This window comes from Grampus griseus (assembly GCF_964374135.1).
Source record: "Grampus griseus genome assembly, chromosome: 15".
Taxonomy (NCBI): Eukaryota; Metazoa; Chordata; class Mammalia; order Artiodactyla; family Delphinidae; genus Grampus; species Grampus griseus.
In genome coordinates this window covers 79,465,784-79,709,576 of record NC_139009.1, presented here as the reverse complement: position 1 = coordinate 79,709,576, position 243,793 = coordinate 79,465,784, and the positions used below count along the sequence as shown (strand labels likewise).

The following is a 243,793-nucleotide window of genomic DNA, read 5'->3' as shown; positions in this document are numbered from 1 at the left end:
TCCCTTCAATTCTATAGATCAGTTGATAGATCCGCACGGTCAGGAGGGTACTATGGCAGAGAGGCTAGAACGTTTGCGTGGAACTGGAAGAAACATTTTATCTCTTTAAATTTACTCTAGAATGTATAGACGAAATGGAAATCACTACGTATCCCAGCAGGCCTAGTGGCACTCAGGACAAATGCAAATAAGGGAATCCAGGCATTCGGCCACGCCCCTTTCCTGAGTTGGCAAGACAAACTGGTACTCAAGCCAGCCAATCGGAGAAATGCTCACCTGTGGGGGCGGGGACTCGACGAGAGCCAATAGGACGTGAAGAAGGTGGTACCATGGGCCAATGGCTTGGACGACGGGGCGGGCTTTCGATGAAAGGAAGGCAGTGGGAAAGATGGCGGCGGCCCTGGAGCCCTCTGGGTGGTGGCAGCTGTGGCGGCGGCGTTTGTCGGCTCGGGATGGGTCCAGGATGTTGCTCCTTCTTCTTTTGTTGGGGTCTGGGCAGGGGCCACGGCAAGTCAGGGCGGGTCAAACGTTCGAGTACTTGAAACGGGAGCACTCGCTGTCGAAGCCCTACCAGGGTGAGGCGCCGGGGGCGAGGTGGTCGTGCTTGGGGAGAGCTTCCGGACCTGAGCTTGTCCGTAGAGGCGGGGGCAGTGAAAGGCTTCATGGCCCCGACGATGCTGCCGGCTGTGGGTGGGGGCACCGGGGGCTCTCGTTGTGTTTGGGAGCCACGGGTAAGAAGGGCAGGGGCCCGTTTACCCTCACCCTGACCCCGGAGTTAGCCCTGGGAGTTTCCAGCAGGTCGAAGCCGCACTCTCGGATGCCGCTAGCGCCGGGTCTGGAGGAAGGGGAGCTTAGAGTTGAACAGGAGGAATGTGGGAAGGGGAGAGCACTGCGACCGATGGGAGTGATTGAGGGCCACTAGCAATGAGCCGGGCTCCGGATGGAGCTGTGGATGTGCTAGAAATAAAGCAGGCGGCAGAGGTAGGGTAGAACTTGGCCGGACTGAGAAGATAAAATTCTGTTGTCAGTTAAGACACGTGTTCTTGTCCAGTCCAGGAGCCCTATTGATGAAAGAGGCTGGTTAGCTTTGCTCTGTTTAGTGTTCGTAGGCCGCTAGGCACAGCTTATCAACCAGAAAATTTACACGGTTAGCTACAAAGAAGACCAAATCAGTGTAGATGGCTTAATCAACACAAGTCTGTTCCCCACTGGAAGATATGGGGACAGCAAACAAACAAAAACACAGAGTGCAAGAGTGTATACACTGCTGCTAAGGGTGATTATTTACTTAGCAGATGCATCCAGTGCCTTCTCGTTGCTAATACTGTGGGTTATACAGACACAAAGTTCTCACTCTCAAGGGGCTGATAGTCTGAAGTAAGGAGAAAAGTAGCTTCACTCTTGGGTTGTTCAAAGAAAGAATGTGATTAAGCCCCAGAGCCCCAAAGGGTCAAGCTCTTTTGGTATAACTGGGGAAACTTTTTATTTCATGGTGCTAAAATTTACTCACATACAAAATGGGGAAGAATGGATCTGAGCTGTGGCTACTGTGGCATGGATAAAGTGACAGCTCTGATGTGCTCTGGGGTCTTCACCTGAGAAAGTCTTTGTGAAAGGAAACTGTAAAGATGGTAAAGAGTTGAAATGTTATGAGTGACAGAAGGTGGGAGATCGAGTGACATGAAAGGAAAAAACGGTGATGACTCCAGCTTTCGGAGGGTCCATGGTGGCTTTCCGAACGTGTTGGTGTTGAAGAGAATGAACTGATCTACTTCCTCTCCGTAGGTGTAGGCACAAGCAGTTCCTCCCTGTGGAATCTGATGGGCAATGCCATGGTGATGACCCAGTATATCCGCCTTACCCCAGATATGCAAAGTAAACAGGGTGCCCTGTGGAACCGGGTGGTAAGAATCTTTCTCCCTCCTGTGTGGCTGACCCAGAAAGTACTAAAAAGTTCACCAGTGGCATACTGACTTAATTTCACTGTCTATCCCAGTATTCTGTCTTCTGTGGATATCAAGGATTTTCATTTCAGAGATTATCATGACCTTCATAATGAAATCAGATATTTAGGGAGATGCTCTGTTGCCCTAAGTATAGCAGATAATCAATTTTGATTCTATTTTCTGAAAATAGAAAAATAGCAGTCTTTAATTCCTGATTGACCTGAGTGTTATTTTGCAGGTTAACTCATGTTTAATTACTTTGCTTTATGAAATAGAAGACTGCTCTTTTAAATTTATCTCAAGCTTCATCCCAGTAACACCCCCCCCCTTGTTATTTCCCTTTGAGTCCAATTTTAAATTTTATTTGCGTGTAAAAGCCACTTTGAGCCCTTGGTCATTTTATTTGTCCTTCTTCTCTGGGCCTTTTCTAGCTACATTGTCTTCCTTGAGGTATGGCGGCGAGAAGTGAATGCAGTATTCCTGGTGTGGCTGCACTGTGATTTGGTACAAGTGTAAGATGATGCTTTCTTTTCGGTTTCCAGGGCTCTTTCTCAATCTTTTATGACCACTTTTAGGAATGACCTTGGCATCCTTTAACACTTTCTCGTGGGTTCGTAGAAGCTAAGAACTTACTTGTACATGGTTTTTATCGTTAGTTGTAGACAAGTGAATCTCAGAAAAGGAAATGATTTATTTCCCCTGTTCATTTTGTGTGGCAGAGAATTCTAAAGGAGCAGTGGGATGAGAAGTTTCTACGTGGAGCTGTTTGCACAAGCTGGCCCCTTATCCCAGATTGCAGTGCTGAACTCAGTCTTGGACAGAATGCAGGGCAGTGTGTTCTGGTAGAAGAGGTGAAGGGCTGGCAGTTGAAAGACTTGGTTTCTCAATCTAGCTGTATCACAGACCCACTGTGAGCCCTGGCCGGTATTTATCCTCTCTCAGTTTGCAGTTTCTCCAACTGTTAAATGAGCTTCATAATATCTGTTCTACTTGCCCACCAGGATTATTGTGAGAATAAAATAAGGCAATAGATATGAAAAAGCTTTGGAAAGTTAAAATGGTTATAGAAATGTGCTGTTGTTTGTTACACCTCTGTTAAAAGGTTCACTGATACAGGTCTATGGATTATAAATGATTGTGTCCAAGACTTTGCTGCTGTCTTGCTAGCTGTCTCTACGTAACCCTTTTATGTAGCAGTGATTCTAGTGTAGGATCTAGTTATCTTGCTCTTTTTCAGATTCTCTGATACCTGTATTTTTTGTTATTTGACTCTCAGAATGAGCTTTGGCATTGTTTTTGAGTTATTTGAATAGGATGGATTTGTTTGAGCAGTTCTCAAATTTGGCTGTCCATTGGAGTTGGTGGCTGGGTCCCATTCCCAGAGATTCTGAAATATTTGGAATGGGGTGCAGCTTAGACACTGGGATTTTTAAAAGCTCCCTAGGTGAGTCTAATATGCAGCAAAGTTTGAGACCCACTGTTAGACATAGCCCTGAGCAAAACTGCATAGCATTGCGCTACACAAGGCCAAGGATGAATGGCAGACACCTCTGGGCTCAGTGTGAACTTCTCTGGCCCTGCCCTCTTCCCAGGGGCATCATACCTACCCACTGGCTATGGGGCAGCTTCCTGCCACTGAATTTCACTCTTGCTATGAAATCTAAATGAAAAAGCAGAAAGATGAGAACCCCGAATGACAACACAGGGATTGGGCTCATCAGAGGAGGGAGAGCTATTGGAGATTTCAGGGTTGTTTGGTGAACTCAGGAGTATCCATATCCCTTTTATTTTTGACTATGTGCTCCTAATACTAACACTTTTGGAAGATTTCCCAGAAATTAAAAATGAAAACTGAAAATAATCTAGCAATATGTTGCTCAAGAGCCAGAACAATCTTTTTTTTTTTTTTTTTTTTTGGCCACGAGGCTTGTGGGATCTTAGTTCCCTGACCAGGGATTGAACCCGGGCCCTCGGTGGCAAAAGTGCAGAGTCCTAACCACTGGACCGCCAGGGAATTCCCCAGAACAATCTGTTTGGAGGGCCTTTGGCTGAACCACACTGGTCTATCGCTCTTCCTTCCCTTCTTTCTTCACGGTGAACTTTAACCAGGAGCCTCTGTAAATCAAATGTCCACTCTGGTTTGAAAGTTGGTTGAAAGTGGTTGAAAGTGTTCAGCTATTTAGAACACTTAACCATCCACTTACCTCCTTCTCCATTTTTCCAAGGTTTTGATACACAATTCAAAAGAAGAAAAACAAGAGTCTGTTTGGTAACCACCTCCTTAAATGTTTTTCCACCAGAGGCTGTCCCTGTGCTGGGGATGGTGGTGTTCTCCTTTGGTGCATTTGTGCTCCTTGGCCGTGGGCCTGAGGTTGGTGGGGGCATAGCTTACCCCTTCTCAAGGGAATTCTGGGGTGCCCCTCAGCTTGGCATAGGGCCAAGTCTAGCCAATTAGAGTTGTTTATAGCATCTGCTAATTATTCCTGGAGACCTTTGCAGAATGACTTAGCTTATCTTTTTCTTTTGTAATGAATGGGGCTTTGACCCTTCTTGAAATCCAAGCTTTTTAGAGTCTTTCTGTCAGAGGGGTGATCTTAAGTTGCAGATGAGTGTTAATTAATCAGCCACCGCTGCTCTGTAGGCTGAGATCCTTTGCTGGGTGGATGTAGGATCACAGTGCTCTAACACAAAGTTCTCTTGTCTTTTCCAACTGTGGAGTGCTATCCTGTTTCTGTTGGGAGATGGTGAAGATAATGGGGAGGTTTATTCACTTTTCATATTAAATATATACAGTTGAATGGCTCAATCTGTTTAATTTTACCACACGAACACTTAGCAAGTCTTAGATCGCGGTTTTACCCCTTAGCCTCATGTCACCTGCGTTTGTGTTTTCCGAGTCTGTAGACTGTGGATGAGGGCCTGAGGGCTTCGTGTTTCATGTTCCTCACTGATTCTAGGGTCTTTTTCACTTTAGCCATGTTTCCTGAGAGACTGGGAGTTGCAGGTGCACTTCAAAATCCACGGACAAGGGAAGAAGAACCTGCACGGGGACGGCTTGGCGATCTGGTACACAAAGGATCGGATGCAGCCAGGTACTGGGACCCTGGGTTGCTCTTGTGGGGTGTGTGACAGGCCTGCTTTTTTGTGTGCCCTCTTTTTGAGAAGGGCGCGTCTCCACAGTGCCAGCGGTTTTCCCTCTCCCTTGATGTCTGTAGATAAAGACTGGCCTGTCTAGTCTCTAGAATGGGGTCTGAGTCCTAAAAGCAGCTGAACTTGACTCATCCCGGGTGATTTCTTGCTAATTGGTAACTTCCACTTTCCCTTTGAAACCTCCCGGCCCGTTGGCCGGAGGAAAGCACTGCCTGTCCCGAACACTGACATTGGGCATGCTGGTTTCTTCTGGGCATGCGTAGTGACCGATCTCAGAACTCCTGAGTCAGGAGAAAGGAGAAGAGTTATCTATTTTTCCTTGTTGTGTGGGAGCCATTGCTCCAAGTTGTGGCAAAACTCAGCCTGATTTGACCTGATCTCTTCTGCAACAAGAAGTGGAAACTTGGGAATTCAGTTCTCTCAGGGGTGTAGTCGTCACCAAGTGTTTGTGAAGCAGAATTCTTTAGGGGCGCCTTAGCAACCAGTTTGGATCAGGGAGCAACTGGGGTGCTAAACAGGGTGGTGCTGGCCTTCTCTCTTTCCCCGCCTTTAATGACAGACAACTGCAGGTGCTTACTGGGTGCTTGTTACAGGCCGTGCCCTTCACTGGGTGCTTTTACAGCTGTTTCCTCATCTTAAGGAGAGGCTGGGGAGTCTTTTGAATTTCATTTTTTCCTCTATCATAGTGATGTATTATTCCTTTATCAACTCTTGGCTTTATTTCACTGTTCATCATCTGTTCTCTCTCTCTAGGGCCTGTGTTTGGAAACATGGACAAATTTGTGGGGCTGGGAGTATTTGTAGACACGTATCCCAATGAGGAGAAGCAGCAAGAGGTAATGGCAAGTGTCAGAGCTTAGGTCAGCTGCCCTGACGTCACAGCCCTTTGCCTTAGGAATGTTGTTCAAGAGGAAACAGAGGGGAAAGAAAGTGAGGGGTTCGGTTCTATTTTCTTCACCTGCTGAACTTCAAGAGTTAATGTCTCTGTCAGGGTGTTTTCTAGATAGAGCTGTTTATGGTGCACAGTCTTGGGAATGGCTCTCGCGAATGGGGCTTTTTCTTTAGTGTTAACAGTGTGCTCTCTTGTGCACGTTGGGAGCCCCTAGGCTTGAGCATGCGTAGCTGGTTGGTGCACCTAGGCCAGCACAGAGCAAGCTGAATTTATGTACCTCCACTCCCCTGACGTACTGTATCACTGCTGAGCTCTCTTCTGCAGCTGCTCCCCCTTGCCAGCATCCTCTTCTTCTTCCTCTTCTCAGAGGACTGCACAGCAAGTCTCCTCTCCTCTAGGAAAGGCTGTAGAAAGAAATTGGTGAAATCTCAGCATTTTGTTGAAATCCAGTATCTGGCTGTTGGCAGAAGCTTCTTGTTGTTAGCTGACCCTGAGTGTTCTTAAGTACTGTCTTACACTAGCAACAGGTCTGCGCTCGCTCTCTGCCTAACGGCCCTAAGAGCAAATGGTGGGAAGATGATTAGGACACATTGTTGCTGGGTATCCTGTTGCTAAATAATATTTAGAAAGGAGGGCAGGATTAGGAATGGAGGCAGAACTTACTGTACTTTTTTCCCCAAAAGTTCCTCATGAAAAATTTCAAACTTATAAAAAAATTGGATGAACAGATCATTGTATATACAACACCCAGATTCAACAGTTTTTCACATTCCCCACAGAGTTCTGCTTAGAGGAAGTGGAAAGTGAGACCTGAGTTAGGAGAGGAACCTTTGTTGTGGGTCAGTTATAGACTTGCTTCTCCACGTTGCTTCTGGGCTCTTCTTCCGTCCATCAGACCTCAAGCACTTTCAAGGTGCCAGGCCCTGGGAATTAGCGAGACCAGCACAGTCCTTGCACTTAGTAGCAGGGGTGCTGATGTAGTAGTGGGGGTGCTCCAAGGGGGGGCTATAGGAAGACCCAGCAGGAGCATCTAACCTGGGGTGGGACGGTGGTGGTGGGGACAGTGGTTGGGAAAGACTTCTTCCAGGAAGTGACATTGATGTTGAAATCTGCAGACTTAGGAACCAGTGCAGAGGGAAAAGCCATGTGTTAAGGTGATAAAGTTAGAGAAGGGAAAGTGGATGTGAGGGGGAAAAGGGGGGTCAGGGAGAGATGAGGGTAGAAAGAAAAACAGGGCCCTCGGTCTCGCCATGTTCCAGGGCTGCCATTCACATTGCATTCTTTGCTGCTAACACTCTTCCCTCTTGAGCAAGTTAACTGGCCCGTGAGATTGAGCAGCGTCTCCTTGGGGAGTTGGTGACTTGGCTATTTAGACCTGCAGCAGAGCAACCTGAATGTAGGTGACTCGTCCTCACCGTGCACATTGTGGGGCAGGTTCTGAAGGGTGGTGTGTCTGTTGGGGAGTCTGGGTTTCTAAGTATTTAAGGGGGTAAGTGCATTAAAGGATTTTAATGAGGGGAATGTCATGAGAAGGTTTGCAGTCCCGCTGAAGAAATGGTGGTGGTAGTTAGAAATACATCTGAATAAGAGGTGTGGGCTTCAGGGCTTGACTAGAGTTTTTTTGTTTTTTTTTTGTTGTTTGTTTGTTTTTTTGTGGTACGTGGGCCTCTCACTGCTGTGGCCTCTCCCATTGCGGAGCACAGGCTCCGGATGTGCAGGCTCAGCAGCCATGGCTCACGGGCCCAGCCGCTCTGTGGCACGTGGGATCCTCCCGGACCGGGGCACGAACCCGCGTCCCCTGCATCGGCAGGCGGACTCCCAACCACTGCGCCACCGGGGAAGCCCTTGACTAGAGTTTTAAACGTGGCTCCCTGTTTCTCCCAGAAATAAATCGTTCAAACTCTTTTAGCTTCCATTTCTCCATCAGATAGAAGTAATTCTGGTTGAGAGGGCAGATCTGATGGGCCTTATTTTGTAAGGAGAGTAGATGTTAATCAAAAAAAATTAGTTTCAGATGGTAAAAATCGGGACTTCTTTTCTGCCTTACTCCCAGCTGCACTTGGAATTACCTGGAGAGCATTTAAAACGATTGATGTCCAGGCCCCGAGGTCAGAGAGCCTGATGCTGTCCTGATTGCCCAGGTGCAATCTGGGCAACCTTACTTTTTCAAAGATCTCCAGGTGAGAGTCCCATACATAACCAGGTTGAAGAACCCCTGGATCAATGTCAGGTCATTGTTTCCTTATTATTTATTAAACAAATTTATTAAAACTAAATTAAAAAAACGAATAAAAGCAGTTTCTGTTTTTCAGTGGCTGTTATGTGCCAGGTACTTTGCAGTTATTATTTTGATTCTCATCAAATCTCCTTGTAGTCAATATTATTTTTCCCATTTTACCAATGCATAAACAGAAGACTGGAGAAGTGTCTTGTCTAAGGTGACAGCCAGTATAAGGTGGAGCCAGATTTTGAACACTGGTCCACCTGATTCCACAGGCTGCACTTGTAATTATGGTGCTCTGCCACCTCCCATCCGTTTTTTCCTTATGCCAGGATGATTTCCTTGAGAACGGAGATATTCATTCTCAGAGTGATCTCCTCTGCAATTTCAGTTCTCAGAGCTTATGCTCAGTGCAGAGAGTGGGGAAGGTGTACTCCTCTCTACATCCCAATGACCTGGTACTGTCTTAGAGGGTGAAGTCAAATGTGTTTTGTTAGCGGCATGGTTTTCTTTGACATCATACTTGAAGGCGCCAGGCATCGTTTTGAGTGCTTTTACATGTCTTACCTATTTATCCTAACAACCCCTTGGGGTAGATATTATTATTATCCCTACATTATGGGTAAGAAGCTGAAGTACAGAAAGGTTAAAAAAAACTCGTCAGTGACACCCAGGTAGTGGGTTTGACTCCAGAGACTACAATCTCTTTATTTTGCTCTATTATTTTGAGCTCATAAGGAGAGGGTGACAAATATAGTACCTTTTGAAAATTTGGAAACGTCGTGTGTTGAAGATGTGCTGGACGAGGAGGACAAGGAGCAGGCAGGAGGGGCTGTGGAACAATTCAGCAGGTCACTCATGGCAGTGGCAAAACTGTCTCTCTGGTTTCTTGTTTCCTTGTCACCAGAGTGCCCTTGACATCGTTTCTCAGTTCACTGTCTACCACATTTGTTTATGAGGAAATATTGGGAAAACACTGGCAACATTAATGCATCTGAGAAGGGGGTGAGGGAGTTTAGGATTTAAGTTGTGTTTAGCCTTGGCTCCCTGAAATCTGGACACGTTGTTCAAAATCACATAACCTCAGTTCCCCCATGAGCAATATAAGAATTGTTGTTTAGGTAAGTCAAGAGCTTTAGTATTTGAAGAACAGGGTACCACCTGTGCCACAGTGAGATTGTCAGACCATAAATGGCTGTTAAAATGATAGTTGAAGAAATAGAAAATTTGGATAGATTGAATTGGTAATTAAAAAGTGACTCACAACGAAAAGCTCAGGCCCAGATGGCCTCACTGGTAAATTCTACCAAACATAAGGTAGAATTAATACCAATTCTCAAACCCATATGAAACGTCAAAGGAGCGGATGCTAACCAATTCATTCTTTGAGGCCAGTATTATCCTGATACCAAAGCCGGATAAAGACATCACAAGAAATGGAAAGTACAGACCAATATCTCTTGTGAGTATAGATGTAAAAGTCATCAACAAAATACTAGTAAACCAAATCTAGCAACATATAAAAAGGGGTATACACCATGTATAAATACACTATATTCTAGGAATTCACAATTGGTTTAATATCTGAGCATTAATATGATAGACCATATTAATAGAATAAAGGACAGAAACCATATAATCATATAGATGTAGAAAAAAGTATTTGACAAAATTAAATACCTTTTTATGATAATAAAAATACTCAACAAATTAGTAATAGAAGGGAGCTTAACCTGATAAAGAGCATTTATGAAAACCCTATGGCTGACATCATACTTAATTGTGAAAGACTGAATCCTTTCCCCCTAAGATCAGGAATAAGGCAAGACTGTCTGCTCTTGCCTCTTCTATTCAACATTGTACGGGAGGTTCTAGTCAGGGCAGCTAGTCCAGATTGTGAAGGAAGAAGTAACGATTTCTCTTTGTAGATGATGTGATCTTATCTATAGAAAATCCTAATGAATTCACAAAAAGCTATTAGAACTAATGAATTCAGCAAGGTTACAGGATATAAGATCAACATACGAAAATCTATTGTGTGTTATATTCTTGCATTGAACAATCAGAAAATGAAAGTAAGAAAACAATTCCATTAACTATCGTCAAAAAAAATAAAGTACTTAGAAATAAATTTAACTGAAAAACTTATACTCTGAAAACTATAAAGTATTATTGAAAGAAACTGAAAAAGAGCTAAGTCAATGGAAAGACATCCCATGTCATGGATTGGAAAATTTTGTATCATTAAGATGGTGATACACTCCCCACATTGATCTGCAGATTTGAGGGAACCCCTATCTTTCAAATGCCTAGCTGGCTTCTTTGCAGAAATTGACAAGCTGATTCTACAATCAGTATTGAAATTCAAGAGAACCAGAATAGCCTCCTCTTGATTAAAGAGGAGCAAAGTTCGAGGACTCACACTTCCTGTAATTAAAACTTACTATAAAGCTACAGTAATAAAGACAGTGTGGTACTGGCATAAGGGTAGACATATAGGTCAATGGAATAGAATTGAAAATCCACACATAAATCCTCACAATTATGAACAAGTGATTTTTGATAAAGGTGCCAAGTCAATTCAATAAGGAAAGAATCATCTCTTCACCAGATGGTGCTGAGACAACTGGATATCCATAGGCAGCATAATGAAGTGTTTCCCTACCTCACACCATACACAAATGTTAACCCAAAGTGGATCAAAAACTAAACGTGAATCACCAAAATTAAAAAGTTTTATACTTTGAAGGACACTATCAAGAAAGTGAAAAGACAACCCATGGAATAGGAGAAAATAAATGTGAATTGTATATCCGATAAGGGACTTGTAACAGTTCCTTATATATTCTAGGTACAACTCAGTAATTAAAAAGATGGCCCAAGTGAAAAATGGCCAAAGGATCTGAATAGATACTTCCCAAAGAAGAGATATAAATGGCCAACGAACACATGAAAAGAGGCTCAACGTCATTAGCTATTAGGGGCATACAAATCAAAACCACAGTGCGAAAAAAAAGACCACAATGAGATGCCAACTTTATATCCACTTGTCTGGCTAAAATAAAAAAAACAGATGATAACAAGTTTGGTAAAAATGTGGAGTAATTGGAACCTTCATACACTGCTGGTGGGGATGGAAAATGGTACAGTTGTTTTGGAAAACTATTCCATAGTTCTTCAAATGGTTAAATGTAGAGTTTATATGATCCAGCAGTTCCACTCCTAGGTATATACACCCAAGAGAAATAAAAACATGTCTACACAAAAAGTTACGTGAATGTTCATAGCAGCATTATTCATAATAGCCAAAAATGGATCCAACTCAAATGTCCATCAGCTGATGAATGGATAAACAAACTATATCTATACAATGGGATATCATTCAACATTAAAAGAAAATGAAGCATTGATACATGCTTCAATGTGGATGACCTTTGGAAAGATGCTAAGCAAAAGAAGCAAGTCACAAAAGACCACATATTGTATAATCCCATATATAAAAAAACGTTCAGAATAGGCAAATCTATAGAGACAAAGTAGATGAGTGGTTGCCAGGGTTGGGGCTGGGGTGGGGAGAGTGCACAGGGTTTCTTCTGGGGGTGATGAAAGTGTTCTACAGTTCATTGCAGTTACCATAATCTTACCTGTGAACATACTAAAACCCATTGAACTACAGATTTTTTCTTTTAATTAATCTATTTATTTATTTATTTTTGGCTGTGTTGGGTCTTCGTTTCTGTGCAAGGGCTTTCTCTAGTTGCAGCAAGCAGGGGCCACTCTTCATCGCGGTGCGCAGGCCTCTCACTATCGCGGCCTCTCATTGCGGAGCACAGGCTCCAGACGCGCAGGCTCAGTAGTTGTGGCTCACGGGCCCAGCTGCTCCGCGGCATGTGGGATCCTCCCAGACCAGGGCTCGAACCTGTGTCCTCTGCATTAGCAGGCAGATTCTCAACCACTGCACCACCAGGGAAGCCCCCGAATTATAGATTTTAAATAGGTGAATTGTGTGGTATGTGAGTTACATCTTGGCATTGCTAACTTTTTACAGTGTTGATTAAAACACAACCTGATCATCTTTTCTTGGCACCAGGAAGTCATCAGCTCATGGTCATCCATTTCTCAGGAGAACCCAGATGTTGGTGAAAAATTGCAGAGAACTCAGTAGCAGTCTTGGAGTAGGAATGTCTTCTCTCAGTTGAAATCAGAGTATGGTGGCAAGAGGCCTTCCTGGAATGAGAGCCCAGAAGTGCAGCCCTTTGCAGCCTTGGCTCTCATTCATCCCAGTGAGACCTTCAAACCTCACCCCTGGAGGCAGAAACAGCTGGTTGGAAAGTGGTGCGAGCAGCTCACTGCTCTTCTCGGATCAGGCCAGCTTGGAAGTCTAGTTTGAGGGGCTTCCCGTATTTTTTTAATGTGATGATTGTTTTTCCTCTTTTGAAACTGAAAGAAAATTAACAATAATACGCCGTTCCAATTGAAAAGCACATTCCCTCAAATCTTTATGTTGATGAGGACACTAATCCCTTTTGGTCTCTATTGTTGGTGGACAGAATTTTTACAGTATTAAAGGAACTCTATAACTTCTTAAATTCTCTTGTTATACTACTTGGATGTGACTTAGGGTTGTTTTTTTTTCCTCAGTCCTTGGTGAAGCAGTGTTTTCTAAGAGACACTCCTTTGGAAACTAGGTCCAGCAAGCTCTCAGATGTGATTAGGCAGTGAGGCTGAGCTTCATTGGTGAGAACTAGATTTCAGGGGAAGTAGAAATGTACGGCTTTCTGGTAGATTTGAATACAATAGGATTTTATATACAATGTCAGGAGATTCATGGGTTCCCCACAGTAGAACTATAGACAAGATCTCCTATTCCATAGAGTTAACAAGAAGTATTCACATACTACCATAATGGTGGTTAGCAGTGAGATTAAGGTGTTGCCTCTTAGGCTGTGTTCTGCATCTTGGCCCTTGTAGTCTGAGTAGGTGGGTTATGAAGTTCAGTGTTTGGGGCATACCTGGAGTTTAAGGGTTCCTGATTTTACAGTACTCTATTGAAGTCCCCACATTACTTGGTTTGCGTTTGTTCTAGTTGGGGATCGCAACTAAGATAAATGGGACTAAAATCGTTCTGTGAGTTTAAGAGTTCATGATGATTAATGTTCAAGTATGTGAAGCTCTTCCAGGCAGTCAGCTGGCCTGGAGGCTGCACTATTCCGTATCCTCCAGTTGAGGAGCTTTGAGACTTGGAGACAGAGTCACAGCTAGTCTAGTTTAGTAGGAGTTTGGGGGCTTATGGAGCAGGGGCCTTCTCATGCTGCTTAATCTCACTGATGTTACCCATTCTAAGTAGGATGGGTATTGCTCAGTTAGCCAGTCACCTCTATCCAGGTTCCTGCACAGAGGGTTAGTTGGATGAAGAGTACTGTAGGACCAGTGACTTAGAAAGTTTTGAAAGTCTGAAAAGTATCTGTCTGGGAAGTGGCAGTGAGTGTGTTCTTTTGGTGAGCCAAGGGGACGGTCACATGGAGGTGCTGTAGAAGAGGCATTTGTTTTGTTAATTCTTATTTTTATGTAAAAGCTCATTACATAAAAATCAGAAAAGACTAAAAAACAGAACTATACACACCTTTCTAAAAATGAAAACATTGCATCATATTTAACATACTGTTTTTTTTAAACCTTTTTTTAATTTTGAAATTTTTTAGACATAGAAAAATTGAAAGTGTGGTAAGTACTAGATTCAGATTAATCATTAAAATTTTTTAATTTTGATATAATTTCAGACTTACAGATAACTTACAGTAATGCAACAAAGAATTCCAGAATGCTCTTCACCCAGATTTCCCAAAATGTTAATGTTTTAGTACATTGGCTTTGTCCTTTTCTTTTACGTGTATATGTGTATGTTTGTCTGTGCCTGTGCTCATGTGTGCGTGTGTGTGTGTGTGCGTGTGTGTGTCTGACCTCATGCATGTGTGTATATTTTTTCCGAACTACTTAAGAGTAAATTGCCTTCATCATGTTTACTTAATCCTAAATTCTTCACTTGTCTTCCCTAAACACAGTGATAAAAATCAGGAACTTAACACTGGTAACGAATTATTATCTAATCTATTGACCTTATTCGATTTCACCAGTTGTCCCCACTGTGTCTTTTATAGCAAAATAAAACCCCAGATCCTGTGTTGCATTCAGTTGTCATATCTCTCCTTTCCTTTAATTTGGAGCCATTTTCCAGTATTTCTTTGTGTTTCAGGGTATATTAGAGACCTAGGTTTTTTGTTTGTTTGTTTGCTGGTTTTGGTTGTATCTAAGTATATACCAACCATTGTTCCATACTGATTGATCTTGAGAGCAGTGTGTCATAGTGATTGAGCCAGGGCTCTGAGGCCAGACTACCTGGTTTCAAACGCTTGTTTCACTACTTAATACCTCCGTTATCTTAAACAAGTTTTCTTAACTGTGAAATGCAGATACCAGTACTACCTCTTAGGGTTGTGAGAATTAAATGAACGCATATGTATACATTACTGAGTACAGTGGCTGGCCCAGAGTAAGCTCTCAAAAAACGCTAGCCATTCGTATTCACACCACTAAGTGACATTCCCAGAGACATTTTACCGACATCTTAGCAGTAGCTGGTGTGGCTCTGTGCTCTCCCTCTCCCCTCCCACCCTCCTTTTTTTCACATCTAGGTTCCAGGGAGCAAACTTGGCCAGCTTCCTCAACTGCACTGGGGTTTAGGTTGGTAAACCTGCTTTAAGAGAATGGCTCCTAGATGCTGGTTCATAGACTCGTATTGGTGGGTTACAGAGTTTCACTGGTTTAAGAATAGGAACAGTGAAATGACTTTTCATAAATGTGAAATGTTTTATTAATTATTTATTATAAAATTATATAGTTCTTTCTTTTTTGGTTTAGAATGTTCTTTTTAAAAATGATGTTTATTACAGATGGTTGTCCTGTCATTCATTATTATATTTTAATATATTTAGTAGGCAAAAAAAAAAAAAAAGCAAGAAAAGGCATACCTATTAATCCCAAAAACATGTTTAGAGATTTTAGTGGTCCATGGCAGTCAATGGTCTGGGAATTACTGCTCTAAAAGACATATGTTTGGCTTTGTGTTTATATATGAACACCTGTGAACAATATATCTAAAAATTCATTAATTTAGTCATTGGTTGAATGAACATTTATTGACTCCCTTCTGAACACCAGACACTGTACTAAATGCTTTACATATTTCATCTTCGTAATTAACCCTGTGAGCTGTGTATTATTCTCCCTGCTTACAGTGAGGAAATAGAATCTCAGAGAGATTACACAGGTGTGAGTGGTGTAACTGCATTTAGAACCCAGGTCTCCCTGATTACAGAGGGCCGAGTGTGCTCTTTTTTACACCTAGTGGTTCGCAGCCTGTGTGCTTTGCACCTGTGGAATTTTAGCATAGGATCCATACAACCACAAGTTCATGAGTCTCTTTTCAATCAAGTTGTGCTGAAGGTGCAATACCGTGTGGAGCGCCTTGTAATACAAAAAGTTGAGGACATCTCCCCACCTTTCCAACATCAACCATTTGGACAATAGGTAGGAGTTCCTAATTTTTGATGACTCTTAAATTAGGAATGAAACTACCACCTTTGCCGGAGTCAGGGTGATTCTTCTGCCTTTGGTTCTGGCTATATATAGGCTGCTTTCCAAGGAAAGAAAATGAGCTGCCGTGTCAAATGAGTGGGTACCCAAGGAACCCTTCAAGAACTCCTGACTGGGCATAGAAGTTAAGATGGCATTTAAAGACATCGTTAATGTGAGGTGGAAGGCGGAAGGCCGAGTCAGGAGTTGCTGAAGTAGACAGATTCCAGCTCCAAAGCTGTGGGACTCTGTGTAGGGCAGTATTTCTTAACTTTGGCTGCACATCCCAGTCGTCTGTGGTGCCTCTTCAAAAATACATAGCCCCGTGCCCCATTCTAGACCTACTGAGTGAGGCTCTTTGACTGCGGGACCCACGTGTATGTGCAGTTGAAAAGCTCCCCCAGGTCATCCTGAGGCCCAGCTTGCCTCTGGCTGATACTGGCTGATTGGCTGCTTCACCAGCCTTGGTAAGGCCCCCTTAGGTTAAGGATCGCCGTCCTAGGCACACCCTTGAAAGTTACAACTTCAACTTTTTTTTTTTTTTTTTTACAACTTCAACTTCTGATCACAGGTGCTGGGGTTGATAAATGAAGCAAGGCTTGGGATCATCAGAGCTCACGAGGGCATTTTCAATCCCTTCTTTCCCTAATTGTTCACTGAAGTTACGGGCTTTCTTGTCAGAAGCCCATCTCTGTAAACTGCTGATAACATACTCATGATTCCCTTGTCCTGAATGATAGTTGTAGAAGAGTAGTTTTCCAGTAGTTTAATCATCCACTGATTCATTTCATACCTTTCTGTAATCCTGTACATATGCCACCAGTGGCACAAGAGAAGAGCCGCTACTCTGAGGCTCACCCCAGACCCTTGCTGTGGCCTGTAAGGGGCTGGTGTGAGCTGGCTCCCTCCTCAGCTCACACCAGCCCCTTCTTCACTAGCTGGGTTGAAGACACCCCTGTCATCTTCTGGTCCTTGAATATGCTAACCTCATGCTTCCTGTGCCCTCAGATTTTTTGGTGGATTCTCTCTAACTACTTGGATCTCAGCTCAGATGTCTCCTCAGAGAGATGTTTCCTCATCAGTCTCTATTGTGTTACCTATTTTATTTTCATCATAGCATTTATCAGTCTCAAGTGATTTTATTTACTTACTTATTGTTTGTCCCCTCCACTCTAATGTCAGCTCCATGAGAGCAGATGTCTGCCTATCTTGTTTGCCATTGAGCGCCCAGCATCTGGGACTGTGCCTGGCTCGTAACAGGTGCTCACTAAGGATTAGAGGGCAGGAACGCTTTGGGTTCTACACCTTTGCCCACACTTCCTGTAGGGCAGGGCCGAGCTGAGCTTGTACAGGTATCTGTTACTGCTAGTAGCTTAGAACTGTAGCAGTTTTCTGGAGCAAAGCTAAACATGTTTGAACCTTGTGATTTTTCTAAGTCTGTCCTGCTGCAGCGTTCCCACAGAGCTTTTTCTTGCCCACATGTTGTCGGTTAGAATAACTGTTTGGAAATACATGTCCATAAGGCTCAATTACAGGGTAAATGATCCCTTTGGATTAGAGTTAATTTGATAGCCTCTCAAGTGATGGGATTTTTGTCTTCTGGGAAAGAGCTATATCCTCAGATCCTGGGCAGTAAAGGACATCTTGAATTTGGAAGAATTTAGCCCCATTTATCACTCCTGTCTCTCCCCTTGCTAAAGAAATACTGTAGTCTGGGTACAGACCAACTCATGGCCTGACTTTTGGACTGTCAGAGACATAAGTGAGGCCTGCTTGGAGAGTGTGATGCTGTGTGTTTTATAAAGTTTCGGAGAGTTTCAGAACCCCACGTGGGTTAGAGGGGTCTTCCTAGTGGACCCCTTTGAGAATCTGATGATAGCAGCAGACCCTCTCCTTAGAAAATGTACAAACACCTGTGCATATAGTTTTGCCTGTAGTTTTGAGGGGTATGAAGACTTGCGAAGTGCCTTCCATGGACCCTAAAATTCTGTTTGGGGATTTAGACTGGTTTGCTCATCCACCACAGCTGGGTCATAGCTCTTCCATGGCTGTTTCTTTCTGACTTGGTCTCCTGTCTTCTGTGCCCTCTCTTGTTTTTATAATAACCTGCTGGACCCTCTCAGGCCCAGAAGAGACGATATTCTCCCGGAGTCCAGGTACTCAGTTCTTGACCCACCATGGCCATCCCGTACTCCCTATGTGTCCATCCAACATTTGCTACTGTTTAGAATCCGTGTGGCTGTTGTCTCAGGAGTCACCAGTCTCCGATTTTGACTGCATCTTTACCTTGCATGTTGATTGTTTAGGACAATGAGGGACTCACCAAAGAAGTGGCATGTCTCATGTTTCCTGTCCTTTCATCCCCCTGCCTCTCTGCACTGCCTTAGCACTGGGCTTGTTCTGGAATGGTTAGCTCATTATTTCTAGGGAAGAATTTGCTCCACGAGTCTATTGGAGAGAGAGGACCTCTGAAGTAGGTGGGAAAATGGGTGGCATATGAGGAAACTTTCAGTGGGAGAACCTTGCCCTGAGAATTAGTGGGAGAAGTTATGTGTGGTGAAGCTTAAATGGGCTGGGTGGTCTTTTGACTAAGAATAGTCAACTGTGGCCGGAGAACACCACCTTGCAGCCTGGTTCTGGCACTGCCCTTTCTGAGTCCTGACCCATTTAACATCATATGCTTATAGAATTTTAGAATTTGAAAGGTGCTATCCTGAATGGAAAGATTTCCCTGATTGAACAGGTATTTTCAGAATACCTCTGTGTGCAAAATACTTGCCCTGGGGGGGAAGGGATGGAGCTAAGGTGGACACATGCAGAGAGGCATAATAAATGATTTTTCTCTTCAAGAAGTTTACATGGCCATTACACACACACACACACACACGAAGAAAAACAACAGTCTTGTGTAGACTATAAGTGCCAAATGGCGATCTTTGGGAGGATTCCAGTCAGACTCCAGAGTGTCAGAGGGGCCATTCCAGATCCACCCCAAATGGGTGCAAGGAGGATTCCTGAAGGCAGGTAGAGAGGTCAGTCACCTCTGGGCCATGTCCCTCGAGTGACCATCTCAGTGTGGATTCTTGGGGGCTGCTAGTGATGCGACAGAGTGGTTGTCTGGTCTGCTGTGAGGACCTCAGCTTTATGTGCAGAATTCCTGATGCTGTTTGCACAGGTGTTCCTAAGAGTACTTCCTCACCATTCTCTGCTTTTCCTTCCCTGCTTTCCCAGCGGGTTTTCCCCTACATCTCAGCCATGGTGAACAATGGCTCCCTCAGCTATGATCACGAGCGGGACGGGCGGCCTACAGAGCTGGGGGGCTGTACGGCCATTGTCCGCAATCTCCATTATGACACCTTCCTTGTGATTCGCTATGTCAAGAGGCATTTGACGGTGAGTCCCTGTTCTGGACCTGTTGGCGATATGGGCTGTCTCGCTCCCACTTCCGTGGCCTGGCCCTGATTTATGACTTTTTTATTTTTATTTTTTGCGGTACGTCGGCCTCTCACTGTTGCGGGCCTAGCCGCTCTGTGGCATGTGGGATCTTCCCGGACCGGGGCACGAACCCGTGTCCCCTGCATCGGCAGGCGGACTCTCAACCACTGCGCCACCAGGGAAGCCCTATCTCTTCTTTTTATTCTAGATAATGATGGACATCGATGGCAAGCATGAGTGGAGGGACTGCATAGAGGTGCCCGGTGTCCGTCTGCCCCGGGGCTACTACTTCGGCACCTCCTCCATCACTGGGGATCTCTCAGGTACTGCCATGTGCATTCCTTACTTGCCCTAACTGAGGTCACATCTCGATAGGCAGCCTGGGTGAGGCTTCTCAGAGGGGAGAGCCAGCCATGCAGAACTCTGGCAAACAAGTGCCCTGTGAGCGCTTATCTTCCTGCACTCTCGTGTCCAGATCCCTTAAAAGCCCAGGCCGGCGGTTATCTAGCACAGTTGTCTTCGGGAGATGTTCGGTGCTAATGGAAAGCAGTGTTTGCCTCTACATCAAGCCAGCTCTTCCAGCCTGTGTTTTGAGTTCTGTGCTTTCCTATTTCTTGTGCCTCTTTTTATAGCCAGCTTCCTGTCCTTTCACCTAATGTGCTTAGTTCCCTTTCTCTTAACAAAGCTTTTCCTTGACTCTGCCCTCCCTCTTCCGACCCCCAGACTCTCCTTTGTGCTCAGACTTTTGAATGTGTTGTGTGTGCAGATGCTTGCGTTTCTAAGACATCCACCTCTGTAGATTTACCCCCATGGTAAATGCTGCACTCAGGCCTATGTCTCTGCCATGCTATTAGCACAAGTAGTTTTGCAAAAGCTCTTCTGTTTCTTCGCTGTTCTGTGTGCTTGCTGTTGGTCCTCTCTTCAGCTTGTTTGACCAATTGCTCTGAAACCCCTGCCTTCCTTGACTTATGTGGCGTTAGCAGTACCGGGCTTTTCTACTGTTCTCTCTCCTCTGGATTTTGTTCCTACTTGTTTCTGATTAGAAGCTTCTTTTATGTGCTTATTCTCTCCCTTGGCTTTAGCATCAATCATAACGTCTTTTCAGAAGAGGTAAAGAATTAAACTTTTGGTTCTTTTGATATAATGTATTATGAGTGAAGCTAGGATGAAGTAGAACTTTCTTCTGGCAAGAAAGAAAGGCAAATACCCACCTGAAATGGGCAGCATCCACTCAGTTTCAGCCGTTGTTGCCAATAGAAAATGTGGGCTCAATGAGGCCATGTCTTCTAGTTTTTCAAGAGAAGCTGGAAATCTGGATTTTTTTAATGAAATCTGATTTTGTAAATCCTGGCAACTAATTTTTTTTAAAAAATCAACCTTATTGAGATATGCTTTCCACATAACAGAAGTATATAGTGTGAAGAGATTTGACAAATATTTACATATTATAACCACCATCCCAGTCAAGATACAGAATGTTTCCATCAGGGAAAAGTTCTCTTGTGCCCCTTTGCAGGATTCCTCCCTTATCTTGCCTCCAGGCAACCATTGATCTGCTTCCTGTCACTTATAAGAGATTAATTTTGGCAGCCAGTTCTAAATACTGTGCAGGTAGGCCAGAACTGTGGGACATCTTACCTTGGCACAGGTAAGGGGAGGCACAGGCTGGAGATCTTTGCTATGGAATCTTGTTATATGACTCAAGTTGAAAGAGGTATCCCTGTCCACAAGTTTCCTGTGAGCTTGCAGGCTTCTGGGACCTGCTCAGTTAACCTCCTGTTGTACTTGTCAGTGGGAAGTTGTTCCCAACTGTTGGAAATGGCCAAAGAGTAATTTTTTGTTTATCCTAAGGAGTCCTTTGTTCTAAGTTCTTGGCAATAATGCCTAGGTTAGTACATCCATGTTCTCCACCTGTAGGATACCCCTAAATACAAATTGCGTCTTTCTATTAAGGTCTTTCTTGTTAACATCTTAACTTGTTTTGCTGTGGATTATTGGAAACTGCTGAGAAAGGACACATCACAGCTGTCCCAGCCTTTGATGCCCCTACATTGTGAGGAGCATCACTGTGGTTCTTTATCCTGTCCCATGGTTTAATCTCAGTCCTGGCAGAGAAAACATTTTTTCTAATTGAAGGTAAATCCAGTTTTTTTACCTGGGGGTCTGCTAAAGATTCTGAGAGTCCAAGCAGCTATAAATGCCATCCTAATAATAGAGATGGCAAGAAATCCGGTCTGCAAAAACCAACCTAGTAGCAGTGAGCACCCCTAGCACCCATATTTGTGGTCTCTTAGTACAAATACCAATACTAACGGGAACAGGAGCTTCTTGGGGAAATGGCTAATGCCGGGTCTAAGGTAGGAAATACAGGCTGAAAACTTCCTAGAAAAGCAAGGAAGATACCAAAAACTTCTGGGTTCGTGTAAAAGGACTCGGGAGCCAACTTCAGTAGGCTCCCACTGGATAAACTTGGGTTGGGTTGAGCTTCAGTAAGAGAGACAACTTCAGTGTATTGAGACGCGTCAGGTATGTTTGACTGTCTGAATTTATAATGTTACTTTAAAAAAGGAGAGAAAAAATTGAGTCCCTAACTTCTTCATCCTTCTCTGGTAATTAATAGTGAGATTCAGGGTCACAGTTACTGCAAAGAATTAGGCACAGTCCAGAAGGGAAGTGTGTTCCAGGCCAATAGCTGTGCCCTGCTCATGGCCCGTTAAACAGCTGCTGTGAGGCCCTCTCCTGTCTTGCTTGTGTGTGTTGTCCACGTTAAAGGGAAGCTGTGGGGCTACTGTGTCTCCTTTCACTAGAAGGTTTTACGTGTGATTGGGGGTTCTTGTATCGTCTCTAAATTTTATTTTATTTTTATTTATTTATTTTTATAACATTGACTTTCCTTTTTTTATATATTTTATTTATTTATTTATTTATGGCTGCGTCGGGTCTTAGTTGTGGCTCGCGGGATCTTCATTGCAGCATGCAGGATCTTTCGTTGTGGCACGCGGGCTTCTCTCTCTCTAGTTGTGGCGTGCGGGTTTTCTCTCTAGTTGTGCGCGGGCTCCAGGGCATGTGAGCTCTGCAGTTGTGGCACCGCAGCTCCAGAGCACGTGGGCTCTGTAGTTTGCAGCACGCCGGCTCTCTACTTGAGGTGCCGTGGGCTTACTTGCCCCGAGGCATGCGGGATTGTAGTTCCCCGACCAGGGATCGAACTCGCGTCCCCTGCATTGGAAGGCGGATTCTTTACCACTGGACCACCAGGGAAGTCCCTCTCTAAATTTTAAAATTATATAGGTAATGCATGCTTGTTGATAAAAACTATAAATGCAGGATAATGTAGAATATTCCCTGTTCTTTGTCCTTATTTTTAGATGAGAAACAAGTTTCAGTTATTTTTTTTCAGGTCACTTTGTTAGCTGTGGATTAGAAGCTTGAACCAAGACATTCTGTTCAGGGTGGCTTGAGTAATCCTTGTTCTCTTTTTCTTTAGACAACCATGATGTCATTTCCCTGAAGTTGTTTGAGCTGACGGTGGAGAGAACCCCAGAAGAGGAGAAGCTGCATCGAGATGTGTTCCTGCCCTCGGTGGACAACATGAAACTGCCCGAGAGTGAGCACGGGGGATCCTGGGGAAAGGCCCCATGGCCAGTGAGGAGGCTGAGGGCTGTGGGGGTCTGGGGTGACATGCAGTACAGCTGGGCGGGGCTGCCTGTTTTCGGGGTTCTTCTCCGAAGCACTTGGAGCACTTGCCCCTGCTTTCTCGCTTGTCTCTGTGTTACAGATGAGCAGACTGTGGGCTGTTAGGTTTTAAATTGCGGCATCCGGAAAGGGAGAGTCTGAGCTCTAGCTCCCAGAAATGGGGACTCGATAGCTTGTTGGTTGGCCCTTCCCACCGGGCGGGCTCCCTCATTCTGACTTGCTTCTCTCTTGCTTTCTTAGTGACAGCCCCGCTGCCGCCCCTGAGTGGCCTGGCCCTCTTTCTCATCGTCTTTTTCTCTTTGGTGTTTTCCGTATTTGCCATTGTCATTGGGCTCATACTCTACAACAAATGGCAGGACCAGAGCCGAAAGCGCTTCTACTGAGCCCTCCTGCGATCACGACCTCTGTGACTGTCACCCAGGAGTATGGGAGGAGCAGGCACTGGCCTGAGCACATAGCCAGGCGGGTCTTCTCTCGTCTCCAGCAGCTGGTCAAGGACTCGGTTCTGTCACTGGAGCTTTGAGTGCAGGGATGCTGCGTTCCCATGGTCACCCATGAGGACGTCTAACTCTGGATCAGGAAGCCCACCCCCCTGGGCAATGCTGCTGTGATGTGCCTTTCCCCGCAGTCCTGCCACTTGGGAGCGAAGAGGGATGGAGAGAACATAGGCTGTCATGATGCCAAAACCACCGGAAAGAGTGTCATAGCCCAGGCTGCCTTGTTGTTGGGCTCAGAGGACCCTCGTACTTCATTCTTAAATCTGCAAAGACTAGAAAACTGATAACTCCTCATACCTTCCAGCCATCTGTCCACTGGTTTTTGCTTTTTGTCTAAGCCTCTCTCCACCTGAGGAGCTTTCCTTGGAAATCTGGATGGAAACTTCTTCCCTGCCTTGCCTTCCTCCCCTCCATTCATTGTCCTCTGCAGATGCAACCTGAGCTGGAAAAGACATCTGGCTGCCTCTCTCTTGGGGCCTGGGGCTACACAACAAACTTGAGTTTCACTGACCCTCATTAGGTGGCCGTAGGGAGGGGGCATTCTGCTGGGGCTCACGGCTCTAGCCTTTGTTCTTGCGGGTGATCTTGGTTCTGTTGGTGTGGTCATGACCCTCCCAATTAGGTCCCTTTAGGCCCTCAGCCAGGTTTGGCTGAAAGCTGGTGTGCAGGTCAAGAGAAGCTTGGGAGACGTCACGGATGCAGTGGGACTAACTGTGAAACTGACTGCTCCACTTTTTGACACCGAAAGCAACACCTGTCACATGATCTGACCACGTGGAGATGTTTCTGGACTCTCTGGAGCCTGCTTAGCTGCATGTCTTGTGTTCATCATAATTTTTGGAAGCCTACTTAGAGTGTTCAAAATGTAAGGAAACTTTGTTCTTATAGCCTGAGCTTGGATACTCCCCAAAGAGGAAACCTGGCTTCTCTTTCTTAATGGATAAGGAATGGTTGTTGTAAATCTGGAAGCAGTAGACCCCCGGCATCTGTGCCTGGAAGAGTTCATTGTCATTTGAGCAGCCGAGCCTGAGTGTCCTCTGTGGGTCAGCCCTGATTCCACTGCCTTACCTGATGAGGGGTCACGTGCTGCTCACCTGTCTGCCCTGTGATTCCATTGCTAACAGGCCGGAGGCTCCCTGGAGGGCTTGGACTCTGAGCTCTCCTAGCTCTGTGCTTCTGTAGCCTGAGGGAAAGTCTTAACATGGCTGATGGAAACCAAACGTGAACTTCTGAGTGGCCTTCCTTTTACGGGTGGGTTTGGCTGAGCCGTAAGCCATCCACGCTTGCCCTGCCTTCTGGGTTGGGAAAGCCCTCTGCTCAGCCCTGAAGGAAAGGAGGGTTACCTTGCCTGGCTGTGGGTTTCTGTTGTCCTCAGCTTTCTTGTATCCTTCCCATAGGCGGTAGTGCTCTCGTGCAGGTGGGATGACAGTGGGACCCTCCTGACCTCCCCCCATGGCAGAGCAGCTCCAGAGTGACAGAGGGTCAGCTGGGGCCCCGGGCTTGGCTTTCGGACCAGGTGGAACTGAGAAAGCAAATGGCTGTTCTGTGTTTTTGAGTTCCGGGGGAGATTGGCTAGACCCCTGTAGTGGGAGGACACCGGTGGGCTCGTGAGCTGGCCCGGGCAGGGGTGCAGGAGGGGCAGTTCAGCGTGGAGATCGTCACACTTGTGGCTTTTGTGTGATTCTAGCTTATGAGGTCCTTGAGGCTCTGTGAAGAGGGCGGGGAAGACGTGAAATGCAGTCCCCCCACCCGGGCCAGCCTCAGAGCAGTGTGTGGTGCAAGGAAACAATCTGACTAGCGTGGTAGGTTCTGCTCTGGCTCTCCCCTTTTTTTCTAGAAACATGCTTCCCGTCATGAGTGGGGCCGAAGGTCGTTCTGGGCGCTGGAGTCCCAGCTGTGTCCCAGAGGAGGGGGCCACCTGGTCACGTGAGGGGTGAGAGCGGTGGCCTCGGCCGGCTGCTTACCCCGCGTGAGCCACCTTTCCTCACAGGTGCCCTTCCTTGCCTTCTGTTTTCCTGTGACGTCAGGGCCTCTTAGAGTGGAAGAGTCCCTGGAGACTCGAGGAGGTGCGTAAGGGTGACATCATCCCCATCCTTGTGAGTCTTGTCTGAGAGCCTGGTGTTTTCAGCCTTTCATGGTGTTGTGAACCCCCCCCCCCCAAATTACAGGGTGGCTCCATTACAAAAGTTGTTTATTTCAGTGGAAAATTACAACTCTGCCCTTCTTGTTGGAAGTGGTCTGAGCAGAATGGTCAGAATATCCCTAGACCCCGGAAACAAGGAACTGGTAGGAAGCCCAAGGGTAGTGCTGTGGATGGGCAGGAGAAAAGCCTGGCAGACGGGGGGAATTAGTCTGGTGGGGCTGGAAGTTCTGGGAAAATAGCTCACAGGTGATTTATGTGTCCCTGGAGGAGTTTCAGCTTATGGCCTGTTGTAGATTTCAGGTTCTGATGGGAGCGGTGAGGTTGGAAGAGTTGGCGTTGCTGGTGTTTAGTGAATTGATGATATTGGCATATATTTGAATGGGAGCGCTCAGCCGAAGTTCAGGCTTGACCCAGCTCATGGCCAAATAGTTCTAGAGAGAATAGATAAGAGTTCGCCTGAAGTAGCAACCTGAGGGCTCTCTCTTGGGTCATCCCGAGAGCAGCTATGCCTTTTCCCCTGTCTCCAAGGTTGTCACTCACCGGAGCTGAATAGATAAAGTTGAACAGCAGAAGCCCTATAAGCAGGATGATTGAGATGGCTATGATTTTGAAGCGGTAGCGTTTCCAGAAAACATGGATGAACCTTGTAACGGGTGACCGAAACCACATGAGCAAGGTATGGGTGCGTCTGTCCAGGAGCAGAGATGGCAGAGAATGGAGGGCAGAGGGAAACTTCAGGTCAAGCAATCCAGAGCAAAGGTCTTTCATTTTAAAAAAGCAACTTCTGCTTCTGCCCTCCCCCGTCCCCAGCTGTTCTCCCCGATTGAGCCGGAGTGGGGAGGTGGGGGGCGGTAATTATCCCTCTTTACTTGTCAGCCTCCTTCCCTGGTCACCATCCCATACAGACTGCTAGGCCCCGCAGCTCAGCTTTGTGAACGAGGAAGAGGCTTGGTGCCTTTGCCCTGCAGGACCCTTACAGGGGAGGATGGAGTGTAGGGTATTGGTTGGGTTCCGACTGGCCTCTTCCTGCTGCCTTGATTAAGGCTTCCTTCTCTGTCAAAATCTCCAGGGTCATCTTCACTTTACCCTAGAAACACCATGGGTGGTGGGAGCTGAGCTCAGACGGCAGGAGCAAGGATAGTTTTAAAAGCCTCTTCCCAGGGTCCAGAAAGGGAAAGGGATTTAGCTCAGGCCCCCAGGGTCTGTCAGAGCCAAGTTACGCGGCACAGTAGTCAGCCCTGTCCTAGGCAATAGGCACCTTCCCCAGCGCCTACCGACAAGCGCCATTTGCCGCCATCGAGGACCTGGCAAGGCCACCAGCCGCTTACAGTCTTCATCTTAAAGAGGGAGCAGTGCTTGTACTGGAGGAAGTGAGGCCGCTTGGGGTCAGCATCCATCATCCTGATGGAGCATAGCTTGGCATGCCGGGCCGGGAGGGGCATGTCAGACAAATCCAGCTCCAGGACCCCTGAGCCCAGAGAAATGCCGTCAGCAAAAAGGAGCTCCCTGTCCTGTGGTCACGGGCCCTGTGCCAGGATCTCACCCAGGAAGTCATCCGCGGAGATGATGTTATTGTCCCAGATCTGGATGATGAGCCGGGCTGGGAACTTCATCACCGTGGGGTCCAGGCTCCATATGTAGTCCTGGAGGATGGCAGGAGAGCGTATTTCCGGCCTGTCTCCTCTGAGAGTTCCTTTGGCCACTTAGCAGCCCATCACCCAGCAGTGATGGACCATTGAGGAGGAGGAGAAAGTGGGGGAGGGGGAGCGGGGAGTGGTTCCACCCAAGGCCACATTCCAAGTGTCTTGGTGCAGCTCGCAGGCTCTGAGGGGAGAGGTAGGAGTGCATCCCGCTCCTGGGCCTGTTACCTTCTGACTCAAGACGCACGCTTGCTCTGCTGCCAGGTAGTCCAAGGTGAAGATGAACCGCCAATTGAAGATGCCCTCCCCCGTCAGGGAGTGGTAGTGGACATCTGTCTTCTGCATGTCCTTCTCCAGCCCGAATAACCACCTGGGGCCAAAGTCCACTCACCTGGGGTTCACTCGGATTGTCCCCACCCCTAGCTGGAGCCCTGGGAGGAGGGCTGCCCAGTAGACGCCAGGCACGGGTGGAAATGGAGAGACAGAACTGGGCAAGTCTGAGGGCACTCTGACGGAGCCCCGCTCCTCTCCCTCACCCTTTGACATAGATGTCGCTCATCCTCTCGGTACTTAAACTGTTTTCCTTCAGGTCCATGTGGGCAGTTTTCCAGATAATGCAGCGCAGCTCATACCTGTAGCCACTGTTCTCTGAGGCTTTGCTGAGGAATAGCTCCCCAGCTGCAACCTCGGTGAGGGAAGAGAGGCCTGGGAGGCTGCCCTCCGTGCCCACCCAAGTCGTGCTGCGTTTGGGGGACCACAGGGAAAGGAGGCTCCCCAGTTTCCCAACAGAGGAAAAGAATCACCGTGACTCAGTGTTGGAGCCCACTGGTGCTCCGCACGCTGGGAAGGCCACACCGAGTGGTGCAGTTGCTCGGGAGATGGGTGTCACTCACCTCCTAGGCTTTCTGGGCCCAATGTTGAATGGGGGGCCAGGGGGACCAAGCTTCTTGGGGAAGATGTCCACCCACATTTGCACCTTTCCCTAGAGTGGAGATGGATTCGCTGGCTGGGGTTGGCCAGCCCCCGTTCTCCGCATCCTGGTCTGGGGGGGGCCCTGTCTCAGCTTCTAGGTCTGCTGAGGCTGTGTTTCCAACACCGAGTGGTGGGGTATCGAGGCATCTGGGAGGTGGGATGGACTTCAGACCGGAAGTCAGCACACCGCCCCTCAGCTTCCACTTGTTTCTTTTTTTGGCTGGGAGAATAGTGCCGTAAGGCTGGGAGCATAGGATGGCTACGAGGCTGATGGCTGTGGCGCACGGATGTCAAGTGTAACCGGGGTCTGGAGGGTTGATGCCATTTAACAGGTCCTGCTGGACAGCCTCTCTGGATGGCGCTCCAGAATGGGATTGGGGCTGCAATTATTAGCCACCTTAGTGGCCCTGAGTAAGAGTAAACTAGGTGATCTCCAGGTCATTTTATGTTGTGGAACCACATCCTAAGGATGTCAAGCTATCCACAAAGCACAGGGGTCTAGGAAAGAAGGGTTGAAGCTGGTGAGAAAAGGGGAGACAAAAGAGTTAAGAGGGTAGGACTACCAACAGTGGAAGACAGATTCCTTTAAACCATGTGACCTAGGTTTATTCTTTTGAAATTGGCTCCATTTAATGAGAAAACAGGTTTAATGAGGATGGTTTTAAAAAGTGCTCAGTAGAGAACTTTGTATCTAGAATGTGCTATCAGCTTGAGAGATTTGGAGAATGAGGTGAGCCATTCTGGTGGCTGGAGGGTAGGGGATAATTAGGGTGCCTGTGGGGATTTTTATTCCTCCTGTTAGGGGTTCCTTGCCATGGAGAAAACACAGCCTGCACTTAACAGCCAAGCCGGGGCTGTGATGCCTGCACTCTGACCCCAGGTGCTGCCTCCTTAACCCTCCCTCAGGAGAGACTAAGGCAGTGCTGGCACCGGCGGGGAAGGCCCCGAAACACTTCCACAGCTGACACGGGGCCTCGGTTTCTTGTTGGTGATTTTCCAGCTCTGAACTTCTCCATTCTAAGAGACACCACTGCGACTTCTTGCTTATTAACATGCACAGAACGTGCTTGTCTTCTTTTCACGTACATCTGTGGGTGCCCGGCCTCTCCTTCCCCTCTTGTCCTGGATGGGTGGGCTTCCCCACCTCCTGATCCAGCCCCTCCAGTCTCATACCTGGTCGATGCCCGGCTGGCTGTCGCTGTACAGCGTGCGGGTCTCCACGTGCTCAGGTACCAGTCCCTGGGTGTGCAGGAGGTACAGCGCAAGGCGTTCTTTCTTAGATCCCAGAAAGCGAGCAGTAGGGGGCTTCAGCTCTAGATTGGAGGGGGATGGAAGGAGGGGATCACGAGGTCATTAGCCTTCCCGTCTCCCACGTAGGCCCCTTCTCCACCCTCAGCCTGGGCAGTGGACTTGGTTATCCGTTACAGGCGAGAAGGGGAGGCGGGCAGCTCCTCCATCCTGTAGCCCCACTTGTCGCAGAGGCCCAGCTCTGTGCTTTCTGGCAGTGTGCTGTGCTTCTCACCAAAGCTTTGCAGTCTGAATTTTTTCCCATTGTAAAACACAGAGTCATCCTCAGGGCTGAACAGAGGCGGAGGCAGTCCTTTCTGCCTGGCATGGTGTTCCAAGAGCAGGCTTGGGGGCATCTGATCCCGCCACCTAAAGGGCCCTGACCTGTGGGGAAAAGGTGGGGAGATCTGAGTCCTGGAGAAGCCTCTGCTTCGAGCTGCAGGCTGACCAGTGCTGGGAGCAGGGGTGCAGACAGGTGCGGGCCCTGGTTCCCCAGCCTGGGATGCAGGCGTCTTCGAGGGGAGCCGTGGGCTTACTCTTCCACCACCACCCCCCCCACCTCGTGCTCCCTTGCCTTGGTTCAGGTCCACGCTTACTGGCAGTAGGATTTGGAGAGCCCACAACGAGCTCCAAAGCCAGACAGGAGTCGGTTTTCAAGGTCAATGACTGTGGTTCCAATCTTATCATCGGGTGAAAATAGGTCAAAGTCATACAGCTGGATCTCTAGGTCCTTCTCCAGGGGGATGGTGCAGCTCATTTCAAACATCCTTGGGTGAGGGTGTTGGAGACACAGAGACCGAGGACCATGTTATCTACACAGCTCCCTCTCCAGCATCCCAACCACACGTGCCCGTGCTCTACCCCCTGTTTGGCCCTGGTGAATTTGGAGAGCAGAGCCTGGGATGGCTCTTGTCCGCCAATAGCCGTCCCTCAGTCGTGGCTGGGAGTAACTTTGGACAGGCCTGGGGTGTGGGACTCTGAGCTCCCTTCCCAGGCAGAGTGGTTGAGGGGGGAGGGGAGAGCTGGGCTGCCCATCAATGCATCTTCTGTCTGTTGGACACTGTGCTAGGAACGTGGAGGCTAGAAAGGAACGTGAGAGTTCTCTGCCTTCTAGAACTGCTCCCGGCACAGGGAGCGGGGACGTGGGGTCGGGTGCGTTGGGGCATCTCACACGCCAAAGATGGGGTCCAGAGTGTTGGGCTGGTACTTGTCCCGGTTGCCAAGCTTTGTCTTTCCCAGTTTCAGGATCACATAAGGGTCACACTGGGGTTCAGATAGACGTGAGAGAAGGACGGGAAATGCAGAGTCAGCCCAGGTTGGTCAGGGAGGGCGGGAGTGGGGCAGAAAGGAGCCCCTTGTACCAGATGGGGCCTGTGGGAAGTTGGCAGTCTGGGTGTCAGCCTGAGGGAGCTCCGGGATGCTGGGGTGTAGGGTGAGGTGAGGGGGGTGCCCGGGCTGGGGGCTGCTCGTTACCAGGCCGTTGGTGTCTTGGGGCTGCAGGTTGGCTGCTCGCACCACGTACACCCGCACCAAGCACTGCTGAGGGAAGTCCTCTTTCTTAGGCCAAGGCAGGAACTGGCGAGGGGGCTTGGGGGTGTCTGGATTCTCAGGAAAGGGGTAGACACGGAATTGGCCCTGTGTGTGTGTTGGGGAGGGAAGGTATTGGCCTCTGGCCTGGCTCTGTAGAGCCCTCCAGGAGGTACCCCTGGTCTGTGTTGAGGGTGGCAGGGATGAAACCCGTGAGGACGGGTAGGGGCATGTGCCGCAGAGATGCTCTACGGGGACCACGGTGGTGTTTTCCGCTGAAGGGAGGTCTCGTTCCACCCCCACCCATCCCTTGGGGTCCGCACTTGTTTTCAAAGGCTCTAGGGCCTCCGAGAGCAGCACAGGCCCGAGCTGGGACTGAGAAGCCCTCGCCCTTCCTGAGTTGGGGGAGGCCACCCTGAGTCCCTGCAGAGGTCAGTCTCTGCCCCCCACTCCCAAGACTGTCAAGCCCTCCATGCCCCATCCTCATGCCGAGCGTATAGAACCAGCGCTCCTGTCAGAGTCTTCCCTGGACAGAAGGGGCACGAGGTGACAGGTGCAGCTAGGCAGGGCTGGGACACGCACCTTGAACTCCCCTACCACAGGGCTGTCCAGCTTGGGCCTTTCTTGGTAGAGTCTGAAGGTCTGGCAGAAGTCCTGCAGGCCCTGGAAGGCTGGCACGGCCTCCAGCTCGCAGTCGTATACCTGTGGGAGGGCGTGTGGGACCCGGCTGGCGGGGGGAGCTGGCCAGGGCTTGAGGGGACCATTCCTAGGATCGGGGTTGAGGGGCCACCCAGGTCTCGCCCCAGAGCATCTGCCCCGGGGTCAGCAGAGCTGCTGCTGGTGGGCAGCCCTGGTTCCTGAAAGGGTGTGGCCTGTGGCGGCGCGGCCAGGAGTCTCGTGAAAGGAAGCCACCCCCCGACTTGGTGGTTCCCCAAGGACTCGGGGCTGGGTTTGTTGGCCTCTCCCCGCAGATTTTCTCCATCCTTCATCAGTCTCCCGTCGTAGGGGCCTGCAAACCTTCAGGGTGTGATACTCTTTGTACTTGTACTTTAGGGACAGGGGAGCATCTCCTGTGGCCCAGAACAGCTTGCTCCACCAGTCCACTTCCTGGTCGTGTTCATCCTGGCAGTGAGGAGGAGGGGCATTTTGGCCCTCGGGGAGAAGGCACCGTGGCCTTCCTCTGCCCGGAGTCATGCTGCCCCACCTCCCTGAGCTGCCTGGACTTGTTCCTTATTCCCCGGGGCTGAGCCTACGTCACCTCAGCGTTGCTGGACTTGAACCAGAACTTTTCATAAAGGTAACCTAGGAGCTGAAAAATGATGGCGGTGAGCTAGGCAAGGCCTGGCCGCCCGGTCCGCCCACCGCCTCTGACTTCCGAGCTCAGAAGGGGTTCGAGGCCACGGCTTCCTGCCCTGGCTCCCTTGCCCTTCACAGAGGCTTTTTAATTCAGGGATCCTCAGACATAGGACTGGGGCTGAGAAGGAGGGTCAGGTTAGTTCTCGGTTCTCATTGCCCACAGCTCCACACTTAACTCTGGAAAGGCTCAGACGTTCAGAGCCTCAGGCCCCACCCCAGGCCTCCTGAAGCTGAGTCTGCTTTTGCTCCAGATGCCAAAGGATTCCTGTGCTTTCGAGGTTGACAGGTGCTGCTCTAGAGCAGCAGTTCTGAACTTTGGAAACACTGGAATCACCTGGGGCGGGGGTGGGGCGTAGGTGGTTTGGGCTTGAATAAAATAATTGCTGCTTCTGGTTCCTACCCCCAGCAACTGGTCAGAAACCATTTTGGGGGGGGTCGGGCTGTGCAGCACGTGGGGTCTTAGCTCCCCGGCCAGGGATCGAACCCATCCCCCCTGCAGTGGAAGCGCGGAGTCCTAACTACTGGACTGCCAGGGAAGTCCCTCAGGATTTTTAAAACTCTCGGGCATTTCTAATGTGCAGTCCAGGTTGAGATCACTGCTTTCGAGTTCCCGTGAACAAGTAGGCCTCGCGCTGGGGGCGCGGATATCGGAACTCTGTTTAATCTGTACCCTCCTCAGACACAAGGGCTGTTTCCTCTAAATGGCATGGGGCCTCCAGCCCTTTACTCACCTCCTGGTACTTCTTCACGGACAGCACTGCGTGGAGAAAGCGCAGTCATGAGTCTCAGGAGAAGGGAGGAGTGGGGGGGGAGGGGAGGGCCACCAACCCAGCAGGACAGCCAGGGCCTTGGCCACTCCCAGTGCCAGCGTGTTGGTGAGGTCTGGGGAGGGGCAAGGAGAAAGGGCCGTACTTGGAGGCCGTGGGGGCATGTAGTCCTGAGCCCACGGGTCACAGAAGTAGGGCTGTAGGGAGTCAACGTTGGCCTGACCCACCACGGTCTCCTGGCCGAAGTCCTGGTTGTCCACCACCTTCAGCACCAGGGGCAGCGCGAAGGCCTCATCCGTAGGCATGTACTGCAGCCCCAGGGAGAGGCCAGGGCGTGAGGCTTCCCACGAGCGGGGGCTGCCCCAGCCCTGGCCCAAGGCCTTCTCACCAGTGTGAGGAAGAGGGTTGACTGGGTGAAGTTGGGATTGGTCTGGAAGTCCCTGATGGGCTCTGTCTGCACGGACTCTTCCCAGCATTCCACCAGGAGCCGGGGCGAACGCACCTGCTTCATGTTCCGAAGGCCCCAGACCAGCATCTGCCGGAACAGAGAGGGAGGGTGGGGGGAGGGGCAGGCGGCCCCTCTGATGGGGTCCTGGCCTGGGAGCAGTGGGGCCCCAGGGGGCCTGCAGGGCCAGGGCACGAGGCTGGGTGAAGGCAGAGTCCGAAGGCCCACCCAGTCCTCCTGTCCTGTGAGGGGTGAGTCCTCCAGGCCTGGGCGCTGTCGTCGCTCCTCCACGAGGGAGGTGCCCATTAGGTATTGCCCTTCCTCCCCCGCTGCCCATCTGGCCTCTAATCATCTCTCTCAGGGGTTACCTCCCGCTGCCGGCTGCCCCCCAGGCCCGCAGCAGCTGGAGTGCCCCGGGGTTCTTGGGCACCTCGGTGCCGTCCAGCTCGTGGCTGACCTGGATCCCACAGAACTCCATGGCCAGTCAGCGAGCCAGCACCCTGGGGTCTCACTCTCAACGGACAAACACTGGGTACCCCAGGAGCTGTCCACACCCTACTCATTGAGCCGCCTCAGGGCCAGAGTGGAAACCAGCCAGGCGGTCTGATCTTGGCTCCAGTGAGGGGAGGACCTGACCATCTTCCGCTCTTTGCCGCAGGGCGCGTAGGTTCTGACCTGGGCGCCTCCATGCTACTTTCAGAAGACGTGAGAAACATCCTGGCATTTGGAGTCAGGCAGGGCCGGGCCTAAACCCTGGCGCTGCCACTGAGCCCCTGTGTCACTGTGCGTGGATGTGTTGTCTCTCAGAGCCTGAATTTCCGTCTCTGGAAGGTCGTCCCTACTTTTTGCACAGGGGCCTCATGAGGCTTACATCTGTAGGTAATGGTTGCTAAAGCCCTTTGTCTACGACCCACTGCAGAGGTTTGCATGAAAAGACTTTTAAATGTTCTATCAGAACTTCATTTCTCTCCTGTCTCCCTCCATCTCTCACATGGTATCTTCTCGGGGTCCAAGCTTTGGAGCAGGTAGGCAGGAGGCCCAAGGGGGTCAGCAGAGAGCGCACCGTGGTGCTCGGCTGCTCTGGGGGTGGCTTGCGCCCTGCCCACCCGCCCTGCTCCACGTGTCGTCACCTCAATAGCCATTTTCCTTAGCGTGGGCTGGATGCTCTTGGGGAGGATGTAGATCCCACTCTTCCAGGGAACACTTAAGAGTGGCAGCTGCTGTCTGAGACTCTGAAGGGATGAGGTTGGAGAGCAGGGAGCCTGAGGCCCTGTTGGGCTGGTCCTACTGTCCCCCGCCCCGCCACACACGCAAGCAGGACCCTAAGAGGCTCAACTGCGGCGGCCCCGGAGCCCTATGGGCAGAAGCTGGCAGGGGAGTTAGGGAGAGATTGGGCAGGCCGGCACCTCCCAGCCCAGTGTTCTGGTTCCCGGGCCCCAGGACTTCGCTGAGGGGCTGCGGTTGGGGGCCGCTGGCTGTGGGGACATGTGGCAGGGGAGTGGGGCAGGGTGAGGGCGCTGGGCACCACACTCCCAGCCGGGCCCTCTCTCCCAGCACCTCAGTCTCGAGGATCAGCTCACAGGACGCCAAGATCTCGCCCTCTTCCTCCTCCAACCCTTTTACAAGGGGGTGCCACCTCATGGGGGGCAGGATCCGTTTTTGGACATCCAGCCAGACCACCGGTGACCACATGCTCCGTCCCCACAAGCTCTCATTGCCCTGGAGGGAAGGGGAAGTTCACAAAACATGGAGGCCAGGCTGGCAGGGGTCTGGCTCCTCCTGGGATTCTGACAACTCTAGGATCAATGCGATGTGCTCTGCGAATCAGGTCCCGCTGGAGCACTTTCCGAATATTCTCCTCTAAAATAAAAGCTCCTGGGCTTCCCTGCTGGAGCAGTGGTTGAGAGTCCGCCTGCCGATGCAGGGGACACGGGTTCGTGCCCCGGTCCGGGAGGATCCCACGTGCCGCGGAGGGGCTGGGCCCGTGAGCCATGACCGCTGAGCCTGCACGTCCGGAGCCTGTGCTCTGCAATGGGAGAGGCCACAACAGTGAGAGGCCCATGTACCGCAAAAAAATCAAATAAAATAAAAGCTCCTCACGGAATTCCCTGGCGGTTCAGTGGTTAGGACTCCGCGCTTCCACTGCAGTGGGCACAGGTTCAATCCCTGGTCTGGGAACTAAGATCCAGCATGCCGCATGGCACGGCCAAAAAAATACATTAAAAACTTCTCAGAGCTCTGCCCAGCCCAGCCCACCTTACCTGGGGGTCCCGCTGCCACAGTTCCAACACCACGAATGGCGGGCTCTCTTTGGTGTCCTGGGGGTTCTCGTACAGGAGGAGGTGCTGGAAGATGAGCGTCTGGGCCCACGTAGGGGCTGCAGAGCTCTTCAGGGTTTGGGTACACTGGCTGTGGTTCAAGAAGACCAACCGAATGAAGGGCGCTGTGGGTGGAAGGAGAGCCGTGCCTTCGAGCTGCCGAGTGAGGCTCTCCCCTCTTCTGGCTGCTGCCGCCACCGGACTGGGTACCCGGGGAGGCTCAGGCCAGACAGCCACAGCCACTCCAGCTCCCCAGAAGGCCACCTCAGAGTAAGCCACAGAGCACATGGGCTTATAGCTAGAGGCCCCTTATACCATCATGGTTGGGGCCTAGCCGTCACAGATGCGGAGGGCCCGGCGGCTCCTCTGGAGGGGTTCTGGGGGCCAGGCTACACGTGGCTGCCCTCACACAGCCTCAGCAAGTGGCCTTGGCATCAAGGAACATCACACGACCCTCTCGACGAGGGTGCTGATGCCCAGTGGACACAGCTCCCAGCAGACATCCACTGCCCCGGCTCAGACCCTTGTCCAACAGTCTGGCTCCCAACAAACAGGGCCACTGCCAGCCCAAGGCAGGAGCACGTGACTCACCTGAAACCTCCCATGGGGCCTCCACACAGGGCTAGAAATTGCCACCCCTCCTCCCCACCCCTCATCTTCTGTCCAGCACAAGGAACAAGTGGTTCCCAAGCATGTCATCCTCTCTCTCGCCTTTGTGTCTCATCCTCCCTCTTCCTTGTCAAGGCCCAGCAAACTCCTCCTTCCTCTTCAAGGCTCAGCTAAGTGGCCTCCAGTGGGATGAAGCCTCCCTGTCTTGATTCCACAGTGTTGGGGACACACCACAAGAGCGGTCCCACCTTGTATTCCTTGTTCTTGTGTCTCTTCCCCAAACCAGGGCCATGAGCTGCTGGGGGCAGGGGTCTGCATGTGTGTCACCCCCTCCTCGCCACATCCTTTATACTGCTGGGTGGCCACATGGAGGGGCTGGGGGAGAAGAGGTGCCCACGCCTACCCTGGAATGTCTGGATGTGGTTAGACATCAGGTTCCGGGCCTGGTAGATGTAGCAGAAGAGCTGGTAGTAGTGGGGCTCTGGGTAAGAGAGGAGCTGTGTCCGCCACCCGTCCCCAGGATCCCCACCCCATGCCCCCTGCTCCCTGCCCTCCGGTGCTGGGTGTCTCCGGGGCCACCCAAGCCGACTCTCAATTGAATGCTCACTGTTGAAGATGCAGTAGATGAAGGGCAGGTTGGGTGGCTGGGTGATCTCTGGGGGAGCCCTCCAGGAGCTCCTGATTCTGTCCAGTCTCCGTGTCGACGACACCACGTCCGCTTCCCTCTTAGCTTGCTGTTTCATATCTAGACTCTGTGCCCAGGACAGACTCCCTGAGGCTCATAGGTGCCTTTCCTGCCTCCCCCAGCCCAGGCCCAGGTCACCCTTCTCCCCATCCAAAGCCTGAGGATGTGGTTCCGGGGCCCAGGTCCCCCCACCTGCAGTGGTCAGTGCATCTGGCCACACGGGGCGTCTCCGTCTGCCTGGCGCACCAGGGGGCCCTGGCTCCGGAGGTGGGGTTGCAGGGAAGAGACACCTAGCCCACTGGGGCTTTACCAAGGATCCCTCCAGGAGGAATATGGATGCAATGCCCTTGACCTTGTTGGGGGCCAGCCTGCGGTGCCAGCGGCGGCGACGGAACTGGCTCTGGGGCTGAGGGTTCAGGTGGAACTTGGAACCGAAGACGCCGTACTCCCAGCCTTCCTCGTCCTCAGCCAGGCTGGGGTGGTGCTGCGGGGGGAGCAGAGTCACCCTCTCACCTGGCCAAGGGTGGGTCCCATCCATGGTCCCGCCAGGTCCCTGACCAGGCGGCCCCTCACCAGCTGCAGGAAGGACAGGGTCTCCTGCTCGTGGCTCAGCCTCCCGTGGTCCCGGTAGCGCACGCGCGCCCAGCGCCGGCGGCGGCAGGAGTAGTAGGTCTTCTCCACCGAGTTCCAGACCTGGGGCAGCCCCGAGGGCGGGATGCCCACTCCGTACTCCCAGCCTGAGGGACCAGGATACAGCCCGTGGGTGCCCAGGGGCCCACAGGCTCGGGGGCTCGGACAGGCCTGAGAGATAAGCCCTGGAAGGGCAGGCCGAGGGGGCAGTGCTGTCCCTCACGTCCGGGTCTCTCCGGCCACAAAGGAAGGTGTGGTCACACTGCGTCACTGGTGGCCTGGGCTCAACTGCCCATCTTACAGACAAGGAAGGTGAGGCTCACAGGCGTCCTGGGACCCGCACAAGGTCACACAGCCCGTAAGTAGCAGAGGCTGCATCTTGAGCCCAGGTCTTCCGACTCCCAGCCCACCGCCCCTTCCCTGGAGCCACCTGGGGTGAACCAGGCTCTGGACGCGACCCCAGTTCACATGCTCGGGAGGCGCTTAGCACCTGCCCTGTCTCAAAGCTGGGGCCCACGTCTGTGGCAAGGGTGGAGGCCCTGCTCTCCGGAGACTGAGGCCCCCCAGGAACGCAGGCCTACCCCACCCGACAGCCTGGCTACTTTCAGTTCCAGGCCCTGCCGCCCTTAGCCGCCGCCCAGAGGACTGACCTTCACTGTCCACCGCGTGGTTCAGCTCCACAGCCCAGTTCTTCTTCACGTGCCAGCCTTGGGGACACTTCACATTCTCCCGGGCCTCCACGGGTTCTCCGTTCTGTGGGTGCACAGAGAGGGTGGGCCAAGGGCCGTGTTGCTCGCCTACTGCAGCCATCGTGGCCTCCAGCCTCCTGGGGCTCCTTAAATTTAAGTTCGTGAAAAATGAAACAAAATTCGGGAATTCCCCTGTGGTCTAGTGGTTAGGGCTCCGCGCTTCCACGGCTGGAGGCCCAGGTTCGATCCCTGGTTGGGGAACTAAGATCCCACGTGCCGCGCGGTGCAGCCAGAAAAAAAGAAACAAAATTCAAAGTTCAGTTCCTTACTGAACTTTGAATTCTGGGTAAAAGCGCCACCTTCGAAAGGGGGAAGGAAAGGTGCCCACTCTGTCGTCCTTCCAGTCCCATTTAGGGCACCTCTCCCCACCACCTTGGGATACAAACCCCATCAGCGCTCACCCAAGGTCACACCAGGGAGCAGGGCTCAGTTGGTAACGCCTGATCCAGTGCTCTTTCCACTCAGACACCCCAGCTTCCAAGGTGCCCCCCTGGTTGAATCGCTGGCCCCCCCGCGCCCCCTGCTCACCACGTCTGTGTTGGGGATGGCGGCAGGCCCCCAGGCCCCCGTGGCGTCTCGGCACTGGTTCTCGTACACCTCCTCCAGCACCTGGCTCTTGTTGATGTCTGTGTCCAGGAGGAGCCTGGGGGCAGTGAGACCCCAAGTTCCCAGCATATCTCCCTGAGCTTACAGGCCCCTGGGGTCCTCCTCTGTTGGCTGAGCACTGCCATGCCTGGCAGCCCCACCTGCTCTGGGCAAGGCTGGGCAGCGGGGCCTGGCATGCAAGGTAGGGTGGCGGGCAGGTCCCCCTGTCCTATGCACCCCAGCCCCCGGAACCAGGCTGCAGTGGCTGTGTGCCCGCCTCTCTGGGCTGCTGCCTACTGGCCCTCCTGGGTAAGAAGCGGCGTCAGCTCCACTGCTGCCTGTCCAGGGGCTCACAGGCTCCGGGTCCCACATCCCAGCCTTACCTCCGCTGAGGTTCCACTGTCCATGGCCCCTGCCAGTGCCATCCATGGGGCTCCTTGAAATCTTCCTTGGGGAGGGCCTTGTGCCCCATGACGTCCGAGAAGCTGGGGCAGTGCTGCAGCCACTGCTGTCCCCACTGGTCCTTATACTTGGCCTCGTTCTCGTACTGGGGGAGGGGAGTCCATCAGTGCCTGCTGCCACCCCCAGCATACCCAGCACTGGCCCTAGGTCCCCCACTCTGGGCTGTAAGCACCTCCCAGAAATGTGGTAGTCAGGCAGAGGGCCATGTGGCACCTGCCCGGGGGCAGGAGCTGCGTTGTCGCTTGTAATGGGACGGCATCGCCCCCGCTGTCAATCAGCACAGGCAGCTGCCACTCGTCAAGTGCTCACTGTGGCTGGGCCCATGCCAAGGGCATTACATGAACTAACCCCTTTCAGCCGCACACTCCCATTTCACAGTTGAGGAGACTGAGGCTCAAAGGTCACCTCTACCCCAGGCGGCTCAGCTCTCGAGGAGTGGAGTGGGGTGGATGCCTGTGTTAGAGCCTGGTGGTGCCTGGGATGTGACCTGTCCACCCCGTGTCACTGCTGACCCTGGGGAACCTGGTCCTGCTCCACCACTGCCCTGTCTTTGCTGCCTCTGGACCTTTCTTCCACATTCCCCTTCTGGGCACGCACTCATCCTAAATCCCTCTCTGTCTCAGCACCTCAAGTTCTACAATCTATCCACAACATGCAACTTAGGAACCATGAAAATGTTTTGACAAAGTAAGTTAAAAAGCCCGAAACTCAAAACTTATTTCTCTTCTGTTCTCAGGACCTTCTCCTGAGCCATGTCCTCCCCTCCTCTGATTACAGAGCGGCCTCTGGCCGGCTGCTCACACACCTCCTGGGTTTACGGTTCTAAGGGAACATGCCTCATTTCCGGCCCCTCTGACTGTCCCAGGCCTCCCCCTCCCCGGCACCACCAGGCTGGCCTGCAGGACCCAGCTGGGGTCGGCAGGGGTCCCGGGCTGTCACGCTGATGATGGACGAGACCCCCTGCAAGCAGTCGGAGCCTGGCTCACCTCACACACCCTGAACGAATTGGGAGAAACTCCCCATAAACCTCCGTCTGGGTGAGAGTGACCAGCCCCAGGGGACCATTCAGCTGCGCTCCTGTCACCGCAGCCTACGGCTTGTCAACAGGGGACCTCTTTAGTTTCTGCCACCTCTCTCGAGCCCCTTTCACGGTTCTCGGATTCTGCCAGTGATGTTCATCTCCACCTTCGGAGCTGGGCTGTTGCCGGGTCACCCTCCCGCTGGGCCCCACCCGGGGCCCCGCTCACCGTCTCCGCGGACACGACCACTTCGCCCTGGCGGAGCAGCTGCAGGTCCTTGCTGTCGGTCACGTTGCCGAGCCACATGCAGACCCGGAGCTGGGCCGGAAGCGTGTCCTTCTTTCCTTCACCCTCTGGGTACTGAGCCGGAGGTAGGTCAGCAACCACGGGGGTGCAGGCCCCCAGGGGCAGGGGTGCGGGTGAGGGAGGGGCACACACACCTGCCCCTTCACCCTGAGCCCTGGGAGCAGGGGCCTCACACTGAGTTGGGTGATGGCCATAACAGAGGCCGGTACGGGTGCCGCTGGGGAACCTGGGAATGCTCCAGGGAGGACTCGTGCTGATGGGGCCATTGACAACGATGCTTGCTATGTGCCAGGCAACGTGCTAAGTGCTCTGATCCTCACACACCACCACAAGGCGGGCATCGTTATCGCCAGGCCCATTTCACAGAGGAGCAGGCTGAGGCCAGACACGCTCAGGAGTTGGCTCCGGCTCACACAAGCCAGTGAGTGGTAGAGCCAGGATTCAAGTCTCAGTGATTCTTCCAGGATGAGAAGGACTCAGGTGGGCCCTTCCACCATGGCGGAAAGGGCAGCGGGGAGCCAGGGACGTCTCCGAGACGGAGGCAGTGTCCCCCACCTGCCTCCCAGGGGGTGGGCTGGAAGCACAGGGCTGTCTTCAGGGCAGGGGACTTGTGGTCAGTCAGCCTTATTTATGGATTGTGTCTGATATGAGGGGCTGGCACCCAAACCTTATAGGTATTAAATATGTAGCTAGCAGCCAGTCGTGGTCCAGGGGAGACAGGACAGGGACAGGACCAAGTGAAGCATCGGATGATGGAGGGGACACATTTGAGGAATAGTTATGGTGGCGTGGACTTGGTGTCGGCCACATGCTGATGGTCCCAGGCCCCCGCCTTCCTCTGGAGAACTGTTTAAACCCCATTTCACCTGGTAAAGGGCCTGACAGAGAGGAAGTGGGCATGCCCTTGGGAGGCTCATGGGGGCTGCCCGGGGTGGGGGGGGGTTCAGGGCTTCTCCCTTGGGACGTCCTAGGCCCTCTCCTCCCCTGAGGACCCCTGGCCTCCCCACCTGCAGGAAGAGGGTCTGTGTCTTCCCACAGAACCTGCCGGAGTGCCGGGCCCCGGTCGGGGAGAACAGGATGGTGTGGGCGGGCACCTGTGCATAGGCCACTCGCTGCTCCCGGGACATCAGCCAGATCATCACGTCCGGGAGGTTTGTCTGGGGCTGCCGGGCGGGACAGCGTCAGGCCCACGTGGCCAGCTCCATGGCCCGCTCCCGGCCGGAGTGTCCAGCACCCACCTCGGGGAGCACGGCGTTGAGGCGGTACAGCCAGCCCTCCACGGTGGCCACCATGTCCCTGGGCTGGGCTTCCTTGGCCTTCCGGGCCAGCTCCTGCAGAAGGAGGCTGCGGAGCTGCCACCTCTTCTTGTCCAGGTCGGTTGCTTTGGGCTGATCAGTCATGCAGGGCAGTGGGCGCCTGTGGCCAGGACCGGGAGGGTGGGGGCTGAGTCTCTCTCCATGTCCCTTGCTCACCATCCCGCCCGGCCTCAGTGCCCTTCCTAGACCCAAGATTCTGCCCCGCGCCTGCTGGCCTGACCCGGGGAGCCCTGCCCACCCTCCTTAGGAAGCCCACTCACTGCGGTCCTGGCCCCTGGGTCCTCATCCTTCCCCTTCCCATCCTCCCAGCCCCTGCAGTGTGCCAGGCTCGTGCTCAGGACCTCCTCATGGACAGAGGTGTGAGCTGTGAGACAGGGGCCAACCAAACCCGGGCGGGAGTGGGGAGGATCCATGTGGGCTGCCGGGCCAGGAGGAGCCTTACAATGGCTCTTCCAGAACAGGCAGGACCCCAAAGAGGGCCTTGTGGATAGAAGGAGCGGCAGGGGAAAAGGTACGGGCCGGGACTGTGCAGGGCTTGTCTGGACAACGGGGAGGCTGGTTTGGGAGGAGCCCCAGGCATGGGTGTGGGGGGAACAGTGATGGGTGGGGAGGTCAGGACCATTTTGGGGGTCCCTGAATGGGAGAGAGGCAGCTCTGTGGTTTGGGGAGAGATCTGCGCAGATCTCATATTTCCTGTGGAGGCAGGGGTGCGGAAGGGTGGCGGTGAGGGCTGTTCTGTAGGGTCCTGTCTGCCCCCCAGACCCTGTGTGAGCCTGGTCTGGCTCAGCCCCTGCCCCGGGTGAGGTGCCCACCGCCCCTACTTGCAGTCCTCCATCAGCTCCCTCAGCAGTTTCTCCCACTGGAGGAGTAGAGCCGAGTCCCTTGGATTCCTCATGGATTTCAGGGTGTCCAGATTGGCTTTCTGCCCAGCAGGAGAGAAGTGGCAAGTGAGCATGGGGCTCCCTCAGGACAGGCTGCAGGGCTGATTGGCCCAAGATGGTTTCAGCCAGGACTTGGGGATATTTGAGGGGTAACCTGGGGATGTCAGTCCGAAGCTGTCACACGCCCTTGCAAGGCTAGGATTCCCACCCACCCTCCCAATGGGTGGCGGGAAGGAGCCAGGACAGGGTGGGACGGTGAAGAGGTTACAGGGCCCTGACACTGGGCTCCCCTTCTATCGGTGCGAGAAAGTCATATCTGAGGCGGGGGCACCAGGTGGCTCTCCTGCCTAAAACTGCTCTGCGGCTTCCTTCCTTAACAGTCATGAAGACCTTTTGTGATCGGACCCTTCCCAGCTTCCCTGGCCTTATTTCCACCTCACCTCCAGGCCCCCACCACCCCCGAACTTCCTATCACCATGGCTCTGCCTGTCGTTCCCTTCTCTACCCCCAGCAAGACTCTGCTCCAATGTCATCTCCTTTTTGAACACCTCCTCTGACTCTCCTCTCTTCATCTCCCCCACCCCAATCTCTCTGCCCCCATGGTTCTCCTGCATCGCCACCGCAGCCCTACTGCACTGCGTACCGCCTATTTGCATATCCGACTTCCCTGCTGGCGAAGACTGTGTCTACCCATCGTTGTGTCTTCAGTGCCTGTGTCTGGCACGTCTGTCTCAATTGGTGTGGAGTGCATGAGAGAGCTGAGTGACCGGGTTCCTAAGACTGCGATTCATTTTCCCAAGTCTCCCATCAATGACCTGGGTCCTTCCGTGTACCGCCACCCCATCCCCCGTCCCCACACCACTCACCAGGCGGTCCCGAGTGAACTGGAGGAGGTTGAGGCAGTTCATGCGGAAGCTGACGTCCTCCCAGTAGGAGGTCACGGCCACGACGGGCTTGGTGTTGTACCAGGGCACATAATGGTAGATGTTCCCTGAGACACAGAGACACGAGCAGGGGGTGGGGGCTGGAGGTCTGAGGGACAGTGTTCCCTCGCTGTGTCCCCTCAGAGGACCTTTCTTGGGCTACTTCATTCCTCTAGGATCTGCTAAGCATCCTTACTAGACTCCTCCTACTGGAAGGTGGGCTGCAGGCCAGGCCAGGATGGACGCGCTTTGACGAGCACAGCCGGCTGGCCGGAGCGTTCACTGTGCTCAGTGTCACACAGCCTTACGAGTCCCCAGTTTATAGGTGGGAAAACCCAGGCTAGTGATGGGAAGCCGTTTCCCTGTGGTGGCACAACCAGGTGGTATAAAGCAGGCATTCAGTTCCAGAGCCCGTGCCCCTAACTCAGGCAAGATGCCAAGGCCAGGGGCCTGCCCTGAGGTAGGGTCTTCCTTCTGGGTGGCGGGTAGGCACATGAGGAGTGGGTCCTGTGTTCGGGAGCCCCAGGGTTTGCTTGGCGTGGGCAGACATCTGACATGAAGGGCCTGCCGTGCAGAGGAGGGGGGTAGAGGAGTAAGCATGGACACAGCCAGTGATGGGCTTGGCAGGCTGGGTCTCCTGGCCATGATCCTTATTGAAAAGAGCGGGGGACTTCCCTGGTGGTGCAGTGGTTAAGAATCCGCTTGCCAATGCAGGGGACATGGGTTCGAGCCCTGGCCCGGGAAGATCCCACATGCCGCGGAGAAGCTAAGCCCGTGCACCACAACTACTGAGCCTGTGCTCTAGAGCCCGTGCTCCGAAACAAGAGAAGCCACCGCAATGAGAAGCCCGCGCACCTCAACGAAGACCCATCACAGCCAAAAAATAAAATAATAAATAAATTTATTTAAAAAAAGAAAAGGGGGGGAAAAGCTAGGTGAAGCATAAAGGAATCTTTTTTTTTTTTTTTGTCCGCACTGTGTGGCTTGCGGGATTTTAATTCCCCGACCAGGGATCGAACCCGGTCCCATGAGAGTGAAAGCGTGGAGTCCTAACCACTGGACCACCAGGGAATTCCCAAGGGATTCTTTTTATGAGATGTATTGCTGGGTTGACACAAAAGCAAGAAATCCACAGAAAACAAAAATAAAGTAAAAGCAGAAAGTCTGTGAGGCAAGCGGAAGCAAAGCGGACTTTTGTCCTCCGAGTTTCTGGCAAATCTTGGAGAACCGGTTCTTTTTGACAACTGCCAGGGCCCAGGAGAGAGAGCCGAACACTGCCCGGGGTGGGCAATCTAACAGGACACCCCATGTGACATGGGTGGAATTGCATCCCCTGTAAAACTATGTTGAAGTCCCAATCCCTGCTACCTTTGCATGTGACCTTATTTGGAAATAGGGTCATTGCAGCTGTAATTAGGTAAAACGAGATCGTACTGGAGTAGGTTGGACCCTTAACCCATAAGGACTGGTGTCCTTATAAGCAGAGGAGAGGGACAGAGAGATGACAGGCCTGTAGAGACAAGAGACAGAGGCAGAACACCGTGTGGAGATGAAGGCAGAGATGCAGTGATATATCTACAAGCCAAGGAGCACCGAAGATGGCAGGCAACACGTAGGAGCTGGGAGAGAGGCGTGGAAGAGATTCTTCCCCGGATCCATCAGAAGGAATCAACCCACCAACACCTTGATTTCAGACTTCTAGCCTCCAGAACTGTGAGAGAACTCATTCGTGTTATAAGCCGCCCAATTTGCAGTACATTCTGATGGCAGGCCGAGCAAACTAGTCTGCTATGCAGAGCTGGCACTGCAAACCCTAAACCCTCATTCAGTGAGAAAGAATCCACCACACGGAAGAAGACAGTAAGGAAACTCGCCCATCTCCAGCGTGGCTCCGGGTAGAGGGGCAGGAATTTTCCTGAAAATTTGTAACCACAAGTGGGGCCTCATGCAGGTTGCATTCTTCACTCATGCCACCTGCACGGTCCAGAGAAAACTTGACGCAGTCTCTGGTTGGCAGTGCCCCAGGTAACTAGAGGAGGCAAAGACAAATCCTCACTGGAGCATGAAATTTGGGTCAAGTCCCAAAGGATTCCCACAGATAAAATTCCAAGAAAACGAGCAGCTAAGAAGCAATATACATACCCTCTACCCCAGCAATCCTGCTCCTACGTATACAACCAACAGAAAGTCATAGAACAGCATTATCAAGAGAAAAATGTTCACAGTAGCACTACTCATAACGGTCCAAAATCTCCTTCAGCAGTAGAAGGCATAAATAAATTACGGTATTTGCACAATGGAATACTATATAGCCATGAGAATAAACGAGCCACAACTACACCCAACAGCATCTAGGTTTGTGAATGCATTTCACAAATAAAATGATGAGCAAAAGAAGCCAGGCACAAAACAATACATACTATATGATTTCTTTTATATAAAGTTAAAAACCAGACAAAACCAACTGGCAGTTAGGAGAGGGATAGCAGCCCTTGGCAGAGGGGGGCTGAGGGCTCAAGGGGCCTCTGGGATGTCGGGACTTGGTTTCGTGGTCTGAATGTTATGTGGGTATGTTTGCCTTGCGGTAATTCATTGAGCTGGACGCTTTGGTTTGTGTACTCCTCCATAGATGTGTTATACTTGAATCGAAAGTTTACTCAAGGGCTTCCCTGGTGGCGCAATGGTTGGGAGTCCGCCTGCCGATGCATGGGACACGGGTTCGTGCCCCGGTCCGGGAAGATCCCACGTGCCGCGGAGCGGCTGGGCCCGTGAGCCATGGCCGCTGAGCCTGCGCATCTGGAGCCTGTGCTCCGCAACGGGAGAGGCCACAGCAGTGAGAGGCCCACGTACCGCAAAAAAAAAAAAAAAAAGTTTACTCAAGAATTTAAGGAAATAGTGGGAGCAAAAAAGGCAACATACATAAAATACAGTGTGTCAAATGGTGGAAAATGCTGTGGAGAAGGATGAAGTGAGGGAGAGGGAGAGGGATCTGCCAGAAGGTTTTAATAGAATGGTTGATTACCTAAGACCTCTCGTGAAAAATCTAGAAGAAATTATGCAGAATGCAGTCCAGAGAGATGAAAAACGTGGAAGAAAGATTTTTTTTAATGGTCCATATTAAATGGGCCAGATTTAATAGCTTTCTTTCTTTCTTTCTTTCCTGCGTTGTGTCTTCGTTGCTGCACACAGGCTTTCTCTAGCTGCGGTGAGCAGGGGCTACTCTTCGTTGTGGTGCGTGGGCTTCTCAGTGTGGTGACTTCTCTTATTGTGGAGCATGGGCTCTAGGTGCATGGGCTTCAGCAGTTGTGGCACTAGGGCTCAGTAGTTGTGGCGCACGGGCTAAGTTGCTCCGTGGCATGATGGGATCTTCCTGGACCAGGGCTCGAACCTGTGTCTCCTGAGTTAGCAGGCGGATTCTTAACCACTGCGCCACCAGAGAAGTCCCAAAAGATTTTAAAATGTGCAGAACAGCACAAGAAGTTCCACAGAGGATAGAGTGAATTCGAGACAGAGCTAGGAAAGAAAAGGGGAAGAGGTAATCTTCAAAGAGAAAGTATTTTATAATTATCCAGAATCGTTGAAAAGACGCCAGTTTCAGACCCTGGCACTGAGTGAATCCCTGGAATGATAAATAAGCAGGGATCCATGACTGGGGCTCTCAGATATGAGCGTGCCGATACGAGACAGCAATTTTCTTCTTCTACTCTTGGAGAGCATACAAAAGCAACAAGGAGAAGGAAAATAACTCCATTTTCAGCAAAACAAGGAGACAGATATAATCTGCAGGCTCAAAATACACATAAGGGCTGCCAAAAGCAACTGTGAGTGCCCTAGGAGCTGCAAGTATTGAAGGGTGGCAGAAGTCACCTGCGGGGAAGGAACAGCAAGACAGGCAGCGAGAGTCACGGCTTGATGGGAGCCGAGTGCAGAAAGTGCCGGCAAAAATCCACCCCCAGAACGAACCCAGGACTCGGACAAGGACATGTGAGCCAGCAAAACTCAGAAAACGAATAGAAAACAACCAAAAACATCACAGGAGGGAAGACCACATGAAAGGAAGCCCAAGGGACATTAGACTCTGCAGACAATCCAGTGAGAGGCACAGAAATAAGAAAAGCGACCAAAATAAGATGGAAATAAAGATCCAAAAAGGATCAGGGAGAAAATGACAGATATAGAAGAAAACCAAGGAGAATTATTAAGGTCATAAATGGAGACCCCAAAGTAGAAAACCTGAACAATGGAACAGAATATTTAAAAATATAATTTAAAAAAACTCACATGGGAAAAGGATAGTCCTTTTTACAAATGGTGCTTGAAAAATTGGATACCCATATGACAATTAATTCAAAATGAATCATAGAGCTAAATGTAAGAATTAAAACTAAAACATTTTAGAAGAAAGAATTGGAGAAAATCTTCATGATCCTGCGTTGGGCAAAGAGTTCTTAGGTATGACACGATAAAAGAAAAAAAAAATTGAACTTCAGCCAGTTGAAAATGTTTGCACTTCAAAAGACACCACTAAGGGCTTCCCTGGTGGCGCAGTGGTTGAGAGTCCGCCTGCCGATGCAGGGGACACGGGCTCGTGCCCCGGCCTGGGAAGATCCCACATGCCGCGGAGCGGCTGGGCCCGTGAGCCATGGCTGCTGAGCCTGCGCATCTGGAGCCTGTGCTCCGCCAACGGGAGAGGCCACAACAGTGAGAGGCCCGCATACAGCAAGAAAAAAAAAAAAACAGGCAGACAAGGGGGATGCATGGAAAGCCCTCCATGGGTGATGAGAGGGTGAAGCTGACAAAGATGAAAGTGAGATAGTGTTCCTCTAGAGCAGTGGTTCTCAAACTTTAGCACGCATGCCAGTCACCTGGAGGGCTTGTTGAAACGCAGATTGCTGTTCTGTTTTCTGCTTCTGTAGGTGTGGGGTGAAGCCAAGAATATGCATTTCTATCAGTTGCCAGGTGACGTTGATGGGGCTGGCCTAGGGACTGCACTTCGAGAAACTTATAGTGCCCCATAGAAGTGTCCAATGAGTATACATTGGATGAAAGGATGGATGGGTGGATGGGTGGTTGGTTGCATGATTGGGTTAGTGGATGGGTGGTAGTTGAATGGATGAATGTGTGGATAAGTGGATTCAAGGATGGATGGAAGGTGGGCAGGTGAGTAGTGGATGGTAGCCACATGGCTGGATGGGGGTGGTTCAGAGTAGCAGGAAAGAAGATGAGGTTGGGAAGCTGTGGTGTGGAATGTAGTGCAGAGAAGGACTTGAAGTCAAAACCTAGTTTCAGTTCTTGTCGTGGGTTCACCACCTACTAGCTAGCTGTGCAATGTTTGGCAGGTAACTTCACCTCCCTGAAGCTCACTTTCCTCACGTCTAAATGTGGGTTAACAATGACTATGAAGGTACCGTGAGCTAATACCATTAAAAGGGCCAACACAGAGCCCGGCATGCACTGGCTGCTCTCTTCTTTTGTTGGATCTGACTCTTACCATCATATATCACTTGGCTGTACTGTGTGGTGGAGACGAGAGGCTTGTAACTCAGGTCCGTCTTGTTTCCATAGTGACCAATGCTGACCTCGAATTGTATCGGGTCCTTAAAGTTGGGCATCATGGTACAGGAAAGGAAGATGACACACAGTCCATACTTCTGGCGGTTCTGGTGCTTCTAAAACAATAACCCACCACATCCCCAGTGCGTAAGCCAAGGGATGAACAAGGCTATAGAGACAGGCAGGGAGGCAAGCATGAGGGGCCCAGTTTCTTTCAAAAGCTACCTTTGCTTCTATTCAGGGTGACCTAGACCATCACTGAACGCCTGCCCCCTCTCAAAATCCTGCCTTGACTCCCACTCACCTGGCTGATCAAGGGAAGTTCCTCCCAGGACTTCCGTCACCTGGCCCCCTCCACCCAGCCGGCCCTGGTTCCTCCTCTTCCTGAAATCAGGCAGGAGGGTCTGCTCCCTGGTCAGGCTAGACTCTGAGTTGGGCCACCCCCACCCCTCTCCGTTTTGCCTAAATGCCCCCCATCGGATGAGACCGAGTGTGGGCAGGGGTGCGTGGTGGAGGATGCATACACACACACATCTGCTCTTGGCTTTTGTCAAACCCCGTCCTCCCACCGCGAGTCCGTCTGCTCAGGTCCTCTATCCATCATGTGAGCCCCTCTCTCATTTCCACTGTCTACCTCTGCCCTACTTATGCATTCTCCCAGTCTGCTCACTAGCTCAAGTCTCCCCCTCTTAAAAAATAACCCTCCTTGTCCCGTCTGAGCCACTATCTAGCTGTAACCTGATCTTATCTCCGTCAACTTTGCAGCCAAGTTTCTATGCACTTGCCTCTATGCACCATCTATAACTTCTCCCTCCCGCCCACGGCAGCCTGGCTTCTCTCCTGACCCAAGGCTACTGGTGTCTTCCTAATAACCAGTGCACGCTTTTGGGTCCTCAACCCTTTTCTCCTCCACATTCAGATCGCTGCTCGCTCCTTTCTGCACCTCTCCCCTCCGGAGGCTGCCTCAGTTCTCCGCTTTGCAGACTCCCCCTCCGTCTCTCTGCAGAGTCACCCTCCTCCTCCTCCAGTCTCATAGGCTGTGCTTCCTGATGGGCTCCAGCCTCAGCTCCCTTCTCCTTTCACTCCACCTACTCCCCAGGGCAATTCCTCCAGAACCTTGTATAGATCCTTGGATGTGTGTTGATGACACATCTGGCTGTCTAGCAGCCTTGGGGACTGGTCTTCGTGGGTGTCTCACAAGCACACGTCAAAGGTGGGACTCATCATCTCCCCCAGACCTGTTCCTCCTTTGGGGAGCCCATGTGGATATACGCCCCCCACCTTCCCACCTCGCCACCTGAGGCAGAAAATGGGAGTCAGCCTCACTTCTTAGTGTCCTGTCGGTCAGTGGCTCTGATCGTTGTTTCCAGAGGGTCTCTGGCACCTGCTCCCTCCTCTCCAGTTCTCCTCCCCTGTAACTGTGTCCCCATTCCTCCTAAGTGGGTGGCCCAATTTACTCCCTTCCAGTCTATTCCTGACTCTGTTCCTCCTGCCCCTTCCTGCCTCAGTGACCCTCCTTAGCCTTCAGGAAGAAATCCAGGCTCCTTAGAACATCATTTCTCCTTAAATGGGTTACACATCTCTTAAACTGAAGCCTTGTCTTTACTGGGTCCCCTAACCTCCTGGGATTGGCACGGCAGGAAGCCCCCGTAGGGGCTTAGCAAAGACTCAGGTGGATCGACCAAACATCCTCACACATCCAAAAAGCTCATTCCACTGCTGGCCAGGGCCTCTTGCAATGTCAGAAACGGGACCCACAGCAGACCAGGGGCAGGCAGAGGAGCTCCTTCTTCCTGTGGTTACCTCTACGCTGATCACATCTTGGGAGAGATCCTTCATCGTAGCATCTTGATGGGACTTGACGTGGGTGATTAACTCCAGGAAGACTCGACCTCGATAAGCTAAACCATCCTTAACAATGTTGGGAATAGTCTAGTGTAACAGGAAGGAAAACGGCGAGAAAAGGGATGAGAGAAAAAAAAAACAACAACCAGGAAAGTCTCCCCTGAAACCTCTGAAGGAAGGACAGGGTTGTCCTGTAACTTCCTACCTAGGGCTGACCACAGTCCCAGGGAGGAATTCCAGAAACTCCAGTCACGGCCATGCCTGGAAATCTCTGGGCCCTAAGCCATCTTCTACACCCTTAGGTCCACTCTTCCCCTTCATGCAGTTCTACCTGCTGGCCCACCTGAAGGGCCCTGTTCCTGGTAAACCCTTCATGCTTGGAGGGGACCGTGGTACCTATTGAATTATCCCAGCCTGGCCAATCAGGACAGGCCCTGCCTCCTCAGCAACAGTGATTGGTCAAAGGGGAGCACACATGACCTAGGAAGGCCAATTAGAATGCTTCCCTGGCCTTCCCTAGTAGAGGCTTCTATGGTCCCCTTCCCAGCAGGGAGGCAAGGCTGCAGTAGGAATGAATGAGGCCCAGGAAAGAGCAGGAGAGATGAGAGATGGAGTGAGCATGGGAGAGTCTCCTAACGGCATTGAGGTCCTGGTTTCTGCAGCCCTTCCTCACTCAGATTCCTTCCCAGCCCCATTCCCTTCTTTTGCCAATTGGCTTTCTGGCATTTACCACCAGTCTTGAATAACCCAGTGCTTTTCCACATTTACCTGTGCTGTTTCTTTTGTTGCCTATGACGTTCCACCTGCCGAAACTCTTACCTGAGGTCTCATCTCAACGTCCCTTCCTCAGTGACTGCCCAGAGCACTCCATCTGTTCCTTTCTTGGACCACAGCACATGCCCCGTATTTATATGGCCATTTGCGTACAGCCTTCAAGTCCTCTGCTGGAGTGTGGTGGACAGAAACCAGGGCCTGGCCCTCCCCAGGCAGTCCCCAGGCCCCGGTGCCTTACACATGGTTGGTTTTACCTCCTCTGTTCCCTAGAGCTAACATGAGAAGCTTACAGCGTCTTCCTCCTTGATCCTGAAAGGGGCCTTTTTACCCCCACGGAGAGTCAGGAAGCTGGGCCCAAAGCAGGGGAGGAAGCCAGAGTACATGCCTGCAAGGGGAGAGGGTGAGAAGGTTCCCCAGGCCCGGGGGGGGAGAGGTGCAGGAGGCGGGGCCGGGGGCTTGCTTGCCTTCTATTTCTGCTCCAGTGGACGAGATCTGGTTGAGGAACAGGCTGACGGTCCCGATCTCATCATGGCACTTGTTCCCGGGGCTGGAGAGAAACACACCCTGCAGGCTGAGCCCCTGGCCCAGCTCTGATTTCTTCCTCCCTGGCGTGTTTTCCAGTCTCCACCCAGTTGCTCACCAGTCCAAGACTCTGAACTTGATGTAGCTGGAGAGGCAGGGCAGCTGCAAGGGGCAAGCGAGAGGGGCAGTGGGTGCCTGCTCGGATGGCCTGGGCCTTGCTGAAACTGGGAGCAGATGGAAAGTCCTGAGTCTGGGTCAAGGCCTGGCTCGGTTACCAGTGAGCCCAGTGGGACTGACCATGGGAGCTTATGGACCTTTGGCTGTGGGCCCCCCACTGCATCGGCCCTTTGCAAGGGCCTGGGAAAGGCCTTGCACTGTGTCCCATGATCATTTTGTATTCTTATTCTTAAAATGGCCCCTCATTATATAAGTTCCCTAGTGGACCTGGCTTCCCTGGTGGCACAGTGGTTAAGAATCCGCCTGCCAATGCAGGGGACATGGGTTCGAGCCCTGGTCTGGGAAGATCCCATATGCCGCAGAGCAACTAAGCCCGCAAGCCACAACTACTGAGCCCACGTGCCACAACTACTGAAGCCTGTGTGCCTACAGACGGTGCTCTGCAACAAGGGAAGCCATGAAAATGAGAAGTCCACGCACCTCAACGAAGACCCAACACAGTCAAAAATAAAAACAAATAAATAAATAAATGTATAAAATTTATTTTATAAATTTTATAAAATAAATCGGGCCCTAGTGGACCAGAGTCCACCCTACTTTGGGCTGCATGATTGCGGTCCTCACACGGCCCTTCAGTCTGGAGGCGTGTTTACCAAGCCTCATGGGGAGGCTGTAGGCCTCGAATGTCTTCCTCACATTTAACAGTTAACCTTTATTTATTTATTTTATTTTAATTTAATTTAATTTTTTTTTGGCCATGCCCTGCAGCTTGTGGGATCTTAGTTCCCCGACCAGGGATTGAACCTGGGCCCTCAGCACTGAGAGGACAGAGTCCTAACCACTGGACCGCCAAGGAATTCCCTAGCACCTAACCTTTAAACAGCGGGACATCTATCTCCTCAAAGAGTAAATCATAATAGCTGCCACTCTGGGGAGGCTTCTGTCGTCCCCAGCATGTCCTGAATGGTCTACGTGGATCACCTGAGAGACCCACCCCGCCCACAACCCCAGAAGCCAGGAGCTATGATCATTCCTATTGTCAGACAGGAACACTGTGGCACAGAGAGGCTGAGTTCCTGAAGTTCTCATGTAACATGCAGAGCCCCTACCCACTCTGGCAAGGCCTGACTGTCCCTATTTACCGAGCAGGACTGAGGCCCAGAGAGGGACTTGCTTGAGATCGCACGGTAAGGGGTAGAATCAGGATTGGAACCCAAGCTTCTGAGTCTTACCTCTGCTCTGCCCTCAGTTATAGAAACAAAAAATCCACGTATAAAACAGAGCTGTTGGGGCTGAGGCCTGAGTGGGCCCCAAATCCTCTCAGCTGGAGCCTCTCCTCTGCTCACAGCAGTTCCTGGGGTGTGGCCTGGGGTCCTCAGTTCTCCACTCCCCTCTCCTTTTCCCCTTGCCATGGAAGCCGAGGGTCAGGGGGAGCGGGGAAAGAAAGGGCTTTCCAGCTGAGCATCTGGTTAGTAAGCTACGAGGAGATCACCCAGGTTAAGGAAGAACACTGGAAGTGGAGAGATGGGAGTCGTTGGGCATCCAGGTCTTCCAAAGTACCAAACCCTCCATATTTGAATTTATGGTGGAACCATCTGTTCACCCATCCTTGGGAAGTCTCCTCCCCTTTCCCAGTTCCTTGTCTTGATTCCCCTCCTGTCCGGGAGCCCTTGAACTGCTAACTGGCACAGACCATTTTCAGCAGCACGCCCCCTGCAGCCTGCCTTGCTGGGGCCCTGACCAGCTGTTCTCAGATGCCACTGGCTGTGCAGTCATCCTGCCACTTCCGAGTGAGTTCACATCTGCCTGCTGCACTTCCAGAGGGCTAGTGACAATGAGGCCTGCACCCAGATCGCCCCAGCGCCGGAGACTGTGTCTTCAGGAAATGGGTGACGGTCCAGAGTGTGTTTGGACATCTTCAGACATTGGAAGCTCTCTTTCAAGGATGAAGGGGGGCCTGGCCCCCCTGACTGCACCTCCCCACTGTCTTCTGAGCCTGAAGGAAGCTGAACGTGAGCGAGGACATCCAAGGCCCTGAGCATCCACAGAGCAACTAAGGATTCCAGCCATGAGCTTCATCACAGCTAGAAAAGGTGGGAGGGAGCAAGGGTGGGGGGTGGACTGGGTCCCCTCTAAAATCTCTCCCTACTTTAAGAACCTATAAAGTCACCCAAGAAGGTGGGGATTATGAGGAATGGTTAAAAATGATGACTCATAGGGACTTCCCTCGTGGCGCAGTGGGTCAGAATCCGCCTGCCAATGCAGGGGACGTGTGTTTGATCCCTGGTCCGGGAAGATCCCACATGCCACGGAGCAGCTAAGCCTGTGCGCCACAACTACTGAGCCTGCGCTCTAGAGCCCGTGTGCCACAACCACTGAGCCCACGTGCCACAACTACTGAAGCCCGCGTGCCTAGAGCCCGTGCTCCACAACAAGAGAAGCCACCACAATGAGAAGCCCATGCACCACAACAAAGAGTAGCCTCTGCTCGCCGCAACTAGAGAAAGCCCGTGCGCAGCAACGAAGACCCAACGCAGCCAAAAGTAAATTTAAAAAAAAAAAAAAAAAAGATGACTCACGAGGAGGCAGAAGATTCTACGAGAAGCAGGGAGGAGGGTCCACAGAAGGGTAGCTAATTTCACGTCACACAAATGTAAAGTAGGTATAAGGAAAGCAAAACACTCCCTGGGTAGCCAGACAGATGCCACACAAAGTTCTGTACACTCTCACTTATGGGAGTGCCCAAGTTCTCTCTCACACTGCATACCCTTATTTTACACACAGCTCTTAGAAGCCTGGCGTGGAGTCAAAAGGCAATCAAGGCTCTCCCAGGGCTTGGAGAAAACTGACATCCACACCGCTGATAGGTGACTGAGAAGGACTGAAAGGCTTTAGAAATCAGACTACAGAACCCCACAGAGAAGAGCATGTTGGGGCCATTTAATGTGGGAACAAACAGCCCCACACTACATGTAGCCAGCATGCAGCTGTGTTCCTGTAGTGCCTCTAAGCCGTCAACAAAGAGCTATAATTATATTCAGGGCGCATTGCCTAGGAGATAAGAAAATGCATAATACAATTTAGAATGAGTCTTGAAAGTGATTGCTTTTTTTTTTTATGTAGGTGAAAGGGCACGTTTAAGTTCTCTGGAAAGTTCAGTTGTGGGGTCCATTCTTTTTTTTTTTGGCGATACGCGGGCCTCTCACTGTTGTGGCCTCTCCCGTTGTGGAGTACAGGCTCCGGACGCACAGGCTCAGTGGCCATGGCTCACGGGCCCAGCCGCTCCGCGGCACGTAGCATCTTCTCGGACCGGGGCACGAACCCGCGTCCCCTGCATCGGCAGGCGGACTCTCAACCACTGCGCCACCAGGGAAGCCGCATTTCTTTTTTTTTTTTTAACCTAGCCTCCTTGATCATTAGCTGAAATCATCTGGGTCATTTATTGGTTTCCCTTTTTTTTTTTTTTGGCCTCACAGCACTTGGTTGTGAGATCTTAGTTCCCCGACCAGGGATCGAATCCAGGCCCTCAGCAGTGGGAGCGTAGAGTCCTAACCACTGGACTGCCAGGAAATTCCCCCCATTCATTTCAAGTAAGGTTCTCTGTAATATGTCTTGGGCTTCCTCATGCCCCCTATCAGGCAGAGTCCCCGCCCCCTCCCGCCGTGCTTCGTGGCCCCTACCTTCCATCCACACCCCCCCACAAACACCCAAACCCCCTTCTGTTTGTGGTGCAGGAGGAAGAGGGCAGGTGTGATGGCACAGCAATACCTGAATCTGGAAGGTCAGGATCTGGTTCCATATCGGGCTCTCGGTTTGCATCCGCACGTGTGTCTTGAGCTGGGAACATCCCAAAGCAGTGTCAGTGCCAGCCTGTCCCCTCCTCCCTCCACTGGCCTCACCTCCCAGCCCTTCCGGTCCAGCCCACAGGTGAACCTGTCTGCAGCACAGGGCTGGTCATGGGAATCCCTGGTCCAAAGACACTTTGACAACTTCTCATCCGCTACAACTCTGGTCCTTTGAGTAGCTACCTAGATCCAGACTCCTTCATATTTTCCCTTAAATCAGCTTTCAATTAACTTTTAAATAGATACAGGGTTACTAACTTTATTATATCAGTGCAAACACATAGATTTTGTTAGATAAACTCTAAGATCCCAATAAAAAGTCAGCAATAACAATGCTGATGGTATCCCCCTTTCTAAAACATCACTTGACTTCATTTTTAAACCTAGCCTTACTCTAAGCAACCGTGTCAGTGAAACCAAGGGTTAGTTGAACTGCTTAAACTTTTTCATACACTCTAAGAAAAACACAGAAATACTAAAATTTTTGAAAAAATGTATGCCTCTACCACCCAACAGTATCTCACCTACTTCCAGGGTTCCTAAACCACTCATTGGGAAATAAATACTCAGTGTAGTGGCTTCAAACTATGTCCACACCTCCCTTTGATACTCTCCCCTTCAAAAGGCGGACACTAACCTCCCTCCCCTCACGTATGGACTGGATTTAATGACTTCTTCTAATAGGTAGAATATGGTGGAAATGATGGTTGGTGAATTCTGAAACATATCTAACCCAGCATTCCCCAGATTTGAACATGCGATCTTTTCTTTGCACATAACATCCATCAACACCCTTTGGAAAATGCTACCATATGTTCATAGAGGTTCATGGAATGTCAGCAAATCTCTTGCCCAGAACCTTCAACTTCTAGATGAAGAAACTGAGGTCCAAAGCGGACAGTGACAGTTTCAATGTTGTGCATTTGCGGGCATGTTGTTTCATCCACTTGTCCACTCATCCGTGCATTTGGATGTTTGGTTTTCGGTGGGCATCTTCTCTATGCAGGGCACTGGGCACAGCTCTGGGATACAGGCTGACTAAGCCATGGCCTCCACCTTCACAGAGGCCCGGGTCCAGTGGGATCATATCACCCATAAATGGAAGAACTGGGATACAACACCTGGGGTCCTGGCCACTTTTCCTCCACACCATTTTTTTTTAGGTGCCAATTTCTCTAAGTCTCAGACCATTTTTACACTTACCTTTTCCCCAATTAGTTCCACCTCCAACATAGGACTCACTGAGTGGTGTTTCTCTAAGAGCAAAGAAGTTAAAAGATTTCTGAGATAGCAGCATTTTTTTTTTTTCAGGAGAAGGAAATGGAGAAGTGACAGAACAACTTAAAACCCTCCCCCATGATTTGGTTTGGTGCCGCCTGGGCAGACACCTCCCATTTCCACCCTGTCTCCATGTGCTGTTGTGTGTCCTGGCACACAACAGCAGCGGGGGTGGGGCCTGGCATAGGGAACCTTGAGTCTGCATCTGGGCATCAAAGACAGGGCAGGGGCACGTGGCCCATTTTAAAGGGACCTTCATAAAACCATTCTTGGCAGATTTCAGCCTCCCTCTCTCCCCCACCCCAAATCGTGGTGTCAAGACGGAACTGGGGAGCCCCAGGAGAAACCAGAGTGCCACCGGCTAGGGAACCTCGGGGTGAGCCCCTCCCCCGCCCTGACGGACTGAGGCGGAGATCCTCGGCGCAGTAGATGAAGAGCTGTAAGTAGGCCACATTGATGGGCACCACCGATGACTGGAAGATCTGAATGTCGGTGTCATCAGCCCTGTAGGTCAGCTCTTGATCTACCTGGAGAGACCAGAGAGCTAATAGGGTCAGAGTCTTAGGGAGGTCACGGCCAGCAGACTTGGCTTCCCCAACCTTCCGCTTGGTTGGGGTGGGGATGGACAACGCTGAAGGGACACAGTGGACAAACGAAAGCATGTGAAGAGCAGGGGCCTCTTGGGGGGCCCACGGGGGACCCCACGGAAGCAGCCAGGGTAGGAAATGTTCCTGGGGTGTTGGGGGGACAGCCTCACCGGTGCCTGGTCTCCCACACCGAGGGCAGAGATGGTGACTTTCAGGTAGCCCCTCACACCACGGCTGGGTTCATTTGGCTGGCAGAGGCCAAGCCATTTCCTCAGGAGTGTGTGACCTGGAGAGGCAGAGGGCCCATGGGAGACCAGCCCCCAGTCTCTATTCTTGTTCCCTGAGACCAGCCTTGGCTTCTGTAGGAGACGGGTGTGGAAACGTGCCTCATATATTCTGGTTCCCAGCCAGGGGCAGGGGGAAATGGGAGTCACTCCTACCTTTAAGCAAAAGCTGCCCGCTATTGCCTTTAGGAAGTAGGGACCCTCCTTTCCCACCCAGGGAACTTATAGTTGTTACTGTCCTGGTCTGAGAGAGGCAAATATTTTCCCCAACCCTAAGTCCCAACCTCAACCTGGCATGTATGTTATGGTCAGGTCTACTCAAAACTCAAACACTGGCCACACATTGTAAATCAGTCATACTTCAATTAAAAGAAATAAAATAAACAACAACAGCCACAAAATTCAAACCCTGGCATAGAAAAATAGAAATTCAACCCAAGGCTGCAATAAAAAATTAGCATTTGACCCACAGAGATGCTTTGATTTTTGTGGAGAAAGACGCTATTATAAAACAAGATAAAATACCATGAAGTACAGTAAAATGTTAAGCACAGAAAATAATTCACACCTTCTAATACTCTCCCCCCATGTGTTGAACATACAGGGATTTTGAGATGATTTCAACACCTGACCTGGTTTTTCTCAGAAGACACACGTATTTCCAACAACGGCTACCTACCTGGAGAGTTGTAGATGAGCCCAATATCTGTCTGAAAAGACAAGAATAGAGCAAGGATTAGTTGGGGCCTCCAGCCAGCCAACCTGACGACAATACGAGCACTTGTTCCACCCTAACTCCTTTAATCTTTACAATGACCTGGAAGTTGGGCCACTATCATAGTGGAGGCCATTATCACCTCCACTCTACAGAGGAGGATACTGAGTTTGAGCCCGAAGTTTTACAACTAGTAAGTGAGGTGGCCTGGATTGAAAGGATTCTTGACCACCACCAGCACTGCTGGCCAACACAGCGTTATTCTTCCCTACCCCTGGGGGTTGGGGAAAGGTGTCTCCTGTCCTGGGGAAGAGGATGCTCAAGGGAAGACTTGGTAAAGAGACTATGGGTTTTTCCTTTGCCCTGGGAGACAGTTTTTGACTCCCTGAGGCCTGAGGGGTGCAGTACAGGATTGAAGGTGGTGTGGGGCAAGGTAGCGCAGAACATTCAGGCCACCCTTGGAAGGGTGCATAGAGCAAGCCCCAAGTTTTGTATGTAGGCCTGCTTTAAAGCTCAGTCAGCCCCTTGGGTTAGGTAGGCAAAGATTTCTTAGATCCAACAACAAAAACACAACCCATAAACGAAATTTTTTTTTTTTTCATAAACGAAATTTTTGATAAATTGGACTTCATCGAAATGTAAAACTTCTGCTCTTTGAAAGATACTGTTAAGAAAATGGAAAGAAGGCTTCCCTGGTGGCACAGTGGTTAAGAATCCTCCTGCCAATGCAGGGGACACGGGTTCGAGCCCTGGTCTGGGAAGATCCCACATGCCGTGGAGCAACTAAGCCTGTGCACCACAACTACTGAGCCTGCGCTCTAGAGCCCGTGTGCCACAACTACTAAGTCTACGTGCCACAACTACTGAAACCTGTGTGCCTAGAGCCCGTGCTCTGCAACAAGAGAAGCCACCACAATGAGAAGCCCGCACACCACAAAGAAAAGTAGCCCCTGCTCACCACAAAGCCCACGTGCAGCAACAAAGACCCAACACAGCCAAAAATAAATAAATAAACTTATTTTTTTTTTTTAAAAAAAAGAACCCTTAAGAAAGAAAAGAACATGAAAGGAGACGTGATATACTGGGAGAACATTTTTCCAAATCATTTATCTGATAAAGGACTTGTATCCAGAATATATAAGAAAATCTCAAAACTCCATAGTAAGAAAACAAACAACCCAATGAAAACAAGCAAAAGATTTGAACAGACACTTCATCAAAGAAGTTAGATAGCAAATACTTGAAAAGATGCTCAACATCATCAGGGAAGTGTAAATTATAATCACGACAAGATACCACCACACGTACTTAGAAGAGCCAAAATTTAAAAGATGGACAGTATCAAGTTTGCATAAGAATGTGGAGCAACTGGAACTCTAATATGTACTGCTGGTGGGAATATAAAATGGTAGAACCTATCTGGAATTTTTGGGAAAAAACTGCTAGGAATTTTCTTTAAAAGTTAAACACACACCTACCATATGAGGTAGTCATTTCACTTCTAACATATTTAGTCAAGAGACATCAGAGCATAGGTCCATGCTAAGACTTATACATCAGTGTTACAGCAGCTTTGTTTTAATAGTGCCAAGCTGGAAACAATCTAAACGTCCATCAGCAGATGAATGGATCAACAACCTGTGGTATGTCCATAAATGGAATACTATTCAGCAATAAGAAGGAATGAACGATCGATCCATGCAACAACATGGATGAATCTCAAAAGAATTACGCTGATTGAAAGAAGCCAAACAACAATAAAGTACATGCTGTATGATTCCATTTGGATACAATTCTAGAAAATGCAAAGCAATGTGTAGTTACAGAAAGCAGACCAGTGGTTGTCTGGGGGTGGGAGCAGGAAGGATTGGGGGAAGAGGGAAGAATTACAAAGAGGCACAAGGAAACTTTGGAGGGTGATAGATACGATCGATATGTTCATTACCTTGATTGTGATCATGGTTTCATGGTTGTATACATATTTTAAAACATGAAATTATACATTTAAAATATGTATAGGGAATTCCCGGGCAGTCCAGTGGTTAGGACTCAGCATTTTCACTGCCTTGGCCCGGGTTCAATCCCTGGTCGGGGGACTAAGATCCTGATAAAATAAAATAGTATAATTCATTGTATGTCAATTGTACCTCAATAAAGCTAGAAGAAAACAAACCAAAATGAAACTCAGTCACCTCTAACGAAGCCATAGATCTAGGCAGTGATCATCAATAGCTCTTAACAACATAAAAAGAGACCAACAGTCGTTCTGTGTCTCCTGGTGACATCATCTTGCCAAATAATTGACCCAAGTCTGATCTAGCCTATAGATAGGAAATACCTGGGCAGAGAGATGTGAGAACTGATCCCCTGGAGGTACAACCAGCAAAATCCAGACTGAGGGAAAACTGCAGGACAAACTATCCAGTTGCTTCAACAAATAAATGGCAAGGTAAACTAGGGGGCAGGACCGACTGAATGAAATACACCTAAACGTAACATTTTAACCAACTGCAGTGTGTGCACCTGGTTTGGATCCTGATTTGAACAAACTGTAAATGGAATTCACAAGACAATTAGGGAAATGTGAGCACTGACTAGATATTAGTGCTCTCCAGGAATTATAAAAAGGTGTTTAGATGTAGTCATCGTCTTTGGTTATGCTTAATAAAATCTGTATGTTTTAGAAATAGGTAATGAAATATTTAAAAATAAAATGATGTCTGAGATTTGATTCAAAATCTGTAGGGGGATAAAAAAAGAAAAAAAGATCTGTAGGGGAGAGGGAGGGGGCAGGTGTAGATAAAACATGATGACATGATTGACAACGAATTGGTGAAGGTGAGTGATGGGGATGGGGGAATTCATGATACCATTCTCTCTACTTTTGTGTATGTTTGAAATTTTCCAAAAAAGGAATATATATATTTTTAAAAGCTCAGGTTTTTCCCTGACCTCTAAAACGTATTCAACAGTCGGTCATCGTCTGGAAGTCGCACAGTGGCCTTTGTCAAAATGAATGGATAAAGAAGATGTGGCACATATATACAATGGAATATTACTCAGCCATAAAAAGAAACGAAATTGAGTTATTTGTAGTGAGGTGGATGGACCTAGAGTCTGTCATACAGAGTGAAGTAAGTCAGAAAGAGAAAGACAAATACCGTATGCTAACACATATATATGGAATATAAGAAAAAAAAAAGTCATGAAGAACCTAGGGGTAAGATGGGAATAAAGACACAGACCTACTAGAGAATGGACTTGAGGATATGGGGAGGGGGAAGGGTAAGCTGTGACAAAGTGAGAGAGTGGCATGGACATATATACACTACCAAACGTAAAATAGATAGCTAGCGGGAAGCAGCCGCATAGCACAGGGAGATCAGCTCGGTGCTTTGTGACCACCTAGAGGGGTGGGATAGGGAGGGTGGGAGGGAGGGAGACGCAAGAGGGAAGAGATATGGGAACATATGTATATGTATAACTGATTCACTTTGTTATAAAGCAGAAACTAACACACCATTGTAAAGCAATTATACTCCAATAAAGATGTTAAAAAAAAAAAAAAAGCACATTTTGACCTCCTGCTACCTAGCCTCTCTAGAATCTCTTAATTTCTAAACCTGTGCTGCTTCCTTGAGGGTTAGGTGGGGGAGGGGCAGGTCATGACCCTTTTTGTGCTTATTACAAGTACTGTAGTGAGAAAGAAACTTTACTTTGATTTGCCCTAAATTTGCCTTTCCCAAGGGCTGGGCCCTTTTCCATGAGTTGCCAGATTTAGCAAATGAAAATACAGATGGCAGCTTAAATTAGAGTTACAGATAAACAATGTGGTGGTCCAAGGACAATGGTGCTTCAAGGACAAAGGACGACCCTGCCTGAAAAAGTTTCAGCGGTACACCCCCCTACCAGACTCTTAATCACCTTCCCTACCATGTTACGATGGTTACGAAATTCCTGAGCCCACCTGGGCGACGCCCGCCTGGGCGATGGGACCTGTCCCAAATAAGGAAAGGCATCTGCCCTGTCCCACTCCCATCCTATAGAAGGAAGGTGTATGTGCCGCGACCAATTGGTAAAGGAAAATTTCACCTCGGACCATTCCTTTGTTTTCTGGCTATAAAAACTGATCAATAGCACACGTTTGGGCTCGACTCTCCCAGACTACTAGGAAGTTGGCCCTCTGTTCTAGCAGCGACCCTTCCTTCTAATAAATTCTGTCTTCTTTACATTCTGCCTTACGTCTGGAAATTCTTTTCCAACCCGCATTCGGACAACGCCAACTTTTTTAGTATACGTAGGTCCCAAGCAATATTTCATGAGGAGCCATGAAATACTGGGGATATACTTATATTTAAAAGTACCTGTTGTTTAAGATTCAAAATTTCCGGGGCATCCTGTATTTAATCTGGCAACCCTAGCTTTTCCTGATCTTCCTGGATTTGGAGAATCTTAGTTTAGCCCTTCATGACCGTGTGAACTTTCCTCACTTCTCAACCTGGGTCTTTCCCAAAGCAAATCTTTTTACTCTTGCCTTCATAGGCAGCAATCTTTCTCTAGGTTTCTCCAGCAATTTGGTTGACCTTTTGAGTCCTCTGCTTCCACAGTGTCATAAGTATGGGGGGATTCAACGTGGCACCCAGCGCTTTCATAAATGTTACATACTTTAATCCTTACAACGACCCTGTGGGTTGAGTATATTATTATCCCCATTCTACAGATGAGGAAGTAGAGGCTCCGAATAACTTGTCTAAATCACCCAGTTGGTAGGTGGATCCAAATCTGGATCTTGTAGCATCAAAATCCTTTCCCCTAGACTTAGACATAGAGCCCAGGGTGGGTCACTGTAACTGTTTCACCAAACCGCGCCTCCTCCATCCAGTGCTCACTTGGAATCTCCCGATCTCTGCATTGAATCTCATCACTGAGGAATTCATCACCTGCAGGGGAGTTTCCAGAAAGATCTCAGTTATTCACAAGCCCAATTTCCCCCAGCCCCATGGGAGGAATCATAAGGGTACATCTGGATTCTCCAGGATTTACTCAGTGCTTCCTAATGGCTGACACTTCCACGTAGTTTTTCTCATTTAATTCGCAGAGGAGCCCTGTGAAGTTCATATATTGCAGCTCCATTTTACAGATGAGGAAATCGATCAGAGAGGACAATTCACTTGATCTCCACAAAGCAAATTGTTGCACTCAACTTTCTCCCCTGCATGCTGTCCTGGCTATTTCTCAAGAACATGTAAACTTTCAAGGGAGAAGTCTTGCTCTCCTCAGCCCTGTGCTGGGCACATAGGAAGCACTTGATAAATACATGCTCACCATTGTTACCGGGCTCCCTCTGATTGGAGAAAGGGATGTCCCATGTTGAGGGGACATTTGAAGGGTGGCATGAGAATACTGGCACATGGGAAAGGGCTGCTGTGTTCACCTCGGAGCTGAGCTCAGGACCTATCAGTTGGCCTTCCATAACATTTGTTGAATGAATGAATGAATGAATGGATGAATGATTGAATGGAGTGTCTGGTTGCCGGGATAAAGAAGGTGGCAGAGGTGCTGCCTTGGGGTCAGAAAGACCATCTGATGTGACTCTAGCTCTACAGGTAAGGATGCGGGGCTGACGCACTTTCCAGAATTGAGGTGGGACAAGAAAGTGGACCCACCCTGTCCAGCACCTCACCTGGATTAAGATGGTGTCGTCGAAGAATTTTGCAGGAGCCTCATAAAAATTCTGAAAGAAGATCTGAAGCAGAGAGAGTCAGGGTGTGTTTAGGAGACATTCCTTCCACCACGTCCCCCAGGGACTCAGCAAGCCTGAAGCCTCAGACTAGCAGGTTTCTGCCCCGCTGTTCACCCATTTCAATGGCTTTCAGCTCACTACCACCTACCACTCCTCCCACAGAAGCAGAGGCCTGCCAGGTCCTGGAGGGGTTTTCTATCCAGCAAAGGGTGGGGTAAGGGATCCCTGGAGGACTTGTCAGAAGCAGACCAAGGCCCAGCTAACTGCCCTGGGATGGAGATTCAAGCCCCCGCTTCTTTCTAGATCGCCCTGGGAATTCCTTGGCGGTCTGGTGGTTAGGAGTCTGCGCTTTCACTGCCGAGGGCCTGGGTTCAATCCCTGGTCAGGGAACTAAGTTCCCACAAGCTGAGCAACGCGGCCGAAAAAAAAAAGATCGCCCTCTCGGTCCACTGCACCCCACTCCCTGCTGCAGCCAGAACCTCCTCCCCCAGATGTAGACCGGGCCCTGTCACTCTCCTGCTTGAATCCCTCCATGGCTCCCAAGTCCCGTCCATGACGGGGCCCCAGGGCGTTTTGAAGGCTCACCTCCGACCACTCCCCTCCAACTACACCCGTGTCTACAGTTCTGCCAACAGCCCTGCTGCTTCTCCTTTCCAGGCCTCTGAGAACGCTATTCCTTTTTCCTGAATTATCTTTCCCCATCCTGCCTTTTCAGAGTCCTCTCCAACCCCTGCTCCACCGTGCTTTTATCTTTTCTTTGGTGGTCTAGTCATCGATTAATTCAGCGCATGTTAATTGAGTTCCTACTGTGTCAGATGCTATGAGGTGGGGCTTCTGCAGTGGCCAGGGCTACAGAGGGCCTGCATTTCGCGGCTGCAATCCCTGTGCACTGCAGTCTTGCCCGGTTGTCATCCTTTATGTGTTCACATATGCGGGAGGCCCCCCACAGACCACTGGCTCCCCCCATGCAGGGCTCGGAATTACTCGCTCTCTATTCCCTGTGCCAAGCCCAGTGTTTGGCCCTCCATGCCCAGTAAGAGTTCGTGGAACAAACAAATGAAAGCACCCATGTCAGGGAGCAAGCTTGCTGGCTGCCGGCAGGAAATGCCCGATCCTTGGCTGGCCCTCCTGGCCCTAGTGCCCCCATTCGGCTCTGAAGGGCACGTGCTGCCCACCTCATTGAAGAAAGGGTTATTTCCCATCTTGATCCGCGTGTGGTGCTGGTAGCCTCCGATGACCACCTTCACCACCGGCTTGATGTCCTTGCCCATGAGCTGCCGGGCTTCAAACACCTTCACTCGGACCTGCAGAGGAGCAAACAGGGGAACTTGACGTTGGGCTCCCCTTCCCCAGTGGGGACTCTTCTCTAGAAGAACAATATGTTCTGATAAGAAACATCTACTGTGGATAGAAAGCGACCCCATGGGCCCTGGGAAGGCCATGGTTCCTCCTCTTTCCTTTTCTGGGAACTGTCGCCTCCACTTTGCCCTTTTCATCTTGGGTGTTTCTTGAGTGGTAGGGACTTGTTACAGAATAAAGTCTAACATTTCTCAGTTTGCTGTCTTTTTATGTTTGTCTGCGATCTTTTTAGGGAATCGAACATTTTAAAGTTCTGTGCAGTTGAATCTATGATCTGTGATTTGATCTCTGATTTGTGATTTCTTCTTCTGCTTTTATATACTTTCCTGACACTCAGTAAAGGGACGATGAAGTCTGAGCCTAGAATTAGAAGGTGGGAGGGAGAAGAGCCCGTAAGATCCAGGCTAAGGCCCCAGGGGAAGGAACTGGAGATGGCGGCGGCTGGCAGGGCACAGTCGTGGGAGCCTGTCGTGACTAGAGGTAGTAACAGCGTGCAGCTCTCCCAGCCCAGCCCATGGATCCGGCCATTCTCCATGAGGCCTCCTGTGTCTCCATCAAGTCCAGGGGCCCTTCAAGGATTAATACACATGCAGCTACCTGACCATCAGAGACAAGAGTGGTCAAACCAGGCAAACAGGCCTCACGTCAGAACTTTGCCCTACGCACTAGTACATAGGAAGGGTAGTGATTTGGGCACGCTGACCTTCTATCCTGTGGCCAGCTAGCCTCGTGAAGAGGGACAGGGCCAATGGGGAGAGGGAATGTTCTCCAAAGGAGGCGACAGCACGTGCAAAGGCCTGGTGGCTGGGGAGAAAGTCTTGAGAGTGGGGACTGTAAGTTGTGCAGGATGTTACAGCAGGGCGGGGCGGGGCAGGGGCAGGGGACAGAGTGGCCTGGGGGCCAGGCTTGGGTTATCAAGGGCCTGGGAAGCCATCGTAAGGAGTTTGAGTTATGTCCTGAAAACATTGGGAGTCCTCATTTTTAAGGACATTTTTAGGCACACGCATGGCATGATAAGAAGGACTTTATTTATTTTTTGGCCGCGTCATGCAGCATGCGGGGTATTAGTTCACTGACCAGGGATCGAATCCATGCCTCCTGTTTCGGGAGCATGGAGTCTTAACCACTGGACTGCCAGGGAAGTCCCAAGAATGACGTCTTGGAAAGACCACTTGGACTGAAAAATGGACAGGAGAGAGCTGGCGGCTGGGAGTTTGGGAGGAGCCTATTCAAGGTGGTCCAGAGAAGGGATGATGTTGTCTGGGACCAGGGGATGGAAGAGGCAATGGAGAAATGGGTGCGGCCAGGTGATATGAAGAGCTAGGACTTGGCCACTGACTGGATGCGGGGCGGGGGGTGGGGGGAGGAGGGGCAGCCAAGGATGACTCCCAGTCTCCTGAGCACGTGGCTGGCTGGGGAGCAGCTCCAACCATGGCAGAAACGTTAGATTACAGGCTAGAGATCAGAAGTAAGTTGGTAAGCCATGGTATGGGGGTTCCAGAATCCCTGGAGCTTCCCAGGGATCCCCTCGAACTCTCCTCAGCCTCTGCTGTTCAGCTCATTTCTCCTTGCCGAAGGCTAGCCTTGTATTGCCACCTCCTGAAGGGCAGGGTCCAGGCCTCAGCCCTGTCTCCCAGCATGGCCAGGGCCTGGTGTGCACTGCCCTCAGTGCTTCCTGTTGCCTCCCTGGAGCTGGCTCCAGCCTCAGCCACACGCAGAAGTTTCCCAGAATGGCCCCTGGAGGGGCAGAGGATGTGGTGAAGATCTGAGGACCTGGAGACCAATCTGAAGCCCTGACCTTCCTCCATGACCTTGTGGAGAGGCAAGGATGGCCTGGGAACACAGTGAGGGTGTCGGCCAAATCACATGGGCTTTCACCCTGGACGGCCTTACCTGGAAGTGCTGAGGCTTTGGGGACAGAGCCTTGTGTACAGCGGAGCTGGGAAACATCCGTTGCTGCCTGGCCACCTCTTGTGCCATTATGGCCAGGTGGTCTTCATCGCCTGGGGAAACATAGTCCATTGCGGGCTCTCAGAGGCTGGGGCTCAGGAGACTTGGAGGCATTTCCCCCATTTCAGTGTTCTATCCCCAGTGACCAGCTCCTGACTAAAATCACGGCCAAGAGGCCCTGACAAGGGCACATATCCTCCCCAGACATTCCCATGGTCTCCACCCACCATGGGCAACCCTGGGCCTCACACTCTACATATGGAGGCCCTTGGAAATGGCCATCCTTGCCTATCTCTGCAGCCCATTGGAGGCTGGGTCTTCTGTCTACAGACGACAAGTGGACACATTGGGAGGACAGGTGACCTCAGGCAGGTGTCTGGAGATCTGGCCTACAGACCCTAACCTGGTCACTATCCTTCTGTAGGGCTCAGTGGTTGAGTCTCCAAGATCCCCAAGAGCCCATCCAGCTATGCTTGGTGAAATGCAGGGCTTAGTCCCATGGAAGTACATACCTATCTTCTCGATATCCTTGGGGGTCATAAGGGCCACCTGTAGGGTGAGAGTGCACTGCAAAGCAAAGGCAGGGGAGCTGTAAGATCCTGCAGTCCTCGGCCAAATCATAGCACTGGAACCTGGTCCAGCCTGGCAGGGGCCACACCCAGTCTTCCCGGGTGGAGTGATGCTGGCCATGGCACAGGACCACACCATGGGGGCCTGTGCGGTCTGGGATGGAGGGAGGTTATAAACTGGAGAGAGCAATGGGTTACCATGGATGGGGTTTGAAGAATACAGGAGGCACACATTAGTGGTGGTGACAGAAGAGGATGCAGCAGGGTGGGGAGGAGAGAGAGGGTTGACTTGAGACCAGTCTAGAACCACTGATGCTAACCTCCAAGCCCAATGTCTTATGACCTCATGTGGGAACTCCAGCAAACACCTAACTGACCTCCTGCCTGCAAGCACTCTCACTGACTGTCCATCCTCCAGACCATCATCAGAATCGACCCCTAAACACTCCCTAAGTGCTCTAAACATAAAGCTTTCCCACTCCTCTGCCTGCCTTTGAATCTCTGTCAAAACCAAGTGATGGTGGCTGACTCCCTTGTTATATAGCAAGCGCTGAATAAATCACCTTTGCTTGTTCTCATCTGGTTGGTCTTCATGTGTTTCCACACATCTTAATCACCTCCCCTGTAAAGCCTTCCATTTCCTCCCAAGTGGAATTGTTCATTCTCTCCTGACCTCAGTGAAATAGCTCACTGACCCCAATATACACGTGCTGGAGCACTTGTCACCGAGAGTGACAACAGATGTGGGTTTCATCCAATTTTGTATCCCAGGCCTTGCATAGTTGCTGACACCAGTGGACAATCAACTGAACACTCAATCTCAATGGGTGGACGAAGGGTGGAGATGTGGGTAGGTGGATGGAGGGCAGCACGGGGAAGTTGGGGAGATGATGGGAAGTGTGATGGGTCCCCCGCAGGGCAGAAAGTGCTCTCTGGGTTGGGGGCACACTGGCACTCTGCTGGAGTGGATAGCTCAGCTTCACCAGCTGCCCCCACTCCTCCACACACACTTCCTAGGGCCTGACTCACATCTGTGGGCATCATGGAATGGTTGAGCAGGGTCAGGTCCTTCACGAAAAGGATCTCACTTGGTTTTTTCACCAAGGGCTTGAGCAGTATTGTGGCCAGGCCAATGAACCTGGGGAGACAAAGAGCAGGTGTGAGCTCCTGAGCCAGAGGAAATGGTGTCCTTCTCCGTCCCAGGCATGACTTTATCCCGAGATGTCTTTCTCTCCTCGAAGCTGTGCTGCCCACCGAGGCTTCAGGAAGGATGCTGTTGACTGGGAGCATCCACCAGAGGGCTCTCAACTCTCTGGGAATTGGCTTTGGGGCTTCCTGGACAGTGGGCACCCCAGTTACTGGCTCTGCCCTGCCCAGCCTTTTCCCAGAAGCTCTGCACCCACACGCCTCCGGAATGGGACCTGTGCCAAGTAACAGCTGATTGGACCAGGAAGTGGGCACCTGACCAAAGCTGGGCCAGTCAGATTCTCTGTCCTGGGCATTTTGACCTGGGATGCCATAGCCCCAGTCTCAGTGAGGCACTAGAATGGGGCTGTGATGAGAAGCCAGGGTTGGGCAGAGAGAAAGAGATTTGAGATTCTGTGCCTTCAGAAGAGACAGAACTGTCCCTGGGTCCCCAGTTTCCTAGTTCTAGTCGATCTGTCCATCTATATACCTAGCCTTCATATACACACACCCCACCTTTGTTTTTTTTGCATTAGCTGTCTGGAGTGGATTCTGGTCCTTGCATCTGAGTGAGTTACAGACGCAGCATCTGCCGTAGCTTCAGTCAGAGAATCAGGCTCCTCCTGTCTCTCTCTCTGCCTTACCTTTCCTTCTTTACTGAGCCCATGTCCCGAAGGGTGACTTGCAGGAAAGAGTCCTTTTGCAGGGGGCGGTTCCGGAGGTGCCAGATGAGGGTCTGTGGGAGGCACAAACAGGTCAACACCCTCCCTCTCCCCTCCCTTTTCCATCCTCCTAGGAAATTCGAAAAGATACAGGGAACGGGCTGGCACTGTGTTTCTCTCAAACTGAGGAATATCCCTCAAGTCTAATTTCCTAAGAGGATGGCATTTGCTACCCTCACCAAGGGACCAGGTAACCTACCTGGGCTCCCACAGCTTAACTGTGGGAGTTACGCAGTATTGTGGGCTTGTTAGTAGCTAAGGGGTTTGGGGACTGGGTGGGGGGACATGGATGGATGGGAGATGAGAGGGGATCCTACACAAGGAGCCCTGTCTCTATTTCAGGTTTCTGGGAACATCAGGACGGCCCGGTTGGACAAGATGGGTCCATCCCCAGAGTGGGTGAGATGGGCCAAGAGCTGCTATGGCCCCGAGACCTGCACGGCCTTCTCAGCTTAGAGGCTACTTGCAGGGCACGATGTTCCAGCCTTGGGAAAGGCTGATGAGGCTCCCTGTCCCCTCCCTAGACTTCTGGGCACGGTCTGGACCCAGCCTCGCTGTGGGGCTTGTCATTGCCTCATCTGGGCTTGCCTGATGTGTTTTACCTCGTTCCATATGGGGTGATTGCCTTCCACCTCATGAGTTGTCCTCTGGACATCTGCAAAGACACCAAGGGGCCGGCATTAGTGGTAGGAAATATTTCAAAGTCTAGGTTCAAGTGAGCAAAGAGGGGTAGGACTTATCTAGATGTAGAAAACATCAAGTCTACATTGGCAGATGTGATACAGCCCTGATTCTTTCCTACTCTGGAGATTTCAAAATTTCTCACTTTTTATAAGAGTGACATCACCCCATGTGTCAGATAATGTTATGTGTTCATTTCATTTTCTTCCTGGGTACATAGTTCCCAGCCATCTTGCAGCCGGGTGCGGCCGTGTGACTCATTCTGGCCAACCGAGTATGGGATCCCTGCTCACCACAGCCTGGACTGGCTCCCAAACTCTCCCATGAGAGTCTCCGTTCTCCTCCCCACTCTCCACATGCGCTCGCACCATCTGCTGGGTGGTACCTGGTGACTTTGCAGCCACAAGCAAAGAGCAGCTGGTCCCTAAACTACTGTTTGGAGGAGTCATTCAGGATTGTTGCCTGATCTGCACAGTCGATGCAGCCCTTGGTGTGGGCAAGAGGTAAACTTTTGTTGTGTTAAGGCACTGGGATTTAAGGGTTCCGCTGTGACCGGAGCAAAGCTAGTGTACCCTAATACATCCCAAAATATCTCTAATGGGTTGACAGCTCTTTATCCACTAAAATATGCCTTCCCCAGAAATATCTTTAACAAAGAACAGTCTATAGCCCTGCAAAGAACCTCGAAATTGCTAAATTTGAGATTCTTCCCAAGGAAAGAATGTGTGTGAGAGAGAAGAGAGAGGAGACAGTCGGGGGTGGGGGGAGAAGCAGGGGACTCTCTGTGCCTGTCCAGTAGTGGGAAAGGGGGACACTGTAGGGGATGGTATATGGGGGAAGCGGGGCTGGAAACGACAGGTGAAAAAGGAATAAAAGATTTCAAACAAACATTCAGTTATAAAAATGTGTAGGCAAATCTGGGGGCAAACCCAGGATTCTGGGTCGTAGGCATCTTTTTTTTTTTTTTTTTTTGCGGTACACGGGCCTCTCACTGCTGTGGCCTCTCCCATTGCAGAGCACAGGCTCTGGACGCGCAGGCTCAGCGGCCATGGCTCACGGGCCTAGCCGCTCCGCGGCACGCAGGATCTTCCCGGACCGGGGCAGGAACCTGTGTCCCCTGCATCAGCAGGCGGACTCTCAACCACTGCACCACCAGGGAAGCCCTGTAGACATCTTTGTAAGAGAGATTTCTAGGAGGAGAAGGACAATGCCTGGGAGGTGACAGGGAAGATGGCTCGGAATCAGACTGTTCCCCGGCTCACCATAAAATTAGTTTCAGGGCAAAGACATGCTGAACCTCCACTACACCTCTTTCAACCCGCAAACTGGGGACATAAACCTACATCACCCTGTGCACCTGGAGTCCTGAGTGTTCCATCTCTGAGTGATAGCATACTCAGCAAGCAGGGTTTCACAGGCCAGAAAAAAATTTAAGGAATTTCAGTCTTCGCTCATTTCCTTTGGAAACTACTGTGTCCTATTTTCTCTTGGTCCCAATTTTCTCACTCCCCACACTTCCTGGAAAACCTCATTTGCCTGTGTCCACCCCCTTTCTCTCCTCCAACAGACTGTTCATCTTTTTTTCCCTTTTCCCCTTTTTGTTCCCAGCTCTTTGTTATATAGATACACTTAACCTTTTTCATTTTCTCTCATAAATCCTTTACACCACCCCTCCCACCTTTCTTGGACTTTTTTCCTTATCTATGAAAAATTGAGACAATAAAACTTGCCTCATAGAATTGTTGTGAGGATCAAAAATCATTACGTTTATGATGAAACTTTGTTGATTATAAAAGTAATTCATCCAATTGAGCAGTTATTACTAGAAGTTGTACAAAGACCTGTCTGTATATTATCTTTTCAAATCCTCACAGCCATCCTATGAAGCAGGTACTTGGGTTTTTTTTAACCTGTTTTTGGCACAGCCCTAGTTCATAGAAGAAACTTGAGCAGTATTCAACTTCTTTTTCTCCAGTAGTCATTCTCCGGAAAAAATGGGAGGCAGAGGAGTCATACTAAGAGAAATAATAGCAACAAGGAGGATAAATTTGAAAGAGCCAGACGGTGTCTACCTCACCTTTCTGTGACACAGGGCATTTTTACCTAGTAGGGCACCGATAAATCTAGTTTTTCATTGAACGTATGTTGCCTCTCAGGGCTCCTGGCTCTCACCTCTGAAGTACACGGACACGCAGGGTCTGGGTGGGGGGCTCAGGGGTGGGCTAATCTTGGCCGACCACACGACAAGCCGCAGCATCTCTTCCACCTACTTCCCTCCGTCCTTCTCTGGCAAAGCTTCCTTCTTGGAGCAACTTGGTCCAAAGCTTCTCCCAGGGCTCAGGGGGTAAGGAAGGTCCCGAGTGTGTTGCTTAGCAAGAGAGGTGATGTCACAAAGGTCAGTGGTTCTTGGGTGGTGGTTCTTGGTTCTGGAGAGGAATGAGGAGAATGGAAGGAAGAAGAAATCACAGAGTACGAAGCCAGTGGCTTGAGGCGCCCAGGGCTGTAGAAACAAACCAGTTTGGCTGAACTTCACTTCCTCCTTCCGTTCTCTTTTCTCTCTCGTTCTTACTGTCCTTCTGATTTCAAGATCAGGTAGAAGGATAATATCTGCCCTTTATACAAGCAAGTTATCTGGAGTGAATCATTGCCAAAGTCACACAGTTTAGGTGAGAAAATAGAGAAGGGAGGTGAGCTGAGAAAAGAAATAAGGAAATCAAAGACGATTTCAGTGGTGTTTCAGAAGTCCTTCCTAATGTGGCAGCAAACATTTAGGCCTCCTTTTCTCTAAAGGAAACGTGAGTCTAGGTATGAGTCTCTCTTGAACCAACAGAAACTGGCTTTCTCATCAATGAGCTCTTACGCCAGCTGGGTTTGTAAGGTTAAAGAAAAATCTCACTGACATATTATCTTGCTTAATTGCCCTTAATTGCCCTCAAGGCCTCTCAGCGTGAGGATGGAACGGGGTCATTGCTCTTGTCCCTAAGCTTTTTCTGCTTTAGGGTTGAACATTATATAAATTATACCTTATCCAATAGTTAGCGTGAAAATTAATAGATGTTTTAAAAAAGTATATTTGTTGATGAAACAATTTAGCAGTAAGCTTACTACCCATTCTAAAACCTGCATGGGTATGTTTTAGAGCAAAAAAACCCAAAAAAACTGAATGTGTGATCTTGGTGTTAGGACTGCTTTCAGCAGGTTTAAAAAGTACTTCCTGACAGTTTTTCTTGAAATGTAAACACAACACAATGCTTGTTGCTTTGTTAATAATTTTCCAAACTAAGTATGACACAAAAGGCAAACCCAGGAAAAGGAAGAGACGGATAGATTTGACCGCATAAAATTCAAGATTCTTGTACAGAAAAATATACCTTAAAAGGTATATCAGGGCTTCCCTGGTGGCGCAGTGGTTGTGAGTCCGCCTGCCGATGCAGGGGACGCGGGTTCGTGCCCCGGTCTGGGAGGATCCCGCATGCCGCGGAGCGCCTGGGCCCGTGGGCCGTGGCCGCTGAGCCTGCGCGTCCGGAGCCTGTGCTCCGCAATGGGAGAGGCCACGGCAGTGAGAGGCCCGCGTACCACAAAAAAAAAAAAAAAAGGTATATCAAAGTAGGGAATGTTTGCAACAGCTCTTATAATTCAATAAGAAAAAGATGAATACTCCAAAGGAAAATGGGGCAAAGTATAGATTAGATGACTGTCCAAATGGACAAAAAAAAAAGATGTAAAAAAAATTCAGCCTGTTTAATAATCAAAGAAACACAATGAGAACTTCCCTGGTGGCGCAGTGGTTAAGAATCTGCCTGCCAATGTGGGGGACACGGGTTCGAGTACTGGTCCAGGAAGATCCCACATGCTGTGGAGCAAATAAGCCCATGCACCACAACTACTGAGCCTGCACTCTAGAGCCCGTGAGCCATATATACTGATGCCTGCGTGCCTAGAGCCCACGCTCCGCAACAAGAGAAGCCACCGCAGTGAGAAGCCCATGCACCACAAGAGAGTAGCCCCCGCTCACCACAACTAGAGAAGAGCCCATGCACAGAAACGAAGACCCAATGCAGCCAAAAATAAATAAATAAATTTATGAAAAAAGAAAAGGAAGAAACGCAATGAGATACTGTTTATCACTTTGCCAAATTGGACTCAGAAGCCCAAAAAACAAAAAAGATGTTAAAAAAAATTCAACCTCCTTAATAAGCAAAGAAATACAACAAGATACCATTTATCACCTCCCAAATTGGCAAAGAATGAAAAAAATGATAAACCTGGTGTGCTGAGGAAGGAAGAGGGGCAGAGAAAAGATACAAACCCATACACAGTGCTGATCAGAGTATAAAGAAAAAAACAGCAGAACGAAGGCTCAGGATAAGTGCCAGGGAAAGAGAGTTAAGCGTGGGGAGAGATGGACCGAAGGCTGCTCTTTTCCTGTCATCCTAATAGTAGTATTAACCTCTAAATAGCATATTTAAATAGCATCCCTTGAATTTTTCACTTTGAGACTCTGTCTATCAAGTCATCTCTTTTATATCATCTCTCACTCCTTTCCCACCTCCTAGCTTCTCTCTCCCAAACTTCCCCCAACTCATCACTTTTAGATATTATCTACTGCTGTTTATCACACCATGGCAGCTTTGTTACACCTGCCTTTCCTGCATCCTGTTCTCATAATTGTATCTCATTTGGGAGCTAAATCTACATTCAGTATTTTCATTTTTATAATAATGTATGTTTTTTTAACTGCAGATCAAGTAGTACCCTCCAATTCCACATCCTTTCTTTTTTTTAAATTAATTAATTTCTGGCTGCGTTGGGTCTTCGTTGCTCTGCGCAGGTTTTCTCTAGTTGTGGTGAGCTGGGGCTACTCTTCGTTGCGGTGTGCCGGCTTCTCATTGCGGTGGCTTCTCTTGTTGCAGAGCACGGGCTTAGTTGCTCATTGCTTAGTTGTTTCAGTAGTTGTGGCACACGGGCTGGGTAGTTGTGGCTCATAGGCTCTAGAGTGCAGGTTCTAGTTGTGGCGCACGGGCTTAGTTGCCCTGCGGCATGAGGGATCTTCCTGGACCAGGCCTTGAATCCGTGTCCCCTGCATTGGCAGGTGGGTTCTTAACCACTGTGCCACCAGGGAAGTCCTCCTCGTCCTTTCTAATACAACTTTGTGTTTTTCTGTAATTTACAAATTGCTTCGTTTTTTCATTTGCTTGCTTTTCTTAAAAGTCTGACCAAGTCTTTTAACATCTTTCAACAGCTCTGTGATCTCCTTTTAATACAGTCTCCCCCAGGTTCAAATCCATCAGGTATTTTACCAGTTTTTTCATTTTCCCTGAGCCCTGGGGAGATCTCTCCTGGCCTCCTCTCCTCTCTAGTCTACACTGGTTGCTCCCAGCCCTGTAGCACAGCTATCATCCTGGGGCTTCCCTTCTTCACCACCAGTTTTAGAATTCCCCCGTTTGTCTCCTGTGTTGGACTCTGTTTCCCAGATCCTTTCCTCTTTCTTGAGTTACTCTCTCATCTTAGTGGAACACAATTTTCCATAGCTTTCTGAATTTTTTGAGTGTTTGTAGGTCTGCACATGTCTTTATTCCACCCTTGCACTTGACTGATAGTCTGGCTGGATGTATCAGTCAGGATGGGCTATGTTATGCTGAGGTAACAAACATCTCCAAAAATCTCAGTGTCTTAAAACAATAAAGCATTTTTTTAATAGCAGCTTTACTAAGATATAATTCACATACCATAAATTCAGTCTTTTAAACAGTACTGTTCAGGTTTTTAGTATATTCACAAGGTTGTGCAACTGTCATCACTATCTAATTCCAGAACATTTCATCACCCTGAAAAGAAACCTCATATTCATTAGCAGTCTCTTCCCATTTCTCCCTTCCCATAGCCCCTGGAAACCATGAATCCACTTTGTCTCTATAGATTTGCTATTCTGACATTTCATATGAATGGAATCATATAATATGTGGCCTTTGTGTCTGGCTTCTTTCACTTAGCATAATGTTTTCAAGGTTCATCCGTTTTGTAACATGTATCAGTACAGTTGGCCACCCCGAATCCATGGGTTCCACATCCATGGATTCAACCAACTGCAGATGGAAAATATTAAAAAACAAAAATTCCATAAAGTTCCCAGAAGCAAAACTTGAATTTTCTGTGCATCAGCAACTATTTACATAACATTTACCTTGTATTAGGAATTATAAGTAATCTAGTGATGATTTAAAGTATTTGAGAGGATGTGTGTAGGTTTTATGTAAAGGATTTGAGCATCTGTGGATTTTGGTATCCAAGGGGGGTCCTGGAACCAATCTGGATACCAGGTGACAACTGTACATCATTCCCTTTTATGAGCTGATAAATCCATTGTATGGATATACCACATTTTATTTATCCATTCATCAGTTGATGGACATTTAGGTTGTTAACATTTTTGGGTTATTATGAATAATGCTGCTGTGAACATTTGCGTACTTGTTATGTGTACATATGTTTTCAATTCTCTTGAGTATATATGTAGGAGTGGAATTGCTGGGTCATATGGTAACTCTATGCTTAACATTCTGAGGAGCTGCCAGACTGTTTTCCAAAGAGGTCGCACCATCTTACCATCCAATCAGCGATGTACAAGGGTTTCAATTTCTCCATGTACTTGCCAACACTTTTTATCACATTTTTTGTTGTCACCATTGATTTTTTTAGACATCCTAGTGGGTGTGAAGTGGTAAAGATTTATTTTTCTTCTTGAACCACGTTTCTTGCCTTGGTGTCCCACTGTCAGTCAGTCAACCAACTGATCGGTCATCAATCAGTCAACACAGGATCCATTCCCTATATCCTGGCTATGTTCTCTGAAGGATACAAAGAAGGTTAACATCCCCCACTTTAGGATCTACTCTCTCTTTACAAAACACAGAGGAAAGTTAACTCAAAGCAATCTATGGTCAGTACCAGAATTCTTACTGGGGCATCTGGGGCCTTTTAGGGTCTGAGTTATGTCTGCCTCTCCAACCTCATCTCTCTCCACTTATTGACCACTGCTTCCTAGCTACACTGTTCTTGCCACTTTTTTTTTTTTTTTTTTTAATATTCTAAAGCTGTTTTCTGCCCCAGAGCCTTTGTCTTTGCTGTTCCTTCTCCTGGAGAGCTTCTCACCCAGCATCTACCATGCTACCGTATTCTCTTCCTTTGGTTTCAGCTTTAAGGTCACCTTCCCAGGGACACCCACCCCATCACCCAAGCCAAGCCTGGCTTGCTGTTCTACGTGCTCAGATCACCATCCACTTTTCCTTATTGCAGTAGGCATGGTGGGGAATGGAGCTGTGAGGAGGTTCTGAAGCCAGGCTGCCTGGTTCCAGTTCTGCCTTTGATACTTACTAGCTGTGTAACCTTAGGCAAAATACTTGACTTCTATGGATATGACTATAATAGAACCTAGCATATAAAGTCACTGAGAGGATTAAATGAAGTAGGTTATTTATGTTACTTAGAACTTGATTGGCATTCTTTAAATACCAGCCCTTACTATCACAATTATAAATTAAACAGTTTTTTTTTAATTGAAGTATAGTTGATTTACAATGCTGTGTTTGTTTCTGGTGTACAGCATAGTGATTCAGTTATACACGCACACACACACATACACACACACACACACACACATATATGTATATATGTTCTTTTTCATATTCTTTTCCATTATAGTTTATTTAAAGATATTGAGTACAGTTCCCTGTGCTATACAGTAGGACCTTACTGTTTACTTTTTTTTTTTGCGGTACGCAGGCCTCTCACTTTTGTGGCCTCTCCCGTTGCGGAGCACAGGCTCCGGACGCACAGGCTCAGCTGCCATGGCTCACGGACTTAGCCGCTCTGCGGCATGTGGGATCTTCGCGGACCGGGGCACGAACCCGTGTCCGCTGCATCGTCAGGCGGATTCTCAACCACTGCGCCACCAGGGAAGCCCCTGTAAGTCTGTTTCTTAAACAGTTATTTACATAGATTTGAAAAAAGGCAACTATACTCCAATAAAAATTAATTAAAGGAAAGAAGTATGCCAGCCACCCGGCAAAGCAACAATGCGGGGAAGCGAGAACAGGGGCTGCAGGAGCCAGCCTCCTCCCTCGCCCTAGTTTTCCCTGCTGAAGATGCAAGAGGCCCGAACTCCGGACTCTGCGCTGTCTTGGCTGCGAGACCCGCTCGCGTTCTGGGCTCTTCTCTTCCCCCGCAGCTATATGCGTTCCGGGTTTTGCGGCTCACCGCCCCTCCCTTCCCAGGCTGTAATCCACTTCCGCGTTTTGTTCGGTGCCCGGGGCGCCGGGGCTTGGAGGCGGTAATGCGCAAGCGCACAGGAATCCGGCCAGGGCTGAGCGCGCGGCTGGAAGGTTGCGGGTGAGGGAAGGGTCGGCCCCGGCGGGGGTGGCGGGCCCGGGGTGGGGTCGAGGCCCGGGTCGGTGTGGGCGGGGTCTCGGTGAGGACCTCCGGGCTCCCAGGGCGCGCGGGGACCGGGCGGCCTGGGTCGGACGGCCGTGTGGGGCCGGGGGCGGGCTCGGGCCGCCGTGACGCGGGCGCTGCGCGGGGCCGGGGTGGGCGGGAGGCGGCTCCTCCTCGTCGTGAACTCTCGGTGACCTTGGCTAAGTCACTCCATCCCCCTGAACCGGCGCCTCCGTCTGTAACGTGCGAATCACAAGCCCTGGCTACCAGCTGGGGCGGTTTTGAGGCTCGGTGGCTGGACCCCCGAAGGGTACCTGGAGCGGAGGGCGGTTCCCCAGGGACCACCCCGGCCTCGGTGAGGGAGAGGGGTCTTCCTCGCATAGCATTGTTACAGATTTTGGGGAGGAGCTCTCACCTGTATATTTTTAAAACTCCAGAACATTATGAAGTCGTTGCAAAACTTTTGTTTAACACAAACGAGACGTCAAGGGCTTCCATGAGGCCCACGTTAAGCAGCTGTTCCTGGGATGCTCACGCTACTGCTGGAGACGGCTCTGGGAAGCTTTCGAGAATGGTGTGCAGCCGTAGAGACCCTTAGCTTCAGAATTATTAGTATTTGTAATTCCTCGTGTTTGCCAAAACCCGTCCCGCCCACGTAGGAAATTAGGGCGCTGGCCAAGCAAGTTTAGTATCTGCCTTGGTGAACATTGGAGTCCCTCGGCTTTGCAGTGGACCAAATTGTAGAGATTGAGGATAGAGGTGGTGCTATAGCCTTTTTTGGTGGTGGAGTGGGATCTCAGGAACCCTCCCTACGTGGGCAAGGGTCTGTAGTGTGATGGATACTCAGTGACGAATGCTAGAAGGTCACAAAAGTAAGAAGCCTGTTAGATGTTCTAGGTTGGAAGAAATTCTGAGCATTTGAATTGACTTAAACTGGAACTTTTCACTGCAGGTGACTAGCATGCAGGTACCCGTTCTCTGACTTGCTGCCCTTCTTCTGACATGGCCCACCGCGGTGGGGAGAGGGACTTCCAGACGTCAGCGCGGCGCATGGGCACCTCGCTGCTCTTCCAGCTTTCGGTGCATGAGCGGGAGCTGGACCTGGTGTTTCTGGATCATAGCTATGCCAAGCCGTGGAGTGCCCACCCAGATGCCAGTAGTGCCCGCCCCACCCGCATGCTCTTTGTTACTCCCCGGAGGCAGCACGAAAGTACCATGTGAGTTTGGGCTTCTCTCCTAAGGGTGGCCATTGCCCTAACTGGGCAGTGATCAGATTTGGAGATTAGAGCGGATTTTACTGTGGGAGATGGTAAAGGGGGGGTGGGGCTTGGATGTTTAATTCAGGCATCACTGTTAAACATCGTGAGGTTATCAGGCCTATATGTGGACACCTACATCAAGACATCTAATGAGTTAGGAAAGCAAGATGTTCAAAGGAAAGCAAACAACTTAGATAACAGGACTTGTCTGGGAAGAGGAATTGAAGAGGATTGTTTCAACTGTGAAGAAAAAGACTGAAGAGTTGGCTTTTAAACACTGCCACCTAGGATTAGACGCATTCCTTCAGTCCAGTGATCTGGCTCCAACACTGGCAGCAATAGCCTTTCTATGGTAATTCGATTTGCTTTCCTGGCTTCACCTGGAAAGTTGAGGAGCATATGCCCCAGGACCTTGCTTTCTGTCTTAGCTTGTTACAGAACTGTCACCATGGGTTGGTCTTAACCCTTCCTAGGTCTGGTTACATATTCAGCCCGCCTACATTATAGGGTAAGGACTTTTTAATAAATTTACCATGTAATATGTGATAGAATTACATTTGGCCTAAATAAACTCATTTAGCAGTTCTTTTGACCTTTAAGGTGTTCTGATTACTGGTGTTTCAAGATTTGTTGATATATTCTATTTTGATGCTTAAATCATGCCCTTAATAATTTTATAAACTTTTATTGGGAAGAGGTTTTTTTGTTTGTTTGTTTTAATCTGACCTGATGTTTAATCTTTCCCCTGGCACAGGTTTTAGGTTTGTTGGAGAATAGAGATCTCGTGTTTTGCTTTTTTAGATCCCCCAGTGAGCCTTAATGAGCTAGAAGTACCATGATGTGTGTGTTCAACACGTGTAGAATAGTGGTTTTTATTTCTTTTCCCAGTGAGGGCAGCATTTTGTTGGCCTGCTTTGAATGTACAGGGCATGGGGTCTGTGACTTTAGGGAATAATCCAGCATAATCCTGATGCTTCTGGCCTAGGGCATAACTGAAGAGCTCTTTTAAATAGAATTTGAGGTCTTTCTCTTAGTTATGTAATAGCTTCTTGATATTGAGACTCCTGTGTTCATATCTCATGATATTTTCTTAAAGTGAGATTTTGTGGATTTGGTCATTTCAGTACTCAGAAAATTATGTCCTTTTATAGACTGGCTCCACATATTGGCCCTGAAAGTGGGAGTTTGGCATGTTTTAGGAACTCTTTTCAGGCCATTGGGTCCAGAATGTGGTTGCAATGGGGGTATAAGTGGGAGCTAAGGGAGAAGTTGGCAGAGGCTACCTCATGTAGGAATTTGATTCTAAGAGTTGGTAAGAAGTCATTGAAGGATTTTAAGCTAGAGATTGGATTTTTATTTGAAAAGATCACTCTGAATTTTTGTTGAATAGATTATAGTGCAGGAGTGGAGTAGATAAGACCTGCTAGAAGACCATTGCAGTGGTTGGGGCCAGAGATCATGAGCCTGATGGAGCAGGAATAGTAACAGGTGGAGAAAAACGGTTGGCCTTGAGGTGTATTTTGTAGGTCCATCCAACATGCCCTGCTGTAGTGAATTGGAAGGAGTAGCCAGGGTTAAGGGGAAAGGCAACATTCGGATGACTCTTAGATTTCTGGCTTGAGCAGCTGGGTGGTGCCATGAGTCGGGGAAGGCTTGGGGAAGATGTGGTTGGAATGGTGAAATCAGGAGTTCTATTTTAGGAAGACAAGTCTAAGTATCTTGTCCAATGTCTGGTCCACAGAAGATAATCAGCTCTTTCACCCACCACCAAATCTAGCTGCACATTATTTCACTTCATTTCCTAATGGTGTAATTATTCCAGCCATTGGGAATGGATACAATAACATCCTTGAGGTCAAAAAGTTAAAGTGATGTTCGGTAGATAGCCAGTGGGCCAGTTTGATTGACATCGGATTTTGGGTGACAAAGTTGGTGCAGTGAAGGACCCTCATGGCACTAGGATTTCTTTAACATTTTAAAATATGAAAGATCCTTCAGGTATCCACTTATGTTTGTTTCTGTTGTAGGCTCCTTACAGAGTGAGTAAGCTAAGGCGTCTGCATTCCAGGTGATCTGTCTTAGACAATCATAGGCTTTTATAGCATATCATTAACTACCAGTTGACTTGCTAAGGAAAGGGCAAGTTTGTATGAATTTATGTAAAACTCTAGACCAACACCGCCCGACAGAACTCTGTAGTGATAGAAGTGTTCTATATCTGTTCTGTCCAACATGGTAGCCTTAGGCAGATATGTCTGTTGAGCACTTGAAATGTGGCTTGTGTGACTGAGGAACTGAATTTTTAATTCTGTTTATTTATTTATTTATTTATGCCACGCTGCACAGCTTCAGGATCTTAGTTCCCCAACCAGAAAATGAACCCAGGCCCTCGGCAGTGAAAGTGCAGAGTCCTAACCACTGGACCACCAGGGAATTCCCTCTAATTTTTATTAATTTAAATAGTTCCACGTGGCTTATACCTACTGTATTGGAAAGCACGTTTAGGCAATCAACTATATGCTTAGGGAATATATTTGTCCTTTTAAAAAAAATAGCTCTTTGTCATTTTTGCATAGGTTCATTTTAAAACAACTTTGTGTTCCCCCAGCACATACCAGCATGTCAGAGGGCAGAGATCTAGACAAGTGTGGGAAAGATGACTTTGGATCATAATTTTCTTGTGGATATAATATGCTTATGCATACTTTAAAGCTGATTAGGGACTTACCTGGCGGTCCAGTTGTTAAGACTCCCCGCTTCCAATGCAGGAGGCGCGGGTTCAATCCCTGATCGGGGAACTAAGACGCCGCACGGCGCAGCCAAAACACATAAATAAATAAAAGCTGATTATATTAAAGAGACATTTTTGGCAACCAGATGATCGTTAAATACCTGTGTTGTGTGAAGTACGTGTGGCTGGTATTTCCTCACTTCTTTACAGCGAGTCAGATGTCCCAATAGATGTGGAGACAGTCACGTCAACCCCTGTGCCACTTTATGACAATCAGAAGGCACGCAGCGTGATGAATGAGTGTGAACGGCATGTCATCTTCGCCAGGACCGACGCGGATGCACCTCCCCCTCCGGAGGACTGGGAGGAGCACGTCAACAGGTAGGCTGCTTCTGAGAAGACCGGGCACTCCAGGGTTAGTAGTCACCGCACTGTAAATGCGTATCGTTTTCACTGAAACACATTTATTAGGGGCTTATTTCATCTGTAGCCACACGAGTCAGAACGTTCTCCTGTCTCTGCATGATAACTCTCAGCTCGCTGTGCGGTGAGCTTCTGGGGAGGAGAGCTTGTGTCTCAGCCATCTTTCGATCCCTGACACCTAGGACATTGCCTGGCACATAGTAGGCATATAGTAAATGTTGATTGAACAAATAAATGAGTTAAATTTGATAGGCGTGACCTGCTCTCTAGCATATACAGTACATGTTATGTTATGTACTAACATACGTGTACGTCTGAGTTACCCAGACTGCTAGAAAAAGAAACCCTGTTAAATAAATGTCCATTTGTATGACACTGTATTTACATTGTCTGTAATTAGGGTAGTGAAAACGTTCTGGAGTCGTACGAAAAGCTAACAGATGTTTGATTTGAGTGACTTTTAAAAATAGATTTGTAGGGCTTCCCTGGTGGCGCAGTGGTTGAGAGTCCGCCTGCCGATGCAGGGGACACAGGTTCGTGCCCCGGTCCGGCAAGATCCCACATGCCGCGGAGCGGCTGGGCCCGTGAGCCATGGCCGCTGAGCCTGCGCGCCCGGAGCCTGTGCTCCGCAACGGGAGTGGCCACGACAGTGAGAGGCCCGCGTACTGCAAAAAAAAAAAAAAAAAAAAAAAGATTTGTAGTCTGTGGTTTTGGGGGAACACTTCACCCCACTTTGATGAGTTTGCTGCCTAGTTTTTTTCGCTTACAGCCTACTCGCCGTGGGGACCCAGCACTCCTCTTTAGGTCATTTGTTGTTCATTTGGCAGATATTTATTTATCTTTTATTTATTACATAAAACTTTATGAAGATAAAATTTACGTACCATACAATTCACCTATTTAATGTGTACTATCAGTGGTTTTTAGTATATTCATCCCCACAGTCAATTTGATGAACATTTTCCTTAACCCCAAAAGAAACTACATACCCATTAGCAGTCACTTCCCATTTCCTCCCAACCCCTCCAGCGCCTAGCAACCACCAGTCTACTTTCTGTCTCTCTAAATTTGCCTTTTGCAAACATTTTATATAGATGGAATCATACAGAACGTGGTCTTCTGTGACTGGATTCTTTCACTTAGCATAATGTTTTCAAGATTCATCCATGTTGATGCATGTGTCAATATTTCATTCCCTTTTAATGCTGAATGATATTCTATGGTATGGATGTACCACATTTTGTTTATCCATTCATCTGTTGATGGATATTTGGGTTGCTAACACTTTTTGGCTATTACGAATAATGTCACTTTGAATGTTCATATACTTGTTTTTTAAAAAATAAATGTATTTATTTATTTATTTTTGGCTGCGTTGGGTCTTCGTTGCTGCCGCGGGCTTTCTCTAGTTGTGGTGAGCGGGGGCTACTCTTCGTTGCAGTGTGTGGGCTTCTCATTGTGCTGGCTTCTGTTGTTGCGGAGCACGGGCTCTAGGCAAACGGGCTTCAGTAGTCTTGGCATGTGGGCTCAGTAGTTGTGGCTCGAGGGCTCTAGAGCTCAGGCTCAGTAGTCGTGGCGCATGGGCTTAGTTGCTCCGCAGCATGTGGGATCTTCCTGGACCAGGGCTCGAACCCGTGTCCCCTGCATTGACAGATGGATTCTTAACCACTGGCCCACCAGGGAAGTCCCCATATACTTGTTTTTGTGTGGACATACGTTTTCATTTCTCTTGCATATATACCTAGGAGTGGAATTACTGGATCATATGATTACTCTGTCTAACTTGTGAGGAATTTTCAGATTGTTCTCCAAAAGGGCTACATCATTTTACATTCCCACCAGCGGTGTATGAGAGTTCCAGTTTCTCCACATCTTTGGCAACACTTGTTTTTAATCTGTCTTTTTCTTATTATGACCATTCTAGTGGGTATAAAGTGACATCTTATTGTGGTTTTAATTTGCATTTCCCTCATGGCTCTCTCTATATGTATTTACCTACTAAGGGAGTGTTAAGATCTTTATATCAGGGGTTGGTAAGTGGTAAACTTGCCATAATGTTGGAGAGCTCTTACTTTATAATAATGGAAGAAAAAGAAGTAATTTGATAGCAGGAAGGGTAGGAAAGTTTGAGGCTAATTGGCATGGTTTATGAGTTTGGCTGGAAGCAGGGAATGAGACTGAGCTGGTGTGCTTATGTGATTAGGATAGTAGCTGTTGAAGGAGGAGCAGTTCTGCACCTTGGCTGAAGAGCTTTTGCAGAAGTTGTTCGGGGTCTTCAATTGGAATTAACGTTGTGCCCTAAGAAGGGGAAGTGCTCTCTAGAGCTTCAGATAAAGAGGAAAACTGCTGTGAATGAAGATCAGCTACTAGAGTATTACCGGAGTCAGTGAATTCAGGAAAGTAGTTTATCACCATTGTTACAGTTAATAGTACTAAAAATACTGACTATGGTAGTAACAAAAAAGAACTACCATTTTTTGAGTGCTTTCTAGGTGCCAGGCATTGTGCCAAGCGCTTCATATGCATTCTCTCTTTTAAATCTCACAACTCTCCTAGGCATATCCCTTCTTCATCTCTGTTTTACAAATGAAGAAACCGAGCTCAGGGAGTTGAAGAAACCTTAGGAAGTAGTGGAGCAAGGATTTGTTTAAAGCGAGCAGTCTGACTCTGGAGCCCAGTGTTCTCAACTACTATACGTTCTCTTTAAGGGTAGTAAAAAGAGAGACCAGTTAGTTATGGCTGAACAAGGTGGCCTCACACTTATGTGTCCTTTATGGTGTTGGTTGCCTTGTCCTCAGTTTGCAGTTTCAGAAACTGCATGGGAGAATTGCATGAATTTTTCGATCAGTTCGCCCATGGTCATGATCAGAAGGTTTTGGGGGACTCTTCATGTTTACCAAAGTCATCAGAGACTTAATAATACATATGAATACCAGTTTCTTAATTTATAAGGAGAGATACAACTGCAAGGCAGATGAGACACTGGGGTGGCCTGGCCCAGAGCATTGATTCTCAGTAGGAGAATCTGGGAAGCTATTCTGTTTGCACAGTGGATGGCGAGTGGACAGTCTGCACAGGAGGTGCCCTCCTTCAACAAGGTAGCTGGATGCACCCATCTTTCCTCGAAGCAAGATGGGCCCACAGAGTTAGGCCAGGGCACACCTCCACCTGCCCAGTCCGGCAGAGAAACACTGACAGATTCTAATCTTTGGCTTGTCTTTCTCCATGTGGACCTCCATCCCTGTGTTATGACATTGCCACAGATGGATATGATTAATTAGCGCTCAGTTTATCTCAGATTATTTGTCTTTTAGTGTCTGATGAGATTTTGGAGGCGTCCTTCTCCCATTAGCAACAGGCTTACAAACCATCTCTTCAGGTAGGTTACTTTTGCACACAGTTAATTTCATTATTTGATGGTACTTACTGACTTCAATTTCAGAGGTCACCACTTTATGACCTTGTCCCCAAGTTCTGGATCTGTAGCCTGTTTGGAGGTTGCAGTTAGTTCTCTCTGCTTGATTGTAATCATCTTGTTGCCATTCTTTCCCTTGATTTGATTGTTAAATTGCTGCTTCTTTTCTTCCTGTATAAAATCATGTAAAATTACAGTTTCCCACATCAAGAACTCATGGACTATATAGGACAGCTCCCTAGAAATCTGTTTTTCCTCAGAGAGATTACTGACCTCTCTTATCAGTGGATTCAGAAACTTAATTTTCTTTTTTAGTGCCCTATTTCACCCTCTTGAATTATTTTAGTAGCAACTGCCTTCAGATAACTTTCTATGTTTAGAAAATGAAGGCCCCCCCACCCAGCCCGAACTGACTCTGAGTTTCTCTAGTAATGCCTGATATTTCATGAAGCAGTTTAATATCCCTCTCTTCTTGATTTAATTGTCTCGATCAGGGGTTGGCAAACTATGGCCTATGCGCCAAATCCGGCCCATTGCTTATTTTTGTATGGCCCATGAGCTAAGAATGGTTTTTACATTTTTAAGTGGTTGAAAAAAAATTTTAAAAAGACACAAGAAATTCAAATTTCAGTGTCCATAAATACAGTTTTATTGGAACACAGTCATGCCCACTCATTTAGGTATTGTCTGTAGCTGCTTTTGCACTACAGCTGCGGAGTTGCATAGCTGTGATGGAAACCACATGGCACACAAACTCTAAAATATTTACTATCCAGTCCGTTATAGAAGAAGTTTGCCGACCTCTGGTCTAGATTGCGTTCTTGTGTCTGCATGCCAAAATCGTGTGACCTAGAGAACCTTTGAAAATGTTATACATTTGCTGGTGTAGTAATGTTGTCCCCAAGAAGTTGGACCAGCTTTTTCCCCCAGATGTTTGTCAAATGCCAAGTTTAATTAGATGAACAGCTTTTCAAAGACATTTAACAAAATACCGCTGACATATGATACTTTGGGGCGTTGCTCTCAAATGGATTTTAGGACGTTGTCAACATTTCAGTAAAAGAATCTAGTGTCCTAAAGCAGGTTGTCTTATCTTAGAAATCAGAACTTCTGAATTCAATTGAAAAAAATTCTTCTTTTCTAAATTTGCTCTAATTATGTCTCTCAATATTATATGTATCTATATGTTAATCTCAGATGGATGTTTGAAATTTTGAGTTCAAGATCTTTGAGTTGTTTATTTTCCCTCCCTCTCCCTTCCTCTCTCCCTGCCTCTCTCTGTCCCTGTCATTCCTCTCTTCCTTTCTCCTGGTGTTTAAGCAAAGAATTTTATAATCTGAAAAAGTAAGTGTGACCTTTTTCTTCTCTCTGATGTTCTTTCTGTCTCTCTGCTTGCCTTCTGGTTTAAAAAAAAAATCCTTTAGACATTTTAATATTGAATTAGTATCAGAGAAAGAATTACCTTTGAAAATATCAGGTTCTGGGACTGATGTGACTTTTTGGCTGCTTTGGATAAGAGGAGCCAGAAGTCAGAATGTCATTTGGGTTCAGTGGGAGCGTGGAGAACATTAGTGTCTGATCTCATCTAAGCAATGGAGAGAAGGCATTTTTGCACTCATGAAAATTGAATAGGTTTAGGTGGGGGGAGCGTGTTGACTCACCACAGTTCCCATCAGCTATTTGACTGTTTAGACTTGTATTTAAAATTCTGTCTCCTGTTTTTAAATTTTTCCTTAATTATATCTTTTGCATGCTCTTAATCTTGGGTTAGATCATTTTTTTCTGCCCACTTAATTTTCCAGCCTCCCACGAAACTGGCAAAATATAGAGAACATGTTTCAGTTCTTGGAATCACTTTGTTATATATCCAGCAACAATCCTAAGAACTTTTTCTGGGGATTTTAGATTCTCAACATCGTGGTTTTTCAATCTAATTTCAGCTGACATTGGTGTATGGTAGTAACTTCTAAATAGCTTGTAGTCCCCTTCCCATTTTGTTCACATCATTTTCCTTGCTCCTGTCATTTCGGGTTTCAGGATAAATGTAGAGTAAGAAAAACAAATAGAGAAAACATCCTGTTGTATAATAAAGAACAGGATAATTTTGGAAACACTGTCGGTACCTCATAAATAAAAATTATACCTCATTCTCTGTCCTTGGGATTAAGGTTTGCAACATGATCAATGGGCTTTGAGAAAGGTCAAGAGATTGTTGAACATGAAGAAATTGTATTCATTGTTTAACCTGTTTGATCATCACTGAGCATTGCTGCTGGGGGTAAGGCTGCAGTATAATACTGCTTTCAAGATGTCGCAGGTTCTTTATACATATTATTTTCACAGAACTGAAATTCAAAAATTTTAACACATCTTTCATTTCCACTTCAAGAGATTTATCCTTCAGAGATACTTGCACAACCGTGTAAAGATATGGATAGAATAGATGTGTGTTTGAGTGTATTGGGGAGAGGAGGGATGGTCACTGTGACTGTTTATAATAGCAATAAAAGGGACACAACCTAAATGCCAACCAGTAGGGTAGAGCCAGCCATTAAAAGCAAAGAAGTTTATTAAAATGGAAATATCCATGTATCTCCAGAGAGCTTTTTTTTTTTTTTTTTTTTTTTTTTTTTTAAACGGTACACGGGCCTCTCACTGTTGTGGCCTCTCCCGCTGCAGAGCACAGGCTCCGGACGCACAGGCTCAGCGGCCATGGCTCACGGGCCCAGCCGCTCCGCGGCATGTGGGATCTTCCCGAACCGGGGCACGAACCCATGTCCCCTGCATCGGCAGGTGGACTCTCAACCACTGCGCCACCAGGGAAGCCCCAGAGAGCTTTTTATAACCACTTGTGGACATCCTCTGTCTCCTCCCACCACCACCAAATCCCCAAGCCCATCCAAGAATCACTATACATATGAGACATGCTACTCATGTTAGTGTGTCGTACATTTAAATAATGTGAAGGAAAATGAGATTATGAACCAGTGGGCTGGAAGGTGCTGGTTCCCACAAACCTTCCTGGTCCCAAAGTATCCTGAGTCCCAACTTGGAGTAAAAGCTTCTACTCCCCTACCTCCCAAATCCAGAATCTCTCTGAATATCAAGGCACAACAAAAACTGACCAAATCCTAATGAAGTAGCAGAAATTAAGCCAAGAGAGCTATGGGAAAATAAGAAAAAGAACGATTCCAGGAAACCTAAGACTGCTTCTAGTATGCCACAAGGGGTTATGAAAGGATGGGAGGCTTTGGAGGTTAAGGCGGATTGAGCTTTGGCAACAAAGCTACTACAGGTAGAGGGTACCCCTGAAGAATTCTGTGATCCTGGACTTCAGCTTGCTCCCATCAGTAGTCATAGCTACCTGAGCTTTTTACTGTTAGAAGGAACCGTGAAGATCATCTAGTCCATCTCTTTTACAGTCAAGGAGACTGAGGGCACACAGCCAGCTCCTGGCTCATAGCTAGTGTTCTCCTGGACTGTGTAACTGTGGTAAGTTGTCAAACTGGAGACGTGGTAGGTGGAGATTTTATTTTACAGAAGGAAAGGATAATGGGATAACTGTGCAGTGTGCATAACAAAGGGTAATTTGCCTTCCACCTGCATGTTTACTGGGCCTTGTTGTTAGAGAGATGACCTGTAGAAAAGAGGGTGTCTGGTTGGTGGGTTATGATGGGAAAGGTGCTAGTCTGTTATAAAGTAAGAGAAATGGAGATTGCTGAAGTTGTTTGAAGCAACTTCCTTGCGGTTCAGGCACCCTGTATAGTGAAGGGCTCAATTTACAGTTGGCCCACATGGTGTATCCGTGTTCCTCTGCTGCTCAGGACCCAGGCGCTTCTGTGGTAGGGAGTGAGAGGGTTTGAATTTGTACTCCACTATTTACAGGATTTAGAACGTAGTATGCACACAATTCATCTGTTTCTTTATTCAGCAGATGTTCAAGTCCCTACTCTGTGTCAGACACTGCTTTATGTGCTGGGGATGTAGCACTTAAAATGGACAACAATCTCGGCCATCTTGGCCTTTACATTCTAGCAGAGGAGGACAAACCAAGCAAATAAATAAAATGGATACAATGTGAGGTGGTGGTATGGCTGGAAGGGGGGATAGGGAATCCCAGGGTGGGAGTGAGGTGTCGGCAGTTTTAAGTACAGGTGAGTCAGGGAAAGCCTCAGTAGGTGACAGTTGAACGAGGACCTGGAGATGGGAGGGGGAGCCATTGTTTCAGGTAAGGGGGCCCAGTCTGTGCTGTGAGAGCATGCTGGATGTGCATGGGGGAGATAAAGGGAGGGGGCAATGGGGGGAAGCACAGTAAGCTGGGAACAGTCATGGAGGATGAGGTTGGAGAGGCGGGGGGGTCCAGACAGCCCATTGCAAGGACTTGGGCTTTCAGCTGATTGAAATGGGGCGATTGAAGGGTTTGAGCCAAGTGACATGATCTGATTTAGGTTTTTGATTGATTTTTTTCCAAAATTGGTTTTCCAAAAGGCGGTACTAATTTATATTTCCATCAGCAAAGTTTCCAGGGATCTGGAACATCCCTGGAACACACAACAGTGTACTACTGAACTTCTTATGACTACATTTTTTAAAAAATTGATTTATTTTGTTTTTGGCTGCATTGGGTCTTCGCTGCTACGCGTGGGCTTTCTCTAGTTGTGGCGAGCAGGGACTACTCTTCGTTGCAGTGCCTGGGCTTCTCATTGCGGTGGATTTTCTTTGTTGCGGAGCACGGGCTCTAGGTGCGCGGGCTTCAGTAGTTGTGGTGCACGGGCGTAGTTGCTCTGCGGCATATGGGATCTTCCCGGACCAGGGCTCGAGCCCGTGTCCCCTGCATTGGCAGGCGGATTCTTAACCACTGCACCACCAGGGAAGTCCCTACATTTACTTATTAATATTTATTTATTTATTTATTTGGCATCGGGTCTTAGCTGCAGCACCAGGTTCTTCGTTGTGGTGTGTGGACTTCTCTCTAGTTGTGGCACACAGGCTCTAGAGCGTGTGGGCTCAGTAGTTGCAGCGTGTGGGTTCTGTAGTTGGTGGCGCGCAGGCTCTAGAGCACAGGCTTAGTTGCCCCATGGCATGTGGGATCTTATTTCCCCGACCAGGGATCGAACCTACATGCCCTGCATTGGAAGGCAGATTCTTAACCACTGGACCACCAGGGAAGGCCCAAGGGGGTTGACTGCCTTTTCATGAACTGCCTTTTCATGTTCTTTGCCCATTGTTTTTGTTTTGAGTGTTTTGTCTTTTTCTTAATAGTTTTCTAGAGGCTTTTTCTATTTTAATGAAACAGTAGTTATTTTTTCATTGTGTTTTGACTTCATTTATGATACTTAATTTTTTCCTTTATAGAAATTTGAAATTTTTATGTAGTTACATTTATCTTTCTTCTTTTTATGGCTTCTAGGTTTTAGGTCATACATAGAAAGTTTTACTCATTCTAAGATACAGATTAGATAGGTAGTTAGATTTTTTTAATTACTGTTTTTTCCTAGTACTTTGGTCATTTTATTTTTATTTAACTTTTTATTCCACTTGCAATTTATTTTGGTGTAAAGAGTGATGTGTAGGAATCCAGATTTTCTTTTTCCAGGTGGCTGGTAGTTGTCACAGCCCTATTTACTTTTTCCCTGCTGATTTGGAGCGCTACCTTGATCTCGTTCCAGGTTCTCCTTTGGGTCTGGCATCCACCTAAAATTGTTTAAAGGAGATTTAAGCACCAGTTTATTTTTATGGCAGGGAGAGTTGGTAAACAATTGAGTGTCTTCTGTTACCTTTCTCTTAGTATCTTTAGGAAGATTACTGGCCAGAGTTGGAGTATCAGAGTAATTAAGATTGCCAGGAGTGGGGTGGAGGGGGGCTTTAGTCAGCTCCACACTGCTGTGCTGCGTGTCATTATGTGGGGACAGGAGCAGTAGGACAGGTTTCTAATTGCAGGGAGTTTACAGCTGAGCTGGAGGAGGAACCATAAAGCCTTCCATAAGCAAGGTAAAAGTGTGTCTTCCAGGGTCATACGCAGGGATGATACAGAGTTAACTTATATGGAACAGACCATTCAAAAGTAAATTTTTTAATTGTGTGATATACAGGGAAAAAAATGGAAAAGGGAGAAAGGTTAGTGAGGGGTGGATTCTTAAGGAGTGGGAGAAGAGCCACTTCGTTTGTTACATTTTCGTTCCTAAAGCTGATTAAATAGGCCTCTTATCTTAGTCTGAGGTTTTAGTACATTAAAATGCTTTCTCATCCTGTCTGCCTTTTTGTGTGAAATACTAAACTTGTGAAATTCAAATATGTTTGTGCAATGGTGCCATGCTTCTGTTTACTGATGGATTATATTAGCCACTAGGTAATTAATTACCTTTGCTCGCACCAAAAAGACTCTGTTTGTGACTGGTTTTGACTTGTAGTGTGTATGTTAATACAAGTATATGTTGAGGTGGTTCATTGGCAGCATTGGTTGGCCAGAATCTGGGTGTTGTGCTTTAGCTTCGTTCTAAGCTACTTTGAGTTATACTGTTTCATAGTGGGAACAAAAAACATGACATAATCTTCTTTGTACAGTGTACGTGCATGGCGAGCATCCCCAGGGTTTGACTTTAATTCCTCAGAGTTTCTCTTATAGGACTGGCTGGACAATGGCCCAGAACAAGCTATTCAACAAGATCCTCAAAGCCCTGCAGTCTGATCGGCTTGCCCGCTTGGCCAACGAAGGGGTAAGACTCTAGAAGCCTGCCCACCGTGGGCTCCCCATAGTTCGGGCCTCACGGGCTAGCTGACCTCACCCCGCTCCCCCCACCCCCACCTCACGTTGCTAACGAGGTGGCCCTCATACTTTGTCCCCCCACTTACACCTCTCAGGCTTGTAACGAGCCAGTGCTGCGCCGTGTTGCCGTGGACAAGTGTGCGAGGAGAGTGCGGCAAGCTCTGGCGAGTGTGAGCTGGGACACCAAGCTGGTCCAGTGGCTGCACACCACCCTGGTGGAGACCTTGAGTCTGCCCATGCTGGCCGCCTACCTGGATGCTTTGCAGACACTGAAAGGGAAGGTGAGGCCGTGATTGCCGTCTGCCCTGTCCTGGGGTAGCCAGCCTCCGCTGTGGGTTCAGGAAGTGGAGTTGGGCGAGGTCATTGCCTGGTCGGCCTGGAGGGCATGACTGAAGCTAACAGGTTTGTTATCAAAAATAAGAGACATGGTATCATTTCGTGTTTTCACCAGGCGTAAATGTCTCTAGCCCTCCTGAAAACCAGAGAACATGTTTAGCCTCTGCAGCCCTGCAGCTTGTGGTCTGAGGTGAGGTGAGAAAGGAGAAGATGAGGGGTTTACCAGGGCGGGGTGTTGAGAGGGGGGCAGGAAGCAGACCCGTGGTGCTGAGAGTGTGGGGGTGCGCGTGGGGAGGTGTTCCGGAGCAGGGGGCGCCGTGATGTGATGCCTCGGTCTCTCCTCATCATGATGAGCCTTCGATGGCAACACTTTCACTTTAGTCACTCTTTATAAAGCGTATCGTTAACTTTCCCTGCTTTCTTACTTAGACGGTATTGCACAAAGTTACACTGTTTTTCTTCATGATGGCACTTTATTTTGGTTGCAGTTACTGCACTGGGCTGTGTTCGGTGTGATTGGAGTACAGGTTCTGGGGGCAGACTGCCTGGCTGATCTCATCTTGATTACTAATTAGCTGTGTAGTCTTGGATTAGTGTCTCAATTTCCTCATCTCTAAAAAAATGGCTGATACTAATACCTATCTAGGATTTTTGTGAAAATTCATTAATCGAGATAGAATGCTTGCCGCAAAGTTTGGCACATAGGAAACCCACAGTAACTGTTAATGATTTATAAGTGGTACCATCATTTTTAGTGTTTTGCTCCAATACAGAATGGCCTCAGGCAACTTGGATTACTTCAGTTCTTCACTTTTTTTTTTTAAGTGGTTTTCTTCTCCTTTGCAGGAAGCTGGCCTGCTTTGTTGCTATAATTTACCTGGCCAACAGCTTTCCCCAGCCATATTCCCCCAATTTCCAGACTTATTGTTTCCTGCCTGTTTGTCACTTGAAGGTTGCCGAGTTTGTTTGAAAGCAAAAGAAGACTGGCTTAGTGTGGAAATAAAACAAAACTCAGGACCAGATGCGTGAATGAAATGCATGGTAGGAAATTTGACATTAATTTATACATTCAACTGTTTTGTGCCTATAATGTGCCAGGCGCTGGGATGAGCAAGACAGAAATGCTGCCTACTCTGATGGAGCTTATTTTCTAGTGGAGAAAGAGACAAAAGAAAAGATAGTCCCAGAATTCCCCCTGTGCTGCCCCTCTGCAGTGGAGACCCTGGCCCAGGAGGTGAATAGGGGGCAGGCATGGGCACAGGGTGGGTGTGGAGCCACGACAGGCCCCTGGCCGAGAACAGTGGCTTGTGAGTATTTCAGGCATTTTAAATGTTCTCCACAGCATTCTGCCTATGGGAAGAGAACGGCATTGGTGAATATCCCCTAAGGGATGAGTATTAGTAGTGCCCGGAGCCCACTTCTCTGCCTTACATTGCACGGCCAGTATGCCTTGGAGGTCATTTCCCTCGTAAAGAAGTTTGCCCTGCTCCCCCACTGAAGTCACTGTCTGGATGTTCCCATGTGAATGAAGTGGTGTTCAGGTTTATTGAGCATGATGGACCACTGGCGGGACTCCACAGGTGTGCACAGTGCATGCTGCCCGGCCCTGCTTCTAGGTCATGGTGTAGGTTAGCTGGAATGGCAGAGGACACACAGTCAGCAGGGTCCCAGACTGTGAGCCGCTGTCCACTTGAGGCTCTGCTCTCAGTGGTTCGTCTCCCTTCAGGCTCTTATGTTCCCACGACTCTCAGATTCACAGCAAATACTTAGGTTGTTTCCCACAACTTCTAATGTTCCTGCTGGATGAAAATGCAGGTGGATGGGATCGTGCTCTTGGCCCAGCTACTTTCACCACCAGACCTATTGTAAGGGGAGCAGAGAAGGTATAGACCCTAGCCTCTTCATTGTCTGCTGAGAGAGATGCAGTGCTGGACAGACCAGGGATGCTTGGTCTGCCTGGCTCCAAGCAGAGAAGTTGGTTATTGATTAATTATTTCTAAGTATTCTTATTTACAGAAAGTGAGTTTCAAGGCTTTGTCATTTGAGAGGTGTACTCTTATTACTGCCAGATAAAAGCTTTTAAAGTCTAATTCAGTCAGATCCTCTACCTCAAGGTGTTGAGTGGCTCACAGTGACAAAGTAAGTTACAAGAAATGTCTAGTTTAGGGTGAAGATCCTTTGCAGTTGGGCCCTAGCCTTTGTTACTAGCCTTATGTCCTCGTCCTCCTACTTCCTTGCCCAAATTCTCGACTTCAGGCTATCTGTGCCCAGAATAAGCCCTGTTCTTTCTTGCTTATATCTGGTGTCTCTGATTAGAAGGCTTTCCCCCGTCTTCTGTTAGAATTCTTCAGAGTGCATCTCACTTCACATGCTGCATCTTCAGATGAAAATTGCCTGCTTGCTTCCGTCTTTTCTGTTAGATGGTTTGAATCATAGTGTGAGGCTTATTTTTCTTTATGGCACTTATCAGCTCCTCCTCTTTTGTTGTTTGTGTGCTTGTCTTCATTAACCCTTGTAGATTAAATTCCTTCGCAGTAAGCACTAGGCTGGTGTCTTGTAACAGCAGTGTTGGGTTGCGTAAACATTTGTTTCCTGAATTAAACTGAGAAAGTCGCATGGTTATATTCCCCTCATTTCTTTTGTTTTATAAAATTTATTTATTTATTTATTTTTGGCTGCATTGGGTCTTCATTGCTGCGCGCAGGCTTTCTCTAGTTGCAGTGAGCAGGAGCTACTCTTCGTTGCGGTGCGCGGGCTTCTCATTGCGGTGGCTTCTCTTGTTGCAGAGCACGGGCTCTAGGCGTGTGGGCTTCAGTAGTTGTGGTGCACGGGCCTAGTTGCTCAGCGGTATATGGGATCTTCCCGGACCAGGGCTCTATCCCGAGTCCCCTGCATTGGCAGGCGGATTCTTAAGCACTGCGCCACCAGGGAAGTCCCTCCCCTCATTTCTTGTACAGAAACCTTTTTAGTCTTGCTCTTTCAAAATTAGGATCACTGTCCTTGCTTATCATTGCCTGGAACAGCTTATCTTCTTGTCCTATCTTTGCATTTTTTATTTTAATTGAAGTATAATTGACATATAGCATTATATTAGTTTCAAGTATACAGTATAATGACTTGATATTTGTATGTATTGCTAGATGATCACCACACTAAGTCTAGTTAACATACGTCACCACACATAGTTACAAACATTTTTTTTTTCTTATGATGAGAATTTTTAAGATCTACTCTCTTAGCAACTTTCAAATCTGGAATACAGTGTTATTAACTGTAGTCACCATGCTGTACGTTACGTTCCATGGCTTAATTTATTTTGTACTTTTTGATCCCTTTTACCCATTTCACTATCCTCCACCCCCTCCCTCTGGCAACCACCAGTCTGTTCTTTGTATCTATGAGTTTAGTTTTTTGTTTTGTTTGTTTTTCTTTAGATTCCACATACAAGTGAGATCATACGGTATTTATGTTTCCCTGTCTGACTTAACTTCACTTAGCACAGTGCCCTCAGGGTCCATCCATGTTTTCGCAAATGGCAAGATTTCCTTCTTTTTTATGGCTGAATAATATTCGTGTGTGTGTGTGTGTGTGTAGAAAACGTGGCATATATACATATGCCACATTTTCTTTATCCATCATCCATCAGTGGACACTTAGGTTGTTTCCATATCTTGCCTATTGTACTTAATGCTGCAGTGAACATGGGGGTGTATATATCTTTTTGAGTTACTGTTGTTTTCTTCAGATAAATACACAGAAGTGGAATTGCTGGATCATATGATAGTTCTGTTTTTCATTTTTTGAGGAACATCCTTACTGATTTTTGTAGTAGCTGCACCAATTTATATTCTCACCAACGTGCACAGGGGTTCCCTTTTCTCCACATCCTTGCCAAAATTTGTTAATGCTTGTCTTTTTGATAATAGCCATTCTAACAGGTGTGAGATGATATCTCATTTTGGTTTTGATTTGTATTTCCCTTATGATTAATAATGTTGAGCATCTTTTTGTGTACCTGTTGGTCATCTGTATATCTTCTTTGGAAAAATGTCTATTCAGATCTGCCCATTTTTTAACCAGATTGTTTATTTTGTTGATGTTGAGTTGCATGAGTTCTTCATATGTTTTGAATATTAACCCCTTATCAGCTACATGATTTGCAAATATTTTCTCCCATTCAATAGATTGCTTTTTCATTTTGTTGATGTTTTCCTTTGCTATGCAGAAGCTTTTTAGTTTGTAGTCCCACTTGTTTATTTTTGCTTTTGCTGCCTTTACTTTTGGTGTCAGATCCAAAAAATCATTGCCAAGACTAATGTCAAAGAGCTTACTGCCTATGTTTTCTTCTAGGAGTTTTATGGTTTCAGATCTTCATTCAAGTCTTTAATCCTTTCTGAGTTAATTTTTGTGTATGATGTAATACAGTGGTCCAGTTTCATTCTTTTGCATGTAGCTGTTCAGTTTTCCCAACACCATTTATTGAAGAGACTGTCCTTTCCCCACTGTAAGTTCTTGGCTCCTTTGTTGTAAATTAATTGACCATATATGCATGCGTTTATTTCTAGGCTCTCTATTCTGTTCCATTCATCTGTGATTCTGTTTTTATGCCGATGCCATGCTGTTTTGATTACTATAACTTTGTAAAATAGTTTGAAATCAAGAAGCATGATGCCTCCAGCCTTGTTCTTTGTTCTCAAGATTGCTTTGGCTATTCAGGGTCTTTTGTGGTTCCATACAAATTTTAGGATTGTTTGTTCTATTTCTGTGAAAAATGCCACTGGAATTTTGATAGGGATTGCATTGAATTTGTACAGTAGATTGCTTTGGGTGGTATGGACATTTTAACAATATTACTTTTTCCAGTCTGTGAGCACAGAATATCTTTCCGTTTATTTGTGTCTTAGTTTCTTTCATTAATGTCTTATAGATTTCAGTGTACAGGTCTTTCACCTCCTTGGTTAAATTTAATCCTAGGTATTTTATTCTTTTTGATGCTGTTGTAAACGAGAAAGTTTTCTTACTTTCTCTATTAGTGTATAGAAATGCAGCAGATTTTTGTATATTGATTTTGTATCCTGCAACTTCACTGAATTCGTTTATTCTAATGGTTGTTTTTGGTGGAGTCTAGGGTTTGCTCTATATAATATGATGTCATCCACAAATAGTGAGTTTTACTTCTTTCTAAATCTAACGGAAAGGATGCCTTTCCTTTCTTTTTCTTGCCTAATCGTTCTAGCTTGGACTTCCAATACTATGCTGAATAAAAGTGGTGTGAGTGGGCATCCTTGTCTTGTTCCTGATCTTAGAGGAAAAGCTTTCAGGTTTTCACTGTTGAGTATGATGTTAGCTATGGACTGAACTTTTACAGCCTGCATCACTGTAGTAGTTTTTATTCTCCAGTTTCTCAAAAAGTTTATTTTTCTGAAAACTACCTCTAGCAGTTAAAAATCTTTCCTTTCCCCTAGGTCATTTTGACCTCTTGTGGGTAGTATGGGATTCACACAGATAATTCTTCTCAGTGTAAGCATCAGCATGTCTGAAACCTATATTTACACATCTGTGAGGTCACATTTTTGGTAAATCATAATGGTGTAATGTGGAACCACTGATACGTAGGGCCAACTGTAAAGTTATACACAGCTTTTCGACTGAATGGGGGGTTGGCATCCAACCCCGTGTTGTTCAAGGGTCAGCTGTATACACAGTATAGTAGGATATATTATTTGGGGCACAATAACATATTTTTTTAACACACCACAGTTTGAAGGCAGTATTCTAGAAGTAAGTGCAGAGTTTTGTTTTTAATTTATAAAATCAACTGGTGTTCACTGAGGAAATTCAGAAAACACAGATGTCTGAAAAGGAAAAAAATTCATAACTCCATAAAGTTCATTATTAACCTTTTGGCATATTTTCTTGTAGTATTTTTTCTGAGTAGAGATAATTTTTATATATTCTGTTTTACCTTTAACGTTTTAGCAAATTATTTCCCTATGTTATTACAAATTGTTTTAAATATTTAAAATTAATCCATAATATCTAATTATGTAGATAATTTGCTTAACCACTTCCTTGTATATGCCTTAATGTTGTGTCCACTTTTTGACTATTATTGAGAGTGAATTTGTCTTTTGCTTACCCCCCAGCCCCCGTGTGTGTGTGTGTGTGTGTGTGTGTGTGTGTGTGTATGTATTTCTGATACAGGTTGTTAAGAAAGAGATAAGAATAAGTTTAAGTCTCTTGGTGCGTGTCACCAGATTGGTTTCCAGAGGACTGTATCCACTTATCTTTAATGTGATGGGAGGCATATTTTTCAGCCATGCACTGATTTGTACTTTCTCTTGTGAGGAAAGTTTGAGAGGTGTAGTTGAAATCTCCGCGGCTCATAGTGGGGCTGTGTCCGCCCACCTGATCCTGGTGGTGGGGTCTCCTACTTCATGCTGGAAGCATCTTTCCTCTCCCTTGCTTCTAGATCCCTACCTTGATTGACCGGATGCTCGTGTCGTCCAACACGAAGACCGGGGCTGCTGGAGCTGAGGCCTTGTCCCTCCTACTGAAGAGGCCCTGGGACCCCGCTGTGGGAGTGCTCTCTCATAACAAACCAGTAAGTTGGACTTAACTGTGGCCCACGAAATTGTTTTTAGAATCCAGTCTTAGAACTTTGGCAAGAGGATAATGGCTTGCTTAACTGCTTTCATTAATAACTGGCTGGGTGTAGTGCTTAACGTAGTTTCCTGAGGAAATTAGCATTGGTTGGGATAAGAAAGGTATTGGGGTTCCATGGAGGAGCACCTCTCACTCACTGGCTCTCTGGTGGGGTCTTTCTTCTTAGAGCAAACTCCCCGGCTCTCCTCTCATTCTCATTGCCTCTTCCGGGCCCTCCAGCTCCGTGTTCCCCACCTCGCGCCGCCACCGCTTCTGGCAGTCTCAGCTGTCCTGCTTAGGCAAGGTACGTACTGGGCAGGAGGAACTCCTCCTGGGGAGGATCGAGCAGACAGAAAGGAAGAGGGGCTCAAAATGGGTCAACTTAAACGTGGAACGTCCCCCAAGTCTCTTTTTGTCTAGAATGCCAATGGTGCTTATCCGAGGTTGAAGGGATTTAGGTAGGTTAAGCAGACTTGAGAGGAGATTTGAAACTTAGCTCTGCTCTCATGGCTGCTACTCTTTCCTTTAGGTCATCCCTGTTGCCACGCATCTGCTGAACAATGGTAGTGGAGTGGGAGTTCTGCAGTGTCTGGAGCACATGATTGGGGCAGTGCGAAGCAAAGTGCTAGAGGTGAGAACGTCCCTATTTCAGTTCACTGTGGCACACCCAACATTCTGCACCAATCTGTGGCCTCCAGTCTTACTGTCTTCTTTTCCCACAAAGATTCACAGCCATTTCCCGCACAAACCCATTATCTTGATTGGCTGGAATACAGGAGCCTTGGTGGCCTGTCACGTAAGTAATCCCCATCTTATTTGGAGGTTGTCCTGAGATAGACTGCTGCTGCTACTACTGCTGCTGCCCAGCGCGATGATAGTGACTGTTGAGCGCTTTGCAGTGTTCCAGAGCACTGTGCTAGATGCTTTGCCTACAAACCTTACTTTTTAACTTTATTGTGAAAAAAGCAGAAGTTCAAAGGGAGGATACACTAGTATAATAAACCCCTTGGGCCCCTCACCCAGCTTTGCCAGTGATCAGCTCATGGCCAAGCTTTTTTCATCTTACCTCTGCCTACTTTCAGTCTCCTCCAATTATTTTGAAGAAAATCTCAAATATCATATCACTGTGTTTATATATATATATATTTCAGCATGTATCGCTGAAAAATTTTTTTTCTTTCTCCCCCTAGACATAAGTACCATTCTCCCACCTAAACAAAACAAAACAAAACAATAATTGTGGCCAGCAAAAATTTTAATAGCTCTGTAATTTGATGTTGTGTTCCTGTTCTTTCCCTTTCCAAGTCATCAGAGAACCTTTTCTTATTTTACATACACTTGCATGTATATTAGTTTGTATAAGTGCCTCCGACCTGTCCAAAGCCCCAATTCTCAAGTGGATCAAGTAAGCAAAGTCTGTGCTGCTTCATGTAGTGTAGGTGACATCTAGGGGCGTGAGAGGAAGAAGGCTATCTCCCGGTACTCCCTGGTCCCAAGGATGGCAGTACCCTGTCAGCGACTGCTCTAAGAAATTTGGGGTGTCTGGGAGCTATCAAGTTCAAAAGGGAGAGATTTTCTTCACTTAAGGGAAAAGAGCAACATTTATGTTCTCCTGATTGCATTTGTTATTAGTGGAGGGAAAAGGGAGGATTCTAGCCTCACAAATTGCCAGGATGCAAGTATTAAACTTCCCATCCTATGGTTCAGCCCTCTTCTGGGGTCCGCTGAGGGCCCCAATTCTCTAGGTGGTGGCTTCTGGTAGAACAGCACATCTTGTGTTCTTTGCTCTTACTGCTGCAACTATGGCTGGTGCACCTAGGGATTATGTCCTAACCTAGTTATGTACACCTAGGGGTTATGTCATGACAGTGGGGGAGGAGGTGGGACTGGCTGGTGGGTCTGGACCACCACAGGATTCTGGGTAGGATGTAGCTGCAGTGAAGTCATTTGACCTTGAGACAAACCGTGCCATTATTTCCAGGTGTCGGTGATGGAATATGTCACTGCAGTTGTCTGCCTTGGGTTTCCTCTGCTTACCGTGGATGGCCCCAGAGGGGTAAGCGCAGGGTGTGGCTGATTTCTGGGTCACTGGCAGGTGAGCGTACGGGAGTGCATGCCTCGCCCAAGCTGCTCTTCAGTGACTGCAGTTGCCCAGCTGACTCTCTTGAGCATACTTGCCAGGGCAGTACTCAGTGAATATGCACTGGCTGACTGTAAACCTGGATCTGTTTTAGGATGTGGATGATCCCCTCTTGGATATGAAGACTCCAGTCCTCTTTGTCATTGGTCAGAATTCCCTGCAGTGTCACCCTGAAGCCATGGAAGACTTCCGGGAGAAGATTCGGGCTGAGAACAGCTTGGTGGTGGTTGGGGGAGCTGATGATAATCTCAGGTGGGTAGGTTCCCCCAGAGCTGCAAGAGTGCCATGTTGGAGAGATGCTTATCAGGCGGTGATGTAATTATAGCTAACCTGGTTCAGTGAAAAGAGGGCATTAAAAAACTTACAAAAATTTTTTTAAACTAATTCAGATTTCTAAAAAGTTGCAAAATTAGTACCAAGAAATTCCCTATACTGTTCACCCAGATTTCCCAAATGTTAACATCTTATATAACCAAAGTGTAATTATCGAAGTCAGGAAATTAACGTGGATATGATACTATTATCTAATCTACAGACTCACATTTCATCAGTTATCTCACTAACGTTCTTTTCTGGTCCAGGCTCAAATCCAGATCACACATTGCTGTTGGTTGCCTGTCTCCTCAGTCTCCTTTCATTTGGTACTGTTCCTTAGTCTGTCTTTGTCTTTCATGACCTCGACACTTTTTTTTTAAAATTTCATTTATTTATTTGTTTTTGGCTGTGCTGGGTCTTCTTTTCTGTGCGTGGGCTTTCTCTAGTTGCGGCGAGCGGGGGCCACTCTTCATCGCGGTGCGCGGGCCTCTCACTGCCACGGGCCTCTCACTGCCGCGGGCCTCTCTTGTTGCGGAGCACAAGCTCCAGACGCGCAGGCTCAGTAGTTGTGGCTCACGGGCCCAGCCGCTCCACAGCATGTGGGATCTTTCCGGACCGGGGCACAAACCCGTGTCCCCTGCATTGACAGGCAGACTCTCAACCACTGCACCACCAGGGAAGCCCAACCTCGACACTTTTGAAGACTTCTATTTTGTAGACGGTCCCTCAATTTAGGTTTTTGACATTATCTTATGATTAGGTTGAGGGTGCACATTTTTGGCAGGAATGTTATGGAGCTGATGTGCCCTCGGTGCACCCCTCAGGGGCTACATGGTGTTGATGTGTCTTATTACTGGTGATGTTAACTTTGATCAAGGAAGCATCTGCCAGGTTTCTCTATTGTAAAGTTCCTATTTTTCTCTTTGTAGTTAGCAGTCATCTTGTGGGGAGAAAATACTTTTAAGATGTTGTAATTATAATCTTGGGCATTGTGCTTTCACTTGGGTAGGCATTTCTTCACGTTTTGTTCCTTACTGAGGATGAATGTGATCATAGATTTTATTTGTGTTAAGCATCCTTTTATATATTTTGGAGTATAAACAGCCAAAGTTTGGAGAGGATTTTAAATTTATTTATTTTTTAATTTATTTTATTTTTGTCTGCGTTGGGTCTTTGTTGCTGCACGCGGGTTTTCTCTAGTTGTGGCGAGCAGAGGCTACTCTTCGTTGAGGTGCGCGGGCTTCTCATTCTGGTGGCTTCTCTGGTTGCAGAGCACGGGCTCTAGGCACGCGGGCTCAGTAGTTGTGGCTCGCGGGCTCTAGAATGCAGGCTCAGTAGTTGTGGCGCACGGGCTTAGTTGTTCCGCAGCATGTGAAATCTTCCCGGACCAGGGCTCAAACCCATGTCCCCTGCATTGGCAGGTGGATTCTTAACCACTGTGCCACCAGGGAAGCCCTGGAGAGGATTTAGGAGGGCATCTTTAGTCATCGAGATGGCCATTCTTCTCTTACAAGGCTGGTTGCCTGTAGGGCCTTTAGTTATGTTTTTATGAAATGTACTGAAAAAGAGGTTGTATCCTTTACTGGTCTCCTTTTTTATATGCTCAGTCTTAGATATTAACTTCATTTGTATGCTTTAACTGGAGAGCTTAAAGCGAGTACCTATTCCCACCTCTCTTGTCAGTTTCTTACCCAGAGATGCTTTGGCGAAGTCCTCCTGGCCTTTGTCATTTGACAGCTTCTTGTGGACCTAGAATCTAACCCTTTGATGCTCAAGGCAATGTTTGCTTGTAAATACATTATCTTTCTTGCTAATTCAGACATTCTTATCTATAGGAGAATAGACTGTGTGTTGAGTCGTGGTGAGGGAGCGGGAGAAATGGAAATAACCCTTAGTGAGAGTTACATTGTGAGGCTGCTTATGAGACATATTTGCATGGTGCCAAGAGCATTGGACTGAGAACTGGGAGACCCAATTTAGTCTTGGCTCCCTTGCTAAGAAGCTTGGATAAAATATTTAACTTCTGGGACTCTGTCCTCATCCATAAAATGAGCATTGTTACACAAGGTCAGAGACCTACAACCAGTAAATTGGGGTCTCAGAATTTGGAGGCTCAGAATGTAGTTCTTCATCCTGTCACTTGGTGCCCTGTTTCTCTCTCTGCTGAGACCACCAGTCAGAAGCCAGGGTGTTTAAGGCTGGCTTTCAAAGAGGAGAATGCAGCAGCTGTGGTCAGTTTCTGTCATCCCTTTAGAACTAACCTGTGGCCACCTTGCCTTCCCTCCTGCTAATTTCATTTCAATAGCACCCAGTAATCTTTTCAATAGCACCCAGTAGTCTCAGGGTTTGGGTCTGTGTTGGGGTGCCTCGAGATGAGGTCTTAGCAATCAGATAGAGTATACCTGTGAAGCCATAGGTATAGGACTTCTGAAGTATACCATCCCGGGTACTTTCCATGTACTCTTTGTTTCTTTATAAATGTTGTTTTGTGTCATCCCTGTTAACTCCATGAGTGAGGTGTTATGGTTCCCCATTTTGCAGATGTGGAAACTGAGGTTCAGAGAGGCTGCAGACCTGCCTGAGGGCTAACATAGTCTTCCTTCATGGGTCTAGAGAATAACCAACACAGAAGAGAAATGGTGCTGTGGAATGTTTGGAAAGTAAACATTTCCTCTTTTTTGTCTCTTAGAATAAGCAAAGCAAAGAAGAAATCGGAAGGGTTGACTCAGAGCATGGTGGACAGATGTATTCAGGTACACAGTAGCTTCATGTGGTTTTCTCAGCTAGGCTTGCCTTTCTGTAACCTTTTAGGCTCGGTCTTGTTGGCAGCAGCCTGTTGACTAAGGAGGATGGGTATCCACTGTGGCCTCTGTCGGGCCTAAATCATCAGCAAAGGAAAGGGGGAAAGAGACGGGGGGAAAGGAGAGTAATGATCTAAGACATGAGCGAGCATTAGGGGAGGAAGGGTTCATTGGGGGAGTGGTGAATCATGACCACCCCGGAGCACTGCCTCACGGGTGCAGGGCGCAGGCTTCTGCTGGTCCTTGGCTGAGGCTGGGGTTTGAGCCAGGCTTTGTGTGGTAGGAGGGACCGGCACGCTGACATCGAAGCTGAGGTGAATCGATTTTAGTCGGGACTGTCGGGGTGGTTCCTATTCTCCAGACGAGGACTCAGAGGCCTCGGCCCCTCTTTACACTAGGATGAGATTGTGGACTTCCTGACTGGAGTGCTCACTCGCGCGGAGGGGCACGTGGGCTCGGAGCCTCGGGATCAAGATGCTGAGAAGAAGAAGAAGCCCCGGGACGTGGCCCGCAGAGACCTGGCCTTTGAGGTCTCTGAGCGGGGCAGTCGACCTGCGTCACCAGCTGCCAAGCTACCTGCCTCACCCTCAGGCTCGGAGGTAACGCGGAAAGGGAGGGAGTGCTTTTGCTGGGAAATGGGGACTGAAGAGTTGGTTCCTTCGCTGCCTGGGGATGCCTGTTGGCCTTGGTGGGCCTGTGAGTTCCTACGAGGGGAATTCCTGACCAGGGAATTCCAGGGGGACTTGACGATTGACAGTCAATCTGGACGACATTGGCTTGGACCTTGTCCTTCTTAATCTACTCAGGATCTCTCCAGTGTGTCCAGCAGCCCCACCTCCAGTCCCAAGACCAAGGTGACCACAGTGGCCTCTGCCCAGAAGTCCAGTCAGATCGGAAGCACTCAGCTGCTGAAGAGACACGTGCAGCGGACAGAGGCTGTGCTGACCCACAAACAGGCTCAAGGTATAGCTGCCTGGCCCGGTGGCCTCTCTTGAGTTCTGTCTTCTGCAGTTGACGCCATGTGGCAGTTGGAAAGTATTGGCATCTGCGGCTTTTTCCCGACATTTCTGTCCAGGCAAAATTAGGTTGAAATAAATACTGAGGGCTGTTTTCAAGGGTAAAATGTCACAAAAGGTGACATTAGTGTGACTGTACAGCTCCACTAATTACAGCTTCGGCTTGGTGTTAGGCTTTATGAGCTGACTACACGTATATCGGCCTCAAATTGTTTACCAACTCCGGGCCCTGCCCAGCCTCTCCTGCAGTCAGGGAGCTCTTCGGGTCCCGCAGACAAGGGGATTAGCCGTGCTCATCAGATTCTAGGGCAACTGCACTGGTGTCGTGCCCGCCCTTTGTTTTGCCCTTGAAGAGTTAAGATTCCACACTGGGACTTCCAGTGAAGTTTTTCAGGAGTCTCTGCAGATAGGTTTTCGATTAGGCTGGGAAACATTTGTTTGGTTGAAATTAGAGTTTGGAGAACAGTCAGCACAATGTAAGAAGCTGTGGAAAAGGCGTGTTCAGTGGGTGGGGAGGGGAGCAGCAGTGGCTCTACCCCTGGCCCACTTTGATCTAGTTGGGCAGCCCTGAGGCGAGGTCTCTTGGGCATTGGTGTTTGGTGATGTATCCAGGAGCGTGTATCATCTGAGGGTCTCAGGTGCCTGGGCAGAGGCAGCAGCCAGAGCTGGCTGTCAAGTAGAGAGACGTGCAGGAGACGGGAGGCTCCTCTGCTCTCTTCCCCTGTGTTTCTTTTAGTGGAGCCAAAGGATCAGGACTTAGACCCAGGCCTCTTACGAGGTTGCCCGTATAGTGGTGCTAACAGGGAGCAGAAGTGTGAGTGGGTCGGTGAAGACGAAAAGGTGGCCAGGCCCCTAAGGTCCACGCATGACCTGCATCCTCTTCAGTGGTGGCCAGAGCCAGGTTCCAAGTGGGCGTTGTCTTCTTGGGCTTTTAATGAAGAGAGAGCCAGCAGTTTGCCAATAATTAGTGGAGACTGTAAGGAGTTCTGGAAGGCTGACTGGTGCACCAGGTTCGAAATGGGACCCAGAGCATCACGGAGGAGAGCCGCAGCACAGCAGCCTGGTTTCGGCAGAGCTCGTAGCTGGAACAGTGAGACCAGCTCGTGGTTATGGGCCCTCACTGCGTGCCTCGCCCTCTTCTTGGCACTTGGCTTGCTGTTGCTCGTGGAATGTGGGCAGCGGCCCCATGAGGCAGGTGCGTTTATTACCTTCCGTTTATGGATGATTCCATGGTGCTGCTAAATGGCAGAGTCAGGTTTCAAACCCTTGCGGTAATTCCAGAAAAAGCCCCTGTTGGCCATTTTCCAGAACATTTTCATACCTTTTTCTTACTCCTTCTCTTTTTCTCCTTTCTCTGGCTGGCTGTGATTCTGTAATTCTTTCTGATTCATTCCAGCGCAGTTTGCTGCTTTTCTGACACAAAACATGCTGGTGAGGAAAGCTCTTCCTCCCGGCGCCTCCTCCTGTCTCTTTGGTGAGTATTGCTCTTTCCTCACCTTTTCACTCTCTGCTCTCTGCCTCTCTCCGCTTCTCCCTCATTTCTTTCCCATCCCTGCCTCTCATTTGTCTCTGTTTGTCTCTGCATTTTTCTATCTTCTGTTTTTTTTTCTTTGCTGATCCTTTTGCTTATTACTCCATAGTCTTTGCTTTTTCCCCATTCTTTCTGTTTACCTCTCTCGGTGTTTTTCTCCTTTTATCTCTTATTGTGGCTCTTGGCTCTGCTTCTCCTGTGTGTGCCTATAGGCCAGTGCCTGTGAGCCTGAATTTCCCTGTGTTTTTCTCCCTGCCTCTGGTTTCCTGCTTCCATCCTGGCCTCTGCAAGCACTTATCAAGCATAAACCTGTAACTCCTTTCCCTTTTTCCCTCCTTCTTATTCTGATTTTAGTCGATGCAGTCCTTCCTTTCAGCTGGCTGTGGCCTGACTGTGATCTGGAGTAGCTCCCTGTGGCCCCATGGCAGCCCCCCCGCCTCCCATTTCTCGTGTGACTCCTGCCTTTCCGCCCCTGATTGCCTGCGCTAAGAAGAAGGACCGGGGCAGGCTTCTAGGTTTAAAGAGGAGGGGATCCATGAGGAAACCCGAAGGATAACTTAAGAGTCTAGGAGGCTTGGCCATGTGCAGGATGAGTCTGTTTGATGCAGTGGAGGGGGAAGCCCATGTGTGAACAGGTGGCCTTTCTCTGTACTAGTACAAATGACCTGGGGACTAGCTTGTGACATGGGCCACTGTTGCCCTATTACCTCTGGGCAGGACCTGTAAAGTTGTCTTGGCTGAGATAACCTGCCTAGGAGTTACTGAAAGCCAGCCTTAAGTCCTGGTGATGATCCTTCCCATTGTCCCCATTTGGCAATCAAACCCTCAACCTTGGGCTCTGAGGGCAGGGTGGGACTCAGAGCTTTGAGGATATCTCCCTTGTAGGGAGGACTGGATAGCCTGCTCCTCTATTGCTTCTCCAGAAACTGTGTGCTGCCCTCCAGCTGTGTGATGTGGGGAGGGCGTGAGAATTGCCACATTCTTTGAGTCTGGGAAGCCCTGCTGAGGTCCACTGTGGTGAGTCCTCTGTTGTTTGATTGGCCTTTGCCAGGCAGGGTCAGGATGTCTTCTCCTTTCTTTTTGTTTCCACCAACTCAGAGCCCCTTCCTTCCAACTCCAGGGCAGGGTAAGGGAAGGGGATGGAGCCATCTTCTGAGAGGGCCAAGGTGGAGTTGCACCGTAGGTGGGCCCGAGTGAAGCAGGACTGAAGCATTGGCATTCTCCTTGCACGTGTTGGGATGGTTCTTCCTGGTGTTCCCACACAGCCATGCCAGTGCTGGTACTGGCTGTCAGTATCCGTCGGGCTTTTTTGGATTGTGGAGAACTTCACCGCAGCTCCATTTCTTAGTTCCTGTTTCATCAGAACAAACGGAGGAAGCCGAGAAAGAGGATCTCAGGGTCCAGCTGAAGCGGCACCATCCCTCCAGTCCTCTTCCTGGCAGTAAGACCTCCAAGCGACCGAAGATCAAGGTGTCCCTTATCTCCCAAGGGGACACAGCTGGAGGGCCTTGTACTCCTTCCCAAGGAGGAGCTCCAGAAGGTGAGTTTCTCCTGGCCTCTTTAAATAAACACTGACAGAACTGTCCCAGGCACACAGTATTGCCCTCTTGGTGGCTACTTGCTGGGCGGCTCAGCCTCGCCTTCAGCACAACAGGCGCCCGGAGAAGACAGCAGAGGTTGCACGTGGGGGGAAAGAGGGTAGCAACCTCATCTGAACTAGGGTCAGGGAGGCCGAGCGAGGATCCAAGGAAGCTGTGGGGTCATTCAAAGCATCATACATTTTGTTCTTCTTTGGTTTCAATTAAAGATAATAAAATATTCCAGAAGGTTTAGAAAGTAGAAGGAAAAAATAATCCCAACTCTTCCTATTCTAATGTAGTTATCCTTCATTTTTCATCTTCCAGTCTTTTCCATAATATCTTGGATTTAGCCTGGCCTCTGGAACCCTGAAAGGTCAGGACCAAACAGGACTGACCAGTGGCTTGGGGTTTTCTGTTTTGCAGCCGCGGGAGGGAAGCCCATCACCATGACACTGGGGCAAGCTTCCACAGGGGCCAAGGAGCTCACAGGGCTTCTCACCACAACCAAGTGAGTCTGTCTCCCGGTCTGTCTGTTCCCTTCTTTCTCTTCACCTTTTCGCTGGTCCACTGAGTGCTTACTTAAAATTTACGAAGAGTTCTGTAGCTCTTGCTTCAAGGCCTGAAGTCTCTCCTTGAGGCCTGACTTCTTTAGAAAGACTAGAGGCTGGATCCAGAAAGTGGGATGAAGAAACCGAAGTTCTGGCCTTGTGTCCATTGCTGAAAGCCTTGCTGGGCCCCATTCTGGACCTTCCCTGTGTTGGCAGGGACCTTTAGATAATGGAGCTCTTACTTTTGTCTCCAGGTCAAGTGCTGCTGAAGGGGGAGCCTCAGCCAGCCCAGCGTCCTCAGTGGTCTCTAGCAGCACTGCTCCCAGTGCCTTGCACACACTCCAGAGCCGCCTGGTGGCCACCTCTCCTGGCAGCTCCCTCCCAGGTATCTGGTAGCTCAGTGTTCCCTGCCTCCCAGCGAAGTCTGTTTGGGCTGCTGCTGGAGGGTGGTCCTGGGAAAGCCTTGTGGAGCTAGATCTGGAGGAGGATGCTCTGGGTCTCAGGCTTGTTGTAGAGGCTTGGCATGGAGCTGGCATTAACTTTGAGGTAGGGGAGTTTGGGGCCTTAATATCTGCAGTGAGTAAATGTCCCAACCTGCAGGTAATGCCTCCTGTACTACAAGGAGAAATAGCTGGTGGGAAATGTAGGTACTGGTTTCATTTTGGTGTTTTTAAACACATCTGGTTGAATAAAACTGGAAATTTAGCAAAATGAGACATTTTTCTGCCTATGTGTGTCTCCTCACTTTCTCCGCCCTCACCCTACACTGAAAGGCTAGTTGCCTGAGCCCAGCAGGGCCAAGGCACTGCAGATGCCCTGATCCTTCAAGAGGACCTTCCTCTTTGCTTTGAGGCCACTGGACTGTGTGTAAAGTGAAGTGTAAGTCAGGTGTTCGGGATTCTTTGGGCTTAAAAAGTCCTTCCTCTTCCCTGGGAAGGTGGGATAGATTTCTGAAAAGTGGGATTCATGTTCTCCTTGGTTTTCCTAAAACTGTCCAAAATTTAGGACAGGTGGTTTGGAGCAGGTTGGGGTGTGCAGAATGAATCCAAGGCAGTGTGTCAGGAACGGTACCTTTCCTCATGTGGGCGTCCAGCGTGCGTGTTTGGGGAGCCCTTCTGGCATCTTTCTGAGAGCACTGGGAATGTGCGAGGGAAAGAGTGTTGGTGTGTTAGTTGATTATTGAGGGTGGACAGGCACAGGTGCTTGTGGAAAAGTGACTGAGCCTGTGCTGATGTCTGCTGTATCCTCTCCTAGGGGCCGCATCAGCCAGCAGCCTCCTCCAAGGCCTCAGCTTCAGCTTGCAGGATATCAGCAGCAAGACCTCTGGCCTCCCAGCAAACCCCTCTCCCGGGCCAGCCCCACAGGTGCACATCTGCCTTCCACTGGGCTGGGCAGGTGTGGGAGGAGGCCTCCTCAGCTTAGTTGGTTTTGGCAGGGACGCTGGGTCAAGGACAAGTAGCCTTCTGGCTTCACAGCTGGGAACTACCAAAGGTTAAGGCTCCACCACTTACTAAGTGACCTTGGGCCAGTTTCTTGATCTCTGTATCTTTGTTTTCTTGTTTGTAAAATGAGGGTAATGATAGTACCTCCCACACAGAGCTGTTTTGAGGATTAAAGAAGGTGATGTATGGAAAATACCTGGCAGAGTACCTTGCATGTGGTAGGCACTGAATACATGGTAGCCATTAACAGTATGTGCCCTCCACACTTGACCGTTGCTGTCGGCAACAGCTTCTGATCACCTGGGCTTGTGTGTCCCACAGGCCACCAGTGTGAAGTTGCCCACCCCCATGCAGAGCCTGGGTGCCATCACCACGGGCACCAGCACCATTGTCCGTACCATTCCTGTGGCCACCACTCTCTCCTCCTTGGGTGCCACTCCTGGTGGGAAGCCCACAGCCATCCACCAGCTGCTGACCAATGGGGGCCTCGCCAAGTTGGCAAGCAGCCTCCCTGGCCTGGCTCAGATCTCTAACCAAGCCTCAGGTGAGTCTCTCATGAGAACCGTGGGGACTCCCAGATAAGGGATCTTCCCCCAAGACCTTGCTATCTCTCATGGTCAAGGTATGATGTTGAACCCAACCCCACAGGGTCCTGGCCTTGACCCTCAGGGATTCAGCTGTGTGGGTCCATCCCCCAGAGAGGTTGAGAGAACACAGGCTGTTCCTGTTGCCTTTCAGACTGACTGATAGGGCATAGATGACCCAGCTGGGGAGGAGGAAGCCGAGGCGGGAGGCTGATGGGGGTATGTTACATGGGGAGGAAACTCCAGGAAAGGGAAGTGGAGGCTGTGACAAAAAAGCCTACTCCTCTCTCTGTCTCTCTCTCTCAGGCTTGAAGGTCCCCACCACCATCACTCTGACACTACGTGGCCAGCCCAGCCGAATCACCACACTGAGCCCCATGGGCTCAGGAGCAGCCCAATCAGAAGAGCCCACCTCCCAGGCGCTGCCCTCCAGCTCACAGGTGAGTCTGCCTGGGAAGACCGAGGACACAGCCTCCAATATTGAGAAGCGTGGGGCCGGCTGGCCAATTGAGGAGCTGGACTTGTAGGCAGACCAGATGCACATCCACATTCAGAGTTTGTAGCTTTCTTGTTGTTGGGTTGTTTTTTGTTTTTTGTTGTTTTTTTTGCGGTGCTCGGGCCTCTCACTGTTGTGGCCTCTCCTGTTGCGGAGCACAGGCTCCGGACGCGCAGGCTCAGCGGCCATGGCTCACGGGGCCCAGCCGCTCCGCGGCATGTGGGATCTTCCCGGACCGGGGTACGAACCCGTGTCCCCTGCATCGGCAGGCGGACTCTCAACCACTGCACCACCAGGGAAGCCCTGTTTTTGTTTTTTAATTGAAGTATAGTTGATTTACAATGTTGTGTTAGTTTCAGGTGTACAGCACAGTTATTCAGTTATATATATTCTTTTTTGGATTCTTTTGCTTCGTAGGTTGTTATAAAATATTGTGTGTAGTTCCCTGTGCTATACAGTAGGTCCTTGTTGGTTGCAGTTTATAGCTTTGTGACTGAGCAAGTCATGGACCTCTGTGAGTCTCCTTTTCTGTAACGCTTCCTGGATTCTTGTGAGGATTAAATATGTAAATATGTTCAGTGCCTATTTCATGTTTCTGTTTTCTTCCCCTCTCCATCGTTTTCTCCTCTCATTCTTGGTTTCATCATTCAGAGTTTGGGTAGAGGCTAATTGGCTAATACTCCTTTGATCAACAACTTTCCAGCATTGTGCCATTCCAGGTCTTTGCATTCATTGCTGTCTTTTCAGGGCACAGTTAGGTTTTTAGAGCTCTTACCCGGGAATTAAGTCACCATCGATTTCTCTTAGCTGATGTAATTTCCATTATGACCTTTTCAAGTAAACTGTTTCTAATCTTAAATGGTGATCTGAGAGCCACCCAAAGATCAGAGGTTAAAGAAAAAAATAGTTTGAGTCCAGTAGTGCACGTCCTTTCCTTCAGTGTCCACTTTTCAGCTGAGGCCTCCTGCACGGGGCCCGCTGCTGTGCAGGCTGCCCTGACTGAGGGCCTGGCTCTGTCCCCTCACTCCCACCACACCAGCCCTGCCCGGGAGCTGGGCACCTGTCCCTTCCCAACTGTTTCAGGAGCTCTTCTGCCTCCTCTGTAGGGGAAGATACTGCACAGAGGTTGTTCCCTGGCAATCATGGGGATCATAGCTACCCTCCCTGCCTTTGTGCAGAGAGGCAGAGTTGTTTTTATTTACTTTATCCCCTATTTTTTTAATTACAAAAGCAATCACTTATTTTAAATAACACAAACATTACAGAAATAATATAACTTAGAAAATGAAAATTTCCCATGATGCCACTCCCAGAGGTGACATCCCCTTGTTGGGAGCTTGATGTGCATTCTTCTAGATTCTTCTTTCTGTACAAAGTACTTTTTTATTTTATTTTTTTTGAAAAAAATTGGATCACAGAGTATGGCTGTTTGGTAACTAGCCTTTTTTTACAAACGTTGCGACATGTTTCCCTGTTCATTACATAGAGACCTATCTATTGCTTGTCAGTAGCTGCCTCGTATTTCACTGGGTGGATGTACAAAAACGTATTTCATCAGCTCCCGTTAGAGGGTTGGGTTATATTTTCGTTTTTGATATTGTGAATAATGGTACAGTGAATACCCTTGTTCATGATTTTTGTGTACTTCTGGGAGATTTCTACAGGTTAGAGACCAGAAAGTGGAGGGTCTGTGCATCTAACATCTGGCTAGCTGCTGACTAATTGCCCTTCAAAAGGTTTGCTCATTTGTAATTCAAGCCACAGTGATGAGAGTATCTGTTTTCCTATGCCTTTGTCAGTTGTGGAAGTCAGTATTTTTATTAATTTGATAGGTGAAAAATGAAATTGTTTTAACGTGTATTTTCTTGATTACTTATGAGGTTGTGTGTCTTCTTTTATGAATTGCTTGACATATCCTGTATCTACTTAATTAATAGCAGTTTTATGTATGCAGGTGTTAATCCTTTATTTATTATACAAATTGCATATATTTTATTCCAGTTAATTGCTTATATTTTTTTTCTCTCTGTTGAAGTATTAAGTGCTTGTCTTTTAAGTTTTGTTTCTAGATCTTTTATCAAACAGGCATTAAAAATTTTTATGTAGTAAAATCTTCACATTCTTCCCTTATGGCTCCAAAGTTTTGGGTCTTAAGAAAGCTCTTCCCATTGTAAGAGTATAATCTTACTGTGTTTTTAAAAATTTTTATTTTTAAAACTGGTAAAATTTACTTACGTACAATTTACCATTTTACCCTTTTCTAGGCTTACGGTTCAGTGGCATTAAATGTATTCACATTGTTGTGCAACCATCACCACCATGCACCTCCAGAACTTTCCCATCATCCCATACTGAGACTCTGTTTTTATGTTTTCTTATATTGCTTTTGTTCATCTGCTTACCTTTAGTTGTTCAGTCCACCTTGAATTTATTTTTTTATGCTGAGTGAGGTAAGGATCTAACTTTATTGATGAGCCCATTCATCCTTCCTCTATTCATTTGAAATCAGCTGCTCTCACATTCTAGATTACTGTACACACAGGGCCTGTTCTGTACCCTTGACCTGTCTGTTTCTACACAAGCTTATTATTGTTTGATAATGCAGGTTATCAAGTTAAGGAAGTATATCAATTATGTTTCTAGTTTACTAAGATAATCTTTATTCTCTTCCTTTCTCTTGATAATGGGTTTTAAAGTTTGTTCATTGCCCTTTTGGAATCAAATGAGCTGAATGAGTATAAACATTTCCTTTTAATCAGTTAAAATGATGAATTACTTTCAAAGATTTCCTAATATCGAACTGTCTAAATTCCAGATTCAGTACTTGTTCAGTATGTCCTATTCTGTTTGTTTTGCACATACCTAAATTTATTGTGCATGTATAGGAAAGAAAACCCCATCAAAGGAGAACAAAACAAAAAAAGAAAGAAGCTAAGTGCTTCAGAGGAAAAAGCATGTCTGGTCTTCATTTGCTTTTATTTTACTTAGGATTTTGACCTCTATGTTTATTAGTAAGATTAGCCTATAGTCCTCTTCCTCTCCACCCTTGCTTTTTTGTGTGTATCCTTTCCTTGTCCAGTTGTAGAAAAGAGATAATTCTATCCTTATAGAATGAAATGGGAAATATTTTTTTTCTCATATTCCAAAACATTTATATAGCACAGAAATTAACAGTTTCTTGATGGTTTGACGGAAATGACCTATAAAGCCATTTGTGCCTATTTTCAGGCAGTCTTATCCTTTGCTGGTGCCACATTTGAGGCACAGCTAGAACACAGATCCCCATCATGAGTTTCTTCCTCCTCTCTTAGGTGGTCCTCTTCAGCTTGCTCTGGCCCGGGGGAGCTAGTTAGAGTTGAGAAGAGTAGAGGTCATTGAGAATCCTTTTCTATGGCTTAAATTGAAGTACGGAATAAAGATCAAAATCTGACTTCTACCTGATGGTATTAACTTGAGAGCTCAGTTTTTATCTCAGTGAAATGGGTGTATAAAATTAGTAGGAGGGTTCTAGTGGTGATAATTTTCTTTTAGACAAAGGAGGTGTTACTAGATTAAGACTTGCTGACTCAAAAGCGTCTAACAGTTACCTCAGTGTTCAGACTGCCAGACAGTGTGATATCAGGGAAAGCACAGGCCCTCTGTCTTCAGCTAGCTGTGTGATCCTGGGCAAATCACCTGACTTCTCTGGGCATTTTCTCATCTAGTCTAATGAGGAGGTTGGCATAAGTCAGTGATTGATGTGGTGGTGAGATAGTAGGGGCTGTCTCAGAATGTCCTCAGGTGCTGAGAATATGCATTTTTAAAGGTTGAGAAACAAACCACCCATTTTTGATGTTTATAAGACACCTGGAAATTTGAACACTGACTGGATAATTGTTGATACTAAGGAATTGTTAACCTTTTTAATGTGTGATAATGGTTGTAAGTTTGAAAAATACCCTTTTTTAAATTTTGGGGTTATATACTGTAATATTTATGGAGAAAATGAATTTAAAATGAAAAAAGGTTGTAAACACTGGGTAGACTTCTCTAAGGTCTTTGCAAGCACTTAATTATGTGTTTTGTCTCTGGCGGTGATGAATATTTACCATGTGTTTCCTTTATGGAACTGGACCATTATGAACACCCTACAGCTGAGAAGCTGCAGGAGGAAGGGGAGAGACAGAGACTGTGTTGTGCCCTGCAGCGGGGTCCTGGGAATGGAATCCTTGACTATGATCACAAGGTTTTTCTCCTCTCTGGCCAGGCTGGCAGGCAGCCTCTAGCTGCTCCTGCAGCAGCCCCGGGCGAGCGGGCTCACTCTGGAGACCTCCTGGTCAGGATGGAGTGCTCATCTGTGCACAGCCCACCTTTGGGCAGGGTGAGCAGATGGGAGGCGGATCCTTTCCAGTTTTGATTGTCAAACCCTTCTTCATTCCTCCTCTCCTGTGTCTTCCATCTCCCCCACTTTATTGTATCCTCAGAGACCTCTTAGGAGTTTTCCAAAGGTGAATTCTAGAGAGGTGGGGAAAACCTTTGTGAAGAAAGGCCAACTCTCTCTACCTTGCTTCTTTCTTCCTAAGCTGCAGGGCTCAACAATTCATGGCATCTTCCACAGCACTTAAAAAATGGACAAGACCTGAAACAATGATATTGTCAGTACAGTCATGGAAAACTTTGCTTCAGCTCTATCACCCTTAATGATTCACCTATTTCCTTTTTCCTGCATTCTTTTCTTGTTCTTACACGTAATAATAAGAGCTAATGTTTGTGGTTGAACACAGACTGTAGGTGCTTTATGCAGTTTGTCTCATTTAATCTCACAACAACCCTGGGGAGGAGGTGCTGTCTTCTTTGTCTCACAGAGGGGGGAAAGGAGGCTCAGAGAATGTAAGTCACTTGCCCTAAAAAGTAGTAGAGGTGGGTTTCTCCCTCCAGAGTCCATGTTCTATTCATCACTTGGCTGCTAGAACACATATCCTTGTGCATCCAGCTTTTTCCCTGTTGAGCATCATTTCTTCGGAATAAATTTTCAGGAGTGGGATATTGGGTCAGAGGGTCTGTATGTGTTAACCTGGCAAACTTTTGACCCTTGTTCCCTACCTCTCCTGCCACAGCGCCTGCCTCCAGCGCCCTGAAGATGCCATGCGATATGTCCTCCTTTACCAGGTTGGTGATGGCTGCTGCACGGTGAGGCCTGGCACGTGTGCTGTCCTGCTGAGCTGTACACTTGTCTGAAGACCTCTTTAAGACAGTCATTTTTGCCTCTCTGCCAACTGTCTTCAGGACTGGGCCTCTGGGTCTTACGTAACCATTAGACAAGGTGATATGGCGCCAGCAGGGGGGGCCTTGTCCTTTAGCATCTGCAGGTCTGGTTCCCAGAATCTCCAGGTCCTCAGCAGATCTGGCCGTGTATGGATTGGAGGCACTTCTTCCCCAGCATTAGCTGTAACTTGACCCAAGTAGCAGTGTGGGACTGCTCACTGCATTTTAATAAAGGAGCTCCCCTTCGAAGTCTGTACTGCCCCGTGCCAAGTTGGGAGGAGACGTCCGTGTGGTCTGGGACTGAGAGCCCTGTGCTGAGGACCGGGATCATTCTGGCCCACTGGCCGGTGGTTCAGTGCCAGAAGGGCTTGTTTTGCACATCACTGTTGCCTTCACCAAGCAGCCATGGGAGAGTGCTCCCCGTGCAGCTCCCTCCTTACGAGCCACACTGGATACTGAGTACCTGCTGAGACCTGGGAACTCCTCATTTCAAACCCACGATAGGGCACAGAGAACTGGGCTGTCATCTTTCAGTCCCTTTGGTCACCTGTAGATGTTGGGACCAGCAGTCGCCAGGAGGTGAAAGCTGGCTTCTTTCTTTTTTCCATCATGCTTTGGGCAGTTCTTGTATCCAGAAAGCCTGCAGGTCCAGAAAGGCTGAAGAAGAGGAAGGGAACAGCAGATGAAGTGGCTTGAAGGACACGTCAGTGGTGAAAGCGATTTGGGCTTGAGGCTTAGCATCTGATACCTAAGGAGCCGTTGATTCAACTGGAGATGAGAAGAATTTGCCAAGCCAGAGGAGAGAAACCTCAGCCCCTGAAATTTCTGTCTCCAGTGCTTGGAAGTGGAACAGGGATAACTGCTAAGTTAACATCCTGGCCGTCCCATGAAGCTCAGGCATCAGGATGACGAAGGCCGTGCTTCAGTGTTTCTGTTTCAGCTCTGTGCAACTTTTTGTCCTCTTGCTTAGAAGTGGGAAAATTATTGGTATTGACTCTGCTGTGCAGGGCTCTTGGTACCAGCCTGAGCCCTGGAGGTGGAGGTCCCTGGAGAAGTGATCACAGAAGATGGAGCTCTGAGCACCTCCTTACCTCCTCACAATACTTGTGTGCAAAAAGTATTTTAGATTTGGCTGACAGCCTGTCCTCCAGAGCAGGCTCCTTTCCCTTCCATACTCTAGAATGTTCCAGCCAAGGCGATGAATAAGGCAACCCAGATATAACTCTTCAGTATCTGTACTGAAGGCAGGGAGGGCCCACAGCGTGCCGTGGCTGGACTTGTGGTCCAGGGTCCTGACCCGTATAGTGCATTGTATATCCAAACCAGGCCACCTGCATTCAATCCAGGAGCCTCACCTCCAGTATGAGTGGCAGCCAGGAAGGAGTACACAGTGTGCAGGAGTCTCAGACAAGGCCATTTGGGGTGGTACAGGCAGGGCCAGGGGAGTGTGTATGATAGGAGTGGAGTGGGCAGATTATACACCATACGCTTCCTCCCCGACCTCCTGCGGAGCTGGTCTCAGCAGTGATTCACACAGAATTAGGCTGCGTCCCTGTACTAGCTGGCAGGTAGCTGCTTTCTGAAATTCAGGAGGCGTTTAGTAAGTTGGAGGAAGATACGAAATCTGAAAGAGACATCCAGTGTCAGGGGTTTAATAACTTTACAGGTAAGATAGTAACACACCAATAGGAATTGAGGACGGTGAAACTGAGACTATGTGAAGTTTTAGGAATCATTCAGGACAGAGGTTCCTGAACAACCCATTCATGACTTAAGAGTGCAGTCTAGACAGCACTGGAGCGGCTGCTCCTGAAAGATGCTGGCCCTGTGTGTGCTGGGGCCAAAGGAGAAACTAACGCATCATCCTGCATTTGCGTAAATCCTAGTGTGCTTCCCATGGATGATTTCCTGAGGCTTGTGTGTACACCTTGAAGAATGCCAAAAGGAGAAGGGAAGTTGTAAGAACATTGATTCTTCTGCACCCTGGAGGGACAGGCTAAAGGAGGAAGTGGTTGAAGTCTATACAGTCGTGTTCCCCAATTCCATACTTCTGCAGCCCTTGAAGTGTAAAAGGAAGCTTTCCTCTGCCTGTCATGTAGCAAACCTGGAGTCCATAACCTCAGAAGGTGATAACTACTGGCCGAAAGTGTAGAAGGATCAAGAGGGCTTTAGTTGATTTCTCGGATGACAGATACATGTTGATGCTCTATGGAAGATGTCCTTGTTTTGAGAAGAGGTCACTGATGGAGGAAGACCTGTCTGTCCTTGGCTCTACCACTAGAACAGTCTTGGGCTGGATGGGTTATAGAGCTGAGCTGCTGTGACGGTTCTGTTCTTCCATTAGCCAAAACAACTAAAAATAAAAACAAATTTGGATTGCTTCAGTGTGTTTTTAGTTGACTTCTTCTGTTTATTCTGGTAACCACTCAATCGAGTGGCACAGAAAATAAAAGTTAAGATATTGTGGTAATTCCAGTGATCATCTTACTGTTGCCTGGAGCCATGAAGTGGGTACTGTAATTCCCTTTAAGGTAATTCACTTGTAAGGTGAGGAAACTGAGGCACAGAGAAGTCACACAGCAGGAAGTGGCAGAAGCAGGACTGAACCCAGGCAACCTGATACCAGTGTCTGTTTGTCTACTGTGCACTGTGCTGGGGTTCTGAGATGGGAGACCAGAAGTGGAGATGAGCACAGGAGGTGAGGAGATGGTGGCTTGGCCTTCATGTGACCCCTTTCAGTTTACCTCCCACCAAGCCTAGAGTGATTATTGCTGCCCTGGTGGGCTCTTGGCTACGCCTGAGTCAGTAGGTGGGGTCCCTCTTGAGAGATTGAAATCCCTATACCTCTACGTCCTCCAATAAATAAATGACTTAGAGATGAATGAATGAATGAACGAATTCCAACCTCCACATTATTTGTAAACTTGTATCCAAGAGGACCTTCCTTCTTATCCTTAAATTCCAGGTCTCTACATTAAGCATTGGAACCCTCTATGGGTGGAAACTGTAGTTCTGATATACTGGTTGGAGAGTCTGGTATGCATGAGCTCTTCTTGTTTCCATCCTTAATAGAGACCTGATCTTTCCCTCACTTTCAACTCTGGTCTCACTGACCTGGGTGGGTCAGATGAAGTGAGAGATGAGGATCAGATTGTTTCAATGATAGCTGTCTTAAACTTCAGCAGTATAGGGACAGGGCCATAGCAAATTACAATGCAGAAGAAATGTTGTTACCTTTTTAATCTTCCCTTTCTACAGTATATGTTTTAGTCAGGGTTGATGGTTGCAAGAAGCAGAAACTATTCACCACCCATATTAGTTCTAAAAGGGAATATTCTCTCAATTGACATTTTCTCATACAGGCAGCCTGAGAGTTTCTGCTTCTTGCCGCATGACGTCAACTGACGTGGAATGGCCAGGGACCAGTTTTGATCCTGTTATCACAGGATTTTTTTCATCCCTTTGCGTTTCTGTCTTTCAGTTCAAATTCTGAACACAGTGAACCTGATTGGCTCAGTCCCACTTACAGGTTGGTACTTCTTATCCTCTCTTACCCCAGTCTAATAATAACATCCAGAGGATGAAGTCGTATGGTCCGTATTATTGCCTTTCTAAGAGAGAAGGGATTTAAAACAAACAAACAGACTTGGGCTATTTAGATGTGTGTGTGTGTGTGTGTGTGTGTGTGTGTGTGTGTTTAACTTACAGTGATAGCATAGGGAGGTCCCATGTTCACTTCATCCAGTTTCCCCCAGTACTTAAAGCTCACATAAGTATAGTACAATATCAAAACCAAAAATTAACATCGGTACAGTATGTGTGTCTAGTTCTATGTGTTTTTTTTTTTTTTTTTGCGGTACGCGGGCCTCTCACTGTTGTGGCTTCTCCCGTTGCGGAGCACAGGCTCCGGACGCACAGGCTTAGCGGCCATGGCTCACGGGCCCAGCCGCTCAGCGGCATGTGGGATCTTCCCGGACCGGGGCACGAACCCGTGTCCCCTGCATCGGCAGGTGGACTCTCAACCACTGTGCCACCAGGGAAGCCCTCTATGTCATTTTATCCCAGTAACCATAATCAAGATATAGAACAAATTCCATCCCCACGAAGATATCCCCCTTGCTACTCCTTTATAGTCATATCCATCCCCTTCCCCTCACCCTTCCTAACCTGTAGCAACCACTAATCTCTCATCTCACAGAATTGTATAAATAGAATCCTGCAGTACGTTACCTTTTGAGATTGGGTTTTTTTCTACTCAGCATAATTCCCTTGGTGTCCATCCAAGATGGTGTGTGTTTCAGTAGTTCATTTCTTTTTACTCCTGAATATGAATGTTCCATGGAATGGATGTACCGTAGTTTCTGTAACCATTCACCTGTTGAGGGGCATCTTGATTGTTTCCAGTTTGGGCCTATTGCAAATGAAGCTGCTATGAGCATTTATAAGCAGGTTTTCGTATGAACATAAGTTTTCATTTCTCTAGAATAAATGCCCAGGAGTGGGGTTACTGGGTCATGTAGTAAGTTTTTATTTTTTAAAGAAACCATCAAACTGTCTTCCTAAGTAGTTGTACCATTTTATATTCCCACCAGTAATGTAGGAGAGATCCAGTTTCCAGCATTTGATACTATCTCTGTTTTTTTGTTTTAGCCATTCTCATAGGTGTGTTGTGATACCTTATTACAGTCTTTAAAAATTTGTTGAGGTTTGTAATACGGTCCATGATCTGGTGCTCTATCTTGGTATATTTTCTGTAGGTGCTTGAAAAGGTATTATGTTGGGTGGGTTTTTATAAATATTGATAAAATTCTATCAGTTGATGGTTTTATTGAGTTCTTACACTCTTGCTGATTTTCTGTCAAGTTGTTCTGTTGGTTGTTGAGAGAGTGGTGAAATTTCCAACTATATTGTGGAATTGTCTGTGTCCTTTTCCAGTTTTTGCTTCATGTATTTTGCAGTTCTGTTATCTGGTGCATGCCATTTAGGTTTCTTTTTGGTGGATTGACCCTTTTATCATTATGTAATGTCTCTCTGTACCTGGTAAATTTTTTTGCCCTGAAGTTTATCTCACATTCACATGTCACATCTGATGTCAATCTCTTGTTTTTTAATTGGTGTTTTTTTAAGACTTTTTACTTAATGTAATTGTAGATATGTTAGGACTTAAGTCAGCCATTTTTAGTTTTTATTTTCATTTGTTCTGTTTTTTGTTTTTGTGTTTCTTTTTCCTGCCTTCAGGTGAGTTACTTGAACTTTTTTTTTTAGAATATTGTTTTGATTTATCTGTAATATTTTTGAATGTACCTCCTTAATTGAATAGCTTTTTCAGTGGTTTCTCTAAATGTTGCATTACATATACACATAAGTTACTGCAATCTACTTGTATCCACATTTTACCAGTTTGAGTGAAGTGTAGAAGCCTATCCTCCCTTTTTGTCCCTTTACCTTCTCCCACTTCTAATACAATTGTATATATGTTGAGAACCATGTTAGACAATGTTCTAAAGTTTTGCTTCAAACATAATTTGCAAAACTCAAAAGAAGGAAAATCTGTTGTATTTACATATTTTTATTCTTTCCATTTCTCTTTCTTCCTTCCTGATGTTCCAAGACTCCTAATTTTACCATTTCCTTTCTGTTTAGAGAACTTCCTTTAGCCGTCCTTTTCAAGAAGTTTAGCTGGCAACAAAAGTTTTTAATTTTCCTTCATCTGGCCATGTCTTATTAGTGAAGGATATTTTCTCTGCATATAAAATTCTGAGTTGGCCATTCTTGTCTTTCAGTCCTTCAGAAATATTAAGCCACTTCCTTGCTTTCTGATGAGAAATCTGCTATCATTCAAATTGTCTTTTCACCTTATAGGTAAGGTGTTGTTTCCCTCTTTGTACTTTCAGTATTTTTTTTTCTTTAATTCTCAGACTTGACTATGATGTGTCTTGGCATGAATTCCTTTGGGCTTATCTTGTTAGGGTTCAGTCAGCTTCTTGAATCTGTAGGCTTATGCCTTTTTGCCAAATTTGGAGAATTTTTAGCCATTATTTTTCAACCCCACCCTCTTTTTCCACTTCTCTAGACGCCGGTGACATGAATGTTAGATCTTTAACATTCCCACGGGGCCATGAGACGCTTCCATTTTTGCCCCCACTCTATCTTCCCTCTCTTCAGATTGTGTAATTTCTACTGTCTGTCTTTAAGTTCACTAATTCTTTCCCCTGTCCCCTCTATTCTGCTATTGAGCCCTTCAAGTTTTTCACTTAGGTGATTATATTTTTCAGTTCTAAAATTTCTATTTTATTCTTTATATCTTCTATTTCTTTGCTAAGATTTTTTTTTCATTTGTCTCAGGTGTGTTTGCAATTGCTCACTGAAGCATTTTTATGATCACTGCTTTAAAATTCTTGTTAGACAATTCTAACATCTACGGCATCGCAATGCTTACCATGTGTTCATTGTCTTTTCTCATTTAAGCTGAGATTTTGCTTGTTCTTGGTATGTTAGGTGATTTTTATTGAAATCTGATGTCTTGTGTATTATCTGTAAAGCTCTAGATCTTATTTAAATCATCTGTTTTAGCAGGCCTTGTTTGAGACTGCTCTGGTAGGATAAAGAGGGAGCTGCTTTGATACTGCTAGGTGAGATGGAAGTCTCGAATCCCCACTGAGCTTTCATTGACACTGGGGTTGGGGTGGGAGGCGAGCTTCCCTTTACTGCTGTGTGGAGGTGAGAATTTCAGCTCCCCACTTAGCCTCTGCCAATGCTAATCCAGCTGGGGAGGGAGTACCTTGTTACTCTTCCTCACATGGCCTTGGTTTACACCTGCAGGGGTTATATGTCATTACTCCTGGGCAGTGGCGAATGTTCTGACTCTCCAGTAGGCCTTTGCTGATGCCACTCCAGTTGGAAAGGGAGTGTGACTTGTTACCTCGAGGTGGGGTGCTTGTCCAGCCCAACCATATAATCTCCCATAACACAGTAGGGATAGAGGTTGGAGGCCTCACCCCATTCATTGGAACAAAAGTTTTGGTTCTCCACTTGGCCTTCTTTGACACCAACCCCTAAATATCTAGACAGTTGAAGAGACAATCACCTTATAAAAAGGCAGCATGCTGGACAACATATGCCTTCTGAAGAAGATTATTGGAAGAGATGGATGAAGAAGTTAATATGTGATGAATATATGTAGAGCTAACGTTAGAAATTATCCAGATGGAACAATAAGAAAACATAAAAAAAGAACCAGATAGAAATATTAGTTATGGGAAATATATAGAATTTGGAAAAAATAAATAAAATTAGAACAAGATAATAATGGGATAAAAAGTAGGAGAAATATGGCTAAAAAATGTATTAATGGCTTGGAAGGCTACAACTAGGAACATTTCCAGGAAGCATTAAGTAAATATAGAGAGTAGAAGTAGAAATAGTACAACACAAGAGTCTTGGAGAGAAAAATGAAAATAAAACTAAGGAAATAATTTTTTAAAGAATGGAGAATTTTCAGGAAGGAAATAATTTTTAAAAGAATGGAGAATTTTCAGGAATTAAGAGAAAATAGGTCTCAGTTTGAAAGGGTTCACATGGAGTCCCAAAAGGAGCAATAAGGAAAACGCACATCTATACATATAGTCAAAGACAGAAAATCTTAAAGGCTTCCGTGGAGAAAATGCAGATCCACCACAAGGTTTGAACCAAAATCAGACTGCTGTGGCACATCTCAACATGACTCTTGTATTCGAGTCACTCATTAATGCTTTTTATGCATTCAAGGAAAAGAGCATAGAATTTTAATGTAAGGACATGATAAAAATGTTCTCAGGCATACAAGGCTTCAAAAGTACGCCACATAAAGACTCACATTGAAAGAAATATTTAAAAGTACTCAGAAACAGAGATATCAAGATGGTGGAGTAGGAAGACACAAAGCTCACCTCCCCCCATGAACACATAAAAAATACATCTACACATGGAGCAATTCTCACTGAAAACAAACTGGAGACTGGCAGAAAAACTCACGCAACTAACACTGCAAGAAAGATCCACATGGAGTTGGGTAGGAAGGAAAGAGAAGCAGTTGGATTGGAACCTGTACCGCTGGGAGGGGACACAGAAGAGGAGGAGGATTACATGGGCTTAGAGATCCTCCCTGGGGAGTGTGCGGTTCAGACTACACATTAGGTGCCCCTGGGGTCCAACACTGGGAGGACAAGTCCCCTTAGCTGGTTTGAAAGCCAGTGGAACTGACAGCAAGGCTGTAAGAAACCAAGACTGCACTCGTGAAGAGTGTGCACATGCTTGCTTACTCCCAAAACAAGGTGGAGGAAGCAGATTGAAACTGCCTGGGGCTCTGGCTGGTTTCCTGCAACTGCCCAAGCACATGCCCCAGTCTGAGCTGAGTGCCCATTACAGCCCTGCTTACTCTGCAGTACAGCTTTCTACTAGGGTGAAAGCTGCCAGGGGTGAGGACATTATGCAGCTGTGGGGGATGGAATTGGCTCAGACCTAACATGGCATCTGAACAAGGCAGTGGCAGCCATTACTGGTGCTTGCAGGGGCAGCAGATCAAGAGTAGTCCAGAACTCTGACTGCTAGGACGACCCCAGCCTATGCCCTGACCCCTGCCAAGGGCCTGCTCCAGCCCCTCTCGCTCCAGCATTGCTTCTCTCTGGGGTAGAGGTGCCAATGCCTGGGTGAGGGAGAGCACACACTTAGAGGGAACAGAGCCAGCTTGGACCTGACCCTCAGGGCTTCTGCTCAGCAGCTTGGGACCTGCCCCCACCAGTAGGGTGATGTTGGCCCCTGAACAGAGGAGAAACCCTGGCTCAGACTTGGCTCTGGCTCTAGCCCCTTCATCTCCAGCCCCACCTCTTACCAAGGTGATTGCTGCCAACACACCCTGAGGGAAGACGTGACTTCTGCTCACGTCGGATCCAGCTCTCCCGCCAAAGCAACTGGGCACATGCAAACTGTATAGGGACACACCCACATAAGGACACCCTTTCAAGACTGTGATAGGTAACTGTCTTACCTAATTTCATAGAGACAGAGAAAATTAAGCAAAGTGAGAAGACAAGAATTTCGTTTCAAATGAAAAAAGAAGAAAAAAAAAACAACCAAAGAACAACTAATGAAACAATCTACCAGATAAGAGTTCAAAGCATTAGTAATAAGAACGCTAACTGAATTAGAGGAAAGAATAGATGAGCGCAGGGCTTCCCTGGTGGCGCAGTGGTTGGGAGTCCGCCTGCCGGTGCAGGGGACATGGGTTCGTGCCCCGGTCCGGGAAGATCCCACATGCCGCGGAGCGGCTGGGCCCGTGAGCCATGGCCACTGAGCCTGTGCGTCCGGAGCCTGTGCTCCGCAATGGGAGAGGCCACAACAGTGAGAGGCCTGCCTACCACAAGAAAAAAAAAAAAAAAAAAGAATAGATGAGCGCAGTGAAAATTTTAACAAGGAATGAGAAAATTTAAAAAAGAACCAGTCAGCACTGAAGAATACAATAACAAATGAAAAACGCACTAGAAGGAATGAACATCAGACTAGGTGATGCAGAATGCCTAAATGATCTGGAAGATAGAATAATGGAAATCACCCAATCAGAAGAGCAAAAAGAAAAAGCAATTTTTTTTAATGGCACTTTAAAAAAAGTATTTATTTAGTTGGTTGCACCGGGTCTTAGTTGCAGCTTGCCAGCTCCTTAGTTGCAACTCACAGGCTCCTTAGTTGCAGCAGGTGGGCTCCTTAGTTGTGGCTTGCAGCCTCCTTGGTTGTGGCTTGCAGGCTCCTTAGTTGCAGCACATGGGTTCCTTAGTTGTGGCATGCAAATTCTTAGTTGCGGCATGCATGTGGGATCTAGTTCCCTGACCAGAAATCTAACCCAGGCCCCCTGCCTTGGGAGTGCGGAGTGTTATCCACTGCACCACCAGGGAAGTCCCAAGAAAAAAAATTTTTAATGAGAACAGTTTAAGGAATCTCTGGGACAATATTAAGGGTACCGACATACGCATTACAGGTATCCCAGAAGGAGAAGAGAGACAAAGGGGTCAAAAATGTATTTGATGAAATTATGACTGAAAACTTCCTGAACTTAAAGAAGGAAACAGATGTCCAGATACAGGAAGCACAGAGGGTCCCAAACAAGATGAACCCAAACAGACCCATACCAAGACATATCATAATTAAAATGGCAAAAGTGAAAGAATTCTAAAAGCAGCAAGGGAAAAAGCGTCATAAACAAGGGAACCTCCAGAAGACTATCAACTGATCTTTTTGAAACTTCAGGTAAAAAGGGAGTGGCATGATATATTTAAAGCACTGAAAGGGAAAAACCTAATCGTAGGATATTCTGCCCAGTAAGATTAGCATTTAGAATTGAAGGAAAGATTAAAAGCAAGCAAAAACAAAAAGCTTCTCAGACAAGCAAAAGCAAAGAGTTCATCAATACTAAACCAACCCTAAAAGAAATGTTAAAGGGTCTTTTCTATGTGTAAAAGAAAAGGCTACAAGAAGAAGTTATCTATCAGAAAGGAGAAATCCCACTAATAAACGCAAATATACAGTAAAGGCTGTGAATCAACCACTTAAATAAGCTACTATGAAGACTAAGAAGTAAAAGTAACTATAACTACAGTAACCAATTAAGGAATAGACATGAAGATGTAAAATATAGCACCAAAAACACAAGACGTGTGAGGAAAACACAAAATGTAGATCTTCTAGCAAGTATTTGAACTTTAACTACCAGTTTCAAACAAGTAGGTATAGGTCAACATGTATGAACCTCATGGTAATCACAAATCAAAAACCTACGATAGATTCTCAAAAACTAGAGAGAAAGGAGCACAAGCATACCACTAAAGAAAATCATCAAATCACAGGGGAAGAAAATAAGAAAAAGAACAGAAGAGCTACAAAAACAACCAGAAAACAACAAAATGGCAGTAAGTTCATACCTATCAGTAATCACTTAAAGTGTCAGTGGACCAAATGCTCCAATCAAAAGGTGTAGGGTGGATGATTGGAATAAGAAAAAAAAAAAAGCCATCTATGTGCTGCTTACAGGAGACTCACTTCAGAGCTGAAGACAGAGACTGAAAATGAGGGGGATGGCAAAATATATTTCATGCAAATGGAAATGACAAGAAAGCTAGGGTAGCAATACTGAGATAAGACAAAGTAGACTTTTTAAAAAGTTTATAGCAAAAGACAAAGAAGAACATTATATAATGATAAAAGGATCAATACAAGAAGAGGATATAACACTCATTAAAACATATGCACCTGATGACACAAACAGATGGAGAGATATACCATGTTCTTAGATTGGGAGAATCAATATGGTGAAAATGACTATACTACCCAAAGCAATCTACAGATTCAATGCACTCCCTATCAAATTACCAGTGGCATTTTTCACAGAATTAGAACAAAAATTTTTACAATTTGTGTGGAAGCACAAAAGACCCCGAATAGCCAAAGCAAACTTGAGAAAGAAAAATGGAGCTGGAGGAATCAGGCTCTCTGACTTCAGACTATACTGCAAAGCTACAGTAATCAAGACAGTATGGTACTGGCACAAAAACAGAAATAGAGATCAGTGGAACAGGATAGAAAGCCCAGAGATAAACCCACACACCTATGGTCACCTAATCTATGACAAAGGCAAGAATATACAATGGAGAAAAGACAGCCTCTTCAATAAGTGGTGCTGGGAAAACTGGACAGCTACATGTAAAAGAATGAAATTAGAACACTCCCTAACACCATACACAAAAATAAAAATGAATTAAAGACCTAAATGTAAGGCTGGACACTATAAAACTCTTAGAGGAAAACCTGGGTAGAACACTATCTGACATAAATTGCAGCAAGATCTTTTTTTTTTTTTCTTGCGGTACGCGGGCCTCTCACTGTTGTGGCCTCTCCCGTTGCGGAGTACAGGCTCCGGACGCGCAGGCTCAGCGGCCATGGCTTATGGGCCCAGCCTCTCCGCGGTATGTGGGATCTTCCTGGACCGGGGTACGAACCCGTGTCCCCCCGCATCGGCAGGTGGACTGTCAACCACTGTGCCACCAGGGAAGCCCGCAAGATCTTTTTTGACCCACCTCCTAGAGTAATGAAAATAAAAATAAACAGATGGGACCTAATGAAACTTAAAAGCTTTTGCACAGCAAAGGAAACCATAAACAAGACGAAAAGACAACCCTCAGAATGGGAGACAATATTTGCAAATGAAGCAACTGACAAGAGATTGATTTCCAGAATATACAAACAGCTCAATGCAGCTCAAAATCAGAAAAACAAACAACCCAATCAAAAAATGGGTGGAACGGTTTGCAAGGCAGAAATAGAGACACAGATGTAGAGAACAAACATATGGACACCATGGGGGGAAAGTGGCAGGGGTGGTGGTGGTGGGATGAACTGGGAGATTGGGATTGACATGTATACACTAATATGTATAAAACAGATAACTAATAAGAAAAAAATGCAAGTAAAAAGTTTTGCTAAGAATAAGTCCAATGAGAATGAATAGTCCACAGTCTTTTTTATTTAAATTGCATCTAAATATTTAACATGGTTGGAAAAACTACTTTTCTAAATTCTTTTGTGACTTTTAATAAAAGTTTCCCTTAACTGACGTCCACCCTAAAAAAAAAAAAAAAAAAAAATGGGTGGAATATCTAAATTTGTCTTTAGATCATTGTCTAAAGACATTTCTCCAAAGAAGACATACAGATGACCAACAAACAAATGAAAAGATGCTCAACATCACTAATTATTAGAGAAATACAAATCAAAACTACAATGAGGTATCACGTCACACCAGTCAGAATGGCCATCATCAGAAAATCTACAAACAATAAATGCTGGAGAGGGTGTGGAGAAAAGGGAACACTCTTGCACTGCTGGCGGGAATGTGAATTGGTACAGCCACTATGGAGAGCAGTATGGAGGTTCCTTAAAACACTAAAAATAGAACTACCATACGACCCAGCAATCCCACTCCTGGGCATATACCTGGAGAAAAGCATAATTCCAAAAAATATATGCACCCCATGTTCATTGCAGCACTAACAATAGCCAGGGCGTGGAAGCAACCTAAATGTCCATCAACAGAGGAATGGATAAAGAAGATGTGGTACACATATACAATGGAATATTACTCAGCCATAAAAAGGAACGAAATGGTGCCATTTGCAGAGATGTGGATGGACCTAGAGACTGTCATACAGAGTGAAGCAAGTCAGAAAGAGAAAAACAAATACTGTATAATATTGTTTACATATGGAATCTAGAAAACCAGTGAGTCAATGAAATCAAAGAGGAAATCAGACAGTACCTCAAGACAAATGAAAATAAAAACACAGCTTTCCAGGGCTTCCCTGGTGGAGCAGTGGTTAAGAATCCAACTGCCAATGTAAGGGACACAAGTTTGAGCCCTGGTCCAGGAAGATCCCGCAGAGCAACTATGCCTGTGTGCCACAACTACTGAGCCTGCCTGCCACAACTGCTGAAGCCTGCGCACCTAGAGCCCATGCTCTGCAACAAGAGAAGCCACCACAATGAGAAACCCATGCACCGCAATGAAGAGTAGCCCCCTCTCGCCACAACTAACGAAAGCCCGTGCGCAGCAACAAAGACCCAACACAGCCAAAAATAAATTTAAAAATAAATTAAAAATTTAAAAAACAAAAAACCCCACAACTTTCCAAAATCTATGGGACACAGCAAAAGCAGTTCAAAGAGGGAAGTTTATAGCAATACAGGCTTACCCAAGAAACAAATATCTCAAATAACCTAACCTACCATCTAGAGGAATTAGAAGAGGAACAAAGCCCAAAGTCAGCAGAAGGAAGGAAATAATAAAGATCAGAGAGGAAATAAGTAAGATAGAAACAAACAATAGAAAAGATGAATGAAACCAAGAGCTGGTTTTTTGAAAAGTAAACCAAAATTTATAAGCCTTTAGCCAGGCTCATCAAGTACAAAAGAAAGAGGATTCACATAAGATAAGAAGTGAAAGAGAAGTTATAGAGATACAAAAAATCATAATACTACAAACAGTTACATGCCAACAAATTGGACAACCTAGAAGAAATAGATAAATTTCTACAAACATAAATCTTCCAAGATTGAATCAGAAAGAAATAGACAAACTGAACAGACTGATCACTAATAGTGAAATTGAATTTGTAATTAAAAAAAAAAATCCAAGCAAATGAAAGTCCGAGAATGGATAGCTTCACAGGGGAATTCTACCAAACATATAAAGAAGAGCGAATACCTATCCTTCTCAAACTATACCAAAAAATTGAAGAGGAGGGGACACTCCCAAATTCATTCTATGAGGCCACAATTATCCTGATACCAAAACCAGACAAGGACAGTGCCCCAGAGAAAAAAGAACTACAGGCCAATATCTTTGATGAATATAATTCTGAGATGCAAAAATCCTCAACAAAATATTAGCAAATTGAATTCAACAATGTATAAAAAGAAACAAACACTATGGTCAAGTGGGATTTATTCCATGGATGCAAGGATGGTTCATTATTCACATTATCAATCAGTGTGATACACCACATCAACAAAGGAAGGATACAAATTGCATGGTCATCTCAATAGATGCAAAAGAAGCACTTGACAAAATTCAATATCCATTCGTGATAAAAACTCTCATCAGGGTTGATGTAGAGGGAACATATCTCAACATAATAAAGGTAGTTTATGACAGACCCACAAGTAACATCATACTTAATGGTTAATAACTGAAAGCTTTCCTCTAAAATCAGATATAAAGCAAGAGATAAAAGGAGATGTAAAGCACGCTGAAGCACATGTCCTGTTCTGGGAAGATGTTAAGATGACGATGAGGGTATATGAATATAAGAATGGATATTAAGGCAATTAACCACCCTAAGAACAAAAATAGTATGTAATCTTTTTAAACCAATAAACGAAAACTTGCTAGGGAGTTCGCTGGCGGTCTGGTGGTTAGGATTTGGCACTTTCACTGCTGTGGCCCAGGTTCAATCCCTGGTTGGGAAACTGAGATCCCGCAAGCCGCACGGCACAACCAACAAGAAAAAAAAATTTTTTGGCTAAATCTATTGGAAAGTAAGAAAGAAGAAAAAAAAGAGAGAGAGAAATACCCTAAGCAGAAAATACAGAATAAGTCCTATTACAGTAATTATAGTAAATACAAATGAATTAAATTTACCAATTAGAGTCCAAGGTAACTCGCATCTGATAGGGGCTGTTTTGTCTCAGTCTTTGTGATCCAGAACCCTGAGCCCCAAGAACCATGGGGGCAAAATGTCAGATAAATAACAGCTGGTAGGGTCCTTGGAGATGATATGCCTTGTCATGTTTTCCACACACCTGGCTCACTGAATTATTTTGGGATTTAAAATATGACCAAATCCCACTCTCATAGCTTCTGATTCAGATCTGGGGTTGTGCCATAGAATTTGCATTTTATTTTATTATTATTTTTTAGTAATTTTCATTTATTTATTTTATTTGGCTGCATCAGGTCTTAGTTGCAGCACGCAGGATCTTCGTTGCAGCATCTGGGATCTTTCGTTGTGGTGTGTGGGCCCTTCGTTGTGGCATGCAGGCTTCTCTAGTTGTGGCACGCAGGCTCCAGAGCACGCGGGCTCAGTAGTTGTGGCGCGGGAGCTTAGTTGCCCCACAGCATGTGGGATCTTAGTTCCCTGACCAGGGATCGAACCCGCATCCCCTGCATTGGAAGGCTGGACCACCAGGGAAATCCCAAATTTTCATTTTAATAAGTGCCTTAGGTGAGCTTTGGGGATCTCTGGCATCTGGTACCCTCCCTCAATTTCCAGAGGAGGGATCTGAGTCTTGGAGAGAGGAAGAGAATTTTCCAGGGCCACACAGCTCATGGTGGAGGGCTGGGAAAGACCAAAATGTCTTCAAAAAGGGCCCATTCTGTTCCACTGACCCTGGCCTAACAGCAGGTGGCAGAGCTGGTTCTGAGCAGTACTTGCTACTGCTTCTCTAGACTGGCCTCATTCTGGGAGTGCTTGTTGTCTCATGGGCTGGGAAGCTGGATACCAGGGGGCAGACACAAAAGTCTTCTACCTCCTATGGAGCCCACTCTAGACACAGGAAGCCCTAAAACAATTTTCTGGTACAAGAGTGTCTCTGACATGCAGCGATTCCACAAGGCACTTTCTAAAATGTAAACTTTTAATTTAAATACAATGTACATGCAGAATAGTGCACAAGTAGAAAGTGTACAGTAATGATGAATTTTCCCAACACATGAACACTACCACACTGTCCCCCTCCTACTCCAGAGTAATTTCTTTCATGACTTCCACCACTTATACATTGGTTTTGCCTGTTTTTAAACTTTATAATGATGGAATCATGTACCTTTTTGTGTGTCTGGCTTTTTTCAACATTATGTGAGGTTCATCCATGTTGCATATATCAATAGATAATTCTTAATGTTGTATAGTATTTCATTGTATGAATATACCACCATATGATAGTTCCTAGTTTGGGATTATTATAAATAATGCAACTATGTTCATTCCTTTTGATGAATACATGTACTCATTTCTTTTGGTGGAATGGAATTGCTGGGTCATAGGGTATACTTATGTCCAGCCTTAGAAGGTACCACAAAACCAATTTTTGAAGAGATTGTAGCACACAGCACTTTTTAAAGGAAAATTTTCGATGGCAAGGACTCTGTCTCCATGAGGATAAGAACTGGGCTGGAATTCGTCCTCTCTCTGAGGAGGAAGCTACTGTGCAAGCCATCAGCAGGCAGTAGGACAGGTTCTTTTCCTGTTTAGGTTGCAAGAACTGCATATGTGCTTGAGTGAATCAGCACAACTTTCTTTCAAATCTTATGCCACTCTGAATGATCAGATGTGTCTTCTTTCAAAGAGTTTATTAATAGAGTTTATCAGTTAACACCTTTGCAAGAAGAGATGGCGTACTCAAAGAGCACATCAGAATTAATGAAGAGACCATTTAGTCAGGGTAAGAGAAAAAACAAGGAATGGTGAAGCACCCAGGGACTCAGCAGTGGAAAACTGTTACCACCCATTGACCCAAAGGAGCACTGTTACTGTAGCCCCGTAGAAGGGCCACCTGACTTTGACTGGAAGAGGAATACAAGAGGTAGTGAGGTAGGTGTGTTACTGAGTCCAAGCTCTACTGCTTGTCACACAACAGGCCAATAAATCGAGAGATGAGGTGTTGGGACAAGGAATAGTGACTTTATTTGGAAAGCCAGCAGACCAAGAAGGTGGCGGACTGGTGTCCCAAAGAATCATCTTAACCGAGTTAGAAGTCAAGTTTCTTTTTTTTTTTTAAATCAGATTGAGTATTTATTTATTTATGGCTGCGTTGGGTCTTCGTTGTTGTGGGCGGGCTTTCTCTAGTTTCAGAGAGCGGGGGCTACTCTTCGTTGTGGTGCACAGGCTTCTCATTGCAGTGGCTTCTCGTTGCGGAGCATGGGCTCTAGGTGCACAGGCTTCAGTAGTTGTGGCTCGCAGGCTCTAGAGCGCAGGCTCAGTAGTTGTGGTTCACAGGCTTAGTTGGTCCACGGCATGTGGGATCTTCCCAGACCAGGGCTCGAACCTGTGTCCCCTGCATTGGCAGGTGAATTCTAACCACTGTGCCCCCAGGGAAGTCCCTCAAGCTTCTTTTATGCTAAGTGGGGAACAGGTGTGGCTGGTTGTTGCCCTGGGAGTGTTGTGATAATCCTTTGTTCTTACAGCTGTCCACCTAAGTCTGGTCACAATGTTCCTGTAAACCTCCAATAAGACAAATGTTATTCTCTATTCTGCAACTTTTTATCTCTATATGAATGAAAAGTGTCATACCTTTAAAGGTCAAGCCTCGGAGACAGCCTTGAGAAAGGAGTATGATGTATATTTCAGGCTTTAGGCAACAGTCTTTTATTATTTGAGACAAAGATGTAGAGCCAGCATGACTAGTACAGGCAACAGAGCACAAAGGTTAGAGCTAAAGGAATAGATCCAATGTGGAGTCAGGTTTGTTCTCTGTTACAGGTGGGTATTAGGAACAAATACTCCAGTCTCCTCTCCTGCCTCTCATCTCCTGCTGGTGCTTCCCATGGGCTAAACCCAGGTGGAAGCTAGAAGGCAAAGCAGAAGTCCATATAGGTCAGCATCCTAGAATAGTGTTCTAGGACACAAAGCAGGGCAGAGAGGGAGAAGGATGAATCTGGAGGGGCAAACAGAATAAGCAACACTATATATATATATTTTAAAGGATCCCCAGGGGGGTCCCCTTCTTTTCTTTAATAAATTTATTTATTTAATTTATTTATTTTTGTCTGTGTTGAGTCTTCGTTTGCTGCATGCAGGCTTTCTGTAGTTGCAGCAAGTGGGGGCTACTCTTAGTTGCGGTGTGCAGGCTTCTTATTGCGGTGGCTTCTCTTGTTGCGGAGCACGGGCTCTAGGCACGCGGGCTTCAGTAGCTGCAGCACACGGGCTCAGTAGTTGCGGCGTGTGGGCCCTAGAGTGCACAGGCTTAAGTAGTTGTGGTGCGTGGGCTCAGTAGTTATGGCGCACACGCTTAGTTGCTCCGCAGCATGTGGGATCTTCCCAGATCAGGAATCGAACCCATGTCCCCTGCACTGGCAGGTGGATTTTTAATCACTGCACCACTAGGGAAGTCCCTTCCTGTTTAAGGCTGAATAATATCTCATTGTATGTATATACCACATTTTGCTTATCCACTCATCAGTTAAGGGACACCTGGGTTGCTTCCACATTTTTAGCTGTTTAATAATGCTTCTGTGAACAAGGGTATACAAATATTTCTTCAAGACCCTGCTTTCAATTCTTTTGGGTATATACTCAAAAGTGGAATTGTTGAATCATATGGTATTTCTATTTTTAAATTTTTGAAGAACCACCATATTGTTTTCCCCAGTGGCTATGCCATTTTACACTCCCACAAGCAGTGCATAAGCTTTCCAATTTCTCCACATCCTCTCTAACCAACACTTGCTGTTTTCTGGGGTCTTTTTGTTTGTTTGCTTTTTAATAGTAGCCATCCTAATGGGTGTAAGCTGGTATTTCATTGTAGTTTTGCTTTGCATTTCCCTAATGATAGTTGAGCATCCTATCCTGTGCTTATTGTCCATTTATGTATTTTATTTGGAGAAATTTCTGTTCAAGTTCTTTGCCTATTTTTGTATTTTTTTTTTTCTGTTGAGTTTTGGAAGTTGTCTGTATATTCTGGATATTAATCCCTTATCAGATGCATGATTTGCAAATATTTTCTCCCATTCTGTGGGTTGCCTTTTTACTCTGTGGTTAATGTCTTTTGATGCAAAATTTTTAGTTTTTCTAATTTTCATGAAGTCCAATTTGTCTATTTTTTTCTTTTATTACTTATGCCTTTGGTATAATAACCAAGAAATCATTGCTGAATCCAGTGTTGTGGAGCTTTTGTCCTGTGTTTTCTCTAAGAGTTTTATTGTTTTAGTTCTTACATTTAGCTGTTGATCCATTTTGAATTTAACTTTTCTATATGGTGTTAGGTAAGGTCTAACTTCTTTTATGTGTGGATATTCAGTTTTCCCAGCACACTTTGTTGAAAAGACTATCTTTTCCCTATTGAATAGTCTTGGCACCTTTGTCAAAAATCATTTGACCATATATGTGAGGGTTTACCTCTGGGCTGTTTATTATATTCCATAGGTCTCTATGTCTGCCTTTATGCCAGTTGATTGTTGTAGCTTTGTAGTAAGTTTTGACATGAGGACTGTGAGCCCTCCAGTTTTGTTCTTTTTCAAGATTGTTTTGGCTATTGGGGGTCCCTTGAGATTCCATGTGAATTTTAGGATGTGTTTTACTATTTCTGCAAAAATCATCATTGGGATTTTGATAAGGATTGCACTGAATCTGTAGATTGCTTTGGGTAATATTGACATTTTAACAATACGTCTTCCAATCCCTGAACATGGGATGTGTTTCCATTTACTTAGGTCTTCTTTCATTTCTTTCAGCAGTGTTCTGTTATTTTCATTGTGTAAGTCTTCACCTCCTTGTGTTTTGAAAAAGTGGGAAGGATTGGCATTAGTTCTCCTTGAAATGTTTGGTAGAATTCACCAGTGAAGCCATCATGTTTTCGATTTTTCTTTGTTGGGAGATTTTTGTTTACTGATTCAATCTCCATACTAGCTATAGATCTATTCAGATTTTCTATTTCTTGGTGATTTAGTCTTGGTGTTGGTTTTGTGTTTCTAGGTATTTCCCCATTTCATCCAGATTATCTAATATTTCGGTGTGAAGTTGTTTATAACACTCTCCTATAAGTCTTTTTATTTCTGTAATGCCCCCACTTTCATTTCTGATTTTTAGTAATTTGAGTCTTCTCTCTTTTTTTCTTGGTCCATCTAGCTAGAGATTTGTCATTTTTTTAATCTTTTTGAAGAACCACCTTTTGGTTTTATTGATTTTCTTTTGTTTTTCTATTCTCTGTTTTGTGTATCTCTGCTCTAATCTTTATCATTTCCTTCTGCTAACTTTGGGTTTAGTTCTTCTTTTTCTAGTTCCTTAAGTTGTTGATTTAAGATCTTGCGGGGGGTTTTGTTTTTTGTGTGTGGGGAGGTTAAATTGAAGTATAGTTGATTTACAGTATTGTGTTAGTTCAGGTGTACAGCAAAGTGATTCATTTATATATTTTTTTCAGATTATTTTCCATTATAGGTATTATGAAATATTGAATATAGTCCCCTGTGCTGTACAATAAATCCTTTTTGCTTATCTATTTTATATATAGTAGTGTGTGTCTGTTAATCCCATGCTCCTAATTAAGATTTTGTCTTTTTTAATGCATTTATAACTATAGATTTCCCTCTTAGCACTGCCTTTGCTGTGTCCCATAGATTTTGTTATATCATGTTTTCATTTTCTTGGGGTTTTTTTCAAAGTTTTATTTTTCCTTTTTTATTGAGATATAATTGACATATAACATTGTATTAGTTCTAGGTGTACAACATAATGATTTGATATATGTATATATCATGAAATGATTACCATGATATTTATAGTATCCATCACCACACACAGTTACAAATTTTTTTTCCTTGTGATGAGAACTTTTAAGATTTACTCTCTTAGTAATTTCCAAATGTACAATACAGTATTGTTAAGTATAGTCACCATGCTGTAAATTATATCCCCAGGATATAATTATAACTGGAAGACTGAAAATTGTACCTTTTGACCAACTTCACCCATTTTGCCCACCCCCTATCTCTCACCTCTGGCAACCACTGATCTGTTCTCTGTGTCTTTGTTTGGGGTTTTTTTAGATTCCACATATAAATGAGATCATATGGTATTTGTCTTTCTCTGTTTGATTTACTTCACTTAGCAAAATGCCTTCAGGGTCCATTCATGTCACAAAGGGCAGGGTTTCGTTCTTTTTTATGGCTGAATAATATTCCACTGTGTATATACACCACATTTGCTTTATCATCATTTGTCACTGTATACTTAGGTTGTTTCCATGTCTTAGCTATTGCAAATAGTGCTGCAATGAATGGGGGGGGTACATATATCTAGATAGTGATTTTGTTTCCTTTGGATAAACACCCAGGAGTGTAATTGCTGGATCATAGGGTAGTTTTGTTTTGTTTTGTTTTGTTTTGGTGTGTTATATGGCTTGCAGGATCTTAGTGCCCCCTGCAGGGGAAGTGCGGAGTCCTAACCACTGGACCACCAGGGAATTCCTGTGGTAGTTTTGTTTTTAAGTGTTTCCATTTTCATTCATCTCTAAGTATTTTCTAGTTTTCCTTGTGATTTCTTTTTTCGTCCATTGTTATTTAAAAGCATATTATTTAATTTCTACCATTTATGAATTTTCCAGTTTTAATTTTGTTATTGATTTCTAACTTCATCCCATTGTGGTAAGAGAAGATACTTTTAATGATATCTATCTTTTGCTATCTATTGAGACTTACTTTATGGCCTAACATATGGTCTATCTTAGAAAATGTCCCATGTGCACTTGAGAAAAATGTGTATGCTGTTGTTGTTGGGTGAAGTGTTCTATATATGTCTGTTAGATCTAGTTGGTTTATTGTGTTAAGTCCTCTATTTCCTTACTTTTGTCCAATTGTTCTATTATTGTGAGTGGGGTATTAAAGTCTCTATTACTATAGAAATATTTGTCCCTTCAATTCTGTCAGTTTTTGCTGCTTTTTTTTTTTTTTTTTTTTTTCCTGATGAAGCCTCTCTTCCTGGCTTGAAGATGGCTGTCTTCTTGCTGCATCTTCACATGGTCTTTCCTCTGTTCAGAGAGAGAGAGGGAGGGAGAGATCTGGTGTCTCTTCTTCTTCTAAAGACACCAGTCATATTGAATTAGAGCCCCATCCTCATGACCTCACTTAGCTTTAATTACCTCCTTAAAGGCCCTATCTCCAAATGTAGTCACATTGGGGGTTAAGGCTTTAATATTTGAATGGGGAGTGGGGGACACAATTCAGTCCATAACAGATCTCAAGGGCCAGATCTGGGTCATGGCTCCCACCTGCCAGGAGACTGGAGAAGTGGGGAACAGAATTGTTATGATTGGCTTACATCCCATGCACAGATCTGACTTGTGCTTTCCAAGGCCTGGTTCTACTCTAGTCCTTCACGTTTATGAGCCACCATCTCCTTTCCATCCTTTTCTTAAATTACCCAGCTGATTCCTATTGCTTATCTTCAAGGAATACTACTAAATACTTATTTAAAAAATAGTAATGACATGTGATATATATATATATATTTCCATTTTGCTACATCGGCAGCTGGGAGCAGCACCTGCCACATGGATGGGGTTGAGTAGCAACTTCAAGAAGCAGTTATGGCTTGTGTCCGTCTTTGTTGTGTCTCCCTTCTGTTCTTCCTGAAAGTTTAATAAAATCTTGTTTCTCTCCCTGCCTAGTTTCAACTGTGTGTGTGTGTGTGTGTGTGTGTGTGTGTGTGTGTGTGTGTGTTTAAGGGGGAAGAGGATGGGGCTTGGCCCGTATTTCTGAAGCAGTAGTCAAGAGTTGGTTCTATCCTTTCTCCAAAGCCAGGTGGGGAGTTGGCCGAGGTCACTCCTCTCTAGGGCCACCAGCATTCTGGGCTGATGGGGTGAGGAACAGTTCTCCAGAAATAACCTGGGGATGGCTCCTGCGCACGTAAGAGCCCTCTGGGAACCACTCAGAGGCGGCTGGGGAAAAGGGTCCTGATGTCGACTACTAGGCATAAGTACCATAATAATTATTTGGGTGGGCCTAGGACACCTGTCCTATGGAGGGAGGTAGGATTGGGGATTGGTGGTGAATGGGAAACACTGACTGCCCTCAGGGAGCCTACAGTCTGGGGGGAAGGTACAGACTTGTAATAGGTCCTGCACAGCAGGATGGGAGAAGCACCGGGTGCCATGAAGGCACATGGGATGGGTACCTGGGCCAGTAAGTCTTCCTCAGAAGGCTTCTGAGCGAGGCTGGAAGGAACAGTGGGATCCGTGAAGAGAATGTTTTTCAGGTCAACGTTTTCTGTGCTTCCAGATCCGAGGGAGGGCCAGGCATGCAGGGGAGCTGAGGTGGTGCCTCAGGGCTCAGCCCAGACAGAGGTTGCCTTGGGGGTGGGGATGCCATGGGGGTAGGGAGTCAGGAGACTGGGAGGAAGCAGGGCCAGTAAAGAGCCTTCCTACTAAGACATCTGGGGTTTAACTTGAGGGCAGTGGAGTGCATGGGCCAGGTTTATGCAGGGCGGTGAGCTGATCAAAGTTGGAATGATTCTTTTAATTTATCATCTCCTGACTTCCCCAGTACCCAAGGCCATCTCAAATGCACCGCAGTTACTCCACAAGGGACGCTAAAATTGTTCCACTCTACTCTTGGAGTTGACCCTAGATAATCTCTCTCCACACAGCCCACGTGGAAAGACTTTTTTTTTTTTTTTTGCACGGTTGGGGCCAGCCTACCTGGATCTCTCCCAAGAAGCTGCCTCCCTGATTACTACCCAGGCATTCAACTCAGTAGCTCATGGGCAGGTGATGTCCAACCCAAGCTTCTAGGATTTGGCTCCCCAGCCCAAACACTGCTCCTCCACAACCATTGCTTATGTGGGAGGGAAACCAGACAGCTCTGCACAGGACCTGCGGCTGAGACGTGGCCGTGAGGTCAGGGACCTAAGTTTAAGTTAGACAGCCCATCATCAGGTGGTCACCAGCTAGTCATCATGCATAATATGGCAACTCTGTGGCAGGTGAGCATCCTCTCTCTCCTGGGCCCTTGGCAGACATCACTAATCGATTATATCACTTTCACACTGAGTCAGCCCAGAGCTGCAGACAAACCACCATCAATCAGAGCTGGTACCTGGGATGAAGCAGGTTTGCCATTCTTGTCCCAGACCAGACAGGATCCAAAGGTCAGGGTGACTCTGAGTCAGAAGCCAGGCTGGAGAGCAGCGGTCCGTACACCAGGAATTTCAAAGGCCCTGAGGTAAGGAGCTGAGCAGGGGGTGGTCAGGCTGGCCAAGCAGAAGTGCTGGGAAGGAGTTGATGATTCACATTCATCCATAACTTTAGTTTACAAAGCACTTTCACTAAATGCCCATGACTCCTGAGGTAGAAATGACTTACTTCCGTATTACAGGTGAGGAAATGGAGGCCCAGTGAACCCTATTCGTCTGGTGTCACCAGCATGGCAGCTACGGTTTTGATCTACCTGGCAGACACACTTCCTGTGAGGTAACACAGGTAAGCACAGGACCTGAGATCAGACTCTCTCCTGAAAAATCTGTCCTTACCCTGAGACCGCCGGGGGAGAAGGCAGCAGAGCTGAGCCAGATGGCAGTGGTGTGCTGGGAAATGCTGGAGCGCCGGCTTGTGGGGGATGCGAATCCTCTCACTTTGGCCTAGTTCAGGCTACCAGCGTGATGTTGTTGAATGCAGGGCTGGGAAGAGAGGCTGTTGGATGGACACCCCAGTGGACAGAACCTCCCAGTGGGAGCCAGCTCAGGGCAGTGCCCCGGAGAGGGGCTCAGGGTCGATGCCTGCACAGCCTGGTTGGTCAGCTCTCCCTGCAGTCCTGTGAGCCGCGCAAGCTCTTTCCTGCCGGGGTGGGAGCTCATTCCTGTTGTTTGCAAGTAAAGGGCCTGAGCATCCTTCCTGAACCGTGGGGGAGTGGGTCTCAGGGCTGGGGATCTGCCTTCCACCTCCTTGATCTTTCCTCCCCACCCCCTGCTCCCTCAAGGGAGGGGTGACCAGGCCAGGAAGGTGGTAGGAATGCCGAACATCAAGCCAAGAACCCGACAGTCAGGATCGTTGGTCGGTCGTGGAAGGGGTGGAGGTGGGGAGGCAGCCCCTCCCCGCCTGGAAGCCCCTTCCTGCTCTCCCTCCAGCGGCCCCTTCCCTCCTGGGCAGCCTCACAAACACAGCTGGGCAGTGGCTCCACTTGGCATGGCCCAGAGTGGGGCAAAGGCTTTTGATACCTGAGGAGCCGGGCAGGGGGGTACCTGTGCCCTTGTCCCATCCACCCATCACCGCCTGCCCCTGCAGCCTGGAAACCAGGGGACACTGCACAGGTGACTCTGCAGTGACCCAATTCTGCCCTGCCCTCCTGTCTGGAAGCCCTGTTAAGTTTTCCAGCAGGACATTCTTGGAGTTACTTGCTCCGGAAGCAGACCTGGCTGATCTTACGACAACAGAGCGAAAGCCGCCGCCTAGCGTCTGAGCGGCTGCAGGGCTCCAGCTTGAATGTGGAAACGCCCGTTGTCCTCGGGAGACCAGGTGGCCAACCCAGGCTGGGTCCCTCGGGCTTGGCGACAAGCAGGGCTGTAGTGGATGGGCAGGTATACCCTGACCAAAGGACAGCAGACACCACTGAGCTTCAGGCAGTGATCCCCATGTGTCTGGAAATTCTGATTTTTAAAGAGAAGCCCAATACCCCAATTTTTATGTGAAATCTCTTGATTTTTAAATGCTGGCAACTAGTTACAAAAACATTTTTTAAAATTACATGGGTTCAACTAAACACATCTTCAGGCCACCATCTGCAGCCTCTGGTCTTGAGCCTAAATGGAAATCTCTCACTTCCCAGCCAGCCCTTCTAGTACCTCCCTCCCACTGCCAGCCCATGGCTGTGCCCACCCTGAGCCCGCTCCCCTGCAGCCCCTCCTACGCTACCCTACCCACAGTGGCCTGAGCCACCCCCTGCTTCCAGACCCCCTGGCTCCCCGCTTTGAAGGTCACACCAGAATAGGACACCCCCCCCGTGTCCTTGCTGCAGTCACCCACAGACCCTTGTGTCCTCCCCAGTCCTTGCAGACAGCAGTCCTCGCCCCAAAACGCTGATGTCCTACTTGCGCTGATTTTTTGTTTTAATTTTTAAATTTTTTTAAATTTTTTCTTTTTTGGCGGCGAGGCATGCGGGATCTTAGTTCCGCGCCCCCTGCAGTGAAAGCTGGTTTCAAGGCTCCCACATCTCAACTTCTCTGGTCCCGACCTCCTCTCCTCCAGTGATTTCTCTCCCACTCTCACACCACTCAGTCCCACGAACTCACCCAATAACCAAAGTGATTTCAGCCGCCCCCTTATGTTCCCAGCTCACCTCCTCTGGTGGCCATGGCCCTCTGAGCCCACAGGGACCCGTGTCCTGGGTCCCCCACTCCCTGCCGTCCTCACCTCCCCTGCCACTGCTCCCCGGGCTCACATTGCTCCAGCCTCCGTAGCCTTCCAGATCCTCAGACATGTGCCTGCTCCTGCCCTGGGGGCCTTGATTCTCCCTGTCCCTGCTGCTCTGCCCCCAGAAGCTCCCAGAAGCCTCTGTCTCCTCCTCCAGCCATTGCTCAGATGCCACCTTCTACCTCTCTGGCCATTGTGTTTAAAACGCCACACCCTGGAAATGGGCAGTGGTGATGGTCGCCCACCATTGTGAATGTACTCAGTGCCGCTGAATTGTACTTAAAAATTGTACTTAAAAATGGTTAAAATGGTAAAGGTTATGCCAAGTTACGTTTGCCATAACAAAACTGCACAGTCCACTCCCAGCCCTATTCTTCTCCCCAACGCTTCTCCTGACACTCTGTATTTTATTCATTTTTTAATTGACTGCCTCCCCCATAGGGCGTCAGCTCCACGAGGGCAGAAACTTGAAGGTTCTGTCCACTGGGGTGTCCATCCAACACCTAAAACAGCACCTGGCACCCACTGGAAATAGACCGTGTTTGTCAAACGGCCTCTACTTAGACTGTCCCTGGGAAAAGGGCTGGGACTGTGGGGACATCCCTTTCAGAGTCGCCTCCGCTCACCACCGCCGACAGCTCAAACACCACAGATGGTTTGGAAGGAGTCCTAAAAAGACCCTGAAACATGGTTTATGCCTCAAAGGCAGGTGCTGGCCTGTGGGTCCCCAGGGCAGAGTCAGGGACTGTTGGGACAGCGCAGGTGACACAAAGGAAAGAGTATAAAAACCACGATGACCTGGGATGCACCTGTCCGCCTAGGGCGGCAGTGCCAGGAAGCATGTACAGGGTGCCCTTCCAGCGAGCCAGGCACTCCACGCAGCCCAGCCTGGCACCTGAGGCTGCGGGGCCTCTCGGAGCTGCTGCTTCATTTGTAAATAGGGATGGTACCATCCCCGGGAATTGAGAGTGAGGAAAATCATGGAGAGCTAGCACGCCGGAGCTGCAGGGCACAGGGCACAGAGGTTTTCCAGGAAGCACGTCCACTTTCAGCCCTGGTGTTTACTGATGCCCAAGCAGAGCCACAGCGTCCCCCACTCCCACCCCCGCCCGGGGACCAGCTCAGCATGAGGATACTCACATGGAAAGGAGTATTTCCCAGAGCAGCCTCCAGAGGGCGCCACCATCACGGCTCTGAGCCACCCGAGCTCAAGTTTTGCTGCCAGGCCACCAGCCCACCTCTGTGCCAGGGTGAGGCCGCTGTGGCTTTGCAGATGAAGGGGACCCCAGCAACCCTGCCCCGTATCAGGCAGGGCCCCCCACACAGCAGATGCCCCTACCCAGGGGGTCTGTAGCCCAGCACCCAGGGCACTTGCAGGGAGGGTGGCCAGAGAATTCGGTCCTCTTCCTGTTCCTCGTCAACCACGGAGACTCCAGAGGCTCAGAGGGATGGGAGCACGTGGGTGCTGCGGGAGCCGGGAACTCGGGCTACTTGGGCTGGCGCCTGGCTTCTCCCCAGAGGAGGAAGGGAATCCAGACATGCCCCTGCAGAGCCTGAGTGTTCACAACAGCGGTGACCACCTGCCAGATACCCCATCGCCAGCTGATAGATCTGATGCCATAAGTCAGGACCCTGAGGCCAATAGTGGCACTGCCCTTCCAGGAACCTGTATGAAGTTCAGCAGGCAGCTGTGCCCGGCTCCCGGGAACAGGCAGCCTGAGGAAGGGAGGGAAGCAGTGCCTCTGACAGGGGCACCCCTCCCACTGAGACAGGCGGGGGCACACTGCTCCCCAGGCAGAGCCTGAAGGAAGGAGGGCGTTAGGCTGCACAGTTTGAGCCCCTGGAGCAACCACATCTGAAATATGGCAGATGCCCCAGGCCAAGATTGTAACCCCTTTACCCCTCTCTTTCCCTCCAGGTGCCCCCAGTAGGAACCTCCTGTGCCCCACACCCTTGTGTCGCAGGCAGCTGGGGGTGAAGCGGGGGGCTCACCAGGAAGATTCAGCAGCAGCCTGGCAAGTCTGCATCCACCACCAGGGCAGACCAGCGCTTCCTGCTCACACCCTCAGCCCCCAGGGGTGCTGCAGGGCGCCCTGTGGCTTAGCTCAGAGCATTGGAGTCACGCCTGAGTGCACAGCTCTGCTCCCCCACTTACCTGCTGGGGAACCTGGGCAAGTCCCCAGCCCTCTCTGCGCCTCAGGCCCCCATCTGTACCATGAGGTAGGCAAAAGGCAGCTGTCCTGGGGCGCAAGTAGCCAAGCGGATTGAAGGCACAGGACGAAGGGCACAGCCTGCTGAGGTATGTGCGGGAGGCTGGGTTTGGCTCTGGGTCCACCCTTCACTGGGGTGATGGCATCCCAGGCCTGAGCAGGTGCTGGGCAGGTCCCTCTCCCTGGCTCCCCTGTGTCAGCCTGTGGGAGGCACCACCCGCAAGGATGCCCCCACCTTGCCCTTGCAAAGGTCCACGCCACACACCTCAGGGCTGCGTGGATTCACAGGTGTTTTATTGGCTTTTCCGTAGGCAGCCCGGATGCCTCACGCTGCTAACCGGCCCCTCGACCCCTCACCCCACTCCTGGCCTCTGTTCTGGGGCCCCGGCTGGGAGCTGTCAGCCTTAACGTCTTCTCCCAAGGCCTTGCAACCACTGGGTCCCCAGCCCCTGGGCTCGGGCTGCCTCCTCGAGAGATAAACCCACTTTTCTCACTGCCTCTCTTTGGGCCAGGCTCCCAAGCTGAGGGCACATCCCTGCGTCAGGCACGGCCGAGTTCTCCCGAGGAGTGGGCTCCACCCCAGAGCCCTTTGGCGGTGCCTACCCATCCCAGGCTGAGTCAGACCCTGTGCACAGTGTTGCGGGCTCAGTCCTACAGCTTGGTGTTGAGGTGGAAGGAGAAGTGGGGCACTGCATAGGTTGTGGCAGGTGGCACGTGCCACGCAGACGAGGCTGGGCAAAGTCTGTGACGCAGGGCACTGTCAAAGGATGCGGGGGGGAAGTGCATCAGGCCAGCGGCCATGGGTGAGGGTGCTGCAGTGGCCAGGAGGTGGGCTGGGAAGGCCGGGATGACCAGGGGGCTGAAGGGGAGTGTGGCCTGGCCCTTTAAGGGGTCCAGGGTGCCGGCGAAGTTCAGCGGGCAGCGCAGCATGGTGCCCCTGCAGGCCTCTGGGAGGGTGGGCCCCAGGGCCGGGCCCAGCAGGCAGGAGACAGACAAGTCGGGCCCCACAGACTTGGTCCCGCACTCCTTGGCATCCACCTCCTTAAGAAAGGGAGACACTGCCCGCAGTTTTTTGCCGCCATGGACCAAGCCCTCTTCCTCCAGGCTGCGCTTGTTGCCCAGGCCTGGGCTGCTTGGGAAGGTGGTCAGGGGCACGGGGCTCTCGGCAGGGACCTTGGCCATGGGGGACACCCAGCAGGCTTTGGGTTTGGGGTACAGGCCCCTTCTGGAGCCGCCCTTGTGGAATGCAGAGGGGTGGTCGGCATCCCCACCCCACACCCGCTGGGGCTCTTTGGCTGGCAGCCCCTCTTCTTTGCCAGGAGGCCCCAATAACACCCCATCTTTAAGACTGGGGAAGAAGTCCCGAGGGTGCTGGCTGACAGGCTTCAGCACCTCGGTGGGGTAGGCGTGGAAGCAGCCAGTGAAGATGGGGGCCGACGGGTGAGGGCCCACCTGAGCCTCCTCCTTGAGGCTGCCACCAGGGCCCTGTGTTCCCTCCGGAGGCGTCAGCCGGTGCCTGGAGTTCTCAGCCTGCCCTCCTGGGCTCCGGGGATTCTCCAGGGGCCGAATAGCTGGGGGTGCCTGGGGCTCCCCACCTGCCCCGTGGCGACAGCCCTCCTCCTGGCACTGCAAGGCCTCCGCCTTGCTCACCTGGGCCAGAAGCTTCTTTTTGGCCAGTGGTGACATGATACCATGTGTCCCTTTGCAGTAGAAGCTGGACAGAAGCCGCCTGTAGGCCTCAGGGCAGCCGCTGGCACCCACGAAGGGCAGAGAGGGCCCAGGGGCTGGGCCTCGCTGTTCCATGCCGTCCCTGGAGGGCTCCTGGCTAGGAAGCCTTGCCAGGTCAGGGGCATCTGTTTTGGTCTTTCCTGGCATCATCTGGAAAGAGAGAAAAGGCCAGGCCTCAGGGCTGGGTGTGAGCCATGCACCCTGACCTGGGCACTTGGTGACAGCAAGGTCCCAAGGGGGCACCCAGGAGCCTCTGCTAGCCCTTCCAGCACCTTTGTGCAAAATTTTCAAAAGGTGTCCCATCCTCTGAATAGACATAGCCTGGGGTCAGGACACAGGGACTGGTGAACGGGGTACAGACTGGAGTTCAGACCCTACCCACGCACCCACCAGTGCTGCCCTCAGAGGAACTTCTGGGTGTCCTAGGCAGGGAGGCCTGCGGCCAAGGTGAGGACAGGTACGGGGCGCTGTGAGGGGCAGGGCACGAGGCGGCCAGAGCTCACCTGGTCCACCCGCTTCTCCTCCTTGGCTTTCTTTGGCCTCTCAGTGGCCCCGTCATCCCCCCGATGCTCCTTGGCCATCTTGTACTGCTTCCTGGGCTTGGAGGGGGGCAGGGGCTTGTCATCCTCTCCCTTCAGGTGCCGCACGTATGGGAGGACCAACCTGAGGAGGAACCGGGCACGCTGACCAGGAGGCCAGGCTGGCAGCAGGCTCCCACCGCTCCAGGCCTACCCGGCCTCCTCCAGCCCCGGACCGCGAACACCCCTGCCCGGCAAGCACACAGACAACCCACGGGGGCCCGCGCTCTCCCTCATCTCGTCCAGGAGGCCTGCAGGCCTGCAGTCTGCCCTCCCCGCTCAGGGCCCTGCTGGTCCAACCCTGGGGGTGAAGGCCCAGGTCCTGTGAGCCGCGGGCCTGGCCGTACCTCTCGTAGTGGCGGCGTGTGCACGTGGCCGCGCTGGTGCTGCCCGGGCTGCCCCCCAGCTCGTCATACACGTTCTTCCAGAGGCGGCGGCCAGTCACCTGCAAGAATGCCACGTGAAGGCATGGCCGGCGGGCACTCCCTGGCCACGGGGTCCTCACAGCTTGGGGTCCCCACTTGGATGCAGTTTTGCAGCTGCTTCTCCAGCAGTGGGGCGGCGAGGTTGGAGGGGGCTCCCCTGGCTGCCAGCCAGGTCTCCCGCCCAGGGGCCGCCCGAGTGCTGGCCCAAGCAGCTTTCCAAGCACGAGGACAGAACAGATGGGAAAGAGAGGAAATCTTGCTTTGAGCAGCAAAGTAGCAGCGGGCAAGGCGGGTCCCTCCTTCTCCCCGTAGCACACAGGGGAACTGGGGAAGGGCAGGGTTTGGGACGCTGCCTCGTCCTCCTGTCTAGTGGTAAGGGCAGCTCTGTTGGGCTCACTCTCTTCCCCCAACTTGACGTGCCAGGAGATGTAGCAGGGTGAGGCCTCAGAGGTGCTGTCCTTACCAGCTCATAGGCCCCCAGCTTCTCCACGGCCTTGTAGATCTTCCACAGGTTAACTGGAGAAAAGAGAGGGCAGGGCCACTCTCAGTCTTGGCAGGAGGAAGGGGTAGCCAGCAGCCTGTCCCCCTGGCCCTGTCAGGCAGGCACAGAACCAGCACGTACCCAGACAGGGCCACTGGGATGGCTAGGCAGGCCACGCCCCGTGCACTGGGGGCCCAGTGGCCTGTGAGGGTGGAAATCCAGCCCCACCCACTGCCAGCCCTGTGCCTGGAGGGGGGCACCCTTTCCGTGTGCAACCCCCGTGGGCTGGCGGCGTCCAGGGTTACCCAGAACGGAGGTGCTCCCCGATGCCCTGCCTGGGTGGGGGTCCCCTGCCGGGCGCCCCCCCTCCCTGCCTGCACCCCAGGGACGCACTCTGCTTGAAGCCGAGATGGGGCACCCTCTGGATGGGCGTGTGTCGCTCCTTCATGAACTTGTAGAGGCTGACCAGGAAGGCCTGCTCCTCCTCCCGCTCCCCGCCTGCCTCGGGGGAGTCCTGGGGAAAAAACATGAGGCAGCAGCATGAGCCCTCAGTTGCTGGGAGGCTGGGGACGGGCGGAACCTCAGGCTGCTGGGGAGGAAAGAGATGCGTGGCCCCCAGGCTCCCACAGGAGGGAGCAGACCCCCAGACCCAGCTCTGGGCTGCATTGCTTGTTCCTGGGGTCAAAAAGGCACAGGTGTCAGCTATTAGTGCCCAGAACCCCAGGTCAGGGTCCACAGAGGCCCTGGGAGCAGCCCTGCACCTTCTCCAAGTTTCTGACCACTTCTTCCACTTGTCACATCTGCATCTCAGCTCCTCTACCACACTGTGAGTTCCTGGCGGTAGGCGCAGTGTCCCCAGGGCTCCCAGCAGCCTCCGTGGTCCAGGTTGAAGGAACAAAAGTGCCTGGTGCTCTCTAGCTCTGTGGCGCCGCGCCGCCAAGGCCTGACTCTGTGACCCGCCCGTCCACGTGCTTAACTCAGGGAGGGGAGACCCTGTCCTGGGCTCCAACTGGCACTTCTGTCAGATGCACAGGTCTTTTGGCTTCTGCTCTCGGGGAATTTCTGCCGATGCTGTTCACGTGGCTGGTAGCTCAGGGCAGGGGGCTACTGTTAGGCTGGGGCTGAGGTCCTGGCAGGGCAGGCCCCAAACACGAGAAGGACGAAAAACACCAGGGCCTAGAACCGTGCAGAGAGCCACGTGCTCCAAAAATACTCTATTCAAGTACCATGTCCCTGATTTTGACTAATCAAAGACCTCTGGTAATAAGCAAGCCACCTCATATGTTAATGCACGGAATTGGCACACACTGGAGCCCAAGGCAGCTGTTCTCTGGAGCCTCGGAATGAAGGCGCTCTGACCACAGCTTCAAATGAATGTGCTCTTCTATCCCTCTTCTCTGAACTCCAGGCAATCTGTTAAAACCTGTTCCCACTTGCAGCTACTCTTCTACACGAATCAGGATTTCCACTCCAGCCTGTGCCACCAAAGCAAATGGCTGAAAAGCACGACGCTGAGGAGTTGAGGCTGCCCACTCTGACCTCGCTGGTCAACACAGCTGCGCTGATCTCACGAGGTGACTCTAAGGTCCACGTTATCGATGTGGATGGACGGAAGGATGTAAATGTAGTTTCACATCGTAGAATAGTGCTTTTGTCTGTTTCATATGTCAGGGTTCCAGGTAATCCTCATTTGATAAAAGGGTTCTGCCACGGAAACCAAGCCTGAAACCCTAGCCAGGGGTGACGGTTGAGCCTTCCTGTCTGCCCCGCTCCCAGCGCCCAGTGCAGGGCCCAGGACAGCGGGGCTGGGCCCCTTTCCAGGCTCTCTGCAGGATGGGGGGTAGGGAACACATCTCCAGGGAGTCTCCATGTTCACCTGGGAGGCTACACACAGGTGGGGCGGGGGTGAGGGGGGGCAGGGAAGAGGGCCCCAGGGGGGTCGTCCAGCTCACCTCCAGCTGGACGGGGCTCTGGCTCCTGTTCTGCTCAGCGTCGGGTTGAGGAGACACAGGTGGGTCTAGGGGGTCACCATCCTCTGACTGTTTCCTTTTGCCTTTGACAGGAGGTGCTGGAGGAGAGGAAGAGGGAGAGAAGGGGGGAGGAGGGAGAGAACGTGAGATGCTGGCAGGGAGGAGCGGGCGGCAGGAGGGCCAGGTGGGGGTGAGTCCTCGCCGCCGTCCTCTGCTGCGTGTCCTCTGCACGCGGTCCCGGCTGCTGCAGGCAGCCCTCTAAACACACACAGGGCTCCCCCGACTCTGCCCTCCTCCCCTCTCAGCCCCACCAGGCCCCGCCCACACCACACCTGACACTCTTCCTTCCTCCATTCCAGCCCTCTGCCCACAACTTCGAAGGAAACCCTAAATCACCTTGGGGTCAAGTGACAGGAGACCGGCACTGGGGCCGTGGTGCTCGGGGAAATCATGTCTCCAAAACCTGCCCCACCTTCAGGCAGAAAGTTTGGGAAAGCTGCAGAGGCTTCCATGATTGTGGACCCCCAAAGCACCACGGGGGGCTGCTTGGACCATAAACCCTCCAGAAATAATCAAGAAGAGAGTAAGTTCCTATTTGTGAAGCACCCAGCCTTTGCCTGAGGCACCAGCAGAGTCCTCACTGCCCCTAATTAGGCCACACGCTCCCCTCACCTGCACGGTTCCTGGTGACCCTTCAGGTCTCACCTGACAAGTCGCTTCCTCGGGGTGGCCCTTCCCAGCCCCCAGCCAAGCACAGCACTTCTCTCTAGTCATCCTCTAGCCATCCTCACACCATCCAGATGGGCCATCCAGACTGAGATGCCCACGGCTTGTCTGGCCTCCTGAGAACTTCGTGAGGCCGCCCAGCAACCCACAAAGTAGGTGGCAGGTAAGCGAGAATGAGTGTCTCACAACAACCTGACAGAGGGGAGGGAGGAGCCAGGGGCTTGGTTTTACTAAGGGCGTCCTGAGAGCTGATGGCTGCAAAGACACAGCACCCCTGCCGCTGCCAAAGCACAGCCACTGGGAGCTGCTCTGGCTGGCAGCAGATGTGAGACCGGGAGCCCATGTCCTCTGACCTTTTCTTTTTTTCTTTCCTTTCTCCTTTTGGTTAATCCTTAAAGAACTGTCCTGGTTCGCTCCAACTCAAGATATCCTTACTGCTGGGAACGTGCAAGATTCCCCCTCCAACCCAGACAGAAAAAGAATCTCCTTAAGAACAAGAAACCCGCGCCAGAGTGACCCACAAGGTCAGCAGTACCCAGAAGCACGAGCTGCAGAACCTCCGGCCGCTGAACAGTGTCCCCTTGCGTAGCTGTTCACAAGGGCGCTGTGCAGGGTCTTGGCTCTGTGTCCCTGGCCCTTTCATGTATGTTCTCTCATTGAGTCCCAGAGGAATCCCATTTTAAGGGAGGCTGGGGGGACTGAAGCCAGAGAGGTTAAGTTGCTTGCCGCCCTGAGGGACCAGATTCAAAACAAGGTCTGTCTGACCACCAGTCCAGGGGCCTGGCCTCGCCACCACTGCGGCTGCTGTATCACCAACACCGCGAAGCCTTGGTGGAGAGTCCAAATAAACCAGGAAGGGAAACCCAGCCTAACACTTGTCAAGCATGAGTTGGGCCTGGGCCGTCCTTGCAGGCTGGCTCCTGACCACTGGAGACACGGTCAATCTCCAGAAATAAGTGGGTGCTAATGACTGCCCCCCAAAAGACTGATGCCTTTCCAACCAGGTCCTTGGGCGAATCTGTGCATCAGCCTCCCCTTCTGTGAAATGGGGAGAGAAGGACGCTGGAGTCCTTTGCTAACTAGCCATGAATCCCAAAGCCTTCTAGGTCATGGGCATGCCTGCATCCTCCTGTTTTTCTCCTTTCCCTTCCTGCCTTCTCTGCTCTGTTTTCACATCCTCTCTCCCTTCTTGCCTGAAACAAAAATGCTCAGCTCCGAAGGAGTCTTTCCATCGTGTTCCTGTGATGGGGCTTCTCACTGAAGCCCTCTCGCAAATTTGCTGCAAGTCAGTCACTGTCCTCGGGCCTCAGAGAAATAAGGTGGTGGGACCAGGGCCCACTGGAATCACGCGGGGAGCGTTTAACAGACATGATGCCTGTCTCCCACCCCACCCCCGCGTGAGTTTGATTTAAGGTCCTTCAAGGGGCATCAGAGTTTAAAGCTCCCCAGGGGAGCTGAGAGGGCAGACAGGTTGAGAGCCACCAGGCCAGAGTGGCCCTAGTCCCTCCTGCTCAGTTCCAGAGTTGGTGAGCTCTGCCTGGGCCATTCTCTCCTGGGAAAATCTCCTGGAGTCAGGCACTTGGGTTACCTGGAAAGGAGGTCACCAATCTGAGCTGTTTAACTCCAGACGGGAAAGGGATTATAGCTTCCCTAGAGCCACAAAGGGAAACACTCTATCTCTGTGTGCGGCTGAGTCCCAGAGTGCAGCCGGCCTCCGTTCTCTCGCACCCAGGACTGGTGTTGTGCTCACTCATCCTGGCAGGGCCTTCTAGGCCCACACCCTTGCAGCCCCGATGAGGGAGGGCGGGGAGAAGTCTTTGCCCTCCTTCCCCAGCCTGTCCTGTCCCTGGCTGTCCTATTCTTCTCTTCCCCAATCATTGGTAGATCAGGGTTCCGGGTAAATCTTCATTTGGAAAAAGAGTTCTGCTACAAGAAATAAGTTTGAAACCTCCTGCTGTAGGTGCCGGGTGAGTCCTCCTGCCTCCCAGAAACCCAGCTGCCGCTGAGTGACCGCTGCTGCCATGAGCCACTGAGTTCCTGTCTTGCCCCGAGCTTATGGGTGTATAGATCCCCTCTGAGCACAAAGCCTCAGATGCCCTGTTGTAATGGAGGTGGATTCAGTTACAAAAAGAAAACCTCTGCTCTCCAAAGGCATGCCCTTCAGACATCGCCTTTTCCATCCAGGAAGCAATAATGACAATAATGGTTATTATTTATCTGTTTACTTTAATCTATCTGGAATCTGTAAGGTATGAGGGGCTTCCCTGGTGGCACAGTGGTTAACAATCTGCCTGCCAATGCAGGGGACAAGGGTTCGAGCCCTGGTCCGGGAAGATCCCACATGCCGCAGAGCAACTAAGCCCGTGAGCCACGACTACTGAGCCCTAGTGCCACAACTACTGAAGCCCGCGCGCCTAGAGTCCGTTCTCAACAAGAGAAGCCACCGCCATGAGAAGACCACGCACCGCAACGAAGAGTAGCCCCCATTCACTGCAACTAGAGAAAACCCGCGTGCAGAAATGAAGACCCAACACAGCCAAAAATAAATAAATTTATAAGGTACGAGATAGGGGTTTAACCATACTTCCCCATGGGTGGGTGGTCCCAGTATTGACTGAGTGATCTCCTCCCCCAATAATCTGAAATGCTACTTTCCCACAATCTGCAGGCTTGTAAGGAACACTTTGGGGGCTGGTTTTGGACTTTCTCTTCTGCTTGATTCACTGTGGAATGCTGGACCCATGCACAGTTTTAATTTCTGTAGCCTTGTAACACAACGTACTATTCGGAGCATAAGTCCCCCATCATTACTCCTCTTAGAAAATTCCTTCTGAAGTTTAGGATAATTCTGTCTCATAGAAAGGAAAGAAGAAAAAAAGGAAGGGAGGGAGGGAGGAAGCGGCGGGGGGGGGGGAGGGGGGAGAGGAAGAAAAGAAAAGAAGAAAAACCACTGAGGTTTTGATTGAATTGCATTTACATTTAGAAATTACTTTGAAAGATAATAACACCTTTCTGATAGTGCATCTTCCTCTGCAGGACCACGTGTCTCCGTAGATTCAGGTCTCCCTCTGCAGTGCTCAGAGGTTCCTGCTCACAGGCCCTGTGCATCCCTGTTGAGCTTATTTCCCGAGTTTTGTGCAGCTAGGCAATAGTGTGAGAAGAACCCTGACAATGACAGCAGGACTAAGCTCACAGCCCGCTGCCATTTCCTCATCTCTGGGGCCCTTGTGACCCAGCCCCTCACTGGCAGCGAGGGGGCGTGGCAGGTGCTGGGCAGTGGGATGGCTCAGGCCCCTCCTGTGTTAGGAATCTGTCTCTGTTCAGCTCCATGGCTCTGTGAAAGTCAAGCTTAACCTTAGATCCTAATACCACAGCAGTGAAGAGGTTAATTTCAGTCGCTGGCTGCAAAAGTGGAGATTCCCAAAGTGAAGCCCACCTGTTCTCAGGCCCCTCTCTCCCTCTCTTTCCACACTATGTACTCCACCAACTGAAATCAGTCTCTGCTAGGCCCTGGAGTAGGCACTTCCATACATTAGCTCACTGCATCTTCCCAGCACCCAGTGGGTATTATTTCCCCCCCTTTAACGATACAACACCTGAGGCTCTGAGAGGGTCAATAACTTGCCTGAAGTCACACAGCTTTCTAGTGGCAAAGCTGGGATTTGGAACCAGTGCAGTCTGCCTGTCCCAAGACACTGAACCCTGAGATCTAAAGTTTTTTAATGGGAGCAGGGAGACCCCAAGTTCCTTCTCTGTGCTCAGAGGGTGCCCATTTGCCCACCCTCCCTGGGGGATCTGCAGTCTCCCACCACAGCATTCCTGTTAGTCTGCTGCCCTGCCAGATGAACTGAAAGCAGATGAGAGTGGGGCAGGAGGAGGGATGGGGAGGGAGCTCTGACTCCACACAGGTGCTTCTGTACCTTAGTTTACCTGTCTATATTAGACCCCCCATGGGCCCAACGTTCTAAGCAGAACAAAGCAAGAAACGAGGCTCCCCCTACCAACCACAGTTGACTGTGTGCACATGTGTGCGCGCATCCCTCAGTGAGATCTGAGGTCTGCCTGTCCTGCTCACTCCCCGGTGTGTCTCAGCGCCTGGAGTCCTGCCCAGCAGAGAGCAGGTGCTCCAAAAACACAAGCCCCACTGAGCCTTACCGGTGCAGTATGAGCTACCTGACCTCAGATAGTGCTGATGCTGAGAGCCGCCCGGCTGTGACTAGTTCAAGGCCTGCCTCTCTCTCTCTTTCTCTCTCTCTCTCTCCTCCCCCCGCCCCCTCCCCCGCCTCATTCACCCTTGGTGTGATGGAAAGGAAGCGACACTTCCTTTCATGAAAAGTCACCCACTGGGAGCACCGTGTCAATTACCACAATAATGGTAACAGCAGCCTCAATAACAACCAGCAGAGGCGGCCACACCTCCTCGCCTAAGGCCGTTGGCTTAAGTTTCTCTTAGCTGGAGCTGGAGCTGAAACAAAGACAGCCTTTGAAGGGGCCAGTCCACTCTGTGGCCCAGGAGCCGGCTGCCTGGCAGTCTCCGTGTGGAGCTCGCTCTAGCGTGGTTTGGGGAAGGGGGACCTGCCAAGGGCTGTGCTCCAGCCAGCGCTAAGGACAGACGGACGACCGGGACATGGAAGCCCAGAGGGCACAGGGTGCAGCTCCCGACCCAGCCCTGCCTCTGGGTCTCAGCTGGGGGAAGAGGGGAGTCAGGGTCTAGGAACATCTGGGGCCAAGATGACAGCCTTGAGTGTAGAAAAGTGGGGGCATGGGGGCACCAGATACGACACTGCCAACTCCCAAGCCCTGCTGGAATTCGGCCGCCCTTTAGCCGGCTCTGGGATATCCTAAAAGACCCTGTTCCAGGATGGGGCTGAATCCCCACTGTCCCTCCCCTCCAAGTCTGGGTGATATTTGACAGTAACAGTAACGGCTCCATCTACGGACCGTTTCCTGTGTCCTCACGGACTACATTTCCTGCACCTACTCCACCTATGGGGGAACCAGGCTTGGCAGCGGCTTGTCCAAAACACTGGCCAACAGTAGAGGCACAGCCAGGACGGAGCTGTGTCAGCTGCCTGACCTCTGCCTGGGGCACTCGTTTGCCTCTCAGCTTTTCCGCTCCGCGCCTAGAGCACCCCACACCCTCCGCCAAGGATGGCTCTCCAAGTCGGTACCACAAGGTCCCAGAGGGAGGGTGGGCCATCCCAGGCCAGTTTCCAGAACCATTGCGAAGGGAGAGGGGCCGGGGTCTTAGAGGCCTGATTCGTCCTCACTGCCAGACCAGGGCTGGTCTGTAAAACTCAGTTTCCCAGACTCTTATACAAGAAGGAGCTGATTCCCTGAGGTCTTTTCTACCTCTGCCGTTCCAAGTTCGAGGCCCCAGACGGGTCCCCGGGGCTTGTACGGACTCTGGAACTCCACTCCCGTGGCCCAACCCACTAGCTGCCATCTCCCATCCCTCCTCTGCCCTAACACGGCCTGTGGGCACAGAGACACCAAGCCCCCAACCCTGGTGCTCGGGAGGGGACAAGAAGCACCTGTTATCCTCTCCTCGGCCCCGCGGACCCCTCCTCGATAGCTGACGACCCCGCAAACAAAGGGACCCGGGGTCTGGCCAGCGAAGTGCCGCCGTACCCGCACCCTGAGCCTTCGGGGGTCCGGCAGCCGGCGACCCCCACCCCTATCCCAGCGTCCGCGGGACTGGAGGACGAGAGCCCGGCCTGGCCGCGCCCCCTGAACACCCTGCGCAGGGACCGAGACGAGGCAGCCGTGTCGTGGTCCCAGGCTCGGACTGTGCGCGAAGCCAAACTTCTCGCACGCTCGCAGCCCGCGCACCGCCACTCCTCTTCTCCCCCCCACCCCACCGCCCCCATCACTCCCGGGGCCGCCATCCCGTCCCTCCTGGAGACCCGAGGAGAGAAAAAAGAGACAAGAGAAAGATGCGCCGAGCAAAAAGGGAAGCTACTTCTTCCCTGTCGTGGGGAGCGTGGGGGTGTGTGTGTAGAGGAGGGTGGACAGGAGACAAGAAGAGAAGAGACCAGAGAAGAAAAGAAAAAAGGGAAGGGAAAAGAAAAAGAGAAAGGGTAGGGGGCGAGGAGCCGGTAACCGCCGAAGGATCAGCACGCCCCTCGGCTGAAAGAGGAACAGTTGATTCTTCAAAATGCATTGAGCAAGTTCTTCAAAGCCCGCGCAGAGTCACTTTCAGGAAACGGCGGCCGCAGTGGAAAACGTCCCGCGCGCCCAGCGGACCCCGGTGCCCCTTTCTCGGCGGCGCCGGAGGGTTCTGAGAACCACCGGGATGTGACGTCGAGAGGGGGTGGGGGGCCGGGGGGGCTGCAGGCAGAGAACTGCTGCGGACAGCTGTCACAACAAATTAGCTGAGACCAGCTCGAGATTGAAAACCACAGCAGGAAGTGGGATGACAGAACCGTACAGAACTTGGTAAATTTCAGTCAAAAGACGACAAGAGTTTCGAGATAAACGCCCGGGAAGCCCCTGGCCGCCAAAACTTTTTGTCTTTCTTTTTTTTCGAAGAGCGCGCGCCGACACCGGGCCTCACCCTCCCGCTCCGGGCGGGGGGAGCGGGCGCCCCGGTCCAGGCTAGGTCCCCACGTCCTCGCCCTCGAGTCCACCCCCGGCCCCGCTAGCCCCCCAAGGCAGCACCGACGGCTACGAGCGCCGGGGGAGACCTGGCGCCGCAACTTCGCCCTCCCACGGGGCCGCCAGCCCCATCCCGGGCCGGACCACAGAGCCGCTTACCCATGGCCCGGCGAGGTCCAGCGGCTCCAGCCCGAGATGCTCCGCACGACCCTATCTCTCGACCCCGCGCTCTCCGCGCTACTGACCCGCCGAGCAGCTTGCCAGCCGCCTACCCGCGGCCCCGCCTCGCCCCGCCCGCCTCCGCCTCGCCCCGCCCGCCTCCGCTCCGCTCTGGGCTCCGGTTGGCGGGTCCGATTCTTCCGCGAGGGGCAGGGACCGCCCCCTGAGGCAGGGGAACTCTGGGAGTTGTAGTGTGCTCTTCCCCTCCCCAGTCTCCGAGACCGCGGAACTAGGCTGCTCACCTGGAGAGACTGAGGCAGGACACCCAGGAGTCACTGCTGCCTTGTGCCTCTGGAGGCAAAACTCGAGCCTTGGAAAAATCCTCCTTGCTCCTCAGCAGGGAACTGGGGGTCTGCGTGGGGTGAGCAAAGCCCTTCTGACTTTGACTTGAACTCGGTGTAAGGCATTGTCCATCTCCCTCCCAGCCCAGCATATAAGTAGTGATGGTTGGTGTTAGCTAAACAAGGACCCCGCCCAAAGTAGCAAGTCTTTGGCCAAAGCTCTGTGGGGTCCCAGAAATGCCTGGGACAGGAAACCTGATATATGTGGACGGCCAGTGTCCACATATATCTCAACGACAGAGAGGACAGCTACAAAGTGAGCAGTCGAAAGAGGGGGCATGACCCCTGCTTGGAGGGGTGAGGCTTTGGGTGGAGTGGGGGCCCGAGGAGATGCTGAGCCAGCTGCAGCAGGACTTCTGCTGGAGGGAGAAGTAACTCAGCCATACTGACATCACAGAAGAGGAAACCGAGGCTTGGGTTTGAGAGCTCAAGGTCTGGAAGCATCACTCACAATAAGCCAAAAGGTGGAAGCAACCCAGAGTCCACTGATGGATAAATGGGTGAACTGCGGTTTGTACATACAATGGAATATCACTCAACCTGAAAAAGAAAGGAAATTCTGACATGTGCTACAACATGAATGAACCTTAAATAGACCACACACAAATGATAAATACTGTATGATTCCACTTATAGTACTTAGAGTCAAATTCATGGAGCCAAATAGTAGAATGGTGGTTGCCAGGGGCTGGGGTGCAGGGGGAATAGAGAGTTAGCGCTTAATATGTACAGAGTTTCAGTTTTGCAAGATGAAAAAGTTTGGGAGATGGATGTTGGTGATGGTTGCACAACAATATGAATGTACTTAATGTCCCTGAACTGTACACTTAAAAATGGTTAAAATGGTAAATTTTTTGTGATACATATTTTACCTCAATTTGAAGAAAGAGCCTAAGGTCTCAGCAGTGGCTAGCTAGGACTTAAACCCTGTTCCTAATACAAGAGTAGGCAGCCACAATTTTGTTGATTAGTTTTAATACAAACAGCTCTATGCATTTCCTAATTTTATAGGATAAAACTGAGGCTCTCGGGAATTCCCTGGCGGTCCAGCGGTTAGGACTCCACGCTTCCAATGCAGGGGGCATAAGTTCCATCCCTGGTCGGGGAACGAAGATCCCACAAGTCTTGCGGCCAAAAAACAAACAAAAAACAGAAAAACTGAGGCTCTGGAGGATTAATCAGCTCAAGTAAATCAGCTGGTAAGTGGTGGAGGCTGAGCTAAATACAGGCATCAAAGCTCCAGTACAGGCCCCTTCAACCGTTTCCCTCAGCATCTCTTGGCAGTGCTGTTAACTGAATCAGGGACCATGGCCTGAGGAGGAGAAAGCGTAAGGGGGAAGATTTGAGTGCTGGTGAGGACATGGTGGGTCAGCAAGATGTCCAGTGGTAGCTGGCACTGAGGCCTGGAATCCAGGAGCAAGGCGCAGATTGGAAATACAGATGGTTAAGGAGCCCTTGTACCCAGGCACCCACCAACCAGGTTTGCATCAATTACTGCCCATCCATCACCCTAAACAAATGGACCAGGGTTGTAGGTTGGTGACCCTGAAACCCTCTCCCTTACCCTTTGGCTCTGAGATGAAAGAACTCTCCAGGCTCAGCCCAGAGTGGACAACACTGTGGGCTCCCTTGTCTACCCCATAATGGGTTGGTTTGTAAAAGCCAGTGCTTGTAGATTTGGTAACAGACACATCATCAACAATAGTAACTGCCTAGAACAATTGTTATAATGGTGATTATAATAGTGCACCCCACTTCCCAGTTTACAAGCTCTCTCCAGGAGAGCTGAGGCCGTGGTGGTAGATGCTGTGTGGAATGCCATCACGTAGCTTTGTCCATTCTTTTTTTTTGGGGGGGGGGGCGTGCTGCACAGCTCGCGGGACCTTAATTCCCCATCCAGGGATCGAACTTGTGCCCTTGGCAGTGAAAGCTCGGAGTCCCAACCACTGGACCACCAGGGAATTCTCTTGTCCATTCTATAAGGATTGTTTGCCCAAGGTTCAGGATGGAGACCAGGACGCTGCCCTCACCATCCCAATCCAGGCCAACCCCACCCTCCCAGATTGGATAGACTCACTGCCTGATAAAGCAGCAGCTCATCCCACATGGGATAGAGTTATTCTGCCATCCGGGCAGCCCAGCACACTCTTAGAGGCAGTGGCTGCTGTGCAAAGCCTCAGCAAGTCCACACCTGCCTGTGCCAACCTGGGAACAATATGATCTAAATTTAATTGCCACCTGCGGCAGCTGTTTGCAATAGAAAGTAATTTACAACAGCCAATAAATCTTGCAGAGGAATGACATCTCCATTTGCTTCCCCAAAAGCATAAATACATCCATTGCTCAAGCCACTATCTCACGCACCTCCACCTCGAGCCCACAGACACCCTCCTCCTGCATCTCCCAACCATCAGCTCCCAGCCCACGATGGGCTGAGAGAAGTAGCCTAGGCCCTCAATGTCTTGGTGTCTATGTCTCAAATAAATTTTTTAAAAAAGCACCACTAATGAATGCATTCCTCCCATAAAGACATTACAAATAATAAGTTGGTCCTCTCTGACACCACTCCAAACTCAGTTCCCTCCCTGACCCAGAGATAAGGACTCTATTATCAGATTGGGTAAAAGCTTCCAGAACTTTCCCTATGTATTTTCATAAATACATGGTGTAGAAAAATATGTAGCTTTGTTTTATGGGTGTTTTTTTTTAAAGTGGTACAATTCTAATTGTTCCATTCTGCAACTTGCTTTTCTGCCCAACAATGCATCTTGGAGATCCCTCTTGGTCAGAAGACAGATCTGTTTCTCCTGGCTGTTAGGCTGCGGGACTTGGTATGCATCTACCGCGGTCTTTATTTAAATCCCCTCTTTGTGTGCTTGGTCTTTTTGCAATTACGGGAATCCTCTGAGGACATTCTGGACCCCCTTAGAACATTTACAAGGCTCCAGAGCTCACAAAGTAGTCCAGGAGATTGAGCAAAAGCTGCTTTCTCCTACCTCCTGCCTCCAAATCCCAGAACCCCTTGCTGGCGCAGTTCTAAGAAGAAAACCTGGTCCTGGGGGGTGGTCCTCATCCCAGAGCTCTCAGAGCTGGAGGGACCATTCAAGATCGTTCCACCTGGCCTCTTTTTGGAGAGGAGGCCAGCAGGCCCAGAGATGTTAAGCGAGTTGTCCAAGGTCACACAGCAAGTCCGTGTTGTTGCTTCTGGGACCCACAAACCCATCCAGCACACTCAGGAAATAACACACAGCCAGTTTTCTGCTCTGTGAAGCTCCGTTCCCAGGCTCGGCAGTTGCAAAAGGCCCCCAGGGCTTTGTTTTCAAAGGAGAAATGAAGCGGGAAGTATTTTTAACCGCCGGCCCCGCCTGGCTCCTGCCTCGCTCCCTCGTGCTCGCTGTCCAGGAAAGGCCAGCTTCATAGTGGCATTCGCAACTCATGGAAAACAACAAACGCCCGAAATAGACGATACCCAAGCTCAGGAATGGAAAAAATTGGCTCATGGCTTCAAATGCCTCTTTTAGAAAAAGCCGAGAATAGCTTTCGGCCTTTGGGGAACTGCCGGGGGTGAGGGAGTGGGGAGGTGGCGCTGGGAGGGGGATCTGAGAGCTTTGGCCACTTTGCCCCCCGGGGGCACGTGACCACTAGCTTCCCCAGTTTTGTCCACTCTGGGAGCACATCCGCACCTGGCTGCTGCCCCTTCCCCCCCAACCCCCTCCCCACCCAGCCCTGCCCTCCAGCCCAATCTGGAACAACATCCTTTGTTGGGCTGGGCCTGGGTCCCAGCTGGGTAGAAACCCGAGATTCTTATGCTTCTAGAGCCTGAAGGGTGAAAGTCGAATTCCCATGTGTATTGGGGGGAGGGGGAGAAGGGGGGGTGACAAGGAGAGAAAATGTGGGTTTTCATCTCCACTCAGACAGCCCAGCTGCTGTGTGACCTTCTGCAAGTCACTTGACCTCTCAGAGCCTCTGGTTCCTCATCAGCAAAGCAGGGGTAACGCTTTTTTTTTTTTTTTTTTTTTTTTTTATTGGCAGCGCGTCAGGTTATGTGGGATCTTAGTTACTGGACCGGGGATTGAACCTGCGCCCCTAACCACTGGACCACCAGGGAAAGTCCCGGTAATTCTTCATTTATTCATTTATCTGACATTTGTGGCGCAGCTATGTGCCAGCACTGGGCTAGGGTTAGGCACTGGGGACATAGCCACGACCAGAACAACGCTCCGATCTTGTGGAGCAAAAGCTATAGCTCTTGCCAACCTCACAGGTGCCAAGGATCAGCCATTCCTTCTTCAAACAGTTCCTGAGCCACGGCCTGGTGCTGGGAGGGATGACGGTACCTTTGACCAGTGCCTATCAGACACTGCACCAAGCATCTTACACGGATTATTTCATTTAGTGTCACCCCAGCCCTATGAAGTGGGCACTATATTTATGCCCATATTACAGTTGAGGACACCGACGAGCAGAGAGTAAGTGTTGGATGAGATCGTAGACTCATCTGCGCAGAGTAAGGAGTAAGGAAAGGCCAGCTGTAGACCAGCTCCCTCTTAAGCCTTGGAGACCTGGGTATCCAAAGCCTGGTTCTTTGTGACACAAAATAGTAAGTCTAGACTGGAGGTCAGTACAAATGCACTGGATAAGGTTGTTTTTCTGTTTTTTTAAAAAAACGTGGGGTCCGTATAGAGCTTTTACTTACAATAAGATCTCCGCTAACCTTTCATCCCTGTCGTATGACTGTCTCCCATGTGACAGATAAGTAAACCGAGGCATGAAGCGCTTAAGTAACTTGCCCAAAGACGGCACAGCCGGGGTTCCTGCCACAGGGTTTCTTACCACCCGCAGGTTCCCAGGACTACGAGGCGGGGGCGGAGGCGGGGGCGGGGGGAGGGGCCCGCGCCCGGGCCGGAGAGAACTACGTCTCCCAGGATGCCGTGCGAGGGGAGTGTAGGGGCGGGGCCGTGCGAGCACAAGGCTGTCATTTCTTGGTATTAAAAAAAAAAAGTAGCAAAAGAAAAGAAAGAATCAAAGCCTCAAGCGTCACGTCTAGGAATAGCCTCGAAGCCAGGCCAAGTCATTATAGACGATGAGTAATCCGGTTAAGTCATTTCTCTAAACACCATTGCTTGTAAGAGAATTAAAATATCAGCTTACATCAGAGGGGGAGAGGCAGACTCCAGGGGCCCCGGGCGGGAGCGCAGCCAGGAGGGGGCGCGGCTGGCGCGCCTCCGCCGCTCGGCCCTGCCCGGGGCGGAGGCTGGACGCCAGCGCCTTGACAGCTGGGCCCTGGGCTCGGCCTGGCAGCTAGCTAGGGGGTGGCGGGGGAGCGGCACGCTAGGCCTCACTTTACCTCATTGTTAAGGGCTTCGAGGAAGGTTTGGGGCTGCCTCCTCTCAGGAGAATCTGTGCCCTCGTGGGGGCGGTCCTGCGAGGTGAATGAGGGCCAGGGGCCTAGGCCAGACGGGGCTAGGGTTCCCTTGTCTTCAGTGTCCCCCCTTTCTCCCGGATTCCAGAGTTCATATCTCGATAGCTGCAGGGGCAAAGGGCTGGCGACACTTGGAGGGGGTGAACCGAACCTCACGGAGGTGCCAATTTTGCCCTAGACTACAGGAGTCATCAAGGTTTTTGGCATCCCGAGGTCAGGATTGTGATGAATTTGGGTAGGGCGAGCTGATCAAGAAGCTGCCTCTGCAGTCCAGCGGTTAAGACTTTGTGCTTCCACTGCAGGGGGGCATGGGTTCCATCCCTGGTCAGGGAACTAAGATCCTGCATGCCACAGCTAAAGATCCCTCATGCCGCAACTAAAACCCGGTGCAGCCAAATAAATAAATAAATATTTAAAATAAAAAAAAAAGACTCCGCTCTTCCACTGCAGGGGGCGCAAGTTCCATCCCTGGTCGGGGAACTAAAATCCAGTGTGCTGCTGCAGTGTGGCCAAAAAAAAAAAAAAGCTGCCTCTAGAGCTTGCCCCCTAAGCCCCGCTCCAGGGCCAACAACATGAACTGGGGCCTAGCCATGAGCCAGACACAGGTATCATCTCCCCCTCGGTGACCCTAACCTGGACCCTTGGCAGATAAGGCTACTGGGCCTCAGAGTCTTCCCACTGGCTTCTCACACCAGTCCCCAAAGCAGTAGAGAGTAACTCAAGCTTACAGCTGAACGCTTGAGGCAGGCCAGACCCAGCTTTAAGCTCCTTACGCACGTTCACTCTTGCAACAAATTGTGCAGTTTGTTTTTTGTTTTGTTTTGTTTTGTTGCGGTACGCGGGCCTCTCATTGTTGTGGCCTCTCCCGTTGCGGAGCACAGGCTCCGGACGCGCAGGCTCAGCGGCCATGGCTCACGGGCCCAGCTGCTCCGCGGCATGTGGGATCTTCCCGGACCGGGGCACGAACCCGTGTCCCCTGCATCGGCAGGCGGACTCTCAACCACTGTGCCACCAGGGAAGCCCAATTGGGCACTTTTGATATTCCCTTTTCACCGAAGGACAGAGGGAGGCATGGAGAGGTTCACGACTTCCCAGGAGGCTGCACTCCCGCTCAGCCAGTCCACTGGAACAGGAGCCTCCGAGGCTCTGGGGTCAAGCTGACTGCTCCCCAGTCCTGGTGCCCTCACTTTCAGGTGACCTTGGATGAGTGACTCATCACCTCTAGTCCTCAATTTTCCCACATGTAAAATGGGTTTAGCAATACCTACCTTGCAAGATTACTGTGAGGGTTAGAAACAACGGCCTTCAACAAACACCTTCTGTTGTGTCGGTGGTGTTATGTGAAAATAGCCTCCGACCAAGCAGATTCTACGTATTTCTGAGCCTGTGGAAGAAAGAAGTAAATACTTAAGTCCCGCCCCCCCAAACCCAATGATCTCTTAGCACAGCAGGCATCTTCCCTACACCAGGGGACTGAGCCCTGGTCACACTGCTGGCTCCCCTGCACAGCGCTGCCCTGTGTGCACCCCAAGCCCTGGCCTTAGTGACCTGGGCTGGGCCCTGAGACTCCCCATCTGATCAGGTTTTCTATGTTTGCAGGTAGCAGCTTCAAGGTCCTGAGGTCCCCAGTTGGGGTCTTAGGGTTTGGCCAGGATGCCAGAGTGCTGGGAGAAATTGTGCTCAAGGTAAATGATTTCTCTCCAACTTGAGTGGGCCCCATTAACCCCTTCAGTGTTGGAAGCCTAGGCTTGGGTTGGGGGGGCATTGCTGCTCTAATTCCTGCTCCCCAAACGAACTCATGGGACTTTGCTGATATCACAGTGAAAGCTTCTAGACTTCCCTGGTGGCGCAGTGGTTAAGATCTGCCTGCCAATGCAGGGACACGGGTTTGATCCCTGGTCCGGGATGATTCCACATGCTGTGGAGCAACTAAGCCCATGCGGCACAACTACTGAGCCTGCGCTCCACAGCCCACGTGCCACAACTACTGAAGCCCGTGCGCCTAGAGCCCATGCTCTGCAACAAGACAAACCACTGCAATGAGAAGCCCACACACTGCAACGAAGTCCCAACGTAGTCAATAAAAAGCTTCTAGGCTTGGGGTTGTCTGGGGAACATTGGCTCTAAGAATTCAAGATCGCTTAGAAATTTCATGCTCTCCCTGCCCCTCTCCCCACACCCAATCCCACACCTGAAGGTCAGGTCTCTGCTTTCATCTTCTCGGTGATGAAACTGCCACGGGGTGAGGAGCGTGGGGTACTGCCGTCCCTTCCTGACATCCCACAATGTTTGTTGACAGGGAGAACCCAAGGGGAACTCAGGTCTAAATGGTCCTGTCTATACCCCAGGCCCTCCTTCCTTCCCACTCTGCCAACCAAGCGCTCCAATTCTCCCCACACCTAGTGTACATCCTTTCTGCTCTTGCATACCCAGGAGCATGTGTTCAAACCCATGTGCACCTGTGTATCTGACGTGCATCCTGCATTTCGAGGAGCCTGTAGCTCACACATAGACGCACACATACACATATACACACTCACCTGTAACTCACCTGAGAGCCCACAGCCCCTGAGGCTTCCTTTTCCACATCTGGGGCACCACCTTGGCCTACCTTGGGAATGCTGAAAGGGATCAGATGGTTGTCCAGCCCCCCCGCCTCTCCTCAGCTGCCCACCTGTGCCTCGGCGTCTCCAGCATGGGGCTGGCCTGTGAGAGTTTCCTCTGTGGCAACTGCCTTCTCTCCCTGCCTTGGCCTCAGCAGGTTCTACCAGGCCACATCTGAAGGGAGAGGGCTGCATGTAGGTGGTTTCCCTGGGCATCGACCTGGGGTAAGGACAGCTTCTGGGCATGGTGGTAGCTTGGCGTCCACCCCTCCCTGCCAGATCTGACAATATGGTCACACTGGGAGGACTGTCCTCCTCATGTCCCAAGTTCTGTTCCCGACACCAAGTGTTTGCACGCGCTGTTCCCTCTGCCCAAGTGCCCTTCGCTGGCTTGGGAGTTCCCACCTTATCCACCTAGAGAACGAACCTCTGCTCATCCTTCAAGGCTCCCCCCAAAGCACACATCCACACCCCCTCTGTGTCCCAGCGCTTCCAGCATACACCTCTGCTTGACATTTGCCACAGTGAGGCTCCCGTGGCCTGTCCCATGCCATTATGTGACTGGCCAGCATCTACTGAGCGCCTGTCCCCAGTGAGGAGGGGTCCTTCCTATCAGCCAGCGCCATGCTGTTGGCAGGGCCACAGCCCCAGGCCTCTGCTCTTCCGGAGAGGAGACCCATGTTCGGGGATGGAAGGGACTTGTCTGAGCTCCCGCAGTAGGTTCAGGAGATCCTAAAGCCGGTGGACAAAGGAATTGGGAAGGAAGAGGGGGAAGTGAGAGGCCACAGAGGGCGGGCAGATAGCAGGTGCTCAGTGGAGGTCCATAGAAGCGGGATGAGGACACGCAGGAGAAGAAGGGAAGAGGAAGGGGCAGGATATCCATTCCCACCTCCTCGCACTGGCTTCCTCACATCACCATGTACCATCCAGCCCTTCCCCAGGGCAGCACTTCCTAATTTTCAAGGGCAGGATAGTCTGTGATACTTTGGCCTTGAGGTAGCACATGTTCCCGTCTTTCTGGAGCCCCCGGGCCAGGTAGCTCTACAGGTCTGGTGGTCATGCCATCCCTCCGACCCCAGGCTGGCAGCTGGGATCAGAGCCCCTACACTGGGTATCCCCGCTGCTGCTGGACCCTCAGTGGGGCGGCGAGTAGGATCTGGGGCCTTGGACTCCACTCTGGGCAGCTCCTGCTCAATCCTCTAGGGGACTCAGAGCCTCCCAGACCCTGACCCACAGAAATCTGCAAGAGGGAGGTTCCAGACACCCACTAGCTGCACTCTGGTGAGTGAGGCCTCCTTGTGTCTGAGAGGGCTCTGACTCCTCCGTGGAGTGGGGAAAGTGATGGCCCTTCTCCATACGAAGACTGAGTGCCCGAAATCTGTTAAGTTCTTCATGCTCAGTTTTCTCATCTATAAAATGGGCATGGCATAATAAAAGCCCGCACACCTGCTAGTGCAGTTAGGTGCACTGGATGAATTATTTCTTATAAAGAGCTTAGAACTGTGCCTGGTGGGAGGAAGATCTCCATAAATATTAGCTCTTATCCACAGCCTGGGACAAAGCAGAAGGCATGGGGTGAGCCGGGGCTGGGGGAGGGGCACAGGAAACCTGGGATCCAGGTCCCGCTCCAAGGTAGCAGACAGGGCGTTCCTCCCCCACCTACCCTCCTTCTGTTTCTATGTGTCAGTGTGTCATATTTTGTTGGCTTGGGGCTTTTTTTTTTTTTTTTTTTAATAAACAAGGGCTGCCTGAAACCCCTACTATTCTGGTTAAGTTTTGAAACAACTCAGAAATCCCCTCCTCCCCTTGTGAGTCAGAGGCAGGAGCGTGAAGCAGAACTCCTAGTGGGCTGCCGTGCTAGAAACTGCAGAATAACAGCTGGGCAGCCCTGTGACCCCAGCATCTGAAATGGGGGCTCCGAAATGTTAGGGTGCGCTGGTGAGGCACGGAGGCCTGAGAGCTAAACCCTAAAAGGATCACGATGCCCACCCGCCCGCGGAATTCGGAATAAAAACAACTCCGAATGGTTCAGTTAGTGTAAGGAAGTCCCACAAGGCTGGCTTTTCCCGGAACGGTGATTTCGATGCTCGCTTGGAAATATCGAATTCTTTCCAAGCATTTTTCTTTTTCTATTTTGGTGCCTTAAGCACGTGCTTTGGGGAAGTGACGGGCAGCTTTCTCTTTCCAACCAGGCCCGCGCGCGGGTCCTCACCGACGCGGGAGAGCTGCCTCGCCTGCTCCGGGAAGCGAGCGCCCCCGCCGCGCCTGCCTTCGGCGCCGCTCCACCCGGGCGCGGGGACTGCGGGGTCCGCGGGGGGCGCCGCCCCGGGGAGCCGAGCCGGGGTTCCGGGGCGGGGAACGCTGCCCGAGCGGACCCGCGGCGCGGCCCGGCCACCCTCCCCCTGGCGCATTGAGCCAGGGGAGACGGGCGGGGGTTCCAGAAAGCGCTTTCTTTGCTCAGCCGGATCTGAGTCAAAAGGGGGAGCTGGTTCAAACCGAAAGAGTAATTCTTCTAGCCAAGGCCGCCAGTATTTCTCTGGGGTCCCAATGTTTGCCAGGCAGGGAGCTGCAGAGCCGGAGCATCGCTGGCCCCTCGGGCTTCGCTGAAAGCCCCGGGCCCCCAAGTAGTTCCTCTTTTCCCCAGAAAAGGGACCATGGGGGCTAAAGGCAGAAAGGGCAGACTGAGGGGAGGTTGCTTCCTCCAGCCCCACAGGCTCTGCCGGGTCCCCAGGACCCTCCCCGACCCTCCTTGAGGCCCAGATGATTGGGGCTCTCTGTCAGAGGTGAGTGAGGCCTCCCTCTCCTGCCCCAGTAGGCCCTTCTCAGGTCGTTCAAGAAGTCCCTCATGCCTCTGTGCATTTGCACCCTATGTTCCTTCTACTTTTCCCTCTCCACCGGCTCGCAAATCCTTGCACACCCTCCTGGGGGCAGAGATGTGAAGCTTTACAGAAAAATTTCTGGGAGTCTCATATTGACCCTCCTGGGACCTCTATCTCCTCTTAGAACACGCCTGGCTTCGCATCGTAGAGACCTGCTTGAAACCAACTTGAAAAGAACCCCTGAACTAGGTTCAAAATCCCCGACACTGGCCCCCTCCCCTCGATTTCACTGCCAGGCCCCTTAGCTCAGCAGGGCTTGTCCTCCGGCCAGCATCCTAGTGGACACAGTGAGGCCCAAATTAACAAGGTTTTTTTTTTTTGTTTTTTTTTTTTTTTTAACAAGGTTATTTGAACTGACATTAACAGTGAGAGAAGCGTTGATCTATACGTAGTAGCTAATCATTATTTTTTCAGGCTGGACTTCCAGTGGGGAGTGGGTTGGGGGGCCCCACTGGATTCTGACCCTTCCAACTCAGCTTCCTCAGCCTTTGCAGTCACAGAAACTCTCTGGCTCAGGGACCCTGTTGGACCCAAGTTCGTTCTGACCTCAGGACAGGTGTGGAAAGGAGATGCTGCTGGTTCATCTTCCTGGGCCACCCAGAACACCTGGCCTGGCCTCTGCTGTGCTGCTGCCTCAGCCCAGCTCGCCGACTCAGCACAAAATTCGCCCTGTAAGCAGGACCGTCATGAGCTCCCACGCAGGGCCAGCTGGCCTTCTGAGGAAGAGCCCTGTAGACAGCAAGATGCCTGTGGCATAGAGGGCCTGGCTGGTACACACAACACACAAGGACAAGCACAGAACATGCCCAAGGTCAGGGTCATGCAGGGTCAGCTGAGCATGTGAGGAGGACACAGGCTCCCCCCTCCAGCACCCAACACACACAGGCTCATGGGCAGGGCTGGCAGGGCGGGGTCAGCATGGCCACTGACCCATCAGAACACCTGGCATTAACCTGGCATTACCTCCCTGTGGTTGCTGTGTTGTGGGCAAGTCTGGGGTTCCCGCAGCTCCCCTTTAGAACATCGTGCTCTGGCCAGCGGTGGAGACACACACATGCACAAATCTGCACGTCCAACATGCTCCCGCATCAACTGTCGGACCCACCTCTGTGCCTGGGAGCATCTTTCCTCTGTGTTTAGCGGTCACTGTTTCAGATTAATTCTAACCCCATGAAAAGGAAGTGGAGATCAGGGGTGACCGAGAATACCAGGCTGTCTGCCAGCTGCAGGGCCGGAGCTGCCCCCCGTCCAGGAAGCCTTGTGGAGGGAGGAGAGAAGAGACCTCAGGGATCACTTCCTGTGAATGCTCCCACTTCCAAAAGCCCTCTGGACAGGGGAGTCTCCCAAAGGACAGGGTTCTGGGGTCATCATATAACTCCCTGAGGTTTCTCTTTTGTTTGGGGAGGGGCTGGCCGATTAGGTGCATGTGGAAGACTCAGGCAAATAAGGCCCAGAGAAATTTTATCTCAAAACTCCAACAGTTTTTGTTTTGTTTTGTTTTTAATCTAATTGTCAACATGAAAAAAAAAAAACAAAAGCAGGGGCCGGGGTGGGGAAGTACTGTATAAAATTCTAGACCTTGGACTTCTCTTAAAATCAGATCCGCCTCACCAGCCACAGTGCCCTGATGGGGCCTGAGTAGCAGCTGCCCCTCCGCCGTCGGGTGGACGCTCTGTGGTTCCCTCAATCCCCTGGATGGCCTCCCCACTCTGAGGCCATTTGTCACCAGGCTTTGTCAGTTTTGTTATCCCCAGGAGGGATTTGAGTGTGGCCAACCCCTGGACAAGGCCTCCGTTTTACAGAAGACTTGTCTGGTTTTTGTTTTTAATCAGTACTTTAGAGCAGGGGAATGACTGTTAATCCAGAGGGGCGAAGAGAGCCCTGGCTGCCAAGAAAAAGCTGGGAGCATCTCCATTTTAAGGGGCCGAGTGAGAACTTGGAGTTAACGATGCGGGGAGCAGAGGTGCTTCTGCCTTCTTCTGGTACACTCTGGGAAGCCTCTCTGGCCTTGTTCCATTTTTGTAGGGTTTTCTATTTTTAAGAGGTTGTGCAAAAACAAAAAACAAACAAAAATGAAGACTATGTGACTGAGATCTAAAGCCCCGAGTATTCACTATCTGGCCCTTTTCATAAAAAGTTTGCTGACTCATGATTTTACACATGGGAAAACTAAGCTCCAGAAAGGCCACACAGCAGATTGGTGGCTGAGCTCTGCCTGTATCCACCAGTCTCCTGCTTTTCCTTCAGCCTTGCAGTGAGCACAGGTAGGTGGCCCATCGCCCCCGGGTCAGCCACCTGTGAGAGCAAGGGGTTGGAGGGGGGACCCAGATAGATGCTGTGCCCCTGATGGTGGCCCGCGCTTCCTATCCTTTCCCTGATAGTTGCTTTGAATGAGGTATGTTTTGTTCCCTTTTACCTGGGGCTCTCCAAGCACACGACTGAATTCAGGGAATATAGTTGCTGGTTTCTGTACATTTTCCGCCCCTGTGGTCTGGCCTATTCATCAAGAACTCTGTGAATCAGACAATTCAAGTGCGTGCAGACACACACAGTCGTGTGTGTGGGGGAAATGACTTTTCTGGGTAACTGAGGGTTAACTGGAAACCTGTGTTCTTATGCCTTGTTGAAATTTTTTCTACAAATGACGAGCATTTCCCCAACTGAGTATTTTGAAAAGTTCCACCACTTTCTAAATATGTGACCTTGGTCAAGTTACCTAACCTCAGTAACCTCAGTTTCCTTATCTGTAAAATGCACCCAGTGCTGCCTCTCTAGGCTGTGAAAGGCACTAGAAAGATGAGCACGTGCTCGAGCGATGGAGCCGCCCTCACTGTTGTTATCGTTCTCAGTGAGTCAAAGGAGCGGCTGGTCGCCTGAGGCTCTTTGCCCGCATTTAGGATTATGGTTTGGAATCCATTGTGCATTCTGTACACGCTGATGTGGCGATTGACCAGAACTGGCATCCATCTGCCGTTTCTGTCCCAACTAAGTCCTCCCAAGGAGATGGGTTTCTTACGATTTGCCGCTTTCTCATAAAAGCCTGTGCGGTCAGGGCTGCCAGCAGCGAACCAAGGACTCCCGGTCTGCTGGGAGCCTGAATGCTGTCTTTATCTGGGAAGGGGTCCACAGATAGAGTGCAGGGCTGGGGCTCAGCCTTCCCGTCATGCCATCGCACCCCCATCCTTTCCCATCCTCCCTGCACACGACCCAGGACCCACCCCCTTGCTGAGGGCCCGCTGGGAAAGAGACAGGGAATGGGGGGCCTTGGCTGACCACTGAGAAGGAAGGAAGCTCTGGGGTGAAGGTCCTGGGAGGGCTGTGGGTTCCCAGCAAGTGTAGGGGGTGCTGGGGGTGTTTGGGGAGGTCCAGGTCTCCGTCATGGCTTGGTGACTTCTGGGAAGCTTTTTCCGACTGGCCGTCAGATTGAGGAGTTGAGGGGGCTTCCCTGAGGTGGGGAGCCTACAGGAGCCCGAGCTCCATAGCATTGCTCTTGCCATCTGTGGATGGGAAGGAGGCAGCCATAGACAGGGAGGGTGGCCACCAGGCACCCCACCCTGCCGGGCCGGAGGCTGCTGGTGCCGCGAGTAGGAGGCACAGTGCCCACCTTTGATGAAAAGAGTGAGCTCCGAGTCAGAGCAGCTGCCAGCCCTGCCCCTTACCGCGTGGCCTTGGGCACGCCACTCCGCCTCTGGGCCTCACTCTCCTCATCTGTAAAATAGGAACACTTACTTCTTGGTGTTGACGTGAAGGCAGTGAGATTGATGTGTGAGAAGTCAGCCTCATGGGGTCTCTAGGCTGACAGCCCTCTTCTCAGGGCTGGGCAGAGCTGCATCCGGCCCTGGGGCGGGCAGGGTCTTCCAGACCCAGGGCGGGACACCGTAGGCTTTGGTTTCTGGGCTGGGGACAAAGGCTTTCTCTAATCCTCGTCTGTGTTCAGTCCCTCCAGGGTCCCCGTCCAGCTCAGTCTCTCCACTTCTCGCCCCACACAGCCCACCCGATGGCGATGTAGATGTCAGCTTCTGTTTACCCTATAGTGTGCTCACCAGCAAGTTTAGTTTCCACTTGTCACCATACAGTTGACCCCTTTACCCATTTCACCTGCCCCTGGCTTCCCCCGCCCCACTTCCCCTCTGGTAAACACTAGTCTGTTCTATGTATCTACGTGTTTGTTTTTGTTTGGTTTGGTTTGTTCATTTAATTTGTTTTTGTTTGTTTTTAGATTCCACATAGGATTGAAATCATACAGTATTTGTCTTTCTTTATCTGACTTATTTCACTTAGCATAAGATCCTCGAGGTCATCCGTGTGTCGCAAATGGCAAGATTGCATCTTTTTTATGGCGGAGTAATATTCCATTGCATACATAAACCACATCTTTATTCATCCATCGATGGGCACTTAGGTTGTTTCCATATCTTGGCTATTGTAATTAATGCCGCAGTGAACATGGGGGTCATATATCTTTTGGAATTAGTGTTTTTGTTTTCTCTGGATAAAAGCACAGAAGAGGAAGAGCTGGATTGTATGGTAGCCCTATTCTTAATTTTTTGAGGAACCTCCATATTGTTTTCTATAGTGGCTGCATCAATTTACATTCCCACCAACAGTGCAGGAGGGTTCCCTTTTCTCCTATGTGGATTGACTTTTATTGATCCTGCCTAGGACTCAGTGTGCCTCTTCAATCTGAAGATTCATGCCTTTTTTTCCATTCTAGAAATTTTTCATCCATTTTTGCTTTGAATATTGCAAATATTATTCCTGTCCCATTCATTCTGATTTTTTCTTCTGCAACTTCTATTTGTTGTATATTGAACCATATCATTTTAGCATCTATGTCTCAACCTTTCTTTCAAATGTTCTAGTCCTTTGCCAGAGTGTTGCATTCTGATTAATTTTCTCAGGTTTGCCTTCCAGTCAATTTGACTATGTCTAATCTGCTGGCTTGCCTGTCCAATCTGTTTACAAATTCAGTGTCTATGTCTTTCATTTCCTTGCTTCCTTTTCAAATCTGTTTCCTCCTTTTCAAATCTTTTTCATAGTAGCCTGCTCTTTCACTGTCATTTTTATTCCTCCCTTCACATGTTTAATTTTTAACATACCGATTTGATCTCTTTCAGCTTGTCCTGTTACCCCAAGTTCTCAGAGATGATGTTCCTATTTGCTGTACTGCTGACTCTCTCTCATGGTAGATAGTTTCTTTGTGTGATTTAATTGGTGTTTGTGAGCTCCTCTTCAGTGAGATTGTTTTGCTCTGTGGGAGTCCTGTGTGTCCTGGGCTGTGACAATGGCCTCAGAGGTCTGTTTTGTATTTTTTCATGCCAACTGCTCCAAGGGCTCATCAGGGGAGTATTTTTGTGTAAATTTTTCAGCTTGGGAATGCTTCGCCCCATGGAGAGTGTAAGTTTGGATGCCACCTCCATGCATAGTTTGGGTTTTCAGCTCTGATCTTTCCCAGGAATCTTTTCTCCCGCCCAGAGCCATAAGGCAAAACCAGATTTACTGTCCATTGCCTAGGTTGTTGAGTAGATTCTTTCCTGAAAGGCAGCCTTTCCAGGGTTCTAGCTTATATAGCGGTCTCAGTTCCTTTTCTTCTTCTTCTTTTTTAAAATGTATTTATTTATTTATTTTTGGCTGCATTGGGTCTATGTTCCTGGCCGCGGCTTTCTCTACTTGCGGTGAGCAGGGGCTACTCTTCATTGCAGTGCGCAAGCTTCTTATTGCGGTGGCCTCTCTTGTTGCAGAGCATGGGCTCTAGGCACACAGGCTTCAGTAGTTGTGGCACGCAGGCTCCGTAGTTGTGGCGCACGGGCTTAGTTGCTCCATGGCATGTGGGATCTTCCTGGATCAGGGCTCGAACCTGTGTCCCCTGAATTGGCAGGTAGATTCTTAACCGCTGAGCCACCAGGGAAGTCCCACAGTTCCTTTTCTTCTTAAGGCCATACCTCTTGACCCTGTGTGGCCAGGGTCAAAGCTCAATTCTGACACCCAGTCTTCTCTATACACTCAATACCGGGTTGTCTCCCCACCCTTTTTACAAATTCTCCTGTGGTTCGAATGTCTATTCTGAATTTCTCAGTGTTTTCTCAGTGTTATTTCTGTCCATGGTGTTGCCAGAACCTGAAAGCAGTGGTCTTGGTGTTTGGCGGAGCCCCTGGTGGGGGGGTTTGGGGGCCTGAAAAACTGGTCCTGAGGAGAGTATCGGTTCAGAGGGAGAGCTGAACATCTCTGCGTGAGAAATAAACAGAGACGGCAGGGTGAGGAGAGGGGAAGAATAAAGGGCCTGGGGGTAGGGACGTCCCTGGCGGTCCAGTGGTTAGGGCTCCGTGCTTCCACTGCAGGGGGCATGGGTTCGATCTCTGGTCGGGGAGCTAAGATCCCTCAGGCCGCCAGGTGTGGGAGTGGGCGGAAAGGCCTGGTGTACGAAGGGAGTTCGAGGCTTGTACAGTAGGAACAGTGGGACACCCCAGGGGCAGAAACAGGACCGCGAAAATACCGTTTGATTGGACTTTGGTTTAACTTTGTTCTCTGTGCCAAGCAGCACTGTAAATCCCCACTCCCCCATCACGTACCCGGTGACTGCTACCTTCAAGTCGCTCACAAACGCCTGGGTCAGTGGTACCTGAGGAAAATCAAAGAAAAAGAGCCTATCTGGGGTGTGCTGGGCTACAGGGAAGAAAACGTCCACAGGAAAGGAGACAGGAGAGGAGGATTCAGCAGAAGGAGGCAATGGGCAAGAACTGGGGGGAGGGGGAGGGTACTTTGTTAACCTCTCCCTGGGGTCCCTGGAGTCTTTGAGGGGAGGCACTGGGTTCCTCTCTGGAGTTTTACCTCCGCTCTGAGTAGCACAGCCCACTGGGTGAGGCCTGGGGGAGCTCACAGATGGGCCCCACAGACACAGGCTCCATCCGCAGAGGCAACACCTTGCTTACCCAGAAGCCTGAGGTTTAGCCATCTCATCTCTCCGGAACACACCTGAGAACAAGGAAATGTGGTTAAAAATATACATGGTGCCAAGAACATGTACTGAGCTTTTTTTTTTTTTTTTTAATATTTCACTTGATAGTAGAATTTATTGTACACATTTCTACTTTTGACAGCATCATTCTTTTGGTCGTTTTTTTTTTTTTTTTCTTTTGGCCACACCGTGCAGCATGCAGGATCTTAGTTCCCTGACCAGGGATGGAACCCGGGCCCCCTGCAGTGGAAGCGCAGAGTCCTAACCACTGGACCGCCAGGGACGCCCCTCCATGTACTGAACTTTGGCACATTTTTCAAACGCCTTTGGGACATTTACTCAGGCGACTAGTTATCTTTATTTTAGAATTATTAAAGGGGTGGAGAACTTTGGAATCAGTTCCGGTGTAACCTCTACTAGCTACTCAAGCTTGAGCCTCAGTTTCCCCATCTGAAACGCACCCAGGTCACACGGCCAGTGGTGGCAGAGACCCAGCTCTGTGATGGCACTAAGCTATCCTGTGTACTTAGCACAGGACCCTGGGAAGGTCTGCTGACTGTCCCACCGAAGGACTCAATGAGTTAACGAAGTTCCTGGTAAGGCCGCACACACAAGGGATGCGCGTCCTCTCACAGATGGAGAGAATGAAGTGCAGGGGGATGCCCGGAGCACTTGTCTGCAGTTGTTACCAAGAAGCCCCCCACCCCGCCCTCAAAATCAACCCTCAGGATGAGCTAGACCCACAAGACAGAATTCGAGGACCTGTCTTCCTTCCCTCGTGCATGTTTTCACACATAATGGGAAGCTGCGAGAGGCGGCAGAAGTCAATGGGTGCACAGCCCAGCGAGGGCATAGACACCCTGCTGTTAACCCCTTCATACCCGGGGAGGGGGGAATGGGTCAGTTCTTATCCTGCGTCTGAAAGCTCAAGGGGAGGGTGGAGAGGCCCCTAGGGAGGTAGAATAGGCCGGAGACCACTCTGGTGCCAGACCTCTGGGGTCCCATCTCTGCACCCTTGCTCGCAGGTGTTCCATGCTCAAAGCTCTCTCTTCCCTTCACCCCTCCCCCTAGCTGCCACCCCCTTTTCCCTGCACCCTGTGATTGCTCCCCCCCCTCCAATATCCATTCTCTCCTTCTCTCCTAGGATAATGGCTGGCTCCCATTCCTAGATGGGCATAGAACTTTCCAGAATAAAGGCTATATTCCTAGTCCCTGTAGCTGGATGTGGCCAGTGGGAGGTGAGCTGAAGTAAGAGGGGTTGTGTGAACCTTCCTGGCTGTGCCCTAAAAGGGAAGGAGCAAGCTGTGCCCTACCTGGGCCCCTTCCTCCTGCTGCTGCCCATGGCTATGGGGCAAGCACTCTGGGCCACGTGGAGAGAGCAGGACCCCAGGGAGGATAAACAAAAGTTGGAAGTGGCCTGGCCGGTATGATGACTTCATAGAGCGGAGTCCCCACCCTCCAGACTTGGACTTGGAAGGAAATGAACCTCAGTCTTGAGCAATTTTGAGCCTCTGTCACGGGCAGCTGCCCTCACAGCCTATCAGATACAGGTACACATACGAACCCATGTCTCCAGCAGCTGCCACTGGCTTCTGCCTCCACCCCTCCTCTCCAACCACTCACCTCCTTCCCGACAAACCCATGGCCTCTTCCCAGCTGCCATCCCGCCGGACACCTGGGGTGAGCTTGGCAGCCTCCTGCTCCTTCCCCTCGCCCATCCTTAGCTTCGGGATATCACGCTCCTTGCACCTCCCGTGTCTCTGACGTCCCTCTCCGTGTCCTTTGAGGGCCTTTATTCCTGTGCTTGTCCCTGACATGTTAGTTTCTCCAAAGTTCTGTCTGAGATCATTTTGGGGTTAAGGGCTAGGTTGGCCTTCTAAATGGAAGGGGAGATTTCTGGGCTGAGCGGTGGGGTCCTGTCCACTCAGACTCCAAGCCAGGCCTTTTTTCCTGGCTGGACGTTGCCCATGCCGTACGCTGGGCTCGTGCAAACGTATGTGGGCCACTGCTCTGCTCATGATGGCTGGCTGGACTTTCTCCCTCTGCGCCAGCAATTGTTATGTTTTTTTTATTTTCCAAAATGGGGCTGGGTCTCCTTAGAGTCATGTCTGTGGGGCGCACGGCTGGCCCTCACCCTCCTGCTCGGCTGTGTCCTGGCACATACATATCTCCCTTCCCGATCCACCAGCCTGGGCTGCTGGGGCTCCTGCCTGGGAGGTTTGGCCGAGCCAGGGGCTGCTGGGTCAGAGGTCCTCAGGGCCCTGGAGATGCACAGTGCTGGTGACTCACTCCCCAGCGAGCTCACATGGGGCTCTGGGTACCCTGCCCCGCAGCAGCAAGACCGTAGGGCACTCGCAAGGCCCCAGGAAAGGCACTGATGTCCCCTTCAGTAAGGGGCGGCCCTTACTGCTCCTTTAATGGTAAGAGCTGATATCTACTGACAGTTCCTTTGCCTGTGCCAAGCACTCACACTTCAGTCCTCCTATCAGCCCCAAGGTAGGCACAGGGAGAAGGAAAACAGGAAACCAAAAGGGGAGAGGGCATGCCTCTCCCTTCCCCCTTTCCCTCATCTCTGAGCTGCCACACTGGCCTTGCAGCGGTGCCTCCTCTCCCCCGTCCCCACCCCGGCTCCCCTCTCCGGCGGGCTTCACACTCACAGGGTGGAGGATGCTCTAGTGCCGGCACGGCAGGAGCCAGGGGGCCCAGGGCAGTGGAAGCTGTAGCAAATTCAGGGCCCAGGAAGATCTGCACGGAGCAGAAGTGTGTGGACGTAAGAGCACAGACCTAACTCGGGGCTGGCTACTTTGTGGGCACGCCCTAGCCTCCCTCTCTGACCTCTGGACCTCTGGGTCGGGTCCAGCTATTGACCAAGAGGATTTGATTGACCCCCGGAAGTGCTAGGGGGCTCACTGGCAGGAAGCGAGTGGGCAGAGAGAGCCACTGCGGGGGGACACATTTGGGAGCCACTGCGGTCCCAACCATTTCCTTCCAGGGTATCAGATCCACGGTCAGTTCCATTTCTCTCCACCAGGTGGCAGTGCTAGCCAAGCCCTCTGGCTTCCAGGGCGGAGGTTTTTCCAAGGGAGTGTGGATGCAGGACCATTCATCAGCTCACTCAAAATCAGTCAGGTATTCACCCAGGAGTGGAATTGCTGGGTTGTTAGGTAAGCTGATGGACAATTTTTAAAGAAACTGCAACACTGCACTGTTTGGCACTGACAAATCCTTGCTGACCGCCTCCTGTGCACACGGCCCTGATTGTTCTAGGGGCTGGTCTCCAGGCCTGGCAGCCCCCTGCCGTCCGAAATTTTGGCTTGATGGAGAACAGTTGAGCACAGGCAAGGGGCCTCAGGAGACACCAGGGGCTGGGCTGCCTAGCGGGGTCCCAGGTTGGTCTGGATTCCCACTGGCTTCCCACTTCCGCTTGACTGCAGGCTGGCGTGAACCCTGGGCAAGAGCTCAGCTTCCTCGGCTGTGTGGTGGAGGCTGAAGCAGCTGTCCAGAAGCTTCTCAGAGCACTTGAGGCATCTTAGGAGATGACCTGTGGGACAGCCCTTTGTAATGATGGGGGTCTGGGCAAACTGAGAGTTGACTGCTAGTGAGGGGACCCTGGGTGGGGAGGGAGAGACTGTGGGGACCTTCAAGGTGGGGGGAAGAGGGGCAGAGGTCTCAGAAGCCTCAGCCCCTCTGACCTCTGGTCCTGGGGGCGCCCATCCTATTTCTGAGGGCTCACGGGCTCGCACCTCCTGCAGTACCTGCTACAGCCAGCAGGGGGCGCCTCAGAGACTGCCCTTCTCTTGGAGGGCCAGTCATTGCCTTCCAGGAACAAACGTTTGCAGAGGCCTTGCGGCCAGGTGGGTGGCCTGGAAGGGAGAGTAGGGTGCAGTCTCCATCGTGGGATGGCCTCTGCCTCACACTCGGGCAACCAGTCAGCAACTCTCCCTACTAGTGTCAGTTGAACGGGAAGACGTTAAAATGCCCAGAGGAGCCGTGGCCTGAAAGAGGATGGTGGAGGCGGCACATCATGGCGGGTAGGGCACCCGCTCTCCAGCCAAACAGCCTGGGCCACGCCCTGGCCTGTCACTTGTATTTGTGGACAAGTTGCTTCACCTCTTTGTGCCTCAGTTTCCCCATTTATAAAATGAGAATGACTACAATAAATAGAACCTTTTCAAGAAGTTGCCATGAGGATTAGCAAGTTAATACTTGGACTTCATTTAACAAACACTACTGAGGGGGCTCTACTGAGGGTCTTGGGAGGGCCTTAGCCTGGAGGTCGAGGGCCAGGGTACCCGCATGCCTCCAGACTAACCTAGGGCTTGTCACCTAAAGTGGGGTCTGCAGAACCACCTTGTTTGAGAAGCAGAATCCCACAGGTGCCCCAGAGCTTCTGAATCAATCTTCATCTGAATAAGATCCCCGCGCTAGGTTCACGTGCACATTGCAGTCTGAGAGGCGCTCTGTTAGAGCAAAAGCCACTTTCCTGTCACCAGCCTCAGTTTCTCTCACGGAAGGGGCAGAAGATCTCTGACCTCTTTTCCACCTCTAACACCCTGGGAGCAAGGCCTTGGGCGTGACCTCCTGCGGGACTCTCTGCGTTTTGTGGGGGATTCTGGAAAGTGGAATTCCAGCTCCAGCAAAGCTGAGGAGCGATAGACACCTCTCCCTTTCCGTTTTGCTGGGCCCTCTCCTCTTGGCCGGAGACCCAGGCCTGGGGCAACTTCACAGGTCCTGGAATGCAGCTAATTCAATTCAGTCCACTTCACCAACACTGATTAAGCGCCTCCTGTATGCTGGGGTCAGTAGCAGTGAATCATTGCTACCCCGGCTGTACATTAGAATCATCTGTGGTGCTTTTATTCTTATTAGTTTGTTTTTTATTTTATTTTAGTTTTTACTTTTTGGCCACGCTGCACGGCTTCTGGGATCTTAGTTCCCTGACCAGGGATCGAACCCGTGTCTCCTGCAGTGGGAGCACGGAGTCTTAACCACTGGACCACCAGGGAAGTCCCTGGGGTGCTATTTAGACATGCCGGTGCTGGGTCCCACCCCAGGCCACTGGGATCAAGGTCTCTGGGGGCAGGTCTGGGGACAGGTACTTATTAACGTGACTCAGGCAATTATAATGCACAGCCGGGTTGAGGGCAACTGGCCAAAAGTAAGAGAGAAATCTACCCAAATCCTACCCAGGCCACCTCCTCAGTGTCCGCTTCCTCCAGGCCAGCCAGCTGCAGCGGGCCTGTTGCAAGCCAGAGGAAGTCATCAGGAAACTCCCTGGACATGGCAACCTGTGACTGCAATCTCTAATTAATCATCAACAGTGTAATATGATCCCGGCCCATGACAAGGGGACCTGCTGAATCCTTCGGAAACCTGTCCACCGACCTTCTTCAGACCCAGGCACCAGTGTCCGAGGACCCCAGGCTGATGGGGGCTCAGATCTGCTGCCAGGCTGGTAAGTGGGAGCCCCGCGCTTGGTCCCTGGACCAGGAGTGCAGGAAGCAGAGGGGGTGCTCTGTGTTATTGCTGGGGAAGGAGTCTCGGGAGGCAGAGGTAGAATCAGTGTAAATATCGCTCAGGAGGAGTTTCTGATACAGGCTGGGCTGACCTAGGTAGTGAGCTATTAGGAGGCAGCGAGGTAGCGAACTTCCTTTCCTTGCAAGAATCCAAGAGAGGCTGAGTGACTCGGGTCCAGAATCCCTGCAGTGATGCGACGACCCACATGACCCATTTGCCTTCAGATCCTGTTGTGCAGAGTGAAGAGTGGCTGGGGTGGGAACAGGGTAGAGTGTAGGGGCCCTGGTGGAAGACCAGGGGTCCCAGCTCTGCCCCATGGACCTGTGGGACCTTGGGTGAGTCACTTCTCCCTGGGACCTCAGTTTCCTCACCCGCAGGCTGGGGGGCCAAGCAACACGCCTTGCCAGTTACAGAGCTGCCAGAAGCACGAACCACAAGGTCACCAGGCACCGTGGTTCTCTGCCAGCCTCACCTGAGGCCACAGCGTTCCCTTAGTGTGCGGGGCAGGAGATGGAGAACCGGGTCTTTTACCAGCAGAGAGCCAGCCCGCGCGTTCCTGCTTCCAGAGCCTGGGCTCCGCTCCCTCCCAGGCGGCAGGAGACACCGATGCTGCTGCTGCAGTGGCAACTGTTTGGATTCCAGGCGATGATGGTGCCACGAAGGGGGCAGCGCAGGGGTGTGGCCCGGGATCCCTCACTTCTGGCTGCACCAACACCTCCCCATGCTCCGTTTCCTTAGAGTGCTTCTCTGTGGGGTGGTGGGGAGACTGGAAGGCACTTAGTGGGTGCCCGGTGCCAGGAGAGGCTGGATGGCTGGTGGGGCGGTGATGACAATGAAGACCCAGGGAGGTCCTCACTGCATGGGGGCCTGACCCCAGGTCACTTAGATTCCAAGAGCCTTGCTGCGAAGATTCTCGGGTTGGAATCCACCTGTCCAGCGGGTGGGACATCCAGAAGGCCATGATTGTGCTCCCTGAGCCCCAGCAGCCCAGGGAGTCCTCGTTGCCAAGCCCAGTGCACGGTGGGGGAGTGAAGGAGTCAGGCGGCGTAACTGGGGAGGGTCCTCCATGGGCCACTCAGCTTCTGGAGCCTCAGGATGCTGCCTGAAAATGCGGCTGATGAGAAGAACAGCCACCTACGGGCATGAGGAGCTCAGAACCCCCTGCCCAGCCGGCTGGGGACAGGCCCACTTGGAGAGCCACACTTGGCCTGTACCCACCTCTGCCTCTCCCCGGCCCAGGAGCGGGGCGGGGGGGACTGGGTAGCCTGGGTCAAAGAATGGGAGGAGCCCTGCCAGCCTGCCCAGTGGAAGGAGACGCCACCCAGAGCCAACTCCAAACTCAGGCGCAGAGCCCCATGCAAAGCAGAGGAAGGGGCCGCGCAGGCGGATGCAGTCTTGCAGGCTCTCTGCCTGGCCGGCAGGACAAGGGTGGCTGTCAGTGCCACTCAACCTCGGCCTGTGCAGCTGGGAGAAGGGAGCACAGTCCACTGCCCCCTGGTGTCCTGTGCAGCACTTGTGTCCTCTCAGCCTCCCTCCTCTACTTGGTGACATGAGGACATAGCTCCCACAGGCCGATTTCCCTGGCTCCTCTGCTTCCCCCCATGCCCCATCCCACTGTCCCCAGACCCAATCCTGCCTGCGTCAGCCCCTGTCCACGGCAGCTGTGCGGGGGATTGGGGGGGACTCCATCCACTGACCCCTTGCCGAGGGAGGGGAGTCAGCTGTCGGCCAGGACAGGATCATCTCCACTGGGTACCGTCTCGGGCCACGAGCGGGGCCTGATGGGTCTCCCGTCGCCCCGACCCGAGGGTGGGCCCCTTTCCCTGCAGGGGCTGCACTGGGTGAGGCTGAGGTGATCCCTGTTCGAAGCCCAGCTCTGCCCTTGCTGCTCACCGCTGTCAGGCCTTGCCGCGTGGTGGCAGGGCTGGATGCGGTGGTGTGTGGAGAGGCTTAGGGTCCTGCTCACCACCCACACCGAGCCCACTCCAGGGCTCCCCTCCAGTCCCGACCTCAGGGTTGGGCGGTGACCCAGCCAAGTGAGGGGGGTGGCCCCCACCCTCCAGGGTGGGTTACGGCTGATTACATCAGGAGCCCCACCTGCCCCCCGCTCCCAGCCCGACGCCTGTCCAGGTGGGCACTGAAGTCCTCACGTTCAGGATCCCCAGACAAGTGCCTGGAGACTCCAGGCCTGGGCTGTCAGGCACATCATTCCCACTGTGGATAAGGGACCAAACCCAGAGGGGCAGTGACCTGCCTAGGTCCGCAGCAGAGCCGCGGCTAGAATCCGGGTGTCGGTCCTCACTGCCCTCCACAGGGTCTCCTGGCTGCCCCAGCAACTTGAGTGGATGCAAGGACAGATCCACCTGATGTCAGGACCCTCAACTCTGGCTGGGCCAACCCTTTGGGAAGGGAGGGAGAGACCAGGGCATTCCAGGAAGGGGTGGTGGCGTGGGCAGGGGCGTGGGTGAGGCTGAGGGAGGGGTGAGCTTGGATAGTAGGGTGGGTTCAGAGGCCCCCCGAGCCAGGGTGAGCGCTTGTCCCTCACACGTTGGGTGAGGGAACCGTGCCAGGCTTGTCTTTGGCCTTTGGAGGTCAGGGATGGATTCACTGTGACCTTAAGGCTGTCCCTTGTGCCTGACCAGGAGCCTCCCCTCCTTGTGCTGGGCTGGAAACTTGCAGGCATGTGGGTGTCAGAGAGGAGGGCTGGGGTCTGGCTCAAGTGTTTTTTTTTTTTTTTTTGGCTGCATCGGGTCTTCGTTGCTGTGCGCGGGTTTTCTCTAGTTGCAGTGAGCGGGGGCTACTCTTTGTTGTGGTGCGCGGGCTGCTCATTGCAGTGGCTTCTCTTGTTGCGGAGCACGGGCTCTAGGCGCACAGGCTTCAGTAATTGTGGTATGTGGCCTCAGTAGTTGTGGCTCGCGGGCTCTAGAGTGCAGGCTCAGTAGTTGTGGCACACGGGCTTAGTTGCTCCGCGGCATGTGGGATCTTCCCGGACCAGGGCTCGAACCTGTGTCCCCTGCATTGGCAGGCGGATTCTTAACCACTGCCTGGCTCAAGTTTTGACTGAATTCACCTCTTTTAATTTTCTATTTCCCTCTTCCAATCCAGAAAGAGCAGGGCCAGGAGGGGAGGAGGAGGGGATGGGGAGAGAGAGATAAGGCCTATGGAGATAAGAGCCGTTCTGGGGGCAGAAAGCTCTGCCAGCTTCCTCCAGGCCTCTGGGGCTGAGAGAAAGAGCTGCCCAGCAAGGAACTTAACCTTCCCGGCTGCCAAGTGGAGTCAGGTCAGGAAATCCCGTGATTTCAAAGCCTACCCAGGACTTGGCTGGCCCAGCCCACGATTCTGAGGGGCTGACCTGGGACTCCCCCTCTGCAGGCTTTGCCCCCTCACCGGATTGGGAGTTGCCAGGCACCTTCTCTCCCAGGACAAGAAAGTCACCCTCTTTGGGGTCCATGGGCTTCACAAGTCACGCGGGTTCTCTGTGGGAAAATCAGAAAGTCACACAAGCAGAGAGGAAAACACAGCACCAGAGACGACCACACACACAGCATGTCAGTCCAGTTCCTTTCAGGCTGTTTCTAGAAACAGATGAGATATACATGTATATAGTAAACGTATAAATGTATGTGTCAAAACCAGGGTCATATTCTGTCTACCGTTCTAAAACCTGCTCTTTCTAGTTAACGGCAATAAGAGCCATTACCAGGTATCCAGAGCCGGTGCTGCCATTAAAGGAACTGCGGTTCCTTTAATTTTTACAACATTCCCTACGGGAGGGGAACTGAGGCTTGGGGAGATTCACGAGGGAACTAAGATCCCTGATAGGCAAAGCGGGCTCCTCACTGGTTCTAATGTCGGGGTGGGGAGAGGTGGGGGGGTGGGGGTGGGGAGAGGTGGTGGGGGAAGAGCGGGGACAGTGGCACCGGAGAGCGAGGGCTGGTGGAAACGCCCCCTCCACTGGGAGTGGGGGGTGCTGTGATGGCCTTTGCAGCCCGTGGGTCCGGCCCGCCCCGCCCCGCACTGACACCTCCCGCCCCCGCAGACGCCGAGATGCCCCGAGAGGCGCTCCGTTTCCACGCCGAGGCCGTGGGCGCGCAGGTGCGTCTGGACGCGCAGCGGAGCACCGCGCGCAGGCGCGCCACATTCCGTGACGGCATCGTGTTCAGCCAGCGGCCGGTGAGGCCCGGAGAGCGCGTGGAGCTGCGCGTGCTGTGTCACGAGTGCGGCTGGGTTGGCGGCCTCCGCGTGGGCTTCACGCGCCTGGACCCCGAGCGGGTGACCGCGTCCGGCCTGCCCCCCTTCGTGTGCCCGGACCTGGAGCAGCAGAGCCCGACGTGGGCGGCCATGCTGCCCGATGGCTGCGGGCTCACCGGGGACGTGGTGCGCTTCTGGGTGAACCGCCTGGGCCGGCTCTTCGCCCAGGTAAACGCGGGCCCCCGGCTCCTGCTGCGTAAGGACGTGCTCATGGGCGCCCCGCTCTGGGCCGTGATGGACGTGTACGGGACCACGAAGGCCATCGAACTGCTGGGTGAGGCCACGGGTGGGGACCCAGGCTCCTCCCCTGGGCGGGGGGAGGTGGAGGCTCGGGCGGTACTTCACGGGCATCCAGAGCCGCGGGGAGAACTGTTGTTTCATTCATATGCAGCCAGTTTTTCCATCAGCTCATGTCAGGGTATGAAGATGGGCACTGGGGACAAGACCTAGTCATAGGGAGGGCAGCCTCATCTCTGAAGAATGAGAAGACGTGCTCAGCACCCCAAACATCTGTTAGAGGGCTAATCTCTTTCACAAAGGAAGAAATTTGGGGGCTAGGCTTTGCAGTCTAAGTAGGAGTTTGCTGAGACAGGGGTGGCAACAAAGGGAACATAAGTGTGAGAGTTAGAGGAGAGCAGGAAGGCAGCCTGGGGGGCAAAGGTGAGATGTTCAGGCACTGGGTGGGGAAACAAGGACCTCCTGAAAGGAGAGAGGATTTCAGGAGAGGGAGGAGATAGGAACACTCATAAAAAGAAATTTTGGCATTCTGGGCTGGTGTTCCACGGGCCTGCACCAGCTTTCCAGACACCCCCGCGCGTTTGTTTTTCACACTGCTTGTCACAGCTGCTGGAGCCTCACCGCTGGAGCCCCTGAATTGGTAGGTCTGGAGTGGAGCCCCAAGCACCTGTTTTCCCTCCTGGGGGATTTTGAAGCATATCTGGGTTGGGAACCGTGAATAATGAGGAAGGTCTCCGCTCAAGCAGCGGAAGTAGGGCAGAGGGGAGCTGTCTAAAGGAAGGACGGATTAGCAGGAGGAACCTGCAGTTCTACAAATTCTCTGCTGGGTTCAACTGGGAAAGGGGCGGCCACACAGGGCTGGGTGACCAGCTTGGAGCTCCAGCATTGCACCCCAGAAAAGAAAGGGGATGGACACTTTGCTTTAGGGGCAGGGGCTGGGGAGGTGGGAGGGAACGAGGACACCCTGACTTTGCTTTCCCCAGGCCCTGACTTTCCCTTTCTGCCTTAGATCCTACAGTCAGCGCCCCGACCCCAGCCATGCCGTGGGTCCTCAGTGATGAGGCTCTGCCTGAGTTCAAAGGTGAGTGGCTTCCCCGAGCCCCAGGGACTCCCCAGGACTCCAGCACTAGGGGAGCTGGGGGAGGCCCCAGCCCTGGGAACTCAGTTAAGTCTTTCCAAGTCCTATCAAGTCTCCCACGGGCTTTAGGCCAGAAAGATTTGGCTCCGCCCCTGGAAACCTAAAAGCAATTTGACAGCTCTGCCTTCTAGAACATTGGCTAACTTCACAAGTTACTGGAGCACATTCATGAACAGGTGTTATTTTGTCCGTCTGCTTTTAAAAAAGCAATCCACGTTCATAGTAATTTGCCAAACAGAAATAAAATACGTATTAAAGGATAAAGAAGGAAGTAAAACAAAAACAAAAAAACACCTCCCAAACCTTGCATTACCTGTTAGGTGGATTTCCTCCCAGTATTTTGTGGACTTATATATGGGGAGTTATTTGTGCTTTGTTTTCCTTTTTTCTAAAGTGGAATCTTATTATATGTATGTTTGTACCTTATGGTTTTCGTCCCAACCTTTTTCACTTGATTACATTGTGAGCATTTTCTTACAAGGTACTATTCTTCAGAATCCGACTGCAGAGTTCTCTGTCCTGTGGTTATATCATGAGTGGGCTGCCCACCCCTTGCCCCCAAGCGCCCCTGACCTCTGTTGTCCCCTTTCCCAGCCACAGCAGGAGAGGAGTGTGCCATCTGCTTCCACCAGGCTGCCAACACCTGCCTTGTCCCCTGCGGCCACACACACTTCTGCAGCTGCTGTGCCTGGCGGGTCTTCAGGGACACGGCCAAATGCCCCGTGTGTCGCTGGGAGATTGAGGCGGTGGCCTCGGCTTGGGACCCTCCTGCTCTGGGCCCTGGTGTAGGTGCTCGGCTCTGAGCCCGGCCCCTGCCAAGGGACGAGGTGCAGCTCTGCCCACTTTCTGGAGAAGAGTCAGAAAGCCTGGTTAGCGACAGGTGTGGCGGAGAGATAGAGTCAGGGCCGCAATGGCTCTTCCCCCTCCTCAGCAGGAGGGGGCCAGTGGACCAAGGAGGTGCCCCTTTCTGCCCACACCGGAACTACCTCCCTGGTGGGCGTCTGGCTGGAGAAAGTGGCTCAGCAATGGGCCAGCGGGGTTCTCACCCCTCTGCCTAGCTCCTCGTTCATTTTTGCCTGCCAAGGCTTTTGGCGGGTCACCTGGTTCAGCCACCATGAACCTAGCAATCCCCGGTACACTGGAGTCCCAGGAACCCACATGTGCCAGTGAGAAGGGCCTTTGTGTAGAGAGGGGGCAGCCTGATCCCTGGTTTTATGGCTAAGGAAGTTAAGGAACCTGCGCGTGTCTGGTGAAGCCCTGCCCACCCCGGGGTATTGAGGAGCCTGGACCAGATGCAGGGAGCATCTGGGTGGAATTTTGTTTATTTATTTATTTTTTTAAATTGAAGTATAGTTGTTATACAGTATTAATAAGTTATAGATGTACAATGTAGAGATTCACAATTTTTAAATGTTATACTCCATTTATAGTTATTATAGAACTATTGGTTGTCTTCCCCCTGTTGTATAGTATATCCTTGTAGCTTATTTTGTACCTAATAGTTTGTACCTCTTAATCCTCTACCCCTAAATTGCCCCTCCCTGTTCCTTCTCCCTACTGGTAACCACTAGTTTGTTCTCTATATCTGTGAGTCTGCTTTTTTGTTATATTAACTAATTTGTTGTATTTTTTTAGATTCCATATATAAATGAAATCATACAGTATTTGTCTTTCTCTGTCTGACTTATTTCACTTAGCATTATGTCCTCCAAGTACATCCATTTTGCTGCAAATGGCAAAATACCATTCTTTTTTATGGCCGAGTAGTATTCCATTGTATATGTATACCATAACTTCTTTATCCATTCGTCTGTTGATGGACACCTAGGTTGCTTCCATATCTTGACAATTGTAAATAAGGCTGCTGTGAACATTGGGGTGCATGTATCTTTTCAGTCTGTGTGTGTCTCTGTATCTGAAATAAGTCTCTTGTAAGGCAGCACATATGGGTCTTGGTTTTGTATCCCTCAGCTACTCTGTCTTTTGGTTGTAAATTTAGTCCATTTACATTTAAGGTAATTATCAATATGTGTTCTTATTGCCATTTTGTTAATTGTTTTGGGTTTGTTTTTGTAGGTCTTTTTTCTTCCTTTCTTCTTGTTTTGTTCTCTTGATATTTGATGACTATCTTTAGTGTTATGTTTGGATTCCTTTTTCTTTTTTGTGTGTATATCTGTTATAGATTTTTGGTTTGTGGTTACCATGATTTTTGGTTTGTGGTTACCATGAGTCCATACATACATACATATATATATATATACACACACATACATATATATGTATATATATGGTTGTTTCAAGTTGCTGATTGCTTAATTTGAAACATTTTAGCAGACATAGAGAACAAACGTATGGACACCAAGGGGGGGAAAGGGGAGGTGGGATGAATTAGGAGATTGGGATTGACATATATACACTAATATGTATAAAATAGATAACTAATGAGAACCTGCTGTATAGCACAGGTAACTCCACTTCACTGTACAGTAGAAACTAACAAAGCATTGTAAAACAGCTATACCCCAATTAAAAAAAAAAAAAGAAATGCATTTTAAAAACCCTGCATTTGTACTCTCTTCCCCTCACAATGACTGTTTCTGATGTTGCATTTTGCATATAATTATTTTGTGTATCCCTTAGCTGCTTATGTGGATAGAGATGATTTTACTACTTTTGTCTTCTAACCTCCCTACTAGCTTTGTGTGTGGATGATTTCCTACCTTTACTGTATGTTTGCCTTTACCAGTGAGCTTCCTCATTTCATAATTTCCTTGTTGCTAGCTGTGGCCTTTTCTTTTTAACCTAGAGAAGTTCCTTTAACATTTGTTGTAAAGCTGGTTTGGTGGTGTTGAACTCCTTTAGCTTTTGCTTGTGTGTAAAGCTTTTGATGTCTCCATTGAGTCTGAACGAGAGCCTTGCTGGGTAGAGTACTCTTGGTTGTTGGTTTTTCTCTTTCATTACTTTAAGTATATCATGTCACTCCTTCTGGCCTGCAGAGTTTCTGTTGACATATCAGCTGATAGCCTTATGGGATTTCCCTGTATGTTATTTGTTGCTTTGCCCTTGCTGCTTTTAATATTCTCTGTCTTTAATTTTTGCCATTTTAACTACAGTGTGTCTTGGTATGTTCCTCTTTGGGTTAATCCTGTATGGAACTCCCTGTGTGTCCTAGACTTGAGTGACTGTTTCCTTTCCCAGGTTAGGGAATTTTTCAACTATTGTGTTTTCAAATATGTTTTCAGCCCCTTTCTCTCTTCCGCTTCTGAGGCCCATATAATGTGAATATTAGTGCATTTGATGTTGTCCTAGAGGGCTCTTAAACTATCCTAATTTCTTTTCATTCTTTTTTCTTTTTTCTGTTCAGTGGCAGTGATTTCCAGTACTCTGTCTTCCAACTCACTGACCTGTTCCTCTGTATCATTTGGTCTGCTGTTGATTCCTTCTAGTGTATTTTTCGTTTCAGTTGTTGTATTCTTTGTCTCTGTTTGGTTCTTTATATTTTCTAACTCTTTGTTGAAAACCCCTAACTGCTTGTTCTGCGCATCCATTTTTCTCCCGAGTGTTTTGATCGTCTTTACGATCGCCGCTCTGAACTTTTTCTTCAGTAGGTTGCCTCTCTCCATTTTACTTAGTTCTTCTTCTTGGGGTTTTATTTTGCTCCTTCGTCTGGGACGTGTTCTTCTGGTGCCTCACTTTGTCTAAAGTGCTATTTGTATTTTTATGTATGTGGTAGGTTAGTTACATTTCTCGACCTTGGAGAAGTGGCCTCCTGTAGGAGACGTCCTGTGTGTGCCAGCAGTGTACTTACTCCCCTCTCATCACCCAAGCTATATGTTTTAGGGGTTCCCCCTAAGAGGGCTGTGTGGGTCCTTCCATTGTGGTAGGCTGACTACGTGAGCAGTCTGGTACAGGCTTGGTTGGCCCTGCCCTGCGTGCACGCTGCTGGCTGCTGGTTAGCAAGGCTTGGTCATGCGGCAGCTGGCTGAGGAACTCCAGGGGGCCCTGGGGCTAGTGTTGGCTCACTGGTGGGCAGAGTTAGCGTCCAGAAGACTCTGGGGTTGTTGCCTGCCCACTGGTGGATGAAGCCAGGTTCTAGGGTTGGTGCTAGATGACTGGCAGGCAGAGCTGGGTCCTGGAGTCTGGCTGCAGAGGCCAGGGATCCTGGAGCTGGTGTCGGATTGCCGGTGGGGTGAGGGAAAGGGCTGGTCCCTGACACAGTTGGGTATGGAGTCCAAGGTGTCCCGAAGCTTGTGTTGGCCTGTTAGTGAGCCAAGATGGCAGCCACCGGCAGCAGTGTTCACGCGGTAGAATGAGTGCCCCAAAATATCTGCTGTCAGTGTCTATGTCCCCAGGGTGAGCCACAGCCGCCCCCCTGCCCCCGCCTCTCCAGGAGACTCTCCGAGACCAGCAGGTAGGTCTGGCCCAGGCTCCTATCACGTTACTGCTTCTGCCCTGGGTCCCAGCGTGGGTGGGATTTTGCATGCGCCCTTTAAGAGTGAGGTCCCTGTTTCCCCCCCGTCCTCTGGGACTCCGGAAATTAAGCCCTGCTGGCCTTCAAAGCCAAATGTACTGGGGGCTTGTCTTCTCGGTGCCCGACCCTCAGGCTGGGGATCTTGACATCAGGCTCAGAGCTCTTACTCCTGTGAGAGGAACCTTTGCAGTTCCTCTCCAGCTTGTGGGTTGCCCACCCAAGGGCATGGGACTTGATTATATGGTGAGTCTGCCCCTCCTACCCATCTCAGTATGGTTCCTTCTTTATGTCTGTAGTTGTAGAAGATCTTTTCTGGTAGGTCTGGGCTTTTTCATCAATGGTTGTTCTGTATATAGTTGTGATTTTGGTGTGCTCGTGAGAGGGGATGAGCTCAGGGTCTTTCTACTCTGCCGTCTTGGCCGCTGTCCTCCTGGTAGAATGTTGACAGTCTGTATGGAAGCTGGGTCACTTTAACAAGTCCTCTGTAAAGGCGATCAGCAGCCACCTGCCCCGCCTTCCTTGCAGGGCGGTTGTGAGGTCCCAGTGAGATCGTGCATCTGAAGATGAGTGAGCATGTGAGAGTGCGCTGTTACCATTGGGCTTCTTTCCTTGCCAGTTTCTGAGATATCAAAATCAAGTTTGTCTTTTATGAATGATTTTGTAATGTGTATGTCCCCTCTGTTGCAGTCAGTGGGAGTGAGTAGGGCTGGGGACTGGTCAGGTTGCAGGGGCGTGGGGACATGCCTTCCTCTTCTCCACAGAGACATCTTGGGCTTGCAGTGGACTAGGCAGGGTCTGGGCCCTCAGGCCTGTGGACTCTGGACTCTGTGTTGCTGAGCATGTGAAGGGGATAGTCCTACAGCTACAACCGGGCTCTGCCCTTGCCACTCTTGACTTGTGAGGACTTCCTGGAGGCTCTGGCTCTTGAGTGAAGGGAGGAGGTGACCTGGGGACCCCCTCGTCAGCCGGTGTTTGTGGCGGGGGATGGAGGAGGACAAGCCATACCTGTTACTTTGCTCTGGTTCCTGCTTCATGACTGGCGAGGGAGAGAGCTAATAGGGAGTTTGAACCTCTTGTGCCCAAGATCATGATGATGGGCACCTCCACAAACGGCATCCCTGCACCATGGCCAGCCAGAGGGTCAAGACTTTGGGTTAGGTGACCCCAGAATAGCTTTCACTCTGGAGTGGGATCTCCTCTCTGCCACCCTTGAGTGTTCTAACCTTGGTCACGTGAGCCTCAGTTTCTTCATCTGTAAAGTGGAAATAAGATAATTTTCTTTGCTGGTACGTTGTGAGGATAGTGAATGAATGAATGAAACTTGTAGCTTAGAGGAAGTACTCAAAATACGGCAGCTTCCTTCCCCTGGAAAAGGCATCTCCCAGGAGAAGCAGCCAACAGATCACTGGGCTGGCGGTCGGGGTCTGGGGGGTGGTCCCGGCGGCCCCCACATCACCCCAGTATTTTGGAATGATTCCTGTGGATCCTAAGGCAACTTTTTTCATCTTCTAAGTGTCTTTTTTTTTTTAATTTTATTTATTTATTTTTGGCTGTGTTGGGTCTTCGTTTCTGTGCGAGGGCTTTCTCCAGTTGCGGCGAGCGGGGGCCACTCCTCATCGCGGTGCGCGGGGCTCTCACTGTCGCGGCCTCTCTTGTTGCGGAGCACAAGCTCCAGACGCGCAGGCTCAGCAGTTGTGGCTCACGGGCCTAGTTGCTCCGCGGCATGTGGGATCTTCCCAGACCAGGGCTCGAACCCGTGTCCCCTGCATTGGCAGGCAGATTCTCAACCACTGTGCCACCAGGGAAGCCCGAAGTGTCTTTTTTTTTTTTTTAAAACCCAAATACCTCCAAGGCGAGGGTAGCACTTTAATCCTACTTCCAGCGAATGTCTCCTTATTAGTTAACACCTAGCGAAGCCTTTGAAATGATATAACCAGAGGGGGGGACTTCTGGAGTGGTGGCATAAGGACTTCTGTAAAGGCTTTTCTCCATAAAAGCAACAGAAATATTGACAAGATTATAAAATTCAACGTTTCCAGAACTCTGGATATTAACCAAAGGCTAACAAGGTTTATCGAAGAGAATTTACTCAATTTCGGTAAGAGCAGTGGGGTTTGTGGTGGTTTAACCTGGCCTGCTCCCATCCCTCTAACCTCAGCTCCACGGTAGCCTTAAAAACCAGCAGCCTTGCAGCCACCAGAGGGGACAGGGTGTGTTGGGAACTCCTCAGAAAGCTCTACCACCAGAGCATCATCACTGTTTGGCCTGTACTACACTTCCCTGGAAAGTCTTCATTTATAGGGTGTTGTCATTACTTAACCCAACTTGGAACCCTCTCCATGGGAAAACCCCTATTCCCAGGGCATTTGTCAAACATCATCAGCTTCAGTTGTTTAACATTGCAGCTGCCTGAAACCGTGATACCAGTTGAGACAAACAAGGACAGCCAGGAATGTTTATCTCAGGCAGGCAGTGAGCCACAGTGTGTCTGACCATGGGCAGGAGTAGTTGGGCTGGATGTCTGGGTCAAAGAATTAAGGCAAAACCCCAGATACTGAAAGTTCCGTAAGGCAACAGAAGCCTCTATATCTGGAAGGCTAATTTTTTAAAATAAAATGTATTTATTTATCTATTTATCTATCTGTCTTTGGCTGCGTTGGGTCTTCGTTGCTGTGCGTGGGCTTTCTCTAGTTGCAGTGAGAGGGAGCTACTCTTTGTTGCTGTGCGTGGGCTTCTCATTGCGGTGGCTTCTCTTGTTGCGGAGCACAGGCCGTAGGTGCGCAGGCTTCAGTAGTTTTGGCTCGTGGGCTTCAGTAGTTGTGGCTCACTGACTCTAGAGCACAGGCTCAGTAGTTGTGGTGCACGGACTTAGTTGCTCCGCAGCACGTGGGATCTTCCCGTACCGGGGCTCGAACCTGTGTCTCCTGCATTGGCAGGCACATTCTTAACCACTGTGCCACCAGGGAAGCCCCAGAAAGCTAATTGTTGACTCATCTTGTCCAGCAGTACATACATTCCATTTCTCATTATCACTTTAGGCAGATGCGGTGTAATTCACAGCTGAATATTCTATTCTTTGCAAGCAAGGCACCCAGGCTAACCAGGAATCTCAGTTCCAGGGGAGATGACACCCAAGAAAAGCCAAGTACTTGAGGAAAGCTAACATCATGGGGGAAAAGGCATCCAACTCAGCAAAAAGAGGACTTCATACCTGAAAAAAAATACACAGTTAATAGAGCAGACAGACCTGGGCTTTAAGACAAATATAATTAGATGCAAAAAGATATTGCATCAAAAAATCTAGGTACAAAAAAAAAATCTAGGTACCTTGGAAACAAAAAACTAAATCATTGAAATAAAAACTTATTAGATGGACTGAACAGCAGAAAGATTATAGCTGAAAAATAATTCATGATCTGGAAGCAAACAGAATGGACTGCAAAGTTACAAAGAGATGAAATATATGAAATAAAAGAGAATAGATGCAGAAGTTCAAATATCCAAAATTTCAGGGGAAAATAGAGAAAATGGAGGAAAAAGAATACTCAAAGCAGAAAGGAAAATTTATATTGAGGAAAGACATGACTCTTCATACTGAGAAAGCATGCTAGTTGCCAAACAGAATACATGAAAAAAAAAACCAAAAAACCTTCATCTTCACACATACTGATGAAATTTCAGAGCATTGGGGGTAAAGAGAAGACCCAAGGAGGAAAAAAATAGATCACATACAAAGAATGTGAATCAAATTAACAGTAGACTTTTCCTCAACTATACTGGATGTTGAAAGACAATGGAATAATATCTTCAAGGTTCAGAGAGTTTTTAAATTTTATTAAGGTATAGTTTACATACACTAAAATGTACAGATCTTAAGTCTTCATTTTGATGAGGGAGTAATTTTGAAATTTAAAATTCTCCAAGCAACTACTCTCTCATTCAAGCATGAGAGAAAAATGAAATTTTCAGATATAAACTTGGTTTTTCACTCACCAATACTTTATGAAAGAATTTTTAGAGAAATTGCTGCATAAGAAAAAACAAGAAAAGTTAACTTTTTGTGATCAATGAAAGCACAAAAAGTTGAGTCTAAATACGTGTTAGTCATTAAAAAAAAATCAATAAAAATCCGGAGTGAAAACCACAGTCAGTATCATTTTGGATGGAGCGAGGGGAAGCAAAAGCATGCTAAGTTTCTTTTCTCGCTAGGAAGAGATAAACAACAAAATGAGAAAAATGTAAGTTGAATTGATATGTTGAACATACAGAGTGTAGAAGACTACAAACAATATATAAATTCCAAATCGTTAAAATAATAGAACTCCAATTTCAACAATCCAACAAAGGCAGGATAGGAGATAAAAGAATAAAAAGTAAAGTAGATCGGTACAAGTCCAGACAGAGCAGTACTAATAGTAAATGTGAATGGGTTAAATTCACCTCTCAGTTGACAAGGATTTTGAGTTTGGGCAAATAAAAAATATAAATCAATTTAAAAAATACAATCCTGTTACATTCTATCTCTGAGAGGTGGACCTAAAACAAAATGCAAGAAGACTAAAAATCAAGGAAAAGAAAAATATACCAAGCAAATATGAAGAACAAACAAACACATGGTGGCAGCCCATGATCAGGCTTGCCTTGGAGATCCCTCAAGGTAACATAAATGGAAAATGCCTGGGCCTTGCAGCATAAGAGCAGATAGGAAGAGATGGCCCAGTGCTGACTCAGAAAGAGCCCAGGTATCAGGCTGGGGACCACGCTCCCTGATGGGTTGAAGTTCTGCTGTGTATGTAGTGTTGATTGTTTTTGATACTGAAGTGAGACCATGATTCTACACTGCTCATACATCTTACTCCATTTAAGACCATCAAATTTTGGGCGTATCTCTTGAGACATAAGTGGGCAACCAAGAGCCACCTCCCCCCCTGAATCAATATCCTATGTAAATCCTTTGATCTAGTTATTTGTAAACCAAAAGTAAAAGTTTCCTTAAACTAGGTCCAAGTCATTATTCTTGTTCATCATAAAAGACAGATTAGGCTCCTTGGTCTTAGCTTCTGCTCAGTTGTAGCTGTATTAGCATCAGACAAACTAGAATTTAAGAGAAAAAAAAGATTATAGGGGATAAGGAGGGAATTCAACTAGAGATTATCATACTAAGTAAAGTAAGTCAGAAAGAGAAAGACAAATACCATATGATATCACTTATATGTGGAACCTAAAATATGACACAAATGAACCTATCTATGAAACAGGGACTTCCCTGGGACTTCCCTGGGAAACAGGGACTTCCCTGGTGGTCCAGTGGTTAAGACTCCATGCTCCCAATGCAGGGGGCCCGGGTTCGATCCCTGGTCAGGGAACTAGATCCCGCATGCCGCAACTAAGATCCGGAGCAGCCAAGTAAATAAATAACTATTAAAAGAAAGAAAGAAAGAAACAGAAACAGACTCATGGACATAGGGAACAGACTGGTCGTTGCCAAGGGGGAGGGGGTTGGGGGAGGGATGCAATGGGAGGCTGGGGTTAGCACATGTGAGCTTTTATATATAGAATGGACAAACAACAAGGTCCTACTGTAGAGCACAGAGAACTATATTCAATATCCTATGATAGACCATATGGAAAAGAATATTTTAAAAAAAGGAATGTATATATATGTGTAACTGAATCACTTTGCTGTACAGCAGTAATTAACACAACATTGTAAATCAACTGTACATCAATAAAGTAAAAAATATAAATAAATATGATTATAAAAAGAATTATTCATAATAGTGCCAAAGTGGAAGACAATCTAGTTGTCCATCAGCTGATGAATGGATAAACAAATGTGCCCTGTCCATACAACGGAATGTTATTTGACCATTAAAAAAAGAAATGAAGGGCTTCCCTGGTGGCGCAGTGGTTGAGAGTCCGCCTGCCGATGCAGGGGACACGGGTTCGTGCCCCGGTCCGGGAAGATCCCACGTGCCGCGGAGCGGCTGGGCCCGTGAGCCATGGCCGCTGAGCCTGCGCGTCCAGAGCCTGTGCTCCGCAACGGGAGAGGCCGCAACAGTGAGATGCCCGCGTACCGCAAAACAAAAACAAAAACAAAAACAAAAAACAAAAAAAAAGGAATGAAGTGCTGATTCATACTACAACATGCTACAACATGGATGAACCTTGAAAACATGCTGAGAGAGGGAAGCCAGTGCCAAATGCCACATAATTGAATAATTCCATCCCTATGAAATGTCCAGAATAGGCAAATCCGTAGAGACAGCGGATTCGTACGGGTGCCGGGGGCTCGAGGGAGGGAGGGGTGGGGAGTGACAACTAAGGGGCATGGGGGACAAGGAAGATGTTTTAAAATTGATTTTGCTGATGGTTGCACACTCTGTGAATATGCTAAAAGCCACCGGACTGCACACTTTGAAGGGATGGAGGTTATGGCATGTGAGTTAGATCCAACTTTAAAACTATGAAGAAGAACCTACACACCAAAATAGATGAATAGAGATGTGCTAGTGGAAGAAAAAGAAGGGAATGTTAGCCCTGGGAGCAGGAAAATCTTCAAAGAAGAAGCAACATTTAAACTGTTCTTTTTTTTTTTTTAACATCTTTATTGGAGTATAATTGCTTTACAATGCTGTGTTAGTTTCTGCTTTATAACAAAGTGAGTCAGTTACACATACACATATGTTCCCATATCTCTTCCTTCTTGCGTCTCCCTCCCTCCCACCCCCCCATCCCACCCCTCTAGGTGGTCACAAAGCACCGAGCTGATCTCCCTGTGCTATGCTGCTGCTTCCCGCTAGCTATCTATTTTACGTTTGGTAGTGTATTTATGTCCATGCCACTCTCTCGCTTTGTCACGGCTTACCCTTCCCCCTCCCTGTATCCTCAAGTCCATTCTCTAGTAGGTCTGTGTCTTTATTCCCGTCTTGCCCCTAGGTTCTTCATGACCTTTTTTTTTTTTCTTTTTTTCTTAGATTCCATATATATGTGTTAGCATACGTGTCAATATTTGTTCTTACAGGGCTAATGGCTATTTTGAAGGCAGGGAGGAGGGGAAAGGTATTCCACAAAGGGGGCACAGCACATGCAAAGATGGACAAGTGCAGGACGTGTCTGGGGAATTATGGGGAGGTCACACTGGCCAAAGCAGAAGGAGCAGGAAGCCGCAGAGGAGTCCAAGGGGAAGGTGGGCTGGGGCCAGCCGTTGAGAGCTCTGCCGGCCGACGAGTGGCTGCAGGGGGTGCCTTTGAGGTTCAGGCTGGCTGCAGGAGGGCTAATCTGTCAGTGGGCCCGTCTCACCTCAGTCAAACACACTCTGCTTGTAAGGCATCTGAGGAGAGAAACAGGCCCCTGCTAAGTTTCACTTACCTAGAAATCCAAGATTTCTAGGTTGTGATAAGAAGTCACTGGATCAAAGCAAACAGAGGTAGTGTCTAATGAATCATCAGCATGAGGATAATATAGAGCGAAAGGAAAGTAAAAGTGCAACGAAGGATTGTCAATATTTGCTTGGCTTAAGCAGGAAGCCAGCCTGGGCTGGACCAGGGACCTGCTAGGGGGCTTTCCCAGAGACAGAAAAATTCCCTCGCTCAGGTGGCTTTCAGATGAAGCTTCCTGTTACACGACTGGGGCGTGAGACATCAGTCTGGGGAATAACAAGCCGCCCCTCCAGGGACCAGGACCACTGTGTCCCCTGTCCATCCCCCAGCCCCTCACATGGCCCCAGCACGCCACCATCTTCAGTGCCCCCCCCCTGCAGCATTATTGCCTAATACCTGCTTCCCACCCCTACCCCCAACCCCGCACACGCAGAGGCTTCCTGCTTGCTGATAACCAGTTCAGGAAATTCCACTTGGAAGAAGTCCACAAGCAAAGGCTGAGGAGGGCCGTGGGGGATAATCCCTGAGCCTGCGGCAGAGTGAGGAGAACGAGGTGCTGTCTCGTTCCTCCATGGACCCGCACACCAGATCAGCGTCCTGTCTTCCAGCTGCCCGAGGAGGAGAAAGTAGGGGTTCCGTCATGAGCCTGGAAGTGGTGACGTTGTGATCCTCTGGTCAGCCAGCCTGTCCCTCTCAGGTCTGCATGAAGTAGACCACTCATTCAGCACCACTGCATTCAGCACCACTCAACTGGCTTTACAAGAAATGTTAGACTTCTTGAAGCAGAAAAGAAAGACCACAACTAGAAATATGAAAATTATGAAAGGAAAAAGCTCTTTGGTAAAGGCAAATGTACAATAAAAGTAGTTAGATCAACCACTTATAAAGCTAGTAGGAAGGTTAAAAGACAAAAGTAGTAAAATCATCTATATCTACAATAAGTAGTTAAGGATATACAAAACAAAAATGTAAAATACGTCAAAAATATTAAACATTTAAAAATAATGTTTATTTTAAATTTTTAAGTAATTTTTAAAATTTTAGGTGAGTAAAAATGCAGGCTTGGGGCTTCCCTGGTGGCGCAGTGGTTGAGAGTCCGCCTGCCGATGTGGGGGACGCGGGTTCGTGCCCCGGTCCGGGAAGATCCCACGTGCCGCGGAGTGGCTGGGCCCGTGAGCCATGGCCGCTGAGCCTGCGCGTCCGGACCCTGTGCCCCACAACGGGAGAGACCACAACACTGAGAGGCCCGCGTACCGAAAAAAAAAAAAAAGAGGATGATGATAATGCCTCCTTCACAGGATACTGTGAACAATCAACCAGTGTAAAACATTGAGTATTGTGCCTCCCATATAGTAAGCATCTACCATCACCATTCTTTTTATTTACTTTAATTCTGTTTTTCTCTCTGGAGGACCACACCTCCCTTAGATATTTAATGGACATTGTCATGGTATCTGCATCTCTCTTGTGGTTTTCCCTGGCTCTAAGGTCCTTCAGGCCAACAAAAGCTGGCAGAGGCAATTAGAAGAAATTGCGTGTCTGGGAAGGGCATGATATAGTCATGAATTCTGCTTGGAATCCATGTCAGAGGCATCAGTCCTCTGGAAGGAAATAAGGGGGAAAAGCTTGTTTGTTTGCTTCCTGGGGAGGTGATGGAGCCAGGTGGGCTGAGGACCACCTGTGCCTAACTTCGAGGTTGGGAGCCAACAGGAGGAAAGAAATGGGAGTACAGCCCCTGTTGTGCTGCTGACACCATGCCAGTCCCTTTCCACAGTGCTCTCATTACATCCTCGCAATCATCTCCTTTTCTGGAGGAGAGCAAAGGTCACTGGAAGAGGAGGAGCCACTACAGAACTTAGTTCTGTCTGGCTCCAAATGAAGTTTTGATTCCTGCCCAGTGGCTGGAACCAGGCCATCTCACTCTGAAGCTTGACCTGGGGACATTCAAAGCATGGCCCCTTATGATCTAATCTCCTGTATTGAATAGAAAGACAAACCAGAAGGCGATCTTCTGGAAAACAGTAAGTCAGGCCATTTCTATAAGGTTTCCTGGGTGTGTTTGTTCACTCCAGAATTGCATAATTTTCAGACAGCTATTTTAAGAATAAAAACTCCATTTGCTTTATGTCCTTATCTCTAGGAATTTCCAGATTCGATCTTGATCAAGTTCTGATGAAATATAAACAAAGACTAGGTGGAAGCTCAGTGGGGAAGTAGAGTAGTTACTTTATCCTAAATGAAAAAATGCACATCTGTATTTTGTGCAATTTCTGTGTTATGATTTCCCTCAGGTAACCCTATTTTTACTTCACACCTACTTTGAAGCAGGATTTGTTGCTTTTTTGGGGGGAGGGCCACACCACGTGGCATGTGGGATCTTAGTTCCCCAACCCGGGATCGAACCCGCACCCCCTGCATTGGAAGTGTGGAGTTTTAACCACTGGACTACCTGCATTGGAAGTGTGGAGTTGTAACCACTGGACTACCAGGGAAGTCCAGGATTTGTCACTTTTTGAGATTTTTCCAGGAGAAAATCTACCCCCAAAGCATTGGTGAGAGATGCCAATTTAATTGAAGATGCCAGAGCATATCAAGGAGTGAATGAACTGAATGATAATAAAACTACTACTCAGGGCTTCCCTGGTGGCGCAGTGGTTGAGAGTCCGCCTGCCGATGCAGGGGACACGGGTTCGTGCCCCGGTCCGGGAAGATCCCACATGCCGCGGAGCGGCTGGGCCCGTGAGCCATGGCCACTGAGCCTGCGCGTCCGGAGCCTGTGCTCCGCAATGGGAGAGGCCACAACAGTGAGAGGCCCGCGTACCACACACACACACACAAAAAATACTCAAAATTTGTGGGCTATAGCTAAAGCTGTATATAGAGGGAAAGTCATAACTTTATATTACATTCACCTGGAAGCAAGAAAGTTTAAAACTAAATGTGGGACTTGCCTGGTGGCACAGTCGTTAGGAATCTGCCTGCCAGTGCAGGGGACATGTGTTCGATTCCTGGTCTGGGAAGATCCCACATGCCACGGAGCAGCTAAGCCCATGCACCTCAACTACTGAGCCTGTGCTCTAGAGCTGGTGCGCCACAACTACTGAGCCCGCATGCTGCAACTACTGAAGCCTGCACACCTGGAGCCCATGCTTCACAACAAGAGAAGCCACCGCAATGAGAAACCTGCGCACCGCAATGAAGAGTAGCCCCCACTCGCCACAACTAGAGAAAGCCCACGCAGCAACGAAGACCCAACGCAGCCAAAAATTTTTTTTTAATTTAAAAAAAAAAACTAAATGAGCTAAACATTCAATTCAGAAATTTGGAAAAGAGCGTCAAAGTGTACCAAAGAGAAGGTTAATAAAAATAGAAAGCTGATTCTTAAGAATAACTATAATATCTTTGGCAAAACTATCAAGAAAAACAGAAGATGCAAATAAAGAAAGAAAAGGGGAAATAGCAAGACATACAATAGATATGTGAAAAACAATAAAAGACTAATATGAATAACTTTACATTAATAAGCTAGATAAAATGAGTATAATTTTAGAAAAAAATATAAAAATTGAAAAAGTGACACAAGAAGAAATAGAGAACCAGAATAGGACAGTGTCTTTTTTTTTTTTTTTTGCGGTACATGGGACTCTCACTGCTGTGGCCTCTCCCGTTGCGGAGCACAGGCTCCGGATGCACAGGACATGCAGGCTCCGGACATGCAGGCTCAGCGGCCATGGCTCGTGGGCCCAGCCGCTCCGCGGCATATGGGATCTTCCCGGACCGGGGCACGAACCCGCATCCCCCACATCGGCAGGCCGACTCTCAACCACTGCGCCACCAGGGAAGCCCAGGACAGTGTCTTTTTAAAACAGAAATACTAAACAAAGATGCCCTTTTCAAAAAAGGCCCAGTTGATTTTACTGTTGAGTGCTTCTAAAATTTCAAGAAACAGTAAAATCTTCTTATAAAAGTAGTTCTAGAAAACAGAAAAATAGCCAAGCCTCCCCAGTTAGTTTTATGAGGCTAATGTTGATTCCAAAACTAAATAGGATGAGATAAGAAAATTATGTGATTATTTCACTTAAAAATGTAAATGTAGGGACTTCCTTGGTGATCCAGTGGTAGAGAATCCGCCTTCCAATGCAGGGGACATGTGTTCCATCCCTGGTCAAGGAACTAAGATCCCACATGCTGTGGGGCAACTAAGCCCACGCGCCACAACTACTGAGCTTGCGCGCCTCAACTAGAGAGCCTGTGTGCCACAAACTACGGAGCCCACGTGCCCTGGACCCTGTGTGCCACAACTAGAGAAGAGAAAACCTGCATGCCACAACTAGAGAGAAGCCACCACGCCACAGCAAAGAGCCCGTGCGTCGCAAGTAAGACCTGACGCAGCCAAAATAAATAAATAAATAAACAAACAATAAATCTTTTAAAAAAGTAAATGTAAAAATAAAAAATTATCTAACTGAATTCAATAGTGCATGTTTTAAAAGATTCATGATAATCCAGTAGGTTTGTCCCAGAAATACAAAGATGTCAGAAAATCTACTCATGTAATTCACCACATTACGCAGCTGAAATAGGAGATACGATTATCTCAATGTAGAAAAAATCATTTAATAAAGTTCAACACAATTTACAATTAAAAATTCTGAGCAAACTAGGACTAAAAAAGGAACTTCCTAAACTCGGTAAAGATTATAATATTAAAATTTATAGTATATAATATACTTAATAGAGAAATTTTACATGGATTTTCTCGAGGCTCAGGAACAACTTTGATCGAAAGCATTCAGAGAGCTTCCCTGGTGGCGCAGTGGTTAAGAATCTGCCTGCCAATGCAGGGGACACGGGTTCGAGCCCTGGTCTGGGAAGATCCCACATGCCGCGGAGCTACTAAGCCTGTCAGCCACAACTACTGAGCCTGCGCGTCTGGAGCCTGTGCTCCACAACGGGAGAGGCCATGACAGTGAGAGGCCCGCGCACCGCGATGAAGAGTGGCTCCCCGCTCGCCGCAACTGGAGAAAGCCCTTGCACAGAAACGAAGACCCAACACTGCCAAAAATAAATAAATAAATTTAAGAAAAAAGCATTCAGAAGAGAAAAATAAATAAAATTGTTAAGAATTACAAGAGCAGAGAATCAGCTATCATAATTTGTAAATGATATGACACCTCCCTAGAAAAACAAAATCAACAAACTTTTAGAACAATTACGAATCTTTACCAACTAGTAAGGATCTTGCTGGATTCAAGATCAACCTGTGGTGGCAATTGCCAACTAAAAGTTTTAATAAAATATAAGATACAGGTTTTAATATTGACAAAACCATAAAGGATCAGGGAATTAACCAAGAGATCTGTATAGAAAATACTTTAATAAAAGATATAATAAGTTGATCTAAAAAACCCTGAATGGGAAGTTTAATATTATAAAAATATTGATTCTCAGAAATTAATCCATAAATTCAGTACAATCCAATACAACTTCCAGTTGAATTTTTTTTTAATTGAGAAATTTACTACACTGGATTAAATAGTGTCCCATCAAAATGCATGTCGCCTGGAACCCCAGAATGTGACCTTATTAGGAAAAAAGTTCTTTGCAGAGATAATTAGTAAAGCTGAGGTCATACTGGATGAGCATAGGCCCTAAATCCAATCACTGGTGTCTCTATGAGGGCCATGTGAAGATGGCGGCAGAGAGTGAAGTGATGCAGCTACAAGCCAGGGAATGCGGACTAGCGACAGCCACAGAAGCTGGAGGAGGCAAAGAAAGGGTCTTCCTTGTAGCCTTTGGTTCCAAGCGTGGCCTTGCTGACACCTTGATTTCAGACTCCCGGCCTCCAGGAGAGAAGAAATCTATGGGAGAAGAAATTGCTGTTGGTTTAAGCCGCCAGGTTTGTGGCGCTTTATGACAGCAGCCCTAGGAGATGGATGCACTAACGCTGAAATGTATCTAGAAGACTAAAGCTCCACAAGCAGTTAAAATGTCCTACCAGAGAGTAAGATACACAACTAAAAAGTTCGGTGCTGGAATAAGTACAGTCGAACAGAACATGAAACAGAATAGAATCGAAATATTAGAGACAGACCTATGCATAAAGGAGGATTTAGTATATAAAAAGGGGAAAGAAATGATTGTCTAGTATTTGATGTTAAAAAACTGACTCAGGGGCTTCCCTGGTGGCGCAGTGGTTGAGGGTCCGCCTGCGATGCAGGGGACACGGGTTCGTGCCCTGCTCCGGGAAGATCCCACATGCTGCGGAGCGGCTGGGCCCGTGAGACATGGCGGCTGAGCCTGCGCGTCCGGAGCCTGTGCTCCGCAGCGGGAGGGGCCGCAGCGGTGAGAGGCTGGAGCGGTGAGAGGCCCGCGTACGGCAAAAAAAAAAAAAAAAAAAAAAAAAAAAAAAATTGACTCAGGGGACTTCCCTGGTGGTCCAGTGGATAAGACTGCACTCCCAATGCAGGGGGCATGGGTTCAATCCCTGGTTGGGGAACTAAGATCCTGCATGCCGCAGGGCGTGGCAAATAAATAAATAACAGTGGCTATGTAAATCAACCATACTTCAATTAAGAAAAAAAATGTTTTTAATTGACTCAGTATAGGAAAAAAATAAAACTGAATCCCTACCTAAAGCCATATTAAAAAGTTGTATTCCTGATGAAATAAAGACCTAAAACCATACAACTAATAGAAGGAGATGTAAGAGAATATCTTTTGTCACTTAGGTATGGAAGGACTTAAAATATCAAAAGCAGAAATTATAAGGGAAAAAACTAATTTCTGGTCACGTCAGATTTAAAGATTTCTGTTCAACAAAGGGCTCTGTGGACAAATTTTAAAGATTGGTGCAAACTGGGGAAAGAGATTTGCAATTTCTAGGGCCTACTATCTAGAACGTTAGTCTAGAATAGCACTGTCCAGTAGAACTCTGCAATGAAGTAAGTGTTCGATACCTGCGCTGTCCACTGGGGCAGCCACTAGCCACATGTGCCTGTTGAGCACTTGAATTGTGGCTAGAGTGAACCAGGAACTGAATTTTTAAATTTTCTTGAGTTTTAATTAATTTAAACTTAAATAGTCACATCTGCCTAGTGATGACCCTATTGGATGGTACAGGTCTAGAGGTATACAAGCAACTCCTACACATCATCAAGAAGAAGATAGGAACGGCAACCAAAAAATAGGCAAAGGTTATATCCAGTTATCCAAGAGTAAACCCCCGAGGCTAGTAAACATAAGAAGGGGTGCTTCCCTGGTGGCGCAGTGGTTGAGGGTCCGCCTGCCGATGCGGGGGACGCGGGTTCGTGCCCCGGTCCAGGAGGGTCCCGCGTGCCGCGGAGCGACTGCGCCCGTGGGCCATGGCCGCTGAGCCTGCGCGTCCGGAGCCTGTTGCTCCGCGGCGGGAGAGGCCACGGTGGAGAGAGGCCCGCGTACCGCAAAAAAACAAAAAAACAACAAAAAAAGAAGGGGTGCTTAGACTCATTAGTAATCAGAAAAAGGCAAATCAAAACAGCAATGAGGAAATTAGACCTACAAACTGGCAAAAATTAGCTGGATAATGCAGTCTTTGTTGGAGATTTGGGGGGTAGGAACTCGCAGGCACTGCTGGGGGCGTGTGGGGAGGGCATGTAGACAGACACCACCATTCAGGAGTCCATCTGGCAGTACTTGGTCAAAGTAAATATTGATATATATGTACCGTATGATCCAGCAGTTCTGCTCCTGAGTAACTATTCCAGAGATATTCCCAACCTGGTCCTTAGAGAGATACGTAAGAATGTTCACTGTAGCCAGGGCCAGCTCCATGGGTGTGCTCTGTGTCGCCATCTTGAAATTCTCAATGATTTTTGATCAAGGGGCCTTGCATTTCATTTTGCACTGGGTCCTGCCAACGATGTTGCTAGTCCTGACTGTAGCGTTATTTGTGGTGGTTAGAAGTTGCCAATCTGGAAGAGTGAAGGATAAAATGTGGTGGGGTAGGGACTTCCCTGGTGGTCCAGTGGTTAAGAATCCGCCTTCCAATGCAGGGGACACGGGTTCGATCCCTGGTGAGGGAACTAAGATCCCACATGCTGTGGGGCAACTAAGCCTGCATGCTCTAGAGCCCACACACCACAACTAGAGAGAAGCCCGCGGGCTCTTCGCGCTGCACTGAAGAGCCCGCACTGCAACAAAAGATCCTGCATGCCGCAATGAAGATCCCGCGTGCTGCAACTAAGACCTGATACAGCCAAATAAATAAATAAATACTTTAAAAAAATGTGGTGGGATATGGGGCTTCCCTGGTGGCGAAGTGGTTGAGAATCTGCCTGCCAATGCAGGGGACGCGGGTTCGAGCCCTGGTCCGGGAAGATCCCATGTGCCGCGGAGCAACTAAGCCCGTGCGCCACAATTACTGAACCTGCGCTCTAGAGCCCGCGAGCCACAAATGCTGAGCCTGCGTGCCACAACTACTGAAGCCTGCGCGCCTAGAGCCTGTGCTCCACAACAAGAGAAGCCACCGCAATGAGAAGCCCGTGCACCGCAATGAAGAGTAGACCCCGCTCGCCGCAACTAGAGAAAACCCACGTGCAACAATGAAGACCCAACGCAGCCAAAAAATAAATTAAATTAAAAATAAAAAGAAATAGGTTTCTTATTATTCTCTTATCTAATGTGACCTTTAACCCAAGAGAGTAATTTCAGTGTGTTTGCAATGTATGTTTGTTATAGGAAATGGCACTGGTTAATGTGTTATAGGTAATTGTGTTTTTATTTCAGAGTTAAACTATGTTTGTTATAGTTCATAAGACAGGTTTCCACCACTGTTTGGAAGTAGAGCGTTCCTGTGAAATCTTTCATAAGCCAAAAAGGTGTAGAGTGAAGAAGGCTTAGGACTCATCATGCCAACGGATACTTAAAATAAATCGAGATAAAACACAGGTGCTCACAGACACAGTCCAGAGCTATGCCAGCTTGATGCTGCAATGCTGAGTGTGGTTCCCAGGCAAGGAGCTTGGCAGAGCCTCTCTCAGTGCTCAGGGTGCCCCCCGCCCCTCTCTGTAACGGCTGCTGCAGAACAAAAGCTGAACGCTATTTTCGATTTTCGCCTTTTTTCCAAAAGCAAAAATCCTGTTAGGATTTCTCTTGGTTAATGAAAACAGGCACTAACGTAGGTCTTCAGTAAAAGCCAGTTGGTGGAAAGCGAACTTTCAAAAAGTGAGGGATACATCAATGCTTCTGATATAATTAACCCAACCAATATAAAAACTGTGTGGAATCTCCAGGAATAGGAAAAGCGTTTCTTCTTTGCAGAGGTTTACGCCAATTTTTAAAACAAATAATTTGACCCACAATGCAAAATCTCTTTCATGACACTGTGAACATACAGTTCAAGGAGAAGGCAATACAAATGGCTTCTTTTTTCCATTGTTAATACTTTTATTTAAATGGTCAATTATCTTTTTTATTGTGGTAAAATACACATATCATAAATTTTACCGTTTTAACTATTTTTAAGTGTACAGTTGGTAGCATTAAGTACATTCACATTGTTGTGCAACCGTCAATGCTATCCATCTCCAGAACTTTTCCATCATCCCTAATTGAACAATAACATCCCATTAAACAGTAACTCCCCATTCCCACCTCCTCACAGCCCCCATCATTCTATTTTCTATCTCAATGAATTTGCCTGCCTACATATTTCATATAAGTGGGATTATATAATATTCGTCCTTTTGTGTCTGGCTTATTTCATTTAGCATAATGTCCTCAAAGTTCATCCCTGTTGTAGCATGTATCAGAATACAATCACAAATGGCTTTAACATATGAAACAATACTCAACTCAAGAGAAAGGAGAATTAAAACTGAAGGAAGTAGCTTTCATGCATAAGAGTGACAGAGGTCAGAAAGGTTGTTAACAGCTGTGCTGATGAAGGTGTGCTGGGAAGGGGCGGGGTGGAGCTCACTTTTTCATTGTGTTCCCTTTTTGTTCCTTTTGGCTTATTTTTCTTTGTGCACAGTTATGCCTATTCCCGCACTCCATGGTGTTGACCTCAGCTGCCCGGCCAGAGTAAGAGGCGGGAGCCATTTGGTCCCAGGCCACCTCCCTGGATTCCTGGGCGCCCCACTGATGTGGGGGAAGGACTCCCACCAACCTGGCCTTGGTCCCTGCGGTGTCCTGGAGGCTGGAGGGAGCGCTTCCAGCTGGCACCCGCAGCCGACATTGCAGACCTCCCCGGCGTCCTGCGCTGACTGCCCTGGGTGGGGAGGTCACAGTAGCCTGGGGCACAGGGAGCAGGTCCCTGTCCCCACTCCCAGTGTGGAGGGGCCCTGGGTTACCCCGTCCTCCTCTTCAAAGGCTGCTTGGGACTGGGAGGCCACCAGGGACCCCCCTCACAACTTCAACAGCACCCCCTGCCGGCAGGTCACCCTGTTTCTCCAGCAGCTCTGGGGGTGCCCTGGACAGTGCATCGATCAAGAGTTGTTTTGTTTTGTTTTTCTTTTGGCCATGCCATGTGGGATGTGGGATCTTAGTTCCCCGACCAGGGATCAAACCCATGCCCCTTGCAGTGGAAACGCAGAGTCTTAACCGCTGGACCACCAGGGAAGTCCCCAAATAACTCTGTTTCAAAGCCCCGATGACACCACCATCTCGTCAAAGCTTTCCTCTTCTTTAATGGTTAATTTTTCTAACTCTGATGGACCCTCATTTATCAGTGGCTTTGTGTTGGCTCAGGCAGTTCCCCCATAGCATTCTCACCCACTTGGTGACTTTCCAGCATCTTTTGCAGGATTTCCATTTCCATTTTGCAGTCATTTGCATTATTATTTTACAGCATTTCCTATCCAGTCATCAGCAAGAGACTGGCCATTAAAGCAACCTGGGTAGGGGGTCTGCACAGAGCCACCCATGGGGTTCTCAGGAGGGGGTGATAGAGTGGTCAGATCATCGCTGAACGGCTTGGGCTTTGATGGCTGTTGCTGCCCTACGCATCTTCATGACAGCAAGACTGCAGAGGTGAGCACCGGGCTAGGACACTGACCGTCCCTCTCCCTGCAGGAACCAGCACTTACCACGTTCCATTAATAGCCCTGTTCTCAACCCTGGCTGCACATTAGAATGAACTGGGGAAATTTCAAACGATTCCCATGCCAGGGCCCCCGCTAAGACATTCGAACATAATCTGTCCGGAGTTGGGCCCAGGCCGAGGTATTTTTTAAAAGTGTTCCAGCTGGTTCTAAAGTACAGCCAAGGTTGAGAATCGAGTGGCTGAGTGAGCAGGAGCTGGAGGACCACGTGGCAGAGATGGACATTTTGGCCAGCGGTGACCATAGGCACACTGTTACCCTCTACCTGGGAGGCTGTGTTAGTCTGCTAGGGTTGCCATAACAAATACCACAAGCTGAGGGGCTTAAATAAGAGACATTTATTTCCCCACAATTCTGGAAGCTGGAAGTCCAAGACAAAAGTGTCATCAGGGTTGGTTTTCTCTGAACCTCTCTCTTTGGCTTGTAGATGCCCATCTTCTCCTCAGTCTTCCCTCTGTGTGTGTCTGTGTCCTAATTGCCTCTTCTTATAAGGACCCAGTCATACTGGATTAGGGCCCATTCGTATGACCTTGTTTCACCGTAATGACCTCTTTAAAGGCCCTGTCTCCAATACAGTCACACTCTGAGGTACTGGGGGTTGGGACTTCAACATAAGAATTGGGCGGGAGACACACAGCATAGCCAAGAACAGAGTAAACCTGGAAGGGTCTGGGGCAGGCAAGGAGGAAGTTGTGCCCAGCCAGGGCAGCTCAGTGCATCTCCCACACCTTACCAGGATGGGGGCTGTTTGTGGACTCAGAAAGCAGGTACTCAAACCGAGAGCCATTAGCATCCAGGTGTGTGCCCAGGGCTGTGTGTGATGGGGCAGGCTCAGCTGGCTTCCTCCCCGAGGGCTCCGGGAGGACAGGGCCTGGGAAGACTCTGTGTGGGCATGACCCACACAGGTGTGGAGGACCACTTCCAGGGGCTTCTGAGGAGGGTCTATGCTTGTCTCTGGACCTTCTTGTTCCATTTCTTTCTTTTCTTTTCTTTGGCCACACCACACGGCATGCAGCAACGTAGTTGTTCCCGGACCAGGGATCGAACCTGCTCCCCCTATGGTGGAAGTGTGGAGTCTTAACCACTGGACCACCTGGGAAGTCCCCTCTTGTTCCTTTTCTACCTGCAGGGCCTGCTCCAGACCTCTGGCAGGTCCTTCCTGGTGGCAAGCCCTTCACTCAGTGTTCTGATACCACTGGCTGAGACTCAGGAACCAGAGAGAAGCCAAGTGGAGCTCCTTTGTTTGATGGGAAAGGGTCTCGAGTGCCCCAAGCAGGGATGGGGGGAGGTGGTCAGAGCCTTATGCCACTGGCTCTCAAAGTACAGCAGACCTTGGAATTTCTGGAGGGTGTTTGTAAAAATGCAGAGTTCCAGGCCTCACCACCGGGGTCTCCTCCATCGAAAGTGTGTTCCGGGAGGGTAAGGATTTTTTTCTGTTTAATTCGTGGCTGACTCCTCAGCCCCAAGACAGTGCCTGGCATAGAAAGCAATCAGGAATGATCTGCGGAATGATTTGGTGGGCCATGGCCTGGCCTGAAAATCTGCATTTTTAAAGCTTCTCAGGTGTTTCTGTTGTACGGGGGCCTCCACCTACACTTTGAGTAACTGAGCCCCAGATTCTGCCTCTAGGAGCTGAGATGCTCCCTTAGTAACTATCCAGCTGGTGTTGTAGAGAGCTGGAAAGGAGGGAGGTTTAGAGAGCCCAAGTCCACAGCAGAGCCTCTGAGTCTAGCCTGGCCAGCTACCAGCCGGCCTTCCTGTGTCCCAGCTCTGTATGGACCACAGCTGGACATGCAACTTGTCAAAAAGAGGAAGTGTGCAGTCTTAAGAAAGAACAGAGCTGGAGGCATCACACTTCCTGATTTCAAACTATATTACAAAGCTATAGTAATCAAAACAGTATGGTACTGGCACAAAGTACCATGGATTTAAAAAATGTGAGATCGGTATAGATATATAGTTATATATAATAGAATATATTCAGTCATGAGAAAGAAGGACATCCTACTGTTTGTGACAACATGCATGGACCTTGAGGCATTAGGCTGAGTGAAATAAGTTAGAGGAAGACAAATACTGTATTATCTCACTTATATGCGTACTCTAAAAATGGTGAACTCAAAGAGACAGAGTAGAATAATGGTTGTCAGGGGCTGGCCGGGTGGGGGATGATGTTGCTCAAAGAGTATAAACTTACAGTTATAAAATGAATGCTTTGAGAATTTAATGTACAGCATAGTGATTATAGTTACTAATACTGTATTATAAGGGACTTCCCTGGCAGTCAAGTGGTTAGGGCTCTGCACTTCCACTGTGGGGGGCACGGGTTCAGTCCCTGGTCAGGGAACTAGGATCCTGCATGCCGCATGGTGTGGACAAAAAAAAAAAACAACCAAAAAACTATTATATACTTGAAAGTTGCTAAGAGAGTAGGCCTTAAATGTTCTCACCACAAAAATAAAAGGTAATTAATGGACGTGATGCGGGTGTCAGGTAACACTACGGTGGTAATCATTTTGCAGTATGTATCAAATCAACATGTTGTATACCTTAAACTTAAACAATATTATATGTCAATTATATCTCAATAATGCTGAGGGAAAAGAAAACTTCCAAGTTGGGGAAAAAAATGAGCTAAGGAAAGTCAAGATGCAATCACAAATCGATTTTATTGTTCCTCATCACTTTCCATTAGTTTGCTCGGTACATTTACTGCTTTCTTGCCCTTGGATGCAACTTCGGGTAATTCCCATAGCTCTTCTGATCACTCTTAGATAATATACAAATTGTCCCATTATATTGGAAATTTAAAAAATGCAGTTTCAAGAAATAATAAAACTTTTCAATTTCGTTCAAAATTAAAACTTCCGGAAGCCTGAAGTGGAGCAAACTTCTTCATCTCCGTGTTTTGCTCCTCTGCTCTTTCTAAAACTAGAAATTCGACTTGGAAATTTAAAAATCCTCTATTAAACAGCTCTTGGGATGAAAGGGGAAAAGTTTTAATTGCAGAATTTCTAAAAAAGAATCATAATGAAAACACAAAATCAATAGAGGATAGTTAAACAAGTGATCACAGAAAATATGTAGCCTTAAATCCTTGAGCAGCAAAAACAAAAATAAAATCAAATAATGAAAACAAATAAATTGAGCTCCCATTCTAAAAATTAGAAAAGAGCAACAAAGTAGAAGAAGGAACAAGGAAGGAAATAAAGTTAAAAGCAAAAGGAATGAAGTAGATAACAGAAAAATAGTAGAAACTAATAAACCAAAAAGCTGGTTCTTTGTAAAAAGAAATCAACAAACTATATAAACCAGTAGTTAATCTAATAAAGGTAGGAAGCACAATAAGAAACAAAAAAAGAAATAAAAATGAGGTGGGAACCAATGAAACAGAAAATTTTAAAAATCAAAAGAGACTACTTTGTACAACTCAGTACCAATCAAACAGAAAACCTAGACGAATTGCATTATTTTCTAGGAAAATACAAAACAAAACCCCCCAAAACAAAAAACACACATGGGCAAACAGAGCAGTACCGAGAGCCCAGAAACAAAGCCACACATATATTGTCAATATTTGGCAAGGGAGCCAAGAACACTCAATGGGGAAGAGAGAGTCTCTTCAGTAAATGGTGTTGGGAAGACTGGATATACAGCATGCAAACAATGAAATCAGATCCCTGTCTTACACCACTCACAAAAATTAACTCAAAATGGATTAAGGACTTAAACGGAAAACCTGAGCCCATAAAATTTCTAGAAGAAACAGAGAGAAAAAGCCCCTTGACATCAGTCTTGGCAATGATTTTTTTTTTTTTTTTTTTTTGCGGGGGGGATATGACATCAGAAGCCCAAGGAACAAAACCAGTAATCAACAAGTGGGACTGCATCAAACTAGAAAGTTTCTACACAGCTAAAGGAACAATTAACAAAATGAAAAGGCAACCTACTAAATGGGAGAAAACGTTGGTAAATTATATATCCGATGAGGGGTTAACATCCAAAATATACAAAGAACTCATACAACTCCATAGGAAAAAAAAAAGTCCGGTTAAAAAATGGGCAGAGAACTTGACCTCTTTTCAGAGAAGGCATGTACATAGACAGCAGATACATGAAAAGGTGCTCAGCATCCTTAATCAGGGAAATGCACGTTAAAACCGCAGTGAGATAATCACCTCACACCTGTTAGAATGGCTATCATTAAAAAGACCACAAATAACGAACGCTGATAAGGATGTGGAGAAAAGGAAACCGTTGTGCATTGTTGGTGGGAATGTAATTCGGTGCAGCCACTATGGAAAACCGTATGGAGGTTCCTCAAAAAATTAAAAATAGAGCTTCCCTGTGATCCAGCCATCCCACTTCTGCATATATATCTGAAAGAGATGAAATCACTATCTCAAAGGGGTATCTCCACTCCCGTGTTCGCTACAGCATTTTTCACAATAGCCGAGACATGGAAACAATCTAAGTGTCCATGGCCAGGTGAATGGATGAAGATGTGGTGCATATACACCATGGGACATTATTCAGTCATGAGAAAGAAGGAAATCCTGCCGTTTGCTACAATGTGGGTGGACCTTGAGGAATGAACTAAGTGAAATAAATTAGAGAAAGACAGATACTACTGTATGATCTCATATATGGAATCAAAAATATTGAACTCATAGAAACAGGAAGTGAAATGGTGGTTGCCAGGGGCAGGTGGGGAGTTGTTGGTCAAAGAGTACAAACTTGCAGATATGAGATGAATGAGTTCCGGGATCTAATGTACAACATTGTATCGTGTGCTTGAAAGTTGCCATGAGACTAGAGTTTTAGTGTTCTCACTGTAAAAACAACAACATGGTAATTATATGAGGTAAAGGAGGTGTTAACTGACCCTGTTTTGGTGAACATTTCACAGTATATGTGTGTATCAAATCATCGCATTGTACGCCTTAAACTTACAGAAGATGACATGTCAATTATATCTCAGTAAAGCTGGTGTGTGTGTGTGTGTGTGTGTGTGTGTGAGAATGTCTGTGTCCCCGAGTGTGTACAGTGTGATCACATAGTGTATGTGAGCACCGTGTAAATGTGAGTGTGTGAGTGGGGATGAATGTGAGCACTGTGAGTGTGCAAGTGTTCAGAGGGTATGTGAGTGTGTGTGAGTGTGCATGGGTTTCATTCCCAGAGCGGCAGCCTGGGGTGCACACCTCCCTGAGGAGGAGGAGGGTCTGGAAGCCCAGCTGTGCCCCCCGAGGCCCTCAAAGATCCCCCGGGGCAGAGGCCAGAGTCAGAAGTCTCGAGGGCCAGGCTCCCCTGCCCAAGGGGTCCCTGATCCCAAATTTGTGCAGGGAATGAGCCTCTAGGTTCGGGATGGCAGCTGAGTCTTCTCAGCTTCCTGCAACCCCACTCTCACCTGTAACTTGGGTACCGGGGCCCTCAGGGCTGAGAACAGAGACGACCCTGCTGGCCCGGCCCAGCCCATCCCTGGGGGCCAGTCACAGAGGAGGGTGGAGACAGTGCTCGTCCACACCTGCCGGCCCCCAGTGTGGGCGCATCACACTGACTGGCCTGCAGTGAGCACCTACTGTATGCAAGGTGCGTAGTCCTGAGATGGCCACTCTGAGGTCCTGTCCTAACAGAGTTCACAGGCTCTCCAGGGGACAAGACAGCAACTGGGGTGTTCAGTAGCCCTGCAAAACCATGGCACAGGGGAGTGTCCGGGGAAGGGGTCTGCGTGACTGTGGTCTGGGAACTGAAGAGATCAGAGAGAGCTCTGAGCTAAGGAGGGCCAGGGAAGGGGAGCTGGGCAGAGCCGGACACCAGGGAATCATCGCAGTCACACGGCCCCCCTGGGACCAGGAAAGGCCCTCCCCCTGAGAGCTGTCCCCCCTTCTGCATTTGGGGATCTCTGCTGAATGTCTGCTTACGCGACACCAGGACCTTTGCATCAGAGCACCCTGCTGGTGAGGCCACCAGCTCATCCTGGACTGTGGGGCAGCCCTGGAGGTGGGTGGGCGCTGGGAGGGGAGGACGGAGCAGGTGGCCACTCGGGGACAGCACCTGAGGGGGTCAGAGCGAGACCGCCCAGGAGGCGCCCTGTTGTCAGAGAGCTGACAGCGCTTCCTGAGTATTAGTTGATGGCGATGGAGCCCTGCACCGCCTGTTGGACCCCACACCCCGTACAGCTCAAGGTCTCACGACCCTCCCGCTCACTCCAGGCTGCCTGGGGGGTGGAGGTCGGGGCATGGTGAGTGCCCTCATCTGCCCCAGAGAAAAGGGGAGTCCTGCCCCCCAGCAGTGGTGAATGTTCCCTCCCCTCATACCCACCTAACCACCTGCCTTCTCCCTCCCAGCCCACAGGGTAAGAATAAGCCACCCTCCTTCCCTCCCCAGTGAAAAGGCTGGCTGCACTCGCCCCTCTCCACCCCCCAGGTAACAATCGCGTATGCTCCCACCTCCCTCACTCAGAACAGCGGTGGGTCCTTCCACGACCATTTGTCGTGGTCCAAATGCGGGTTGGAAAAGAATTTCCAGACATAAGGCAGAATGTAAAGAAGATAGAATTTATTAGAGGGAAGGGTCGCTGCCGGAACAGAGGGCCAACTTCCTAGTAGTCTGGGAGAGTCGAGCCCGAACCTGTGCTATTGATCACTTTCTATTGCCAGAAAACAAAGGAATGGTCTGAGGTGAAAATTGCTTTTACTGATTGGTTAAGGCACATATACCTTCCTTCTATAGGGTGGGAGTGGGACAGGGCAGATGCCTTTCCTTGTTTGGGACAGGTCCCATCACCCAGGTGGACTCAGGAATTTCGTAACCATGGTAACATGGTAGGGAGGGCGATTAAGAGTCTGGTAGGGGGGTGTACCGCTGAAACTTTTTCAGGAAGGGACGTCCTTTGTCCTTGGAGCACCACACTTCGCTCTGTCCCCACCCCAGCAGTGGTGTGGCCTCCCCTCTTCTGCTTCCTTCTGCTTCCTAAGGTCACCCCACTTCCGCACAGCGAGCCCTGGGATCCCCGGCACCGGTAAGTTCAGCAACCACACAGTAAACAACCTGGGTGCTGGAGAGAAAGTCAGGTTTTCCGGGGCCTGATGGCAAGAGCGCTTTCTCCCACGGGACTTAATAAAGGGCTATGAACTTATGGGCACCGGGGGCTCCATTCATTAGGCAAATTTTTTTTTAGTATTTATTTATTTATTTGGCTGTGCTTACTCTTTTTTTTTTTTTTTTTTTTTGCGGTACGCGGGGATCTCACTGTTGTGGCCTCTCCTGTTGCGGAGCGCAGGCTCCGGACGCGCAGGCTCAGTGGCCATGGCTCACGGGCCCAGCCACTCCGCGGCATGTGGGATCTTCCCGGACCGGGGCACGAACCCGTGTCCCCTGCATCGGCAGGCGGACTCTCAACCACTGCGCCACCGGGGCAGCCCTGTGCTTACTCTTAACTGCAGCATGCAAGAGCTTTGTTGCCGCGTGTGGGATCTTTAGTTGCAGCACGGGGGATCTTTAGTTGTGGCATGCAGGATGTAGTTCCCTGACCAGAGATCGAAGCCGGACCCCCTGCATTGGGAGCACGGAGTCTTAACCACTGGACCACCAGGGAAGTCCCAGGCAAATGTTTTTGAACATCTCATGTTCCGGGAATATGGCAGATAGGGCCAGGGCGTGTGCCTGGAGAGACTCAGAGGTGCAGCTCTGCAGGGGTAACCGCGGGACCCTGAATGTGTGTCTCTTATGTTTGGATTTGACCATGAACTTTAAATTCTCCAGGGTTGGTATGACCAGCATTACTGGGGTTTGGCTGGCCTTGAGCTAAAAGAACAGCGGTCTGTGTATCTTCCATTGATCCTTCCCAAATATTTGTTGAAATTTAAGGCTGTTGCCAGTTTTCCAGTATTTGGATTTGCATTGCAGTGAGCAGCTGTCTACCACTCTTGCAATTAGCCTTCTTTGTGCAGAAATCTTTTTCTGTCTGGGGATTTGCTTCCTTAGTATATGCACTTGGGGGAGAGGGAGGTGTACTTGGATCAAAGAGTGTGCATCGGCGTTCCCACAACTCGCTTCGGGAACATTCCCTGTTCAACACGCCCCCAGATGTTCTGGTGACCGTGAGATGCAAAGTTGGGCTGTGCTTCACTTGCCCTAAACTGAGAAAAGAGAAATTAGAACCACATCAGAAGGTCCAAAATATACGTGTGTTTACACACAAGAAAATGTCTCCAAGGTATAGAACGGAGTATTAAGAAGAAAAGTAAGACGCTATATTTGTATGTGCTTATATGCATTAAAAAACTCAGAAAGTCATGTCTTCCTGATTCCTCGGTTTCCCCAGCAGTTCTGGAGCCTGGAGTTTAAGATATGCCTGAAGAGTGGTGAAGTAAGCCCGTTGCCCAGCGCACTCCGACGATGTCCACACTTCTACCAACCCACCAGGCAGGAGCACCCCCAGAGGGTCATTTAGTTCAGTGTGGAGAGGAGCCCTGTCTGACCCTCGTCTTGTATATCGTACCTCAGAGACCCATGTCCCATGTATCAAAGGAAGGGGTGACAGCACCAGGGGAGAGGCACGTAAGGGCCCCTCTGCTCTTGAGTTCTTTCATTCTAAGCTGGGATTATGGAGACGAGGGGTCTGCCCCCTCCCCAAGAGGCAGGAATGGGGACAATTTGGGGCTGGGCTTGGAGCCTGGGTCATTTGACAGATGAGGAAACTGAGGCCCAGGGAGGAGAGGGACTTGCCTAAGGGCATGTGGCCATTTACCAGGAAGCCGGTCGCAGCTGTGGTGTCTCGGCACCTCCCCAGGGCTCCTGCTGGCTCCTGGCACCCCAGCGCAGAGGCAGGGGCTCATGTGTCCCCTCTCTGGCCCTTCTCCTCCAGGAAACCCTCAGCTCCTCAACCTCCAGGGAGCTCTTCCAGCCCCGGATGAAAGGGCCCAGCTGCTGCAGGAGGGGAGGTCCTCCACCGGGTGCCCAGAGATGGCGCAGGCTGGGCTCCTGAGGGAGGGCTGGGCCAGCAGCGTGGGTGCTGGAGCAGGGAGCTCTCCAGGGACTTTCTGAGCCCACTGCCATAGGTGAGCCCTGCCCTCCCTTGACCCCCTTCAAGGCCCCCCAGGAGTCACCCAGCCCACAGCCTTGCCCACCATCCGTTGGGTCGGGGAATCCAGGCTGGTCAGTCACACAGGACCTGTAAGCCAGCTGGCCAGGTGTTAACTTTCAGGGGAAGCGCATGTCTTTCTGCGCTTGTCCCCCCACTGAGAACCCCCTCGGTATCAAGCAGAGAACCTGGGAAGGTGAGTTAGGAGCCAGGAGGGTGCTCAGTGCGCAAGTCACCTGAGTCAAGAGAGGGGACGAATCCTGAGGAATTTCCATCAGTGAAGCGTCCTCTTCACCCCCGCAGAGAACCAGCTAGACCCCAGGTCCCAACCTTGCCTCCAGGACCCCCAGCCTTGGTTCCTGTGCCTCCGTAGGCTCTGGCTGACCCAGGAGAGCGGGTACAAAACACGTGATTATCTGTCAGTTTCCTGCAGGGACGGGGCTCTTTCTGTGCTCTGCTGCATCCCGCCCCATCTGTCCTTTCCTCTGCCAACACCGCACTGTCTTCCCTTCCGCAGCTGTACCCCGCGTTTGTGCTCCCTCCGGAAGCCTGGACTCCCTTCCTGCTCTTTTTTTTTTTTTCCTTTAACATCTTTATTGGAGTATAATTGCTTTACAATGGTGTGTTAGTTTCTGCTTTATAACAAAGTGAATCAGCTACACATATTCATATGTCCCCATATCTCCTCCTTCTTGCGTCTCCCTCCCACCCTCCCTATCCCACCCCTCTATGTGGTCACAAAGCACCGAGCTGATCTCCCTGTGCTATGCGGCTGCTTCCCACTAGCTATCTGCCTCACGTTTGGTAGTGTATATATGTCCATGCCTCTCTCTCGCTTTGTCACAGCTTCCCCTTCCCCTTCCCCATATCCTCAAGTCTAGTTTCCCTCGGGAATGATCCTGTCTTCATCGCAGCCATGCCTGGCCCTCCCTGGTCTCCCGCAGGCCAACCACGTCCTGGATGGGGTGCGAGAAGCCCCACTCCTGGGGGGCGGGGGGGCTGTATCCTAACCTCCAGGCCTAGTGGGAGTGGAAAACTCACGTGGGCCCTGGGTGCTCCCCGAAGATCCCTTTAAGGGCGCGTGCGTGTGGCGGACATTTGTTGGGTGTGTTCCCAGCTTGAGTTTGAACAGGCAGCGCCCTGCCTTCCTGTTTCAGCTCATACTGTAAACAAGCGTCCTTTTCAGGGTCTATTTGGGGCTACGTTTTTCTTCTTTGCATTTTTGTGCTTTTTGTTGATGATTTCACTGTGGAAAGTGCCACCTGGTGCTCCTAAGCTCGGGAAGGCCCGGGTGTGCCTCCCAGAGGAAATACACGTGAGATAATCTTCAGTCAGACGTGAGTTACAGCGCAGCTGGCCGGGAGTCCAGTGTTAATCAATCAACCATGTATTAGACATGATGTCTGTAAACAGAAACACACATCAGACAAGGTAACCACTGCGGCCAGAGGCTCGCAGGAACCTGACTTCCTGTCGAGGCGGCGTTGGCCACGTGACTTTAGAACTACTACAAACAAGGAGAGTTCACTCTGTTTATTGGTACAGAACACCTTTTGGAAGCATCTCCTTCAGAGGCTGTAAATGTTGTATTAGCGGGCGCTTTGGGGAGGACTGTCGTGGCCCAGGGGACACGTGCCTCTCCTTTCACATCCTCTGAGCCCCCAGGTGGCAGCGGCTCCCTGTGTTGGGGGTTAGGTGCCTCTGAGCAATGCACTGGGACCACTGCATCACTGAGGCTGTCATTTCAGAGAAAGGAAATCTCCGCCACCATCCCGCCATGAGGGATAAGGGCAGGAAGTAAAAATTCCTATTAAATCTTCACTTTCCTATGTTTTCCTCACTGTCCAAGTGCTGGCCCCAACCCACCTCGCTGTGCCCACCTCCCCTCAGCTTTCCCACATGCAGACTTTTCTGGAACCTGGGCTGGCAGTGTCCCATACCCACCAGTGCAGTCCCTGGAAGCTGGGTGTCGGGCTGGCTACAGGTTCCACTGGGATAATAACGGCAGACGGTCACCAAGAGCCTGCTCCGCGCCCAGCACAGTGCAAAGCGCTTTATGAAGATGAACGCAATCTTCTCAACACACCGGTCCTCTTATTACCCCCACTTACAGATGAGGACACGGGGGTGCAGAAAGGGGCTGGAACTTGCCTGAGCTACTTACTGGTGTCCTGGGCTCAGCCCTGCTCCTAACATCTGTGGGACTCAGACCCATGCCTCCTAGGTCTCGGTATGGAGAGTTTATGTCTAGCTAATTGAAATACGTTCTTCTTCTCCAACCTTGACAAATACGCCTTCAGCCAGCCTGGAAGGCCGGGTCCAATCCAGGATTCTTGGATTCCTCGGATTTCCTGACTGGCACCCTTGGCCATGGCCCAGTCTCTGCTCCATCCTGCATCACGAGGGGTCCACAGACATGTATGTGAACACCCAGCCCACTCGTTGTCGCACAGCGGCCACCCTGCAAACAGGGGCCCCTGGCACAGGGGCGTGTCCTCTGGCAACACGGTCCTCCTCGGAGGATGCATGCAGAGCAGAGGTCTGCAAGGACCTGGCAGAAGGCATGAGGCTGTTCGATCTTGAACTTCCAGCATCCAGGGACTGGCCCCTGGGGGAACGTCTCCTTGTCCCTGCAGAGAGGCTGGCAGAGGCGTCCCCGAGGCTCAGGGCCCTGGTCTGGTCATGGGTGACTGACAGGGCATGGCTGTCTAATGTCAAACTATCTTTGAATTCCTGGGACACATATAATTTGATATGTCTTAGTCTGCTCAGGCTGCCATAACAAAATGCCACAGACTGGATGGCTTAAATGACAGAAATTTATTTTCTTTCAGTTTTGGAGGCTGGAAGTCCAAGATCAGAGCGTTGCGGTCAGTCTCTTGTGTGGACCTGGTTCCTGGCTTGCAGACTCCAGCACTTACAGAATCTCACTGTGAGAGAGAGAGAGACAGAGAGAGAACTCCTCTTCTTATAAGAGACCCTCATCCCTCACAGCCAGCAGCATGGTCCCAGGTGGGCACCTCCAAGGAATGCGTGTTTGCCCCTGGAGATGGGTGCATTACCCACCCAAGGGAGCTGGGGGTGCAGGTTGGGTGGAAGTGAAACCCCCTCTCCTCCCATTCTCAGCACGCTTGCGTCCATGGTCCGCAGCAGCAGCTCTTGGTCAAGGCAGCAGTCCAGAGGAGTGTGGGGAGGAAGAAGGGCAGGCCCTGCGTGAGTGACAGCCAGGCCATGGCATTTTCCTTTCTGGAACCGGGTTCCCTCCCCCACCCTACCCTCACCGCAGGGTCAGATATGGTCAAAGTCCTTTGTATGCCAGGCACTCCTCCTTGGCATCCTGCTCCTGGGATACAACAGCCCAGAGCCAGTCCCCTAGCAGTGCCACCAGGAACACCCCTGGATTGTTGGAGCACTCCCCAGGCTCCCCAGGCACCCAGCTACGTACCCCAAATGGTACTGCCTTTCCCATAGGCTTAAGGGAGGCCTGTGCTTTCTGTGATCCGATTAATTTCCGATCGCTACAGCGTACCCTACGGACTGCCTGCTGGACATTACTGTGCACAGGGGAGCACCAGGTCCCTGCCCTGCGGCTGTGCTAAGCCAGGTGCTCTGGCTACAGAGGAAGTGTCCAGCTGGAGGTTAGGGGCCTCAGGGAGGTGGGGCCCAGAGTGCATGAGGCTTAAACCGGCAGCGATGGCAGGAAGGCCTGACCTCCCAGTGCACATGCCCACTGGGTCGTTCCATAAGGTTGTTATGGAGGCCACTGCTGTGTGCCCGGCACTGGGCAGCAAGGACGCCTGACACTGGAGCTGGCCAGGGACCTGATGTAGTGAGGCAGAACCCTTGGCAGAAGCTGCTCCGGAAGGGCAGCCAAGGCGACAGGGCCCAGGAACCAGGGACTCAGATGACAGGGGAGCGGTGGGAACTGCGTTATGGGCTTGGGAGGGGGTGACGAGCCCTCAGGAGCATGGGAATGAAATGAGAGTGAAAAGGTACAAAGAGAAGGTGGTCCTGACGTCCTGGAGGGAGGTACTCCTGTTACCGACTCGGGTCCTTGAACTCCTTAATCAATAGAAATTGATGAGGCCAGACGAGAAATTCAGGCCAGGCTTTATTTATTGAGACTCATGCTGCAGCGCGAGGGAGCGAAAGCAAGTAACAGGTGCCCTTGCTCACTCGTTGAGGGGGTGGGGTGAGCTGGTCCCTTAAATGGGATGAGGGTGGATTGGTGGGTGGGGCTTGTTGAGGTGGGTGGGGCTTAGGTGGTCTGCCCACCCCCTTGGTGGTGCTGTGTGCGGGGATCACGTGCAGTTCCCTGCTTTTGCTTCCCGTACCTCACAAGAGGCAGTTGGGTTTTGGCCTTTTGCATGGTATTATTCATCATTGCCACAACTGCACGTGGGTGCAGTTATTTTTAGTCCCTTATCGTTTCTTTGTATTCTGTTGCTGGAGGAGACATTTGTCCAGGTGCAAGTACTCCAGTAAAGAGTCCCAGGTCCCAGCCTGTCTCATCAAGAGGAACACTGACTTGCTTAAGGTCGCAGGGCTCAGCAGGACTCCTTGAAACAGACGGTCCAGATGCCCCCTTAGTCCAACAGTCCACCTAATGGTTTAATTCTGCAGCCATATGCAATAATAATATATCCAGCATTTCCTGAGCACTTACAATGAGCCAGACACCGAGTCAGCCATGTCCTCTCAGTCCTGTGATGTACATATGGTTATTAGCATCTTCCTGTTACAGCTGAGGGCACGGAGGTCAGTGAAGAAAGTGTCCAAGGTCACACAGCTAGGAAGTGGAAGATCTGGGATTGCCAGCCATGTAACTTAGCCATGTTACTTAGCCTTTCTGAGGTTCAGCATTCTCAAATGAAAATAAAGATTATAGCAGGGCCTAAACCCTGGGGATAGTGTGAGGGCTCACAAGTTAATAATGTGAAAATTCTAAGAACAGGGACTTCCCTGGTGGTGCAGTGGTTGAGAATCCGCCTGCCAATGCAGGGGACACAGGTTCGATCCCTGGTCCGGGAAGATCCCACATGCCGCGGAGCAACTAAGCGCGTGCACCACAACTGCTGAGCCTGCGCTCTAGAGCCCGCGAGCCACAACTACTGAGCCCGCACACCTAGACCCTGTGCTCCGCAACAAGAGAAGCCGCCGCAATGAGAAGCCCACGCACCACAACGAAGAGTAGCCCCCACTAGCCGCAACTAGAGAAAGCCAGCGTGCAGCAAACGAAGACCCAATGCAGCCAAAAATAAATAAATAAAATAAATAATTAAAAAAAAATTCTAAGAACAGGCATAGAGATGAGATAGGCTAGGACCTTGGACCCTTTGCTGCAGTGCTTGCACCTGGACAAACATCTCAAGCAACAGAGTACAAAGAAACTATAAGGGACTAAAAATAACTGTACACATGCCCGGTTGGGGCAATTATGAAGAATAAGATGCAAAAAGGCCGCAAACCAACTGCCACTTCTGAGGTGCCGGGAGCAAAAGCAGGGTCCTGGGCATGATTCCTGTGCAGTGTTACCAAACTCAGGTTAGGCTGCTCGCCACTGGAAAGCCAGTACTCACGAGGCAAGTGTTGGTAGAAAGGAAAGTTGCTTTAACCAGAAAGCTGGCAATCTGGGGGGAAGACTGACTCGTGTCCCCAAAACCAACTCTCAAGATTCTGCTCAGCCGTGACAGTTTTTAAAGGGAGAAGGGGGAAAGGATCTCCGTGAATCATCAAGGCAGGAGGTCAAGCTGTGCGTCGTTTTCCATTGCATGCAGGCTGGCTGATTTCTCTTGCTTCAGATGTTATCTTGTCTGTGTGGTCTGACTCCAGGATTGCTAAGGGGGCTGCTGAGGGTAGAGAGCTAGTCATCCTTTAACTACTTAATTCTTCATTGCTACTTTTTTTTTTTTTTTTTTGCGGTATGCGGGCCTTTCACTGTTGTGGCCACTCCCGTTGCGGGGCACAGGCTCCGGACGCGCAGGCTCAGTGGCCATGGCTCACGGGCCCAGCCGCTCCGCGGCACGTGGGATCTTCCCGGACCGGGGCACGAACCCGTGTCCCCTGCATCGGCAGGCGGACTCTCAACCACTGCGCCACCAGGGAAGCCATTCCTACTTCTTTTAATCTAAGAAAAGAATCAACAGGTTAGGCAAGGCATTGTGTGCACTGAATAGAGCATAAGTCAGGAATTAGGTTAAAGGTTACCTAGTGATCTCATTTCTATAATTAAGGTTTAAGGGGAAGAGAAATAGGCAAACAGGAAAGGGGCAAAAGAGCTGCTTACAAATGCCCACTTGCCAGACATTGTTCCATGTCTGTGGGGTTAGGGGCAATAGTTCATCTTCTGTACTTTCTTCCTGCCGACATAGGGCACCATATTCTCAGAGTGGAAGATGCGGACATGGGTCTGTTGCATCTGTTTGTTGACAGTTTAAGTTGCCTGCTTACATATAAGGGCAGAGCCAGCTACAATTATTTTGATGGCCACAAAGATACAGATTATTATGAGCGGTAATGTTAATGCCATTCTCTTGAGGCCAGTTCTTGGAATTGTGCCAGCAGTGGATTCAGCATTGCTGAGGCTGGGACGGCTTATGTCACGGCTATAGTCTGGTCATCACGCAGATAACTTTTTCCCTCTGGTGGCAGTTGTGGTATCTGTAAAACAACTCGGGAATGGACTTCAGCTTTTCTACAAACAGGAGGCAGGGGACAGGGAGGGGCCTTTGTGCTTGGGGGAGGGGTGGTACAGGGTTCTGCTTGGTTTCAACAGCACCACCAAGGGGAGGGGCCGATCACCTAAGCCCCCCCTCTGGCCCCACCCATAGATCCGCCCCTACCCTCGCCCCATTTAAGCTCGCCCCTCACCCTCAGGGAACGAGCAGGGGCACCTGTGACTTGTTTTCGCTCCGTCATGCTGCAGCACAGGTTCCCAGGAGAGCCTTGCCTGAGTTCCTCGTCTGGCCTCATCAATTTCTATTGATTAAAGAGTCCGAGGACCCAGGTCGGTAACAGAATGAAGCCAAACCACGGTTAGCTGTTGTTAGCTATTATGCAGATTCGTTTCTGAATTTCAAACACTGACATCACTGAGCCCTTGAAATTGAACTTCAAGGAGGCAGTGACTGGAGATGGGAGCAAAAGGAGGCTTCGGAGGCATGTTTTCCAGCACAGGAGGCTTCCATGACCAACAGCACTAGTCATCTGTACCTGAACTCATTTCTTTGCAAGTCTAGTTGACTTGATTAAAACCAATCAGTGGAGACTTACATGCTTCCAAGAGTCACAGGAACTAGATTAGATTACCCTCCTGGATGAAACAACTGAAAAGAAAAAAAGACACAATATATAAAAGAATGGGGGGCTTCCCTAGTGGCGCAGTGGTTGAGAGTCCGCCTGCCGATGCAGGGGACACAGGTTTGTGACCCGGTCCAGGAAGATCCCACGTGCCGCGGAGCGGCTGGGCCTGTGAGCCATGGCCGCTGAGCCTGCGTGTCCGGAGCCTGTGCTCCGCAATGGGAGAGGCCACAGCAGGGAGAGGCCCGCATACCGCAAAAAAAAAAAAAAAAAAAGAATGGTTTTTCAATATGTTGGACAGCAGACAATGAAAGACAGTAACCCCTGAGAAACGGAAAACAAAAGATGTGGCCTTACTGGCCGCTAGAGCCAGGCAGTCAAGGGGCAGCCCCTGGGCAGAAGCTGCAAAGACCAGGGCTCCAGACAAGGATACCGGCTCCTTTCCGGGAGCTGTGAGTCACCTGGAGAGAGGCAGCGGGAGAGCGCAGAGATGGCGCCCACCTGCCTCCGTCTTCGCGGAGTGTTTCTGTTGGCCCCAGGTGTGTTAAATTAGATGCCTGCCCCCTCAGGCCAAAGCTTTAAAGACCAGCAGATAAGACTCTTTCACAGCAAGTCTGGGCGCTTTTCAGTCGCTGCCTCTGCTCTGCTCCTCAGTGCTGGTGAGTCCACATGCTCCCTTTCAGAACCGTTTCTCTGTTTGCTATAACCGTGCAGGGCTTGTGATATAAGTCCCGTGGGCTTTTAAAGCTAGATGTTTGGGGGGCTTGTCTCTCAGGGGCAGGTCGTAAAAGTTGAGGCACCAGGTGTGAGGTTCAAGCCCTTCGCTCCTCAGGGAGAAGCTCTGTTTTTGTTTTTGTTTTTTGCGGTACGCGGGCCTCTCACTGTTGTGGCCTCTCCCGCTGCGGAGCACAGGCTCCGGACGCGCAGGCTCAGCGGCCATGGCTCACGGGCCCAGCCGCTCCGCGGCATGTGGGATCTTCCCGGACCGGGGCACAAACCCGTGTCCGCTGCATCGGCAGGCGGACTCTCAACCACTGCGCCAACCAGGGAAGCCCAAGCTCTGGGTTTTGACCTCCTGCTCGTGGGTTACGGTGTAGGAAGCGGGGTAATCACAAGATTGCGTCTCAGCCTTTCCTGCCGGCTTCCAAGGGAATTTTTTTCTCATTTATCCGATGTGTAGGAGTTGGGTTTCTCTCAGAAGAAAATGTTCCCTATATGGCTGCAGATTCAGTGTTTCTACGGGAGGGGGTGAGTTCAGGATCCTCCCACGCGGCCATCTTGAACCAGAACCAGTTTGGCGTTTTGTTTAAAAGTGACATACGTCAGGTCCAGCCGTTCCACTCCTCACTGTTTACTCCAGAGAAGGAAAGCAGATGCCCACACGGAGACTTGTGCACGAATACTCATAGCAGCTTCATTTGTAATTGCCCCAAATTGGAAATAACTCACAGGTCCATCTACACATTAAGGTATATCCACACATGGGAATGATACTGGGCAAAAATAAATAAATAAAACTATTATAAAAGCAACCAGGGCTTCCCTGGTGGTGCAGTGGTTGAGAGTCCACCTGTCGGTGCAGGGGACACGGGTTCGTGCCCCGGTCTGGGAAGACCCCACGTGCCGCGGAGCGGCTGGGCCCGTGAGCCATGGCCACTGAGCCTGTGCGTCCGGAGCCTGTGCTCCGCAACGGGAGAGGCCACGACAGTGAGAGGCCCGCGTACCAAAAAGAAAAAAAAAAAAGCAACCACAGGGATGAATCTCTAATAACGGCAAGTGAAAGAAAACAGACAAAAATTTCTAGAAAATGGAAACAAACCTGTGAGGGGTGAGGAGAGGCAGAAGGGAACTTTGGGGAGTAATTGCCATGTTCATGATCTTGATGGTGGTAATAGTTTTACAGGCGTATATGTATGGCAGAATTTGTCAAATTGCATGATATAAATATATGCAGTGAACTGTATGTCAATTATACCTCAGAGCTGATTCGGAAAATCCAACAGTGAGTATTCCTCACCTGAGAGGAAGCTGCACCCTGGGTGAGAATGAGCCTGCCCTGGGCCACTGCCAGCCAGGGACAGAGGTGGAGAACCCTTGGCCATGGGCCTCAGCCCAGAATGCCATTCCATACACTGCACTGCCACCCTCTGGCCAGGGCCAGGCTTCAGTGCTGGGCAGGCAGGGTGGCCTGACAGGGAGGCCACAGGGCTTAGAAACCTCTGCCCAGGGGGACATCTCCTCAAGGATCGTGGGTGCTGCTGTCCTAACCGGGGCCCCAGCTGTAGCAGCAAACTCGGGTGCCACAAGGGCCAGGTGGGCAGTGCAGCTGAGTGGGGATGTCAGGTAGGGAGCCAGGGGTGATGGGGACTGTGGGGACCCTGAGGGCAGCCACTGCTCAGCTCCACACACTTGTTGCCAGAATCAGGGCCCAGTGTTGCCAAATCTTTTTTTTTTTTTTTAAAGAAAAGCTAGAAGTCCAGGTTTATATGGAAAACCTTCCAATTTTTTAATGGCAAATTTATTCACTGCTTGCGCTAGTGCAGACCTATCAAAACATGTCCATGGGCCAGAATCAGCCTGGGGGTTGCCAGTTTGCAACCTCCGTGCAAACGCCTTGGATTTTCTTCCCGGGAGCCAAGCCGTGAGGCAGGAAGCTGTGCTCACTCTTGTAAGACCCAGAGGAGGAGCCCAGGGCCAGGAGAGCAAGACATCCGTGTATCTATCAAAATGTTACCGACCTGGGTTCGTTAATCAATAGAAATCGATGAGGCCAGACGAGGAGCTGAGCCTAAGGCTTTAATGCGATTCATGCTGCAGCACGAGGGAGTGAAAACAAGTAACAGGTGCCCTTGCTCGCTCCCTGAGAGGGGCTGAAATTGCTTTATAGGGGCCCTTCTACTTTGGCAACAGTTGGTCTTCAGGAGACCCCCTTTTTCCAGGTTTTAAGAAGAACTTGGTCCCCAGGGTTTATTTGTGAAGGAACTGCCAGTCTTCCCCCAGGTATGTCCCTCGACGTTGAACTGGCCTGAGTAGCGAAGGGAGCATTGGATGGGCCTGTGGGTTATTACCGGCACACAAATCCCAGGAAAGCGTTGCTTGTTTTACTGTCCTTTTGAGCCCCTTCCCTGAGCCCCTTTCCTTTTGCATTAAGTCCCATGGTGCATCCCTCCCATAGTGGGTGGCATCATGTAAGCTCTTAACAAGTTTCCATTGTTGGGCCTCAGTGGTTAGAACCTTGTTATCCTTTTAATACCAGGCTGTGCTTCCTTCTCATAGCCCTATTTCTCAGCATTTTCTTGTTCTATGGGGAACACTGGGGGAGGCTAGGGAGTTCGGGGGGGCCAATCACTAGGGCCATAATTTGCTCAGGCTTCTGCAGTCAAGCTGCCTGTTTTGCAGTTCAAACACCTTTTCTCTTCCGGTGGCTCACAAGAGCTCCATCCCTCTGATAGTCCCTAGAGTGTATTACTGCCAGCTGGGTCGGGAGCTGCCCTGCTTTGAAAAGTCAAGAATTCAATCTTTGTTTTATGGGAGAATTTTTTTTTTTTTTTTTTTTTTTTTTTGTGGTACGCGGGCCTCTCACTGCTGTGGCCTCTCCTGTTGCGGAGCACAAGCTCCGGACACGCAGGCTCAGTGGCCATGGCTCACGGGCCCAGCCGCTCTGCAGCATGTGGGATCTTCCCGGACCGGGGCACGAACCCGTGTCCCCTGCATCGGCAGGCGGACTCTCAACCACTGCGCCACCAGGGAAGCCCTATGGGAGAATTTTTAGCAGTTAACGTTCCTCTTTCTTTCCAAATGGCAGCATGAGCATGTGGAGCCCATATTTAGAGTCAGTAAAAATACCTGATATCTTATCCTTCCCTAATTGTAAAGCTGTCATCTCTGCAATTAGTTCGGCCCTCTGGGCCGATGTCTGGGGTGGCAGGCCCTCCGCTTCTATGACTTCATCTAGACTAAGGCATACCCCACCTTTTGAGTTTCCGTTTCTGTAAAACTGCTCCCATCAGTAAACCATCCGACCTCAGGGCTGTCAAGAGGCTCATCTAGAAGATCAGGAATAAGTTTGTTCTCTGGTCTCTATACACTGATGCAGTAAGTCTGCACTCCTGACACCTGGAAGCAGAGTTGCTGGGTTCAGCGTTTGGCACACCTTTAAGGTAGTGTCAGGGTATCCATCAGGAGGGCCCGATATCTTGTTAACCTTCCCCCTGTCAACCAATGATGTTCTTTGACTTCCAGCACAGATTGTACCTGATGAGGGGTCAACACAGGGTGAGCTTGGGAGACTCATTAACCAACAGGGCTGTGGCTTCTACTGCCCGCAGGCAGCTTGGCCATCCCAGGGCTATTGAATTCAGCTGTGATGAAAGGTAAACCACTGGTCTCTGATCCAGTCCCAGCTTTCGGGTCAGGACTCCTAGTGATGTCCCTGACCTCTCGTGAACATACAGGGTGAAGGGCTTGTCCAAATGTGGAAGCCCCCTTGCTGGTGCTGTGCTCAGCTCAGTCTTTAGAGTCTCAAAGGCCCGCTGGTCCTTATTCCATTGAAGGGGCTCCCTTTCTTTTTCATTTAGATCCTCATATAGGGGTCTGACTATAAGGCCATAATTTGGAATCCAGATATGTCAGAACCCAGCCATCCTGAGAAAGCCTCAGAGCTGCCTCCTTGTGGTTAGAGATGGTAATGCACTCATTGCTGTTCTTCAGTCTATGGCCAGGGCTCGTGCCCCTGGGGTCAAAATACTTCCTAAACGCTGAACCCGTTGCTGTGAGATCTGAGCCTTGGTTGGAGAGATTTTATATCCCCTTTCTGTCAGAAAATTGAGGACCTTAACAGTATTCTGATATGAATCTTTCTTTGTCTCACTACTTAATAAATCATCATATTATAGCAGAGTTCCCTTTTCAAGTCTCAGTTCCCTCAGCTCCCTTGCTAACACGTTTCCAAAAAGATGGGGCCTGTCCCTAAAACCCTGTGGCAGCACTGTCCCAGTATATTGGGTAGCCTCCAGGGTGTCAGGGTCCCTCTATTTAAAGGTATTGAGAGTCGGGATATGGGGAAATACAGAAAGACGCATCTTTGAGGTCCAACAGAGAGAACTACTGAGTGCTGTCTGCAGTTTGGGCCAGGAGGGTATATGGGTTTGGTACCAATGGGTGAATAGGGCTGACGGCCTCATTTGCTTCTTGTAAGTCTTGCTTCAACTGATATTCCCTGTTAGGCTTGTGAACAGGGAAGATCGGTCTGTTGCGAGGGGATTGGCAGGGCCTAATGAGTGTGTTCTAGGAATTTGCTGAGTAGTGTTGGATCCCCCTCAGAGCCTCAGGCTTTAAAGGATACTGTCATTTTCAGGTGTTCCTTTCCCCAGGCCTTAATCTTATTTCTATTGGGGGAACACGTTTTGCCCTTCCTGGCACTGAATTATCCCAAATTGCAGGATCTACTTACTCTGTAATTTCTTGGGGGATGTCTTGGGGAATATTTTGATGACCAGCAGTTGGGTCATCTGGGGCTACTAGTAGATGCATTCTCTGTTTGAATTCTCTACCTTCTTGGACTTCACCCTGTCCTAAGACTATACTAGCTCCTAATTTATTTAGCAGATCTCTTCCAAGGAGGGTGACAGGGCATTCTGGCCTTTACAAAGAGGAGTGAGTAAAAATAATGGATCTGACTCTGCAGGCAAGGGGGGATGTAAATCGCCTTCCGTTTGGCTGTCCATCGACTCCCGCCACAGCACAGTCTTGGTTGGAAAGGGGGTCGGCCGGCCAAGTCAGAGCAGAGCAGGCAGCTCCAGTGTCTACAAGAAATTCACTTCTCCTGTCTGACACATCGAGGGTGACCCGAGGCTCTGCTTTTCTTCAGTAGCCTCTTTTCCTTCTTGGCCTCCTGTTAAGTCTCGGTGATTATAGACCTTGAAGGCCTCCTCTGCCGAGGTTGACAGTGGGGTTTGGGGCCCAGCCTCAAGCTTTTGTAATTTTGCCCTGGTATCTGCAGCGGACTAGGTGATAGATACACAGCCGATAGCCACCTCCCTTCTGCAGACTCAGGGTCTGTACTGGCGTCCTTCCTAAATGCCTCTGTCACCCAGCTCAGGAAGACCATCAAGTGTTCATCTTTTTTCCTGTGTCACTTCTTGGACCTTCTCATAATTTACAGCCTTCACCATATGCCTTTTCATTCCTTCTGGTAGACAAGTAATGTAATGTCTCGTCCTGGCCTGGCCTACGTGATCTTCCTAGCCCCGGTGTGAGTCATGATCTGGAAACGCGTCGCCACCTGCTTGATAAATTTGCTGGTGCGGATTGGTAGCCAGTAGGCTCTCTGTGTGTTCCTTGGCCTTTTTCCGTACACGCTCCTTTTCATCCAGGGTGCAACAGTGGGCCAGAATAACCATGATGTCCTGCCAGGTCAGGGAGAACCCCAGACTGATAAATTCATCCCTAAACTCGTCAGGGTTCTCTGAGACCCTCCCAAACCCCTCCTTACAGATTCCTAGGTCCCCCACCGAAAAGGGGACATGTACTCTAGTCATCCCTCTGTTCTCATCAGTTGCCTCCCGGAGGGGGTAAAGGCCTTGTGGGGCAGAAGTGGGTGCTCACTTTGAACCTGATCGGAGCCCCACTGGGGAAAGCACTGGGGGCTCCAATTTTGGGGTTTCTGATCTGACAGGGTAAGCTGGGGGTCCCGGGGACCGAAGATGATGGTGGAGGGGAGGAAACAGGGGCCTGAGAAGGAGGCTTAATGTGCCAGTGGGTAGTTGGCAGTTGAAAGAGGGGGGTCCGTGAGAAGGTCTGGCTCTGACTCTTTTGGGGGGTGACACAGGAATAGAGGCTACACACACACAACAGAAACCCCTAGGATTGGGGTCTCGATAAAGCTTCATAAAGGCCTGCACATACGGGACCTCTCCCCATTTTGGGGACTGCTTATAAAATAGGTCCAGTTGTGAAATGGTGTTAAAGTGAAGGGATCTGGGGGACTTCGCTGGCGGTCCAAGCTTCCACTCTGAGCAGGGGGCCTGGGTTCAATCCCTGGTCGGGGACCTAAGATCCTGCAAGCCACAAGCACAGCCCTAAATAAATTAAGTAAGTAAGTAAAGTTAAGGGATTCATGCTCTGGCCACTTCTCCTGGTCACCCAAGGCATATTGGGGCCAGGCTGTGTTGCAAAAGAAAATCAGCTATTCCTTTTTAAACCGTCTAATTTAAATTGTCCCCAGCTGTTAGGAATGCCACACAGAGGAGAATCTCTGGGGATTCCCTGAGTGTTTTCCACGTTAACAAATAAATCTGGGGGCTAACAACAAGAAATCGGGGTGGGGAGGTGTGGATGGGTTGAAGCCTAGCATAAAGACAAAGGGGGTCACGGAATTCCCTCCCCAGAGTTAGTGACACAAACAAGGAGTCTCCAGGATGAAAGGGACGGGAGTGTAGGTATGAGGACCAAGAGAGGAGTAAAGGGAGGAGGAACAGAAAAGACAAAGAGATTGCTGGTTCAACCTGCCCCCTGTGGCTGTCTGTTGCAGCACCAGTCTGCCCACCGGGGTGATCAAGCCTGGCAACCAGCCAGTTGTACGTCGTCTGTGAGACTGCAGCCACAGGTGGGACCCTCACCCAGGAGTATATAAGTCTGTGGGACTTGAACTCACGGGTTTATATAGAAATCTGCTTCAGCCAGTTTTTGACAGGACCTCTCTTGGCGGCAGGGAAATAAAGGTGAGAGTGTGCTGATGATCGGGGTTCCAGCCACTACAAGATTTGAGGGTTGAACCTCTGTCACTCTCAGAAATCTCCCATCAGGGAGAGCCCGATGGATCAGGGTCTGCATTGTGTGAGGTGAGCCTCTCCCATCTCTGCTTATCACCCGTCAAGGATGGGCCGTTGCCAGCTGAGATTTCCAGAGGCTGGGCTCGAGGATGGGAGTGGCAATCCAACGAATTTCTTGGTCTTCAATGTGATTGACCTTGGTGATGGCAGTGGTGATGTGGTGAGGTTTCTGAGTGGCCCCCACAGCAGCAGGCGTGAAGGTGGTTTCTTTGAAGTTTCTATCAAGCCATCCATCCTGGCTCGCAGGGCTTTGGGAAAAGGGCAGTTTTAGTTCTCAGTGATGCCAGGTCAGGAGGGTGGTAGAAAAATTGGAAATGTTAGTTTGGAGAGTTGTAGCCGGATATTGGGGGAAAGTAGAAAAATTAAGAACTTGGTTAGAACTGGCAAAATGTGCAAGGTGGAATCCACAAGGGTGCGCTCTAGTTTTCCATGAAAACAGCGGTCCCCAACCTTTTTAACACCAGGGACCGGTTTCATGGCAGACAATTTTTCTACGGACTGGGGGATGGGGAAGGATGGTTTTAGGATGATTAAAGCGCATTACATTTATTGTGCACTTTATTTCTATTATTATTACATTGTAATATATAATGAAATATACAACTCACCGTAAGGCAGAATCAGTGGGAGACCTGAGCTTGTTTCCACTTGCCACTCACTGATAGGGTTTGGTTTTTTTTTTTTAACAATTTTCTTTTTTTAAAATTTATTTATTTTATTTTTGGCTGCATTGGGTCTTCATTGCTGCGCTCAGACCTTCTCTAGTAGTGGCGAGCGGGGGCCACTCTTCGTTGCGGTGCATAGGCTTCTCATTGCGGTGGCTTCTCTTTGTTGCAGAGCGCGGGCTCTAGGCGCATGGGCTCAGTAGTTGTGGCTCACGGGCTTAGTTGCTCCGCGGCATGTGGGATCTTCCCGGACCAGGGCGAGAACCCGTGTCCCCTGCATTGGCAGGCGAATTCTTAACCACTGCGCCACCAGGGAAGCCCCCACTGATAGGGTTTTTTTTTTTTTTTTTTTTACTGATAGGGTTTTGATACGTGTCTGCAAGCAATTGATTTATTATGGTCTCTGTGCAGTCAAACCTCTCTGCTAATGATAACCTGTATTTGCAGCCGCTCCCCAGCACTAGCATCACCGCTTCAGCTCCACCTCAGATCACCAGGCATTAGATTCTCATAAGGAGCGCGCAACCTAGATTTCTCACATGCGCAGTTCACAGTAGGGTTCGCGCTCCTATGAGAATCTAATGCGGCTGCTGATCTGACAGGAGGAGGAGTTCAGGCCATAATGTGCGCCATGGGGAGCAGCTGTAAATACAGATGAAGCTTTGCTGGCTCGCCCGCTGCCACTCACCTCCTTCTGTGTGGCTCGGTTCCTAACAGGCCACGGACCGCTACTGGTCCGTGGCCCGGGGGTTGGTGACCCCTGCATTAAAACATAAAAATTCCTCTACGGTTACCCCCTTTAGATCCTTCTTTACCCAATGAGCCTGGTCTCGTTAGACTTGGCTTGATTGTTTCCATACGTGCAGCAAGAATGATAATTGGCCACATAAGCAGTTTTGAGTTTGCTTTGCTGGAACTTTTCATAAGGAATCTCAGGTTAAACTTTTAAAACCCTCTGGTGGCTAGGAAGCCAGTCTGGGAACTCTCCAGCAGATTTCCCTTTTGCAGTGCCTATAGATTTGGATGTAATCCTCTCTTCTCAAGTCCCCAAGGTATCCTGAGGTTCCTGGGCCCCTCGGGAAGGGACCTTCCTTACTCACCTGTAAACAAGGCGTCAAGCCCGTTTTTCTAAGAGGCCTTTGTAAGCCTTGGCTCCACAGTCAACCTTGGTTCCCTAGAACTGTCTGGTCATATGTGATTCTATGCACCATTCTGAAATATGACACTCCACTCAAAACCCTGGTTCTTTAACCAGTGTTTCCAGTTATGTCCCGTTAAAAGGAGAACAGCTTTTCAGGAAAGACTATTGCCCTGTGTTTGCAGTGCTTGCATTCGCTTGGGGTTCTAAATAACTTGATTTGGGGAGAGAAGAGGGACCTCACCTAACTTCTTTGCAGTTAACATTTAATGCTTTCGGGTCCTCTGTTTGGCAGGGAGAGTTGGTAATAGTAATACACTCTTTTTGGAAGATAAGCCTGGACAGCTTGAAAATGGTAAGTATGGGCACAGTATTTAACCCTGGAACTGCACCTTCAAAACCAGCAGAGTAATAGAATGTTCTGTTGCCCAGGTGCCCATTGAAATTTATAAGAAATTCCAGAAGACACTTGAGGGTGGGCAGGTCTGCTAAGACAGTATAGTCTCATAACTGGGGTGCCCAGGGACCCTTTCACATTTCCTATGAGGTGAAGACTTGTCATAATGACACTAAGATATTGGCTTTTTTTTTTTAAACCATTCTCAAGTAAACAATGGATTTTTTTTTTTAAGATTTTTTTCATGTGGGCCATTTCTTTTAAAGTCTTTATTGAATTTGTTACAATATTGCTTCTGTTTTATGTTTTTGGTTTTTTGGCCACGAGGCATGTGGGATCTTAGCTCCCCAACCAGGAATCAAACCCGCACCCCCTGCACTGGAAGGCGAAGTCTTAACCACTGGACCGCCAGGGAAAGTCCCCAGCAGTGGATTTTTCTAACGAGTGGAAAGCAAATGCCCATGAGAATCTAGATCCATGTCAGTTTCTAATATATTCATTAATAAAGATAACTATATACATAAAAAAGAGAACAGATTCTTATTGAACTTATGCAAATAATTATATTGCTATGGAAAGAAGAATGTTCAATAAGAGTTTCTAAATTCTGGAGGGATCAGGTAGGGAGAAAAGATAAGTGTTTTATTTCTGTTAACAAAAGTATAAGCTAGGACTTCCCTGGTGGCACAGTGGTTAAGACTCTGAGCTCCCAATGCAGGGGGCCCGGGTTTGATCCCTGGTCCGGGAACTAGATCCCACATGCGTGCCACAACTAAGAGTTCACATGGCACAACTAAGGAGCCTGCCTGCTGCAACTAAGGAGCTCATGTGCTGCAACCAAGGAGTCTGCCTGTTGCAACTAAGACCTGATGCAACCAAAAAAAAAAAAGTATAAGCTACTAAACTGTTATAGATAGCCTAAGTGAGAGGGATTCCTTATGTCTGAAAAATAGAACTTTAAAGAACCAGCAATGTTTCAAAACAATAACCCTAATCATCCTTGATCAGCTTATTCCGTCCCATGTAATCAACTCTTGTTCTGCTCGATTCTGGCTTAGCAGTTTCTTGATCCCGTCAGCTTCTAAATATCTGATAAAGAGTTTATTTGACAAGAAAATTTGGTTGTTTCTGTGACACACAATAAAAATAATCAGAAGTATGAATGATAGCATTATACCAGGACATATCATGTGGACGGCAGGGTATTAAATTTCTGTGAACTTTATACAACTTCTGAAATAGTTATATTAATAATGTTTGCACGTACAAATGTAATCTAGGAAAGCTTAAAGCATCTCTTCTTATTTAATAAATGCCTTTTCATGCAATTTAACGTGTCAAACAAACCTAAGTAGTTTAACAGCTCTCTCTTAACAAGGTGAAGGAGCAAAGCCTTTGAGATTTTCCAGGAACCCTCTGCGAAATCCCGAAGTTAGTTCAAGGCCAAAAAACTTCATTTAGAATTTTATTTGGGAAGACAACATCGTCAAAAATGTAAAAACCCTTAGCTCTTTTAAAAGTGAGACGTCTCGGTTCTCTTTAATAATTGAGTACCTGAAAAAGACTAGCATAAAGCATGGGAAGTTATTCGGAAAAGACATAAGATCTTGGTGTCATAGGCACATCACTCGAAAGGTAAAGGAAAGATCTTTTACAATCTCTTACTAAGAGCAGACCAATAATCCAAGAAAACGTTGTCATTCTGACAGAGAAGACTAAATTCTAGTTTTGCACCAGCATACTTTTGATATTAAGGCTCATTTAAAAAAAACTTTTATTGAAGTATAGTCGATTTACAATGTTGTGTTTAATTTCTGCTGTACAGCAAAGTGATTCAGTTATACATCTATATTATTTTCCATATTTTTTCCATTATGGTTTATCACAGAATATTGAATCTAGTGCCCTGTGCTATACAGTAGGACATTGTTGTTGTTTATCCTCCTATTTATAATAGTTTGCATCTGTTAATCCCACACTCTGAATCCTTCCCTCCCCCAGTTCTCCTCCCCCTTGGCAACTACAAGTCTATTCTCTATATTTGTGAGTCTGTTTCTGTTTCATAGATATGTTCGTTTGTGTTGTATTTTAGATTCCACATATATGTGATATCATATGGTATTTGTCTTTCTCTTTCTGACTTACTTCACTTAGTATGACAATCTCTAGTTGCATCCATGTTGCCGCAAATAGCATTATTTCATTCTTTTTAATGGCTGAGCAGTATTCCATTGTATGTGTATATACCACATCTTCTTTATCCATTCCTCCATCGATGGACATTTAGGTTGTTTCCATGTCTTGGCTATTGTGAATAGCGCTGCTGTGAACATTGGGGTGCATGTATCTTTTCAGATTATAGTTTTGTCTGCATATTTGCCCAGGAGTGGGATTGCTGTATCATATGGCAACTCTATTTTTAGTTTTTTGAGGAACCTCTGTACTGTTTTCGATAGTGGCTGCACCAATTTACATTCCTTCCAACAGTGTAAGAGGGTTCCCTTTTCTCTACACCCTCTCCAGCATGTATTATTTGTAGACTTTTTAATGATGGCCATTCTGACTGGTGTGAGGTGATACCTCATTGTAGTTTTGATTTGCATTTCTCTAATAATTAGCGATGGTGAGCATCTTTTCGTGTGCCTACTGGCCATCTGTATGTCTTCTTTGGAGAAATGTCTATTTATGTCTTCTGCATATTTTTCAGTTGGGTTGTTTGTTTTTTTGTTATTGAATTGTATGAGCTGTTTTTATATTTTGGAAATTAAGCCCTTGTCGGTCACATCATTTGCAAATATTTTTTCCCAGTCTGTAGGTTTTCTTTTCATTTCATTTATGGTTTCCTTTGCTGTGCAAAAGCTTGTAAATTTGCTTAGGTCCCATTTGTTTGTTTTTGCTTTTATTTCGATTGTTTGGGAGACTGACCTAAGAAAGCACTGATACGATTTATGTCAGAGAATATTTTGCCTATGTTCTCTTCTAGGAGTTTTATGGTGTCATGTCTTATATTTAAGTCTTTAAGCCATTTTGAGCTTATTTTTGTGTATGGTGTGAGGGAGTGTTCTAACTTCATTGATTTACATGCAGCTGTCCAGCTTTCCCAACACCACTTTTCAGCTGGGACTTTTTAACAAAAAGACAGATTAGGGCTTCCTTGGTGGCGCAGTGGTTGAGAATCTGCCTGCCAATGCAGGGGACATGGGGACATGGGTTCAAGCCCTGGTTCAGGAAGATCCCACGTGCCGCGGAGCAACAAAGCCTGTGCGCCACAACTACTGAGCCTGTGCTCTAGAGCCCATGAGCCACAACTACTGAAGCCCACACACCTAGAGCCCATGCTCCGCAGCAAGAGAAGCCACCACAATGAGAAGCCTACGCACCACAATGAAGAGTAGCCCCTACTTGCCACAACTAGAGAAAGCCCATGCAAAGCAATGAAGACCCAACACAGCCAAAAATAAATAACTGAAATAAATAAGTTTATTAAAAAAAAAGACAGATTAACAAAGAAAAACAGTGTATTAGCCTGCACGGGGGAGAAACCCACGTGAAGAGTAACTCAGAGTGGTGGCATAGAACTCTAGGTTATAGAGCATCTTCAACAAAGAACAGTCAACTTGTGGAGAAATGACAGGACCAAGGAAAGCCTTCCAAACTGTGGGAAGGTAAACATATGGGAGGAAATAATGGAGTGAGGTTTGCTTGCAGATTCCTCTGGTACCACCTCTGGGCTGGTAAGAGTCTGTCTCCAGTAAAAGGAGAATTTACGACCTGCCTTTAGGTAAAGGGGGGATAGAGACAGCTTTTCTGCATTTGATGTCTCTTCATTGCCTTCGGCTCCAAATTATTTTTATGTCAAAAGTCTTATTTTGGAGTGACGTTCTGATTTCCTTCA

At 49.0% G+C, this 243,793-nt stretch overlaps 5 protein-coding genes across 11 annotated transcripts; 3 read left to right on the top strand and 2 right to left on the bottom strand.

Moving 5' to 3' along the window:
• Positions 1-382: 382 nt before the first annotated feature.
• On the top strand, positions 383-24,667 carry LMAN2L (lectin, mannose binding 2 like; the record flags this gene model as incomplete). Of its 3 annotated transcripts, XM_082672638.1 has the most annotated exons (8): positions 383-575; positions 1,786-1,904; positions 4,921-5,038; positions 5,850-5,932; positions 19,073-19,234; positions 19,485-19,599; positions 22,761-22,880; positions 23,210-24,667. In XM_082672638.1, 8 exons carry the CDS (start codon positions 389-391, stop codon positions 23,350-23,352), a joined length of 1,047 nt encoding a protein of 348 aa, XP_082528764.1. In that variant the 3' UTR covers positions 23,353-24,667. The 3 variants fall into 3 exon arrangements, with proteins under 3 accessions (XP_082528764.1, XP_082528762.1, XP_082528763.1); XM_082672636.1 differs by lacking the exon at positions 19,073-19,234 and having other exon boundaries at positions 389-575; XM_082672637.1 differs by lacking the exons at positions 383-575; positions 1,786-1,904 and adding an exon at positions 4,209-4,317.
• A 1,238-nt stretch (positions 24,668-25,905) lies between these two features.
• FER1L5 (fer-1 like family member 5) lies at positions 25,906-74,132 on the bottom strand (the record flags this gene model as incomplete). The annotated part of the gene is made up of 53 exons (XM_082672774.1): positions 25,906-26,040; positions 26,150-26,297; positions 26,587-26,696; positions 26,884-27,077; positions 27,153-27,252; positions 27,478-27,619; positions 27,786-27,908; positions 28,143-28,231; positions 29,395-29,534; positions 29,744-29,892; positions 30,105-30,275; positions 30,680-30,771; positions 30,982-31,143; positions 31,618-31,737; positions 32,053-32,157; positions 32,294-32,344; positions 33,123-33,148; positions 33,304-33,466; positions 33,547-33,693; positions 34,734-34,835; positions 35,161-35,322; positions 35,865-36,046; positions 36,934-37,011; positions 37,138-37,282; positions 37,526-37,699; positions 37,789-37,952; positions 38,496-38,598; positions 39,123-39,237; positions 39,563-39,726; positions 40,889-41,020; positions 41,974-42,129; positions 42,205-42,382; positions 43,104-43,204; positions 44,030-44,154; positions 49,578-49,755; positions 51,443-51,571; positions 52,549-52,643; positions 52,723-52,805; positions 52,899-52,942; positions 56,726-56,794; positions 58,006-58,058; positions 58,484-58,607; positions 58,838-58,953; positions 59,631-59,661; positions 64,556-64,606; positions 65,350-65,412; positions 66,585-66,713; positions 68,662-68,771; positions 69,231-69,285; positions 70,317-70,425; positions 71,117-71,208; positions 71,797-71,849; positions 74,048-74,132. The coding sequence occupies 53 exons, from the start codon at positions 74,130-74,132 to the stop codon at positions 25,906-25,908; spliced, it is 6,117 nt and encodes a 2,038-aa protein (XP_082528900.1).
• Positions 74,133-80,189: 6,057 nt separating this feature from the next.
• Positions 80,190-121,891, top strand: KANSL3 (KAT8 regulatory NSL complex subunit 3). 5 transcript variants are annotated; one of them, XM_082672888.1, is made up of 22 exons: positions 80,190-80,263; positions 81,258-81,522; positions 84,506-84,676; positions 94,759-94,849; positions 94,995-95,180; positions 101,708-101,839; positions 102,068-102,184; positions 102,410-102,511; positions 102,605-102,676; positions 103,862-103,936; positions 104,115-104,272; positions 107,025-107,088; positions 107,535-107,735; positions 107,943-108,099; positions 109,549-109,626; positions 111,047-111,223; positions 111,687-111,771; positions 112,066-112,196; positions 113,066-113,175; positions 113,575-113,797; positions 114,144-114,277; positions 119,430-121,891. In XM_082672888.1, the coding sequence occupies exons 2-22, from the start codon at positions 81,308-81,310 to the stop codon at positions 119,448-119,450; spliced, it is 2,700 nt and encodes an 899-aa protein (XP_082529014.1). In that variant the 5' UTR covers positions 80,190-80,263; positions 81,258-81,307; the 3' UTR covers positions 119,451-121,891. The 5 variants fall into 5 exon arrangements, with proteins under 5 accessions (XP_082529014.1, XP_082529013.1, XP_082529015.1 ...); XM_082672887.1 differs by having other exon boundaries at positions 111,032-111,223; XM_082672889.1 differs by lacking the exon at positions 109,549-109,626 and having other exon boundaries at positions 111,032-111,223.
• A 26,896-nt stretch (positions 121,892-148,787) lies between these two features.
• On the bottom strand, positions 148,788-161,209 carry ARID5A (AT-rich interaction domain 5A). Its single transcript, XM_082671970.1, has 7 exons — positions 161,146-161,209; positions 153,646-153,761; positions 152,087-152,207; positions 151,676-151,728; positions 151,135-151,232; positions 150,713-150,872; positions 148,788-150,359 (listed from the first exon to the last, which is right to left on the bottom strand). Exons 1-7 carry the CDS (start codon positions 161,147-161,149, stop codon positions 149,133-149,135), a joined length of 1,779 nt encoding a protein of 592 aa, XP_082528096.1. The 5' UTR covers positions 161,150-161,209; the 3' UTR covers positions 148,788-149,132.
• A 27,688-nt stretch (positions 161,210-188,897) lies between these two features.
• Positions 188,898-191,351, top strand: NEURL3 (neuralized E3 ubiquitin protein ligase 3; the record flags this gene model as incomplete). Its single annotated transcript, XM_082672671.1, has 3 exons — positions 188,898-189,447; positions 190,420-190,491; positions 191,143-191,351. 3 exons carry the CDS (start codon positions 188,898-188,900, stop codon positions 191,349-191,351), a joined length of 831 nt encoding a protein of 276 aa, XP_082528797.1.
• Positions 191,352-243,793: the final 52,442 nt, after the last annotated feature.

What these genes read in the sequence shown, in the direction of transcription:
- KANSL3 (XM_082672887.1), top strand. Translation starts at nt 81,308, where the DNA reads ATGGCCCACCGCGGTGGGGAGAGGGACTTCCAGACGTCAGCGCGGCGC. An exon ending in TGCAGACACTGAAAGGGAAG is followed by an intron (nt 95,181 to 101,707) that starts GTGAGGCCGTGA and finishes CCTTGCTTCTAG; the next exon opens with ATCCCTACCTTGATTGACCG. An exon ending in CCGTGGATGGCCCCAGAGGG is followed by an intron (nt 103,937 to 104,114) that starts GTAAGCGCAGGG and finishes GATCTGTTTTAG; the next exon opens with GATGTGGATGATCCCCTCTT.
- ARID5A (XM_082671970.1), bottom strand. An exon ending in CCATCTCGGCTTCAAGCAGA is followed by an intron (nt 151,729 to 152,086) that starts GTGCGTCCCTGG and finishes TCTTTTCTCCAG; the next exon opens with TTAACCTGTGGAAGATCTAC. An exon ending in AGGAGAAGCGGGTGGACCAG is followed by an intron (nt 150,360 to 150,712) that starts GTGAGCTCTGGC and finishes CTCTCTTTCCAG; the next exon opens with ATGATGCCAGGAAAGACCAA.